Genomic DNA, 266,716 nt, shown 5'->3' with positions numbered 1-266,716 from the left:
TACTGATTTCCCAACCTTAACCTTCCTCATGTTCCCCTAAAACCGATAAGTTTTTATTATCTTTCCAATAAATGATATCCTAGTTTGCACTGATCTTAGCCCACCAGCAGGATTAATCCCATTGGGCTGGGGAAGGGAAAAATTTGACAGGGTTCTCATTTCCCTGTTGCGCCTCATAACTGAAGCTCTTGTGGGTGGCAGTGCTGGGAGCAGAGAGCGAACAGAGGAGCTGGGTCAGCTCAACAGCTTCTCCTTGGAGGAGCGAGTTACTGTGGGAAAAGGAGGCCTGAACGGGAGGACCATCATACCATCAAAGCACTTCCTCAATTAGATGTGAACCACAGACTTAATTCCATTCGAATATTGTGTGTCTTTCACGTTTTACCTTCGTTTTACTTCACCTTGTCACCATCCAAGATGGCGGCAGAATAATGCGCTCCAACCAGCAATCCTTTGCTCTGCCCGTTCTTTTTCATTTTTATCCCTCTGTTTTTTTTTCAAATATTGAACTTTAACTTACCGGAGGCAAATGGAGGAGACCAGAGGTCTTGGTGAGTCCCAGAGGTGGTCCTGGGTCAGGCCGGCATGTGGGGTGCCGAATACAGGAGACTGGAGGGACTGGAAACAAGGCCATGAGGTTTGAAGCCCAGTGTTTTGGCCCGGTGGTCTGAAGGTTGGCACGGAATTGGTGAAAAGACTAAAATTCGAGTGCTTTTTAAAAAAGAAAACTTCTTTATTCTTTATTCATATGCTGAACTTTCACTTATGATCCTCGCACATCTGTAACACATACTTAAGTATTCTGTACCTAGTTACCCCGTGCCTCAGATGGTGTCAGAATGATTACATTACAAACTTTTCATGTGACTATGAAGGCTAATTCAATTCAATGAGTTGGTTCCAGTGGCATAGAGGATCCTTGCTTCGTGACCTTTGGGAGGATAAATTCTCCAAGAAGTCGATTTTATTTTTCATATTAGAAAGGAGAGATGTTGCTGGAATGATAAGTTTCTTCACACAAATGACTGTCCTACCATCTTTCTCCTGTTTTCTCTCTCCTCAGTCTTCCAGCTATCAAAGCCCTAGAACCATAGAATGTTTCAGTACAGAAGGAGGCCATTTGACCCATTTTGTCTGTACCAGCTATACCTTATCATCTCCATAAGTCAGTGGTTATTACTCCCCTCGCAGTCCTTCTGTTTGGAGAAGATGAGGACTGCAGGTGCTGGAGAATCAGAGTTTAAAATGGTGGCTCTGGAAAAGCACAGCTGGTCAGGCAGCATCCGAAGAGCAGGAGAGTCAATGTTTCAGGATGAAGGACTTATGCCCGAAATGTCAACTCTCTTGCTCCACAATGCTGCCTGACCTGCTGTGCTTTTCCAGTGCCACTCTTTCTGACTCAGAGCTCCTGTATGTCTTAGTACAGAAGCTAGGTGTATACGTTTACATTCATTTTTAATGGCCTATTTTTACACGTCGTTATCTTTTTTTACCAGTCAGTCCTTGGAGCCTGAGCATGATTTTCTTCCACAGTGGATTTCTGAGCTCGGAGGTGACTGAACAGTCCAATGCTGGATCCACATACCTTGCTGTGAGGTGAGGAAGATGACGTCTGAGGTTGGGATTCTTTTAGATTCGATTCAGATTAGATTCCCTACAGTGTGGAAACAGGCCCTTCGGCCCAACAAGTCCACACCAACACTTCGAAGAGCAACCCACCCAGACCTTTGGGGTTTATTTTTTGCACCACTCCTGCTGTCTGAGCTTGGCTTCCCATCTGGGCTTTCCAGAAATGCTCAAGCTGGTTAGTACCTCCATGAATGCTTCTTTACTGGTTTGGGCTATTTTATTCAAGAGATTCTGAAGAGCCGTGAGGGATGTTGTGCTTGTTTTTCAAAGAAGCTTGAAGGATGTCTTTGCCTCCCTAGTATCTGCTTTCCATGACAAACTGTTTTCAGTATGTAGAGCTTGTTTTTATTTCCAAATAAAGCCAATAGCTCCTAATCTAACAATCACAATTTTAACCTTTGTCTATTTACAGGGGATGAACTGAATCCCCAGTTAATGTTCACCTCATGGCTGTCATTAATCAATTTATAAAAAAACAATAATAGTACATCATTCAATATGCTCAAAGTAATTTGTTCCACAAACCATCTGAAACTATATATTTCGATCCCATACAAGTCCTACTTGTACCTCAAACTCCTGCTCAATGAGCTACATTGATTGCTTGTCCATCAACACAGGGATGTGGGCATCGTTGACTGGCCAGCATTTATTGCCAGTCCCTAGTTGCCCTGGAGAAAATTGGTGGTGAGCTTCCTTCTTGAACCACTGCAGAATACCTGCTGTGGGTTGACCCACAATGCCACGAGGGAGCAAATTCCAGGATTTTGATGCAGTGACATTGAAGGGATGGTGATCTATTTCCAAGTCAGGATGGCGAGTGTCTTGGAGAGTATCTTGCACGAGATGGTGTATCTGCTGCCTTTATCCTTCTAGATGGAAGTGGTCTTGGATTTGGAAGGTGCTGTTTAAGGAACTTTGATGAATTTCTGCAGTGCATCTTGTAGATAGTACACACTGCTGCTACTGAGCATTGATGGTAGAGGGAGTGGATGTCTGTGGATGTAGTGCCAATCAAGCAGGCTGCTTTGTCCTGGATGGCATCAAGCTTCTTGAGGGTTGTTGGAGCTGCCATCCAGGCACATGATGACTATTCTATCATACTCCTGACTTGTGCCTTGTTGATGGTGAATGGGATTTGGGGTGTTAGGAGGTGAGTTACTTGATGCAGTATTCCTAACCTTCAAGTTTGATAGTTTCACCATTGTATTCAGTTGCCCTCTCTCCCTGTGGCAGACATATAGATCCACCTTAACTTTATTTTGCTCTGATTCCACTGTCTGTTACATCCTCTGCTCCTCAGCTTTAGGTTGTTGATCACACTCTCTGGGATTCCCAGTTAAATCCACTTGTCTCTCCACTTCCTTTAATGACCTCTCTTAAAGGATAAACAATGACACAGAATTTGGTTGCCCCTCTGAATGTCTCTTTTCCTGGCATGTCTTCTCCTTTTACCCTCCTTTGCGTTTTTTTTCCCTGTGTTAATCACTCTCACTTGATTGAGTTATGGCTGTTAATTGAGCTCGGTGAAGATCAAAGTAACCACTGTTCTTTAGTGGTTCGCTTCCGAAAAATGCAAAACAGGATAAATGCAAATTAATTAAAGTCAGGCACAATGGCTGGAAATTTCCTTAGGGGCCTGGCTGCTGTAAAGTGCCTGGGATTGTCAGCGGAATTTATGTGGGATTCCCATTGGAATTTCAGCTACCAAGAGGACGATAACGATAATTGCAGGACCATTACGAATGAAAGAAAATGCGGGGAATCTGACCTGTAGCTTTGAGAGGCAGTTAGATCAGGCATGATGTTCATTAGAATGGTTTACAGCAGGCGTATCAGATTGATGCTAAATGCAAGATTTGTTTATGAAGAAAGGCTGGGCAAGTGGCCACATGGTGGCTCAGTGGTTAACACTGCTGCCTCACAACGCCAGGGACCCTGGTTCGATTCCAGCCTCAGGTGACCGTCCTTGCGGAATTTGCTCATTTTCCTGTGTCTGTGCATGTTTCCAAAGGCATGCAGGTTAGGTGAATTGGCCAAGCTAAATTGCCCATAGTGTAGGTGCGTTAGTCAGGGGGAATGGGTCTGGGTGGGCTACTCTTTGGAGAGTTGGTGTGGAATTGTCAAGCCAAATGGCCAGTTTCCACACTGTAGGGAGTCTAAATTCTAAAGCTGCAATTTCTTCCACTGTGTTCAGAAGAATAAATGTTAACTTGATTGAAATGAGTAAGATTCCAAATGGCCTTGACAAGGTGGATATGGAAATACTTGTGGATCAGTCCAGAACTTGAGGGCATGTTGCTTAAATTAGAGGTTGCATGATGATGAGGATAATGATTCTCAGCAGGTTGAATGACTTCAGACCTCTATGCCTCAGAAGATAGCTAAATTCTGAGGAAGGTGCACTGGACCTGAAAATTTAATTTTGATTTCTCTCCACTGATGCTGTCAGACTTGCTGAACATTTTCAGCAATTTCTGTTTTTAATTTCCACTGTTCTTTCAATTTTTGTGCTTAAATAGATTCTAGTCATGCAAAGGAGTCAAACATTTATCAGGGGAAGCTGGGAATGTGGAAATTGGAACATAAGCAGATCAGTCATATCTAGATTAGATTCCCTACAGTGTGGAAATAGGCCATTTGGCCCAATAAGTCAGCACTGACCCTTCAAAGAGTAACCCACCCAGACCCATTTCCCTCTGACTAATGCTCCTAACACGACGGGCAATTTAGCCAGGCCAATTCACCTGACTTACACATCTTTGGATTGTGGGAGGAAACCAGAACACCCAGAGACACAGGGAGAATGTGTAAATTCCACACAGACAGTGCCCAAGATGGGATTGAACCCAGGACCCTGTGAGGCAGCAGTGCTAACCACTGAGTCACCATGCCACCCATTTGTCCTGATCTGGGAAAGTACTTCCAGTGGGTTGGGAAGGATTCAGAGACCACGGTGCAGATCAGCAAAAATGGCGTAAATAGAACAGAGGAAGAGGTTCTGCTGAGGGACTGTGAGAAGCTACATGCTGATTTAAAGCACAGATCATCAAAGTAAATACTCTCTTGCTTTCCAATTAAGCCACATGCAAATTGGGATGGAATAAATAAGATTCGACAAGTGAATCTGAATTAAAGAATGGTGTGTGGGAAGTGGGTTCCATTCCATGGGGCACTGGCACTATTACTAGGAAAAGTGGGATCTGTACCATTTGGATGGGCTATACCTGATCCTTGCCTGGACTGGTATTGTCAGAAGCTGAACAATTATGGACATAGAGAGAGTTGTAAACTAAACAAGAATGGTAAGGGATTGAACTTTGCTAAATGTAGAAAGCTCCAGCCAGAGCTCCTTTGCTTGCCAGTTCCTTTTCCTTTGCTTTCCCTCTTTTTTTGCAGTTTTTCTACCACCCCCACCCCCACCTCCCCACACACCTTTTAACTTATTAAACCACCCTACCCAGAGGGAACTCTGAGTGGAGGTGAATCCCAGTCCAGCCCGACGTGAGAGGTGAGTTGGTTACCGTGCCAGTGCGGGAGGTGAGTCCTGGAAGTGAGTCATGGCTGGATCCCAGAGCAGGAGCAGACCTAGCCCAAGCCAACCTGGGAGACAAGTCCTGGAGACAGGTAGAGGCCGGAGACCAATACGTGGAGTTAGCGAAGCCTTCACGTTCTAGAGCATGGAATCAGTAAAAAGAACTGTAATTCAAGTACTTTTAAAGATATTTTTATTCTTATTCTGGACTCTGAGTAAGTTGAGCACTTTTTAAAGCTTTGTCCTCCTGTGCTGGACAATTGTTGTTACTCTTTCAACTCTGTAGCAAACATTTAAAGTAACTGTACCTAGGTACCCTGTACCTAAGTTGGCAGGAAAGAGGCGACATTACAAACTTTTCACTGCACTCATTTGAGTGCACTTGACAATAAAATAGAGTAAAGGCAGGTCAACAAAGTACAAATATGGAAAATTAAGGCCAGATAATAGTAAGAAAGAACAGAGAGAAACGCCTAAGCATATACCTGTAGTCAAGACTAGACGTGACAAAGGTAAAACAAAACAAACTAGAAGCTCTGTATTTGAATGTATGTAGCATTTGTAACAAAGTAAATGAACTGATGGCACACACAGGCCTTCATGGAGATGTGGCTGCAGGATGACAAGGATTTGATCACAAATATTGAGGAGTATGTAACCATCAAGAAAAATAGGAAGCTAGGGAAAAGCAGAAATGGATCTCTCGTAATCAAAGGTTGTACCAGTGCAATAGTTAGAGATTTCCCCTGGTTCAGCAAATCAACTTAGGCATAGATGAGAAATAGTAGGGGCAAGAGGTCACCTGGTTGAGTAATCTACAGGCTCCCAAACAGTAAACATGGAGTGGAAAAAAGCATATGAGAAAAAAAAACTTTGATGCTTGTGATAAAGGGATGACAATAACAGTGGGTAATTTTAATTGCACACACTGGAATACTCAGATCTTCAGCAGTCACCATGATGGGGAGTTCATATAATGTCTTTATGGATGCATCTTAGAGCAGCATGTTCTGGAAGGCTATACCAGACTTGCTAACGCATAATGTGACAGCATCAGTGAATGACCTCAGATTAATGGCACCTCTAGGTAACAGCTATCATAACACGATTGAATCTTATATCCAGTTTAAGAAGTGGAGCAGATCTAAGACTCAGATTTCAGACTTATAAAAGACATGTTGGAAAAATTGAGCTAGCTGAAGTGAGTTAGAACATTGGGCTAGAAGATAGTTGTGCAAGCATGTGAAGGGAACTTTTAGAATACTCAGAATAAGAGCATTCTGACTATAAAAAAAATTCCAAAGGCAGGGCCCACCATCAAATAAAAAGGAAGGAAGTGAGTGAGGGATTGAAGGCATGGTGGCTAAGTTGGAGATGTCACAAAGGAAATTAGGTTATTAAAAGAACCGAACAAGGATGCAGATATTGATAGGTTACCTGAATGAACAATGGTTCATTTTGGCAAGAAAAATAAAGAAAAACATATTATTTCAACAGCAAATGACTGCAAATTTCCAAGATGCAGTGGAGTCTAGGTGTTCTAATATGAGTCACAGTAGTTGAGAATGTAGATACAGTAAATGAAGTTTAATGGAGTGCCATCCTTTATTCTAAGAGGAAATTATCATAAAAGGAAGGATGTTATGTTATAATCATTAAGGATATGGAGAGACTAGGCTTGTTTTCACTAGAAGTTAGAAGACCAATAGGTGTTTTGATTGAAGTTTATAAGGTCCTGAATAGTTTTGACAAGAATACAGAAAGGATTTTTCCTCCCGGGGATAGATGCTGTCTTAAAGTTAGGTGTTTCCCTTTTAAGACAGAGATGAGGGGAGTTCTTCTCTCTCAGAATGTTGTCTGGGTTTAGAATTCTTTACTTCAGAAGACAGGGAAGATGGAGTCACTAAATATTGTAAAGGCAGAAGTAGATTGGTTCTGATTAGAATCAGAATCAAAGAATATTGGGGACAGATGGAAAGGTGGAACTCAGACCAAATAGATCAACCATGATCTTATTGAATGGTTACATAACTTTGAGGGAGCAAAATAGCCTACATGAGTTTCTAATCCAAATGTTGGTGTGTTCGTGTATGCACTACATGGACTGGACAAGAAGGCAACTCAGTACAACCTTCTCTGGGGCAAATAGGGATGGACAATAACTGTTGACCTTACATATGAAGTCATTTTTTAAAAAAATATACTTTCCAGCTCGGCACTTTACAGGATTGAAATGAGAAAGAAAATTTACAAAGAGCCAACAAAGGAGGCATTTGAAGCTGGTGAACAAAGATTAAACAGCTTGATTTTGAGGTGGATCTTAAATAATGAAAATGAGGTTGATGAAGTTGAGGAGATTTCTCAAGACAGTGGGTATAGCTTACTGAAAACATAACTGCCCTTAATGAGGCGAACAGCAAGATGTCCAGAGACTCAGCAGTGAATGTTTAAATGAAAAAAAAATGTAGAGATAGGATGGGCAACTTCATGGAGGAATTTAAATACAAGATTGAGAAATGTGAATTTCAGAGTTTGGAACATCAGTAACCAATAGATTAAGTGAGAGTAGGGTGAAGAATAAGTAGGTCAAAGATTGTGGTAGTTGAAAAGCACAGCTGGCCAGGCAGCATCCGAGGAGCAGGAGAGTCGACGTTCCAGGCATAAGCCTTTCATTATTCCTGATGAACAGCTTATGCGCGAAACATTGACTCTCCTGCTTCTCAGGTGCTGCCTGACCGGCTGTGCTTTCCCAGCACCACACTTACTGACTCTGATCTCTGCAGTCCTCACCTTCTCCTGCTGAGTGAATGGGACCTACGGGAAGGGTTATAAACAGTTTTTCACTCTTCCTAATTCTTTGGTTCATAGGAAGTTTCAGTGGAAGTTATAACTTATCTAAGACTGGAACTTAAATACCTCACCTGACATCAATTGAATGATTGAACCATTGCCAATAATGTCTCTTTGTCGCAGCACACACTAAACTAATTCATCTCCTTGACAAAAATGCATGTCTAGTGCAATGGCTTTTGAGATTGAGTACATTTTCAGTTTGATAAATATTGGTTTCCAACATAAGGCATCTGGGTGAACTTGTGTGTTATTTACTGTGGATGATATCATGACCTGGAGTTTAAAGTATTAAGTATTAACTTATTTCTCTGACATTATTGCGTATGCTGATGTATGTCCCAAGTTTGTCCATCCTTTCTTGAAGATGAATATATATGTGTAGATTAATCAGGGTCAGATCATACTTCATTCAAGCCTGTTGTTTTTTTTTATTTCAAGTATATACTTTATTTATAAAATAACTTTGTGTATATATATTGTCACAAATGTAGTTTGTTTCTGTACAGTAGCATATAAAGTAAACCAATAAACGTTTGAGTTTGACCCTATTCCAACAAACCAAGGGTATCTTTTGCACGTACAAGACCATAGTTACATGCATTGAGGCACTAGGAGGGTTTAATAATTGAACGGAGCCCAAGTAATTTCAGCAGAAAGACCTCAAACAATGGCGTTTTTACACTGCGCCTTGGGGGGCTGTTGTTCAAAGCTTTAGAGCCTTTCTCCACACATAGCCCTGGACTTTGGAATGTGCCAGTCTACAACACTTTATCAATTACTTGTTCTGGAAGACCAACAAGTTTCAGGCAGACTAAAGAGTTGTTGGTGCTCCCGGCACAGTCGATGTTTGTTTTAGTGTGCACCCTGGGGAATAGGGTCGAAAGCACAGAGTCTTACGTCATGGAGTTGCTCGGGATGAACCTCAACATAAAATATTGCATCTCTCCCCAGACTTCCTTTGCAAAGGCATACGATGTGTGACAGTCTCAACTCCTCACACAGCTGTTTCAAAGGTAGCATGCCCTGGCACAGACCGACTGGGTGTACATGAAGAATCTCACAGGTTCTTGCCACCAGCCAAGTGGGCTCTTGATACTTATTGGAAAGTTCTGGTGATGAGGCATTATGTCAAATAATTTTGACAGTCTGCTCAGGGAACCACGCGACAGGATCCATGTTCCTTCAGGTCTTAAGGAATTTATGTGCTGACAATTTCCTGACAGACTTGTTGTCAAAGGTGTTTTCTTTGTAAATTTCTCCATGAAGGGCACGGGATATGGAATGGTCCAACTATTTGGAGCAGTCCACATAAGAAGTCCAGTCCCATCCAACACAACCCCAGGGACAGATAGAACTTCAGTACATAGTAACACTTGGTCTTTGCACAGTTTGGTGCAGCCACACACAAAGGTGACCATCAAGACATCGGATATGATCTTCACTCCCTTATCCAGAATTTTGTATATGAAGTCCCCTGCGGATATGGTCCAGCTTAGACCTCCAGAAGAAGTGGAAGATGCTTGAGCCTGCTGTTCCATGAAATTATATCATGGTTGACCTTTGATCTGAACTTCATTTTCCTATCAAATTTGTGCAAGGTTTCAGCATTTTATTCTGTGTGATGTATCTATCGAAAGTTTCCAAATTACTCATTATTTCTCCTGTTTATACTTCTCCACATTAAATTCACCACCAAAGTTTTCACTTCTGCAGTTCAATTTGTCTGTACATGTACCGGTTCACCAATCATTTGGGCATTCCAATTGGCATTTCTTAACCTGACTTTGACTTGACTGACGTCACCTGATTGCAGAAGAGCACAATAAATAGGAGCAGAAGTATTCCATACAGTCTAACAGGTCTGCTCTGTCATTCTGTTTAACCATGATTGATCCTGGGCTTCAACTCTACTTTCTTACCTACTCCCCATATCCCTCAATTCCCCAAGAGACCAAAAACAAGTAAATCCGACTCTTAAATGCATTCAACAATGGAGCATCCACAACCCTCTGGGACAGAGCATGCAGTAGATTCGCTACTTTTTGAGTGAAACAAATTCTTCCCAGTCCAAAGAAAATCAATCCATTATCCTAAGATTATGCCACAAACCCCATGATTTTGTTTCCACTGCTTAGGGAATCTATCTCTTAGCATTGGCCCTATTAACCTTTTTCAGCATTTTCTGTGCTTCAATGACATAGTTTCGTATCTTTTCATCAATTTTAATGCAACCCTTGAAGTAGCTTGAATCCCAAGCTCTTGGTTGAGTTGTAGTGTGGATGAATTTTGTCAATGCAAAGCTATTGGAAGAAGTAATCCGGTTTGCTGTTAACTCTGGCTAAGTCTATAACGTAACAGGTTAGCTGAGTTGATGATCAGGCTCGTTGTTGGCCGCAACAGCCCTAATCTAGGAAAAGGAATATTAAGCACAGTTAGGGTTTCACACTCCTGAACTGGGAGCCCATGCTAGAAGTGCATGTTCACAGAGGTGTGTGGAAGTGTTGAACTGCAATTTCCAGAATACTCCTTGGTTGAACGACAATGGACTTTGGCCAGTCTCATGCAGAAAGGCTCAGGCCTAGAACAGTAGAATGAGTTTCCATTATGAATGAATGAGATTGGTGCAGCATGTCGAAATAATGGCAACTACCTGGAAATCTGGAGCATACATCCATGATAAAACTTTGGCGGGAAATTGGAATTGAAGTCCAAGGTCAGCCAATGTGTACATTGAATAGTGGAGCAGGTACAATAGGCTGTTTGGAATAATTTATTTCTTGAATACCCACAGTTGTTACAAGCCATCTGACCATTGAGGGAGTGCAATTCCTTCTAGTTGATGACATTGCATGATAATTTGCCTTGATTTGCACTTAAGTTCAGTCTATGATTTCCTGGATTTATGAAAACCCAGCCACTCTAGCAAAGGCAAGAGCCCTCTGTCATTAGTGTCAAAGTTTACAAATTGGAGAGCCTTGGCATGCATAAGCCTCTCTGAGTTGGGCTGCACATTAGACGTCGGTACCAATACGTACCAGTTCTCAAGATCCTTATGTACATCTCCAATTCACTTACACTGTGTTTCTGTACTTCGATGCTGCACCTTGAAGTTAAACAGCAACTCTTACTGTAATGCTGCCACAAGGACACTGTGTGCTCAGGGACACACACTCAGCTCATGGTCGGACCAGGCTGCATCTCAAGCCTGTTCACTTCCTGTCAAAGTGCTCACTCAATCTGAGCCTGTCTGGATGCCCTCAGCATCCCTGCTTTCTCTTGGCTGTTTGCAGAGCTACCAGGCACACAGTAATGATGTTGTCATTGTGCTGTTTTAAGGTAATTGTATTTGTTCCACCAACTCCTCAGGCAGTGCATTCCAGGCACTTACCACCCTCTGTGTAAAAGATTTACCTTTGACATCTCTGTTAAATTTACTTCCTTTTACCTTAAATCTATGTCTCCTGGTAATTGACATTTCTCCCCTAGGAGAAAGACTCTGATCATCCATGCCTCTCAGAATTTTGTAAACTTCTGTCAGGCCAATCTCTCATCTTTCGATGCTCAAGTAAAAACAAACCAAATTAGTCCAATCTCTCCTCATAGCTAACACCTTCCAAATAGCCAACATCCTACTAAATTGTTTTTTGTACCATTTCCGAAACCTCCACATCCTTATGATATTATGGTGACCAGAATTATACACAATATTCCAAATGCAGCTGAAATAAAGTGCTATACAGCGGCAACATGACTTGCCAATTTTTATACTCTATACCATACATCTTATTGACCACCTTATCCACTTGTGTTACTGCTTTTAGGGAACTGTGGGCCTGTATGCCAAGATCCCTCTATGTTTATGCTACTAAGGGTTCTGTCATTTACTGTTATTCCGTGTTAACTTTGTATTGTTCAAGGGCTTTGTGTGTCTTCAGATTCCTAAACTTTATGTATGCCTATTTTTGCTTTTGATTAAGCTCTAAATTTCTCTTGTTAACCAACGTTCCCAAATCTGATCATCCTTATCCTTCACTTTCACAGGAACATGCTGGTCCTGAACTCTAATCAACTGGCCTTTCAAAGATTCCCACATGATAGAGGTGAATTTACCCTCCAATAGCTGTTCTCATTCTACATGCCCCAGTTCCTGCCTAATATTGCTGTGGTTAGCCTTCCCCTAATGTGGAAAATTCACCCAAGTGCTACTCCTTCCTTATCCATAAGTGATTTAAAACTTACAGAATTATGGTCACTGCTCACCCACTGAAACTTCAATCATCTGGCTGGGCTCATTCCCCAATACCAGGCCTAGTCTGGCCCCTTCACTAATTGGACTAGTTTCTAAAAAAATCCTATACACCTAACAAACTCTCCCCTATCTAATCCCCTGGCACTACACGAGTCCCAATCAATAGGGGAGAAATTTAAATCAATCACCGCAACAATCCTGTTGGTTTCACTTCACCCTGTGTCTGGTCTTTGCAAACCCAAGCTTTAAAAACCCCAAACATTCACAGTTAAGTCAGACAAAAGACAGATGGTTTGACACAAATATAATAGGGGGAGAAAAATTATGAACAGATTGTGAAAATCAACAGTCCTGATTTCAGAAGTGTGTTAGATTGTCTCACAGACTTCCTCTGGATAGTTAGTAGTGATGTCATGCTGCCGTCCCCATAGCAATGGATCCAGTGCATCTTTGTTTCTTGTTAGAATTCTTTCTTTTATATTTTATTGCTTTCTTCTGTCTTTCTCCTCACACGGAGGGAGAGGTGAACGCTTTCCATTTGCAGGCTCTGGATCTTTCTGCATCCTTCACATTTACAGTTCTGTAACAAACTGCAACTCAATCAATCATCAGGGAGAACGTCTTCCACTCAAACATTCTCAGTGTCACTGAGTCTCAAAATCTCTCTCTCACTGCTTGGAGAAGCAATATTGGCAGAGCTAAGTTACAAAGCTCTCCTAGTATTTGTGATGATGGTGTGGCTTTAAGAGGTGTGTTTTGTCCTGGTTTCTTTTCAGGAAGGATTGGAGGACAGGTGTAAAGCAGTCTATGAGAAGATAAAGCACTTGTGAGATGTTGGGTTTTTCTTTTGAAGTTAAAACAATAGAAGCAACCTGGATGGGCATGGCCAGCTCTCACAGACCAGGAATTCTAGGGTTTTTTTGTTAGAGTTTTAGGTTTAGCTTTAAGCAGTTACTGCTGTGGGCTTGAAGAAGTGGAAGCTATGTTTCCATCTCTCAATTACAGTCAAAAGCTTGGTGGAGGTGTACCCTTCCTAGGTTGCAAAGATTTATTGATGGGAGATTACTATATTGAAACAGTTAATTAGCAGTAGTTACTGTTTCTAATAGTCTGATAAGTTTTCCAACAGAGTGAAGTCATTTTATGTTCTTTCTTGTGTGGCATTTTAACAATAGTGTTTGAATAACTTGTGTTTTGCTTGAGTAGTTTGACCAGTCAAATTGCATCTGGGACACAGCACTTCACATTTGCCTTTAAAATAGGAAAACGTTAGGGTCTAAGCTACCTTCTTAAAATATTTTGAGTGGGTCTGGTCTGGTCCGTAACATATTTCTGCTATACAGCTATCCAAATCCCATTTCAGTTTATCGCCTGTTAAAAGAAAAAGTACGTGGTGTCTTCTGAAAGGACAAGTCAGGAGGATGATGGAGCATTCTTCGCTTGCCTGGATAATTATAGCTTCAGCAACATTAGAAACTTGAGACCATCATAATGATGACACAGAGCTGGTTGGGACGGTGAACTGTGAGGAGGATGCAAAGATGCTTCTGTCTAATTTGGACAACTTGAGTGAGTGGGCAAATGTACTACAGATGAAGCTTAATGGGGGTAAATTTGAGGTTATCCACTTTGATAGCAAAAACCTGAATGCCGAGTATTATCTGAGTGGCAATGTATTGGGCAATGATACATAGGTGTCCTTGTGCACCAGTTGCACGTAGTGACCATGTAGGTATTACAAGAGCAACTGATTTCCAAGATGGCAGGGTAACATATTAAGAGAGGTTGGATCAGTTAGGATAGGAATTTAGAAGAATAGGGGGAATTTCATAGAAACCTGTAAAACTCTAAGAGGACTAGACAGAGTAAATGCAGGACAAATGTTCCCGGTGACCAGAGTCCAGGAACAGGGGTCACACTCTCCGGGTACAGGGTGAGTCATTTAGTACTGAGATAAGGAGAAATTTCTCAAGCTGAGAATAGTCTGCCACAGAAAGCAATTAAGAGAAGATTTGGGAATGGAAGAGATGTGTCTCTTTGGAAGTGATGTAGAGCAGGAAGGAAGGTGTCTGATGGGGAAGTTTGGGAAACAGGTTACCTTGAGAGACTGAAAAGAAACACACCTCTCTCTCTTGACCCGCGAGAATGCCTGGAAAATTGCTTACCTGCTGGATCTGGCCAATCTCACCTTGCTTAACTGCCAAGATTCCCAAGATCTGGGCTCTCGACTTAAACCATAGCTAACATCAGAAGCCCATAGCTTCACTGAAATAGTGAAAATAGTGATGTCCTCTGGAGAACAAGCAAGTCATCTGATAGAGGTTGATCCTAAAGTTGCTGTTTTAGGAGCTGTCCTTTCATTTTTGTGTTTGTAATCTTTTCCAGGCTGTCCAAGAAATTAAAACCCTCTCAATATCTCAACCCATGTAGTCTATATTATCCATTATTTCTGTCCTCATTAGTAAAAACAAATATGATCAACATCCACATATTTACAAATTCACTAGCGCTAACACATAATGATAAATATTGAGATTTGACTAATTTAACCAAGAAAATTTATTTTCCTGTTAACTCAAAGCAACTAATTGCTTATGTATTAAAGGCAATGCTGAATGCAATACATGCCACGTGGTCTCAATAAATATGAAGGGCATCCACATTGGTGTTTTTGATGGTTCTTTATTGATGCAATTTAAACGTACAAGACTGTGACTGAATCATAACACAACAGTGGCCAAACAGAGGAGATGTCATTGTAATGTCTGGGTTAGATTTGAATGCATGGCTTGACATAAAGTGTGTATCAACTGTATCTCCTCGCATTTTGCATCTTCCCACATTTGCTAAACTTCACAACTACAATTTAAATGGATTAAAATTCTTGACGGAGGTCACGTTTTTGTAATAATGGAGGTTTAGTAAGTTCAGTGTATACAAATAATTCAGCAGGAGATAGAGGGGCTATCACTGAACTGGGGCTGGTGTCAGCCCGGAGAGAGGGAAGAATGAAGAGATAGCAAGGTCAATGGAGAAATCGTACTCGACTCAACGTGGGGCCTGGCAATGGCCAAGACGATAGATTTTGGGGGAATTCTGTAATAAAGGAAAATGTCAATGAGAGAGTAACAATCAGATCTCCTGAACGTCTCAGCTTTTGGTCCATCAGTCTACAACTTCCACCTGTTCATTAGTATGGAGGGAAATTTTCAGAGGCTGACAAACGCTGAGGAAAACTCAGCTTCTATTTAATTTGCTTGTTCCTTGACATCCAACTGCATGTGACCAGTTCTGAACAGCAAGATGGAGACTGAGTCAAACACTCAATAAGAACATACAAAGCCCACCCAGGCTGCTCTGTCATTGAATATGATCCTGGTTGATCATATAATCTTCAACTCCACTTTCCTGCCCTTTCCTGATAACCCTTGATTCTGTTACTGATTCAAAATCTGTCTATCTAAGCCTTGAATATATCTACCAAACCAGGCTGTACAGCCCTCTGTGGATAAAATTCCACAGATTCACCAGCCTCTGAAGTAAAAATTTGTGCTCATAAATACACAATCCCTTACTCTAAGAATATGCCATCTGGGTACAAGGGGAAACAACTTTTCTGAATTTGCCCTGTCAAGCCGACTATATGTTTTAAAAAGGTTGTCTTATTTTCTTCTAAATCCCAATGACTACAGGCCCAAACTGCACAACCTCTCCTTATAAGAAAATCCTCTATACTCAGGGTCAACCTACTGAAACTTGTCTAGACTGCCTCCAATGCTTGACGAAAGCGAGGACTGCAGATGCTGGAGATTAGAGTCAAGATTAGAACGGTGCTGGAAATGCACAGCAGGTCAGGCAGCATCCGAGGAGCAGGAAAATCGACGTTTCAAGCAGGAGCCCTTCATCAGGAATCTGAAGAAGGGCTCTTGCCCGAAAAGCCGATTTTCCTGCCTCCAATGCTAATATAGCTTTCCTTAGATAAGGGGCCTAAAACTGCTCTCAATATTCCATGTGTAGTCTGACCAGTGACTTGTATAGTTTAAATAAGACTTCCCAAGTTTTTTCCTTCATTCTCATCCAAAGAAAAGCCAGCATTCCAACTACCTCCCCTAGTACACACTCAACTGAGTTGCTAGCTTTTTGTAAATTGTGCATGAGGAGTCCAAAATAACTTTGGATTACAGCTTTCTGCAGTCTTTCTTTATTAAATATACATCAGTTCATTTATTCTTCCTGACAAAGTGCATAAGGTCACACTTACTCGCATTAAATTGTATTCTGTCTACCCCATTTTTGCCCACTCACTTCATCTGTCTATATCCCTCTGTAAACTCTTTGTTTCACCCTTACCACTTGCGCTGCTATTTTTAATATGTTGGTACTCTGGGACATATTGCTATTAAGAAGGAGGAGGTGTTGGGTATCTTGAAAAACATTAAGGTAGATAAGTGCCCAGTACCTGAGGGGGTCTATCCCAGAATACTGAAGAAGACAAGGGAAGAGTTTGCTACGGCCTTGACAGAAGTCTTTGTATTGTGTTTAGCCGCAGGCAAAGTCCAAGTACACTGGACAATAACCAATGCTGTACCTCTGTTTAAGAAGGGCTTATGCCCGAAACATCGATTCTCCTGCTTCTTTGATGCTGCCTGACCTGCTGTGCTTTTCCAGCAACACATTTTTCAGCTCCCTTCCTCATGGGTCTGCTTGCAATCCCATCATCCTCTACTAAGCTCCTGGCACTGTTGAGACTTCTGGGGATGCCAGCCAATCAGATTGAGTGTAGCTTCCCAGGTGAAGGACTGAAGTCCAACTTTGTCCTTGTAACGCTGCATGTTGTTTACTACAGATGCATTTTCTCTTGACATTTTAGTCAGGCAGGGTCAAAGTGAGAATTCCCAACCTCCCCTTCCTTTGCAAAATGTACCCCAGTTCCTCTAAGCCACAGCATCTCTCTTTGCTGGCCTAAATTGTTTTCGGGTCTCTCAAGATCTCCAACTTAAACCTCTCACCCTTATCTTTTTATTCCTTCATGGCCTTCCAGTCTCAGTCTCTGTAATCCTCGTGCCCTATAACTCAGTAAGAACAGTGTGTTTCTCCTTCGTCGGTGGAGCAGCCATTTGTACCTCATCATTTGCAGCCATGTTTTTGTTTGCTTCAATTCCATGGTGTGGAATTTCTCCCTTCTGCCTTTTCCGTATTCCCTCTCTCTGTAAAACCTTCCTGAAATCTTACCTCTGTAATCAAGCTTTTGGTCACCGCATTCAATCTCCTTTTATTTATGAGCTTTTTTTTGGTCATTATACCCCAGTGAAATAACGTGGGCCATTTTCCTACATAACTGGTGCTGAATAAATGCAACCTTGCTCTTCCTCCTTCAACACCATTTCTCTCATGTACTTTCTTCCAAGGCTGAAGATCATCAGTTTGTGAAATGGGAAAGATACAGCCTTTTTTATCCTTGTATTCAAGGATTCTAGGTTCCTAGGTCATGAAAGCTTACCTTTTGCAGCCCATTACAGTGAACTGAAGTAGGGTGCTCCAGTCATATTTACCAGGAGGGTTGCAAGTGTAGAGCGCTTCCATCGCTGTGACGTACTCTTCGCCCAGTTGTTGGATGAAACTTGTGGTGGGCACTTCAATCAGACACTGAGTCGCATCTGAAAACAAGAGCCGCCTGCCGTGATATTTGGTTGAATCAAACATTGCAAACTGGTGCTCCTCAGACCCACCATGACCATGTTTGAGCTGCATTGAGAAATCACCGATTACTGATGGAATAAATTTACTCCCATGTTCTGCCCATAAATTATATCCTACGGTCGGATGAGGGGAGACACTGACAGACACTAATTTCTTACATAATTAATTAACCTGGTGGGTAATTAACACGGTGCCTCAGTGGTTAGCACTGCTGCCTCATAGCACCAGGGGCCCAGTTTCAATTCCAGCCTCTGGTGACTGTCTGTGTGGAGTTTGCTCATTCTCCCCATGCCTGGATGCTTTGATTTCCTCCCACAGTCCAATGATGTGCAGGTCAGATGAATTGGCCGTGCTAAATTTCCCATAGTGTTAGGTGCATTAGTCAGAGGGAAATGGGACTGGGTGGGTTGCTCTTCGGAGGGTCAGTGTGGACTTTTTGGGCTGAAGGGCTTGTTTCCACACTGTAAGGAATCTAATCTACTACTCTTCATAAAAACCCAGAGCAAGAGTGGGCAAATATTTCAGCACAATGGCACACTAGACACAAAGATTACCAGAGGAGCATAAACCTTGTGTCATATCTCAAAGAAAATGCTAATTTCTTACCACTTCCACAGTACCAATTTTCTCAAGGTGCAAGACATACGCCACTCTCAATCCCTACAATATTCATCAGTCTTATTCCAGAGGTCTAACCCTTAGCTGCACCTCTGACAGGATCAGCAGATGGTTTTTCAACTCTACTTTTACTAACGGCATGAACAATTAATCATTGAGATATTCGAGTCCAAATTGAGAATTGCCAAAGCTCTCGGTCTGACATGGCCGCAGCGTGATCTTCTGGTCTTGAGGTGATACCAGGACAGTCTCCAAGCCTCATGATCCTCAAGGTGAAGCTTAGTGCAGTCTACAAGGAGAAAGTGAGGACTGCAGATGCTGGAGATCAGAGCTGAAAATGTGTTGCTGGAAAAGCGCAGCAGGTCAGGCAGCATCCAAGGAGCAGGAGAATCGACATTTTGGGCATGAGCCCTTCTTCAGGAATGAGGGAAGTGTGTCCAGCAGGCTAAGATAAAAGGTAGGGAGGAGGGACTTGTGGGAGGGACATTGGAAATGCGATAGGTGGAAGGAGGTCAAGGTGAGGGTGATAGGCCGGAGAGGGGGTGGGGGCGGAGAGGTCAGGAAGAAGATTGCAAGTTAGGAAAGTGTGCTGAGTTCAAGGGATTTGACTGAGACAAGGTGGGGGGAGGGGAAATGAGGAAACTGGAGAAATCTGAGTTCATCCTTTGTGGTTGGAGAGTTCCTAGGTGGAAGATGAGGTGCTCTTCCTCCAGCCGTCGTGTTGCTATGGTCTGGCGATGGAGGAGTCCAAGGACCTGCATGTCCTTGGTGGAGTGGGAGGGGGAGTTGAAGTGTTGAGCCACGGGGTTGGGTTTTTGGTCCGGGTGTCCCAGAGGTATTCCCTGAAACTTTCCGCAAGTATGTGGCCTGTCTCCCCAATATAGAGGAGGCCACATCGGGTGCAGCGGATGCAGTAAATGATGTGTGTGGAGGTGCAGGCGAATTTGTGGCAGATATGGAAGGATCCCTTGTGGCCTTGGAGGGAAGTAAGGAGGGAGGTGTGGGCACAAGTTTTGCATTTCTTGCGGTTGCAGGGGAAGGTGCCGGGAGTGGAGGTTGGGTTGGTGGGGGGAGTGGTCGGTTAGTTTATAGTAAATGTCCGTAAAGCTGATACGGAATGGTCCAACTGCGGCAGCGAGGCCAGGCCCATCCTTCGCAACACCGGGGACAGGTAGAACCTCAGTACATAGCGACACTTGGTGTTTGTGTACCGGGGATCCACACACAGTTTGATGCAGTCACACACAAAGGTGGCCATCAGGGTGAGGGTAGGGTTGGGTGTGTTTTCTCCCCCTTCATCTAGATCTTTATACATTGTGTCTCTTCAGATACGGTTCATCTTCAATCTCCACATGAAGTGGAAGATGGCCCAGGTGACAATGGCAGCGCAGGTACAGGGAATAGGCCAGACCTGCGCCACATACAACAACACTGAGAGTACTTCATACCGGATGACCAGATTTTCATCCAGGATGGAAAGTGACCGGTGCTCCCATCTGCCCAGTTTCTGCCTTATTTTAGTGACATGTTCCTCCCAACACTTGGTACATGCCCCAGCCCCTCCGACCACCTTCAGCTGGTCTGTCCTGATGGTGAAGGGGATAGAGGATTGGTCGGCCCAGTTTCCAAAGAGCATGGCCTCACTCTTGCCTTGGTTGACCCTGGCCCCCGGAAAATAAAATAAAGTGTCTGAGAACTGACAGTGGATCCAAGCAGAAGATGGCGACATCATCCAATGTACAGGGAGGCCTTAACTGTAGACCACCACTGCCAGGAATAGTCACCCCTTTCAGGCTCACATCCTTCCTGATGGTCTTGGTAAATGGCTCTATACATCACACAAACAAAGCAGGGGAGAGAGGGCAGCCCTGCCTGACTCTGGATCTGATCGAGAAGCTGTCTGATTCCCACCCATTGATTGAGACTGCACTGACAATGTCGGTGTAGAGCAGTTGGATCTAACTGCAGATTCCATCCCCAAAGTCCATTTTGGAGAGAACATCTCCCAGGTACGCGATATCCTGTCAAAGGCATTCTCCTGGTCCAGGCTGATGGGGCAGGTGTCCACCCCCCTATCCTGCACGTAGGCGATCGTATCCCTGAGGAGTGCAAGACTCTCAGTGATCTTCCTGCCCGGTACAGCACAGGTTTACCCACTGGGGCGCATGCATTAATCAGTCTCAGGGGTGCATTCTTGTGTATGACGTCAATGACGAGGAGGCGCCCGCCCACCACCTCCTTAACCTCAGAGATGGTGAAGTTGCCTCCTCGCACACACTTGCATCTTTTCAGAGACTTAGACCACTCTACACTCACGCACTCACATATACACTCTCTCTCACAGACACTCATAACCCCTCACCCCAGGCACACAACACACACACAACACACATACACACACACATACAGATATACATATATGCTTGTGGGTGAATTTGTACTTGTAGAGTTACATTGTACTTTGCTCGAAAACTACCTGAATTTATGTAAGACTCTGTTATCTCACTTTTTAGATTAGAATCAGTCTAAACATTATGGCACACACAGAGAACACAGGGGGCTAACACCTTCAACATTTTAGCGAGGTAAAAACAATGACTGCAGATGCTGGAAACCAGATTCTGGATTAATGGTGCTGGAAGAGCACAGCAGTTCAGGCAGCATCCAAAGTGCAGCAAAATCGACGTTTCAGGCAAAAGCCCTTCATCAGGAATAAAGGCAGTGAGCCTGAAGCGTGGAGAGATAAGCTAGAGCAGGCTGGGGGTGGGGAGAAAATAGCATAGAGTACAATAGGTGAGTGGGGGAGGGGATGAAGGTGATAGGTCAGGGAGGAGAGGGTGGAGTGGATAGGTGGAAAAGATGATAGGCAGGTAGGACAAGTCTGGACAAGTCATGGGGATAGCTGGAAGTTTGGAACTAGGGTGAGGTGGGGGAAGGGGAAATGAGAAAACTGTTGAAGTCCACATTGATGCCCTGAGGTTGAAGTGTTCCAAGGTGGAAGATGAGGCGTTCTTCTTCCAGGTGTCTGGTGGTGAGGGAGCGGCAGTGAAGAAGGCCCAGGACCTCCATGTCCTCGGCAGAGTGGGAGGGGGAGTTGAAATGTTGGGCCACGGGTCGGTGTGGTTGATTGGTGCGGGTGTCCAGGAGATGTTCCCTAAAGCGCTCTACTAGGAGGCGCCCAGTCTCCCCAATGTAGAGGAGACTGCATCAGGAGCAACGGATACAATAAATGATATTAGTGGATGTGCAGGTAAAACTTTGATGGATGTGGAACGCTCCTTTAGGGCCTTGGATAGAGGTGAGGGAGGAGGTGTGGGCGCAGGTTTTACAGTTCCTGCGGTGGCAGAGGAAAGTGCCAGGATGGGAGAGTGGGTTGTAGGGGGGTGTAGACCTGATCAGGTAGTCATGGAAGGAACGGTCTTTGCGGAAGGCGGAAAGGGGTGGGGAGGGAAATATATCTCTGGTGGTGGGGTCTTTTTGGAGGTGGCGGAAATGTTGGTGGATGATTTGGTTTATGCGAAGGTTTGTAAGGTGGAAGGTGAGCACCAGGGGCGTTCTGTCCTTGTTAGGGTTGGAGGAGCGGGGTCTGAGGGCGGAGGTGCGGGATGTGGACGAGATGCTTTGGAAAGCATCTTTAACCACGTGGGAAAGGAAATTGCGGTCTCTAAAGAAGGAGGCCATCTGGTGTGTTCTATGGTGGAACTGGTCCTCCTGGGAGCAGATACGGTGGAGGCGGAGGAATTGGGAATATGGGATGGCATTTTTGCAAGAGATAGGGTGGGAAGAGGTGTAATCCAGGTAGCTGTGGGAGTCGGTGGGTTTGTAAAAAATGTCAGTGTCAAGTTGGTCGTCATTAATGGAGATGGGGAGGTCCAGGAAGGGGAGGGTGGTGTCAGAGATGGTCCAGGTAAATTTAAGGTCAGGGTGGAATGTGTTGGTGAAGTTAATGAATTGCTCAATCTCCTCGCGGGAGCACGAGGTGGCGCCAATGCAGTCATCAATGTAGCGGAGGAAGAGGTGGGGAGTGGTGCCGGTGTAATTACGGAAGATAAACTGTTCTACATAGCCAACAAAGAGACAGGCATAGCTGGGGCCAATACGTGTGCCTATGGCTACCCCTTTGGTCAGGAAGAAGTGGGGGGATTCAAAGAAGAAATTGTTAAGGGTGAGGACCAGTTCGGCCAAATGAATGAGAGTGTCAGTGGAAGGGTACTGTTGGGGACGTCTGGAGATGAAAAAACGGAGGGCTTGGAGGCCCTGATCATGGCGGATGGAGGTGGAGAGGGATTGGATATCCATGGTGAAGATGAGGCACTGGGGGCAGGGGAAACGGTAGTCTTGGAGGAAGTGGAGGGTGTGGGTGGTGTCTTGAACGTATGTGGGGAGTTCCTGGACTAGGGGGGATAGGACAGTGTCGAGGTAGGTAGAAATGAGTTCTGTGGGGCAGGAGCATGCTGAGACAATGGGTCGGCCAGGGTGGTCAGGCTTGTGGATCTTGGGAAGGAGGTAGAACCGGGCAGTGTGGGGTTCCCAGACTATGAGGTTGGAAGCTGCGGGTGGGAGATCTCCTGAGGTGATGAGGTTCTGTATGGTCTGGGAGATGATGGTTTGGTGATGGGGGGGGTGGAGTCATGGTTGAGGGGGTAGTAGGAAGAGGTGTCCTCGAGTTGGTGTTTGGCTTCAGCGGTGTAGAGGTCAGTGCGCCAAATTACCACTGCACCCCCTTTATCCGCTGGCTTGATGGTGAGGTTGGGATTGGAGCAGAGGGATTGGAGGACTGCGCGTTGTGAGGGTGAGAGGTTAGAGTGGGGGAGGGGGGTAGACAGGTTGAGGCAGTTAATGTCCCGGCAGCAGTTGGAAATGAAGAGGTCGAGGGCAGGTAATAGGCCAGCGCGGGGTGTCCAGGTGGATGCAGTGTGTTGGAGGAGGGCGTAGGGGTCCTTGGAAGGGAGGCGGGAATCCTGATTGTGAAAGTAAGCTTGGAGGCGGAGGCGATGGAAGAATTGTTCGACGTCACGGCGTGTATTAAATTCATTGATGCTTGGATAGAGGGGGATGAAGGTGAGTCCTTTGCTGAGGACTGATCATTCGTCCTCAGTGAGGGGGAGGTCAGGAGGGATGGTGAAAACTCGGCAGGGCTGGAAGCTGGGATCTGGTGTGGGTGTGGAGCTGGGAGTGGGGTCGTCTAGCTAACACCAATTGTTACAATTAACCTGAGAATGCAACTTTTAAAAAAAAGTTTTATGATTTACACATGAATGAAGTGAAACTATCATGACATTTGAACAGATGAAAGACTCCACAAACAATCAAGGTATTATTCAATGTATAATTTCAGTTACATCACACTGTAAACTTTTGCTATAAATTCTGTGTCTTACAATTGTTTATTCCACAACCACCTGATGAAGGAGCGGTGCTTCAAAAGCTAGTGCTTCCAGTTAAACCTATTGGATTATAACCTGGTGTTGTGTGATTTTTAACTTAGATTAGAGTGGTACTGGAAAAGCACAGCAAGTCAGGCAGCACAAGTTGACACCCCTTCTGATAAGAATAGATCTGAGCCAAAAGGCTAAGATTTTGCATCTGAAGAAGCTGTATCTAGTTACCTTTGTATCTACGATGGTGCGGTAAGTGGTGACGTATAAACATTTCACTGTAATCAATAGAACATAGAACAGTACAGCACAGAACAGGCCCTTCAGCCCAAGATGTTGTGCCAACCACTTATCCTCGTGGATGCACCCTCAAATTTCTGTGACCATATGCATGTCCAGCAGTCTCTTAAATGTCCCCAATGACCTTGCTTCCACAACCGCTGCTGGCAATGCATTCCATGCTCTCACAACTCTGTATAAAGGTCCCGCCTCTGACATCCCCTCGATACTTTCCTCCAACCATCTTGGAAGCAATATGAGTATATGCGAGAATAAAGTGCATTCTAATTCAATTCAATTTAACAATTCAATTCAACAATAGTCCAGTCAGCTTCGTATCTGTGGTGGGTAAGTTACTTGAGAAGATTGTGAGAGATAAGATACACATTCATTTGGAAAGATAAGGTTTGATTAGGAGTAGTCAGCATGGCTTTGTGCATGGGAGATCATGCCTCACAAATTTGTTAAAATTCTCTAATGGAGTAAACAGGAAAGCTGACGAGGGCAGGGACATAGATGTAGACTATATGATTTGGAGATGCTGGTGTACAAAGTTAAAAATCGCACAACACCAAGTTATTGTCCAACAGGTTTATTTGGAAGTACTAGCTTTCAGAGTGCTGCTCCTTCGTCAGGTGGTTGTCTATATGGACTTCAATAAGGCCTGTGTTAAGTGAATGACAGGCTTCTCTGGAAGGTTAGATTATATGGAATCCGGGAGCATTGGATACAAAATTGGCTTCATGGTAGGAAGCAGAGGGTAATATTGGAAGGAAGGATGCTTGTTGGATTGGAGGCCTGTGACTAGTGGAGTGACTCAGGGGTCAATGCTGGGTCCATTGTTGTTTGTTATCTATATCAATGATGAGAATGTACAAGGCATGATTAGTAAATTTGCTGATGACGCTTAAATAAGTGGTATCATGGACAGTGAGGAAGGTTATCAGAAATTGCAGCAGGACTTTGATCAGCTGGGCAAGTGGGCCAGGAAATGGCAAATGGAGTTTAATATAGATAAGTGTGAGGTCTTGCATTTTGGAAAGTCAAGTCAAGGTAGGAGTTTCATGGTAAATGACCGGGCTTTAAGGATTGTAGTGGAACAGAGGGATCTTGGAATTTGGGTTCACAGTTCTCTGAAAGTGGAGTCACAGCTAGACAGGGCTTTTGGCTCACTGGTCTTCATCAGTCAGGGATTGAGTATTGAAGCTAGAAAGTTGTGTTGCTGTTATAGAGGACATTGATGGGGCCATACTTGGAGTATTGTGTTCAGTTTTGGTCACCTTGTTATAGGAAGGATGTTATCAAACTGGAAAGAGTTCAGGAGAAATTTAGAAGGATATTGCCTGATCTCAATGATTTGAATTGTAGTTAGAGGTTGAACACGCTAGGACTTTTTCCTTTGTGTAGGAAGTGTAGAAAACTGAGGGGGCATATTATGGAGTTATATAAGATCATGAGAGGCATGGATAGGGTGAATGCACTCAGTCTTTTTCCCGGTGTTGGGGAATTGAGGACCAGAGGGCATCAGATTAAGATTAAAGGAGAAAGAATAAAAGGGAACCTGAGGGGCAACTTTTTTTACACAGAGGATGGTATGCATGTAGAATGAGCTGTGGAAGTGGTTGAGGCGGGTACATTATCAATATTTAAAAGCCATTTGGACAAATGCATGGATAGGAAAGGTTTAGAAGGATATAGGCTAATGCAGGGAAATGGGGTTAGTATAGATGGACAGTTTGGTCAGCATGGACCAATTTGGGACAAAGGAACAGACTCCGTGCTGCATGATTCCATGACTCTCTAACAACTAGAACAGTATTTAATCTCTTGACCTAATCAAATGGTTGTATTTAGAGGTAGTGAAAATCAATCCTGTTAATGCTGATCAGAATTTCTAATCATTTAGTCTTTGGGAAAGCCACAGAATCCCTACAGCTTGGAAACAGGCCACTCAGCCCAACAATTCTGCACCAACTCTCCGAAAAGCAACCCACCCAGACTCACAACCCCTACCTTATTCCTCCTTTCCTTTGGCGTGTCCACCTAACCAACACATCCTTGGGCACAATGGGCAATCTAGCATGGCCAATTCACCTGACCTGCACAGCCCTGGACTGTGGAAGGAAACCGGAGCACCCGGAGGAAACCCATGCAGACACGGGGAGAATGTACAAACTCCATACAGACAGTCATGTGAGGCTGGAATTGAGTTCCTCACACTGTGAGGCAGCAGTGCTAACCACTAAGCCACCATGCCACTAGCAAGCATTTCACAAAGCTACAGTATTTATAAACAGATTCCAAAAATGTCACTTTAAGTGTAGTTTTTCAGGTTAGTTAGAATTTAACATACCCATGATATTTGTAGAATTCTAATAAAATAGTTGCACATAAAATTGAAGTTTTACAAAAAAAGTCACATTTCCTGCCCAGTAGACTAATTTTTCCATTCCCCTCAAATAAGTTTTGATCACTCGGGTTTAAGATTTGGGTGCTGGTAAATAAAACTTTGCCCTCCCCAAGTAAATTCTGATATGGTTAGATTATTAAAACATGGCTGAAAAGAGACATAAAGTCAAAGCCTTCCACTCATCAAAATTCGAACACAAAGAACCCAACTTAGGAGAGGGAACACCAACTTCTATAGCATGAGAACAAAGTGAGGGGAATGGAAAAATTAGTCTACTGGGCAGGAAATGTGACTTTTTTTGTAAAACTTCAATTTTATGTGCTTAAGCCATGACTGACGTGGTGATACTGTCGGAGCTGTTAACTTTCAATGTTTTCGTTAGCTCAAAAAGATCGGGCCAGGGAGGTAGATTCTGATTGCTCAGTGTGTTACCATGGAGAGACAACAGGTTTGGCAGCTTCCAAAGACAAAGGTGCAATATATGGCCAAATTCTGCTTGTCTGTTGTGGTTCTGTTCGCCGAGCTGGACGTTTTTGCTGCAGGCTAGCCAGGGAACGAAAAGTTTGCAGCAAAAACTTCCAGCTCGGCGAACAGAACCACAACAACGGACACCCGAGCTACAAATCTTCTGCTTGTCTGCACAGAAAAGGGTCCTGTGCATGAATACATACCGCTCCCATAACATGCAAATAAATCACACGGTCACATCTTGTTAAGCTCGTTTCTAGTGGGGATTATTTAGTTAATGCTATCCAATAGTAGAATCAAATTTAATATGTTGGACATGATGGTCTGGGTTTAGCAAGCAGGGTCTGTTAGAACACAGTTGGCATACTGCCAACACAAACAAGCAGAGAGATATTTGATACAATCCACCAGTTATTGGGATGTAGTGCCTACAAACCTGGTATCACACCTGTGTGGTAAGCAAAACATCTTTGTTTAGACTGATGGTTATGTCCTGTTAAGGAAACTACTCAACTGTTTACTGCCAAAGAACAGTGTGAGGTGTCTAGCTTCACCGGCTTGTCAAACATTTTGTGATAGTTTTCCTTTCCAGGGTACTCTGATTTAAACCAGTCATCTTTCACGCTTGGATCACAACACAAATGCTACAGGATGAGATGATAAACCTTTTACTGAGTTTCAGGACATAGAAGGAGATGTTTCCTGTCTCTGAACTGTGAGGATTTATGGATTATGTTGAGTGATGGCTCAATTTCAAGAAGGGATTCTTACATTTCCCAGGAAATATCCACACCGGGTTGTTTGCCAAACAAACCTGAAAAGTTCTACTGGAGCCGTTTAAACCTGGGTACAGTCAGATACCATGTCAAAATTCATATGGTCCACTCCTTTCCAATGAGATACACCACTCCCACATTGATGATTACATTCCCTACAGTGTGGAAACAGGCCCTTCGGCCCAACAAGTCCACGCAGACCATCCGAAGAGAAACCTACCCAGACCCATTTCCCTCTGACTAATGCAACTAACACTACGGGCAATTTAGCATGGCCCATTCACCTAACCTGCACATCTGTGGATGGAAACCAGAGCAAACCCATGCAGACATGGGGAGAATGTGCTAACTCCACACAGACAGTTGCCCAAGGCGGGAATTGAACCCAGGTCTCTGGTGCTGTGAGGCAGCAGTGCTAACCACTGAACCATCATGCCTGAGATTTGATCATTGCTCAGTAATACATTGTCCCTCCAATTTTCAGACATGTCTTTTTCTGAAGCTAAAGAACGCCCATTACAGACTAGTGTGCCACATTTAAATAAACTACGCTGAAACTTTCAAGGGAAGTTATTATTTTCTCTGCCAGGTGAGGAATAGACCAGGTCTGGTACAGCACAGATTAAAATACAGTGAATACTCCCATACACTGCCTCAAATATTCCCAGTAAGGTACAGCATTGATTAAATGCTTTTCCATTGTCCAGTTCTCCTATGGCAGATGCATCATAAGTCAAGTACTGAGTAAAATCCCTTCACGATTGTACACCATTCTGAAATGTTTGCAATGAGGTCAATGATGAGGTCAATGATTTTTGGTGGTCTTGCCAATTGGATACATAATTGGCTTAATGGCAGGAGACAGAGAGTAATGGTGAAGGGTTGCTTTTCAGACTGGAGGCCTGTGGCCAGTGGTGTTCTACAGGGATCGGTTCTGGGTCCTCTTTCATTTGTCATTTATATAAGTTATTTTGATGAGAATATAGAATGCATAGCTAATAAGTTTGCAGATGACACCAAAAAGGGTGGCAGTAAAGAAGGTTTTCTAAAATCACAAAAGGATCTTGATCAAATGGGTCAATGGGTTGAAAAATCTGGATAAATGTGGGAAGGGCTTATACAATTAATGGTTAGGCCTCGGCAGTGTTGTAGAACAGAGGGACTTAGGGGTGCAGGTACATAATTCTTTAAAGTTTGTGATAGCTTAAAGTTGGACTGAAGGATCTTTTTCCATGCTGTATGGCTCCATAACTCAAACCTGAAGATTGATTCTGATTATAATTAAACAGTAAACACTAAACATAGTGTGCACAGGCAAACCCCAAACATTTGGTCAAGCCCAAATACTCACTTGTTGGTCTTTTAAAAACTGCACCACTTGACCCCTTGTCTCTACATGAGATGCAAATGTCTGAGCTAGTACTTGTGCCAAGTGACGCGTCTTATAATCTGTTACTGGAGCCTGAGTGCCATTGAGGCACAGCAGCTTAAAGTCACTGGAGTTGAGACCTGTAGCCCACTCCTCTTGTGAATTACCTTGAAAGTGAAACATCAATTGGTTTAGAATACACAGAGCAGTGGTACACAGATTCAAAACCTTACCTACAGAGCAACTGACCTCAAAATAATCCAGTCCTTCCATCACATCACAGTTTGATTCCCTTCTTACCTCACGTGAATTAGAACCACTGAGGAAAGTGATCCCAGGCTTCTTTGCTAATACTCCAATAAGAAAGCCTCAGAATGGTTAATAATAAAATAATTAACGTTTCTAAGATGACTTTGAAAGTAAATTAATATGAGACTGAATATGAGGCTGTATAAGCTCCTGTACTAGATCAGAAAGTAGTTTTGGATTTGACTTAGTGGGTGGCACGGTGGCATAGTGGTTAGCACTGCTGCCTCACAGCGCCAGAGACCCGGGTTCATTTCCCACCTCAGGCGACTGACTGTGTGGAGTTTGCACATTCTCCCCGTGTCTGCGTGGGGGTTTCCTCCGGGTGCTCCGGTTTCCTCCCACAGTCCAAAGATGTGTGGGTCAGGTGAATTGGCCATGCTAAATTGCCCATAGTGTTAGGTAAGGGGTAAATGTAGGGGTATGGTGAGTTTCGCTTCGGCGGGTCGGTGTGGACTTGTTGGGCCGAAGAGCCTGTTTCCACACTGTAAGTAATCTAACCTAATCTTGACTTCATGTAGGTGAAATTTGTCTTGGGTAGTAAAATGGAATGGTTGATAGTGAATTACTCCCTTTGTTTTACATGGTGCTGACTCTCAGTTCCCAGTAACTTGGCAAAGGTGAAGCATTTCCTCCATGTCTGTTGAATACCTCATTAATTTTATCAGAACCATTCCTCTGATCTCAGTTTTTTTCCTAATCTTGACTCTATTCCACAATACTGTACTCAAGCATTCAACAAAAGTTTGTGCTCAAATGTTTGCAGTCAGATCTAAAACCACATATGCTGACTGAGACAGGGTGCTATTGTTGAGGCAATGTTACTGTTTATTGAGTTGTTAGGGTTTCTTTAGTTTACTTATTCACACATATTTTTCCTATAGATTTGCTTAAACGTGTCACTGATATGTCTCAAAAAACTCTGTATCATTAGGGTTTGTCCGACAGGGTACAATTCTCTAAAGGGCCTGAATAGAGAGTGTTGGGACTACATATGCCTGAATCAATGAAGATGACAGGGCAGGTTGAGAAAGGCACAAGGCTTTGAACTTTGTTAGTAAAGGCACAGAGTACAAAAACAAGAACATTATAACGATGTTTTGGTTCAGTCTTAACTGAGAATTCCAGAGCATTACATTTTAGGAAGGATATTAAGGCTTTAGCGAGGTTGCAGAAAATATTTACAAAAACGTTTTTGACATGATGTGATTTATTATTGTCACATGTGCTTAGCTCCAGTGAAATGTTTTGTTTTGCATGCAGTACGGGCAGATCATATCACACAAAGTGCAGAAAGTTAATAGAACAGAGTGAGGAAAACAATGTTACGGCTGCAGAGAACGTGCACAAAGAGTGAGATCAACATTAAATTTAAAATTTGAGAGATCCATTCCATTTAGTAGTCCAACAACAGTGGGAAAGAAGCTGTTCTTGAATCTGTTGGTGCGTGTGTTTAAGCTTTTGATGATCTTTGGAGTGAGGGACTTTGGTCATGAAGATAAACTCGAGAAGCTGAGTTCTTCTCTTTGGAGAAGAGAAAGGTTGCAAAACAATAAGGAGTTTAGATAAAGTCACTGAGTGCCTGAGAAAGAGGCACCTTCCCTATCATGAGGCCATTGGAATATCTGACAGGGATCATTGGACAGCCTTCAGGAATTATAGGCCAGCTACAGGAAACCTGGAACCACCTGTAAATCCAGGTGGCCTCAGGGATAATTGGCTTTAAATCGTATTCATGAGTCATTGGTATCTCACTGCCAGCAAGATTCCCGAGCCAAATCTTTCTCAGGCAGATGCACCCACCCAACTCTTCTGATCAGAAGCTCCCATCATGCCTGCTCTGGTGGGCCATCCAATTTAGCCATGGAATTTTGTTGGGTATGATTATTAAAGTGTATGGGGAATATGGAGGATTATCAGATCAGCCATGAGCTCACTGAAAGCCAAAGCAGACTCAGTGGGCTGAATGGCCTTCAACCCCTTCCCAAGGGCAATTGGGGACGGGCAATAAATGCTGGCAAGCCAGCGATGCCTACATCCCACAAATGAATGGAAAAAAAACATCTAATGGTCTAAAATGTAGGTCTCACGGAGTTCCAGGGCCTATTAACCATACAATGATGGAACACATGTTACCCCGATACCTACTCTCTCAATTTCATCAAATAATTAACATGGATCAAACTGGACAACTGAATAGAAGGTTCATGCATTGAATGGTCAGATGGTGTTATCTTGTATATCTAGCATTAAAAGACCAGGAACTCACACATACCATCGGTGTTGTCTAAAACAGTTGCATGCTTAATGAAAGTAACATCCCCCTTCTCTGCCAGGCACCTGAAAGAAATTTTAATCAGTAATATGTTTTTAGAAATTATAGATTTGATTTGATTTTCACTCTCAGCAGTCATGTTGTCATTACACCAAAGATTTCAGAAATCAACGAAAAAAAGTCAATCAAGGATCTGTCAGAAACATAGCTCGCTGATTGATGGGAAACGTACAGGGATAGTGTGGGGTTTGGCTGGGGTGGGATCCACTTTGGAGGGTTGGTGCAGACTCGATGGGCCGAACAAACTGCTTCCACCCCGTAGGGATTCTATGATCTCACACCCCTCCCAATCACCCACACTGCTCAAAGCACCTCACTCCCATTGTCCACAATAGTATTCTCTGAAGCAGGACCTCATTGGAATACTCATAAACTGCTGCCAATGTCTCACCGTATCTATATCCAACTAGTGACTTAACTATGGTTTAGGAGCATCTGTCAACCACAGGAGTACCGAATAACTGACACTCCACCCTCTCCCTTGACACAGGATATTGACACACTTTGGGTATGGGGATAGATTGATTAGATTAAATTAAATTAGATTCCCTACAGTGTGGAAAAAGGCCCTTCGACCCAGTAAATCAACACCGACCCTCCAAAGGTTAACCCACCCAGACCCATTTCCCACTGATTAATGCACCGAACACTGGACAATTTAGCGTGGCCAATTCACCTAACCTGCACATCTTTGGACTGTGGGAGGTAACTGGAGCACCCGGAGGAAACCCACACAGACACGGGGAGAATGTGCAAACTCCACATGGACAGTTACCTGAGGCCGGAATAGAACCTGGGTCCAGGTTTGATTCCAGCCTTGGGCCAGAAAGTATCCCCAGCTTCTTCAATCCTGTCTGATGTGAAAAAATACTTTTTAACTGAGCAAGTCAGTTAGCTCTGATGACTGGATAACAGGTTTATCATGTCAAGTGATGCTAATAGTGTGGGCTCAGTTCCTTTTTGCTCTGTCCCCCTTGTTGCTCTTTCTCCCTTGCCTGAGGTGTGATGACCTGCATGTTCAGCCTGTAGTTTTCACTTTCTCTAATGGGAAAGAAGCGCTTTGTTCTGGTAAATGACTATCCTTTAGATAGGGTATGGAATGCTCTAGCTGGTAATGTGGTGAGGCATTCAAGCAGGCATTGGATAATATTTGGCTAGGAACAGTGCACAGGGATATGGGAAAAAAGGCAGAAGATTTGCCTGAGGTAATAGAACCAGTATAGGCACTTCGGGCTGAATGACCTCCATCTACACTGTAACAATTGTATGATTCAAAAGAGGACAGAAACATTGAACTGGTGAGGTATAGAATCATTCGTAGAATCCCTACAGTGCAGAAGCAGGCCATTTGGTCCATCGAATCCACACTACTCTCCTGAACAGCATCCTACATCCCTATCCCCATAACCCTGCTGTTTCCAAGGCTAACCCACCTAGCCTGCACATCCCTGGACACTATGGGCAATTTGCATGGCCAATCTGGATAATCTGCACATCTTCAGACTGTGGGAGGAAACCAGAGCATCCAGAGGACACGGGGAGAGTGTGCAAACTCCACACCGACAGTTGCCTGGGTTCCTGGTGCTGTGAGGCAGCAGTACTAATGGCTGAGCCACCATGCGACCCTATGCCTTTATGTCCACAACCTGTCAAATTAGACAGGGCTCCACATTTACAGCAGAGGCTGCTTGACATCTGAGTACTGAACTCCCAGTGTGACCACCTCTCGGCTGTGGGAGGTTGTGAAAAGGCCTCCAGAAAACTGACATGTGGCTCTCCCAGTCTCTGAGTTCCAAATGGATATAAAAGGTCAGGCAAATATAAAGTGGCCTGATGATTTCCAATCACCTTTTGGGAATTGTTACGCAAAGAGCTCGGAAACAAACTGTGTATCTGAAAGCACACTGAGAGCACAGCTTGGAGTCAGGACCCGCCCCTGCAGCGCAGCTTTCACTGAAAAACATTGCTTTGTTGCAAAAGTAACAGTTGTTAGCTGCAGCAATAGGAATTCAACACAGTCACCAATGGAGACAGAATCAAGACAAAAGGGCCAGCTATTTGGAACAGGAAAGGTTCTGCATCACTACCACAGTACAGCAGGAGTACACTTAGCCCATCCAGGCCTGGGCCAGCTCCTTCAGAATGGGAAGACAGGTCTCACTGTGTATAACAGAATGGAGAGAGAGCAAATTGTGGAAGCAGGGATACGGGTGGTGGGGGTTTGATTGAGGACGTGAAAGAGGGAGTTAACATAACATTGGAAAACCTAGAAGGAAGATGTCTAATGGAAAGGTACGGCTGCTATGAGGGAGATTTGACAAGCTGGTGACAGGAGAGAGGGTTGCGCGATGGTTATGGGAAAAAGTGAGATCTTGAGGACTGGATTGAAAGGACACTGTCAGAAGAAGAAGGCCGCAACTCTCTTTACTTAAATGGGCATAGGATCAGTCTCTCTATTTTTAACATCAATCCAGTATTCCAAATCACCTATCGACTCCAAGTTTGTTTTCCTACGGCGTATTGGGAAGTAGCAGAGTCCAAAGAGATTGAGCTCACACGGAGCTAAGTCTATCAGTGATCAGAGCTGCAGTAACAACTCAGATAAACTTGGCTAAGACTGTGCGTTCCTGACAGAGATCCCACCACAGCAATCAACAGTGAAAGGAAGTGTAAAGGAATCTCATCTCATAGAATCCCTACAGTGTGGAAGCAGGTCATTCAGACCATTGAATTCACACTGACCAGTCAAAGAGCAGCTTAACCAGACCCATGCCCCTCCCCTATTACTGGAGGCCTGCATATCCCATGGCTAATCTACTTAACCAGCATATTCCTGGCCACAATGGGCAATTTAGCTTGTCCAATCCACGTAATCCTTGAACTGTGGGAGGAAATCGCAGAGCGCCCAGGGGAAACCCACACAGACACGGGGAAAATATGTAAACTCCACACAGACAGTCGCCTGAGGCTAGAATTGAACCTGGATCCCTGCTGCTGTGAGGCAGCAGTGCTAACCACTGAGCCACCATGTCCCCCCATGGCTAGAGGATAGGAAATCATGGCTGAGAAAACAGAAATACTTCACCATTAGGCAGCCACTAGCCACAGTGTTCACAAAACAGATAAAGGGATAGGAACGAAATTCTGACTGAACAAAGCTAATGTTAGCCAATAATGTATACTTCCAGTCAAACAAAACAGTATCTATTTACAGTTATAAAGGCTGCAGTTCTGGATTTTGTCCTGGGCAATCAGCAGCACTATTGGAATATTCCAACCAGTTTGTTTAAGAGCTGTAATGTATACCTTCTTGCCTTTCAGAGTGTCCCAGGTCAAAGTCTGATCCTTCACAACAGCCACTATATACACAACTGAAGTCAAACACAACAGCAGTCAGCAATGTATGCACGATCTTCAAGGTACATTGTAAAATCAAGACTGAATGGGTTAAGTCATTGCCAAACCACATAATCAAGACCTGTAGTTCCTTTAGAGTTGAAGATGAAAGAATAATCTAATTGAAGTGTTTAAGATAAGATAAATAGAACTAATCACAGATGGTGTGGGAATCCCAAACAAGGTGCACAACCTTAAATTTATATCTGGGCCATTTGTTATAACATCCGGATCTTCAAATCTTCACACAAGGCACCATGGAATTCTATAATTCTCTCCCCTGGAAAACTATTGCACAGAAGTCCAAATCTAGAGGGCACAGATTTAGGGTGAGAGGGGAAAGATTTAAAAGGGACTTAAGGAACAACTTACTCACACAGAGAATGGTGCGTGTATGGAAGGAGCTGTCAGAGGAAGTGGTGGAGGCTAGTACAATTGCAACATTTAAAAGACATTGGTATAGGAAGACCAAATGCTGGCAAATGGTACTTGAATAATGTAAAATATCTGGTGGGCATGAACAAGTTGGACTGAAGGGTCTGTTTCCATACTGTACATCTCAATGACTCTACCGATTTCAGAGGTCTAAGCAAAGAGTCACACAAATGTCTTTGAAGAGATTTTTGGTAGGCAAAAACCTTCAGTGTTATAGAAGGAAATAGCTTTCTCCATCCAAGAACAATTTGTCTCTAGTTTGTACTCCCATGTCAGCGAGGACCATTTTGTTGTATAATTGCATTTCATGCATGAACTGCAGAAAACAAAAGTCGTACTCATCATCTGTCCCTGGTTGACCTGTGATTGGTTTTTAAGACTGAACACAAAAGCGATTCAAAGATTCAACTTAGTGGTACAGTGTGGGACTTAAGTTTCATATTGAAGGACTGTGCAATCTAAAATGGAAAATAACTCCACAACACAGAAGCCAAAATTCACATCTTTTGACATGCAATAGAGGCAAAAACGTGGTTCAGATTAGATCATTAGTATTGCATTAGGGATGATAGCAAGCAGGTGGACTCAGATAAATCCAATTTTAAACACTGATGTTATAGCATTTGACACATAAAGATCTCTTGGTAAAAACCTTAAAATTGAATGCTTCATACTCCTTTATATGACAGCATCAAAGAGTGAAGGAATGGTTATAGTGCAGAAGGAGATCATTTGGGTTTTTGTATATGTGTCGAATCATTTGCTTCAAAACTCCAATCTCTTCTTCAAATTTGTCTCACAATATTTATCTTCTCAGATCATTGAAAGCCGTAATCAAATCTCCTCCCACAACATTCCCATTCCAGATTCTAACCATTTGTAATGCAGGAAGGTTACTCCCCATGTTGTCTTTGGTTTTTTTGCCAATCATCTTTAGTAAGTGTCCAATGGTTCCTCGTTCTTCCACCAACAGGAACAAGTTCTTTATGTCATTATTCATCCTCTATCCTCGTGTATAACTAGCTGCCCTTTCTCTTTGGGGCAAGGTGGGAGTGTGCCAGTAATTTTACTGAATGAATAATCCAGAGGCCTAGCTCTCTGCTTCGATCCTTCTAATTCACAGGGATTATAGTTTTCCCCTTTAAGGGCAACCATTTGTGTCTTTTTTTATCTCTATTCGTTCTCTGAATTTGGACACCTCAGACTGGGCCAGTGTTCATTATTCTTCCATAATTTATGTTGAGCAATGCAGCCTTCTTGAACACAAGAATTGGATGGCTTGCCAGGGCTTTTTAGAACAATAGTTCAGACAGTCACAGAATTGGTACAACGTAGAGAGAAGTGATTGATTAAGAATCAACCACATTTCAACAGGCCTGCTGCACCTGGCCAGTGGTGAATAGATAAGGTTTTGTGAAGATCTCGTTATTTCATGGGTACAGTTAATAAATTAAATGCTGGATTTAATCATCACCAGCTGATGTTGTGGGATTAAAACTCATATTTCTGGATTGTTAGGCTGGCGTCTGGGTTATTAACCCAGTAACATAACCACAAGACCACTGGAAATCGGAACTGACCTGTTTCCTTTTAATAGCAGCCGCAACGTGAGCCATTGACACCCATCAGAACCTGAGCATTCTCAGGGGAAGCAATACAAAAGGGTTCAGAGGGACATTTCTTTCACAAAGAGAGTGGTCAGTGTCAGGGCTGCTAGACACAGTGGTGGCAGCAAGTACAATTTTGTCATTTAAAAAACTGATATTTGGATAGAGTAATTATGGAAGGATATGGACCAAGCGCAGGCAAACGGGACGCGATTAACTGTGAAAGGTGGGAGGCATGGACAGGTTGGGCTGAAGGGCCTGTTTCCATGCTGTAAACCACTATAACTCCAAGTATTTGTACTTCTCTAAGTCACTGTGGTGGACAGTGAACAATCAGCCCTGTGATCTGTGTGAGGCAGGAACATCGCAACAATACTTTTAAACCATAGAATCTCACCATCTATAATAACTCCTGACTAAAGAGACAACTTCAAGCAGACAACACTGTAAAGACTATCCTTCAAAAGTGGCCCAGTGCCAGTGAGGAGATATAGCTCCAGACCCAGTGAGGAGATACAGCCCCAGTCCCAGAGAGGAGATACAGCCCAGTGCCAGTGAGGAGATTCAGCCCCAGTCCCAGTGAGGAAATACAGCCCACTGCCAGTGAGAAGATACAGCCCCAGTCCAAGTGAGAGGATAAATCCCCACGCCCAGTGACGAGATAAAGCCCCAATCCCAGTGAGGAGATATAGCACCAGTCCCCGTGAGGAGATACAGCCCCAGTCACAGTGACGAGGATACAGCCCCAATCCCAGTGAGGAGATACAGCCCCAGTCCCAGTGAGGAGATACAGCCCCAGTCCCAGAGAGGAGATACAGCCCAGTGCCAGTGAGGAGATTCAGCCCCAGTCCCAGTGAGGAAATACAGCCCACTGCCAGTGAGAAGATACAGCCCCAGTTCAAGTGAGAGGATAAATCCCCACGCCCAGTGACGAGATACAGCCCCAATCCCAGTGAGGAGATACAGCACCAGTCCCCGTGAGGAGATACAGCCCCAGTCACAGTGACGAGGATACAGCCCCAATCCCAGTGAGGAGATACAGCCCCAGTCCCAGTGAGGAGATACAGCCCCAGTACAAGTGAGGAGATACAGCCCCAATCCCAGTGAGGAGATACAGCCCCAGTCCCAATGAGGAGATACAGCGAAATCCTAGTGAGGAGATACAGCCACAATCCAAGTGAGGAGATACACCCCACACCCAGTGAGGGGATACAACCCCAGTCCCAGTGAGGAGATACAGCCCCAGTCCCAGTGAGGAGATACAGCCCAGTCCCAGTGAGGAGATACAGTCCCAGTCCCAGTGAGGAGACATAGCCCCAGTCCCAGTGAGGAGATACAGCCCCAGTCCCAGTGAGGAGATACGGCCCAGTCCCAGTGAGGAGATACAGCTCCCGTCCCAGTGAGGAGATACAGCCCCAGTCCCAGTGAGGAGATACAGCCCTAGTGCCAGTGAGGAGATACAACCCCAGTCCCAGTGAGGAGATACAGCCCAGTCCCAGTGAGGAGATACAGCCCTAGTGCCAGTGAGGAGATACAACCCCAGTCCCAGTGAGGAGATACAGTCCCAGTCCCAGTGAGAAGATACAGCCCCAGTCCCAGTGAGGAGATACAGCTCCCGTTCCAGTGAGGCGATACAGCCTCTGTCTCAGTGAGGAGACACAGCCCCAATCCCAGTGGGGAGATACAGTCCCTGTCCCAGTGAGGAGATACAGCCCAGTTCCAGTGAGGAGATACAGCCCCAGCCCCAGTGAGGAGATACAGCCCAGTCCCGGTGAGGAGATACAGCCCCAGTGCCAGTGAGGAGATACAACCCCAGTCCCAGTGAGGAGATTCAGTCCCAGTCCCAGTGAGGAGATAAAGCCCCAGTCCTAATGAGGAGATACAGCTCCAATCCCAGTGAGGATATACAGCCCCCGTCCCCGTGAGGAGATACAGCTCCTGTCCCAGTGAGGAGATACAGCCCCAGTCCCAGTGAGGAGATACAGCTTCAGTCTCAGTGAGGAGATTCAGCCCCAGTCCCAGTGAGGAGATACAACCCACACCCAGGGAGAAGATACAGCCCCAGTCCCAGTGAGGAGACATAGCCCCAGTCCCAGTAAGGAGTTACAGCCCCAGTCCCAGTGAGGAGATACAGTCCCAGTCCCAGTGACGAGATACAGCCCCAGTCCCAGTGAGGAGATACAACCCACACCCAGAGAGAAGATGCAGCCCCAGTCCCAGTGAGGAGACATAGCCCCAGTCCCAGTGAGGAGATACAGCCCCTGTCCCAGTGAGGAGATACAGCCCAGTTCCAGTGAGGAGATACAGCCCCAGTCCCAGTGAGGAGATACAGCCCAGTCCCAGTGAGGAGATACAGCCCCAGTGCCAGTGAGGAGATACAACCCCAGTCCCAGTGAGGAGATTCAGTCCCAGTCCCAGTGAGGAGATAAAGCCCCAGTCCTAATGAGGAGATACAGCTCCAATCCCAGTGAGGATATACAGCCCCCGTCCCCGTGAGGAGATACAGCTCCTGTCCCAGTGAGGAGATACAGCCCCAGTCCCAGTGAGGAGATACAGCTTCAGTCCCAGTGAGGAGACATAGCCCCAGTCCCAGTGAGGAGTTACAGCCCCAGTCCCAGTGAGGAGATACAGTCCCAGTCCCAGTGACGAGATACAGCCCCAGTCCCAGTGACGAGATACAGCCCCAGTCCCAGTGACGAGATACAGCCCAGTTCCAGTGAGGAGATACAGCCCCAGTCCCAGTGAGGAGATACAGCCCCAGTCCCAGTGAGGAGTTACAGCCCCAGTCCCAGTGAGGAGATACAGTCCCAGTCCCAGTGACGAGATACAGCCCCAGTCCCAGTGAGGAGATACAACCCACACCCAGAGAGAAGATACAGCCCCAGTCCCAGTGAGGAGACATAGCCCCAGTCCCAGTGAGGAGATACAGCCCCAGGTCCCAGTGAGGAGATACAGCTCCCATCCCAGAGAGGAGATACAACCCCAGTCCCAGTGAGGAGATACAGCCCGAGTCCCAGTGAGGAGATACAGCTCCAGTCGCAGGAGACACAGCCGCAGTCCCAGTGAGGAGATACAGCCCCTGTCCCAGTGAGGAGACATAGCCCCAGTCCCAGTGAGGAGATACAGCCCCAGTCCCAGTGAGGAGATACAGCCCCAGTCCCAGTGAGGAGACACAGCCCCAGTCCCAGTGAGGAGATACAGCTCCAGTCGCAGGAGACACAGCCGCAGTCCCAGTGAGGAGATACAGCCCCTGTCCCAGTGAGGAGACATAGCTCCAGTCCCAGTGAGGAGATACAGCCCCAGTCCCAGTGAGGAGATACAGCCCCAGTCCCAGTGAGGAGATACAGCCCCAGTCCCAGTGAGGAGATACAGCTCCAGTCCCAGTGAGGAGATAAAGCCCCAGTCCCAGTGAGGAGATACAGCCCCAGTCCCAGTGAGGAGATACAGCCCCCTTCCCCGTGAGGAGATACAGCCCCTGTCCCAGTGAGGAGATACAGCCCCAGTCCCAGTGAGGAGATACAGCCCCCTTCCCCGTGAGGAGATACAGCCCCTGTCCCAGTGAGGAGACATAGCCCCAGTCCCAGTGAGGAGATACAGCTTCAGTCTCAGTGAGGGGATATAGCCCAAATCCCAGTGAGGAGATACATCCCAGCCCCAGTTCCAGTGAGGAGATACTGCCCAGTCCTACTGAGGAGATACAGTCCCGGTCCCAGTGAGGAGACACAGCCTCAGTCCCAGTGAAGAGATACAGCCCCTGTCTCAGTGAGGAGACACAGCCCCAGTCCCAGTGAGGAGATACAGCCCCAGTTCCAGTGAGGAGATCCAGCCCCAGTCCCAGTGAGGAAATACAGCCCACTCCCAGTGAGGAGTTACAGCCCCCGTCCCAGTGAGGAGATACAGCCCCCGTCCCAATGATAAGTTACAGCCCCTGTCCCAGTGGGGAGATACAGCCCCAGTCCCAGTGAGGAGATACAACCCACACCCAGGGAGAAGATACAGCCCCAGTCCCAGTGAGGAGACATAGCCCCAGTCCCAGTGAGGAGTTACAGCCCCAGTCCCAGTGAGGAGATACAGTCCCAGTCCCAGTGACGAGATACAGCCCCAGTCCCAGTGAGGAGATACAACCCACACACAGAGAGAAGATACAGCCCCAGTCCCAGTGGGGAGACATAGCCCCAGTCCCAGTGAGGAGACATAGCCCCAGTCCCAGTGAGGAGTTACAACTCCAGTCCCAGTGAGGAGATACAGTCCCAGTCCCAGTGACGAGATACAGCCCCAGTCCCAGTGAGGAGATACAACCCACACCCAGAGAGAAGATACAGCCCCAGTCCCAGTGGGGAGACATAGCCCCAGTCCCAGTGAGGAGATACAGTCCCTGTCCCAGTGAGGAGATACAGCCCAGTTCCAGTGAGGAGATACAGCCCCAGCCCCAGTGAGGAGATACAGCCCAGTCCCGGTGAGGAGATACAGCCCCAGTGCCAGTGAGGAGATACAACCCCAGTCCCAGTGAGGAGATTCAGTCCCAGTCCCAGTGAGGAGATAAAGACCCAGTCCTAATGAGGAGATACAGCTCCAATCCCAGTGAGGATATACAGCCCCCGTCCCCGTGAGGAGATACAGCTCCTGTCCCAGTGAGGAGATACAGTCCCAGTCCCAGTGAGGAGATACAGCTTCAGTCTCAGTGAGGAGATTCAGCCCCAGTCCCAGTGAGGAGATACAACCCACACCCAGGGAGAAGATACAGCCCCAGTCCCAGTGAGGAGACATAGCCCCAGTCCCAGTGAGGAGTTACAGCCCCAGTCCCAGTGAGGAGATACAGTCCCAGTCCCAGTGACGAGATACAGCCCCAGTCCCAGTGAGGAGATACAACCCACACCCAGAGAGAAGATGCAGCCCCAGTCCCAGTGAGGAGACATAGCCCCAGTCCCAGTGAGGAGATACAGCCCCTGTCCCAGTGAGGAGATACAGCCCAGTTCCAGTGAGGAGATACAGCCCCAGTCCCAGTGAGGAGATACAGCCCAGTCCCAGTGAGGAGATACAGCCCCAGTGCCAGTGAGGAGATACAACCCCAGTCCCAGTGAGGAGATTCAGTCCCAGTCCCAGTGAGGAGATAAAGCCCCAGTCCTAATGAGGAGATACAGCTCCAATCCCAGTGAGGATATACAGCCCCCGTCCCCGTGAGGAGATATAGCTCCTGTCCCAGTGAGGAGATACAGCCCCAGTCCCAGTGAGGAGATACAGCTTCAGTCCCAGTGAGGAGACATAGCCCCAGTCCCAGTGAGGAGTTACAGCCCCAGTCCCAGTGAGGAGATACAGCCCCAGGTCCCAGTGAGGAGATACAGCTCCCATCCCAGAGAGGAGATACAACCCCAGTCCCAGTGAGGAGATACAGCCCGAGTCCCAGTGAGGAGATACAGCTCCAGTCCCAGTGAGGAGATAAAGCCCCAGTCCCAGTGAGGAGATACAGCCCCAGTCCCAGTGAGGAGATACAGCCCCCTTCCCCGTGAGGAGATACAGCCCCTGTCCCAGTGAGGAGATACAGCCCCAGTCCCAGTGAGGAGATACAGCCCCCTTCCCCGTGAGGAGATACAGCCCCTGTCCCAGTGAGGAGACATAGCCCCAGTCCCAGTGAGGAGATACAGCTTCAGTCTCAGTGAGGGGATATAGCCCAAATCCCAGTGAGGAGATACATCCCAGCCCCAGTTCCAGTGAGGAGATACTGCCCAGTCCTACTGAGGAGATACAGTCCCGGTCTCAGTGAGGAGACACAGCCCCAGTCCCAGTGAGGAGATACAGCCCCAGTTCCAGTGAGGAGATCCAGCCCCAGTCCCAGTGAGGAAATACAGCCCACTCCCAGTGAGGAGTTACAGCCCCCGTCCCAGTGAGGAGATACAGCCCCCGTCCCAATGATAAGTTACAGCCCCTGTCCCAGTGGGGAGATACAGCCCCAGTCCCAGTGAGGAGATACAACCCACACCCAGGGAGAAGATACAGCCCCAGTCCCAGTGAGGAGACATAGCCCCAGTCCCAGTGAGGAGTTACAGCCCCAGTCCCAGTGAGGAGATACAGTCCCAGTCCCAGTGACGAGATACAGCCCCAGTCCCAGTGAGGAGATACAACCCACACCCAGAGAGAAGATACAGCCCCAGTCCCAGTGAGGAGACATAGCCCCAGTCCCAGTGAGGAGTTACAACCCCAGTCCCAGTGAGGAGATACAGTCCCAGTCCCAGTGACGAGATACAGCCCCAGTCCCAGTGAGGAGATACAACCCACACCCAGAGAGAAGATACAGCCCCAGTCCCAGTGGGGAGACATAGCCCCAGTCCCAGTGAGGAGATACAGCCCCTGTCCCAGTGAGGAGATACAGCCCAGTTCCAGTGAGGAGATACAGCCCCAGTCCCAGTGAGGAGATACAGCCCAGTCCCAGTGAGGAGATACAGCCCCAGTGCCAGTGAGGAGATACAACCCCAGTCCCAGTGAGGAGATTCAGTCCCAGTCCCAGTGAGGAGATAAAGCCCCAGTCCTAATGAGGAGATACAGCTACAATCCCAGTGAGAATATACAGCCCCCGTCCACGTGAGGAGATACAGCTCCTGTCCCAGTGAGGAGATACAGCCCCAGTCCCAGTGAGGAGATACAGCTTCAGTCTCAGTGAGGAGATACAGCCCCAGTCCCAGTGAGGAGATACAACCCACACCCAGAGAGAAGATACAGCCCCAGTCCCAGTGGGGAGACATAGCCCCAGTCCCAGTGAGGAGATACAGTCCCTGTCCCAGTGAGGAGATACAGCCCAGTTCCAGTGAGGAGATACAGCCCCAGCCCCAGTGAGGAGATACAGCCCAGTCCCAGTGAGGAGATACAGCCCCAGTGCCAGTGAGGAGATACAACCCCAGTCCCAGTGAGGAGATTCAGTCCCAGTCCCAGTGAGGAGATAAAGCCCCAGTCCTAATGAGGAGATACAGCTCCAATCCCAGTGAGGATATACAGCCCCCGTCCCCGTGAGGAGATACAGCTCCTGTCCCAGTGAGGAGATACAGCCCCAGTCCCAGTGAGGAGATACAGCTTCAGTCTCAGTGAGGAGATTCAGCCCCAGTCCCAGTGAGGAGATACAACCCACACCCAGGGAGAAGATACAGCCCCAGTCCCAGTGAGGAGACATAGCCCCAGTCCCAGTAAGGAGTTACAGCCCCAGTCCCAGTGAGGAGATACAGTCCCAGTCCCAGTGACGAGATACAGCCCCAGTCCCAGTGAGGAGATACAACCCACACCCAGAGAGAAGATGCAGCCCCAGTCCCAGTGAGGAGACATAGCCCCAGTCCCAGTGAGGAGATACAGCCCCTGTCCCAGTGAGGAGATACAGCCCAGTTCCAGTGAGGAGATACAGCCCCAGTCCCAGTGAGGAGATACAACCCACACCCAGAGAGAAGATGCAGCCCCAGTCCCAGTGAGGAGACATAGCCCCAGTCCCAGTGAGGAGATACAGCCCCTGTCCCAGTGAGGAGATACAGCCCAGTGCCAGTGAGGAGATACAACCCCAGTCCCAGTGAGGAGATAAAGCCCCAGTCCTAATGAGGAGATACAGCTCCAATCCCAGTGAGGATAAACAGCCCCCGTCCCCGTGAGGAGATACAGCTCCTGTCCCAGTGAGGAGATACAGCCCCAGTCCCAGTGAGGAGATACAGCTTCAGTCCCAGTGAGGAGACATAGCCCCAGTCCCAGTGAGGAGTTACAGCCCCAGTCCCAGTGAGGAGATACAGTCCCAGTCCCAGTGACGAGATACAGCCCCAGTCCCAGTGACGAGATACAGTCCCAGTCCCAGTGACGAGATACAGCCCAGTTCCAGTGAGGAGATACAGCCCCAGTCCCAGTGAGGAGATACAGCCCCAGTCCCAGTGAGGAGTTACAGCCCCAGTCCCAGTGACGAGATACAGTCCCAGTCCCAGTGACGAGATACAGCCCCAGTCCCAGTGAGGAGATACAACCCACACCCAGAGAGAAGATACAGCCCCAGTCCCAGTGAGGAGACATAGCCCCAGTCCCAGTGAGGAGATTCAGCCCCAGGTCCCAGTGAGGAGATACAGCTCCCATCCCAGAGAGGAGATACAACCCCAGTCCCAGTGAGGAGATACAGCCCGAGTCCCAGTGAGGAGATACAGCTCCAGTCGCAGGAGACACAGCCGCAGTCCCAGTGAGGAGATACAGCCCCTGTCCCAGTGAGGAGACATAGCCCCAGTCCCAGTGAGGAGATACAGCCCCAGTCCCAGTGAGGAGATACAGCCCCAGTCCCAGTGAGGAGACTCAGCCCCAGTCCCAGTGAGGAGATACAGCTCCAGTCGCAGGAGACACAGCCGCAGTCCCAGTGAGGAGATACAGCCCCTGTCCCAGTGAGGAGACATAGCTCCAGTCCCAGTGAGGAGATACAGCCCCAGTCCCAGTGAGGAGATACAGCCCCAGTCCCAGTGAGGAGATACCGCCCCAGTCCCAGTGAGGAGATACAACCCCAGTCCCAGTGAGGAGATACAGCTCCCGTCCCAGTGAGGAGATACAGCCCCAGGTCCCAGTGAGGAGATACAGCCCCAGTCCCAGTGAGGAGATACAGCCCCAGTCCCAGTGAGGAGATACAGCTCCAGTCCCAGTGAGGAGATAAAGCCCCAGTCCCAGTGAGGAGATACAGCTCCAGTCCCAGTGAGGAGATACAGCCCCCTTCCCCGTGAGGAGATACAGCCCCTGTCCCAGTGAGGAGATACAGCCCCAGTCCCAGTGAGGAGATACAGCCCCCTTCCCCGTGAGAAGATACAGCCCCTGTCCCAGTGAGGAGATACAGCCCCTGTCCCAGTGAGGAGATACAGCCCCTGTCCCAGTGAGGAGACATAGCCCCAGTCCCAGTGAGGAGATACAGCTTCAGTCTCAGTGAGGGGATATAGCCCAAATCCCAGTGAGGAGATACATCCCAGCCCCAGTTCCAGTGAGGAGATACTGCCCAGTCCTACTGAGGAGATACAGTCCCGGTCTCAGTGAGGAGACACAGCCCCAGTCCCAGTGAGGAGATACAGCCCCAGTTCCAGTGAGGAGATCCAGCCCCAGTCCCAGTGAGGAAATACAGCCCACTCCCAGTGAGGAGTTACAGCCCCCGTCCCAGTGAGGAGATACAGCCCCCGTCCCAATGATAAGTTACAGCCCCGGTCCCAGTGGGGAGATACAGCCCCAGTCCCAGTGAGGAGATACAACCCACACCCAGGGAGAAGATACAGCCCCAGTCCCAGTGAGGAGACATAGCCCCAGTCCCAGTGAGGAGTTACAGCCCCAGTCCCAGTGAGGAGATACAGTCCCAGTCCCAGTGACGAGATACAGCCCCAGTCCCAGTGAGGAGATACAACCCACACCCAGAGAGAAGATACAGCCCCCGTCCCAGTGAGGAGACATAGCCCCAGTCCCAGTGAGGAGTTACAACCCCAGTCCCAGTGAGGAGATACAGTCCCAGTCCCAGTGACGAGATACAGCCCCAGTCCCAGTGAGGAGATACAACCCACACCCAGAGAGAAGATACAGCCCCAGTCCCAGTGGGGAGACATAGCCCCAGTCCCAGTGAGGAGATACAGCCCCTGTCCCAGTGAGGAGATACAGCCCAGTTCCAGTGAGGAGATACAGCCCCAGTCCCAGTGAGGAGATACAGCCCAGTCCCAGTGAGGAGATACAGCCCCAGTGCCAGTGAGGAGATACAACCCCAGTCCTAATGAGGAGATACAGCTACAATCCCAGTGAGGATATACAGCCCCCGTCCCCGTGAGGAGATACAGCTCCTGTCCCAGTGAGGAGATACAGCCCCAGTCCCAGTGAGGAGATACAGCTTCAGTCTCAGTGAGGAGATACAGCCCCAGTCCCAGTGAGGAGATACAACCCACACCCAGGGAGAAGATACAGCCCCAGTCCCAGTGAGGAGACATAGCCCCAGTCCCAGTGAGGTGTTACAGCCCCAGTCCCAGTGAGGAGATACAGTCCCAGTCCCAGTGACGAGATACAGCCCCAGTCCCAGTGACGAGATACAGCCCCAGTCCGTGACGAGATACAACCCACACCCAGAGAGAAGATACAGCCCCTGTCCCAGTGAGGAGACATAGCCCCAGTCCCAGTGAGGAGTTACAGCCCCAGTCCCAGTGAGGAGATACAGTCCCAGTCCCAGTGACGAGATACAGCCACAGTCCCAGTGAGGAGATACAACCCACACCCAGAGAGAAGATACAGCCCCAGTCCCAGTGAGGAGACATAGCCCCAGTCCCAGTGAGGAGATACAGCCCCAGGTCCCAGTGAGGAGATACAGCCCCAGTCCCAGTGAGGAGATACAGCCCCAGTCCCAGTGAGGAGATACCGCCCCAGTCCCAGTGAGGAGATACAGCCCCGTCCCAGTGAGGAGATACAGCCCCCGTCCCAGTGAGGAGATACCACCACCGTCCCAATGATAAGTTACAGCCCCTGTCCCAGTGGGGAGATACAGCTTCAGTCTCAGTGAGGGGATACAGCCCCAGTCCCGGTGAGAAGATACAGCCCCTGTCCCAGTGAGGAGACATAGCCCCAGTCCCAGTGAGGAGATACAGCCCCAGTCCCAGTGAGGAGACACAGCCCCAGTCCCAGTGAGGAGATACAGCTCCAGTCGCAGGAGACACAGCCGCCGTCCCAGTGAGGAGATACAGCCCCTGTCCCAGTGAGGAGACATAGCTCCAGTCCCAGTGAGGAGATACAGCCCCAGTCCCAGTGAGGAGATACAGCCCCAGTCCCAGTGAGGCTTTACCGCCCCAGTCCCAGTGAGGAGATACAGCCCCCGTCCCAGTGAGGAGATACCACCACCATCCCAATGATAAGTTACAGCCTCTGTCCCAGTGGGGAGATACAGCCCCAGTCCCAGTGAGGAGATACAACCCACACCCAGGGAGAAGATACAGCCCCAGTCCCAGTGAGGAGACATAGCCCCAGTCCCAGTGAGGTGTTACAGCCCCAGTCCCAGTGAGGAGATACAGTCCCAGTCCCAGTGACGAGATACAGCCCCAGTCCCAGTGACGAGATACAGCCCCAGTCCCAGTGACGAGATACAACCCACACCCAGAGAGAAGATACAGCCCCAGTCCCAGTGAGGAGACATAGCCCCAGTCCCAGTGAGGAGTTACAGCCCCAGTCCCAGTGAGGAGATACAGTCCCAGTCCCAGTTACGAGATACAGTCCCAGTCCCAGTGAGGAGATACAACCCACACCCAGAGAGAAGATACAGCCCCAGTCCCAGTGAGGAGACATAGCCCCAGTCCCAGTGAGGAGATACAGCCCCAGGTCCCAGTGAGGAGATACAGCTCCCATCCCAGAGAGGAGATACAACCCCAGTCCCAGTGAGGAGATACAGCCCGGGTCCCAGTGAGGAGATACAGCTCCAGTCGCAGGAGACACAGCCGCAGTCCCAGTGAGGAGATACAGCCCCTGTCCCAGTGAGGAGACATAGCCCCAGTCCCAGTGAGGAGATACAGCCCCAGTCCCAGTGAGGAGACACAGCCCCAGTCCCAGTGAGGAGATACAGCTCCAGTCGCAGGAGACACAGCCGCAGTCCCAGTGAGGAGATACAGCCCCTGTCCCAGTGAGGAGACATAGCTCCAGTCCCAGTGAGGAGATACAGCCCCAGTCCCAGTGAGGAGATACAGCCCCAGTCCCAGTGAGGAGATACCGCCCCAGTCCCAGTGAGGAGATACAACCCCAGTCCCAGTGAGGAGATACAGCTCCCGTCCCAGTGAGGTGATACAGCCCCAGTCCCAGTGAGTAGATACAGCCCCAGTCCCAGTGAGGAGATACAGCCCCAGTCCCAGTGAGGAGATACAGCTCCAGTCCCAGTGAGGAGATAAAGCCCCAGTCCCAGTGAGGAGATACAGCCCCAGTCCCAGTGAGGAGATACAGCCCCCTTCCCCGTGAGGAGATACAGCCCCTGTCCCAGTGAGGAGATACAGCCCCAGTCCCAGTGAGGAGATACAGCCCCCTTCCCCGTGAGGAGATACAGCCCCTGTCCCAGTGAGGAGACATAGCCCCAGTCCCAGTGAGGAGATACAGCTTCAGTCTCAGTGAGGGGATATAGCCCAAATCCCAGTGAGGAGATACATCCCAGCCCTAGTTCCAGTGAGGAGATACTGCCCAGTCCTACTGAGGAGATACAGTCCCGGTCTCAGTGAGGAGACACAGCCCCAGTCCCAGTGAGGAGATACAGCCCCAGTTCCAGTGAGGAGATCCAGCCCCAGTCCCAGTGAGGAAATACAGCCCACTCCCAGTGAGGAGTTACAGCCCCCGTCCCAGTGAGGAGATACAGCCCCCGTCCCAATGATAAGTTACAGCCCCTGTCCCAGTGGGGAGATACAGCCCCAGTCCCAGTGAGGAGATACAACCCACACCCAGGGAAAAGATACAGCCCCAGTCCCAGTGAGGAGACATAGCCCCAGTCCCAGTGAGGAGTTACAGCCCCAGTCCCAGTGAGGAGATACAGTCCCAGTCCCAGTGACGAGATACAGCCCCAGTCCCAGTGAGGAGATACAACCCACACCCAGAGAGAAGATACAGCCCCCGTCCCAGTGAGGAGACATAGCCCCAGTCCCAGTGAGGAGTTACAACCCCAGTCCCAGTGAGGAGATACAGTCCCAGTCCCAGTGACGAGATACAGCCCCAGTCCCAGTGAGGAGATACAACCCACACCCAGAGAGAAGATACAGCCCCAGTCCCAGTGGGGAGACATAGCCCCAGTCCCAGTGAGGAGATACAGCCCCTGTCCCAGTGAGGAGATACAGCCCAGTTCCAGTGAGGAGATACAGCCCCAGTCCCAGTGAGGAGATACAGCCCAGTCCCAGTGAGGAGATACAGCCCCAGTGCCAGTGAGGAGATACAACCCCAGTCCCAGTGAGGAGATTCAGTCCCAGTCCCAGTGAGGAGATACAGCCCCAGTCCCAGTGAGGAGATACAGCTTCAGTCTCAGTGAGGAGATACAGCCCCAGTCCCAGTGAGGAGATACAACCCACACCCAGGGAGAAGATACAGCCCCAGTCCCAGTGAGGAGACATAGCCCCAGTCCCAGTGAGGTGTTACAGCCCCAGTCCCAGTGAGGAGATACAGTCCCAGTCCCAGTGACGAGATACAGCCCCAGTCCCAGTGACGAGATACAGCCCCAGTCCCAGTGACGAGATACAACCCACACCCAGAGAGAAGATACAGCCCCTGTCCCAGTGAGGAGACATAGCCCCAGTCCCAGTGAGGAGTTACAGCCCCAGTCCCAGTGAGGAGATACAGTCCCAGTCCCAGTGACGAGATACAGCCCCAGTCCCAGTGAGGAGATACAACCCACACCCAGAGAGAAGATACAGCCCCAGTCCCAGTGAGGAGACATAGCCCCAGTCCCAGTGAGGAGATACAGCTCCCATCCCAGAGAGGAGATACAACCCCAGTCCCAGTGAGGAGATACAGCCCGAGTCCCAGTGAGGAGATACAGCTCCAGTCGCAGGAGACACAGCCGCAGTCCCAGTGAGGAGATACAGCCCCTGTCCCAGTGAGGAGACATAGCCCCAGTCCCAGTGAGGAGATACAGCCCCAGTCCCAGTGAGGAGATACAGCCCCAGTCCCCGTGAGGAGACACAGCCCCAGTCCCAGTGAGGAGATACAGCTCCAGTCGCAGGAGACACAGCCGCAGTCCCAGTGAGGAGATACAGCCCCTGTCCCAGTGAGGAGACATAGCTCCAGTCCCAGTGAGGAGATACAGCCCCAGTCCCAGTGAGGAGATACCGCCCCAGTCCCAGTGAGGAGATACCGCCCCCGTCCCAGTGAGGAGATACAGCCCTCGTCCCAGTGAGGAGATACCACCACCGTCCCAATGATAAGTTACAGCCCCTGTCCCAGTGGGGAGATACAGCTTCAGTCTCAGTGAGGGGATACAGCCCCAGTTCCGGTGAGAAGATACAGCCCCTGTCCCAGTGAGGAGACATAGCCCCAGTCCCAGTGAGGAGATACAGCCCCAGTCCCAGTGAGGAGATACAGCCCCAGTCCCAGTGAGGAGACACAGCCCCAGTCCCAGTGAGGAGATACAGCTCCAGTCGCAGGAGACACAGCCGCAGTCCCAGTGAGGAGATACAGCCCCTGTCCCAGTGAGGAGACATAGCTCCAGTCCCAGTGAGGAGATACAGCCCCAGTCCCAGTGAGGAGATACAGCCCCAGTCCCAGTGAGGAGATACAGCCCCCGTCCCAGTGAGGAGATACCACCACCATCCCAATGATAAGTTACAGCCCCTGTCCCAGTGGGGAGATACAGCCCCAGTCCCAGTGAGGAGATACAACCCACACCCAGGGAGAAGATACAGCCCCAGTCCCAGTGAGGAGACATAGCCCCAGTCCCAGTGAGGTGTTACAGCCCCAGTCCCAGTGAGGAGATACAGTCCCAGTCCCAGTGACGAGATACAGCCCCAGTCCCAGTGACGAGATACAGCCCCAGTCCCAGTGACAAGATACAACCCACACCCAGAGAGAAGATACAGCCCCAGTCCCAGTGAGGAGACATAGCCCCAGTCCCAGTGAGGAGTTACAGCCCCAGTCCCAGTGAGGAGATACAGTCCCAGTCCCAGTGACGAGATACAGCCCCAGTCCCAGTGAGGAGATACAACCCACACCCAGAGAGAAGATACAGCCCCAGTCCCAGTGAGGAGACATAGCCCCAGTCCCAGTGAGGAGATACAGCCCCAGGTCCCAGTGAGGAGATACAGCTCCCATCCCAGAGAGGAGATACAACCCCAGTCCCAGTGAGGAGATACAGCCCGAGTCCCAGTGAGGAGATACAGCTCCAGTCGCAGGAGACACAGCCGCAGTCCCAGTGAGGAGATACAGCCCCTGTCCCAGTGAGGAGACATAGCCCCAGTCCCAGTGAGGAGATACAGCCCCAGTCCCAGTGAGGAGATACAGCCCCAGTCCCAGTGAGGAGACACAGCCCCAGTCCCAGTGAGGAGATACAGCTCCAGTCGCAGGAGACACAGCCGCAGTCCCAGTGAGGAGATACAGCCCCTGTCCCAGTGAGGAGACATAGCTCCAGTCCCAGTGAGGAGATACAGCCCCAGTCCCAGTGAGGAGATACAGCCCCAGTCCCAGTGAGGAGATACCGCCCCAGTCCCAGTGAGGAGATACAGCCCCCGTCCCAGTGAGGAGATACAGCCCCCGTCCCAGTGAGGAGATACCACCACCATCCCAATGATAAGTTACAGCCCCTGTCCCAGTGGGGAGATACAGCCCCAGTCCCAGTGAGGAGATACAACCCACACCCAGGGAGAAGATACAGCCCCAGTCCCAGTGAGGAGACATAGCCCCAGTCCCAGTGAGGTGTTACAGCCCCAGTCCCAGTGAGGAGATACAGTCCCAGTCCCAGTGACGAGATACAGCCCCAGTCCCAGTGACGAGATACAGCCCCAGTCCCAGTGACAAGATACAACCCACACCCAGAGAGAAGATACAGCCCCAGTCCCAGTGAGGAGACATAGCCCCAGTCCCAGTGAGGAGTTACAGCCCCAGTCCCAGTGAGGAGATACAGTCCCAGTCCCAGTGACGACATACAGCCCCAGTCCCAGTGAGGAGATACAACCCACACCCAGAGAGAAGATACAGCCCCAGTCCCAGTGAGGAGACATAGCCCCAGTCCCAGTGAGGAGATACAGCCCCAGGTCCCAGTGAGGAGATACAGCTCCCATCCCAGAGAGGAGATACAACCCCAGTCCCAGTGAGGAGATACAGCCCGAGTCCCAGTGAGGAGATACAGCTCCAGTCGCAGGAGACACAGCCGCAGTCCCAGTGAGGAGATACAGCCCCTGTCCCAGTGAGGAGACATAGCCCCAGTCCCAGTGAGGAGATACAGCCCCAGTCCCAGTGAGGAGATACAGCCCCAGTCCCAGTGAGGAGACACAGCCCCAGTCCCAGTGAGGAGATACAGCTCCAGTCGCAGGAGACACAGCCGCAGTCCCAGTGAGGAGATACAGCCCCTGTCCCAGTGAGGAGACATAGCTCCAGTCCCAGTGAGGAGATACAGCCCCAGTCCCAGTGAGGAGATACAGCCCCAGTCCCAGTGAGGAGATACCGCCCCAGTCCCAGTGAGGAGATACAGCCCCCGTCCCAGTGAGGAGATACAGCCCCCGTCCCAGTGAGGAGATACCACCACCGTCCCAATGATAAGTTACAGCCCCTGTCCCAGTGGGGAGATACAGCTTCAGTCTCAGTGAGGGGATACAGCCCCAGTCCCGGTGAGAAGATACAGCCCCAGTCCCAGTGAGGAAATAATGCCCCAGACCCAGTGAGGAAATACAGCCCAGCCCCAGTCCTAGGAGACAGAGCTGTCTGCATGTTTAGGAATGCCATTACAAATTTTTTGGGCTGAGTGCATCACCAACTAGGTCAGCATTTACTATCACCCCAATTTGCCCAGGGTACAGTTAATAGTCAACCCCATTGCCTTGTGGTCTGGAGTCTCATGTATGCCAGACCAAGTAAGGACGGCAGTTCCGTTCCCTATAGGGGATTAGAGAACCAGATATGTTATTCCTACAATCAGTAGTGGATCATGGGTCATTATTAGCCTCATAATTCTGCATTTTCATTGATCTCAGATTCAACCATCTGCCACAGCAGGAGTTGAACCTAGATCTCTCAATCGTTACTTGTCCCTCTGGACTAACAGTCCAACGCTAATGACACTGGGCCATCACCTCCCCCATAGAAACATTGATCACAGAAGTATAATTTCTGAAACTCACAAGGCTCTGTGTGTGCAGCCGGGTCCCTGCAGGGTTCAAGATTATCTGTAGATATAGAAACAGAATTACAAGAAAGCTTAACTGTTGCTCAGTTTTTTGCTTTATTTGAGTGCAGCTGTTCAGTAGAGGTTACAGACTCTGCAGCCTGAAAGGTGCCCATGGGGTAAAACCCATAGACAAAAGTGACCCCGCCAGCTCCTTTTGTGAATGGAGTTTCAGTCACAGCCAGTGCTGCTAAATGTAGGAATCCTTCTGGGTGGCACATGCCCCTGGTGTATCTGAGCATCTGTCTGGGGCTGCTGCTCTTATTCCAAGTGACAAAGTAACTGTGCCCTCCCCAGAATGCCAGTGCACGGGCTTTTGAGAAAATCATGCACAAGCAGACAAATAGAATAAAAAAAGATTTGAACCCCTCCCTCTGAACTTATACCTGCATCTGAAGTAACACCAAGACAACACTGGATACAATTTGATATGGCTGGTGGAGAGTCAGCCTGGGTGAGGTTGAGGATCACTACATGTGGGAGAAATGGTACCAGAACATCGGCTGATTGTGGACGGGACTGGGGAATGGAGAGGAACAGTTGTCTGATCAGTTACTGACACATTGTCAGGTCGGTCGATGGTGGGAAATGAAGATTGTTACTGTCCACGAACACAGGGAGAGGAAGGTAAGTCTGAGAGTCAGTACGGAGACACACCTACCTTTGTTGTAATATTCAGTCATAACTGGGACTAGACCGCACTTTTCTGCAATAATCATTAATGAGCTGTGAAGAACAGCAGCATCAGTTTCAGCCAGCTGCAAAACAAGAGACTCTGTGAGTGAACTGACTTCCTCAGAGTAGATGCCTGCTTCTCTCAGTGTGTTTGTTATACGTTGCTGAATTTGCTATTGCCCACCCCTTAGTCGGAAATATGGTCTCACCTCACTTCTCTGTCCCTCTGAAGTTCTTCTTCCCCTCATTCCTACTGAGGGCATGTTCCCTTTAGTGCCTCCTTTCCTCTCAATTCCTTCCACTGTGATCCCCTATCTAACCCCTCAGCTCTACCTGTGCAGCTGTATCTCAGATTCTTGTCTCAGTCCACTCATTCTCTTCCTCACTTGTCTGTGTGCGCATGTGAATCTGTGTGCGTCTTTCCTTTTTCTTTGAGTTTTATCCTTTCATAAACTTATACTCTTTGTGCCCAGCTATGGATGCAAACCTCATTTCAGGCCAGTCAAAATAAATGACTCAGATATTTTTTCTGAATGGAAGCAAGGTACAAAGCTAACATTTGTGTCAACCAAAGTAGTTTGTATACCTGAGAAGCTTAGTGTATTTTTTAATTTCAAAATAGCTTTATATACATACATAGTCACTTAAGCAGTACAGTTCTGTACAGTGGCATATGAAGAAACAAGGCACACATTGGAGTTTGATTCTATCCAACAAACAAACCAAAGGCATTTCTTACTTGTACAAGATGATATTTAAATATATTTGAGGTACCGGGAAGGTTTGATAACTGAACGGACTCTCATTTAACTTCAGCAGAATGACCACAATCAGTGATCTTTTCCCACTGCGCCTTGGAGGCAGCTGCCCCACGCTTTTGCGCATACTTCAGCACATCATCCTGAACCCTGGAATGTGCCAGTCTGCAACACTCAGTTGGGGTTAACTCCTTGCTCTGGAAGGCCAACATGTTTCAGGCAGACCAATGTGTGTCTTTCACCAAGTTGCTGGTCCTTCAGACACAGTCAATGTTTTTCTCAGTGTGCATCCCACGTCACAGAGCTGCTCGGGATGAACCTTGACAAAATCTTCTCTTAGTATAGAAGGAGTATGGATTAGAATCTGTGGGCAAGGATAGGGTGCACCCGTTCTCTTGACTGTAGTCAAGGTTATAGAGAGGGCCAGGAAGGTAGAGGATTGATAAAATTCTTCAAGAGATTTTAAGTTTGTCAATATTTTCTGACATCAATTTGTACATACAAACTTGAGTTAGAAATAGACGCTAAATAAAACTTATCATAAAAACTAGTTGTCTTCAAGGTATTAATGACAGAAGATACAGAATTCACGGGGAGGTGGCGGAGTATTAGTAACATTGCTGGGCCAATAATTCAAATCTCTGAGTTAATGTTCTGAGGGCTTCAAATCCCAACATGGTAAATTTGAATTAAATAAAATTCTGAAGCAAAATCAAGCTGAAAACTGACTGCTATCAATTGTTATAAAAACCTACCTGGTTCGCAAATGTCATTTAGGAAGGAAATCTGCCATCCTTAGCTGGTCCGGTGTACATGCGATCTGGACCCATATCAATGTGATTACCTCTGGGCAATTAAGGTTGACTTGGCCAGCAATAATCACTTCCTATGAATGATTTTTTTTAAAAAAGCTTCCAACCTCAGTTTGGTTACTGGACAAGTGGTGTTTTTGGGTACTATGCAGAGCTATTGTTTTTAAATTTATGCAGCATTGTTTTGGGATTAATGGAATTCTGCTTTTTACTGTGCATTTAAAAATCTTTGAATTTATGTCATGAGTAGACAGCCTGGTTTACTCTATTTACTTTCATTTCTTTTGTCAGTATATCCTGTTTTATTATCAAGCTGCATTGTGTGCAGTTGTTTTGGGGAAAGACCACTTTTTAAAAACCAAACCAAATCAAAATATGACCTATAAAGCCAGGTTTCAGTCAGGGATCTGACTTGTCCTATAATAATATCAGTGAAGTTCATAACACTTCAGAAATGATCTGTAATGTTGCAATGAAGAGAACACAGATTCACTGGGGTTGAAGCCTAGTATGAAGGATTCAGAATGCAAAGGAAAACTTAAGTATTATTGGAATTATTATTCACAAGATGCAGGAAGGGACAGGATAGCTGGAAACTAGATATTCCCAGTATTTGATGGCCAGTAGCCCCAGAACAAAAGGCTATAGATACAAGGTATCAGAGATTTAGGACAAGGAGGGAAATATCAGAGATTCAGGAGACAGAGGAGGAACAAAATCCTCACATAGGGAGTTGGGACGCTGTAGAATATTGTTCCAATGTTTGTGGAGGCAGCAACCACATGAACTGGGAAATATCAAGGCAGTTGATTGGAAAGTAAACACCAGTAAAGCAATCGAGGAACAGAAGAGATACACAGGATTTAGACCTTTTCTGAATGAAAGGCAAACTCCGCTAGACATTGATTGTAAAAAGTGGCCTGGATCGCTGCTACAACTTTAATATAGCTTAATGGTGGCTTCAACATACTACCGCTATTGGTGTAAGAGTGTAATTACAGCAGTGCCAGTTTGAGGATGTCGGAACAGAACTTTCCAAATGAGAACAGGATATTTGATTTTTAAAAAGAATTAAATTTTATCCATAAACTCTGACATCTTACCCCCATCTCTCCCTCAGACCCACCTAAGGACTACACTTGGCCTTGTTCGTCAAATGAAAATGGGAACAGGTCCAAGAAAAAGTTAATTTGTTTTGTGAATTAAAGTATGGAAGGAATAACCAATCCAAGGTGAAATTCTACTATCTTTGCATTACTGTTTATTTGTTGGGCTGTCTTGAAGGGACATTTCCTTTTCTTTTAGTACAGAAACCACTAACCTGAGAGTTCACGTCAGGATCAAATGAAGCTTGCTACCAGTTCTCCCTATAGTTACATTTGCCCAATTAACTCCAGCCCTTGCATTTCAAATATAATCCAGCACTTTCCACAAACACACCAAACATTCCAAACATACACCCAAATTCTGATTATACACTTCTAATCCAAAAATACCACTCACATCAAAATACACATTCCTTTCTACCTAGCTTACTTAATTAATGTTGACAATGCAACTAAGTTCTCCAAGTATTGGTCCCTTGTTGAAACAACAGGAATAGGCTGGACAATCCAATACGCTTCACACTTTATACAATGACCTTGGTAAATATGTTGTTGGCAATTACCCCAACTTTTTGAATGCAGTCTTCCATGGAGTCAGCCTGGACACAGCTGACTGACATCCAGTTGCTGCACTTCTTGCTCACTGGTGGTGCACCAACGTAATTTATCATCGACAGATGAGATGACCCCCACCTGTGGGAGAGGAGCACAATGAATCAGATTTTCTATTCTCCTAATGAATGGGAGTTGGCTATGAAAAAAGGTTCCATAGCACTGATGCTAGATCCAAGCCTTTAGCCACCTACCTCTGTTGATATTTTATCTGCATAGGGAAATGTAATGACGAGTAACATCATGACGGACGAGTAACATCAAAAAGGATGGTAAGAGCTTCTTTCAGTAGATAAAAATAAGAAGAGAAGGTAAAGTGAATACAGGTAGAGAGAAATGATAATGGGCAACCAAGTAATAGCAGACGATTTGGATCAATATGATCTATAAAACCAGGTTTCAATGCATCCTAGGTATTAAAGAAAGTAGCTACAGAGTTAGTGGATGCATTAGTAGAAATCTTCCAGGAATCCTTGGATTCTGGGAAGTTCTAGCACATTGGAAAACTGCCAAAGTAGTGCCATTAATTAAAAAGTGAAGGAAACAAGAAGCAGGCAAGTTAGCTTAACATCTGTTACAGGAAAAGTACTGGTTTGTATTTTAAAGAATGGACTAGCAGAGCATATAAAAATATATAATATGATCAAGCTGAATCAGCATGGCTTAATGAAGGGGAAATATTCTTGAGAAATTACCAGAATTCTTTGAGGAACTAACAAGCAGGATAACTAAGGGCAAAGCCGTCGATACAATGTATTTCAATTGTCAGAAGGCATTTGATAAGATACCATACATTAGGCAACTTTTTTTCATTTACTCATTGGCTGTGGGAATCAGTGGCTGGGCCAGCATTTATTGTCCATCACTAGTTGCCCTTGAGAAGGTGGTGGTGAGCTGCCCTCTTGAATCGCTGCAGTCCATCTGCTATCTACGATGTCCTTTGGGAGGGAATTCCTGTATTGGGATGTTAACCCTGCAACACTGAAGAAACGGCAATATATTTCCAAGTCAGGGTGGTGAGTGGCTTGAAGCTGAACTGGCATGTTATTCTCATGTATCGACTGCCCTTGTCCTTCCATATGGAATTGGTTATGGATTTGGAAGGTGCTGTCTAAAGAGCTTTGATAAAATTCTGCAGTGCAACCTGTAGATAGTACATATTGCTGCTACTGAGAGGCAGTGGTGGAAGGATTTGGTGTCAATCAAGCAGGCTGCTTTGTCCTGGATGGTGTCAAGCTTCTGAAATTTTATTGGAGCTGCACCCATCCAAGCGAGTGCAGAATATTCCATCACCTTCTTGAGTTGTGCATTGTAGATCTTATGTTGAAGAGAAGGTCATTGTTGAAGCAGCTAAAGATGCATGGTCCCAGGACACTACCCTGAGGAACTCTTGCAGAGATGACCTGGAACTGAGATGACTGATTTCCAACAATAACCATTCTGTGATGTGCCATGTAAGACTTCCACCAGCACAGAGTTTACTCTTGATTCCTGTTGACTCCAGTTTTGATGGGTTCATTGATGTCACATTTGATCACACTTGGCTTTGATGTCAAGGACAATCATGCTCGTCTCACTTCTAGTTTTCATACATTGTATCTATGCTTGAACTCAGGCTGCAATGGGATCAGGAGCTGAGTGGCCCTAGTGGAACCCAAACTGGGTTAATAAGATAACAGCCTATGGTGTTGGAGGTAGTATGGAAACATGGATAGAAGATGCACTAACTGGTAGAAGACAGAGAGTCAGGATAAGGGGGGAGTTTTTCCGGATGGAAACCTATAACTAAAGGTGTGCCAAAGGGATCAATGCTGGGACAGCAGTTATTAACAATATATATTGATGACTTGGATGAGAAAAGTGAATGTACAGTAGACAGGTTTGCAGATGAAACAAAAATAGCAAGGGGGTGGGTGAGAAGGCAAGTGGTAACAATGACCCAAAGAGTCTGCAGAGAGATATGAATAGGTTAAGTGAGTGGGAATAATTTGGCAGGTTGAATATAATGTCAGACCACAGCTGTAAAGAGTTATGTACCCCTTATGTAAGGAGTGACATACTGGTGATAGAGGCAGTTCAGAGGAGGTTCAATCAGCTGAAACCACTGTGGAGTGGTTGAGTAGTTTGTGTCTATGCTCACAGGTGTTTGGAAGATTGAGAAGTGAACTTATTGAAACACTAGATTCCTGGGGGATTTGACAGGATAGATGCAGAAATGCTGTTTCTCCTTGTGGGAAACTTTGGGGCCAGATGGCATAATCTCAGAGTAATGGCATGCACATTTGAGACAGAGTTGAAGGGGAATTTATTCAACCACAGGGGAGTGAATTTGATGAATTCAGGAGCAGGGTATCTAAATATATTCAAGGCTGAGGTGGCACAGGAAGCGCATCAGGGATACCCTCGAGGCCTCACTGGTGAAGTGCAGCATTCCCACAGATACCTGGGAATCACTGGCCCAAGATCATCAAAAGTGGAGGAGGAACATCCGGGAAGGGGTCAAGGATCTCAACATGTGCCGTCAGGAAGAAGCAGAAGCCAGGCGAAAGAACAGCGAAAGGAACACATCGTCACAGCAACCCCTTCCCATGATCACCTTCTGCCCCAATTTTTTAATCATCATGGGAATCAAGAGTTTTGGGAAGAGGCAGGAAAGGGGAGTGAAGGATTATCAAATCAGTGACAATCTTGTTGAATGGCAGAGCATGCTCCCTAGGCTGAATGGCCTACACCTACTCCTGTGGTCTGCTATTCTAATAACTAGATAGCAAGCTGCCCAGGGAAAGTAGGTGGCCCTTTTCTTGCAGGCTGAGAGGAGGGTCCCTTTAGTTTGGTTTCCCTTTGCCTGACAGAGTTAATTCCCCATTTGTTCACACCCCTCTCCCAAGGAAAATGTACTCACTGTTCTGAATCCGGGTCACACACCTCGCTCACCAGGGTCTTCCAGTAAAGGCTCAGCAAAAGATCCCACTTTACCTCCTAACATGCCTTCCCCAGTGACTGCAGTGATCTGCCTGCAGTCCCAGTGTTGCCAATAGGACAAGAGAGATCTTCCTCTCACACAAAAAAGCAGAAACCTAACTCTGAGCCAGATAAAATCATTGTGGGATGTTGCAGCCAAACAAACTTTACAGACAGGATGGCACCACAGACCTCAAACAAAAGGACAGTCATTGTTTAACTGGAGAAATAATTGATGCTATCTGTTAATAATGAACATTCTATTTAGGAGGCTGGTGATGTTGGTTTTTTAAGTCATGATTTGGAGATGCTGGTGTTGGACTGGGGTGTACAAAGTTAAAAATCACACAATACCAGGTTATAGTCCAACAGGTTTAATTGGAAGCACACTAGCTTTCAGAACGTCACTCCTTCATCAGGTGATTGTGGAGGGCTCAATCCTAACACAGAATTGATGTAACTGAAATTATACATTTAAAAATTGATTGTCTGTTAAGCCTTTCATCTGTTAGAATACAGTGATAGTTTCACTTCTTTCATGTGTAAATCACAAAACCTTTTTTTAAAAAGTTGCATTCTCGGGTTAGCTGTTAACAATGGTGATAGCTAGACAATATGTTGAAGGTGTTGGCCCCCTGTGTTCTCTGTCTATGCCATGATGTTTAGATTGATTCTAAAAAGTGAGATAACAGAGTTTTACATAAATTCATGCAGTTTTTGAGCTCAGGGTTCTACATGAATGCATGCAGTTTTTGAGCAAAGTACAATGTAACTCTGCAAGTACAAATTCACCCCACAAGATATATGTGTGCATGTGGGTCTTTGTGTGTGTGTGTGTTTGTCTGGGTTGGGGGTTGTGAGTGTGGGAAAGTGTATGTGTGTGTGTGTAGTGTGTAGTGGTTTTTTAAGTGCATTTGATAGATACAATGCAAAATGAAACCCCGGCCCCACCACCGACCCCACCCCCCTCCCCCTACCCACCCACCCCACCCACCCCCCCACCCAAATGAATCTCCCTCTTAGGCAAAAAATATGTATACAATACAGAAGCTAACAGCTTCCCCCAATACAGTGCTCAGATACCAAAATGTGAGCATTCAAACTAAGCAAATTTTACTCTAAAAGAATTAGAAAGTGACTGACCAATAATTCCCAAGATAAAAGCCAGCAGCCTGATCGTGCCCCACATGTTGAAAGACTGGTGAAAGTGAGAGACAATCTATTTTCAGCAGCTCTCGGGAGATCTCTATGCTCTTTGGTTCCTTTTTATGATCCAAATTAACAGGACAACAGATGGCAATGGAGACTTCTGTTTACCGAGTGTTTCACAAAAACTTATCAGAACAAACCAACTTTTGTAATTCAAATAAACCCTTCATTTTGGGAAATGAGCAGGCAATTTTTTTTAAAAAAGTAAAGCATTTCAAGCTTTACTGTTTAAAGATGCATCATCAATTTAATATTAGTATTGGGGACTGATTTCCAAATTTCTGCCTTTCCCAACCTCTACTCCTGGCTTGTCATGATCTCATCACGACTGTTTGTAAGGGCACCAGATATTTTGCACATAGATCTCTGCTGTACCCATTGATCCATATTGGCTGCTTGTCCATCAACATCTCAAGCTCAAAGTTCTCAATGTTATGTTTAATGCTCTGTATAGTTCCATCCTCCCTCTCTCTGTAACATCCTAATTCAACGCCCCAATCCCGAAACTCTCTGTCTCATCCTGTTCTCTCGTGCACCTGCTCCCTCAGCCCTCATATCATCCTGGAGATCTCGATGTCTGGAAGTCAAACATAAACCACTTTCTCATTACCTTCCTCAAAGGCTGTGTTTAAATGGACCATATTGATGAAGATTTTGGTCAACCTTCTTAGTTAAGATCTGGAATGTCATGTTGTGAATCTGTGGAACTCACTGCCCCACAGTGCAGAGACAAAGTCAATCGACAGGTTCAAGAAAGAAATGGATGGAAAATGGGATAAAGGCCTATGGAGAGCAGGAGGTAAAGTAGATTTGAGACCAGGATAAGATCAAGCCATGATCATATCAAATGGCAGAGCAGGCTCAAAGGCTGAATTGCCTACTCCACCTCTTATGTTCTAATTCCGATGTCTAAAAACTGAATTTTCTTCTGTTTGGATCAACTGGTGACATTCTCACATCTGAATGAGACTATTTAAATATCGCACATGCTGAGACATGACATGTGTGGCGCTAACCTGTGTTCATTAGCAGCAATCTTGCCTCTCATTCGGAAAATTATAGGCTGAAGTCCCTTCCAGTCACTTGAGAACAGGAGCGAGACTGGCCCTTCACTAGAGAGCTGAAGGAGTCCAGGCTGCTGGAGGTGCCAGGGAGTATCAGGCGAAATGTCAAACAAAGCTCCTGTCTGCTTTCTCAGGTCAATGGAGAATAGTAGGCACCTAGTGCAGGAGTCTTTTGTGGATGAACCCATTTCAAGCAGGTATGCTGTTTTGGAAAATGTGAGGGGTGATGGATTCTCAGGGGAACGTAGCACGAACAGCCAAGTTTCTGGTATTGAGACTGGCTCTAATGCAATGAAGGGTACGTCAGCTTCCAAGAGATCAATTGTGTTCGGGGATTCTGCAGTCAGAGGTACAGACAGACGTTTCTGTGGCCAGCAGAGAAAAAGCAGAATAGTGTGTTGTTTCCCTGGTGCCAGAATCAAGGATGTCTCAGAGAGGGTGCAGAATGTTCTCAAGGGGGAGAGGGGCCAGCAAGAGGTCATTGTCCACATTGGAACCAACGACAAAGGAAGAGGAAAGGTTGAGATTCTGAAGGGAGATTACACAGAGTTAGGCAGAAATTTAAAAAGGAGGCCCTCAAGAGTAGTAACATCTGGATTACTCCCAGTGCTAGGAGCTAGTGAGGGCAGGAATAGGAGGATAGAGCAGATGAATGCATGGCTGGGGAGCTGGTGTATGGGAGAAGGATTCACACTTTTGGATCATTGGAATCTCTTTTGGGGTAGAAGTGACCTGTACAAGAAGGACGGATTGCACCAAAATTGGAAGGGGATTAATATACTGGCAGGGAAATTTGCTAGAGATGCTCGGGAAGATTTAAACTAGTAAGGTTGGGGGGGGCGGGGAGCTGGGGTGGGATCCAGGGAGATAGTGAGGAAAGAGATCAATCTGAGACGAGTACAGCTGAGAACAGAAGTGAGTCAAACAATCAGAGCAGGCAGGGACAAGGTAGGGTGAATAAATTAACCAGCATTTACTTCAATGCAAGGGGCCTAACAGGGAAGGCAGATGAACTCAGAGCATGGTTAGGAACATGGGACTGGGATATCATAGCAATTACAGAAACATGGCTCAGGGACGGGCAGGACTGGCAGCTTAATGTTCCAGGGTACAAATGCCACAGGAAGGATAGAAAGGGAGACAAGAGAGGAGGGAGAGTGGCATTTTTGATAAGCAACAGCATTACAGCTGTGCTGAGGGAGGATATTCCTGGAAATACATTCAGGGAAGTTATTTGGGTGGAACTGAGAAATAAGAAAGGGATGTCACCTTATTGGGATTTTATTATAGATCCCCTAATAGTCAGAGGAAAATTGAGAAACAATCTTGTAAGGAGGTCTCAGCTATCTGTAAGAATAATAGGGTGGTTATGGTTCCAAACATAGACTGGGGCCGTCATTGTGTTAAAGGTTTAGATCGAGAGGAACTTGTTAAGTGCATACAAGACAATTTTCTGAATCAGTATGTGGATGTACCTACTAAAGAAGGTGCAAAACTTGACCTACTCTTGGGAAATAAGGCAGGGCAGGTGACCGAGGTGTCAGTGGGGGAGCACTTTGGGGCCAGTGACCATAATTCTATTAGATTGAAAATAGTGATGAAAAGGATCGACCAGATCTAAAAGTTGAAGTTCTGAATTGGAGAAAGGGCAATTTTGACGGTATTAGGCAAGAACTTTCGAAAGCTGATTGGGGACAGATGTTCACAGGTAAAGGGACGGCTGGAAAATGGGAAGCCTTCAGAAAAGAGATAATGAGAATCCAGAAAAAGTATATTCATGGCAGGGTGAAAGGAAAGGCTGGTAGGCATAGGGAATGCTGCATGACTAAAGAAATTGAGGGTTGGTTAAGAAAAAGAAGAAAGCATATGTAAGGTATAGACAGGATGGATCGAGGGAATCCTTAGAAGAGTATAAAGGATGTAGAAGTATACTTAAGCTGGAAATCATGAGGGCAAAAAGGGGACATGAGATAGCTTTGGCAAATGGAATTGAGGAGAATCCAAAGGGTTTTTACAAATATATTAAGGATAAAAGGGTAACTAGGGAGAGAATAGGGCTCCTCAAAGATCAGCAAGATGGCCTTTGTGTGGAGCCACAAAAAATGGGGAAGATACTAAACAAGTATTTTGCATCAGTATTTACTATAGAAAAGGATATGGAAGACATAGACTGTAAGGAAATACATGGTGACATCTTGGAAAATGTCCAGATTACAGAGGAGGAAGTGCTGGATGTCTTGAAATGGGCAAAGGAGGATAAATCCCCAGGATCTGATCAGGTGTACCCGAGAGCTCTGTGGGAAGCTAGAGAAGTGATTGCTGGGCCTCTTACTGAGATATTTGCATCAGCGATAGTCACAGGTGAGGTACTGAAAGACTGGAGGTTGGCAAATGTGGTGCCACTGTTTAAGAAGGGTGGTAAAGACAAGCCAGGGAACCTGACCTCAGTTGTGGACAAGTTGTTGGAGGGAATCCTGAGGGACAGGTCTTACATGTATTTGGAAAGGCAAGGACTGATTAGAAATAGTCAACATGGCTTTGTGCATGGGAAATCATGTCTCACAAACTTGGTTGAGTTTTTTGAAGAAGGAGCAAAGGGGATTGATGAGGGCAGAGTGGTAGATGTGATCTGTATGGACTTCAGTAAGGCGTTCGACAAGGTTCCCCAAGGGAGACTGATTAGCAAGGTTAGATCTCAGAGAATACAGGGAGAACTAGTAATTTGGATACAGAAATGGCTCAAAGGTAGAAGACAGAGTATCATGGTGGAGGGTTGTTTTCCTAGACAGTGACCAGTGGAGTGCCACAAGGATCGGTGCTGGGATCTCTACTTTTCGTCATTTACATAAATGATTTGGATGCGAGCATAAGAGATACAGCTAGTAAGTTTGCAGATGACACCAAAATTGGAGGTGTAGTGGACAGTGAAGGGGGTTACCTCAGATTACAACAGGGTTTTGACCAGATGGGCCAATGGGCTGAGAAATGGCAGATGGAGTTTAATTCAGATAAATGCGAGGTGCTGCATTTTGGGAAAGCAAATCTTCGCATGACTTTTACACTTAATGATAAGGTCCAAAGGAGTGTTGCTGAACAAAGAGACCTTGGAGTGCAGGTTCATAGCTCCTTGAAAGTGGAGTTGCAGGTAGATAGGATAGTGAGGAAGGCATTTGGTATGCTTTCCTTTACTGGTCAGAGTATTGAGTACAGGAGTTGGGAGGTCATGTTGCAGCTGTACAGGACATTGGTTAGGCCACTGTTGGAATATTGCGTGCAATTTTGGCCTCCCTCTTATCGGAAAGATGTTGTGAGACTTGAAAGGGTTCAGAGGAGATTTACAAGGCTGTTGCCAGGGTTGGCAGATCTGAGCTACAGGGAGAGGCTGAACAGGCTGGGGCTGTTTTTCCCTGGAGCATCAGAGGTAAAGGGGTGACCTTATAGAGGTTTACAAAATTATGAAGGGTATGGCTAGGGTAAATAGACAAAGTCTTTTCCCTGAGGTTGGGAAGTCCAGAACTAGAGGGCATAGGTTTAGGGTGAGAGGGGAAAGATATAAAAGAGACCTAAGGGGCAACGTTTTCATGCAGAGTGTAGTATGTGTATGGAATGAGCTACCAGAGGAAGTGGTGAAAGCTGGTACAATTGCAACATTTAAGAGGCGTTTGGATGGGTATATGAATAGGAAGGGTTTGGAGGGATATGGGCCGGGTGCTGGCAGGTGGGACTAGATTGGGTTGGGATATCTGGTCGGCATGGACGGGTTGGACCGAAGGGTCTGTTTCCATGCTGTACATCTCTGTGACTTTATGACCTCACAGCATATATCAAGTTCTGTCCATGTCCTGGCCAATATTTAATTTTTAATCCTTAATATCTTCCAAACATCATGTGGTCACGATCACCTTGCTGTTTGTGGGAATAGATAGCCTCTGTTTATTTTTCAACCCAGCGCTGGCTATATTTGAATAACCTCATTGACTGTGAAGCACTTCCAAACTTTCTAAGGGAATGATACCATCCAAGCACCTCGAACGTTTTTCCCAAGTTGATCAACACAAATTGCTTTTGTGAATGAACATTTGTCCACTCATTCATTTGTGCCCTAAAACCATTCTGTAACAAAGACTGTATCAGTTTCAGGACCTCAGTAAGTCTAAACATATTGCAAAACAGCAACTTGCATTTATTGAGTGGACAATGGTAACCCCATAAACTGGGGATTAAAGAAGGTTCCTTTGCTATCGTATAACAGGGCACCCACTCACTAGGTGGGTTCCGCTGAAGCCACAGCTAAATAATAAGAGACTGGATGGTTAATAAAGGGAACTGTAAATAGGATAACTGTAAATTTGATTAATTCAATCTATTCTTTGTAATGTTAAGACATGCAATGCATATATCTATGAATGACATGACAAATTGTACAGGTACCAAAGATTTATTTCTATGAATAAAGTATATTTTGAAATTTAAAAAAAAGAGTGTTTGTAATTAGCTGCTTGGCTCCTCAGGGATACGATCGCCTACGTGCAGGACAGAGGGTTGGACGCCTGTCTGATCAGCCTGGACCAGGAGAAAGCCTTTGACAGGATATCACACAGGTATATGAGAGATGATCTCTCCAATATGGGCTTTGGGGAGGGAATCTGCAATTGGATCAGACTGCTCTACACCTATATTGTCAGTGCAGTCTCAATCAATGGGTGGGAATCAGATAACTTCCCAGTCAGATCTGGAGTCAGGCAGGGCTGCCCTCTCTCTCCTGCCTTGTTTGTGTGCTGCATAGAGCCATTTGCTGAGTCCATCAGGAAGGATGTGAGCCTGACAGGGGTGACTATTCCTAGCAGCGAGGGCCTGCAGGTTAAGGCCTCCCTGTACATGGAGATGTTGCCGTTTTCTGCTCGGATCCGCTATCCGTGCGCAGACTCATGTGCATATGTGACCAGTTTGAACGGGCCTCGGGGGCCAAGGTAAACCGAGGCAAGAGCGAGGCCATGCTCTTCGGGAACTGGGCCGACCAATCCTCGATCCCCTTCACCTTCAGTACCGACCACCTGAAGATGCTGTGTATTTGGTTCGGGGGGTGCTGGGGCGTCCGCCAAGTCTTGGGAGGAGCGTATCAGCAAAGTGAGGCGGAAACTGGGCAGATGGAAGCTACAGTCGCTCTCCATCGCAGGAAAAAACCTGGTCATCAGGTGTGAAGCACTGTCATTGCTATTATACGTGGCACAGGTCTGGCCTATTCCCAGAACCTGTGCCGCTGCAGTCACCCGGGCCATCTTTCAGTTTATATGGAGGTCAAAGATGGACTGGGTCCGAAGGGACTCTGTACAAAGATCTGGGCAACAGGGGAAAAAGTACACCCAATGCCACCCTCACCCTGATGGCCACCTTTGTGTGTGGCTGCATCAAGCTGTGCGTGGATCCTCGGTACGCAAACACCAAGTGTCATTACGTACTGAGGTTCTACCTGTCCCTGGTGTTGCGAAGGATGGGCCTGGCCACGCTGCCGCGGAACGCTCCAAGTAGTTGGACCGTTCCGTATCACCTGTCCTTCGTGGAGAAGTTTATGAAGAAAAATACCTTTGAACACCAGTCCATCAGGAAGTGGTCAGCACGTAGTGTCCTTGAGACCCTTCGGGAAAAGGAGAGGGCGGATCCTATCGAGTGGTTCCCTGAGCAGACTGTCAAAGCCATTTGGCAGAACGCCTCATCGCCAGAACTTTCCAACAAGCACCAAGACATGGCTTGGCTGGTGGTGAGAAGGGCTCTGCCTGTGAGATCCTTTATGCACGCCCGGACTCTCAGCCACACCTCGCGCTGCCCTCGAAGCAGCTGTGGGGGGGACAAGACTGTCACACACCTCCTTTTGGAATGTGCCCACGCAGAAGAAATCTGGAGAGGAATGCAGTGGTGTTTGTCGAGATTTGCCCCGAGCAGCGCCGTGACGCGGGACTCCGTGCTCTACGGCCTGTTCCCCAGGATGCACATCGAGATGAACATCAACTGTGCCTGGAGGATCACATATTCGGTGAAGGACCCTCTCTGGGTGGTCCGAAACCTGTTGATCTTCCAGCTGAAGGAGTTGACCCTGACTGAGTGTTGCAGACTGGCACATTCCAAGGTCCAGGACTACGTGCTGAGGGACGCTCTGAAGCTTGGGGCAGCTGCCGCCAAGGCACGGTGGGGAAAGACCACCGTGTAACATCTGCCTGCCTAAAGAAGAACAGGGGGCCCCTGCAGTCATTTGGGCTCTGCTGACACCTCAGCTATATATGGGCATATGATTGAAAAATGTACAGACCTGTATATACAAATGATAAATTCTGATCTCTGTATGTAAATGTTTACGTATGTATGGCATGACCACTGTACAGACCATCAAATTATTTTATGAATAAAGTATATTTTTGAAATAAAAACAAAGTTTGTAATTAGCTAAAGAGAAAAAGATATGCATGCCTGGACTCCCTGCCACACCACACGCTGCCCTCGAAGCGGCTGTGGAGGGACGAGACTGTCACACACCTCCTTCTGGACTGTGCCTATGCAAAGGAAGTCTGGAGACGAATGCAATGGTGTTTGTCAAGGTTCGATCCGAGCAGCTCCGTGACATGGGACTCCGTGCTCTACGATCTGTTGCACACCGAGACGAACATCAACTGTGCCTAGAGGATCATCTACTCAGTGAAGGACGCTCTCTGGGCGGTCCGAAACCTGTTGATCTTCCAGCTGAAGGAGTTGACCCCGACTGAGTGTTGCAGACTGGCACATTCCAAGGTCCAGGACTACGTGTTGAGGGATGTGCTGAAGCTTGGAGCAACTGCCGCCAAGGCGCGGTGGGGAAAGACCACCGTGTAACGTCTGCCTGGCTAAGAACAGGGGGCCCATGCAGTCAGTAGGTTCTGTTGATGCCTCAGCTAAACATATGGATGGTAAATGTACAGATCTATATATATGTGAATGATTACTTGATCTCTGTTGGCAAAGATGTTGACGTATGTATGGCATGCCCAATTGTACAGATCATCAAAATATTTTTTATCAATAAAGTATAATTTTGAAAAAAAAAGAGAAAAGCATCCCAGGCATTTGACTAGACCATAATGAGAAAATGAGCAAAGAGTCAACAAAGGAGAGAATTGGAGGGGTGGCCAAAAGTTTGAAGTTTGTTTAAAAGTTTGATCTTAAAGTTTAATCTGAATGAAGTGGATGAAATAATTCAGGCTCCTGAGTGTTGTAGCTGAAAGCATGGCTGTGAGTCATGGGGGTAAATGGTGAAGTGGTCAGAGACATAGGAGTGGAGGATTTAAGCAGAGATGTAATGCAAGTGAGCTGTGGCAAATTTATAGGAGAGATGTAAACATAGGATAATGTTTTTAAATATATGATGCTTCACAACCAACACGGTTAATAAGGGTCAAATTTTTGAATTGTCAGAGAATCCCTGCAGTGTGGAAGCAGGCCATTTGGTCCATCGAATCCACACTGACCCTCTGAAGGGCATCTCATCCAGACCCAACCCCTTACACGATCCTTGTAACTCTGCATTCCCCATGGTTAATCCACCCAACCTACATATCCCTAGACACTATGGGCAATTTAACATGGTCAATCCACCTAACCTGCATATCTTTAGACCTTGGGAGGAAACTGGAGGAAACCCACACAGACATGGGCAGAATGTACAAATACCACACAGCCAAATGAGGCTGGAATCGAGCCCAGGTCCCTGGCATCGTGAGGCAGCAGTACTGACCAATGAGCCTTCTCACCGCCCTTGGATGGGTGATGGGTGAATGATACTTAATGCAGCATTGGACGTAGCCTGCAGAGGTTTGGGCAATATTTAGTTCAGTGGAGGTGCAGAGTGATGGGCCTGTCAAGAAAACCTTGAGTAATTAAACACTGTTCTCAGCAGCAAAAATGGAACAAGCACAGATAAAGGCGCTGTTAGAGGTGGAAGTTACTGCTCTTTGTGTTAAAAAGGAAATTGTTTTGGTAGTTCATTTGAGATATTGAGCAAGTTAGTTTAGCCTGAGACAATGAACAGAGATGGAAATTGTGGTGTGATTATGGAGTTTGTAGCAAGAGGCTGAAAATAATTGCTTCACTCTTCTTAATATGTTAGTGAAAATGATAACTTAGCCAAGTCTATGAAGTGAGTACCTGAGCTGACATCAATGAATGATTCAATCATTGCCAAGAGTTGTTCCTTTGTCACAGTACACAATGAACTCTTTCATCAACCTGACAAAAGTATGTGTCTCGGACAACAGATTCCAAGAATGAATACTTCTCCGGTTTGAGAAATATGGGTCTGTAACACAGAGCGTCCAGGTGCACTTTATGTATTACTTATTGTGGCTTATATTGTGTACAGAATTTGAAGAGTCAGTCTGTATGGTTTTAATGTTTTTCCCTGACAAAGCCCCTTTCTCTTGATGAAGCAGTTTTATTTTCACAAAATTCTCCCTTCCCTTTTTGAAGTTGTAATGATATAGCATCTTTCATACTCTCAAAACCTCCCAGAATACTTGACAGCTAGCATGTCCTTTCCAAATATGAGCACTGTTGTAATGTAGGAAACATGGCAGCTTAGCTATGCATAGCAACAATCCATGAATAACAATGTGATAATGACTAGAAAAGACTATAAGGTGCAGAAATAGGTGAGTCTGAAATGCCATTTAATGCAATCATGGCTTTCAACTCCACCCTCGTATCTTTTCTCTATACCCCCTGATTCCCTTCCTGGTTAGAAACTGTCCCACAGCCTCAAATATACAACATGACAAAGCTTCCATAGTGCTCTGCAGTAAAGAATTCTATAGTTTCACTACCATCGAACAGAAGAAATTCCACCTCATTTCTGCCTTAAATGTGCAACCCCTTTATTCTAAGGTTCTGGACCTAGACCCTCCCACAAAGGAAAACTTGCTGTATCTACCCTGTCAGGTTTTCTTAGTCATGATTTGGAGATGTCGGTGTTGGACTGGGGTGTACAAAGTTAAAAATCACACAACACCAGGTTATAGTCCACCAGGTTTACTTGGAAGCACTAGCTTTCGGAGCACCGCTCCTTCAACCACTTGATAAAGGAGCAGTGCTCCGAAAGCTAGTGCTTCCAAATAAACCTGGTGGACTATAACATGGTGTTGTGTGTTTTTTAAGGTTTCTTAGAAGCTTGCGTGTTTCAATAAAGCTGTCTCTCATTCTTCTAAACTTCAATAATTACAGGGCTAATCCATCCTACCCCCCATCACAAGACAATCCTCTATTCCTGGTATCACCTGAGCAAACCTTCTGTGAACTACCTCCATAGGTGGTATATCCTTCCTGAGATAAGGGACAACTTTTTCACACAGCAGGTGGTGAGTGTATGGAATGAGTTGCCAGAGGAAGTGGTGGAGACTGTTACAATCACAGTATTAAAACGGCACCTGAATGGGTATTTGAATAGGAAGGGGTTAGAGGGATATAGGCCAAATGCTGGCAAATGGGACTAGACAAATTTAAGATACATGATCGACCCGAATGAGTTGGATCTGTTCTATGCTGTACATTCCCGTGACTCTATAATTCCACAGAGCTGCAAAACTGATCACTGAATTCCAGCAGTGGTCCGACTGGTTCCTTGTATAGTTTAACAAAACCTCTCTATTTTTTACAATTTGCTTCTTTTATGGTTAAAGGACTTTTCTGCACCACTTTTCTGCAACAGGTCTTGTTTTTCTTTGGAGTGTGATTTTAAATGTTTTTGGATTAGGACTAATATACTAAGTTAAAAATCACACAATGCCAGGTTATAGTCCAACAGGTTTAATGGGAAGCACGAGCTTTCGGAGCGCCGTTCCTTCATCAGGTGGTTTATACTGGCAGCTAGATTTGCGAGAGCTGCTCGGGAGGATTTAAACTAGTCAGGTGTGTGTGTGACTCAGGGAGATAGTGAGGAAAGAAATCAATCTGAGACTGGTACAGTTGAGAACACAGGTGAGTCAAACAGTCAGGGCAGGCAGGGACACAGCAGAGAACAAGGTCAGGCTGATAAATTAAACTGCATTTATTTCAATGCAAGAGGCCTAACAGGGAAGGCAGATGAACTCAGAGCATGGTTAGGAACATGGGACTGGGATATCATAGTAATTACAGAAACATGGCTCAGGGATGGGCAGGACTGGCAGCTTAATGTTCCAGGATACAAATGCTACAGAAAGGATAGAAAGGGAGGCAAGAGAGAGGAGGGGGAGTGGTGTTTTTAATAAGGGATAACATTACAGCTGTACTGAGGGAGCATATTCGCGGAAATACATCCAGGGAAGTTATTTAGGTGGAACTGAGAAATGAGAAAGGGATGATCACCTTATTGGGATTGTATTATAGATCCCCTAATAGTCAAAGGGAAATGAGAAATAAACTTATAAGGACATGTCAGCTATGTCTAAGAATAATAAGGGTGGTTATGGTAAGGAATTTTAACTTTCCAAACATAGACTGAGACTGCCTGGTGTTAAAGGTTTTGATGGTGAGGAATTTGTTACGTGTGTACAAGAAAATTTTCTGATTCAGTGTGTGGATGTACCTACTAGAAAAGGTGCAAAACTTGACCTACTCTTGGGAAGTAAGGCAGGGCAGGTGACTGAGGTGTCAGTGGGGGAGCACTTTGGGGCCAGTGACCATAATTCTATTAGATTCAAAATAGTGATGGAAAAAGATAGACCAAATCTAAAAGTTGAAGTTCTAAATTGGAGAAAAGCCAATTTTGACGGTATTAGGCAAGAACTTTCGAAAGCTGATTGGGGGAAGATGTTCGCAGGTGAAGGGACGTCTGGAAAATGGGAAGCCTTCAGAAATGAGATAACGAGAATTCAGAGAAAAAGTATTCCTGTTAGGGTGAAAGGGAAGGCTTGTAGGTAGAGGGAATGCTGGATGACTAAAGAAATTGAGGGTTTGGTTAAGATAAATAAGGAAGCATATGTCAGGTACAGACATGATAGATCGAGTGAATCATTAGAAGAGTATAAAGGCAGTAAGAGTACACATAAGAGGGAAATCAGGAGGGCAAAAAGGGGACATGAGACAGCTTTGGCAAATAGAATTAAGGAGAATCCAAAGACTTTTTACAAATACATTAATGACAAGTATTTTGCATCAGTATTTACCATGGAAAAGTGTATGGAAGATATGGAATGTAGGGAAATAGATAGTGACAACTTGAAAAATGTCCAGATTACAGAGGAGGAAGTGCTGAATGTCTTGAAATGCATAAAGGTGGATAAATCCCCAGGACCTGATCAGGTGTACCCTAGAACTCTATGGAAAGCTAGAGAAGTGATTGCTGGGCCCCTTGCTGAGATATTTGTATCATCGATAGTCGCAGGTGAGGTGTCAGAAGACTGGAAGTTGGCTGACGTGGTGCCATTGTTTAAGAAGGGTGGTAAGGACAAGCTTACAAAGTTGATTGAGTTTTTTGAAGAAGTAACAAAAAGGATTGATGAAGGCAGAGTGGTGGATGTGATCTATATGGACTTCAGTAAGGCGTTTGACAAGGTTCCCCATCGGAGACTGGTTAGCAAGGTTAGATCTCATGGAATTCAGGGAGAACTAGCCATTTGGATACAGAACTGGCTCAAAGGTAGAAGATAAAGGGTGGTAGTGGAGAGTTTTTTTTCAGACTGAAGGCCTGTGACCAGTGGAGTGTCACAAGGATTAGTCCTAGGTCCTCTACTTTTTGTCATTTACATAAATGATTTGGATGCGAGCACAAGACGTATAGTTAGTATGTTTGCAGATGACACCAGAATTGGAGGTGTAGTGGACAGTGAAGAGGGTTACCTAAGATTACAACAGGATCTTGACCAGATGGGCCATTGGGCTGAGAAGTGGCAGATGGAGTTTAATTCAGATAAATGTGAAGAGCTGCATTTTGGGAAAGCAAATCTTAGCAGGACTTGTACACTTCATGGTAAGGTCCTAGGGAGTGTTGCTGAACAAAGAGACCTTGGAGTGTAGGTTCATAGCTCCTTGAAAGTGGAGTCGCAGGTAGATAGGATAGTGAAGAAGCGTTTGGTATGCTTTCCTTTATTGGCCAGAGTATTGCGTACAGGAGTTGGGAGGTCATGTTGCGACTGTACAGGACATTGGTTAGGCCACTATTAGAATATTGCATGCAATTCTGGTCTCCTTCCTATCAGAAAGATGTTGTGAAACTTGAAAGGGTTCAGAAAAGATTTACAAGGATGTTGCCAGGGTTGGAGGATTTGAGTTATAGGGAGAGGCAGAACAAGCGGCACGGTGGCACAGTGGTTAGCACTACTGTCTCACAGCGCCTGAGACCTGGGTTCAATTCCCGACTCAGGCAACTGACTGTGTGGAGTTTGCACGTTCTCCCCGTGTCTGCATGGGTTTCCTCTGGGTGCTCCTGTTTCCTACCACAGTCCAACGATGTGCGGGTCAGGTGAATTGGCCATGCTAAATTGCCCGTAGTGTTTGGTAAGGGGTAAATGTAGGGACATGGGTGGGTTGCGCTTCGGCAGGTCAGTGTGGACTTGTTGGGCCGAAGGGCCTGTTTCCATACTGTAAGTAATCTAATCAAAAAAAAAGCTGGGACTGTTTTCTCTGGAGCGTCGGAGGCTGAGGGGTGACCTTAAAGAGGTTTACAAAATCATCAGGGGCATGGATAGGGTAAATAGGCAAAGTCTTTTCCTTGGGGTCAGGGAGTCTAGAACTAGAGGGCATAGGTTTAGGGTGAGAGGTGAAAGATATAAAAGAGACCTAAGGGGCAGCTTTTTCACACAATGGGTGGTACGTCTATGGAATGAGCTGCTAGAGGAAGTGGTGGAGGCTGGTACAATTGAAACATTTAAGGGGCATTTGGATGGGTATATGAATAGGAAGGGTTTGGAGGGATCTGGGCCAGGTGTTGACAGGTGGGACTAGATTGGGTTGGGATATCTGGTCGGCATGAACGGGTTGGACTGAAGGGTCTGTTTCCATACTGTATATCTCTATGACTCTATCGCTGGAGCTTTTCAAATTTTCTGAAGCAATGCCCTCACCACCTTAAAAGACAAGGGTAGTAAGTGCATGGGATGCACCAACAAGTTCCTGTCCAGATCAAATGGTCAGTTTCTATCATTGCTGAGTACCAGCATGAAAGAAATATCTTCACCACCTAGGCATCCAGCTTCAAGGTGATAGACCATGACCACTTTCTGAAGATCAACTTACGAGGAAAGGCTGAGGGGCTTGAGGCTGTTTTCATTTGAGAGAAGTTTGAGAGCTGACTTAATAGATACATATGAGATGATCAGAGGATTAGATAGGGTGGACAGTGAAAGCCTTTTTCCTCAGATGGTGATAGCTCGCATGAGGGGACACAGCTTTAAATTGAGGGGTGATAGATATAGAACAGATGTAGGAGGTAGGCTCTTTACCCAGAGAGTAATAGGGTTGTGAACGTCCTGCCTGTAACAGTAGCAGATTCATCCATTTTAAGGGCATTTAAATGGCCATTTGGATTAAGATATGGATGATAATGGAATAGCCATAGGTTAGATGGGCTTCAGATTGGTTTCACAGATTGGTACAACATCAAGGGTCGAAGGGTCTGTACTGAGCTGTAATGTTCCATGTTCTAATTAATACCAGTTACTGTTGATACCCGCAGTGATTCACTGAAACAAATTTCAATAGGAGCACTTATGAATGAAAAAGCACCCAAGAGACAAATTATGATCTCTAAATCGATGAAATTTCAGCCTGTTAGTCACTCTCAACCCTCTCACTGTAACTGTTTAAATAGCAGGATGTTTCTCAACAATACACTGAATTCCAGTTCCACAAACAGGATATAAATTTAGTTATAGCGCAAGACCATGAGGTCAATGTGAAAAGTGTAAACAAACGTGGCACACAAGTGGCTATGAGTCATTTTGGATTCTATAACTGCAAACTGGAGCTTTAAATTGGCAGGGTGAGAGTCGAGTGTCTAAAACATAAATTCTACTTCTTTCCACACATCTCCCTGGCTTATATTTGTTGTTTTTACTTCAGATTTCCAGCATCCACAATATCTTGCACTTATGCATTAACGTTCCATTGCCTAAGGTATATTCCTAAAATGCTGTTCCAGAACTGATGAAAACCTGTTTCGTCGGCCTGGCAACAGAAGGATCTCTCTGTCAGAGTAGAAGTTGGCAGATTCCACTCCACTTCATGGCACATTGCTGTTTTAGAGACTGAATCCATGCTGTTGGCATCAGTCTGCATCGTACTCACACAGCCCAGATAGCCAACTCCCACTCTGAACTATCAACATCTTTTCATTTCATTTCATGGCATGCGTATTTTTACATTGGTGTTTTTGTTTCTGATTTCCAGCAGCTGCAGCATTTTGGAGTTAGTCTTTACATCCTGTACATTTTTATTCTATCTTCATTCCTCCTCTATTACTCTGACACATGCATCGTCTCCTGGTTCTTTTATACATGGCGCAATGTCATTGTTTTGTGCCTAGTTTGTTGAAATTACTGCATGGCAGATGGTAGAATTTGAATTCAATTTTTAAAAATCTGGGATAAGGAGTCTAATGTTGATCATGAGTCTATTGTGACAAAAATCCATCCTGTTCACTAATCCCCTTTATGAATGGAAACTACCGTTCTTATCTGGTCTGGTCTACATGTGAATCCAAATGCACAGTAATGTGGTTGATTCTTAACTGCCATCTGCGCTATTAGGAATAGGCAATAAATGCTGCCTAGCCAGTGATGCCCTCATAAGAGCATAAGACATAGGAGTGGAAGTAAGGCCATTTGGCCCATTGAGTCCACTCCACCATTCAATCATGGCTGATGGGCACTTTAATGCCACTTACCCGCACTCTCCCCGTATCCCTTAATTCCTTGCGAGACCAAGAATTTATCAAACTCTGCCTTGAAGACATTTAACGTTCCAGCCTCCACTGCGCTCCATAGCAATGAATTCCGCAGGCCCACCCCTCTCTGGCTGAAGGAATGTCTCCTCATTTCCATTTTAAATTGATCCACTCTACTGCTAAGGCTGTGCCCACAGGTCCTAGTCTCCCCACCTAATAGAAACAAATTCCCAGTGTCCACCTTTTCTAAGCCATGCATTATCTTGTAAGTTTCTATTAGACCTCCCCTCAGCCTTCTAAACTCTAATGAATACAATCCCAGGATCCTCAGCCGTTCATCATATATTAGACCTACCATTCCAGGGATCATCCGTGAGAATCTCCACTGAACATGCTCCAGTGCCTGTATGTCCTTCCTGTGGTGTGGGGCCCAAAACTGGACACAGTATTCTAAACTGGGCCTAACTACAGCTTTATAAAGTCTCAGTAATACATCGTTGTGTTTACATTCCGATCCTCTTGAGATAAATGACAACATTACATTTGCTTTAAGAACTTGTTCCTTTGTAGTGCTACCCTGTTATTGGACAGCCTCTCGGCTTTTGTGTATTGGATTTTGCTGAGCTGTTGCCCAGGCAGACTGGCTGCCTGCTGGAGCAAATATTGAGCCATCAGGCAGCTCAGAGCCTCTGCTTTAAAACGTAACACAAGGAGAAAGCATCTGGAATACACATATGTTCCAACTTGGTGATCCCTCACTTCCTCAGCATCGAAAACATTCATGAAAACCTTAGTCAAAAGAAACAACTCCTTATCATGGGCGACCATTGTCTGATCACACCAAACACAGGAAAACACATTGAGAGGAGCTCAGCTCTTTGTTTGGAGTTTGCACTGGTTGCTAAACAATGAGAGCAAGGATGCCTTGTATTCAGCAGGGGTGACAGGTAGCATACTTGAACATTTGTCTCTGTAGCTCCTATTTCCACTCCTTGCACATTTAATTTTGGGGTTACAACTGGATTTGAAGTGCAGCATAGAAATAAAGCTGAAGGCCAGTACACTGATTGTATTCCTGTCACTGGCTCCTTCTGAACACCGAGTCAGATTATTTTACCATCCAGACCATGAAAAGTACTTTCTGCATCTTGTGCTATGTCAAACTCAGGGGGGATTCATTCATGCCCAAGTCATCCTTGCCAGTCCTTAGTAGTCGGATGCCAACTCCAGTTCACCCCACTGATCCTCCTCAGGACTCTTCACTCATTGTCCCTTCTGCCTGATGCCTCTGCTCAAGCTGCAGCTCACTCCTGCTACCCTGACTTCCACCCATGCAAGCCTACCAAGGCCCACACTCTCCCACCTGAAGGAACACTTCCCTTCTTGCCCCGGCCGTAATAACTTCTCCTCCACAGTGCTCTCCTCACCATTACCATTTGCCAATGAGGCCCCAGGAACATTCACATAGCACGAGTTGGACAGACATACAGCATAACCACCCCACAACATCCCCACCTGTGTGCTGCTGTTCCAGTAGCTATGCATCTCAAACAACCACTGATTACTAAGAAATTGCATACTTAACAGATTTGAATGCGCTATCAAAACTAAAATATTCAAGTCAACATTAACCTTTGTGATAATGGTCTGTGGTATGTGGTTATTATTTAGGAAGTTTGATTCAAAAGTGGAGGAAAAATAGATTTTAGCCTTCGGTACTTGAAGGTTACTTTGTTTTAAATGAAGGTCAGAAAGTCATTTTGTGCAAAGTGAATCTGAGACAGTCTTTCCAAGGAAGCATATGACTTAAATTAAATGACTCGATCAGCTAGCTGAGGAGACAATTACTGACTGTTTACAAAGTTGAGCTTTACCATGGAGAAACAAATGAACAGGAACCATTAGTAGATTGAATGCATAAGGAGAGAAGTCATTCTGATAGAAAGGTGGTTTTTGAAAATCTGGGACTTCAGAGTGTTGTTTATCGAAGTTCTCAGATGGCAAGAGCTAGTGGAAATCTCCAAGGGCTATTGGAATTGGAAAGTTACTTCGACAACCCAAGAGGAAACAGCTGGAAAGAATCAATTGTGTCAAAAATTAAAGAGTTAACACTGGAGAGATTGCTGGGGTTGAGTGACTGTGAAGAACATTGCTGAGGAAAGGGTTGAATTCTTCCTCTTGCTGCAAATGTGTTGCTGGTCAAAGCACAGCAGGCCAGGCAGCATCTCAGGAATAGAGAATTCGACGTTTCGAGCATAAGCCCTTCATCAGGGCTTATGCTCGAAACGTCGAATTCTCTATTCCTGAGATGCTGCCTGGCCTACTGTGCTTTGACCAGCAACACATTTGCAGCTGTGATCTCCAGCATCTGCAGACCTCATTTTTTATTCTTCCTCTTGCTGCTTATTTTAAGATTTTTCTAAATTGTGTTTTATATATATAGCTTTTCTTTTTATGTAATAAACTTGTGATTTTAGATAAAATGATATTGATAGCCTCGTGAATGTGTTCAGTAGCTGACCACCATGTTAACCAAACTGCAAATGTCAAATATATGATCTATCAAGCCAGGTTTTATTCTGAGACCTGACTTCTCCAGTATTATACTTAGTGACAGCATTTCCTTCATTAATCACAGACATCAGCAAACAATAAGGATTAGTACAATAACAAATGCTCACTTGAAATGAAATTCTCTTCTCACCATTTTTGTGGAGACTTTGAATGGACATCATTAACAGCACCTGGGACACTAAAATCACCTTCTTGTTTTTTCAGTAGGACCTGAGTAGGTAGACAGCTAGCAATGTTGGATTTCTGTCATTCATATCTTTGGAAACATCATGAGCAAGAAGACCTATGACTATAAGGCCTCTCTGAATCTTCATCAGACTTCTTCACACTTATCGTACCCTATGAATTTATGATCACAGGTCATCCCAGGAGTCAATGGCACAATCCAAACTCTTTGGAACTTGAGTCGATGCTAGCTGGAATTTCTAGTACTTGTAATTCCTTTGGAATTAGCATCAAGGTAGAGGCCCTCACTGAGCTAAGGGTGAGCAAACTTAATGGAACATTTGCATTCCTGAAAGTCAATGAAATTGTGAATAGTTTGATAAAGTCCTCAACTCCACTTTCTACTTTTTCTCTTTCTGATTAAACATTTGCCTATTGCACCCTTAGGAACATAGGAACAGGAATTGGCCATTCAGCCCATTGAGCCTGCTATACATTCAGAAGGATCATGGCCGACTGAACACTTCAATGGCTTTTACCCACCCCATCCTCATAACCCTATACACCACTGGGAATTAGAAATCTATCAATCAATCTCAACCCTAAACATGCTCAAAGGCTAAACTTCCATAGCCCTTTGTGGTCGAGTTATCAAAAGTTCCCGACCCTCTGAGTAAAAGAAAATTCTCATCATCTTGTTGGCAGATCTTTTTATATTTAAATTGTGCCCCTTGGTTCTAGACCCCCCTCCAGAATAAACATCTTATCTACATCTATCCTTTCAATGTCTCTAAGTACTTTTTTAACTTTTAACAAGATCGCCTCTCATTCTTTGAACTCTAGAGAACACAGTCCCAGTTTTCCCAGTCTTTCTTCATAGGGCAGTCCCGCCATCCCGAGAACAAGTTGAGTGAGCCTTCCTGTACTTCCTCTATGGCAATAATGCCTTTCCTGAGGTAAAGAGACCAAAACTGCACCCAATACTCCAAGTGCAATCTAACCAATTTCTGATACAACTGAACCAAGGTTTCACTATTGCTGTATTTTTGCTACACAGTATCATAGCTCCTGGATCTCTACTTAGGAATGGCAAGATTCTTCTTTCCCTCTCACATCCTCTGGCATTATTGCATCAAATGACTGACTCAATGATGACTCTTTATCTAAACTAACTTGCTAACTTTGTGTGTCTCTTCCAGTGTTGAGTGCTAGGAGTGCATGGGGCAATCTGGGAAATATCTAGTGCGTTCAGAGGCTCCCATTCGCTATTATCACTGGGCCTTCTTGTAATGCTTGAATGGCCACTCCTTCTTCACAGGTAAAAATAATCATCTACACATTATTGTCTCCATTCCCTCACCCCTCTCAAAGATATATGGCTTGAAGTTGTCTCATTACACCTGGGCGGCACGGTGGCACAGTGGTTAGCACTGCTGCCTCACAGCGCCTGAAGACCCGGGTTCAATTCCCGACTCAGGCGACTGACTGTGTGGAGTTTGCACGTTCTCCCTGTGTCTGCGTGGGTTTCCTCCGGGTGCTCCGGTTTCCTCCCACAGTCCAAAGATGTGCGGGTCAGGTGAATTGGCCATGCTAAATTTGCCCATAGTGTTAGGTAAGGGGTATGGGTGGGTTCCGCTTCGGCGGGTCGGTGTGGACTTGTTGGGCCGAAGGGCCTGTTTCCACACTGTAAGTCTAATCTAATATCAACAAAGAGAATCTGGGTCTCTTCTTGGAGAAGGTTAAAAGGAGATTTGCTAGTGATATTAAATTATGAGGGATCTAGACAGAGTAGAAAGAGAGAAGCTATCAGGGCAATGTGACCTTTGAGCCTCAGCCAAGTCAGTCATGATCTTATTGAATGGGGGAAACAGACCCGAGGGTTGAATGACCTAGTTCTGTTCCTAATCATATTTCCGTATGCAACAAAGATGACAGAAGTAATCACCTTTTGAACAAAAAGTGACTTTAGGATCTTGAATTCACTGTCTGAGAGTGTGGAGGAGGCAGACTCAATCATGCCTTTCAAAAGGGTGCTACATAAAGGTCTGAAGATAAAAATGATGCAAGGCTCTGTGAAAAAGTTGGGTAAATAAGACAATTTGAGGGGCACTTACAGAGGGCTGCCATGGACACTGCAGACTGAATGGCCTTCTTTTGCTGTCCAACCAATGTAAGATTTTATGGTCAATTCAGAAGGGATCTACCTCAGTGCCAGGCGCTCCAACGTTACCACCCCTTACTTCCTGAGCTGAATTAATGTGCAATATTTCCAAGGCTTCAGCTTCTTGCATTGACACGTGTAAATGTTTGGTCGCCCTTTGTCTAAAACCCTCAATTTTTTGCATTGTGGACAATCATCTCTCATATAAGTCTTTCTATTTACTGAATTTAGTGGAGTCACATTGTGGCTCAATGGTTAGCACTGCTGCCTCACAGCACCAGGGGCCTGAGTTCAATTCCAGCCTTTGTCTGTGTGGAGTTTGCATATTGCCCCAACCTTGTGTCTGTGTGGGCTTCCTCCCACATTCCAAAGATGTGCAGGTTTTGTGAACTGGCCATGCTAAACTGCTCATTATGTTTAGGGATGTGTAAGTTAGGTGTATCAGTCAGGGGTAAATATAGGGTAGGGGGAAATGGGTCTGGGTGGGTTAGTCTTCAGAGAGTCATGTGGACTTGTTGGGCTGAAGGGCTTGTTTGCACACGGTGCAGATTCTAAAACAAAAAAAGACTCACCTTTAGAAATGCAAGAATAGCAATTGTATTGGTGCCGTTAATGCGAGGGCATTAAAGAAAGCATAGGATCCACCAAAGTGGATGAGGAAATAAAGTTTTCTTCAGCAGTTGGAACTGTTCTTCCTGGGAAACAGAAAGACTAAAGACTTGTTGGTGAAATGTAAAATTGAGAGGGGTCTGGACAGAGCGGATAGGAGAAATTTCCCATTGGTGAAAGGTTTAAGAACTAGAGGGCATAGATTTAGGGTAATTGTCAAATGAAGCAACGGTGAAATGAGAATTTTGTTCAGGTTATGAGTGGCTAGGTTCTGGGTTGCAACGCCTACAATCTCAATTAAGGTATTTTCTTACTCCCCATGTCCAACTCTTCCTTTCCTTGACCCCTCTGTCTGGATTTCTGAGAAGGTTATTAACAAATACACACTACAGGCCAAAGTAAAATCAAAATACATGAATACTGAAGAAACAGAAAGTGCTGGAGAAACTCAGAAGGTCTGGCAGCAACTGTGCAGAGGAAACAGAGTCAGCTCTAAAAGTCAATAGATTCAACCATGAACTGTGTTTCCCTCCACAGATTCTACTTACCGGCTGGTTTTCTCAATCAGCCCACCAATCCCCACAGCTATGTTGGCTAATCTCTACGCCTGCACCCCCAATAAGGATTCTATTCCATTCTCCTAGTTTCTCCATCTCTGTCCTTGCATTATATGACCTTCCATTCTATCAATTCTAATCTGTCTTTCATTTTCCTTAGCCAGTTGAGTTATTTTTCAAAGAAAGGTGGAAGAGTTAGCATTCACCATCTGGTAGGTCAGTAAGCTACACGAGGCAAGAGCAGGGAGGGTCTTGTCTTCGTGGAATGATTAGAGCTCAGAAGATCATTTGCCTTGTTGACTCTGCACGCACTCTGCAACAGCAGGTTCACTCACCCACCTTTTCCCTGTAGCCTTTTTTTTGTTTTTTTTCAAGCACTTATCTACTCCTGTCTGAAAACCCTTACTGAATCTGCCTTCATTCAACTCACAACTCATCCTTTCTAGATTGTAACAATGCACTGCATGAAATAATAATGTCACTATTAGACCTTAAATTAATGCTCTCTATTTCCAGACCCTTCCATCAAATGGAAGTGCTGCTATTTTACCTATTTATCTCTGTGTGGACACCTTTTCATTTGAATATCTTGATTAAATCTCCCCTCAATCTTCCCTCCTCTAAGGAGAGCAAGTTTCTGCCATTCTCCCGATGACTTGGAAAAGAGTAATCAGGACTTAGAACATAGAGCTTGGTGATGGATTACTCAAAATAAGAAGCAAATTAAAATAAGAAATGCAATTGCCCTAACCTCTTGGAGTAATGAGTTGGCAGGAGTAAGAAATCTAACTGGAAGGAATTATGTAGAAGTGAAATAAATGTATCATTGCTGAATTACTGATCAAGTCAAAGTAAAGTTGCTGTATAAAAATAGCCGAGAAAGTCTGAATTATTACCATGGATATTTTATTTTGTGTTATAGGGTTAGAATCAACTATGTTTTCAATAGCAGCGTAGTTTATCATTATCTATAGTAAATCTGTTACATACAGAAGACTATTCAAGCAAGCATTACATGAACATCATTGCAGTTGGACAGGCATCAATGGAAAGAATGGAGAAATTGCTGATCATCGTTGGAAAGTCCTCCCAAAGTCATCACTATGGGCTTCAGCAGGTTTTAAAGGAACAAGCTTCCAGAAGCTCTGAAATAGGGAAGAACAGATGCTTAGAATGGTGCTGTAAGGGTTCTCACTGTAAATGTCCCCTGTAGCAATGTAGCGCTTATGTTTATGTAACTTCTTTTGTGAGTGTTTGTGTTCTTATAGGTGAAGGAGATTACAAATGAGAAACATAGCAATTACATTTCAAACACCCAGTGTCACCTTTCTAGCATAAGTTAGTCACAAAATATATCTTTGATACCATCCCAACCCAGTAAGTACATCCACCAAGGCTCTCTGGGTTAAGTATTACCTGGTTTAAAATCACAATTTTGCATTGTTCCAACACTACTCAGCCCCAGAATTCGAGCAACAGTTCAAAAATCAGCAGTGTTCACATTTTATCATTTCCCAACCAACTGAATCACAACCTCTCTGATGCTATTTTGTAAATAGAACATGCTTTTACTGAGATCTAAGCCATTACGAATGAGGTTGAGTCTGTGACCCTGTAATTCAGCACGGGCACGGTGGCACAGTGGTTAGCACTGCTGCCTCACAGCGCCGGAGACCTGGGTTCAATTCCCGACTCAGGCGACTGACTGTGTGGAGTTTGCACGTTCTCCCTGTGTCTGCGTGGGTTTCCTCCGGGTGCTCCGGTTTCCTCCCACAGTCCAAAGATGTGCGGGTCAGGTGAATTGGCCATGCTAAATTGCCTGTAGTGTTAGGTAAGGGGTAAATGTAGGGGTATGGGTGGGTTGCGCTTCGGCGGGTCGGTGTGGACTTGTTGGGCTGAAGGGCCTGTTTCCACACTGTAAGTAATCTAATCAAAAAAAAATTCACCCCATTAGTACAGGGCAGATTTGGACACTTCTGGCATTAAGGTTTAAAGTAACGCATAATCCAATTTCCTCCTTATTTTCCCCCATGGATGATTAATGAACTGATAAATTACAGATATAGAGGTCGATAGCATGAAAACAGGCCCTTCAGCCCAACTTTTTCATGCTGCCCAGTTTTCACAATTTAAACTAGTCCCATTTTTCATGTGTTTGATCCAATAAAGTTATAGAGGTTATGTTATTAAAAATTGTTTTCAATCAAGGAAGATCTGTGTTGCAATCATAACTTCCTTTCTTTAGGAATTTGTTGAGCATCACTACAGCTAACATGTTGTCCACATCTGCAAAGCTGAAAAGTTGAAGCAGCCAAGAAAGCACAATCAAGTAAAAACCAAAAGAGAAAGTGCTGGAAAATCTCAGCAGGCCTGGCAGCATCTGTAAGGAGAGAAAAGAGCTGATGTTTCAAGTCTAACTGATCCTTTGTCAAAGCCCTTTGACAAAGGGTCAGTTAGATTCGAAATATCAGCTCTTTTCTCTCCTTACAGATGCTGCCAGACAGGCTGAGATTTTCCAGCACTTTCTCTTTTGGAAGCACAATCAAGACTGGGCTTTGAACACAAGAGATGTTGGTCAACGTCAACTCAATGAGGCAAGAGCCAGATTCTGGTTCAGGAGACTAGAGGATAATGTGACAACTGCACAAAAAGGACAAGTTTGGAAACTTCACAACCGGAGCAGTAATTTGAGTTCTGACAGAAAAATCTCTAGTAACCTCATCAAAATCAACATAGAATTTGTACACCTTTCTGCTGAAGACTGCAATGCCTGGCTGAACTCCAATATCCAACGAGGTCAGATGACTGAACTATCCTACATTTCCAGATCTCAGCAATTCAGATCTATCATACTATGAAAGGCATGAGCAGAGGCACGGATGTTGGACTGGCTGGACAAAGTAAAAACCACACAATGCCAGGTTATAGATCAACAGGTTTATTTGGAAGCACTAGCTTTCGGAGTGCTGCTCCTTTATCTAGGAAGGATAAAGGAGCAGTGCTCCGAAAGCTAGTGCTTCCAAATAAACCTGTTGATCTACAACCTGGTGTTGTGTGGTTTTTTTTAAATATGAAAGGCTGCATTAAATGAAGCTCCAAAGATCCGAGGATCTAAGTAAGTGGGCCCCTTACCCTCAATATCCATGAATATAGATTGGGCCACTGACAATTGAATGAATCACATCACAAACAGAAATGTTCAACTGTGATCTTACTCTTGTTGCTATTCCAGTTCAGCTCAAAGATTGATGGAAAGCAGCCTACATCAAACAGTGCAGGCAAGCTTCCTTACTAATTCTCCCATCGTATAGTGTAGCCTGAAAAAAATTATTCTGAACCCATTCATCCGTGCTTTACATTCCCAGTAAAAATCCAACATTCTGAAGTAAAGAAGCCATGTTTACTGAAGTCTATAACTCAGTAATAATTACCAAGGGGTTCACAGGACTGGAGTCCTTCCATTATTTTGATGTAACTGTCACCCAGGTACGTTTTATAATCACCATCTGGGACTTCAATGAGGCATTGAGTGGAGTCTTTAAATAGGAGATCCTTCCCAGAAAACATTGTTGATTCAAACATGGAGAAGTTGTTTTCCTCAGATCCACCACGACCATGTTTCAACTAGAATTTGAAGCAAACCTGTTAATGATGGTGACCGCAAACATATTGCAATTGTCTGGAATGTGAATTATTTGAGGGACCTGCCACTAGGAAAACATTGTTTAGCTCTTCACACTTGCTGCACCTTAAAACCATATCATAGCAGATCTGTACCTCAACCTGTCCGTACACCAAATCATTTCACTGCCATGAATTAAAAATTTATCAATCTCCGTTTTAAAAAGCTCCAATTTTTCCAAGAACAATGCTGACATTGACTTATGACTAATACACACTGATACAGAGAGCATCTCAGCCTGATTTTCTTTTGATCTGTCAGCAACACCTCTCTGTCTTTAAAAAGGCTCTCTTGTGAAATGGGAAAACCAACAAGGCTGGTGGTTTCTTCTTAATCTTTCATGGTGTGTGGCTATTTCTGACAACATTTATCATCCACCTTGAAATGAAATGTTTGTTCAGAAGTGACCACACTTCTATGCGACAGGAGTCACATTCAATGAATCATTTGATGCCTTTTAACCACTCCATTCCCCATAAAACTGTACTTCATTGCTTAGCAGAAATTTATCAACCTCCACCTTAAACATACGCAAAGACTAAGCCCTCTTTGTTAGAGAATTCCATCGGTTTACAATCCTCTGAGTGATAATATTTCTCCTCATATGGGACGTAATTAATGCCTCCCTGATGTTTAAATTATGCTGCTTTGTTCTTGTAGTGATTGGAGCCAACTGGATCCTGTTGACTACAATGTCATTGATTGGGGTTGTTAACCTGGGATAATCAGGAAAGCCCTGGCTGACTGATATAACCAGGAGGTAGGGGACTGCCTCTGAGCTGGCTGGTTACAGCCAGTTTAGTGTGCGCAACTAAATAAATGGGTGCCCTAGTGATGAAATAATGGTCTAAAGGGAAAAGAAAATACAACCAGGAGGTTAGAGTTTCCTGCCACAGCCAGTGTATGTTGTTTTCTGTGTTTTTTGGGGGAAACCTGATTCCTGAACTGGATGATCTACATAGCCAGTTTGTTAACTGGTATTTTGTTTTATTGAGGACTAATTTCTAAACTGGTTGACTTACACAGTCAATGTGTTGCAGGTGTAAGTTTGTTCTCATTGGGGAGCTGTTGTTTCACTGACTGGTGACAGCCTGTGTGTTAGTCTTTTCTCTTTCACTTTGAGAAAAGGACAAAGCTAATTTTTTTTTGGCAGGGTTTAGCCCTTGCACTCTGGTTTTCTTTCTTTGGAACGTGTTTTTACTTTCTTGGTGTTTGGACTGAGCCCCTGTGAGAAAATGCACCTTTCCAGTTTAGCTGTTTCTATGGGTAGGCCTGGCTCTTTGGTGGGTTAGGCATTTGTAAAGACTGTATGCGTTGGGAGGTGAACATTTGCTGCATCCTGGAGTTTGGGAGTGGACTAAACCCCTGTGAGTTAACTGTACCTTTACAATGCATTGTGTTCCTGTGAGTGGGCCTAGTTCTCTATGGGTGGTCTGGGACTCTATGGAGACTGAACACCTGTGTATATTTGCTGCCTTCAGGAGTGGACCCTGCCCTTAGTTGTGGACTCTGTTTTTGACAGTGGACTCTGCAGTTTTTGAAATGGACTCCATTTCTTACCATGCACTTTGTATACTAGAGTGGACTCCACTCCTGGGAATAGACTCTATCGTTGGAAAAGAATTGGTTATGGTAATGAACTCTGTACCAGAAGGGACTCTGGTTTGGGATTTGGCTTTGCTGCTCCTCTTCCTTGTAAACTTATGTTTCTCTGTATATGGCTGTTAATGTTAATTGTTTGTAAACTATATTGTTAAATCAAAAAAAATGAAAGGTAGCAGGCTGTAGAGGAAGTCATTATGGCTGACTACCTGCCCCTTTTCTGTGGTTACATCTGGGCCTCCCTGGAGAAAGTGGACACCGCATGCTCTAACGCCCTAGAGGTATTCAGGGACAGGTTGGTACTGTGGGTGCCTAATTTTCCCCCTTCAATTTAACTTTGATTTTAATGCCTATCCTCCCCCTTCATGTATGTTTTCACATAGGCAGTGCTCCTGTGATGAGAAGGGTGTTGCTTGCCACTGCCCACTCGGGTGTTTTTTTTCTACCTGGTGGTGAAATAAAGAAGCTTTCAGCATATGATGTTTCTTCACTGTGTCCTACACCTATGTGCACACAATATGGCTGCTGGGGAGAAATAAGCACTCTCTCAGGATATTTTGAATCTCCTCAGTTTTGGTGAGGTGGTGGCTCTGAATGGGCCAAGGTAAGTGCACAAGTAAATAAAGGGTGATTTTGTGCAGTTATTAGAGTTCTAGATGCTTTAACCAGGGGAAATATCTTACCTGCACATACCCTGACTGTTCCTTTCAGTACTTCTTACGTTTCAATAAGATCTGTCATTCATCAATACTCTAGTGAACTGGGGCCTAGTTTGCCCATTCTCTTCATAGGCCAGTCCTGCCATCTTGGGAATAAGTCTGATAAACCTTTTATTGCTCTCCCACTATGTAAAGAGCCTTTTTCTGAGAAAAGGAGGCCAAAACTCCATACAGTACCGTAGGTGCAGTTTAACCAACCTCTGCAATGATTGAAGCAAAACTTCTCAACTCCTGTATTCAAACCCTCTTACAATAAAGACTACAATTCCATTGGTCTTCCTGATCGCTTGCCGTACCTGCATGTTAGCCTTTAGTGACTTATTGATAAGAATGCTTGCATTCTTTTGTAGATCTACACTTTCCAATCTCTTGCCATCTAATAAATATTCTGCATATCAGTTTCACTGACCAAAATGGATGACTTCAGATGTTTCCCCGTTATATTCCATCTGCCATGACCTTAACCATTCATTAAGTCGGTCCAAATCCTCCTGAAGTTGCTTAATATCTTCATCACATCACTTTGTAGCATCAGCAAATTGGGAAATGTTACGTTAAGTTCCCAACTGCAAATCACATTTGTGTTATGGATACTTACGCCATCTCACAAATCAACAAGTTGTTGATTTGAGAATGACCCATTTGTTCCTGTCCTGTTTTCTGTCTGTTCACCAGTCATTAACTGATGCCAACACATTAAAGGAGATAATGTGTGCTTTAATTTTTCTATTGTGATGAAGCTTAGATTAGACCACCAGCAATCACCTCTCTCTCCAATGAGGAAAGGTGTCCTATGTTCCTCTGGGATTATGACAACTTCAAATTTATCTTTAACTTTTCTATCCAGACTTCTGTGGGGAACTTTATCAAAAGCCTTCTGAAAGTCGAAGTATGCCACAACCACCATCTCTTCTTTATCAATTTTGTTAGCAACATGTTCAAACAAACTTGTCAAACACAATTTCTCATTCACAAATCCACACCTCCTATCCCCAGTTAGTTCATGATCTTCCAAGTGGGTATTTATCTGTAGTTCTCTACTTTCATTCTTGTTCCATTCTTAAATAGCTTGGGGTGCAGAACATCTGTTCCATTCCAATTCACTGAAATCATTCTGAACCTATAGACTTTAGGAAGGTAATCACCAATCCATTGACTAACACTACAGCTACCTCTTTCAACACTCTGGGATGAAGACCATCAGATCCAGGGATTGTATCTACATTCAGCCCCATTCATTTCACCACTTCTTACAAACACTAATTTCCACCAATACCCCATTCACCCTAGCCACTTGGATTTCTAATTCTGGAGATTTCTTGTGTCATCCTTGGTGAAAACAGACATAAAGCAACCATTTAACTTCTCTGCCATTCCTCAGTTTCCCATTATAAATTCTCCTGACTCTAGTTGTAATGGAGCCATGTTAATTTTAATCAAACATTTCCTTTTTATCCAACCATCGAAGCTTTCCAGTCTGTTTTAATGTCTGTTGTTTTTCTCAAAATCCCATCAGCATTTCCTAAAACTGACCAATAAAATACTCACCTGCTCATTCTTCAACAGTTGGAGAACTTTTGCTCTCTTATCTGATCGTGTCATAACAGCATGTGATGGGGCATCAGCCAAATGACAGTTCATAAACTGATCAATTGGGGCTGTAGTACCATCTTTGCACAAGAGGTGATAATCAGAAGATTTCAGATTCTGATTCCAGTTAAGGTTTCCATTACCTACAAGTGAAAAGAATTCCAATAGTTACCCACGAACACCATCTCCTGAATTTTCCTATCAAGCCCTTTATGAGATATTTCAAAGATCTTGGGGAAATGCAAATGTCTTACATATACCGCATTCCAATTTCCTATCCAATTGGCCCATTCTTTCAGGAAATATTATTAAATCTGATAAAAACAACTGAATAAAATATTGATGTTGTTAGTTGGGCATGCAGTTCTAAATCCTCACTGAATTACAGGAGGGAGCTATACCCTTCATTATCTGCGTGGTGTTCCTGGGCACTGAATCCAGGGGTGAAGGTACAAGTCATCGCATCTCTAACTTCCTTCTACCATCAAGGGTACATGCTAGCCAGTTACTTATCTAACTTATTTTTGTTCATTATTTCAGAGCCAATAATTTTATACAGTGAACTATCAATGATTGTTTGATATCCTCCTGCATTCTTGCCACTACTAAAATTGTAGAAATGTTTTGTGTCTCCTTTATGTCTTTGTTCTTCATAACTAATCTCCGTCATTTATTCAGGAAGGATGATATAATGATTCTTTTACTTTTTGAATACTTCTAAACGCCCCGATTATCTCCTTTCATATTAATTGTTAGCCTTGGCACGTATTCACTTTCAGCCCTTCAATTTCTCTGTGTCTCAGTCTCCAAATCACAATTGTTTGATTAAACTCTGTCAGGCATTCATGCTGCAGATGAAATCTGTTATGACACCTTAAGCCACGAGCGGGTGTGAGATCCATTTAATTCATTCACTCACTCACTCACTCACTAACAATGAAAAGTTTCCAAGTATGTTACGTACCGTCAGTGTTCTCCGACACCGTGGTATGTTTAACAAATGCAACATCACCTACTTCCACAAGGCACCTGGAGGAGATTGGGATGAACTTATTCAGATATCAGAATTTCAAGGAGACTGCATTCAATGCTTCCCTTCCCCAATTTTCACTCTTCCTCTTTAATGCAGGCTGACTCCAATTCATACAATGCAGCCCTCTGTGTGGCCCTTCATAAAATATAATTAGACAGTGAGTGGGCAAGTTTACCCTAGCTCACAAGGTAAGAAACACATACACTCATCCAATGTTCCATGTTGGCTTCAATGGAGAACAACACTGTTTGGTTTAGCAAACTTACATTGCACCCAATCCCATCAGTTTCCTCAGCAGAAAGCTTGGTTAAAATTCCTCTCTGTAATGGCAGCAGGCAGTTTGATCCTGCTAAATATTATGTCCAAGTTGAGTCCTATCAATAACCTTAATCACATACATGTTTTCCAGCAGCAGGCACTTATCTGTCAGATTGCTTTCCCTCTACATTGTACTAAGTTTTTTCACCAAGCCAGCATTCAGCTGTGTGCTAACGTTCTACTGCCTATGCATTCTCTATGATCTGCTTTTGTCTTTGTTCCACCATAAGTATTTGGCAGCTCATTCCAAATTAATAACTAACAAGTCATCCTTTTGCACCCGTATCGCTGAGTTGAAGGTTGTGAGTTCAAAACCTATTCTGGAAGTCTGGGCACAAAATCCAGGTTGTTGCTTCAGTCCCAAAGGAGTTCAGCACTATCAGAGGTGTTGTTGTTCAAAGATGACATTCAATCAAGGACTCTTCTTGTTCCCAGTAATGGCAGGCGTAAATGAGTCAAAAAGTGTGGTGCCGGAGAAGCACAGCTGGTCAGGCAGCATCCAAGGAGCAGGAGAGTCGACATCACGAGCATAAGCTCTTCATCTGGAATGGGATGAAGAGCTTATGCTCAAAACATCGAGTCTCCTGCTCCTCGGATGCTGCCTGACCAGCTGTGCGTTTCCAGCACCATACTTTTTGACTCCGATGTCCAGCATCTGACTCCTCACTTACTCTGCAAGCGTAAATAATCAATGCAAAGAGGTGTTGTGATTTTGTACTCTCTTCCACAAATGATATTTAATGCGATATCACTTAAGGTGATTTGGAAAAAATGTTTGAGATCCTAATGGAATTGGGGATCAAGCATATTAATTAAGGGCTAATTGATTGCAGCTAATGTGGGGAGTTAATAATCCATGGGGTTCATAGCAGTTGACTGCCCCTCTTCAGCAGCTACGTTCGTGCTGGGTGAAGTTGGAGAGGGAGCATATAGTGTCCATTGATACACTCGATGCCTTTAGGGAGAGGTGGGCAGCTCAGGGGTCAACTCCCCTTCCAACTCCATTTTGATTTAGCCCTACTCCCTACCTCTCCCTCACCCTCAATGGTCTGCATTGTCCTTAATAGGCTTTGCAAGTTAACAAACCAACTGAAGAACTGGTAGTGGTGAGTAGTTGAAAAAATACCGTGGGTGATTTCGTGATGGGGTGTATAGCAGCACTTCTGAATATGTGAAAATACTTGGTGTGATGGGGTGGATGGCGGCCTCCAGTAGCACAGTGGGAATAACCCTATCTCTGAGCCAGGAGGCCTGAGTTCAAAACGGTGCATAATAATACCTCTGAACCGTTTGATGTAGATAAAATGGGTGTGATTTCATGGAATGCCATTAACCGAAATAAAGCTCTCGCTAAAAGTGTGGAGTTGGACTCTGTTCAAAACATTTGCAGTATATACTCGAGTAATAGTCCATCTCACATAAAAGTCAACTCTAGTTCTTCACAGCTAACAGATCAACATTTTAGTCAGTATGCCGCTATCACGTCCCGCTCCAGCCTTTCAGTCTGCCAGTCATTCCACTCCACTCCCGGTCTTCCAGTCCACTGCCTGTTGAGTTCCGCTCTGGGTTTTCAGTATTACCATCAATCATTCTTTTCTCCCTTCATTCATTTAGTGATCAGTTCGACTTCTGCTAATGATATGGTAGGAATTTTGACAGGCATAAATTTCAGCCACTCAAAAGTAGTATTCATGTAATCGTCGACTCTGTAAATTCAACCTTAAGAAGTTGCCAAAAAAATTGACTATTACTCGAGTATGTACGGTATCTCTGGTGTACAAGTTAATGTTGGATCAAATGATCATTTTAAAACCAGGATTGAGGGACTTCCATAACTGAGGTTTAAAGAAAACTGCAGTTGTTGTGAAATCTCAATTTCGAACAGTATGAGCAGGTCAGGCAACATCTGTGGAGACAGAAACATTTAACTTTTCAAGTTGATGCCTTTTCAACAGAAAAAGGAAACAGGGCAACAATGGCAGAGTTTTGGAATTTACTCATCGATGAGACAAAATCTCAGTGTATGGCAGAATGGTGTCACAGGGCTAAGTGGCCTTCTCCTGCTCTTATAGTCCCATTCTTGAAGAAAAGCAGAGTTTGCTCCAGCATCTCAGCCAAGATTTATTCCACAGTCAATCTCAGAAACAGCTAATTCTGTCCATATCTCATTGCTATTGGTGGGACAGTACTGAGTGCAGATTGGCTGCAATAACACAGTGACCACACTTCAAATAACACAGCTGGAAAGCCCTTTGGAAGGTTACAAAAGGTCCTGTATACATGTGATTCGTTTCCTTACCTGAAGGCACCGCTGTAGCTGTAGTACCTCTCATTGCTGTTGGCCACGCATTTGTTTGTTGGTGCCGTTGAACTTTGACTTTCACTTCCAATACACAGAGAGCACAAATTTGGGTGCAGGGCAGCATTCGCTCCAGGGGCACAGCTCTGACTGAAATATGTTGCTTAATTCAAAAAGATTTAATTAGGAGTTAACTTCATCTCTAAATTCTTTTTTGGCCTGTGACACTAAATGTGTCAATGTTTATAACATTGCTTATTGATCTGTAATATCACGCAATTGCACTGCAGCACAAAACAATAGTCCACGCCAATCACTGCCACTATGAACCAATCAGATCGTCATGTTAAGTCCTAATGAACACTCTCATTGATCTCCTACTCAGAGAATTGTACTTAAGCAGAATCTGCAAACCTCATGGTCCAGCATATTCCGCATCCAACCATTACCAACAAGCAAGGGATCAACCTTGATTCAATGGAGTATGCAGGAGGGCATGCCAGGAGCAGCAACGGGCATAGCTGAAAAAGAATAGCTGTCAATGCGGTGAAGCTACCAAGCAGGACCAACCAGCATAAGCGATAAGTAATAGATTGAGCTAAGTGATCTCACAACCAATGGAATAGATTTAAATTCTGTAGTTGTGCCACATCCAGTCATGAATGAAGGTAGACAATTCGACACTCCCTTGATTCGATTCACTCACGTGATGTTAAGAAATGGTTGGAAGCATTGGATACTGCAAAGGATATGGGCCGTGACAACATCCCGGCAAAAACTGAAGAGTTGTGCTGCCGAACATTCTGCTCCTCTAGCCAAACTCTCCCAGCAGAGCAACAATACTGGCAACTATCTGGCAATGTGGCAAATTGCCCAGGTGTGTCCTGTATATAAAAAGCAGGACAAATCCAATTCCTGCCCCATTTGTCTTCTCTCGATCATCAGTAAAGTGATGGCAGGGGTATCCAGTGCTATCAAGCAGCACTTGCTCAGCAATAACCTGCTCAGTGACTCCCAGTTTGGGTTCCACCAGGGCCACTCAGCTGCTGACTTCATTACAGCCTTGGTTCAACAATGGACAAAAGAGCTGAATTCCAGAGTGTGACTGGCAGCCCTGGACATTGAGGCCACATTAGACTGAGTGTGCTATCAAGGAGCACTAGTAAAACTGGAATCATGGGTATAGGAGAAAACTCTCTGCTAATTGTAGTCATACTTGGCACCAAGAAGGATGGTTGTGGTTGTTAAAGGTTAGTCATCTCAGCTCCAGAACATCTCTACAGGAGTTCCTCAGGGTAGTGTCCTATGCCCAGCCATCTTCAGCTGCTCCATCACTGACCTTCCCTCCACCATTAGGTTAGAAGTGGGGAAGATCGTCAATGGTTGTACAAATGCTCAGCACCATTTGTGACTCCTCAGATGCTGATGCAACCTGTGTCTAAATGTAACAAGATCTGGACAACATCCAGGCTTGGGCTGACAAGTGGCAAGTAACTTGCCACACAAGTCTGCAGCAATTCATGTCACACAAATTCCAGGCTATGACCATCCAATCAGAGACAATCTAGACATCGTCCCATGTAATCTAAATTGTATTACCATAACTGAGTCTCCCACTATCAAAATCTTGGGTTTGACCAGAAACTCAGCTAGACTCACCAAATAAAAACAGTGGCTACAAGACCAGGCCAAAGGTGAAAGTACTGCAACGAGTAACTCTCCTCCTGGCCCCCCAAAGCTCGCCTCCATTTATTGCCACCTGGCCTGGTCAAAACCTTGGAGCTCTTCCCTAATACATGAGGCAGAGCCATCCATTTGCATGGAGAGAGAACTGTTTACTTTTAACTTTACTCTTTAACATGAAAATTTATTAGCTTTTAAACATGGGGAATCACACTTACAATTAAAAATATCGCAAGCGTTGATTTTCCTCTCTGAAATCAGGTATCCCATGGGAATGTTCCAGCCTGCAGTCCGGCCAACAGCTGTGTGACAGGACCTCTTCCCTCTCAGTGTCGCCCAGTTCAGGCTAGTATCCTTTACAACCGCCACAGCAAAGTAAGAGGCTGTGAAAGAATACAAACAATGTAATAATCTCAGTGGAAAAGAGGATACATATTGAGAGCAGAGCAGTATTCAGGACAGTAAGACAGCTAGGGATAGGCTTGGTTTTAGATTGTTCAAGCACAGATGCTATGTTCGAATGGGTTCTTAAACTAAAAGTTAACAACGGGCAGCTTAAACTCCACTCAAATATTTCATCATGATCATAACTCTATTGCTGCAGATGTAAATATAGTGGCTATTTGGCAAATCCCTATGTGAATCACACTTCGTCTTGAGAGGAATCTTGGAATGTTGTACCTGAAGGTGCCAAAGGAACTTCAAACAGCTATCCTTCAAAGGGAAGAGGTGCAATTTAAAACAAACTGTACTGTGAATTCCTGTGGTCACTGTAGTAATGAACAGCTCACCATCCCTGACAGCAGAAAGATACCTCCTGTGGACTGTGTCCCAGAGTGCAGAAATCTTTGTACTTTCCTTTCCAGGAGTATACAAACAAAAGGCTTGAAAATAAAATAATTACATCTACTAGTCTGTGTGTGTTAGTGGGTTGATGTGCCACAGAGACCCACAGTAAGATCACAGCTTGAGACACTTTGGTGTCATGGGTAATGAAGGACTCTTTCTCACTCTGAATAATGGAGGCCAGGCAAGTAAGTGAAGCTGCTCTCAAGAAGGCAAGAGAACAGAAGCTTGTCAGCTAATCAACTGCTCCGTGGCTAGTGTCAGCATTACCATCATCGTCCAGCTCAGTGGTCACAACAGTCCACTATCTATTGTTCACAGAACCTAGAGACTGATTTTATTTTATTTTATTGTGTTTAATAGCTACTAATCTCACCTTTTCTTTAACTCAAGAAAGACTGATTAGTTTGGCTCCCTGGCAAACGTAAACAAATTTGGATTGTGAAAGAGGATTCTTTACAAGTTAACCTGCTGTAACAAACTGAGAGAGGAGTTGAATTAAGAAGGGGAACTACTTCACTCCTTTTCCCTTGGGAACAGAACCGTTTGGGGATGGTCCATTCAGAATCGTAACAAATTGGGGATACTTGCCTGGGGACTGTTATAACAATTGGAACATACCTTCGGCCTGATTTTAACTCTAAACAGCAGGTGAGTTTTAAAATAAGTTGAAATTGCCTGTAATGTTTGTGCATTTTCTCACTGCAGTACTCAAGGAGTTAGATGCTTCTTTCTGCACAATCAGGTTGTGGTACTGCTACTTAGTGTAGGGACACCCTCCATCACTTCCTACTCCTTTCTGTCTCCTGAACTGACTGTATAAATAATAGATCTAGTCATGTTATACATCCCGAATGTTTTCTTTGTATGTAGAGATAATGTGTCAATATACATCCTTGGAAAAGCGCTCCCATTCCTTAAAGTAAAAGAGGAGATGTTACATTATTGCATATCCTGTTGACCAGACAGGTAGTTTATCTTTAAGACCACCACAAGGTGATATTCCAGCATATGTTACTGGTTCTCAGCTGCTGTTTCTGTAGTTGCAGCAACAATAATAAGCACAGAACCTAGACAATATGTAAGGCTGAGATTGTGTAACATTGTCAGTAGTTAATGTTATTAATAAACATCCAGACGTCTGTTTATGAGATGGACAAAGTATTGACATAGAGCAGACGTTACCTCACATGTGGCAATCTAGAGTGAGAGATCACAGTTTTAGAATAAGGGATAGGAGATTTTAAACAGATGAGGGGAAATTACTTCTCAGGTTGTAAGTCTGTGGAATTCGCTACCCCACAGTGTGGAGGATGCTGGGACATTGAGAATCTTTATGGAGGAGAGATACAGATTTTTAATTAGTAATGAGTTGAAGGGTTATGGAGAGTGGGCAGGAAAGTGGAGGTGAGGCCAAGATGAGATCAGCCATGATTGTATTAAATGACAGAGCAGGCTCTAAGGGCTCAATTTCCTACTCTTACTCCTGGTTCTTATGTTTCAATCCCAATGTTTGTGCAACACTATACAAGGGCTAATACGTAGGGAACATTTGGTCCATATCTGGGAGATGGTGTTTTACACACAAAAGCAGGAAATTAGGGTTGAGAAACAAATCAGCCATGATCAAATGGCAAGCAAACTCAGTGAGCTAAATGGACAAATTCTGCTCCAATATGTTATAGTCTTATGGTTATACCTTATGGACTGGACCAGGAATTTGCCAGGTAACAGAATGAAGAAATGTATGGAACTCACTGGCAATTAAGCAGATGCTATTGTATTTATTTGGACAGTGAGGAGCCCATCAATAGTGATCACACCAAGTCAGTAGGATTTGACAGAATAGTGTAGATTTGAAAACTTACGTATCTTGATTTGGTCATTCATGGCTGTGGAATTGCATGGCTCAAGGTTAGCTGCGAAAAGAAAGGAAAGAAAATTGTAAACACCAATCACATCTTTGCATCTGTTGTCCATGAAGTGGCAGGCAAAGAACCTCAAAGCACATGGCTGCCTCTAGGAAATCCAACTGGATCCAGGAAAATCTCTCCAGGGAATTGTCCCTGAGCATTACACTTCTAGAATTATATTGATTTTGATAAACGTTTGGACTTTCATGTAAGTTTTATGTCTTTATGGTATTCAGAAGCTCCATTAAAATGAGGTGTTGAGCTATTTCCCAGAAGGCTATAGGACACTTCATGTTTCCTCTGGCATTTCAGGTAGAATTCCTCAATGATCTGCAAAGTACATAATTGTTCAAACCTTTCAGCCCTAATACAATAATAAGTACAAGGAATACTGTAGGAGGTGGAATTCCCCGATTAAGTTCAGATACAATAGTCTATGATATCAGGAGAGACTGGAGCTGTCTCATTGGGCATTGCTCTGTCATTTCAAGAAGCAAGACTGAAGTTGCCCATGCATCATAGAATGACAGAATCAGAGAATTTCTGCAGGTGCAGAAAGAGGCCACTCAGCCCATCAGGGCTGCAATAGCTGTTCAACTAAGCATCACTACCTTCTGCCAATTTCTGGTTTCTTTCCTTCATATCCTTGCACATTATTTCTATCCAAATAATTATATAATGCCATCTCAAATACCTTATTGAACCTGCCCTTATCACACTTACAAGCAGTTTTTTTTTCTCACATCACATTTGCTCCTTTTGCAAATCGCTTTCAATGTGTGTCATCTGGTTCCTGACACCTTTATGAGCAGGATCACTTTCTCCCACTCTATCCATCCCTGTCATGTTTTTGGAAACCTCTTTTGGGTCTCCTCTTAGCCTCCTTCTCTTCAAGAAGATGAGACCCAACTTCTTCAATTTATCGTCATCATTGAAGTTCTACATCCCTGTGATCATTCTTGCAGATCACTTCTGAACTCTCCAGTGTATTTGCATTTTTCATACATATTCTCCCAGGACTGTACACAATCCTCCAGCTGAGGTTTCACAAGTGTCTTCAGCATTGCTTCAGATCTGCTGAGTTGCTCCAGCAATTTCAATTTTTGTCTCAACATCACCTTCATACCGTTGCACAGTATACCACTATTAATAAAGCCAAAGATGTTTTGTTGCTTTACTTACTGTTCTCTCCACCTGTCCTGCTACTTTCAACCAACTGTGTGTGTATACACCCAGGTCCCTCTGCTCCAGCAAGCTCCCGTTCACCCTGTTCCTTAAAATTGTATGCCCTATTTTCTATTGACTTTCAATGTTCTTTGTATCAGAATGCAAAAGTTCACACTTTTCTGCATTGAATCCCATCTGCTGTCTTTTTTCCCCACTGTTAATGTCCTTTTGGAGTTCTACACTGTACTCGTCACAGGTTACAAGTCTTTAGAGTTTTGTGTCATCTGCAAACTTTGAAATTGTCCCTTGCTAAATCTAGATCATTAATATATGTATAAATCCTTTTTTATTTCATGACCTATAATTTTCCTCATAGACCTGTTGTGTGGCACTGTACCCAACACCTTCTGGGAATCCATGTACACCTCATCAATAGTTTTTCCCTCATTCAATCTTGCTGATAACTCTTCCAAAAAAAAACTCCAGCAGGTTACCTAAACACTATTTCCCCTTTAGAAATTCATGTGGACTTTTCCTTATCAATATATCTTTTCCCATGTGACTACTAATTCTCAAATTGTTGTTTCTATAAGTTTCCCGCCACTGAAGTCACACTCACTGGTCTATAATTCGTGGATCTTATCCTTACATCCTTTCCTGAACAAGGGCATGATGTTTGGAATTTTCAACCTTCTAGCAGCTCCGCCTACGCTGATCACTCTCAGGTTTGACCAATGTCTCTGCAATCTCCACTCTTCTGTCAATATCCTCAGATGCTTCTCCACCAGTCCCAGTGCCTTGTCAACTTTAATTACCAACAGTCTATCTATTCCTTCTTCCTTTTCAATTTGGAACCCTCCTTGTGATAGAGATTTCTCTTCTATCATCATGCCCCAGGTAATATCTCCTTCTTTGGTGATGGAATGTTCATTTGACAATTCAGCCATGCCCATTATCTCCATTTGTAAATCCTCTTTATGGTCTTTAATTGACCCTACACCTCTTTTTAACCACTCTTCTATGATTTATCTTCCTTTGGAAGATTTTGAGATTCCCCTTCTGGTAGGCTACTTTCTCATTATTTTTCTTTGTTTCTCTTATTTATTTTGTCACCTCCCTTCTGTATTCCACTTAGTACTCCATTGTATTTTCGACCTGCCGCCTGTCAGAGGCACTCTCTTTCACTTTTTCTTACTTTCTGTCTCCTTTGCCATCCACGGAGCTCTGGATTTACTTGTCCCATTACAGGCAATACTCCTTGACTTTATCTGAACTATCTGCTCTTTGAGGGTAACCCACTGTTCAGATCTTTTGCCCACCCACGACTCAGTCCAGTCAATCCTGCCTCGCTCCACCCTTACCTGTTGATGTCAGGTGTCCACCAATTCATGTTTTTTTTTACTTTTCTTTGACATTTCCCACCTTATTCCTAAACCTTATGATACAATGATCACTGTTTCCTAAATAATCTCCCATTCACATTTGATCAATTTGACCAACCTCATTTCCAAGAGCCAGGTTCAACAGTGCATGTAATACAGACAGATTTTCCCCTCACTGCCCCTTAACATATATGAGATTATTTACTCCTTGTCAAATACAATGAATTTTCCGTAGTGGGTTAGCTTGAGATGGACCAATTGAGCTCAGGTCCCAGTGATGTTGACACAAGGATCCTTTCCAAATGCTGTTTAAACCCCCAAATCGCATATTAACTATAATAGTTTGAAACCGTATGAAAGACACTTACTTTTATTATAATACTCTGCCATGACTGGGACAAGACCGCACTTTCCTGCAGTATAGACCTCTCCGCCATCAAGACTTGCTGCATCAGCTTCTCCAAACTGCAATCATAAATTTTAATTAGAATCTCTCTCTCTGTGCCTTTCTCCTCTTCATAGAACAGATCTAAAGGCTTCTTTCCAAACTTGAAGTTAATCATTCAGTGTGGGAAGATTCCAATCTTCCACACTCCACTATGAGTCTAGCTTAGGATCATGACGTGGTCAATGGGCCAAGCTGTTTATAGATTTCCTTAAGCTGTTTGTTGCTATTGAGGCTATTTTGAAATAATGATGAACTGGAGGCTTCAAGGACAGTCAGCATCCATAAGATCTTTGTGTAACAAATAAAGATAATTGATCAAGTTCCGATTCAAGAATCTTTGGGAACTGGAGGCATTACATGATGGGGCTCACTTGTGCGTAAGAAAGGCAAGAATGAGAAGTTGCTAATTTTTGGAAGGTGGATGTTGGAGAGGGGAGGAGGCAGTTAGTGAATTTGGACTTGGAATCATTCTTAGAATAACAAAGCTAAAAGGAAAAGTGTATCTTGAAATGGACAATGTAATGATGATAAAGTCAACCTATCCATGTTACTTTATTCCTGGAATGGAGCGATGCTGCCAAGACTGCATTTTTGTGTCCATTCCTAGTGGCGCCTGACAAAATGGCTTTCTCCTTGAAACACTTAACATCCTTATGGTGATGGTGTTTGGTGAAGAATTCTAAGATATTGGCCCAACGACAATGAAAGAAAAGCAGTAGCCTTCCAAAATACAATGCTGTGTGACTGGGAGACAATGGCATCACCAGCTTTTCTGCTCAGCTGTACAAATTGTGGGTGGGACAATTACTGTCAAAGTGACCTCAGTAGGTCACCGTCCTTCTGTGGTATCTCTGTACTGTACTTACTGCTGCCCCTCCGGCAGAGCTGGGTGACTTTTGACTCCAGTGATATGAGGCTCAGTCAGGTAAGCTGTCTATTTTGAATGGCATTGAATTCCTTTGAGCCATATTGTGACAAGACCCATTCAGTGTTCCATCACCTTTTTGTCTGAGCTATAAATGGTGGCAAGACTATGAGGACCCGAGAGTTTAGTCTGTTGTTGTCACAGGGTAGCCAGTTACTGCCCTGTTCCATTAGCCATGCTGGTAATATACCTGGTTCAGTTAAGCTTCTAGCAATCAAAATGAAATTTTACTCACTTGAGTTTGACTGAAACTCAGGGTCAAAATGATGGAAGAATGTTAATTTTACAAACAGAACATTCAATCAGTTCCCTAAAACAAATTGGGCATAGCATTGCTGTCATTTACCATAATCTTTTTGATGCAGTCTTCAGCACTGAGGCCCATTACACATTTTACTGCCCCCCAGGCGTTACACTTCTGTTGTTCAAGGTCTCCAATGGTACACCAGCGTATCTCTGAAGGATTCGAGTGACTCTCACTTGCTGCAATACAAATGTTTGAATTGGTTGTATTATCCTTTAACAAATTACAATTGAAAGACCGCAACAATCTATGAGTCCTTGTCAAAATCAATTGTTAATAATGCGTACAAACTGACAAATTGGGATCTCCAACGTTCGATAATACAATGAAGGAATTGGGAATATCATTGTCTGGCAGTCACTGCATTGGATAAAGTCACTGTGGAACTAGCAATACGGGGCAAAAGGGTCTATATTTCACATTGCAGCTTTATGAACATTGGCCTCTTTTTAGTTCACAATTCCAAAGTCCGATGAACTCCTCCAGTATCGTGGGATTCAGCAGAAACCCAAAGGATAGGAAAGAATCAAAGGGGAGAATTAATTGAATCAGGGAAACTTCATTAGATCAGAATCAAAAATTCCTGTGGCAACAATAGTGATAAAAAGGGAACTATAGAGAGCAGCTGGGTGTAACATTTAACATAGTAAAAGCCCTTAAGTGCACAGCAGGAGGTAACCAGAGAGTGCTTACATTTGGTTTGAACCACTTAACCAAACAGATAATTCTCAAGTACCTATCAAATGGGTCAGTTTCAAGTACTTTTCAATGAACTGCTAACTGCAACCCGTAAATGTTAGCTTCATAACTGCATCCTATAAAGGTTAAATCTTTTAATGTATTGATTGCTGTGTCCTGAAAATGTTGATCATGTTGCTGAGCTAGACAAGCAGGCGGCTGGAAGAACACAGCAAGCCAGGCAGCATCAGGAGGTGGAGAGGTCGAGGGTGTAACCCTTCTTCAGGACTGGGGGTGGGTTTGGGGGGAGCTGCAGATAAAGGGGGTGGCCGGGGCAGAGTGGTGAGGTGGGGACAGGTGAAGACAGTTAGAGGGTACGTCCTGATTGGTCAATGGGAAGAATGAGTCCAGCTGGTGACAAGGAGTGGAAGGGAGGGGGAGGAGCTGGGAAGGGAGTCAGGGAGATGAGATGGAAGGCTATTTGAAATTGGAGAACTCAATGTTGAGTCCACTGGACTGGAGGCTGCCCAGGCAGAAGATGAGGCATTGTTCCTCCAATATGCAGTGTGGTTCGGTGTGGCAATGGAGGAGGCCAAGGATGGACATGTTGGAAAGGGAGTGGGACGGGGAATTAAAATGGGTGGTGACTGGGAGGTGTGGTCGGCCCCTGTGGACCTGGCTGAGATGTTTGGTGAACCGGTTCCTGAGCTGTCTGTTATGGTATGGCATAAGCAAGCCATTTCCACTCAATGCTGTTGCTTCAGGACAAATGAAGGCCATTTACCATCTCTGTCTCTCACTCTGGTTCACGGTCTAAAAAAGGGACCTCAACAAGTACCAATCTGGCAATAAGAAGATAGAATAACAACAATATTTGTTGACTAATCATGGGTATTAGTCTTCACTGATGAAGTTATAGCAGACACAGGCCTAAGTCACAACAAATCCCAATGAGGTACAGCTTTAAGAACCATAGCCCTAACATCACCACCCCTTCTCCACTTATCACGTCAAGCCTTAAGTTATTTATTCACTGTTGCTCAAAACATTATTATTGTGGATAGCAGATATCGGTGTGAAGAGCACCCCAGGACCAGGCAGACGAAAAATCAACTGAGATCTTCTTAATAGATTCCTCACCAAGGATCCTTGTTGGGATTGAGCAGAGCGTTCCTTTCCCAATTTTGTCTTCATCAAAAACAATAAGACATAGACGGGCTCAGGAAAAATCAGGTGACGTGGGACATAATAAGTATCTATATATGGTTTTTTTTAGAAAAGCAATTCAAAACGTTTTGTAGTGTTCGCACCACTCACCTTAATTGGGCTGAGCTCCAGAATTATTGATGATCACTTTCCTGCTATTGACATAATGGTGCATGACATTCTTCCTCTGAACCAGAAGCTCTGGGTTTAAGTATCATCCCTGAACTTGAAGTCTACAGAAAGCATCCTGTCTGTACTGTAGCTAAACAGACTGAATATAAACCACAAATCCCTCCAAGACATGTCAATAGCAGGCAGTAAGGGAGGGAAAGATCCCTGGTTGTTTGTGCGATTGAAAGATCATTGGATCTACCATACCACCATAGCTCTATACTGCAACATGCAGGCACGTTGTCACAGAAATTTAGGCATCTTTTGCACCACCACTACCTACGACACTGATAAGATTAAAAATCACACAACCACATTGATGGTGATATAACAATGGATATAGGAGGTAATGCACAGGGCTACAGTTGTGATATTGCTTTCAGAAGACAATGCTTTCTCTATGATCCGAGGCATCAGCTGTGGAACTATACTTGGAACTCTCTTCACCATAATTAAACCAAGCTTGATCGCAGTTCAAAAAATACAGTTTGATAGCAATTGCTAATGAAGGACCCAGATAAAGAAAATCTAAACCTAAACCTAATTTGCTTTTTGCTGTCTGAAAGACAAAACAAATTCATGCCCACCATCTGATTGTACATGCACATGGTGTATATGCTGATAGACAGCTACATTCATGGCCCTGAGGGGGTCCCTGTGCAACAGCCTTGCCCAAAATCTCAACAATGGACATCCCCATCACACTATGGGACCTTGCCCCAATCCTTTGACTTGCAGAAGAAGTCAGCAGCCACATCCTGGCATGTGTACTAGGAAATCACTGTTTAATATTAATCTGCATCAATCACTTACCATTTTGAAGAGTCCGTATCGCATTTGCATATTCACTGCCGAGATATAGCAAAGAGTCCATCCCATCTGGGAGCTGAATGAGGTTCTGTGTTGAATCTTTGAACATCAAGTTCTTTTGTCCATATTTTGTTGAGTCAAAGAGTTTGAAAGCGTTATTACTTGATGACCCAAATAATTCCTTGAAAACACATGGAAAAAATCAGCAGTCCATATATAAAGTCTCTTAAAAGGCAAGCATGATTTATCTTTTTTAAATTCATGCAGATACAATTCATCTTTGCCACATTTTCAATGCAATAATATTGCAAGAACATTTGAAAGCAGGTAATGATGTTTTGACTCACTTTTGGTGATCAAATCTAACATTCAGAGCCAAGAGTTCTCTGATCTGTGCACAAAGATCCTCTACTCAAAAGCAAAAGATTAAAACTTAAAAGCTGACCATCTGAACAACAGAAGCAGAAAATGCTGGGAATGACCAAAAGTAAGCCAGCAAGTGCAGAGAGAACTGTTGGATACAGATCCCAGGTATGGACTCTTCATGAATAAAACTCATATCTGCTTTGTGAAGAGTGTAATCTCAAATTTGAAATTGGTCCTCTGTCAATGTCACATTTAACTTGGACCCCATCCAACCTTGGAGTAAAAAGTGAGCTCTGCTGATGCTGGAGATCAGAGCTGAAAATGTGTTGCTGGTTAAAGCGCAGCAGGTCAGACAGCATCCAAGGAACAGGAAATTCGATGTTTCGGGCATAAGCCCTTCATCAGGAATGAAGGGCTTATGCCCGAAACATCGAATTTCCTGTTCCTTGGATGCTGTCTGACCTGCTGTGCTTTAACCAGCAACACATTTTCAGCCCCATCCAACCTTGGACCCATCAAGGTCCTAAAGGTAGCCCAACAGCTGATGGAAGGCAAGAGGGTTGACAACTGGGTACCATTCTGTCCACTGGAGAATGCCCTCACCACTCAAAATCATACTCCCATTAACCTTGCCCTCACTGGTCTCTCAATCCCAGAACCCCTCCTCCTCTCACTAGTTCTTGCCAGCTGGCCCCAGTCAATAGTGTAAACAAATTGTGTCAGAGTCTAGATTAGAGTGGTGCTGGAAAAGCACAGCAGGTTCAGGCAGCATCCGAGGAGCAGGAAAATCGACGTTTCAGGCAAAAGCCCTTCATCGGGGGTTAGGGTCACATAGCTATGGCAAGCCACTGTGACAAAGCTGGTCCTTTCTCAAAGTTACCATGGCTCTTGAGTTTTTTTTCTGGAGAGGGAGTAGTTGACCTGGCTCTAACTAGACTGGGTTTGGATGGTTTATTGGGGTTCATTTTGTTTACATCTAACAGACAATGCCTCTGGTAGAAGGCTTTCAAGTCTTTAAAACAGTATAATCAATGAGAAGTGGCCAGCTAGCTTCATAGCTAACCTTCATTTAGATTAGTCAGTTGAGTTCAGCTGCTGTCTGTGTGAGAAGGTACCATTTGTCATGGTGCATATGGGCACCAAGGATATAAGTGGAAAACGAGATGAGGTTTTGAAAGCAGAATTCAGGGAGCGAGGAGAAACATTAAAGAGGAGGACCTCAAAGGTAGTGATCTTGTGATTGCTACCAGTGTCTCGTGCTAGCCAGGGTAAAAATGAAAGAATAGGCAGGGTGAACATGTGGCTTGAGGGATAATGTAGGAGGGAGGGGCTCAGATTTGTCGGAAATGGGGACCAGTTCTGGGGAAGGTGAGACTATTACAAATTGGATGGTCTACACCTGAACCAGACTGGAACTAATGTCCTTGGGGGAGTTTTTGCTACTGCTGTTGGGAAGGTTTTAAACTAATGTGGCAGGGGGCTGGGAACCAGAAGGGAAGACTACTCAACAGTGAGGTGGAAACTGGAGACTGTAAGGATCATGAAGTTAGCATTACCAAGGGGAAGAGTAGGCAGAGAGCAGATGAACTGGTGGCCTGAAGTGCATCTACTTTAATGCAAAGAGTATATTGGGTAAGGCAGATGAACTAAGGGCTTGGACTGGTGCCTGGGAGTATGATGTTATTGTGGTCACAAAGACTTGGTTGAAAGAAGGGCAAGATTGGCAACTAAATGTTCCAGGACATAGATGCTTCAGACAGGACAGGGAGAAGTTGCATTGCTGGTCAGAGATGATATCACAGCTGTGCTAAAGAAGGAAAGTATGGAGGATTCGGGCAGTGAGGCATTATGGGTGGAGCTGAGAAATAAGAAGGGTGCAGTTACATTGGTTGGGTTGTATTACAGGCCTCCCAACAGTGAGCATGAGGTTGAACAACAAATAGGTAAACAGATTATGGAAAGATATAGAGGCAACAGGGTGGTGGTGATGGGAGATTTTAATTTTCCCAACATTGACTGGGATACACTGAGTGTCAGAGGTCTGGATGGGGCAGAATTTGTAAGGAGCGTCCAAGAAAATTTTCTAGAGCAGTACATCAATAGTCTGACAAGGGAAGGAGCCTTATTGGACCTGGTGTTGGGGAATGAGCCAGGCCAGGTGGTTGAAGTTGCAATGGGGGATTTCTTTGGGAAGAGTGACCACAATTCTGTATGTTTTAGAATACTCATAGAAAAAGATGAGGGAAGTCCTAAGGGACGAGTACTAAATTGGCCAAGGCTAATTATATCAAAATTAAGCAGGAGCTGGGAAATGTGGATTGGACACAGCTATTTGAAGGAAAGCCCACATTTGATATGTGGAAGGCTTTCAAAGATAGGTTGAAGGTAGGGCAGGATAGGCATGTCCCTTTGAAAAGGAGGGACAGGAAAGGCAGGATTCGTGAACTGTGGATGACAGGAGATTAGATACAGAACTGACTCAAAGGCAGAAGACAGGTGGTGGAGTGTTGTTTTTCAGACTGGAGGCCTGTGACCAGTGGAGTGCCACAAAGATTGGTGCTTTTTGTCATTCACATAAATGATTTGGATGTGAGCATAAGAGGTACAGTTCTTAAGTTTGCAGATGACACCAAAATTGGAGGTGTAGCAGACAGCAAACAGGGTTACCTCAGATTACAACAGGATCTTGACCAGATGGGCCAATGGGCTGAGAAGTGGCAGATGGAGTTTAATTCAGATAAATGCGAATTGCTGCATTTTGGTAAAGCAAATCTTAGCAGGACTTATACACTTCATGGTAAGGTCCTAGGGAGTGTTGCTTGGAGTGTAGGTTCATAGTTCCTTGAACGTGGAGTCGCAGGTAGATAGGATAGTGAGGAAGGCGTTTGGTATGCTTTCTATTATTGGTCAGTGTATTGAGTATAAGACTTGGGAGGTGATGATGCGGCTGTACAGGACATTGGTGAGGCCACTGTTGGAATATTGCGTGCAATTCTGGTCTCCCTCCTTTCAGAAAGATGTTGTGAAACATGAAAGGATTCAGAAAGGATTTACAAGGATGTTGCCAAGGTTGGAGGATTTGAGCTACAGGGAGATGCTGATCAGGCTGGGGTTGTTTTCCCTGGAGCATCGGAGGCTGAGGGGTGACCTTATAGAAGTTTATAAAATCATGAGCGGCATGGATAGGATGAATAGACAAAACCTTTTCCCTGGGGTTGGGGAGTCCAGAACTAGATGGCATAGGTTTAGGGTGAGAGGGGAAAATATAAAAGAGACCTAAGGTGCAACTTTTTCACACAGAGGATGGTACGTGTATGGAATGAGCTGCCAGAGGATGTGGTGGAGGCTGGTACAATTACAACATTTAAGAGGCATCTGAATGGGTGTATGAATAGGAAGAGTTTGGAGGGATATGGGCCAGGTGCTGGCAGGTGGGACTAGATTGGGTTGGGATATCTGGTCAGCATGGACAGGTTGAACCGAAGGGTCTGTTTCCATGTTGTACATCTCTATGACTCCATGACTCTAGCCAAAAGAAAAAGGGAAGCATACATAAGGACCAGCTGAGAACAGAATGGGCCTTGGAGGAATATCAGGAGAGCAAGACCAATTTTAAATGAGGAATCAAGCAAGCTAAAAGGGATCATGAAATAACTATAATGAACAGAATTAAGGAGAATCCCAAGGCCTTTTATTCTTATATAAGAAGCAAGAGGATAACTAGAGAAAGGGTTGGTCCACTAAAGGATGAGGATGGAAGTTTTTGTGTCAACCCTGAGAAAATGGGTGAGATTCTCAATGATTACTTTGCATCAGTGTTCACCGAGGAACAAGAGGCGATGAATGCTGAGATTAGAGATAGAAGTTTGTTTACTCTGGATCACGGTGACATAAAGAGAGATGTGTTGGGTCGGTTAAAGGATATTAAGGTGGACAAATCCCCAGGACTAGATGGGATCTATCCCAAGTTGCTGAGGGAGGCGAGAGGGGAAATAGTTGGGGCCCTGAACGATATCTTTATATCATGTGTAAACATAGGTGAGGTGTTGGAGGACTGGAGGATTGCTCATGTTGTCCCCCTGTATAGGAAGGGTAGTAGGGAAATTCCAGGTAACTACAGACCAGTGAGCCTGATGTTAATGGTGGGAAAGTTGCAGGAGTAGGTACTGAGAGATAAAATCAATTTATATTTGGAAAAGAATGAGCTTATCAGTGATAGGCAACTTGGCTTTGTGTGGGGTAGATTGTGTCTTCCCAAATTAATAGAGTTCTTTGAGGAAGTGACCACATTGATAAATAAAGGAAGGGCAGTAGATGTCATAGACGTGGACTTTAGAAAGGTGTTTGAAAGGGTTCCCCATGGTAAACTAATGGAGAAAGTGATGTCACATGGTATACAGGGTGTTCTTGCTCAGTGGATAAAGAACTGGTTGAGCAACAGGAGACAGAGAGTAGTAGTTAAAGGGAGTTTCTTGAAATGAGAAAGGTGACCAGTGGTGTTCCACAGGGGTCGGGCCTGGTCCATAACACCACCCAGGACCCTACATACAATTCCAGTTCTCCAAACATGGAGGCACCCTGAACTATTACCCTGCCAAGCAGGGCTGGTGTCCTTAACCAGTCCAGTCTGTGTGATCAACATGATTCGTTAGTATCTGTCAGCAAGTCATTCAATTATATCAGGGCAGCACAGTGGCTCAGTGTTTAGCACTACTGCGTCACAGCGCCAGGGACCCAGGTTCGATTCCAGCCTCGGGTGACTGTCTGTGTGGAGCTGCACATTCTCCCCGTGTGTGTGTGTGGAGGCACTTATGTTTCCTCTCACAATCCAAAGATGTGCAAGTCAGGTGAATTGGCCATGGGAGATTGCTCATACTGTTCGGTACATTAGTAAGAGGGAAATGGGTCTGGGCGGTTACTCTTCCGAGGCCGGTGTGAACTTGTTGGGCTGAAGGGCCTGACTCTACACTGTGAGGAATCTAATCTGAATTGCTGTGGGGCAGCTGATATCAATGGGCTCTCTTCAACTGGTGGGTGGGGAGTGGGGAAGCCCTGACATTTGAAATAATCTGCTGGTGAAACATTGAGGTCTCTGAAGGAAACCCACTATGTATGTTCTTCTGGAAGAAAGAACAGAAAAGAAGAGGGGTAAGCATCAGTATGTCCTCTGTGCAGTTATGCGTGGCATGGAAACAATTAGCGGAAGTTGCCACAATTCCATGATCTTCACCAAAGGCTTTATTGATGGACCGGCGACCCAATCACAGGACTATGTGGCACTCTCTCTTTTCAGAGTCTGGATTTGACCAAAAAGTGGAGCTGACATCGAAGGATAGGTTGAAGAGGACAACTTAAGAACACTATTCACTACTCAGTCATACCTGAGCTCTTGTTAGGAATCTCCGAATCTCCCTGGTCTTCTCATCATCAGCACTCCCACTTCTTACCACCACAGCATGACCAGGCACTTTAGCCCAGTGACATTCCTTGTAATCTTCCACTGGCTTTCGGGAACCATCCAGGCACAGGAGCTCATAGTTTTGCCTCTCAGCAGCTAGTCACAGGATTGGGAAAGATGAATGATCAGATAGGTTTGTGCACCACTGCCCAATCCAGCAACCCGCCTCACTAATATCAGTTGCATGTTGGTAAATATTGATTGATAGTAAATGTGAGCATTTACAAACAAAAGTACAAACAATTCAGCACACAGTCACAGAGACAACACACTGTTACAGTCACAGAGACAACACACTATTACAGTCACAGAGACAACACACTGTTACAGTCACAGAGACAACACACTGACACAGTCACAGAGTCAACACACTGACACAGTCATAGAGACAACACACTGTTACTGTCACAGTGACAACACACTGTTACTGTCACAGAGACATCACACTGACACTGCCACAGAGACATCACACTGACACAGTCACAGAGACAACACACTGTTACAGTCACAGTGACAACACACTGACACAGTCACAGAGACATCACACTGACACAGTCACAGAGACAACACACTGTTACAGTCACAGAGACAACACACTGTTACTGGCACAGTGACAACACACTGACACAGTCACAGAGTCAACACACTGACACAGTCATAGAGATAACACACTGTTACTGTCACAGTGACAACACACTGTTACTGTCACAGAGACATCACACTGACACTGCCACAGAGACATCACACTGACACAGTCACAGAGACAACACACTGTTACAGTCACAGTGACAACACACTGACACAGTCACAGAGACATCACACTGACACAGTCACAGAGACAACACACTGTTACTGGCACAGTGACAACACACTGACACAGTCACAGAGACAACACACTGTTACAGTCACAGAGACAACACACTGACACAGTCACAGAGTCAACACACTGACACAGTCATAGAGACAACACACTGTTACTGTCACAGTGACAACACACTGTTACTGTCACAGAGACATCACACTGACACTGCCACAGAGACATCACACTGACACAGTCACAGAGACAACACACTGTTACAGTCACAGTGACAACACACTGACACAGTCACAGAGACATCACACTGACACAGTCACAGAGACAACACACTGTTACAGTCACAGAGACAACACACTGTTACTGGCACAGTGACAACACACTGACACAGTCACAGAGACAACACACTGTTACAGTCACAGAGACAACACACTGACACAGTCACAGAGTCAACACACTGACACAGTCATAGAGACAACACACTGTTACTGTCACAGTGACAACACACTGTTACTGTCACAGAGACATCACACTGACACTGCCACAGAGACATCACACTGACACAGTCACAGAGACAACACACTGTTACAGTCACAGTGACAACACACTGACACAGTCACAGAGACATCACACTGACACAGTCACAGAGACAACACACTGTTACAGTCACAGAGACAACACACTGTTACTGGCACAGTGACAACACACTGACACAGTCACAGAGACAACACACTGTTACAGTCACAGAGACATCACACTGTTACTGTCACAGAGATAACACACTGTTACTGTCACAGAGACAACACACTGTTACTGTCACAGTGACAACACACTGTTACAGTCACAGTGACAACACACTGTTACAGTCACAGAGACAACACACTGTTACTGTCACAGAGACAACACACTGTTACAGTCACACAGACAACACACTGTTACAGTCACAGAGACATCACACTGTTACTGTCACAGAGACAACACACTGTTACAGTCACAGAGACATCACACTGACACAGTCACAGAGACAACACACTGTTGCAGTCACAGAGACAACACACTGTTACTGTCACAGTGACAACACACTGACACAGTCACAGTGACAACACACTGTTACAGTCACAGAGACATCACACTGACACAGTCACAGAGACAACACACTGTTACTGTCACAGAGACAACACACTGTTACTGTCACAGAGATAACACACTGTTACTGTCACAGTAACAACACACTGACACAGTCACAGAGACAACACACTGTTACAGTCACAGTGACAACACACTGTTACAGTCACAGAGACAACACACTGTTACTGTCACAGAGACAACACACTGTTACAGTCACACAGACAGCACACTGTTACAGTCACAGAGACATCACACTGTTACTGTCACAGAGACAACACACTGTTACAGTCACAGAGACATCACACTGACAGTCACAGAGACAACACACTGTTACAGTCACAGAGACAACACACTGTTACTGTCACAGTGACAACACACTGACACAGTCACAGAGACAACACACTGTTACAGTCACAGAGACATCACACTGACACAGTCACAGAGACAACACACTGTTACTGTCACAGAGACAACACACTGTTACTGTCACAGTGACAACACACTGACACAGTCACAGAGACAACACACTGTTACAGTCACAGTGACAACACACTGTTACAGTCACAGAGACAACACACTGTTACTGTCACAGAGATAACACACTGTTACTGTCACAGTAACAACACACTGACACAGTCACAGAGACAACACACTGTTACAGTCACAGTGACAACACACTGTTACAGTCACAGAGACAACACACTGTTACTGTCACAGAGACAACACACTGTTACAGTCACACAGACAGCACACTGTTACAGTCACAGAGACATCACACTGTTACTGTCACAGAGACAACACACTGTTACAGTCACAGAGACATCACACTGACACAGTCACAGAGACAACACACTGTTACAGTCACAGAGACAACACACTGTTACAGTCACACAGACAGCACACTGTTACAGTCACAGAGACAACACACTGTTACAGTCACAGAGACAACACACTGTTACTGGCACAGTGACAACACACTGACACAGTCACAGTGACAACACACTGTTACAGTCACAGAGACATCACACTGACACAGTCACAGAGACAACACACTGTTACTGTCACAGAGATAACACACTGTTACTGTCACAGAGACAACACACTGTTACTGTCACAGTGACAACACACTGACACAGTCACAGAGACAACACACTGTTACAGTCACAGTGACAACACACTGTTACTGTCACAGAGACAACACACTGTTACTGTCACAGAGACAACACACTGACACAGTCACAGAGACAACACACTGTTACTGTCACAGTGACAACACACTGTTACAGTCACAGAGACAACACACTGTTACAGTCACAGAGACATCACACTGACACAGTCACAGAGACAACACACTGTTACTGTCACAGAGACAACACACTGTTACTGTCACAGAGATAACACACTGTTACTGTCACAGTAACAACACACTGACACAGTCACAGAGACAACACACTGTTACAGTCACAGTGACAACACACTGTTACTGTCACAGAGACAACACACTGTTACAGTCACACAGACAGCACACTGTTACAGTCACAGAGACAACACACTGTTACAGTCACAGAGACAACACACTGTTACTGGCACAGTGACAACACACTGACACAGTCACAGAGACAACACACTGTTACAGTCACAGAGACATCACACTGACACAGTCACAGAGACAACACACTGTTACTGTCACAGAGATAACACACTGTTACTGTCACAGAGACAACACACTGTTACTGTCACAGTGACAACACACTGACACAGTCACAGAGACAACACACTGTTACTGTCACAGAGACAACACACTGTTACAGTCACACAGACAGCACACTGTTACAGTCACAGAGACATCACACTGTTACTGTCACAGAGACAACACACTGTTACAGTCACAGAGACATCACACTGACACAGTCACAGAGACAACACACTGTTACTGTCACAGAGACAACACACTGTTACAGTCACACAGACAGCACACTGTTACAGTCACAGAGACATCACACTGTTACTGTCACAGAGACAACACACTGTTACAGTCACAGAGACATCACACTGTTGCAGTCACAGAGACAACACACTGTTACAGTCACAGAGACAACACACTGTTACTGTCACAGTGACAACACACTGACACAGTCACAGAGACAACACACTGTTACAGTCACAGAGACATCACACTGACACAGTCACAGAGACAACACACTGTTACTGTCACAGAGATAACACACTGTTACTGTCACAGAGACAACACACTGTTACTGTCACAGAGACAACACACTGTTACAGTCACACAGACAGCACACTGTTACAGTCACAGAGACAACACACTGTTACAGTCACAGAGACAACACACTGTTACTGGCACAGTGACAACACACTGACACAGTCACAGAGACAACACACTGTTACAGTCACAGAGACATCACACTGACACAGTCACAGAGACAACACACTGTTACTGTCACAGAGACAACACACTGTTACTGTCACAGAGATAACACACTGTTACTGTCACAGAGACAACACACTGTTACTGTCACAGTGACAACACACTGACACAGTCACAGAGACAACACACTGTTACTGTCACAGAGACAACACACTGTTACTGTCACAGTGACAACACACTGACACAGTCACAGAGACAACACACTGTTACAGTCACAGAGACATCACACTGACACAGTCACAGAGACAACACACTGTTACTGTCACAGAGACAACACACTGTTACTGTCACAGTGACAACACACTGACACAGTCACAGAGACAACACACTGTTACAGTCACAGTGACAACACACTGTTACTGTCACAGAGACAACACACTGTTACTGTCACAGAGACAACACACTGTTACAGTCACACAGACAGCACACTGTTACAGTCACAGAGACAACACACTGTTACAGTCACAGAGACAACACACTGTTACTGGCACAGTGACAACACACTGACACAGTCACAGAGACAACACACTGTTACAGTCACAGAGACATCACACTGACACAGTCACAGAGACAACACACTGTTACTGTCACAGAGACAACACACTGTTACTGTCACAGAGATAACACACTGTTACTGTCACAGAGACAACACACTGTTACTGTCACAGTGACAACACACTGACACAGTCACAGAGACAACACACTGTTACTGTCACAGAGACAACACACTGTTACAGTCACACAGACAGCACACTGTTACAGTCACAGAGACATCACACTGTTACTGTCACAGAGACAACACACTGTTACAGTCACAGAGACATCACACTGACACAGTCACAGAGACAACACACTGTTACTGTCACAGTGACAACACACTGTTACAGTCACAGAGACATCACACTGACACAGTCACAGAGACAACGCACTGTTACAGTCACAGAGACAACACACTGTTACTGTCACAGTGACAACACACTGACACAGTCACAGAGACAACACACTGTTACAGTCACAGAGACATCACACTGTTACAGTCACAGTGACAACACACTGACACAGTCACAGAGACAACACACTGTTACAGTCACACAGACATCACACTGACACAGTCACAGAGACAACACACTGTTACAGTCACAGTGACAACACACTGTTACAGTCACAGTGACAACACACTGACACAGTCACAGAGACAACACACTGTTACAGTCACAGTGACAACACACTGACACAGTCACAGAGACAACACACTGTTACAGTCACAGAGACAACATACTGTTACAGTCACAGAGTCGACACACTTACAGTCACAGAAATGACACACTGTTACAGTTACAGAGACAACACACTGTTACAGTCACAGAGACAACATACTGTTATAGTCACAGAGACAACATACTGTTACAGTCACAGAGTCGACACACTGTTACAGTTACAGAGACAACACACTGACACAGTCACAGAGACATCACACTGACACAGTCACAGAGACAACACACTGTTACAGTCACAGTGACAACACACTGTTACAGTCATAGTGACAACACACTGACACAGTCACAGAGACAACACACTGTTACAGTCACAGAGACAACACACTGTTACAGTCACAGTGACAACACACTGACACAGTCACAGAGACAACACACTGTTACAGTCACAGAGACAACATACTGTTACAGTCACAGAGTCGACACACTTACAGTCACAGAGACGACACACTGTTACAGTTACAGAGACAACACACTGTTACAGTCACAGAGACAACATACTGTTATAGTCACAGAGACAACATACTGTTACAGTCACAGAGTCGACACACTGTTACAGTTACAGAGACAACACACTGACACAGTCACAGAGACAACACACTGTTATAGTCACAGAGACAACACACTGTTACAGTCACAGAGACAACACATTGTTACTGTCACAGAGACAACACAGTTACTGTCACAGTGACAATACACTGTTATTGTCACAGAGACAACACACTGTTACTGTCACAGTGACAACACACAATTACAGTCACAGAGACAACACACTGATACAATTACAGAGTCAACACACTGTTACAGTCACAGAGAGAACAAATTGTTACAGTCACAGAGTCAACACACTGATACAGTCACTGAGTCGACACACTGATACAGTCACAGAGCCGACACATTGGTACAGTCACAGAAACGACACACTGTTATAGTTACAGAGATGACATACTAATACAATCACAGAGATGACACACTGTTACAGTCACAGACACAACACACTGATACAGTCACAGAGACAACATACTGTTACAGTCAGAGTCGACACACTGTTACAGTCACACAGACAACAAAGTTACAGTCACACAGACAACATACTGTTTCAGTCACAGAGTCGACACACTATTACAGTCACAGAGACAACACACTATTACAGTCACAGACACAAGACACCGATACAGTCACAGAGACAACAAACCATTACTGTCACAGAGACAACAAACTGATACAGTCACAGAGACAACACACTGATACAGTCACAGAGTCAACAAACTGACACAGTCACAGAGACGACACACTGTTACAGTCGCAGAGATGACACACTGTTACAGTCACAGAGACGACACATTGATACAGCCATAGAGACAACACACTGTTACAGTCACAGATACAACACACTAATACAGTCACAGAGTCAACACACTGTTACAATCACAGATTCAAGAAACTGTTACAGTCACAGAGACAACACACTGATACTGTCACAGAGACAACACACTGATACAATCACAGAGACAACTAACTGATACAGTCACATAGACAACACACTGAAACAGTCACCAAGACAGCATTCTGTTACAGTCACAGAGACAACACACTGATATAGTCACAAAGACAACACACTGATACAATCACAGAGACAACACACTGTTACAGTCACAGATACAGCACACTGACACAGTCACAACACAATTTCATTGTCACAAGTCACTGAGACCAATCACAGATGCAAACCTGTGTACAGTCACACCTAACATCAGGGGCAGGTCGTAATATGCACCAGCTGGTATGCTACCCAACATTCAGGACTGCATTAAGTTGGAGTGATGAATTAAATTAGAAGAACATATTATGGTGGGTCTTCTCAGTCCTTCTGCCACTAATTTTGATACAAAACAATCCTAAAGATCACTCCTGTCCCCATCATTCATTGGTCCCCACTATTTGATAGTTTCCTGTTCAACACCAAAGAAGTTAAAGAGCAATGAAACGGGCAAGATAGGAAAGTGATTCCAAAGAATAGCCTTGATGAAATTTAATCAAACAGTCTTTTATCACATTTTTTATCACTCACTCACTTGTGCAATTGCAAAAATTTTAACTTCTCCCATTCCATTGTATAACTCCCATGGTATCAGCAGACGTGGAGGCAGACTGCTCATATCTCTTGCTAGTTAGGACCCCATTGAAAACTGTTCCACCAGCAACTGTAGATGCAGCCCTCAGGAGACAAGGTGGCACATGGGGTTCTGGCAAATGCAGTGGGTGAGAACTGAAGCAGCTTTGAATGGGGTTCCCTACATTCATGATCCCTTTTGCTATCATCACTGTGATGACTGACCTAGAGAACACTTTGATGCAGATCAGTGTATCCTTGTGAGATAAAGGCAAAGTCAACGTACTTAAGATGGCATCCCTTTTGACCTCCAGACTCCACATGACTGTGGTCAAGGCTTCCTGCATACCTCCCCCATTTGCCTCCCCTTCCAACCCCATGCTGAGGTTTCTCTTTGCTCACCAGCTGTAAAACAATCTTTGTCTAAGAGAAGGGCTCAAGTGGTTTGTTCAGATCCACCTACCTGGCACTGTGCTATGTTTTACAAAGGCCACATCACCAGCATCGTCTTTCAAACATCTAGAAGGATGCAACCATACAGACCAGTAAGTCATTAAGAGCAAATTACAAACTTATTTACCAAGTGGACAAAGGCAGCTCACCAGCTTCTCGGGGCAATTATGGATGGGCGTTAAATGCTGGCCCACATCTCCTGAATGAATACTTTTTTCTTAAAATCAAATGACAAAGTCCCATTTCGGCTCCCCTCACACCAGCAGCCAGATGAGGTACAATACAGAAAGGAAGGCTCCTTCAAACTTTCAAGAAGTAATCCGTGGTTGGGTATGACAACTTGCATTTAAGTAGTAACTTGTTGAAAAATGCCATCAGGTTGTGCTAAATTGCCCATAGCGTTAGTGCATTAGTCAGGGGTAAATAAGGGGAATGGATCTGGGTGGGTTACTCTTCAGAGGGTCAGTGTGGACTAGTTGGACCTAAGGGTCTTTTTCCACACTGTAGAGAATCTAATCTAATCTAATCTAATCTAAAAAGAGAGAGAAAGAAGTGGGGTCACGGGTCAGTGGTGGAGTTTTGTTGGTTACAGGGTGGCCAAAATCTTCCGTAAAGAAATATCTTTTAACTTAAAGCAGTAAAACAGTAAATGGTCTTTGGTAGGGAGTTCCAGAATAATATCTATACAACAGAATTGCAACTAAAGGAAGGGGGGTTACAGGAATACACCAGGAGGCAAAGATTGGAAAAAATGGAAAATCACAGTTCGGGTTTTGGGATATAAAGAGCTGTTTATAAAGCTTAGTAGCAGCACTAATGATTAGGCTGTCAGGTCATATCTGTCAGACTGGGCCTGAAGCAGATCGTGCAGAAACCAATGAAAAAGAAAAAGAAACTTGACCTGGTCAAGCTACAAGCAATTATAGATAAAGAGAAATCTGTTGTTGTGGTGGACTTAGATTTCCAAAAGGTCTTGACAAGATGCCACATTGAACATGACTAAACAAAATAAGAGCTCTGGTGTACAGCATAACATATTAGGTTGTAACAGATCTGTTACATTGAGTTTATAGGATACAGAATCTTGGCATAAATGGATCATTTATGACTGGCAAGATATAACAAGTAGAATGTCACAGGGATCAATCCCAAGGCATCAACTATTTACAATTTACATCAGTGACTGGAAAGAGATACTGAATGGATGGCGGATAGATATGTTGATGACCCAAAAGTAGGTAATGAAGTAAGTTGTGAAGAAAACTGAAGGAGGTTACAAAGGGATGTAGATTAGTAAAGTGAATGAACAAACATTTAGCAAATGGTGCATAACGTGGGGAAAAAAAATGAACTTGGCATGAAGAATAAGAAAGCAGCCACAATTAGAATGGTTTAAAGACATTTGGATAAGTACAAGAATAGGAAAGGTTTGGAGGGATATGGGCCAGGAGCAGGCAGGTGGGACTGGTTTAGCTTGGGATTATTTTCACCATAGACTGGTTGGACTGAAGAGTCTGATTCTGTGCTGTATAACTGGATTATTTAAATGGAAAGAGATTACAGAACTGAGGTACAGAGGGATCTGAGTGTCCTGGAGCATGAATCACGAAAAGTTAACATGTTGGCAAGCAAGTGATTAAGAATATAAATGGAATGTTGTCACTTGTTGCAGGGATAAAAGAATTTAATTGGAAGGAATGTCTTGCTGTCATTGTGTACAGTGTTGTGAGACCACATCTGGAGTACTGTGTACCTTTTAAAGAAAGTTTGCCCTTTTAAAGAAAGAACATAATTGCTCTGATGCAGTGCAGAGAAGGTTCACATTATCAATTCCCGGGATGAGGGGGTTGACTTGTGGAGAATGTCTGGAGAGATGAGTCGAAAGGAGTTCAGAAGAGTGAAAGGCGATTTTACTGAAACATATGTGATCTGAGTGGTCTTGACAGGGTGGGTGCTAAAATTATGGTTCCTTTACCTTGAGAGAATGGGAGACAGTTTAAAAAGGGATCTCCCATTTGAGACTGAAGACTCTTCATAAAGGAATGTTGGAGGCAGGCTCATTGAATGTTTCTCAGGCAGATATAGACAGATTCTTGATGAATGATGGAGTTAAAGAATGTTGGGTGTAGGCAATTAAGTGGACTTCAGTTCACAACCAGAGCACCCATTACTATAATGAATGAAGAGAAGGCTATTCCTGACTTTAGATTGCATGTTCATACACTTCCTGCTCCACAGATGCTGCCTGACCTGAGGAATATTTGCGTATTCTTTGTTTTTATTTCAGTCCTCTCGTGATCATGATATTGTGATTCCATGATATTCATTGCTCTACAATACCAAGTAATTAATAACCAGAGAAACCAAATTTGCTACTCTAGAGACAGTTCCGGTAAACCCTGCCTTCCGATATGAGGAATACCTACTGAAATGCTCCAGAGTAATCGTAGTAGGGTTCAACATGTGATCTCTTGCAATGGTTCTCCCCTGTTCCGTTGCACAGTGCACACAGCTCAGGGAAATCTGGACTGGCACCGGGGACACAGCTGGAGGCGAAGAACTTTTGTACAACTGGAAGCAAAATGTAAACAAATGTGTAAGTGAAAAGATTGCCATGCATGGCTGAGCAAACACTTAAACAGGAACTGAAAGACAAATACTTCATTATAGTAAACCAAGGTCTTAATTAGAATAGGCTTCTGGTGTACAAAGAGTTTAGATTAGAGTGGTGCTGGAAAAGCACAGCAGGTCAGGCAGCATCCAAGGACAGGAAAATCGGCGTTTCGGGCAAAAGCCCTTCGTCAAGATTCCTGACAAAGGGCTTTTGCCCAAAACGTCGATTTTCCTGCTCCTCTGATGCTGCCTGACCTGCTGTGCTTTTCCAGCACCACTCTAATCTAAACTCTGGTTTCCAGCATCTGCAGTTCTCACTTTTGCTTTCTGGTGTGTAAACCCCAGTTTATTGTTCCAAATGTCCATTGCTCCAGTGACAGCCATGGTATAATCCCTCCCACTGTTAGCCTGAAGATCCAGTTTACTTCCTATCCCATGTTCAACAACCTCATCTGGTCCCATCACAGCTTGTTCACCCACCCTTTTGCTCCCATTCAACCATCTCCTCAAAGAAAAAAAATCAGCTCAAAAGCAAAGAAGCTAATCTCAGAGTACAGCATGACCTTGATCAGATGGGCCAACGGGCCAAGGAGTGGCAGATGAAATTTCATTTAGATAAATGTGAGGTGCTGCATTTTGGTAAGGTAAATCAAGGCAGGACTTATACACTTAATGGTAAGGTCTTGGGGAGTGTTGGCTTACAAAGAGACCTTGGAGTACAGGTTCATAATTTCCTGCAAGTAGAGTCACAGGTAGACAGGGAAATGAAGGAGGTGTTTGGTATGCTCTCCTTTATTAGTCAGTGCATTGAGTATAGGAGTTGGATGGCTGTACAGAACATTGGTTAGGCCACTTTAGGATAAGTGTGTTCAATTCTGGTCTCCCTGCTACAGGAAAGACATTGTAAAACTTGAAGAAGTACAGAAAATATTTGCAATGATGTTGCTAGGGTTAGAGGGTTTGAGCTATAGGGAGAAGCTGAATAGACTGGGGCTATTTTTCCTGGGCCATCAGAGACTAAGAGGTGACCTTATAGAGGTTTATAAAATCATGAGGAGCATGGATAAGGTAAATAGCCAAAGTCTTTTTCTCAGGGTAGGGGAGTCCAAAGCTAGATGGCATAGGTTTAAGGTGAGAGAGAAAACATTTAAAAGGGATCTAAGGAGCACCTTTTTTCATGCAGAGAGTGGTGGATGTATGGAATGAGCTGCCAGAGGAGGTGGTGGGGGCTAGTACAGTTACAGCATTTAAAGGGCGTCTGGATGGGGACATAAATAGGGAAGGTTTAAAGGGATATGGGCCACATGCTGGCAAATGGAAATAATTTAATTTGGGATATCTGGTCAGCATGAATGAGTTGGCACAAAGGGTCTGTTTCCCTGCTATACATATCTTTGACTCTATAACTCTAGTAGAAATAGAGAAGCAGGAAAGAAAAGGAGGGAATAAAATGGAACAAAAGACAGGAAAAAATAGAGGCAAGATGAAAGAAAGCAAAACAAAGATCTGGAGAGAGACAAAAGCAAATAATGATTGAATTACAAAAAAAAAGTTACTTTGTAATAACCAGCTAAAGCTGAGATTAGAGAGAAGTAGGAAGAGAAAAAGAAACACAGAAAAAGATTTTTAAAAATAGCATTGACAGAGAGAGACAAACATCTCTATAAGGTATATGGCTGCACTTCACCAAGGCTTTTTCAACAGCGCCTCACAAACCACAAATTGTGCCATCTAAATGACATAGAGGATCAGTGGTTAGCACTGTTTCCTGCCAGAGGCCTGGGTTCAATTCTGCCCTTGAGTAGCTGTCTGTATGGAATTTGCACATTCACCCCGTGTCTGTGTGGGTTTCAGCCAGGTACCCTGGTTTCCTCCCACAGTCTTAAGACGTGCGGGTTAGGTGGGTTGGCCACGCTAAATTGCCCATAGTCTCCAGGGATGTGCAGGATTAGGCAGGGAAATGCAAGGTTACAGGGATTGGGTAGGATGGCGTGGGTTTGGGTGGGATAATCCTTGGAAGGTTGATATAGCCTGCTTCTGTACTGTCGGGATTCTATGAAATGGGGAAGGGAAATAGACACATTGGAGCATCATCCTCTCCAAGTTACTGGGTCAAAATGGCACATGCATACCACATGAACTACATCAGTTTAAGAAGACAGCTCAGCATCACCTTCTCAAGGGCAATAAATGTTGGACTTGCTAATGATTCCCATGAAATACAGAGGAAAGAAAGAGAGCAGGAAAGAAGGGGAAAGAAAGGATGATTAAAGAAAGAACAAAAGCTGATGGACAGAAGGAGAGTGAGATTAAAAGTAGAACAAAGAAAGGATATAGAAGACAAAAAGAAAAGAATAAGGTTGTAGCGAGAAGCAGAAAGAATGAGGTGGCACAGTGGCTCAGTGGTTAGCACTGCTGCCTCACAGTGCCAGGGACCCAGGTTCGATTCTGGCTTTGAGTGACTGACTGTGTGGAGTTTGAACATTCTCCTTGTGACTGCGTGGGTTTCCTCCCATGATCCAAAGATGTGCAGGTCAGGTGAATTGGCCACACTAAATTGTCCATAGTATTCATTGCATTAGTCAAAGGGAAATGGGTCTGGGTGGGTTAATCTTCAGAGGGTCGGTGTGGACTTATTGGACTGAATGGCCTGTTTCTACACTGTAGATAATCTAATCTAGAGACAGAAATGGAAGATGGGTATAGAAAAGTATGAGACCAAAGGGATGGAAGGTAAGGGAGGCAAAACAGAAGGAATAAGAAAAGTAAAGAAATAAGAAAAGAAAGTAAATAAATGAGAAACAAAGGAAAGAAAGCAAAATCAAAGGGATAGAGAGAATAAAAGAGGTCTAGAAATAACAAGAGAAAGATATTTTTCTGGATTGAAATATTTATGTTAGACTGGCCAGTACCAATAATCTTCACTGAAGGAGAATCGAATGACAGACCCATTATAGAAAGAAGTTTTGAAAATGTTGAACTATTTCCATATCATACAACCAGATTAACTTTATAATCATTCCTCCATGTGAACTACATATTGACAGATGTACCATTACTCCCAGTTATTTTTTTCTATCTCATTTTGAGATTCTATTTCATTCACCATACTCAGCATGCCTTTTACCAGGAGGTAACACATTAACGTGCATCAAAGTTATGTGAAATCTGTCTCCCAACAACTAAGCTCAATTCTCCACAAATGAAATCGGACAAAATAACTCAAACGTTATTAAATTTGCAAAGCTTTTAACAAAGAAAGACAACATTTTACCTTCCTCAATTGGAGACATTCTATTCCAAGACGTCAAGTTGTATCTCAGAATGGTTCCTATTGGGATGATCCAGCCAGCAGATTTACCAATGCCAGTGTGACAGGATCTTTTGCCCAGTAGATCGTGGAAGCCAAAGTCACTCCTTTGCTTTACTACTGCTACAGCATAATAACAGGAGCCCTCTGTAATATACAATGCAATCTCAATCATATTGGAATCACTGCCCATGCCTGTACTGCATTGATTTTTATTGTAAATGTATAGTAGAGCTGAGAGAATAAGGCACTCAAAAACTTTGAAAATAGCTCTGGAAACAAATTTGAAGTGATAATAACACTTGGTGCCTTAAAAAATGAAATACAGAGAATTGAGAAAAAATGAAGTTAAAAATCATACCATACCAAGTTACAGTCCAACAGGCTTACGTGGAGGTACAAACTTTCGGAGCGGTGCTCCTTCATCAGGTAGTTGTGGAGCAGGATCATAAGATACAGGACTTATAGCAAAAGATCACGGTGTCATGCAACTGAAACGATATATTGAACAAACCTAGATTGCTGTACAAAAGCTTGTACTTTCAAATAGACCTGTTGGACTATAACCTGGTGTTGTGTGACTTTTAACTATGTCCACCTCAGTACAACACCAGCACCTCCACATCGAACAAAATGATTGATTGCAATCTGTCAAAGGCTATTACAACTGCTGTTTAGTTGGAATTACAGACAGAAATTGCCCAGATTTTGTTTTCCTTCATTAGCTGTGGGATCTTTCTTCCTCCCAAGGGATTACATAGTGGCTGAAAGATGGGAATTTTTGCATTATAATAGTCCAACCACCATGAGTGTGGGTGAAGTATGATGGAAAAACTGGCCTTGGCTTGTCATTTTTCTATGTTCACATGCATCATATATCCAGGTTGTGGTCAAGTTAGAAAATATTTATGTATCTGCAACTCTTTTATTACCAGGCTAGCTGCCTTTATTATAAAGATTGGCACAGACATCTTCATTTTAGATAAGAAATGGGATTCAGCTACCCATTACCTACTCCTCAATGGTTATAACACAGTCTCAAAGTCTAATTGAAATACTGTTCTTTACAATGCATTATTGAAACCCTAAAAATGACCACATGCAGAAATCCCTCAGCTGGCTTCAAATTGAGAAGGTCTATGTTGGAGCAGTGCACCAATTGCCATTCTCAGGACAAGGAAATGATACACAGCAACAGTTAGGGTTTTACAGAGATCCGTCTAAGATAAAAGATGCAGCAATAATTCTCAATAAAAAGGGAAGCAGGCGGTCAGAGCAGGAGTTCACAATTGGAGATTGCTGAAATCAGCATTCCCATTTGGTGATTTCACATATCTGTGAGTTGCAACTGTCACGCCTGATTGATGGTCACGTCAGATGCCGCCAAGTCAAACCTTTCTTAATTACAGACAAAACATTGGTCTCACAATTCACAGTGCCTCATGTGATCAGACAGTGATGGTGTGTTGGGTTCTACTTTGGCAATAGAAGTCAGATCTGGGTAGTATAAGAACTGTGGGTGCCATTGGAAGACATGAATATAGAAATTATAGGCAAGAGTAGGCCATTTGGCCCTTCAAGTCTACTTCATTATGATCATGGCTGATCATTCAACTCAGTACTCGTGTCCCCTCTTTTTCCCCCATACCTTTTGATCCCTTTAGCCCTAAAGACTGTACCCAATTCTTTCTTGAAAACATTCAATGTTTTGGCCTCAACCACTTGGCAGAGAATTCTATAGGCTGAACAATCTCTCAATGAAGATATTTCTCCTCATCTTAGTCCTCAACAGATGCATCTCAGCAGATTCAGGGGGTTAGTCATTTTATAATTAGTATTATTCATAAAATGCAGGCATCACAATCATTTGCTGTCAGCATTTCATAAGCGATTACCTGTGGTATTCTCGGCTGCAATTGGTTTCAGGCGTGGTTCAGGCTCTAGGCCTCCCTTGTAGATATCTCCACCATCCACAGTTATAGCATCTGCTTCTCTATTCTGAGAATGAGAAATGTGCACAGTGTTAACATAAAACAAGTGCCTTCCTTCCACTCAATGCAGTGATTGAGTACATCACTTCCTTTGTTCCTATTAATTGTATTCCCGCCTCTCCAGAAATCCTGCATGAGCTAGAAATGTAGAAAAGTATCAGTAGCAGAATTAGTCATCCAGGGCCACTGACGTTCAGTGTTCTCAAACGGGCATGTGTTGATCACTTGTGCAAGGGGGCAAAGGGAGGGAAGGCTGGTCCAATGGACTACTAAGCAGCGTTACTCCACCCACTTTAGTTTGACTCTCATCAGAAGTAATGGCAAGATAGAAGCTCCTTTGTTGAGACACGAAGGAGGCAATGTCTGATTCCAAGCAATGGAGGTTCAGTCTCATGCTGCAATCTGGGTTCATCAGATTCCCCTTCCTTGATAACAGCCCCATTGAGTATTGAAAATCCATAGTTGCTTGTTATAACAGATACCTTGCTCAGAAAACTGCCTTCATGTTACTCACACTTACAAAGACTTGATTCGGAGACACCGGTGTTGGACTGGGGTGTACAAACTTAAAAATCACACATCACCAGGTTATAGTCCAACAGGTTTATTTGGAAGCACTAGCTTTCAGAGCACTGCTCCTTCATCAGGTGGTTGGGACTTGTCTCACTGACATGGCAGCCAGTCTAGTTGTGTGATATTAGGAATTTACGGTTCGCTTGATGATGGCATTGTACATCAGGAGCTTGCATTTAGAAGACCCTTGTGAATTATCGTTGGTTTGCAGACCACCCGTCAAGAACCATTGTGTTAGATCATGACTGATCAGTCTCTCAGCTTCAGGAAGCAACTATTGGCTTTTTCCCTGGTGGCTCAGTGGTTAGCACTGCTGCCTCAATAGGCCAAGGACTTGGGATCAATTCCAGCCTCAGGTGACTGTCTATGTGGAGTTTGCACATTCTCCCTATGTCTGTGCAGGTTTCCTCCGGGTACTCTGTTTTCCTCCCACAGCCAAAGAGGTGCAAGTTAGGTGAATTGGCAGTGCTAAGTTGCATATAGTGCTCAGGATGTGAAGGTTAGGTGCATTAGTCAGGGGAAATGTAGAGTAATCAGATAGGAGAATGGGTCTAGGTGAGATACTCTTTGGAGGGTCAGTGTGGACTTGTTGGGACAAATCCCTACACTGTAGGGATTCTACGATTCTATGAATATCATTACCAAAACAAAAATCTATGCCTGTCTTAAATGTTGCAATTGACTGAGCATCTGTGGATTTGAGAGAAGAGAATTTCTATCACAAACAAAAACAAAAATTGCTGGAAAAGCTCAGCAGGTCTGGCTGTATCTATGGAGAGAAATCAGTGTTAACATTTCAGATTGACTGACCCTTCCATGAAAATTTCTATTGTGCCCTGAGTGCAAAGTTGTTTTTCTGATCTCCATTCTGAATTATCTGAGTCTAGAACAACTGGACACAGCTTCAGATCAGCAATCGATTTTTTAGGATAGAGATAAGGAGAAATTAATTTTCTCAAAAGGTGATTCTCTACTCAGGAAGTTATGAATGTGCTATCATTTAGTCATAGAGTTGTAAAGATGAACAGCAATGAAACAGACCTTTCGGTCCAGCCCATCCATGCCAACCAGATATCCCAACCCAATCTAGTCCCACCTGCCAGCTCCCAGCACCTATTCCTCCAAACCCTTCCTATACATATACCCATCCAAATGACTTTTAAATGTTACCAGCCTCCACCACTTCCTCTGGCAGCTTGAGGCTAAAATAGACAGACTGTTAATCTCTTGGGAAACCAAGCAATATGGGGAGCAAGGTTATTCAAGGTCATATTGAATAGCAGAACAGATATGAAAAAAGAAGCAGAAGAAAGGTGGACAATGACAGACAGCAACTATCTACTCCCATTACTCAGTTAGAAGAAATGCAGTCAATAAATAAAAGCTCATCCCTACATTGCTAACAAAGTGAGTGAACTGCAATCACAATCACCACATCAATGACTGAGGCCAAATTTGGATTCAGTGATTCAACAATGTAAGCTTTGAGATGGGCAGAATAAATTGTGAAAAGGTGCCATAAAATGAATGAATGTGAATGTAGAGGCAGCAAACAGTTGCTGTGGGAAAGAGGCATCAACAGAACCAAGCACACCATGTTTAGCAGGCTGATGGTGAGAGGAAAGCACCACCCAAGATCAGCATTACAGACACTGTTATATCAATTCCATAACCTATGTGGTATCTAATTACGAACACCTCAGAATATGAGTCAGAGGTGATTACCCACCACTCGGCTTTCAAGGTTATCAATCCACGTTTCTGATTTCACCTCCGCACCTCCACAATCCTCCCATCCCCACCAGCACTTCGAACACATTACAGCATTTTAAGAGCTGCTGTCTCATTCAGATTTGCATTTCCTGGTCATGTGTGCACAGCAAGTAAGAGATAAAATATGAAATACGCCGACAGCTCAAAACAGGTTGAGATAATACTGAGGTATTGGCTGCAATGACAAAAGTCAGCGAGCCATGATCTCGAAGGATGTCAGAAATGAAGCCTGATGAAGAATAGGAGACAGTGAGGACTGCAAATGCTGGAGATCAGAGTCAAAAAGAGTGGCGCTGGAAAAACAAGCAGGTCAGGCAGCATCCGAGGAGCAGGAGAGTCGACGTTTCAGGCATAAGCCCCTCATCAGGAATGTGGGGTGGGGGAGCCAAGGGGGCTGGGAGGTAAATAGGGGAGTGGAGGTGGAGCTGGGGGGCAGGTAGCTGGGAATGCAATTGGTAGGTGATGTTGGGAGTGTTGAAAATAGGGGAGCGGAGGGTGGAGCGGATAGGTGGGAAGGAAGATGGACAGTTCAAAGGGGATAGCCATGGGCACCCACATGGGCCCCCACAATGCCTGTCTCTTCGTCAGGTATGTGGAACAGTCCATCTTCTGCAGGTATACCATTACCATTCCCCACCTTTTCCTCCGCTACATCAATGACTGTAACGGCACCACTTCATGCTCCCACGAGGAGGTTGAACAGTTCATCAACTTCACAAACACCTTCCAACCTTGACCTCAACTTCATCTGGACCATCTAGGACACGTCCCTCCCCTCCCTGCACCTCTCCATTTCCACTTCTGGAGACCGACTCAACATGGGCATCTACTTCAAACCCACCAACTCCCACAGCTACCTGGATTACACCTCCTCCCACCCTGCTTTCTGTAAAAATGCTATCCCTTATTCCCAATCCCTCCGCTTCTGTCACATCTGTGCCCCGGAGGAGCAATTCCACTCCAGGAAATCCCAGGTGGCCTCCTACATCAGGAACAGCAATTTCCCCTCCCAGTTGGTCAACAATGCTCTCCAATGCATCTTCTCCTCTTCCCCAACCTCTCCCCTTGAATCCCACCCCTCCAATCGCAACAACGACAGATCACTCCTGGTCCTCACCTTCCACCCCAGCAATTTCCAGATACAACGCATCATCCTCCACCATTTCTACAGTCAGACCCCACTACCAGAGATATATTTCACTCCCTACCCCTTTCAGCAATCCGCAGAGAACATTCCCTCCGCGACTCCCTCATTCGGTCCATGCCCCCCATCAACACACTCTCCACTTCCAGCAACTTCCCTTGGCCCTGCAAGAGGTGTACAGCCTGTGCCCACACCTCCCCCCTCACATGTGTCCAAGTCCCCAAACGATCCTTCCACATCCAACAGAGATTTTCCTGTACCTCCACACACATCATCTACTGTGTCCGCTGCTCTTGATTTGGTCTCCTGTACACTTGGGAGACAGGACACCAACTTGCGGAACATTTCAAAGAACATCTCCAGGACACATGCACCAAACCACCCCACTGCCCTGTGGCTGAGCACTTCAAATCCCCCTCTCACTCCGCTAAGGACACGCAAGTCCTGGGCCTCCTCCACCACCAAAGCCAAGCCAACCAACACCTGGAAGAAGTACACCTCATCTTCCACCTTGGGGCTCTCCAACCACATGGAATCAATGTCAAGTTCACCAGTTTCCTCATTTCCCTTCCCCCACCTTATCTCAGATCCAACCCTCCAACTTGGCACCGCCCTCTTGAACTGTCCTAACTGTCCATCTTCCTTCCCACCTATCTGCTCCACCCTCCGCTCTGACCTATCACCATCAGCCCCACCTTCATCCACCTATCGCCTTCTTAGCTACCTTCCCCCCACTTATCTATTAAACCCTGCATTAACCCTCCCCCCATTAGCTACCCACTCCCATTTACCTCTCAGCCCCCTTGGCCACGCCCCTCTACATTCCTGATGAAGGGCTTATGCCCGAAACATTGACTCTCCTGCTCCTTGAATGCTGCCTGACCTGCAGCGCTTTTCCAACACCACACCTGATGAAGAATGTCAAGTACACACTCGGCCATTCTCACTGAGCAAGTTTCTCCAGTACCAGAACCTCATTCAGTTAAACAGAGAATCTGCAAGCATGTGTACAGTTATCCTGTGGGTATTGGTGAATTATAATATTGGAGCTACTGCCACGGATTTGCATACATCTGCTTCTGTAGGCTTGGTAACTCTATAACAAAATTATTAGACTACATCTAAATAGAGTAAAGCCTGACCTTGATAGCAGTCAGACAGGCTTCATCATCGTCTTTCTTTATACATTGGAAGATAAAGGGTTCTTGTGTCATTTCCTTTCCCAAATCGTTGCATTTTGATAATTCTGCTTCAGAGATTGTACACCATGTGATATTTGACATACCGGCAAATGAAAGGGCTGGAAAAGAAAATTTAATAACAATTACAACATTGATGTAGAAATAAAAGTAAAGAGAGAAAGATCAAGAGTCTAGCCATTGTATATGGCTCAGAACATAATGGGGATGGGGGACAAAGAGCACCATGCTTATTATTACAGGACATTGATTATAAATGTGAATATTGAAAGTAGCATTTAACAGGTGAGAAAGAAAAAGGCTTAAAACAAAGTAATTATATTTGAAAGTGACAGAACATTTATATAAGTGATTGAAAGGTATTGATTATACAATAGAGAGATATTATACACAGCTATTATGCAGGTGGAAAAGAGAAAAAAGAGAAAATTAAAATAAAGGAAGTTTTACAGTTACTTGCCATTTCAAAAGCTCAGAACAACCCAGCATGCGTTACAATGTAACATGTAGGAAATACGGTAACCAATCCAATCACAGCAAAGACTTGCAGTCTGCAATTTGGCAATGATTTGGTTTTGGGGAGCGCGTTGAGCAATCATGCCAATGGACATGAATGAGAATAGAGGGAGAACAGTCATAATACAGGAAGAATAAGAGGGAGTGAGAGTAGAGAAAGGTGGAGGTCACAGATATAGAGTGATAGAAGGTGGGTTCAAAACTGAGACAGGGTTGTGAATCTTATGAACTCACTGCCCCAGAGTGCAGAATCAATCCACAGATCAAAGAAAGAAATAGATATGTTTCTGAGGAATAGTGGGATAAAGGGCTATGGGGAGGAGGCAAGAGAGTGGAGGTGAGACTAGGATAACATCAGCAATATCATGTTAAATGGTGGAGCAGGGTTGAAGGGCTGCATTGAATATTCCTGCTCCTAATTCCTATGTTCACATGTTCCTAAAACAGAGAAAATAGGAGTATACAGTGGAAAGTGAGTGTATCAAGCTTAAGCAGAGAGTAACAAGAATGAATTGACCTTGGAGAGAGAGAACAGCAGTTATATAGGGAAGACGTAGAAAACATCATGGTTATACAGGAAATAGAGAAAGATAGTGAGATAGTGGGTAATAGGAATAACGCTAAAGGAAGTGAAAGACCAGTAATTATGTAAGAGAAAGCAATGGTTGCAATATATAAGAGAGAAAAAGAAAGGAAGGAAGAAAGGAAGCAAGGAAGGAAGAAATGAAGACGAGACAGCAATGCACAAGAGAGCTGCAATAAATATAGAAAATAAAATAATTGTAATAACACACATCAGCAAAGACTTGGTAGAGAGAATCAGCAATGAAAGAACATGGGTTGTCTGTTAAAACATAGCCAAGAAATGTACATTGCTAAACTTCTTTACATAACTTCAAAAAAATTCCAAAGCATTATCAAACACTGAATTATCTTGAATTGTATCACTTTGTAATTCAGAGGAAGTTTAATTGGTGTGCTGGGCTTTGAGAATTGAAGAGTTTAAGATAAATAATTGCATGTAGCAGTGAATAACATATTTGAGCACTAGGTTCAGATGAATGCCAGTAAAATAAATAGTATTAATACTCACAAATAATTCCCAAGAGTATAACAGCGTAGCACAAAATCATCGTGCCAATCTGTGGATTGAAGGAATCGAGAACAACTTCTGTCACCAACCAGCTATGCAGTAGGTTGTGATGAGACTTTGGTGCACTCTCTCTCCTTTATAAAGTCTAGAGATTAGAAAGCTGGCAGAATGAGCCACAAAAGTGACCCTTAACCTGCCTGGGTCATATTTCACAAGTGCACTTAGCGAAACTCGGTCTACCTGAGATATGTTCAAATAAATCTTTGTTTCGACCACAAAGAATATAAAGAAGGAACAGTTGTAGTCCCGAGGGGCCAAATGGGGATTTCCCATCATTTCCTGAAGTGGTCAGGTTAGTTGATAAATAAAGGTGGATTATTTAAACATTTAGTGAAATTCCATTTTTACTTCACCCTCCCTTCACTATTTGTTTTGTGCTTGTGTTTTTTTCCACTATTTCCACATTGCAATTTTTTTTTTGCAACTTTCTTGTCTCCTTTCCAAGTCTATATTTTTGGTCCTTGTTTCCTTCTTTGATTTGTACCTGTCTTGGAATTATGGGAGAGTGCTATTGGCATGGTAGCACGCATTTACTCACGATGGAATGAAAAGAAACAGTTTTGACGAAAAATCATATCTGGAAATGAATGTACTGGAACAAAACAAGTCGGACTGGAGTGTGCCATTTGCAAGTTTTAAAGCTTTTTCTTTCTGGAGGTAAAAGATGACAGCAACAATTGTATTGAAAACTGCAAAGCCAGGCAATAAAATTCCTATTTTCAACTGATCTGCCCAGTATTTCAGGGTGAAGCTGATTATCTGCAACATTGATTTTCCAAAGTAAGGTTCCAGATTTGACCCTTTCTTCTTCCACCTGTGTTATATCTAGCTACCGTTGTCTTTAACTTGGCCAAAATCCTCAACAATACCTTTGTCACCTACTCAGTAGCTCACTAGACAACCTCAAAGGACAATGTTAATCACCTTACTGTGGGTCTAGAGTCACATGTAGGCCAGATCAGGTAAGGACAACAGATTTCTTTCCTTAAAGGGCAAACAGCGAACCAAATTGATTTTCCTGAAAATTACTGGTAGCAACTATGACTGAATTTGACTTTCAACTCCAAATTGTATTAATTAGACCACCAGCTGTGCTGTTAGGTTTGAACAAGCCAACACAAAGGGCAAACCAAACAGCAGAGTTAGTATCAACACTATGGAACAACAAACAATGCTCAGCTATGACAAAAGAATGCTGCATCTATGAAATTATATGTCATTTTATAAATGTCATTGGATGAGAACATATTTTAAGAGCAACAAAAAGCCAAATACTTACTCATACAAATATGTTGTTGTGAAAGTACATCCACCATCCTTCCTATAAATACACCCATCCAAATGACTCTTAAATGTTGCAATTGTACTAGCCTCCACGAGTTCCTCTGGCAGCTTACTCCATTCACGCATCACCCTTGACATGAAAAAGTTGCCCCTTAGGTCTCTTTTATATCTTTCCCCTCTCACCCTAAACCTATGCCCTCTAGTTCTGGACTCCCCCCACTCCAGGGAAAGCCTATTTGTCTATTTATCCTATCCAGGCCCCTCATGATTTTGTAAATCTCTATAAGGTCACCCCTCAGCCTTGACGCTTCATGGAAAACAGCCCCAGCCTGTTCAGCCTCTCCCTATAGCTCAAATCCTCCAACCGGGAAATGGGCCGGGTGCTGGCAGGTGGGTCTAGATTGGGTTGGAATATCTGGTTGGCATGGATGGGTTGGACCGAAGGGTCTGTTTCCATGCTGTACGTCTCTATGGCTCTATGACCACATGATTCTATGACCACTGGAAAAGATACCAAAGGCAGGCCTGGGGAAATTAGTGATCAAAAAGACTTGAGTTAACAGAACTTGTTTTTATGAATGGACATCGCACTTACTTTAAGCTTGGTCCAGGAATGCACATTGTTGCTGCCTTGGCTGCAGAAACATACAAAACATCCTTCAGATCCAAAGCTGCATGGTGACAAAGGTACAAATCTTCACATTAAAGGTATGCTACAAGTTATACTGCAACATAAACATGGAAACATATGAGATGGGAGCTGGAGAGAGTCACTTGGTCCATCGAATCTATTCCGCTTTTCAATATGGTCATGGTGAATTCTCTATCTCAATGCTATACGTCCACAGTCTCCCAATACCCCTTGGCCCGCAGATTGTCTATTAAATGGCAGAGCAGGCTCAAGGGGCTGAATGGCCTTCTCCTGTTTCTACGTCTTATGATCTTAAATGCTAGACACCTTTCTCTTCTAGAAATCTATTTCTTCCTTAAGTACATTCAGTGATTTGACGTTCACAGCCTTTTATGGTAGATAATTCACCACCCTCTGAGCAAAGGAGTACATCCATACCTCAGTCTAAGGCATGAACTCCTTACTCTGGATCCTCAGTTTGGAGAATAGTTCCCCCTGCATCCAGTCATACAGTTGAGATGACTGAAATACAGGTAGTCCTCAAATAGGCAAAGCTTCAAACAACAGAGTTTTGATTAATATGGTTTCACTATAAAATGGTTTTTACTTTACCATCTGTAATTCCAACAATGCACACCCGATTTGTGAGAACTTACCTTACTTGCAGCATCACCAAGGGCTAAATGTGTTGAAGGTCAGGGTTCCTGGACACACTCCTGTTTGTTTGTTTTGGCTATTACCGGCTTCAATTAAGGCTTGATAGAATTTTTCAAACGGGCCTTCCACCTCCTGAGGTAGTAATGACTGAGGGGAAAGGAGACAAAGCGGAGTGGAGGAGAAGAGGCAAAGAGGAAAAAAACAATTATACCATTTACATAAATGATTTAGACAGGAATATAGAAGGCATGGTTAGTAAGTTTGCAGATATCACCAAAATTGGTTGTATAGTGGAAAGATTACAAAGAGACCTTGATCAATTGGGTCAATGGACTAAAGAGTGGCAAATGGAGTTTAATTTGGATAAATGTGAGGTTCTGCATTTTGGTAAAATTAACAAGGGCAGGACTTAAACAATTAAAAAAATAGGGCCCTGGTTATTGTTGTAGTACAGAGACATCTGTGGGTTCAGATACATAATTCTTTGAAGTTTGTGTGACAGGTAGACAGAGTGGTTCAGAAGGCATTTAGCATGCTCACCTTCATTGCTCAGCTTTGAGTATAGGAGTTGATATGTTCTGTTGAGGTTGTACAGGATGTTAGTGAGGCCTCTTCTAGAATACTGTGTATAGATAGTTCAGACAAGATTTACCAAGATGTTGCCAGAAATGGAGGGTTTAGGTGCATTTGTTAGGGGTAAATGTAGAGTAATAGGGGAGAGGTATGGATCTGGGTGGATTACTCTTTGGAGGGTCAGTGTAGACTTGTTGGACCAAATGGCCTATTTCCACAATGTTGGGATTCTATGTTAATTCTATGCTAAAGTCATAAGGAGAGGCTGAGTAGGCTGGGACTTTTTTTTTAAATTAAGCGTAAGAGTTGAGGGATGACCTTATAGAGATATATGAAATAATTAGGAGTACAAATAAGATAAATGGTAGGTGTCTTTTCCCTAGGGTGAAGAATTTCAAGACAAGGAGTCATAGTTTTAAATTGAGAGGAGAAGGTTTATAAAAAAACATGAGGACAATTTTTTAGACAGAGAGTAGTTTGTGTGTAGAATGGACTTCCAGAGGAAATGGTGGATGTGTTACAGTTCCAATATTTAAAAGACATTCAGACAAATACCTGAATAAGAAATGTTTGGAGGAATATGGATCAAGCACGGGTAGGTGGAGCTAGTTTAGTTTGGGATTATAGTTGACATGGATTGGTTGAACCAAAGGGTCTTGTTTTTATGCTGTATGACACTATGACTATATGAGCGAGGGGAGAAAAGGCGGAGAGGAGTGGGAGGAAACAAAGCAAAGAGGAGTGGGAATAGATGAAACAGTGAGAAGTGGGAGAGGAAAGGCAATGAGGAGTGAGGGGAGAGGAGGCAGAGAGGAGTAGGGAGGAAGAGGTAGACAGAAGATGGGGAATGGAGAGGCAGAGCAGGGAACAGAATGAGGGGAGAACAGATGGGGAGAAGAGGAGAGGCAGGAGAGGAGGGTGGCTGTGAGCTTAGACTTAGCAGGGGCACCTCACATGCTGGGGAGGGTTGTGGCTGCCAATGCTGGCTCTGACTGGTATCTTGAGGCTGGCTCTAACCTGTTGGTGTGGGACCTACAGGCAGCAGGTCTGCTGCTGTTGCCATGCCCTGTGGCCAATGGCAGAGAGCAGCTCTGTCATGTGGCCTGGGGCCGAGTGGTGGCTGCTGTCTGTTGGAAACCTTAGTCAGCACAACAGCACGGGGAGAGGTAGGGAAGGCAGGGAATGCCTTCACATCTGAGGAAGGAGGAATTCACTTCAAAATTGCACCGGTCTTGCCAGGGAAGGTACAGTAGTCAATGTTAATGGATATGACTGTTGCTGGTCAGAGCAGCATTTGTTGCTCATCCTTATTGGCCTTGGCCTTAGAGAATTCCAAGCCATTTCAGAGGGCATTTGAAAGCCAACTGCATTGCTGTGGGTCTGGAGTTACGTGAAGGTCCGATCGGGCAGAGATGGCAGATTTCTTTCTCTGAAAGATATTAAGGAACCAGCTGGGTTTTTATAACAATCAATGATGGTTTAATGGCACCACTACAGAGCCCAGCTTTACACTACATTAATCGGAATCTCCCAGCACTCATCAAGGGTTCTGGTCATTATAGCATGATTAGATTCAAAGTCCACGCAGCTGGCATGGATTCATTTGAAAGCCACACGTGGAGCTACACAGACATAGCCATTTTCTCTCCATGGCAAACATTCTCCCAATTCTTTTTCCTGTTCCACTTATGATCAAGTTGGGCTTCTTCACCATCTCTATTATGTGTGACATGCCTGTCAATATCTGGTTGAGTTGTTGATGTGTATTTAACACAAGCTATTCATCTCCTCTGCTATTTCTCCTGATGAGAACTGCAGAAGTTTTCCTCCTATCGCTGGGAGATAAGTCTCTCCTGGTCCTCATGGTACCCAGTAATAAATGTCTGATGAATCATGAAATCGGAATGCTGCACTTTCACAATAAGTAGCATCCATCATATGTAGTTTTCTGGCTTCTCCAATTTCCTTCTGTAGATATTTTGTAATCAATCTGTTGAGGAATGTTATTGCACACCTCTGGAGCAGGTGGAGCTTGAACCCAGGTTTCATGGCTCAGAGACAGGGATATTAATAATGCACTACAAGAGCCCCAAACTCCTTTTGCATATTATCCTCTTAAATAGAGTCCCATTGTGGCAGTACCATCTACCATGACCCTTCCTGCTCTCCCCTCCCCATTATGGTTTGGAAATGTGAAACCTCAAAGCTGAAATGTATTGCTTCAATATGGCTGTGATTGCAGATTCTGTTCTGCTCACTTTACTCCCTTTTCGGTTTCGTTGTGCAATTCCACCTGCCTTTCTTTACATTAATGTCAGGAACACTTGCAACTGTGGTTGTGTCAAATAAATTGCACAAGTTGTAATGCAGCAAACACTCTGGTTTGAACCTTCCTTTCTCCTTTATCTAGCAACTCTTTAAAAAAGTTCACGTAACTCCCAGTTAATTAAAGAAGCATGCTTCAAATGACAAAGTCCCTTATTGTATTTCTTGCAGAAATGCTCCAGGGTAAGTTCAGAATGAGGTGAATAGATTCAAACTTCAAGTTTCTCACCAGCTCACAATCTGCTCTTGCATACTTAGCAAGAATATATTGTAGGGAAATGCTCCTAACAATTTGCTCTGCACAGACAAAAAAATCTCCTTTAATTCACGGTCCCAACACCGTTTTGTTAATTTTTTTAAATAGATCTTCTCTTTGGCTGCTTCCTTCATCATTCTAATTAATGTTATCAGCACTGGTTGGATATATTCCAGGATAATTTGTCACATAGTCTCCCACCTCCACTTGCACAATCCATCAAACAACCTTTTAAAGCCCCTGTGAGACCTTTTATAAACAAATAGACTAAACAGCTCACTTTCCTTTATGATTCGTTCAAGATTTTTCTCGTAAGTTTCTGCATAATTTATGGAGAGAGTCAGATCATCTTGGAGAGTTGACAGACCCAATTCAAATAAGACCTCAAGTACCCCTTCACCCAGGTTTCACCTCTTTCCAGGAGAAAGTGAGCACTGCAGTTGCTGGAGACCAGAGTTGAAAAATGTGGTGCTGGTAAAAACACAGCAGGCCAGGCAGCATCTGAGGAGCAGGAGAATCGACGTTTCGGGCATCAGCCCTTCTTCAGGAATCAAAGAAGGGCTTATGCCCAAAACGTCGATTCTCCTGCTCCTCGGATGCTGCCTGGCCTGCTGTGTTTTTCCAGCACCACGTTTTTCAACTTCACCTCTTTCTGCTCAATATCTGTTAAATGAAGGCAGTCCCACAGGTACAAAACAGGGAATTCTTCCTTCAGAAACTGGATCCCGAATTAAGAAACGTGCTCAGAGTTACTGAAAGGTATTCTATCAAGTCTTTAAGCCAAAACTGGTTTATTTACATAATTCGCATTGGCATACAATGCACAGTTTTTACAAGGACAGTCATTAATAAGCAAAGCTCATGGACCATAATTCATAAGAACAGAAGTAGGCCATTCAGTCTATTGATTCTGTTCGGCCCTTCAGTTAGATCATGGTTGACTTGATCATCTTTCACTCTGTTTTCCAATCTTTTCCCCATAATCTTTGATGCCCTTTGTAATTAAACATTTTTATCTTAACCTCAAATATACTTAAAGAAAAAGCTCAACAGCCCACTGCAGTAAAGAATTCAACAGATTCATTACACATCGAGACAAGAATTCCCTCTTCATAGTTGCCTTAAATGTGCAATCACTTGATTAAAAATCTGTCTATCTCAGCCTTGAATATTCAACATTACAGCCTCTGTGATAAAGAATGCCACAGATTCACTTCACTGAGAGAGGAGGAAAAAATCCTTCTCAATTCTGTTCCCCTTATTCTGAGATTATGTCTTCTCAGTCCTAAAGTGTACCATATGGGGGAAAAGACCTGCCTGTCTCTACCCTGTCAAGTCCTCTGAGAAACATGTATTTTTCGCTAGGATGTTCTCTTATTCTTCCAACCTACTCAACCTCTCCTCATAAGACAATCTCTCTACACCCAGATCAACATAGTGACCTTCCGTGGACAGTCTCTAATGCCAGAAGATAAGGAGAACAGTTTACAGTATTCCACTTGTAGTCTAACTGGTGTCCTTGTATAGATTTAAGACTTCCCTGTTCTTTTTTTTGACTTCCCTATTGTCAAGCTCCTTTTGCTTTGGTATAAAGGTCAATGTAGGGCAGCACAGTGGCACAGTGGTTAGCACTGCTGCCTCACAGCGCCAGAGTCCCGGGTTCAACTCCCACCTCGGGCAACTGTCTGTGTGGTGTTTGCACATTCTCCCTGTGTCTGCTTGGGTTTCCTCCGGGTGCTCCGGTTTCCTCCCACAGTCCAAAAGATGTGCAGGTTAGGTGAATTGGCCACACTAAATTGCCTGTAGTGTTAGGTGAATTGCCCATAGCGTTAGGTGCATTAGTCAAGGGGAATGGGTCTGGGTGGGATGCTCTTGCAGAGGATCGGTGTGGACTTGTTGGGCCGAAGGGCCTGTTTCCACATTGTAAGTAATCTAATCATTCCAATTGCCTGCCCTATTACCTCTTGAACTTGTACGTTTCCTTTTGTGATTTATGCATGAGGACTCACAAATCCTTCTGTGCTGCAGCTTTCTGTAGTTTCCATTTTCTATTTAAATAATATTTAGGTCTTCTTTTTCCTCCTGCCAAACAGCATCACCTCACATCTGCCAAAGTTTTGCTTAACCTCTCAATATCACTGTGCAAATTCTTTGTTGTGGAGGTTCTGGTTTTGGACTGGGGTGGATACAGTTAAAAATCACACACCTTCAGGTTATAGTCCAATAGGTTTATTTGCAAGTACTAACTTTCAGTGCGCTACTCAGTGCGTGGGTTTCCTCCGGGTGCTCCAGTTTCCTCCCACAGTCCAAAGATGTGCGGGTCAGGTGAATTGGCCATGCTAAATTGCCCGTAGTGTTAGGTAAGGGGTAAGTATAGGGGGTGTATTGGTGGGTTGCGCTTCGGCGGGTCAGTGTGGACTTGTTGGGCCGAAGGGCCTGTTTCCACACTGTAAGTAATCTAATCTAATCTAATCTAATCTAATCTACTCCTTCATCTTAACAGCTACCTGATGAATGTGCAGCACTCCGAAAGCTAGTACTTCCAAATAAATCTGTTGGACTATAACTTGGTGTTGTGTGATTTTTAACACATTTCTTTGTGTTATCCTGACCACTTGACTTCCCATCTATTTTTATATGATCCACAAACTTGCTGATTGTGCATTCACTTTCCTCATCCAAGACAGTAATACGGATTGTCAATAATTGTGGGCCCAACACTGATCCCTATAACAATCCACTAGTCACAGGGTACCTTGATTATATAAAAAAATTAATTGAGCCAGTTTTGCCATCTCTTTGCATTCTTAATACAAAGTGACAGAAGGGACTTCCAGTGCTTTTGGTGACATTTGCGGTTTTCCAGACACCACAAACAAGTTCAAATTTCAACAAAGCTGCTTGTAAAGCTTGTAAAGGAGGTTTGAGAGATACGTTATTATTAATATAAGGAGGGCTTTTTTTTAGACTAGATTCCTTACAGTGTGGAAACAGGCCCTTCGGCCCAACCAGTCCACACTGACCCTGCGAAGGGTAACCCACCCAGACCCATTTCCCTCTGACTAATGTACCTAACACTATGGACAATTTAGCATGACCAATTCACCTGACCTGCACACCTTTGGACTGCGGGAGGGAAACCCACGCAAACACAGGGAGAATGTGCAAACTCCACACAGACAGTCACCCGAGGCTGGAATTGAACCTGGGACCCTGGTGCTGTGAGGCAGCGGTGCTAATCACTGAGGCACCATTCCTGGGACCAGAAAATGACCAACCAGAAAAGTGTAGAAAGCCAGAAGTTGACAAATATTTTGAGAGAAAAAAATTGAAAGTGTATTTGAATGTAGCAGTGCAGGTTTCTTTCAGAGAGGAACAAGTATAGCAAGGTGAGGGGATTCCATTTTTGTCATTGCTTGGTCTCATTGTTTATGCATACAGATCCAATGCTATTGAATGTTCCATATTTTGAGCCAGTCTTCAGTATGATCGGCAGTATTAGACACCTTTGCAACTTTGTCAGCTCATGGCATACATATTTTTCTGTGAGCGCAAGTGAGTTGAGAGAACAAGTCAAACTGTGAGCCATCCTTTCTTGACAACACATACCTCAAGGCTTATGTCTTTTTCATGTTGAAGGTGTGTCCGGTTTCTTATTACAGCTTTGGGTGAACAATCATCACTTTGTTGTTAGTACACTGCATGGACCAGTGAGTGAGAACATTATCCATATCCTGGACATTGATCCATCTGCGCCCACACTCCCTAATTCTTTATGGCCCCGTTGCAAAGTACACGACTTGCAATGCTTTAGTTTTGTCGATTAGCTCTTATTTTTATTCTTGTGATTCTCAGGTATTGAAATGGTCACACGAAAGCAATGAGTTGTGAATTAAATCCTGGCATAAATACACTGAGAATGTGCTTGCAAGAGTCCCAAAGTATTGGTACAACAGACCATACCACAGCATCAACTGACTCATGATTTGGAGATGCCGGTGTTGGACTGGGGTGTACAAAGTTAAAAATCACACAACACCAGGTTATAGTCCAACAGGTTTAATTGGAAGCACACTAGCTTTCGGAGCGACGCTCCTTCATCAGATGGTAGTGGAGGGCTCAATCCTAACACACAGAATTTATAGTAAAAATTTCCAGTGTGATATAACTGAAATTATACATTGAAAAATTGATTGTCTGTTAAGCCTTTCATCTGTTAGAATACAGTGATAGTTTCACTTCTTTCATATGTAAATCACAAAACCTTTTTTAAAAAACATTGCATTCTCGTGTAAGCTGTTAACAATGGTGATAGCTAGACAATATGTTGAAGGTAAAAACAATGACTGCAGATGCTGGAAACCAGATTCTGGATCAGTGGTGCTGGAAGAGCACAGCAGTTCAGGCAGCATCCAAAGTGCAGCGAAATCGATGTTACGGACAAAAGCCCTTCTGCCCGAAACATCGATTTCGCAGCACTTTGGATGCTGTCTGAACTGCTGTGCTCTTCCAGCACCACTGATCCAGAATATATTGAAGGTGTTGGCCCCCTGTGTTCTCTGTCTATGCCATGATGTTTAGATTGATTCTAATCTAAAATGTGAGATAACAGAGTTTTACATAAATTCATGCAGTTTTTGTGCTCAGAGTTCTACATGAATGCATGCAGTTTTTGAGCAAAGTAACTCTGCAAGTACAAATTCACCCCACAAAATATATGTGTGCATGTGGGTCTTTGTCTGTCTGTATGTGTCTGTCTGTCTGAGTTGGGGGTTGTGAGTGTGAGAAAGTGTATGTGTGTGTGTAGTGAGTGCAGAGTATCTAAGCCTGTGAGGGGGTGCATGTGTGAGTGTGGGAGTGCGTGTGTGTCTGTAAGGGTGTGTATGTGTGTCAGTGTGTACGTATGTATAGGAGTGCCTGTGTGTGTGTGTGAGTGTGTGTGTGTGTAGGAGTATCTGTGTTTGTGTATAGTGCAATGGTGGTCACCTGTAATGTGACATGAACCCAAGGTCCCGGTTGAGGCCCTCCCTATGGGTACCAAACTTAGCTATCAGCCTCTGCCCGGCCACTTTTCTCTGCTTCTGGATTAGTAATGCTGGAAGAGCACAGCAGTTCTGGCAGCATCCAAGGAGCAGCAAAATCGATGTTACGGGCAAAAGCCCTTCATCAGGAATAAGGGCAGTGAGCCTGAAGAGTGGAGAGATAAGCTAGAGGAGGGTGGGGGTGGGGAGAAAGTAGCATAGAGTACAATAGGTGAGTGGGGGAGGGGATGAAGGTGATAGGTCAGGGAGGAGAGGGTGGAGTGGATAGGTGGAAAAGATGATAGGCAGGTAGGACAAGTCCGGACAAGTCATGGGGATAGCTGGAAGTTTGGAACAAGGGTGAGGTGGGGGAAGGGGAAATGAGGAAACTGTTGAAGTCCACATTGATGCCCTGAGGTTGAAATGTTCCGAGACAGAAGATGAGGCGTTCTTCTTCCAGGCATCTGGTGGTGAGGGAGCACCGGTGAAGGAGGTCCAGGACCTCCATGTCCTCAGCAGAGTGGGAGAGGGAGTTGAAATGTTGGGCCACGGGGTGGTGTGGTTGATTGGTGTGGGTGCCCTGGAGATGTTCCCTAAAGCACTCTGCTAGGAGGCGCCCAGTCTCCCCAATATAGAGGAGAATGCATCGGGAGCAACAGATACAGTAAATGATATTAGTGGATGTGCAGGTAAAACTTTGATGGATGTGGAAGGCTCCTTTAGGGCCTTGGATAGAGGTGAGGGAGGAGGTGTGGGCGCAGGTTTTACAGTTCCTGCGGTGGCAGGGGAAAGTGCCAGGATGGGAGGGTGGGTTGTAGGGGGGCGTGGACCTGACGAGTGCCTGACCCGAAGTCCACCTTGGAGAATGGTCACCCGAAGGTCTGAGGCTGAATGTCCTGGACCACTGAAGTGTTCCCCAATTGGGAGGGAACTCTCCTGTCTGTTGATTGTTGCGTAGTGCCCATTCATCCATTGTCGTAGCCTTTGCTCGGTTTCCCTAATGTATCATGCCTCCGGGCATCCTTGCCTGCAACGTATAAGATAGACAACGTTGGCTGAATCACATGAGTACCTGCTATGTACAAGGTGGGAGGTGTCCCTACATGTAATGACGATATCTATGTCCACACTCTGACACGTCTTGCAGCGCCTACCGTGACAGGGTTGTATGGAGTTGTCCTGAGAACCAGGCAGCTTGTTACAAACAACGATCTGTTTGAGGTTCGCCAGTTGTTTAAAGGCAAGTAGTGGAGGTGTGGGGAAGGTCTTGGTGAGGTGCTCATCATCATTGATAATATGTTTCAGGTCACGAAGAACATGGCGTAATTTTTGAGCTCCTGGGAAATACTGAACAACAGAGGATACCCTGTCGGTTGCAGCATGTGTCTGTCTCCTGAGGAGGTCATTATGGTTCCTTGCTGTGGCATGTCAGAACTGGTGGTCGATGAGTTGGGCATCGTACCCAATTCTTGTGAGGGCATCTCCAAGTACTTCCAGGTTCTAACTGACTCAGGTTAACTTTGTTACTCAGAGAGGTCAATGTAAATGGAAAATGTGAAAGTTGAAATAGGATCGCACACTAGGTGATTGCTTTCCAGAACACCTACGCTCTGTCTATAAAAATTATAGATCCTTACTGGCATAAAATTTAGAAAGAGGAGGAAAATAATAACAAACTGCCATTCCTAAATGTCACTGTAGAGCGAATAGCCAATGCGGAACTTCAAACCAGCATCTACAGGAAAACAGCACATACGGACCAAGTACTGAACTACGGAAGTAATCATCCCAACACCCACAAACATTAGAACATTATTTCAAAGAGCCTTCACACACTGCAGCACAGAGGAACTACGCAGAGCAGAGGAAAATCACCTATACAGGCCTCATTTTGCCCAAAATGTCAATTTTCCTGCTCCTCGGATGCTGCCTGACCTGCTGTGCTTTTCCAGCACCACTCTAATCCTGCCAGACTACTCAGATCTCTTGGCATCATGGTAGCCCACAAACGCATCAACACACTAAAACAGCAGCTGATAAATTTAAAAGACCCTATACAGACAAGAAGCAAAACAAACATCATATACAAAATTATTTATAGGAACTGTAACAAATACTAATTGGACAAACAGGCAGAAAACTGGCCACCAGGATACATGAACATCAATTAGCCACAAAACGACATGACCCACTATTTCTAGTATCCTTACAAATGGATGAGGAAGGACAGCACTATGACTGGGACAAGACATCCATCCAAGGACAAGCCAAATGGAGATTATGCACGAGAATTCCCAGGAGCATGGCATTTCAACTGGAACTCTATCAGCAAACACATTGACTTGGACCCCATTTAATACCATCTGAGAAAATGGACAGGAAATGATATCACCATAGGAAATGACATCACCACAGGGAATTACATCATCAACCCAAGGAAATCTGAACACATAAATAGAAAGCGGGTCATAACACCAGTGCTTTACTGGAGGCTCTCTAATGATGTTAACTAGGATGGTGACAAAACGTCTGAAAATGAACCTTACAGCTCAGCAAGTGAACTCACATCCATAAAAATTATCCTGAGCTTCCACTGTATTGCCACTTCCACACACCACTGTGTTACCACGCCAACACTTCTGTCTCAGGTTTTCTGCAGTGCTCCAATAAAGCTCAACACAAACTGGAGGTAAAACACACCACCTTCCAAACAGGACCGTACAGCACTCAGGACTCAACGTTGAGCTTTACACTTTTGGAGTACCTTCTTCAACATCTTTTACCTAACCCCATACCATAGCCCCTGTTTAAATATGTTGCTTTCAACCCAAGCAATCCATTTTCAGCAGTTCATAGGCCTCAATCCAGCTATCTAGCGTCTTTTTTTAACCCAGTTTACCAGCAACAATCCCTTTGTCTATGTAACCCTTTTTTCTCCATCTCTCTGGGCTCCATCGCTACTTATCCGCTCACTCCTCCACCATCCCCACCCCCACCCCACTTTCACTTCCTGCTATTAGCATATACCACTTTTTCTTAGCAGGCTGCCAGATCTGGTGAAGGGTCACTGGACTCTGTTTTCTCTCCAAAGATGTTGCCAGGCCTGCTATGCTCTGCCAGTAATGTCTATGTGTAATTTGTTATTGTTCATTTTGCTTGGCCACACACAGCGTGCACCCATCAAAGTAGCAAACCTAGTCAAAAATAATATCATAGGAAAGGCATTAAGTTGGAGTGAACACACTCCATACTGACTTGGATCACCATACTTCTACCACTAGAACTCTCTACCCAACGCTATTGTGGATTATTTCATGATGTGGAGAGTGATACATCAGGGTGAAGTTTCATCAACCACTGTTCAAGAGAACTAGGGATATACAAAGGAAGTTTATCTTGCCAGCAGCAGCCATTTGTGAGGAATTAATTTAAAAAAGGTTATGTGAAGCCCAGAATCAATCTGCAATCAAGCACAGTGTTAAATCCTACCTGAATGACAGATATTTACAAATCAAAAGGCCATTTGGCCCCTCTTTTCCCAACATTGCAAAATTAATTCCATTACTATCCTTTCTCATTATAGCTCTGTAGCCTCATGTTTCAAAAGGTGCTATAGCATCTCTTTATGAGGTGTGATGACATCTTCCTCAGTTATTTTGAGGGAGCAGCCCAGTAGCTCACCGGTCAGCACTGTTACATCACACCTCCAGATTTCCAGGTTCGATTACACCTTTGGGTGACTGTTGGTGTGGAGTTTGTCCATTCTCCCAATGTCTGCGTAGCTTTCCTTTGGGTGCTTTGGTTTCGTCCCAAAGATGTGCAGGTTAGGTGGATTGGCAATGCCAAATTGCCCATAGTGTCCAGGGATGTGCAAGCTAGGTGGATTAGCCGTCAGAAATGCAAAGTTAGAAGAGTGGATGGAATGCTCTTTGGAGGGTCGTTGAGGACTCAATGGGCTGAATGGCCTTCTTCCTTACTGTAAGGATGCTATGATTTCCTATGCTATAGTACTCCAGATTATAACAAATCCCTATCTGGCTTTTTCCCCCCAACTGTCTTGTTTCATTCTTTTAATGAGCACATTAAATTGATAGGGTAAAAAATGAGGTCTGCAGATGCTGGAGATCACAGTTGAAAATGTGTTGCTGGTTAAAGCACAGCAGGTTAGGCAGCATCCAAGGAATAGGAAATTCGACGTTTCGGGCATAAGCCCTTCATCAGGAATGAGGAGAGGGTGGCAGCAGGCTAAGATAAAAGGTAGGGAGGAGGGACTTGGGGGAGGGGCGATGGAGATGTGATAGGTGGAAGGACGTCAAGGTGAGGGTGATAGGCCGGAGTGGGGTGGGGGCGGAGAGGTTAGGAAGAAGATTGCAGGTTAGGAGGGCAGTGCTGAGTTGAGGGAACCGACTGAGACAAGATGGGGGGAGGGGAAATGAACAGTTCATCAACTTTACTAACTGCCTCGTGCTCCCACAAGGAGGTTGAACAGTTCATCAACTTTACTAACACCTTCCATCCCGACCTCAAATTCACCTGGACTGTCTCAGACTCCTCCCTCCCCTTCCTAGACCTTTCCATTTCTATCTCAGGCGACCGACTCAACACAGACATCTACTATAAACCGACTGACTCCCACAGCTACCTGGACTACACCTCCTCCCACCCTGCCCCCTGTAAAAACTCCATCCCATATTCCCAATTCCTTCGTCTCCGCCGCATCTGCTCCCAGGAGGTCCAGTTCCAACACCGCACAGCCCAGATGGCCTCCTTCTTCAAGGACCGCAGATTCCCCCCAAACGTGGTCGACAATGCCCTCCACCGCATCTCCTCCACTTCCCGCTCCTCCGCCCTTGAGCCCCGCCCCTCCAACCACCACCAAGACAGAACCCCACTGGTTCTCACCTACCACCCCACCAACCTCCGTATACAGCGTATCATCCGCCGTCATTTCCGTCACCTCCAAACGGACCCCACCACCAGGGATATATTTCCCTCCCCTCCCCTATCAGCGTTCCGCAAAGACCACTCCCTTCGTGACTCCCTCGTCAGGTCCACACGCCCCACCAACCCAACCTCCACTCCCGGCACCTTCCCCTGCAACCGCAGGAAATGTAAAACTTGCGCCCACACCTCCTCCCTCACATCCCTCCAAGGCCCCAAGGGATCCTTCCATATCCGCCACAAGTTCACCTGCACCTCCACACACATCATCTATTGCATCCGCTGCACCCGATGTGGCCTCCTCTACATTGGGGAGACGGGCCGCTTACTTGCGGAACGCTTCAGAGAACACCTCAGGGACCCCCGGACCAACCAACCCAACCACCCTGTGGCTCAACACTTTAACTCTCCCTCCCACTCCACCGAGGACATGCAGGTCCTTGGACTCCTCCATCGGCAAAACATAACAACACGACGGTTGGAGAAAGAACGCCTCATCTTCCGCCTGGGAACCCTCCAACCATTTGGGATGAACCGGATTTCTCCAGTTTCCTCATTTCCCCTCCCCCCACCTTGTCTCAGTCGGTTCCCTCAACTCAGCACCGCCCTCCTAACCTGCAATCTTCTTCCTGACCTCTCCGCCCCCACCCCACTCCGGCCTATCACCCTCACCTTGACCTCCTTCCACCTATCACATCTCCATCGCCCCTCCCCCAAGTCCCTCCTCCCTACCTTTTATCTTAACCTGCCTGCTACCCTCTCCTCATTCCTGATGAAGGGCTTATGCCCGAAACGTCGAATTTCCTGTTCCTTGGATGCTGCCTGACCTGCTGTGCTTTAACCAGCAACACATTTTCAACATTAAATTGATAACCCATCACCCCAAATGAGATTCAGGGCAAATTATTTTTCCCTATTCAATGAAGCAAAACTTTTATTAAACCTTGATTAAATCAGTCATTATTGCTGAATTACTAATCAGTGAAGTAATGCCTTTATCAACAATAAAACTTCAGAGACCTAAAATCAGTGATGAAAGATTTATTGTGTTATAGAAATACAATCAAGTCCCAACTCCTCTGTTCCCAATGCAGCGATGTATCTATTGTAAACCGATCAATGCAAAAGAAGAATTCAGGCAGGCAACGTGCAGATATTATTGCAGCCAGATTTGTATCAGATGGAGAGAATGGAAGATCACCTCGTCAATAAATCTTCATCCAGCCACTACAGTAGGGTTCAGCAAGTAGCAAAGGAACAAGCTTCCAATAACTCTGAAATAGAGAGGGACAGATGTTCAGAATATGAACGTTGTAATTCTCACTGCAAAGACAGCAGTGGGTTTTCAAATTTACCTGCCACACTAGCAGTCAAGACTAAAAATAGTCAAATAGGAGCAAGAGCTTGGGGAATACATGGCAAGAAAGGCCATGTGGCTGTGAACACTAGAAGAGGTCAAAGGGACAGTCTAGGAACATAGAGGCTGTTTGCAGCCAATGTTAAAGCATGATTAGGGGAGTGAAGGAAAGAAAGAAGGAGCAAAATTAGAGAAAAGGAGCAGATTATAGACTTGTGAAGAGGAATGCAGAATAAAGAGATGAACAAATCAGAGTTAGAGTCCTGGGGTAGGAGAAACTTAGAACAGAGTCAGACACAGAAGGAGAATAGGCTTAAAACAGAAGTGAGGGGAAGTTAAAAAGTAAAAAAAATGTCAGCAAGAAAACTTGAGAGCCTACAAGAGGGAAATAAAGGACAGGGAAATTGTCAGATGAGGAGCTTGAATATTACTGGAGGACACTTACGTAACAATATTCAATAACACTGAGGGTTAGGAGCAGTTTGGAAATAAAGCAGCAAGGACAAGGGGAGATGGAAGCAAACTTGGATAGCCAGAAGGAAAGGGAAGGGAATGGGGAGAAAGACAGGAAGGAAGAACTAAATCAACAGTGTGAAGCAGCTAGTGAATCGACAAGAGGCACATTATACTTAAATTGCCATAAGAGCAACCAAAGCATATTTAATTTTAATTTCCAAAAGTGAAAAGTTGTTGATTAAAGAGAAATGATTGATAGACGACAGAGAAATGGCAGTACAATGGGATTATTTAGATAACTCTATTTAGATCTAGTACAGCCATGTTGACCTGAATGGCATCCTGTGTTACGTTATTCTAACTGACCAATACGTAAAGGCTGGGAACAATGAAGGATGGTTAAGAGGGGTTGGTGGTACTTTATGCAAACAAGATTAGTGCTCGAGGCCCAGGTAGTGAGAGAAAATAATACAAAAATAGCTACAGCAATAATCAATAAATAATTAACAAATTAATATAATGTTTTATATTTACATCAGGTGTAGGTTAAACATAGTGGAGTGCACGTCCCACTCATCAAGTATAACATAAAATCTCAGTGATATCACCGAGCAACTGGTGCTAACAATCATATTTAAGATCAAAGCAGTTTTTTCTGTAATAGTTGATCCACAGAGAACTGTAAAGATGTGATATTGGGGATTAAAAATAAAACTACTTTAGCTAAATGTAGGAACTGAAAAGGTGGGATGCCCCTGAAGTACTCTTATGGACAGTACAGGCAGGGTTCCAATTCAGCAAGTTCATCACTGTTGGTTTAACAGAAACGTAGTGGACAGGTATATAGATTTATCAGGAGAAAGTGAGGACAGCAGATTCTGGAGATCAGAGTCGAGAATGTGGTGCTGGGAAAGCAGAGCAGGTCAGGCAGCATCCGAGGAGCAGGAAGATCAATGTTTCAGGCATAAGCCCTTCATCAGGAATGAGGCTTGTGAGCCGAGGGGGTAGAGAGATAAAAGGGAGGGGGGATTTGGCTGGTGGGAAGGTAGCTGAGAATGTGATAGGGAGATGGAGGTGGAGAGATAGGTCGGAGAAAGGTGGAGCTGATAGGTGGGAAGGAAGGTGGACAGGTAGGACATGTTGAGTTGGAAGATTGGAACCGGGATAAGGTGGGGGGTGTGGGAAAATGAGGAAACTAGTGAAGTCCACATTGATGCCATGTGTTTGGAGGGTCCCAAGGTGGAAAATGAGGCATTCTTCCTCCTGGCATTGGGTGGTTAGAATGTGGCAATGGAGGAGGCCCAGGACCTGCATGTCCTTGGCGGAGTGGGAGGGGGGTTGAAGTGTTAGACCACGGGGTGGTGGGGCTCATTGGTGCGGGTGTATATATTTACAAGGAGTTTGAGAACAGGTATGATTGGGAACAGGCGTATAGCACTGCCCTTGAACAGATTTAGGGTTCAAGATATTTACAGACATCCCCAAACACTGAAAAGATTCACCCTATCACAAAGTGGATCAAAATGGAAAGCTGGAGAATACTGTAGGTAGTCCTACTAGTTTATATTTACCCCAACAAGTGCACCTAACCTACACATCCCTGAACGCTATGGGCAATTTAGCATGACCAATTCACCTAACCTGCACATCTTTGGATTGTGGGAGGAAACCAGAGCACCCAGAGGAAACCTATGCAGACATAGGGAGAATGTGCAAACTCCACACAGATGAACCCGTGTCCCTGCACTGTGAGGCAACAGTGCTAACTGCTGAGCCAACCGTGCTGCCCCCAATACACCAAAGGTTTATTACATTGTTGCAATCATGCGACACAGCTCCAACCTCAGAGGCACAGAATAGACTCAAAAATTCCTACATTTGGCACAGGACCAATTATCTCATCAGCTTGACCGGTCCTTCCAAGTCCCCTCTCACCTGATGATGCCTGTTATTTTCTTCTACTCCTCAAGTTCTCTATCCAAAGGCAGGTCCTTCGAAAATATTCATGAAACTATAGCAGAAGTGCTTTGATTTTATTTGTTAGTAGTAGGGCCATGGACAAGCCACATAGCACAATTTGAATGTGTGTCCTCAGAATTTTCACCTGGACCTCAGGACTACTTGCTCAGTGACATTATCATTTCATCCCTGCTTGTCCTAAGTTCCAAATATACCATTACTGAATGGAAGAGCTTGATCTGAACCTTGGCAATCTCCATTTGAATGCAACCAATAAAAAAATTTCTGAAACTGTTTAAAGAGCAACACATTAATGACGTCCACTGTTCACTAATGATATTTACCAGGAGTTTTGCAGGCATGAAGCCCTTTCAATGAGGCAATATAATCAGCACCCAGGAAGTTCTTGTAGTCTTTTCGGGGGACTTCAATGAGGCACTGAGTAGAGTCCTTGAAAAGAAGGTCCTTGCCCAAAAATGTCTCCGAGCTGAACATTTTGAAAGCTGCGTTTAAGGTTCCATTACGGCCATATTTTGTCTGTAATAGGAAAGAAATCTCTTAATGTGATGAAACTTAACACACTCCAAAGGTCTGCACATTAATTATATTTAGAACAGAACTATCTTCTGAAGGAAATTAAGGCTTTGACAATAAGTTTGTCTTTCCAGCATTACCACCAACCAAGACCATGTGAAGAGAGAGTTCTAGGCAACACACTATTATTAGAGTGCAGGATGTATTGTTAAGGTGCATTGTCCACTAACAATATCTGCATACACTGCAATATATCCAAAACAACGTTGTGACTGTTTAAAACAATATGCAAAATGTTTCATATCAGGTCCAGCAGCAGTTGTGGAGAGAGAAAAACAGAGTTAACTTTTCAAGTCCGATATGACTTCTTCAGGACTCTTCTGAAGAAGAGTCACACTGACTTTGAAAAATTAACCCTGTTTCTCTTTCCAGGAGTGTTGTCATCTTTGCTGAGTATTTCCAGCACACTCTGTATTTGTTTCTGATTTCCAGTGTCCACAGTATTTTGCATTTATTTCAGGTATTTTGTAATACAAAGCTTCAAGGTTTGCTACTTACAGTCAGGTCAGGAAAAATATGTAAAGAGAAATACAGACCTAAATCTTTTAATTTTTTTTTTCTTCACAGCTGCTGCTTGACCTGCTGAGTAGTCCCAGCATTTTCTGTTTTTATTTCAAATTTCCAACTCTGCATTATTTTTTGTGGTCACCATGGTAACTCATTTCAGAAGGAGTCAAATGATTAAGTTGGAAATGGCTGTAAATCTGAAATCAAAGTGGTCTTTGAAAACAAAATGTTAACTCTGTTTTTCTTTTGCAGATGCTGCCAGACCCACTGAGTTTCTCCAGCAGTTTCTGATTTATTATAGACTTCATGATTGGTTCAGTTTAAATTAAACTGTATTGACTGACATCTGCAATTACATCCATTGGCACTGACCTCCACACTGGGAATGACAATGGCAAACACAGCCCTGTCAACTCTAATTTTGTCCCAAAATTAGGAGAGCTGTCTCGATGCCGTGGCAAGCAATAGCCTGATACAATCATACACACTGAATCTTAACTTATAAAGTCAGAGAAACAGCCATGATTATCGTTGGATATGTTCAGTCCCACCAGCAGGACAGACCCAGCAGTGGTGGTAGCACAGTGGTATACAATAGAGAGGGGCTTGCACCAGGAGTCCTCAGCATTGACTCCAGACCCAATTTAGTCATAGCATCAGATCAAACTGAAGCAAGGAATCTCCATGCTGATTACTACCTAATGCCCTCCCTCAGCTGATGCATCAGTACTCCTACTTGGTGATCGTCATTAAGAAGAAGCACTGAGGATGAAGAATGTACTCTAGGTGGGGAATCAACCAGACTGGTTTGGTGGCACTGCTACTGACCAAGCTAGCTAAGTCTGAAAGGACAAAACTGCTGGACTGAGTCTGCGAAAATTGGTGATGGAACCAACTGAAAAGAAAACCATATTTGACCTCGTCGCCCATCAATCTATTTGTTGCAGATGAATCTATCCGTGACAGAATCATTTTAGAGTCACCATTGCACAATCTTTGTGGAGACAAAGTCCCATTGTTGCTTTGAGGATACAACTTCATGCTCCTTGGCGTTGTCGCTGTGTTAAATGAAACATGTTTCAAACAAATTTAGCAACTTGAGATTGGGCATCCATGAAGTATTGTGGGACATCAGCAGGAGCAGCATTATATTTAATCACATTCTATAGCGTCATTGCCTGGCATCTTCCCCTATCATTACCATCAAACCAAGGTGTAGTGAAGACTGCAGGAGGGCATGCCAGGAGCAACATTAGGCATACCTAAAAATAAGGTGTCAACCTGGTTAAGCTACAACAAAGAACTACATGCATTTTAAACAGCATTAGCAGCAAGTGATAGACAGAGCTAGGCAATCCTACAACCAAGGTATCAGAGCTAAACTCTGCAACCCACGACATCCAGCTGTGAAAGGTGGACAACTAATAGGAGGAGAAGGCTCCAAAAATATCTCCATTTTCAATTATAAGGAAGGCTAGCACAACAGTGCAAAAGTTAAGACTGAATTATTTGCAGCAATCTTTAGCCAGAAGTAGTGAATGGACAATTCAGTTTGGCCTTCTGCTAAGATCACCAGAAACAGAGGGACATGTCTTCAGCCAATTTGATTCAGCCCACATGATATCCAGAAGGCACTGGTTACTGCGAAGGCTAATGGCCCTGAGAATACTCTGGCAAAAAGTACTGAGGACTTGTGCTCCAGATCCTGCCACATGTACAGCCAAGCTGTTTTAATGCAGCGTCAACACTGGAATCAAACTGGGCAATGCAGAATATTGCTGTATGTATAAAGCAGGACAAATCCAAGCTATCCATTTATTCCCCATCAGTCTATTCTCAGTCTTCAGTAAAATGATGAAAGGTGTCATCAACAGTGCTGTGAAATAGCACTTCCTTACAACCAGCTGCTTACTGCTGCTCAGTCGGAATTCTGCCGGGGCCTCTCAGCTCCCGGTCTCATTACAGCGTTGGTTCAAAAATGGACAAAGAGCTGAATGCAGGGGATGAGATGAGGTTGACCAAAATTAAAGGCAAAGTCACCTTAGTCTTACCAGATCATCAGGCTGCTTTCTCATTAGAGAAAGAGATGTGAATCATTACACCTGAGGCGAAGGGAGAATCTGGGAAGGGGAATCCTTAACAGTGACTTGAGCTGGTGCAGGAATTGAACCCATGCCGTTGAACTCATTCTGCATTCCAAACCAGTTGTCCAGGCAACTGAGAATTGTAAAACATATTGCAGAACGATAAAGTGTTTCTTCAACATGGCAGCAGTAAACAATGAGTTTACAGAAGGAACAGGAACAGAAGTGATGGAAATATTTAGTAAACGAGGCGTTATACTTTTAAAAAAATTGCCAAGTCACTATTTGATATGCATCTAAATGAGCAAACGGGATCTCTATTTAACATCTCATGTGAAAGAAGACCCTGGGAGAAAATATGACAAAACCTTCTAAAAGATTGGTTTATAAGTTGCCATAGTTGCAGAGACCATACAGCTGCGTTCTCATCCGAGAGACGATTAACCTGAAGGTCACCATGCCTTGGATGAGGAGAGAAATTGAGAAGGAGGCACCTTCATGTGAACCTCAGCAGACAGTATGGGAAAGTATTTAAATTAGAGGGGAATTACTATGCTATTAGGCAGGAACTGGAGCACCTAAATTGGGAACAAATGTTGTCAGAGAAATGCACAACGGAAATGTGGAGGTTATTTAGGAAGCACTTGCTGATAGAGCTGGTCAGGTCTGTCCCACTGATGCAAGGAAGGGATGGTAGGCTGAAGGAACCTTGGGTGACAAGGGATGTAGAACATCTAGTCAAGAGGAAGAAGGAAGCTTATTTAAGGTTGAGGAGGCAAGGATCAGACAGGGCTCTGGAGGGTTACAAGGTAGCCAGCATGGAACTGAAGACTGGGTTTAGAACGGAGCATGAAAAAAGCTTTAACGGATAGGATTAAGGAAAATCCCTAATGCATTCTCCACTTATGTCAGGAATAAGAAAATGGCCAGAGTGAGGGCGGGCCGATCAGGGATAGTGGAGGGAACTTGCACCTGGAGTCGGAGTAGGTAGGGGAAGTCCTTAATGAATACTTTGCTTCAGTATTCACTATTGAGAGGGACCTTGACGTTTCAGAGGACAGTGTGAAACAGACTAATATGCTCGAATGGGCTGATATTAAGAAGGAGAAGGTGCTAATAACTTTGAAAGACATAAGGATAGTTAAGTCCCCTGGACCAGAAGGGATATACTTTTGGTTACTACAAGAAGCAAGGGAAGAGATTGCTGCGCCTTTGGCAAAGATCTTTGCGTCCTCACTGTCCACTGGAGTAGTGCTAGATGATTGCAGGATAAAAAATATTATTCCCTTGTTCAAGAAAAAGAATAGGGATAATCCTGGGAATTACAGGCCAGCCAGCCTTATGTCTATGATGGGCAAAGTATTGGAGAGGATTCTGAGAGGAGGGATTTATGATTATTTGGAAAACCATAGTTTGATTAGAGATAGTCAGCATGGCTTTGCAAGGCGTGGTTCATGTTTAAAGAGATGAGACTAATTGCACACATTGTGAACCAACTGGAGATACAAAATCCTAAAGAAGGGGCCACAGGGTAGCTCTTGCTCTTCCTCTCTTTCCATAGAAGTCAGTCACCAATACCCTGAGCACAAAATTGAATGATCAGCAAACAGTGGGTTGAATTAACAGTTGGTGCGTGTTCAGTGGAAAAGAATGTTGACAGAGTTGTGCAGGGCCGACCTGGAATTTTGTCATTTGTCACTATTCACCGGAGAAGAATTGTATTTTGCAGGGCCAAGCAATAATATGAATAAAAAATTAACACACTGACCTGTTCAGCTTTCAGCAGATTGACAATTTTCTTTTCCATACCATGTCGTGTCATAACGGCATGTGCTGGCACTTCAGCCAGGTTACAGGTCAAGTAGTCAGAGATTGGTGCTGTATTACCATTCTTGCACAGGAGGCGATAGTCCGCAGAATTCAGATTCTGATTCCAACTGAGATGTCCGTTCCCTGCGAGTGAAAATTATTCCAATCGTTATTGTCATCAACTTGTCTCCCACAATTCAACTGGGCCTGTACTGCTGTGCTCTTCCAGCACCATTGATCCAGATTCTGGTTTTTAAGACTTAGTAGGCATTGTTACCCCAATCTGGACAATACATGGCAATTTATTGGAAAACACACATTCGCAAATATGGTACAATGTTGACAAAACTAACTGATAAGAGGATGGTATCTTTTTTTGTTGATTTAAGCACTTACAATTGATGAGTTAAGGACATATGACAATACAAGCAATTGTCAACATCCAATGGATGTGCTTTACTTTAATGTTCCTTTAGAAAAGGGAATTTAAGTATTTTATATTGACATGTGAAACCATTAGACTTGATTTTTAAATTCAAATTCATCACGTGATGGATCTTCTGTTTAGATCACTAGTCGAGCTGAAGGTGAAATGTGCTTGCTTTGGACTCTAGGTAAAAATATCTCTGTCATTCCAACTTTCACAAAGACATTCGCGTTTTTCAAAGCACCTTGGCTCCAGAGACTTGTTGCTGTCCCATGGGCTAAAGATTCTCCCTCTCCTTCTCTAAATCCCATGCTCTAAATCAGAGCAAGCCCACTTCAAGTCTTATTGTGTTCACAGAGCACTACTGCTCACGTCATTGGCAGATACATCACTAAGCCATTGCAGAAGTTGAAAACATCAGATTTTCACAGTCCAGGCCAACACAATTCAAATTTATGAAGAAAGTTACACGCACCATCAGTGTTCTCTGGCACGGTGGTATGTTTGACGAAAGCAACATCACCTGCTTCTACCATGCACCTGAAAGAGATTTTAGTTAAATTCAGAAAGCATGATTACAAAAATAACTACATTCAACTTCCTCCAGTTTTCTCTGTTCCGCAGCAAAAGCATTGACTATTGATCTACAATTACTGGCACGCTGCTCAAGTATTTAAACTAAGATGTTGAGTATCAGAAGACTATTCGACCATGTGATTTGTCACCACTGAATTTAAACTTATGTTTAGCCCTGTTAACACAGAAAAGGGTGCTGTCCAGGAGTAGCAAATCTGACTGAAATTTGGCCTTCCTCACCATCAACTCTCCTGCTGTGAGTGGGGCACTGAACTTCCAATGGGAACAGTCACTTGACTTAAATGGCAGCGCAGGCAGTGGAATGTTCCTCCTGCAGGATGTTTGAGGTAGGGGTGACCACCAATACTCCTGCCGACTTCATCTGCAGGAAATGCAGTCAGATCCTGCTCCTCACCGAATGAGTTAGGGAATTGGAACTGGAGTTGGATGAACTGAGGATTATTCGAGAGGCTGAGAGGGTGATTGATAGAAGCTACAGGGACATAGTTACGCCGGAGAACAGAGGTAGCTGGGTAACAGTTAGAAGTGGGAAGGGGAAGAAGCAGGCAGTGCAGGGTTCCCCTGTGGTCGTTCCCCTAAACAATAAGTATACAGCTTTGGAAACTGTTGAGGGGGACAGCCTTGCAGGTGTAAGCTGCAGTGACGGGGTCTGTGGCGTGAGGTCTGGCTCTGAGACTCAGAAGGGAAAGGGGGAGAGGAGGAGAGCGCTAGTTATAGGAGACTCTCTAGTTAGAGGGACGGACAGGCGGTTCTGTGGACATGGGCGAGACTCTCGGATGGTTTGTTGCCTCCTGGGTGCCAGGGTCCGAGACGTCTCGGACAGTGTCTTCAGAATCCTTAAGGGGGGGGGTGTGCAGCCAGAAGTCGTGGTACACATTGGCACCAACGACATAGGTAGGAAGAGGGGTGGGGAGGGCATTCAAGAGCTCAGGGAGTTAGGCTGGAAGCTAAAAGCTAGGACAGACAGAGTCGTCATCTCTGGGTTGTTGCCGGTGCCATGTGACAGTGAGGCAAGGAATAGGGAGAGAGTGCAGTTGAACACGTGGCTGCAAGGATGGTGTAGGAGGGAGGGCTTCAGGTATTTGGACAACTGGACTGCATTCTGGGGAAGGTGGGACCTGTACAAACAGGACGGGTTGCACCTGAACCAGAAGGGCACCAATATCCTGGGGGGTAGGTTTGCTAGCACTCTTCCGCGGGGGTTTAAACTAATTTGGCAGGGGGATGGGATCCGGACTTGTAGTCCAGCAAGTAACTTAGCTGTTTGTCAGGATGTCCAAGAATGTAGGGAGGCTGTGGAGAAGGTAGCACTGTCAGGGAATACTTGCAGACACAGAGATGGGCTCAAGTGCGTATACTTCAACGCAAGGAGTATCAGAAATAAGGTGAGTGAACTTAAGGCGTGGATCGGTACCTGGCACTACGATGTTGTGGCCATCACGGAAATGTGGATAGATGAGGGACAGGAATGGTTGTTGGAGGTTCCTGGTTACAGATGTTTCAGTAAGATTAGGGAGGGTGGTAAAAAAGGAGGGGGGGTGGCATTGCTAATTAGAAATGGTATAACGGCTGCAGAAAGGAAGTTTGAGGGGGATCTGCCTTTGGAGGTAGTATGAGCTGAAGTCAGAAATAGGAAAGGTGCAGTCACCTTGTTGGGTGTTTACTATAGGCCCCCCAATAGCAGCAGAGATGTGGAGAAACAGATTGGGAAACAGATTTTGGAAAGGTGCAGAAGCCACAGAGTCGTAGTCATGGGCGACTTCAACTTCCCAAATATTGATTGGAAGCTCTTTAGATCAAGTAGATTGGATGGGGCGGTGTTTGTGCAGTGTGTCCAGGAAGCTTTTCTAACTCAGTATGTAGATTGTCCAACCAGAGGGGAGGCCATATTGGATTTGGTACTCGGTAATGAACCGGGACAAGTGATGGGCTTGTTAGTGGGTGAACATTTTGGTGATGGTGACCACAATTCTGTGACTTTCACCTTGGTTATGGAGAGAGATAGGTGCGCACAACAGGGTAGATTTTACAATTGGGGGAAGGGAAATTACGATGCTGTAAGACAGGATTTGAGGAGCATAAGTTGGGAACATAGGCTGTCAGGGAAGGATGTGGTGGAAATGTGGAACTTTTTCAAGGAGCAGATACGACGTATCCTTGATATGTATGTACCTATCAGGCAGGAAAGAAATGGTCGTGTGAGGGAGCCTTGGTTGACAAGGGAGGTTGAATGTCTAGTAAAGAGGAAGAAGGAGGCTTACATAAGGTTGAGGAAACAGGGTTCAGACAGAGCAGTGGAGGGATACAGGATAGCCAGAAGGGACCTGAAGAAAGGGATTAGGAGAGCTAAGAGAGGGCATGAAAAATCCTTGGCGGATAGGATCAAGGATAACCCCAAGGCATTTTATGCGTATGTGAGAAACATGAGAATGACGAGAACGAGGGTAGATCCGATCAAGGACAGTAGTGGGAGATTGTGTATTGAGTCAGAAGAGATAGGAGAGGTCTTGAATGAGTACTTTTCTTCAGTATTTACGAACGAGAGGGACCGTATTGTTGAAGAGGAGAGTGTGAAACGGACTGGTAAGCTAGAAGAGATACTTGTTAGGAAGGAAGATGTGTTGGACATTTTGAACAACTTGAGGATAGACAAGTCCCCCGGGCCTGACGGGATATATCCTAGGATTATGTGGGAAGCAAGAGAGGAAATTGCAGTACCGTTGGCAATGATCTTTTCGTCTTCATTGTCAACGGGGGTGGTACCAGGGGACTGGAGAGTAGCGAATGTTGTGCCCCTGTTCAAAAAAGGGAATAGGGATAACCCCGGGAATTACAGGCCAGTTAGTCTTACTTCTGTGGTAGGCAAAGTAATGGAAAGGGTACTGAGGGATAGGATTTATGAGTATCTGGAAAGATACTACTTGATTAGGGACAGCCAGCACGGATTTGTGAAGGGTAGGTCTTGCCTTACAAGTCTTATTGAATTCTTTGAGGAGGTGACCAAGCATGTGGATGAGGGTAGAGCAGTGGATGTAGTGTACATGGATTTTAGTAAGGCATTTGATAAGGTTCCCCATGGTAGGCTTATGCGGAAAGTCAGGAGGCATGGGATAGAGGGAAATTTGGCCAATTGGATAGAAAACTGGCTAACCGGCCAAAGTCAGAGAGTGGTGGTAGGTGGTAAATATTCAGCCTGGAGCCCAGTTACAAGTGGAGTTCCGCAGGGATCAATTCTGGGTCCTCTGCTGTTTGTAATTTTTATTAACGACTTGGATGAGGGAGTCGAAGGGTGGGTCAGTAAATTTGCAGATGATACGAAGATTGGTGGAGTTGTGGACAGTGAGAAGGGCTGTTGTCGGCTGCAAAGGGACTTAGATATGATGCAGAGCTAGGCTGAGGAGCTGCAGATGGAGTTCAACCCTGCCAAGTGTGAGGTTGTCCATTTTGGAAAAACAAATAAGAATGTGAAATACAGGGTTAACGGTAGGGTTCTTAGTCAGGTGGAGGAACAGAGGGATCTTGGGGTCTATGTACATAGATCTTTGAAAGTTGCCACTCAGGTGGATAGAGCTTGTAAGAAGGCCTATGGTGTATTAGCGTTCATTAGCAGAGGGACTGAATTCAAGAGTCGTGAAGTGATGTTGCAGCTGTACAGGACTTTGGTTAGGCCACATTGGGAGTACTGTGTGCAGTTCTGGTCGCCTCACTTTAGGAAAGATGTGGAAGCTTTGGAGAGGGTGCAGAGAAGATTTACCAGGATGTTGCCTGGAATGGAGATTGGTCGTACGAGGATAGGTTGAGAGTTCTTGGCCTTTTCTCGTTGGAACGGTGAAGGATGAGGGGTGACTTGATAGAGGTTTATAAGATGATCAGAGGAATAGATAGAGTGGACAGTCAGAAACTTTTTCCCCGGGTACAACAGAGTGTTACAAGGGGACATAAATTTAAGGTGAAGGGTGGAAGGTATAGGGGAGATGTCAGGGGTGGGTTCTTTACCCAGAGAGTGGTGGGGGCATGGAATGAGCTGCCCGTGGGAGTGGTAGAGTCAGAATCATTGGCGACCTTTAAGCTGCAATTGGATAGGTACATGGATGGGTGCTTAATCTAGGATAGATGTTCAGCACAACATCGTGGGCCGAAGGGCCTGTTCTGTGCTGTATTATTCTATGTTCTATGTTCTATCAGATGTCTGCCCAATTTGTTGGCTTAGGAGGGAGAATGTGAATTTCATGCTGGTTCTAAGGAATGATATCTGACAGCTAAGTGGTTTGGAAGGACATATGATACATAGGACTTAAGGCTAAGATACAATACTTTAGAGAACAGAAGTCCGGACTTGTACTGCCAAGTCCTGCTCCCCCCAACCCAAAAAACAAAGTTCTTTTTATACTGGTCACAGATAGCCTTGGTGGCTTCCTAATAATTTTACTGGTCAGGTCAATCAGCTTGCACTTAAAAGAAACCTACAGCCAAACTTCATACAAGTGCAAGGAGCATGTATAATGGAGGAAGCTACGAGACGATTCTGCAAAATGTCAAGACAAAGCTGATCAAGAAAACAGAATAACTCAAAATGTATCCCTTTGAACATGAATGTTCAACACTCTTGCATGTACGAGCAATGATGTGGAGGCGCCTGAGTTGAACTGGGGTGGGCAAAGTCAGAAGTCATATGACACCAATTTATTGTCTAACATGTTTTGGCGGCATGGTGGCTCAGTGGTTAGCACTGCTGCCTTACTGCACCAAGGTCCCAGGTTCGATCCCAGCCTCGGGTGACTGTCTGTGTGGAGTTTGCACATTCTCCCTATGTCTGTGTGCGTTTCCATCGGATATTCCGGTTTCCTCCCACAATCCAAAGATGCGCAGGTCAGGTAGATTGGCCATGCTAAATTGCCCATAGTGTTAGGTGCATTTGTCAGAGGGAAATGGGTCTGGGTGGTTTACTCTTCGGAGGGTCGGTATGGACTTGTTGGGCTGAAGGGCCTGTTTCCACACTGTAGGTAATCTAATCTAATATGTATGTGAAATTACAAGTTTTCAGAGCGCTACTCCTTCATCAGGTGATTGTGATTTCAAATAAACCTGTTGGACTATAACCTGGTGTTGTGTGACTCTGTAAGAGTAAGGTAGGGCATGAAAAGGTGAGGTATGAAGGAATTGAAACTGGCTGAAGAAGGAGAGTTCAGGCAGACAGTTTGGGGTGGCAAGAAACAATGGCACACCTCGAAGAGTAAATAGATCGAAACAAAAAATAATTGTTTTGGTTGGTGGATTATAGCAATCGAATGACTTAAGCAATAAAGTGAAAAGTTTCAAGTAAACAAGGTAACATGTTGTCATTGACATTGCACAGTAGAGTTCAAACCAGATAGGGATTCCATATTGTACCTGAAGGCTCCACTGTAGCTGAAGTATCGTTCATTGTTGTTAGCTACACATTTGCTTTCTGTATCCAATGGCTTTCCATTACCAATGCAAAGGGAGCACAGTTTGGGGTAAACATTCTTATCCGCTCCAGGAGCACAGCTCGAACCAAAATAGGTTGCTTTGTTTAAAAAAAAGAAGACATATAAATTATGCATTTTCCAAGAAAATTAATATCCGCTTTTCAGTTGCAGTCTGAATCCAGACTGTGGTGTAAAATTAGCCAACTGTACTCAGCTGAGAAGGAAAGGAGGGCCCAAAGTTCTAGTGAGGTAGGAGATTACAGAGCAAAGGAGCCTTCAGGGCGAGAGCAGAGGAGGAGTGAAGGAATCCAGATTAATCAGTCTTCACCTCCAGTTAGGTCACAATTCAATTCTGTCTTATTGCAGGGATGTGGTTAATGGTGTGGTTGGATTACACTAGGTAATTCACGCAGATTGCCACCAACACCTTCGAAACTGAGACTCTGTTACTGACATTTTTTTAAAAAGAGTCTTAGCTATATCCTAGCAAAGCAAGGGACCATTCTGAGTTTTACTGTTTCATTAAAGTGGTTACTTTGTTGCGCTTAATGAGGACCAGACTCGTCAGTCTAATTAATAAAACCAAATAAAAGATATTGCTATCAAAATCCCATTCTAGCGACATCTGCCTTTTCTTGGGATACTTGGAACAGTCCTCCTTAGTCAGATGTATGAAAAATTTCATGATACATTTTGTGATCTTGAAGTTCCCATACCCATTTATAGCAGAGAGAGTGTGTGCTATGCAAAGTGAATAAAATAAGAGAATAAAATATGCATGTGACCTAATCGTGCAATTCTAATTCTAAATGTCTTCAACTGACACCATTCTGTCCCAAGAGCTGTAGACTCAGATCCGCCAACTTTCTTCCTCCTAGTCTTTCTTTGCAGTATCTTGATGATTATACTGGTGTAATTCACTAATGTGGCCATAAACATGAATTTTTAAAATCAATTTTGCTTTCAAAAGCCACTCTATCCTCATTTTCTTGGTCCATCTTCAACTCTTACTTTGCATTTCTCAGCTTCTCTGTCGCCATTTCTATGGATAGATTATCAAATAATGTTTGCTGCATGTCCATTGGCTCTATCTATGACCTTGATTGCACTTCCTCCACCCCACAAATCTTCTATTCCATAATTCAAATTGCTAGTCATTCATTCTAACAGTTCTGACAGGTTGAATCAGTTTCAAATTGTCCAAAGTTTTTCTCCTACTGTGTCAAATACAGCAACAGGGAAGAGGAAAGATTAACAGATTTGCTGGTCTCAATATTATGTGAATCTGTGGACCCTCACAACCCTCACATTCTAAATGTTCAGCAGCACAGTGTATCTCTGGTTTGAAAATTGGGAATAGATATTTCCTGTGTAGATGCAAAGATCAGCATTATAAAAACTCCTTCTAAAATGTTCTCCGCCCTTCTTTCACTTTTGTCTTGTGTTTTATATCACTCATGTGCTGCCTTTCCCTTTGATCATATGTTTTTCTGCTCTAGGACCCAGTTGACAGGTTGTCTCTCAACTGCTGTAATTTCGACGGTATTCTCCAGAACTACAGTACAGTTCAGATTGTGTCTCCCAGGTCATTTGACATCTCTCGTGGTACTTGTAGAATCTCCAAGGCAACTTTCTCTTTCCCACTTCTGGCCTGCCTCTGAAAAGGTGACCAATACTTTCTAGTTTTCACCTTATTCTAGGTATTCAAATTGTAAAAGATATTAATCCAATAAAAGAGCATGCATGAAATGCAGCTAGTATGAAGCATACAGGCGAAAAAGATAACAAGTTTCCATAAGCAGCACAAGAAAGAATCAGTAAAAAGATGCAACAAATACTAGGTAGGAAAGTATGCAAGATGTTAGAGAGCAAAGGATGGAAAACAGATAAATTAAAGAGTTTTAAGAAGTGGAAAGCCGAAGAGAAAGAGATTGACATTGACATGGATAGAAGACAAATTTAACAGAAGTATTACCTTGCGCAATTAAATATTTCACAAGGGCAGAGAAAGGTGAAAGCATACTTACAATTATAAACATCACAAGCTTTGATTTTATTTTTGTTGATCAGGTATCCCATGGGAACGTTCCAGCCTGCAGTCCGGCCAATAGCTGTGTGACAGGACTTCTTCCCTCTCAGTCTCTCCCAGTTCAGGCTAGTATCCTTTATAACCGCCACAGCATAGTAAGAGGCTGTGAAAGAATATAATCAATGTAACATTTTCAGTGGAAGAATGAATAAATAAATAGCAGAACAGGATTCAGGATAGTGGAAAGTCATCAGGGTAATATGTAGGTTTTAGATTACTTCAGTATTGAGATGTCAGAGATGTGATGGGCTGCATGACTTTTTTCTTTGCCTTATCATTCTATCAGTGCCAAGTCCCTACAAGATCAGTTCCCTCTGAGCCAAAAGGTTTTGGATCAAACTCCAATTCCAATCTTGGCCAAGTAATCTAGTTTGACCAGGAGATAGTAGAGACTGCAGATGTGGGAAGTCAGAGTCAACAGATGCACAGCAGGGAACCACAGTAGGTCAGACAGCATCCGAGGAGCAGGCAAGTCAATGTTTAGGGCCAAATCCCATCATCAGTACTGGCAGGAGGAGGGGAAGGGAGCCCAGAAGTTTCTCGAGGCAGGGGTGGGGTGATAGGTGGATGCAGAAAGGGGGTAATTGTGATTGGTCAGTGGGAAGGATGGAGTAGATAGGTGAGTATAAAGGTGGATAGGTGAGGTCTGGTCCGGGAGGGAGGGCTGGACATGGAATGAGGCTGGAGGGGTTTTATATCTGGTGAAATTCAATATTGAGGCCATTGAGCTGTAAGCTCCCCAGGTGAAATATGAGGTGTTGTTCCTTCACACAGTACTCAGAGACTAGCTGTACTGTTATTACACAATTGGAGGTCATTATTTTCATTGAATTCTTCTTACTGTAAAGATACCCTTTGAATTTGGTGTATCTCTAACTCACACAGCATAGGGTTCAGAAAGAGAGAACAGGAGGTCACAGAGTGGGGAGCTAACCAGTCCATCTGTGGGGGTGGGGAATGTTAGGATTGCATTTACAGCCTTTATGCTTCTGGTAAAACGCCTTCAAAACAAACATTTCTTCAAAATTGCTGCAAGTGATTGCATAGTGTTTTTGGTCCTTTAGAATTGAGTTGTTGCAATATGTGGTATTCATTGCAAGAATTGGCAATATGTGGTATTCATTGCAAGGCAACAATGTGGCAGTGTTGATTGCTCAACCTTAATTACATAGATTGAAAAAGATTTGATTAGATTAGATTACTTACAGTGTGGAAACAGGCCCTTCGGCCCAACAAGTCCACACCGACCCGCCGAAGCACAACCCACCCATACCCCTTACCTAACACTACGGGCAATTTAGCATGGCCAATTCACCTGACCTGCACATCTTTGGATTGTGGGAGGAAACCAGAGCACCCGGACGAAACCCACGCAGACACGGGGAGAATGTGCAAACTCCACACAGTCAGTCGCCTGAGTCGGGAATTGAACCCGGGTCTCAGGCGCTGTGAGACAGCAGTGCTAACCACTGTGCCACCGTGCTGCCCATATTTGCTTGGCTAATATGTATTTTAACACTTACGTATTTTTGTGTTCGTTGGTGAGCTGCATGGGTTAAGATTTTCTACAGAAAGAAGGGAAAAAGTATAATTTTAGTGCAATGCAATCACAAGGTAATAATTTGCAGCATATATAATCTAATGTGCCTGAAATGAATCCTCCCCAGCTCAGTCATATCACATACACACAAAAGTAAAATACCAACTTCAAGCACCCACAAACATATCAAGACAAGTATCCTTCATCAGGATAATACTGTATGTACCTCATCAAAGTCATTGAGCTTCACTTGCAATCGCACTGTATACGCAAGTGATGAACAATAGACTGAAGCCATATGTTTTGAGAAAATCCTTTGGCAGATTCTCCAATTCCTTAACATTTCAACAGTCTCCTAATTTTTGGGTAAATCCTATAATATGGGTTGTAATTTTATGTTTTCTTTTTAATATGGTGTTCCTGAAACTCCGAATTATAAATGGGATGTGGAATACAATAATTCACTGACATTACAGAGCTTCAACAGTTCCATTAACAACTTTAAACCCACATTATAGCCCAAGGATGGTGTGAAAAAATAATTAAAGAGATGGATAAATTGTTCAGGATAAGTAGAACCCAATCAGATGTTCTGAGATTAAGCCCAGACTCACTCTGACAATGACATTAGACAAGATCTTTCTAACTCAGTAATCACACGTGGCCTAAGTTGTTAATCTTCACGACCAAGTTCCCAAATGGAATGAGATTGGCTGGATTGTTTGGGATGCAGAACCAAGTTACCCATATCATGTCCTCACAATGATTCATGCCATATGTTAATTAAGCCATGCAAGGAAGATCGCAATTTAAAGCTTTTGCAGAATACTTACTTTTGTTATAATGCTCTGCCATAACTGGGACAAGGCCACACTTTCCTCCAACATAGACTTGCCCACCATCAAGACTTACTGCATCAGCAACACCAGACTGCAAGCAGAGAATTTATACAGTGTGTCTGTTACTCTGAATCTCTTTTTTTCAGTCCATCTATCCATTTTGTTTTAATCTCAGGGCATAACCTTAGCTTTCGCTTTATACTTGTCTTGGTACATGATACAATCTTCTGTGAACTCTCATCAAAAGTTACACCTCACTCTCCTGTTTTAGTATTATAGATGTAGCCAAATAATGATTTGTCCGGGCCTGCCAAAATATCGCTTCCTTTCGCTTAGTTATCAGAAATTGAAAGCATTTGAAGCCTGCACAGAAGCTGCACTAACATCTACAGGCTGCTTGTATCAAAATTACTGGGGCCATTTAACAGAGAGTCTATCCAGGAAACAGTGAGAATGCCATAATTGAATTTGGTCTCAGCCTCCTTGGGCATGAGGAAATGTGATCGGGGAAATGTTGATTTTGAAGGAGCGAAGAACCAATTAACAATTCTGAAGAAGACTCTGTTAAACTCAAAACATTAATTTTGTTCTCTCTCTACAGTTTTGATTTAAAAAAAAAGGAAAATTGTGCTTTGAAACAGTTTTCAGCAAGGCTTTGGATACAATGTCAACTGAGAGATTAATCAATAAAGTTATAATGCACAAATGATGGGCCAAATCATCCAGGCCTGCAAGAGCTGAGGATGGGGGTGGGAGACCATAGATGTGAGGTAGGTTGTCATCTGATTTAACACTCATTTCACCAGTTCTGATTCCCTTGAATCTGAAATTGCTTTAGGGTTCCCATTTTCCTGCCAATCTAAAGTAAATCTTCCCAGAGGACCACAGAATCTTCCTATATGAGTTCAACTTGACCAAGAGAGAGTCCCAATGCCTCCAAATCTGACGTCTTCCCTTTCTGCATCAATTCTCCAGCCATGTGTGTAGTTGTCCTATTTTAATCCGCACGAGCAGATGGAAATGAAAGTAATCCTGAAATGACTACTTTTGAAGTCCCGCTTTTCAATCTCTTTCAGAGACCTCTCCTCCTTCCTATGATATTAACGTGAATCACAACTTCTGGCCTATTAGCATCCCCTAGAATATTGTGCTGGAGCTACTCCATAACATCCTTGACCCAGACACCAGGGAGCTAACAATACAATCTGGACGCACATTCACAGCCCATAGAAATGCCTATCTGTTCCCCAAATTAACAAATCCCCCAACAATATTGATCTTTCCCTCTTCTTACTCCCTTTTGTACATCTGAGCCAGCCATGATGTCATAAACAGAGTTCTGACTGCACTCCTCTGAGGAACCAGAATCCTCGTCATTACCTAAAGCTGAAAGCCTGTTATTGAGCAGGACCTCAGGGAACTACTGCAAAATCTATCTGGTTGTCTTGGACTGCCTGGTGGTCCCTTCTCTACTTCCATGCTACAAGCCTGTGACATGACCACCTCTTTGAATCGCTTGTGACACTTCCTGTATATGTGGTGACCTAGATTAGCAGTAGTGCCCATAACCCCCCACATACTTGATTGGCACTACATCCACAAGCATCCATTTCTTCCACCACTGATGCTCAGTAGCAGCAGTGTGTACTATCTACAAGATGAACTGCAGAAATTCACCAAAGAGCCTGAGACAGCACCTTCCATCTAGAAGGGCAAGGGCAGCAGATAAATGGGAACACCACCACCCTCAAGTTCCCCTCCAAGCCACTCACTATCCTCGCTTGGAAACATATCACCATTCCTTCACTGTGGCTGGGTCAAAATCCTAGAATTCCCTCCCTACCGGCATTGTGGATCAGCCCACATCAGATGGACTGCAGCGGTTCAGGAAGGCAGCTCACCACCACCTTCTCAAGGGCAACTAGGGACAGGCAATATATGCTGGTTAGTCAGCAATACCCACATCCCACAAATGAATAAATAAAAATACATCAGGACGCATATTCCATTTGACTAAGCTGCCTGTCATGCCTTAATTTTACCTTGTATCAACTTTATTTTAAATAGGATTATCTATATTAACTTAATATTGCTTGGCCTTAACTTACAAGTATTCATAAAACTTATAGGAGACAGTGAGGACTGAGATGCAGGAAGCCAGAGTCAATAGATGTGAAGCTGGAAAAACGCAGCAGGTCAGACAGCATCAGAAGAGCAGGAAAATCAACGTCACAAACAAAACCCTTGGTCAGGTGTGGGGAAGAGGAGGGAAGCCAAAAATACATTGAGGGTGGGATGAAAGGGGTGGGGGGTGGGGGGAGGGTAGGCGGGATGGTGATAGTGGATGCAGATAGATTGGTCAGTGAAAAGGTTGGAGCGGATAGATGAGTAGGAAGATGGATGGGGTGCGGCTAGACGTGGGATAAGGGTGGGGGAGGGGGGTGTTTGAAGCTGGTGGGATAAGGGTGGGGGAGGAGAGCTTTGAAGGTGGCAGGATAAGGGTGAGGAAGGGGGTTTTAAGCTGATGGGATAAGGGTGGAGGGGTTGAAGGTGGTGTGATATGAGTGGGGGAGGGGGGTTTTGAAGGTGGTGGGAATAAGGGTGGGGTTGGGGGGTTTTGAAGTTGGTGGGATAAGGGTGGGGGAAGAGGGTTTTGAAGCTGGTGAGACAAGGGCGGGGGAAGAGGGTTTTGAAGGTGGTGAAGTTGATATTGAGGCCATTGGGCTCTGAGCTTCCCAAGCAAAATACAAGATCTTATTCCTCCAGTTTCTGTTTGGCCTCACTCTGACAGAGGAGGAGGCCAAGAATGGACATGTCGCTGACGGAGTGGGAGGGGTATTAAGATGGATGGCAACCAGAATGTCAGGTTGGTTCATGCATGCAGAGAGCAGATGCTCTGCATTTTATCCACGAGTGTGTGTTCAGTGTCCCCGATATAGAGGAAACCGCACTGGGAGCAATAGATGAGGTTGGATGAAGTGCAGATAAATTTCTGTTGGGTCTAGAAGGATTGGTTGGGGCTTTGGACGGAGGTGTGGGGCAGGTTTTGCATCTCTTGTGGTTGCAGGAAAAGGTGCTGGATATGGTGAAGAAGTTGGGGGGAGTATAAAGTTGATGAGGCAGTATTATAAAACTTAGACTATTGCTTGGCACGAGGTAATTGAACTGTGCATGCATAATGGGTTATATGGGTTCCTTGCACACCATATTAATTCTGTGATTCTGTGAAATGCAACTAAAATTTAGCATACTTTTATTAGTTATTGCTTAAAGCATGTCTTTCCCTTTGACATCAAATTCTCACGTGAAACTCATTCTTTGTTGAATCTGTCTACATCTCATTTCTTGACAATACCAAGTCATTCCTGTTTAAGAAGGCAATCTAACTTACTTGAAGGTTCTGAGTTCTACACCAAAGGCTGACTCTTAATCAATATTTAAGCCTAAAAAGTACTTAATAAAACTTACCACGTGAACCTAATTTATTATTCACCCCTGACCAGGTGTCCTTAGCGACTGTGAAAAACTTAGCATTTGCATGGAGCCTCTTATGAGTCAGTGTCTAGTTTATCTGTGGTAATACCACCAAATTAACCAACTACTCCAGTAAATTGACAGAAAATTGCCACCACTAGACATTTGTAAACCAGTGTAATCTAATTTTCTTGAATGTTGTTAAAAATCACAAAACTGAAAATGTGTTGCTGGAAAAGCGCAGCAGGTCAGGCAGCATCCAAGGAACAGGAGATTCGACGTTTCGGGCATATGCCCTTCTTCAGGAATGAAGAAGGGCTTATGCCCGAAACGTCAAATCTCCTGTTCCTTGGATGCTGCCTGACCTGCTGTGCTTTTCCAGCAACACATTTTCAGCTCTGATCTCCAGCATCTGCAGTCCCCACTTTCTCCTCAAAAATCACAAAACACCAGGAGATAGTCCAACAGGTTTATTTGGAAGCACTAGCTTTTGGACTGCTGCTAGCAGTTCCAAATAAACCTGTTACACTATAACCTGGTGTTGTGTGATTTTTAACTTTGGGTTGGTGATGTCATTTCCTGTTCTTTTCCTCAGAGGGTGGTAAATGGGTAACAAACTCAAACAAACAGACAAAATGCATCCAGAAACCCTAGCCACTCTCCCCTACATCAAATACATCTCTGAAATGACTGCCAGACTACTCACACCTCTTGGCATCATGGTAGCCCACAAACCCACCAACACATTAAAACAGCAGCTAATAAACTTAAAAGACCCTCTGCAGAAAACAAGGAAAACGAACATCATTTACAAAATACCTTGCAAGAACTGTAACAAATACTACATTGGACAAACAGGCAGAAAACTAGCTACCAGGATACATGAACATCAACCATCCACAAAGACATGATCCACTATCACTAGTATCCTTACATAGAGATGAGGAAGGACACCACTTCGACTAGGACAACACATCCATCCTAGGACAAGCCTGAGACACACACAAGAATTCCTAGAAGCATGGCATTCCAACCAGAACTCTATCAACAAACACATCGGCTTGGACCCCATTTACCACCCTCTGAGAAAAAGAACAGGAAGTGACAGCATGATGGGAAATGACATCACCAACCCATGGAAACCTAAGCACATAAATAGAAAGTGGGTCACAACATCAATGCCTCACTGGAGGCTCACTGATGATATTACCTGGATGGTGATGAAATGTCAGAAAAATGAACTTTCCAGCTCAGCGAGCAAACTTACATCTATAATAAATGGTATATTGGTCTTTATTACAAGAGGATGGGAGTACGGACGCTTTACTACAGTGAGATCACATCTGAAGTTTTACCCTATGAAAAGATATCCTTGGCATACAGGATGTGCAACATAGGTTTACCAAAATAATTCCTGATATGGAGGATTTGTCCCATGAGAAAGGATTAAATAGGCCAGGCTTTTAATCTATGTAATTTAGAAAAGTGAGAGATGATCTCACTCAAACATGTAAAATTTTTAAAGGGCTTAACAGAGCAGAGTTAGGAAAGATTTGTCCCTTGGCATGGGACTCTAGAACCAGATCTCAGAACCAATCTCAGAATAAAGGGTAGGTCATTTGGAGCCAAGCTGAGTGGTAGCAAGCCAAGTTGAGGGGAGACAGTGAGTAGGGCAGTCTCAGTCACCTTGGCAAAACACAGAAGGTTACACAAATGGTTAAGGCTGCTCACCACCTCAATGACCTGTCATTTTGTGTTGGTGGTAAAGGCTTGTGACCAGCATCTGACATCCCTCCAGATGAACACTTTCCCAACCTGGATATTCAAATCATGACCTGAGAACCTTTACACTAGTATGTCCCTAGTGTCTGGACTGCTGCCTGTATCAGCCATCCATTGAATGTTCTCCACATTTATTTAGCTACTTGAATCAACATGGAAATTTTAAATTTGATTTTCTACCAGCTGAAACATCTCTAGTGAATTGTGCATTTTAATAAATCAAAGATCAAGTGCTGGAAACATTGACCAGTGAATAGAGTTACATAATCATCACAATTAAACATAAAAAGAGTCCAATGCTAAGGTCATTGTTCGTTATTAAATTACATGCAACCCAATCAAAGGCTATGGCTCCTGCATCCTACTTCTGATCAGAAATATTTGAGGGCCTTGGTTGTTTGGATATGTGAGCACTTAGTGGAGACAGTAAGCAGCTGATAGCACTCTTAATTCTAAGCCACTAAGTTCCTGGGTTCAAAATCATACTTGATGTTTCGTATACAAAAATCAATGTTAGCACCCCACTGGGGGAGTGCTGCATAGTTAGATTGATAGAGTGACGAAATCAAAGCCTTGCTGGCTTGCTCAAGTGATTGTAAAAGATTTCATGGTGTCCTGGTCAATATTTATTACCCAACCAACAGCAATAAACCAGATTACCAGGTCATTATGACATTTCTGCCTGTTGAAGTGTGTTGCATACATTTTGGCTAAAGTATCTCTAACATTCCAATAGTAATCACATGTGAACAAAAATGTCATTAGCTGTAAAGAGATTTGTAATGTCTGGTAGTCATGAAAAGTGCTTTATTAGTATTAGCCTTTTAAGTGAAGGAGGCTTAATTCATTATCTAACTTGTGCTATACTATTCTAGAGATGATGGATGGAACATTCAAATAATCCATGTTTTACCTGCGCAGGAAGTGATTACTGTGAAGAGTCAAGAGGTTTAATCTCCATCTTATTGATTTAGTATTGACCTGCAATTGTTTTATTAGATAGTATACTAATAAAAGTATTAGATAATATTTGCAGGACAGAACCATACTAGGCTTAATGGTGTTATGCCCCATATAAGCCTCCTCCCATTCTGCTACATGTAGCCCAGTGCTTCCCAAACTTCATTCCATTGTAACCCATTTTGGGGCCTGAAGATTGACACAACTCTTCATTGAGAACTGAGATCATGGAAGCAGGGTAGCTTCCAATTAAACCTGCTGGACTATAACCTGGTGTTGTGTGATTTTTAATTTTGTAAACTCCAGTCCAACACCAGCATCTCCAAATCATGCCTTTATAAAGAGAGCGTTTCAAACAATGTAATTTTTCCCACTATGTATAATCAATGAGTTCTGGCAAAATTCTAGTATTTTTTTATTCCTGCGCCACTTCCTCAGCGTTGAAGGAACATACTCTGTATCTAAACTGTTTCAGGCGTGGGAGTAATGGAATAGTGTCAAGGAAGCTTTATTATTGCAGCAGTTCCATGTTGTATTTGAACAAGGGCAAAGAAAACAGTAACAAGGCCCATTGCTAACCTTAACTTGATGAATGTGTAAAAAGGTTTTGTGAAACGTTGTCATTTACCATAATCTGTTTGATGCAGTCCTCAGCACTGTCACCTGAGACACAGTTTACTGATGTCCACATGTCGCACTTATTCTTTTCAGCTTCACCAATTGTACACCAACGTATCTTATTACTCAAGCTACCGGGCTCTACAACACAAACCATTTGAATTGTTTGTTAGACTCATGTCACTGTAATTTTTGGACTGGGCAGCTTTTCAATCTGTAAGTTCTTATGGAAACATACAACACAAACTGAAAAACTCAAGTTGCTGTCACTACACAGTGAAGAAGTAGGAACTTTCATTGTCTCGCAATCTTTCAGCAGCAGTGGAAAGAGAAGAACAGAGCCAATATTTCAAGTCAAATATTACTCCTCCAGTTCTGAGGTAATTCAGATACCTGAAGGGTTACATAGGCCACCACCGCTTAAAGTAGATAAGACATGAGCACTGAAGAAGAGGCATCCAAGGTTACTGCGGCAAGGGAAAGTGGAAGTTGCAGAGACATGGTCATAATTGTTCATCTTCCTTAGACTCAGAGTGGTACCAGAATTTGGAGAATCACAAATATTACTTTCTTGTCGAAAAAGCCAGTCAGGTTAATAAATTCTTGAAACAATAATTAGGGTCAAGATTAATCGGCATATGGACAAAGATCTGAAAAATGTGTTGCTGGAAAAGCGCAGCAGGACAGGCAGCACCAAAGGAGCAGGAGAATCGACGTTTCAGGCATAAGCCCTTCTTCAGGACAAAGATGGGCTAAATCCAGCATGAATTTCTTCAAATGCAGCATGGGTTTTTAAAAGTAAAGCCATATTTAATTAGCTTGCTAGAATGGTTTTAAGAGGTGACCATGTGAGTTGATATGGGTGTTTGATATATGCCCATACAAGAGGCTTATGGACAATGTTATAGCTCAAGGAATACAAGAGACATTCAAACCTTGGCTGCAGAATTGGCTGACTACAGGAAATAAAGAGAAGTGGTTAATGGATGCTTTTCAGTTATAGAAAGATGTGCGATGGTGCTCTCTGGTTTTTGGGATGTTGAGGCACTGATCTTCCTGATATATCAACAATTCTAGACTATGGCTTATGGGGTACAGTTTCAAAGTTTGCCAAGGATACAAATTGTGGAAGCAATGAGAAGTGTAAGAATAGTGTGGAACCTCATTCAGGATATACACAAATTGTGGAATAGATGCTGAGATGGCAGGTAAAATTTGATGCGGAGAAATGTGAAATGATTCATTTTGGTAGGAAGAACATGGAAGGATAATATAAAATGAAGGGCTGAATGTTACAAGGGATGCAGGAGTTGAGGGACATTGGTGTACATGTGCAAACGTCCTTGGAGGTAGCAATTCAATTTGAGAGCAATTAATAAAACATATTAGATGCTATTAATGGGGGAATAGAGTTAGAAGGTTATATTGAACATTGGGGTTTGGCCTCAACCAGAATACTGAAACTAATTCTGGGTGGCATGCTTTTGAAAGGTCATCAGGAATGGATAGGGCAATGAAGGAAGCATATCGGATATGACAGCTTTAGAGAATGCATTAGCATGGGGGTTTTGAGGGGATTTAGAGGATGCATGCGAGCATGGAATTAAGGATGGTGAGGAAGGTTGAGAGTTGTGTGTCAGATGACCTTAAAACCTGATAGAGAACTTGGCTACGTCACAGTAGACAGAGGCAGGTCATCTACCTTGCCTGCCTCAACATCCACCTGCCTCCTTGGGCCTGTTCAGGAGGTGGTGAACATGCCCAGTTTGATTGAACTCTGGAAGATGAAATATCTGCTTAAAAAGGCTGCCTTTAGTCAGGCTGCGATGTTGGGAAATGCCCTTATTTGCGATGCCTGCATTGAAGATGAAAATCTAAACCTTGATTGTCAAGTGGTTGACAATTTGTGTTCAGAATTAACTAGAGATGGTACAATGGTGTTACAAACAATCTACAGTGTGACACAGTTTATATGCAAAAAGTATATACTTATGTGCAATATTTACATTCTAATATGCAACTTTGTGTTTGTTTTATATACAGGGGAAAAGTTGCGCCATGTTTAAGCAGGAGAACAACTAGAATGGGACAGAATCTATTTCTAAGCAATCTATTTCAGACAGGATAATACTATACATCTTTCTTTTCAGCTTCTTATATTCAGCCATGATATTGCCATATCTCTTTGCAGCGCTGAAGCTCAAGATTGGAATTTGACTGAAGAAGTGGTATTGTCTCAGTCATCTCACTCAGGGAGTGGAGCTCATTTTAAAGAGCATAATATGACTATAAACTGAAGAAAAATCTCTGTTAAGTGCATATAAGGATCACTAAAGGCAGTTTTAAAAATCCAGCTCTTTTCCTCCCATCTAAGAAATACTTCTAGCTTTTATTTTCAAAATAAAGAAATGGGAGAAAACAACTTCAGCAGGAAATAACTGAACTTCAAGAATTTCAAAAATTAGAATAAAGTTTTTTTTGTCATTTATATAGATGTTTGGAATGAGAATATAGGAGGCATAGTTAGTAAGTTTGTGAATAACATCAAAATTGGTGGTATAATGGACAGGGAAGAAGGTTATCTAAGATTACAAAGAGGTCTTGATCAATTGGATCAATGGGCTGAGGAGTGGCGGATGGCATTTACTTTGAATAAATGTGGGACATTGCATTTTGTTCAAACAAACAAAGGCAAGACTTATACAATGAACGGTAGGGCCCTGGGTAATGTAGTGATACATTGGAAATTTGCATCGCAGGTAGACAGGTGGTTAAGAAAATGTTTAGCATGCTTGCCTTCATTACTCAAGATCTCTGAGTATAGGAGTTGGGATGTTATATTCAGGGTACAGAGGACAATGGTGAGACCTGTTCAAGAATACTGTGTGCTGTTTTACTTACTGTGTTATAGCAAGAATATTATTAAACTGGAGAGGGTTCAGAAAAGATTTATCAGGATGTTGCCCGGAATGGAGAGTTTGAGTTATAAAAGCAGACTGGAATTTTTTTCACTGGAGCACAGGAAATTGAGGGGTGACTTTACAGAGGTATCAAAAATCATGAGGGGCGTAAATAAGGTGAATAGCAAAGGTCTTTTCCCAAAGATAGGGGAGTCTAAAACTAGGGTGTATATTTTTAAGGCGAGAGGAGAAAGATTTAAAAGGACATGAAGGGCAACTTTGTTAGACAAACAGTCATTTGTGTATGGAATGAGCTGCCAGAGGAAGTGGTAGATGCAGATACAGTTACAATGTTTAAAATACATTTGGATGAATACATGAATGGTAAAGGTTTGGAAGGATATGGGCCAAAAGCAGGCAGGTGAGTCTAGTTTAGTTTGGGGAAATGGTCACCATGGGCGAGTTGGACTGAAGAGCCTGCTTCCATGCTGTTGATTTGATAAGTCCGTGTAAAAGGCAAAAGTTATTTGGGGAAAAGTCATTGAAGCTCAGAAGCAAGTGAGAGAGACTGTAAAAGGGTCTAATCATGGTGAATGAAAATGCACAATTAATTTTGCCATTCAGAAATACTACTTTAAATTATCTCATAAAATCAGTCATCTATTTAATTTCTTGGTTAAAAAAACTGAAAGCAAGATGGAAGAACCAATATTTATGATAGCTTTTTGCCACTTATTTGCCACTGGAACAAAGGAAGACTCATAACTCTCAGAGATTATTACTACTCCTTGCTGATCAGCATTGTGGATGAAACCCCCATAACAATTTTGTGCTAGATAAATTAATGAGAAAGCTTTTTATTGTGACCGCAGAATTTAATTATAGCCAAGGATCACTTGTGGATGATGTTTGATCTTGGCCCCTCTGAATAGGTATCAAAAACTCTCTAATAGAGTTCAAAGTCTAAGCAGGGTTGCTCAGCATAAAGGCTCAAAAATATCACATGGCAAATCCTGACAGGAAATTGACCAAAAAGGGGAAGACCAAAGGGTGGTTCAATTCAAACTAGTTAATGGTTACATTCAGTTCTCACCAAAATATTCTCTTACCTTTGGTAATGGTTTTCAGAGCATTTACATAATTCGTGCCAAGGTACAGAAGGTAATCAGTTGCTTTGGGAAGGTGAATCAGTTCTTCCGTCGCATCTTTAAACATCAAATCCTTCCGTCCATATTGTGATGAACTGAAAAGTTTAAATGTTCCCTGACTCTGTGGCCCAAATCTTTTCTGTAAAATATGACATTAGGAAACCCCAGTGGTGTTAATGAACTCTCATCAATCTTGAGGATTAAACAATGCGTTTCAAACTAAAAACTAGCAATAATTTTCCAAGGTAATAACTTGCCTGGAATGTTAATACTAAATTTTATCCATCACCAGTGGTAGGGACCATGCACTGCACCCTGACTTATTTTCAATTTATAATTGACACCAGCACTTAGATGTTCCTGGTTCCCTATGAAGACTCCATTACAAACTCAACACTGTTACAAGGGTTGACCAAAAGAACACAAATCTGACCTGTGCTTCGTTGTGGAGAGAATTTTTTCATGTCTAAAATCTTTGTAGCAGCAACAATTTTTCACAAACATTTTAAAACTATTTGAAGCTCAAACTGAAGGTCAGCTGACCTGCACCACAATCCTTATGATTAGAAAAGTTATTTTACGTGATTACATCTTTTGGTATTAGCAAACCGCATACAAAAATCTGACAACAATTGCCCTGTGGTGTTCTCCCTGTATATTTTGTTACAGTTTCACTTGAGTAGAAACCACCTTGTTTAGGGGGCATTTGGATTTTCTGGAGAGTGAGAGAGTTGTACTTTCAGCTCTGGGTTCTGATCAGGTTCACACTGACATGATAAAAATCTCCTCTCTCCGAAACCGAAATGAGGGCCATACGAAATGAGCACAGATATTTTCAGCCCAACCCTTAGTGGGTGGGTAGGTGTATGTTCATAACATAAATTATCCATAAGTTTCAAAAATCGACATCCACAAGTCACATTCAGCGAGATGTATCCATTTCCCCTGTTCTTACATGGATACCTAGCAAGTCCCAGAGCAGAGGTCTAGTCCCGGAGAAAACTTACCTGGGAGCAGCTGAGAGCTGGTGAGAAGCGGTCTGAAGGCTTGTAGTGTAGTGGGTACGGTTGTTGGACTGATTTATGGTGCAGGCGATCAGACCACATGTGGAAGCTGAGCTACTGTAATGTGTTATCTATCTTTAATTTATTTATTTGACTGTAATGTCTATCCTTTTAACTATGTTATGTTTCTAACTTATGCTATGCGTTACTGTAAAGTAATGCAATTACTTAATTCCTCTTTTTGTATCTAAGATTTGTACCTAAGATGGCACCATAGAGGCGACATTGTAAAACTTTCCATTGTACTCCTGTACACTTGTACATGTAACAATAAAGGATATTCTATTCTTGAAAAATACCTTAAACAGCAAAGAGTGTTTTATGAACAACCAACTAATACATAATTTATGAATGGTACTTCAATTGTGAATTTGGAGTTGTATGTTTATCTCAGCATGTATGATGCAAACCCAGCAGATAAATCAAAGCTAGTGTGCCCATCAAGGCTGCCCCCACACTGTCATAGTGCAGCAGAACATTATGACCTTCTGCTGTCTCCTGTGCAGACTGGGAGAGGGACAAACAAAAATGAAGAGGGAGAAAATTCACTTCTCATTTTTAAAGATAATCAAAAGAAGTTTCCGGAAACCAGTGATCAGGAGACACACCACCTAAAGTAGTTTTCATAAAAATATTGTCATTGTTCAGAATTAAAAAGTTATCCAAATCACTGGTCAATATTCATCCTTTAATTGACACCAGATTACCTGGTTATGGATCCATCTGCTGTTTGTGGGACATGAACAAATTGGCAACTGTGTTTGCTTATATAAGAGCAAGCATTGCACTCAATTCCATGGAAAATGAATGAGCATGTTTGAGAGACTTTATGTGGCAGTGAGAGTTCCAAATCTATTGTGCTGGTGGCCCATGCATCATTTCCAAGCTATTTGGTATTAGGCATTGACACTTAATAAAAGATCCCATTCTGCACGTTCCTGAATACCTGGGCTGTTGAGAGGAATCTCCAGATCTCATTATTTTTCGCATCTTCAACAGTTCCGCTCCTTACGACCACTGCATGAGCTGGCACTTTTGCCCAGTTACACTCTTTGTATTTATCGACTGCCTTTCTGGAATCATCTAAGCACAGGAGCTCATAGTTTGCCCTCTCAGCAGCTGAAGAATAATGCAAAAAAATACATTATCAAGAAGGCTGTGCATTGCTCACAGTCACAGTTCCTGGCCCCAGTTCAGGCAATATAAATTAAATTGGTAAATATAACATTGAGTAGGATTTTCTGCCTACTCCATGGAGATCAAGCTGGTTTATTGGAAGAGATTCTGTGTCTTGCAGGTAATTTGGCATCTCACCATTTGGGGAAGCTATCAGTTTAATACATGGGGTCTACCTCCAGCAGGGCGGGGCAGGGGAGACGTATTAGCTGCAGGGCCATTAGAGATCTGCTCCCAGATGTGCAAGAAATGTTGAAATCAAAGTTGATACTGACCCAGCTCAACCACAATGGGGTGCTGGTTTAAAAATTGCTCAAGTCTTCTCTGCTGCTCAGGTCAGCAGCAGTATCTCCTTAAACAAGGTACCATCACAGTTCTTGAATCACATCAGCATGCTAGCTTCCCCTGGTGGTCTAGCCTAGAATTCAAAATCACTTTTCTTCTGAATGGTCGTGCTACATTGAAAACTTGCTCAGGGTCCTTAACTAGGCAGTAAACACGGAGGCAGACTAATGTCTCCTGAATGGTTACAAATGTGGGCTCAGGTCACTTATTTGGTGAAAACATCAGGTTCCAAAAACTGGTGAGAAATGGTGGTTTGTGTGTGGAATGAACCTGCAGGGAAAGTGGTGGATGCAGTTACAATTGCAACATTTAAAAACAAATTTAGATAAGTACAGGAGTAAGAAATGTTTGCAGGGATATGTGCCAAACACAGGCAGGTGGGACCAGCTTAGTTTGGGATTATGGTCAGCATGGACTGGTTGAACTGGAGGGTCTATTTTCATGCTGAGTCTATAGGACAAAATGAGGACTGCAGATGTTGGACAATCAGAGTTGATAAAGCGTGGTGCTGGAAAAAGCACAGCAGGTCAGGTAGAATCCGAGGAGCAAGAGAGTCAAAATTTCAGGCATTACCCTTCTTCAGTCCTGTCAACTGTCTTGCTGCTCAGATGCTGCCTGATTTGCTGTGCTTGTTCCAGTGCCAGCTTTATCAACTCTATGTGTCTAAATTCAGTTGACGTGGTGTCCATAAATAAAGTTCTAAAGTTTCCATGTGTTCCCATGTTCTCACGCTCATACAGACAATTTCTGTTAATAATTGACCCATTCTACATCTAAGTTGTACCTGTCACTTTTTAAAATCATTGAAGGAATGCCAATGAGAAAATAATCTACTAGAAATGGATCCACCTGTCCTTTTGTCTTAATTCTACTCTGGTATGAATTAGAAACATTGCACATATTTAGACTGGACAACTCAAATTCAGTTTATAATGTCACAGCTCTGAAAACTTTACCAAGTTCAATTTCAAGAAATACCTAGAGTCTTCAAATAAAGGTTTGAATGAATATAGTAAAGGAAAATGGTGTAAATATTAACAATCATGCTGTTAAGAAGTAAATAATCTCTTTTGGAATTTTACATAAACAATGATTTCGACCCTTCTATTCACAATATAAATTCCATTTACAGAAAAAAGATGGCAATTCACTTTTATCGGTTGGAAAAAGTTTCAGAGAGATTTTTAGGAAATTAATTGGCAAGTTCTGCAATTGCAGGATGATTGCAATTGTGGACAAATTTGAATCAAAAGTGAGACAAAACATTGCAAAAGAAACAATTTTAGTCAGGACATGTTTTGATAAGATCTTTAAATAAGTTTTGATGAGGCGCAGATTAATCAAAACCGACCCTACCTGGCACTGTGGTATGTTTCACAAAGGCTACATTTCCTTTTCCATCCTTCAAGCATCTAGAAAGAAATAATCACTCTAGTTAATTAACCATACTGAAATAGTGACAACCCCCAATGTTTTCTGTATAACTTTACAGTACTTTACAAGAGCCTTCATCAAGGCTAGGCATAGAACAACTTGCAATCGGGATTGTGATGCACATTTTTAAAGATTTTTTCCAAAGAAAGATAAAAATGAAAAGAAAAAGTTGTAAGCTTAATACTCCAGCAGATTCAAAGCTCGTTATCCTCCGGAAGACTAAACCAAACCCACCAAATAAATGCTCTCTCTGTGTTATCAACAAACCATTTTAAACCGTAGACTCCAGTTTAGTGGCACAGTTCATGCAATCCACTATAACCAATGGCTCCTCCCCATGTCTTTTCCAACGCATCATGAACAAATCCATATGCTTATTATACTGTAGGCAAATTCCGTGTAAGTGTTTGCAGTTCATACACACCTTGGGATTAGAAACAGAGCAAATTGACTCCACACTCCCACTAACTGCGCTTGTTGTCACTTTCAGTGACTGACACTATCTCTGAACATTTGCAGGATCTTGGGTCACAGCGCAAGTAATCTCAGCCGCAAAAGAACATTTGCTCCACTCAGTTCTGACAATGCATTTCAGTCTCAACATAAACCACACTCAGAAGCTTGTTGGTTCGTATTCCACTTTGGAGATTTCAGTATATAACCTCAGATGGATTAGTTAATGTTAGCTAGGACATCAAACCAGGGTTCTGCCTGTCCTTTCAAATATCCTAGGACACTTTTAAGGAGCAGTGGAGTTTTTATATTGTCTGGAGAGAACTTATCCTACACCCAACATTGCTAAAACAAATGATCAAGTCATTCATGGGACTATGTGCTATATTCACTTTGATTACATTATAACTGGGACTGCATTTCAAACATATGTCCTTTGTGAAGCAAGTTTGGTCATTCTGAGGAGGCACATAATTTCAGTGATTTCTTTTCAGTGTGGTTCAAAAGCATTCTAAAGTATATGCTGAACTGTCTCTAATTTATTTAAAAAGAACACTGAAATAGTTTCTCATTTATTTCAGAAACACGAGTGACATCTGGTTAATGGGAAACATATTTTAAATCAGTTTATACATTTTGTTCTACAAATAAGTATTAATAAATAGGGTGGAGATAGTACAATTACTTTACGACTAAACTGAACTGAACAAACAGAGGGGTAGAACTTGCTGGACAGCAGAAAGCTGATTGGGACTGATGCTGTTGTTCTACATGACAGTTTGATGATTTCTGACTTGAAACGTATAGAATACTTACTGAAATGCTCCTGAATAATCATAATAGGGTTCGTTATGTGATCGCTGGCAGAAATTTGTTCCTGTTCCATTGCAGAGTTTACAAAGTTTAGGGAAACTTTTAGCGGCACCTGGAACACAGCTGCTGGAAAAGAATTCTTCCACAACTGGAGAGGGAAAAGAAAAGAGAAATTAATGCTCAATAATCGAAATATATGAGTCAAGAGAGGAGACTTTCCAGAGTTGACAACCAATATGGCAGGAATTATTTGGGTGTAGTGAATTTTGAAAAATTAGGCACTTTGGGAAGCTTGATCTGATTTTTCTCTTCTGCAGAAATGAAGGGAAGGAGAAACTGGATGATTCCTTTATGCAGAGTTTCTGATCGACCCAATTCTCCAGTATTTGCTTCACACAAACAATCTAATCTGCCTGGGCAAAGATTCAGCAAAATCTACCCTTCTCAGTTTAAAGGCCAGTCTCACAGGCCGGTGGATAACAGTTATGGATCACAGAGGAGCTCGTAACTTCTGCAAAATAAGCACTGTGGTTACACTGGGGATTACTTGTGGAAAAGCACAAAACCTATTCTTACACATTAAACAATGGATGTGGTGATGCATGTATTAGAGTAACAGAGAAAGTAATATAGAATGAGAATTAAATGTAAGCAAAGACAAAGAATGAAACTGTCGAAAATCTGAGATAGAACCTGAAAATGTTGAAAATATACAGGTGAACATTTCAGGTAAGGAAAATCAAAATTTCTGTGTCCATCAGTTCTGAAACACCAATCATGTAAATACATCATATTAAGAATGGGTAGCTCCAGTCTGCCCCTGAAAACCTGGGAATCCTAGCAACAAATGTTCTACATTAATGATAGCAACACTCCCTAATACTTAATATAAGTAAATGAGACGTAATTTTCATCTCCTTTCTCAAATGTGGAACTTCAGTTTCTGCAATCTTTCCTTGCATGTTCTCGCTTTACACAATGAATGTTTTCATCAGTCTTTTCTGCACCTTCTTTACTGCATCAACTCCTTTTTTGTGACATAATAATCAAAGTCAAAGACTACAATGCAGGTTGACTATGCTATTTAAAGTTTTAAAAATGTCAGCGTCTTATCACAAATACACACAGTTTAAATATTTGAAAAAAAGCAATCTTTAAATGCATTAGTGATGTCAGGGACTGTGTAGGGTCTATCCTATTTGTTGTTAGATAAATAGACTGGCATGATATATGAGCAGAGAAAAGAGAAAGTAAAGGGCAAGAGAGGAGTAGAAGAATAAAGGAAAGTATGAAAAACTGAAATGGAAAGAAGAGGCAGAGAGGAGAAAGTGAAAAAAGAAGGATGCAAAAGGATTTACAAGGATGCTGGCGGGGTTGGAGAGTCTGAGCTATAGGGAGGTGCTGAATAGGCTGGGGCTATTTTCCCTGGAACATCAGAGGCCAAGAGATGACCCTATAAAGGTTTTAAAATCATAAGGAGCATGGATAGGGTGAATAGCCAAGGTCTTTTTCTCAGCTTAGGGGAATACCAAAACTCCCCTATGTTTCAGGTAAGAGGTGAAAGATATAAAAGGGAGCTAAGGTGTAAATTTTTCTCACAGAGGATGTTGCGTGTATGAAATGAGCTGCCAGAGGAAATGGTGATACTGGTACAATTACAACATTTAAAAGGTACCCATTTGGGTACATGAATTGGAATGGTGAAAAATAAGACTAGATTAATTTAGGATATCTAGTCAGCATGAAAGAGTTGGACCGAAGGATCTGTTTCCATGCTGTACATCTCTATAGTTTTAACAGTATGAGAGAGCAAAAGGGAGGCAAAGCTAAGGGAAAAGGGAAGGACAGGAAGTAAAGAAAACAGTTGGGCAGGAGGGATTTTCGAATGATTGAGTGACACAGGACTGGAATCATGCTAACTGGACTCCTGAAACCCCAGCACAAATACGGGAGGTGAACTTGTCTTTACTCGACTAAAATCTTCCTGAAGAATCTAAAGAACTGTAATATAGAGAATTTATTGATTTGAAACTCTTACCCTCAGTACTGATTTCCATAATCCCAAAGGTTGAGGTAGTTAGCGTGTGGTTTCCTAGGTCAGATTTGGTGCCCATGTAGAAACGATAAGGGATGGACTGAATGACTGCTGTCGCTTTCTAACTTGTAAAGTTGGCAAATGGAGACCTTTAATGCCCAGATGCTGACCTGAATTAACTTGAGGTAGGCTTGACTTAGCCTTTCCAGATCAAAACAGGCTGTTTGAATGCACAACTGGGAAGTGAGGTCCCATGCCTGTTGTAGGGCTCCAACTGCCACTTTGAAAGAGAAACAAAGAGCACTCACACACCAGGTGGGAGTCCATCTCTTGACATATCCAGAAGATCAACTTATGAATCCAAAAGGACTCATTGGAGGTATTACCAAAAAGATTATTACTTTGGGGTTTGTAATGACGTTTGTGAAACCAAATATGGCTAATTCATTAAGTGCTGACAGCATATTCAATCTGACTAGCATTAACAATCTATTTCCAGTCAACACTGTTGTTTTAATTGATCTAGCTTGAATACAAACATTGAAAAGTTCCTAGCAAAAGAAAGCAAAACCAGACATTACATTACATTTTTCAACGGGATCCTCGTTATTGAAACTATCTCCAAAACGTTTCAGAAGGGTGCCAACTGGGATATTCCATCCAGCAGATTTACCCAAGCCAGTGTGGCATGACTTCTTGCCCTTCAGCTGACTGATATCAAAGCCACTGCCTTTCTTTACCACTGCTACAGCATAGTAGCAGGATTCGCCTGTAACACACAAAATGCACTGTCAATAATTAGATCACAGCAAAATCTTATTTCCACTTCATATCCAAGTATCTGCATCAACCACATTAATTCTTTATGGCATTTTTGCAATGAAATAATGTCAATCCCTGTTAAAATTCTGCAGAGGGATCACAGGTACCAAACTTGGCTAGCAGCTAATGGACTCTGTACAACAATCACCAGACAGGGTCATCCTCCCCCAGTCCAGGAACACTTCAGCGGTCAGGGACATTCGGCCTCGGATCTTTGGGTGACCATCCTCCAAGGTGGACTGTGGGATACTCAACAACGCAGAGTGGCTGAGCAGAGGGTGATAGCCAAGTTCAATTCCTATGAGGATGGCTTCAAACGGGACCTGGGGTTCATGTCACACTACAGGTGACCCCACTACACTATATACTCTCTCACACACACATGCACAAGCACACATACACACACACTCTTACACTCTCACACACTCACACAGACCCTCTCACATACACATGCTCCCTCTCAGACACATACACATACACCCTCCACACTCACACCCACACACAAACGCTTCTCACAGGTTTACACTCCATCACACTCATGCACACATGCAAACACAACACTCTCTCACGCAGGGTCACACTCACATGCACACATTCATTCTCTCTTTATCCTTCACATATATCTCCCACACATGCGCACACACACACACACACACACACACACACATTAATAAGTCTATGGAATGAATTTGCATTTGCAGAATTGTATTTGCAGATACATTCTATTTTTGCTCAAAAAACACAGAACCTGCAGGCAGTCAATCCAAATAAATTTAATAAATTCCTACTTTGGAAATAGAACCATTCTGACTCAAGATTGGGATACAGACAGACTCTAACCGTACACCTTTGATACATTGACTGAGCTGAGATGTCACCCCTTTTTTTTTACAAAACCTTAAGTTATCTCGAGAATGTGATTTAAAGGAATTCTGGGATTTACATATTAATAATCCAAAACCTGGAACCCATTGTAAAAGATGGAAGATGAAAGTTGCATGCATGCAGTGTGATCTATTACTATAAAATTTGTGCCTTATGATCCTGCTCCACACCCACCTGATGAAGGAACAGCACTCTGAAAGCATGTGCTTCCAAATAAACCTGTTGGACTATAACCGGGTGTCGTGTGATTTTTAACATTTTTCTTTTGAAGAGCAAGCAATTACCTGTGACATTCTCAGCTGCAATAGGTTTCAGGCGTGGTTCAGGCAAGAGACCTCCCTTGTAGATATCTCCAGCATCCACAGTTATAGCATCTGCTTCTCGATTCTGAGGATGAGAAAATGTACAGTAGTAATTGAAATTCCCTGCAACTAATGGAGACTTTGCCTGCTTTTCCATCTAATTGTGCCAAATCTTTTGTGAATCCTTCAATGTAATTGGTTAATCTAGGTCTGAAGGAGACAATAAGTATACATCCTCCAATTTTACACACGCCCTCAGAATTCATGGAGATAGCAAAAATACTCTACCTTTAAAAATACATAATCACTGTGTAGAAGAAGGTCATTTTCAACATTGTAGTTGATGCACATGTAGTTGAGAAACAGTATGAATTGCAACACTGACCATGGGACACTGAGAGACTTTTGCCTATGCTGACATGATTCTTCTATGGTCACTAGTCCTGATGAATTGCTGATGAAGGGCTTATGCTCAAAACATCGACTCTCCTGCCACTAGGATGCTGCCTGACCGACTGTGCTTTTCCAGTGCTACACTCGACTCTGATCACCAACATCTGCAGTCCTCACTTTCTCCCAGTTTCAATGATCAATATCCAGCAGGGGAACCTCAACTTCCATTCCCTGAATGTTCTCTGGATCATTTCCAATTGACAAGTCAAAACATATCCTGCTTCTCGTGATGTACCCGCTCATGAAAGAGCTATGCACTATATTTCCCTGCAAGACTCAAAACAACTTAATTTCTCCCAATTTAGAATTGCTTGATTGAAATCCCAAATCAAATAAACATTCAGCATTTGTGCAGCTTTTTGATTTGTTCACAGAACAAATCTATCATTATGAAGTGCTTTGAATGCTAGTAATGGCACACATCAACACCAGCCTCCCAGATTGCCTTGGTCTGTGGCAATTCGCCACAGTAGGTCCACAGCTAATGGAAGTCCCTGGCCCTACATTCATCCCTGGAACACCTACGCCAAGTTCCTGTTTATTGACTGTAACTCTGCCTTCAACACTATAATTCCAACAAAACTTATCTCCAAACTCCGAGTCCCAGGAGTTGAAGAAGGGTCTGAAGAAGGGTCACTGGACCCGAAATGCTAACTCTGATTTCTCTCCACAGATGCTGGTCAACCGGCTGAGATTTGCCAGGAACTTCTGTTCTTGTTTCTGAAACCTAGGACTCTGCTCCCTTCTCTACAATGTCCTGACCTGCGAATCACAATCAGTAAAGATAGGCGACAAAACTTCCTCCATGATAATCCTTAACACTGGTGGTCCCAAGGCTGTGTGGTCAGTTTATACTACACTCCTTATAGACTCAAAATTGTGGCCAAATTCAACTCTAATTCCTTTTACAAATTTGTTAATGACACCACCATTGTGGGCTGAATCTCAAACAACAATGAGACAGAGTACAGGAAGGATATCGACAGTTTAGTGGCTTTGTGGTGAAAACACAACAATCTCTCGTCAGCAAAATGAAGGAGCTGGCTATGGGCTTCAGGAGGCAGAGTGGAGGACAAGCCCCTGTCTGTATCAATGGTGCTGAAGTGGAGGTGGCCGAAAGCTTCAAGTTCCAAGCAGTAAGTATCACCAGTGATCAATCCTGATCCATCCTCATTGATGCTACAGTCAAGAAAACACACCAATGCCTCTAAGTCCTCAGAAAGCTAAGGAAATTCAGCATGTCCAGAATGACTCTAACCGAATTTTACAGATGCATTCAGAAAGCATCTTATGCAGATACATCACAGCTTGGTATGGCATTTGCTCCTGCCAAAACCGCAAGAAATTACAGAGTTGTGAACTCAGCCTAGGCTGTCATGAAAACCAATCTTTCTTCCATTGACTCCATCTACACTTCCCACTGACTCGGGAAAGCAGCCAACAAAACAAAAGACCTCTCTCAACCCGAGTATGCTCACTTCTACTTTTTTCCATTGGGCAGAAGATACAAAAGTTTGAAAACATATACCAACAGATTCAAAAACAGCTCTTTCTCTGCTGTTAACAGACTTTTGAATGAACCTCTCATATATATTAGAGTTAATCTTTCTCTGCAAATTCTCTGTAGCTGTAATTCTATTCTACTACATTGACGTTTTATGCAAGGTATGATTTGTCTGTTAGCAAATCAAAACTTTTCAATATATCTCTGCGTATGGAATAATAATTATTCAAATCAAAATGATGTGCTTCCTTACTCTGACCCCAGCACCTCTGCAGCATACCCTTTGCGTTAGCTTCATTTTTTGCAGATTTAAAATTTCCGAGGCAGCTTTGTGAAGTAACCAACATGCTGCAACAAAGGTTGGGATTTCCTACATTTTAGTTAAAGTATGGGAGCAGGCATCTGTGAGGATGAGGGACCCCCCACCCCACCAGTGAGATAACCTAATGGATCAAGTGAGAAACAAGCAATTATGTATTGATTATCAATCAATCAACCACCTCGCCAACCTGGCAAGCAAATATCCCCATTTTCCCCACAAAGAAGGTGGTCATTTCTGTTGACTGCTGGGAAGGCAGGAAATTGAGCTGGTGACAGATTGAAATATAAGGGACCAGTTAGAATTGAGTTGATGAGAAATTACTTTACTGAAACAGTTCTAAATCTTTGAAATTCTCTACACGGGGCTTGTGAGACAGACAGATTCTTGATCTTTCAAGGAAATGGGCAGTGGATGTGAAAGTGGACTTAAAGCCCAAAATCAGCATAATTGTACTGAATGGCAGAGCAAGCTCGAAAGGTCGTGCCCTCTACTTCTGATCTTTTTCTTATATTCGTGTGTGAATAATACATCCAATTTTATGTTACCATTTCAAACCCATTTCATAGCTGCTCTGCAGCAGTTGGATTGCTTGTGCTAATAAAATGCAGTAAAGTCATGGTCAGTGAGAAAAATGCATACCGGTAACCCAGTCAAATGGGTAGAGTCCCACAGTAAAATTCAGGACAGCATATTTGATTAATATAACTCTGCAATTTGTTTCAGGGTTTATAAAGTTTTTGTTTACTTAGATTGACTAAATCAATTCTTCATATTAGCCTGAGAATCCTGTAATAAAGTAATTGGACTACAATCTTATGTACAAGATCGAATAAAATTAAATCTTACCTTGATGGCACTCAAACAGGTTTCAGGACTATCCTTCTGCACACATATAAAGTTGGAGAAGCCTTCATTTGCCATTTGGCTTTTTAAATCCTTGCATTTCCTTGTCTCGTGTGGAGACACTGTACACCACTTGATGCTTGACTCAACAGCAAATGAAAGAGCTTGATAAACAAAAAGAAAGTCAGATAATTGCATAGTGTGGAGAAAAAGCACAGCAGTTATGCAAAAGAGGCACATTAAGTATCGAGAGGAGCAAGATATACAGTAGATACTGAATAGAGATTTAATGGAGCAAAAGACAGCAAGATATGACTGCTTATAGAGTAAAGGAAGATAACACAGCTATAACAAAGCAAGGAGGAAGAATGGGAATTATATGGTGAAGAGAGAATGTGAGGTGGGGTGAAAGAGATAATAAAGGTGGTGTACAAGAGATAAAAAAGTGAGTTTAAAGTTCCAATAGCACAGTGATTATAAATGAGAGAACAACTAGTAATTGCAAAGGAGATGCAGCTCATTGATTGTAAATAGACTGCACAGTGCTTAAAGAAACATAGAAGATATGAGCAGGAGGAAGCTGTTCAGCCCTTCAAGCCTGCTCCACCATTCATCACAAACATGGCTGATTGTCCAACACATGAGTTGAAACCTGCTTTCTCCCAATAACTTTTGTTCCCATTTGTCCCAAGTGCTATATCTAGCTGCCTCTTGAATACATTCAATGTTTTGGCATCAACTACATCCTGTGGAAAAGGCTTCCACAGGCTCACCACTCCTTGAGTGAAGAATTGTTTCCTCATCTCTGTCCTGACTGGTCCACCCCGAATCCTCAGAATGTGACCACTAGTTCTGGATGCACCCACCATCGGGAACATCAACCGTGTCGAGTCCTGTTAGAATTTTATAAGTGTCTATGAGATCCAAAGGGTAAAGCACAGGGATTGTAAGGATCAAGCACAGTCATTGCAAAGGAGAGAGTATGTGGTGATAAAGGGAAGGGAGGTCAGTGATAGTAAGTAAATTAATAACATGTAGTAAAAAAAAATGAATGAAATAAATAAATATTTTGCTTGTCTTCACTAGAGAGGACACAAAACACATTCCGGTAATCACTGCAAATTATGAGTTGGAAGAGAGAGAGGAACATGGTGAACATGTAATCACTAGGGAAGTAGTACTGTACAAACTGATGGAGCTGCGGGCTGACAGGACCCTGGTCTTAAACATGGTGGCAAATGAACAAGTAGATGTATTGGCATTATTGTTCCAACATTCATTAGGTTCTGGAAATGTTTTATCAGTCTGGAAATAGCTCCTCAATTGAAAAGGCGAGGGAGACAGAAAGCTATAGACCTGTTAGCTTGATATCTATCATTAGAAAAGTGTGGATTTAATCATTAAATGGTTATAACTGGACACATGGGAAATCTCAACAGAATCAGGAAGATTTTGTGAGAGGACAATGATGTTTAGCTATTGAATTGCATTTCTTTGAAAGAGTAATATGTGCAGTGTAGAAAGGGGAGCTTATAGATTTATTTTACTTTGACTTCCAGAAGATATTTAACAAAGAGTCACACAAAAGGTTTTTGTATGTTGTAGGAGCTCATCATATATGGAAATAACACAGCATTTTGATCCAAAGGGAAAAAGTGAGGAATTGTCACCCGCTCTTTAGTGCGTGATGATTGCTCCTTTAACAAGGGGTCATGTTATGCTAGGCTTTTTTCAAAAGTGATTGTAAAGGCAGAGGTTCCAATATGTCTGGAAACACCTACTTGAGAAGGCTTTTCAGTATTTCTTTAAAACACATGCACAATGAAAGAAAAGTGGCCAGTTATCCAGCGTTCAGCTGGTTTGGTTTCAGCAAGCAGTCTGTTTGAAGTTGCAGGTCAAGATTTTAGCTGAGAACTCAGAGAAGCTGCTGGACCCAAAGAAACAGGTCATGCTGATCCTCTCACTCTCCGCAAAATCTCTCCTGAAACAATTTGTGTTTGAATTTATATTTTTGTCAAGGGAGTGTTATGGGATGTTGCAGGCCTTTGAAACAGCATCATTACGTTATGATAGAGTCAGTTGGATTTTCAGATAAGTTAAGTTATTCTAAATTCTGTTCTGTTTTGTTCATGTTTCATTCAGTTGTCTGTAAATAACTTCTGTTTTGTTTAAAACTGAGTGGTTGGGCCAAATGCATCACTCCTGGAGTATCCACTTCACATTAACTAGAAAATTAAGGGTCTGGGCTACCTTCTTGAAATGTTTTGAGGGGGTCTGACCTGGTCCAAAACAAGTGAACAAGCTCTTTCACCTTGGATGGTCACAAACAGGTTAACTTAAGACAAAAAATCTCTTTCCTTGTGGATATCCTTCCCTGTTCCAATGTAATCATGTTTTAATAGAAGTCAATTTAACAAGTTTTCTTGGGTAAGAGAAAGAGTGGATTTATTAGTTAGTAAAACACGAAGAAGAATAATAAAATGTAACAGACGTAAACAGAATTGAAATGAGAAGTGAAGAAACACATAACAGCATGAAAAAAGATCTTTAAGCTTGCATGTGAGGAGACACAGACTAATTCATATATCCTTCACTAACTTTTTTGTGTTTCTTCACTTCTTATTTCTATTCTGCGTATGGGTGTTACTTCCTATTCTTTCTCGCATTTTACTAATAAATTCACTCTTTCTTCACAAAAGCCTGGCTATGTTGACTCCCTTTAAAATATAATTACATTGGAACTGAGAAAGGTATCCACAAGGGAAGGGTTCCATTGTGTTAAGCCTGTGACTCTCCGAGGTGAAGGGGGCAATGACAGAAGAGGGGGAGACAAGTCCTCTCTTTCTCATTTGGAAGCAAAATAATTTGGGAGTGCCCCATTTGAAATCACGCAAACCAAGGACCTTTGTCCAGGGATAGATATAAAATTATTTTTCCTCATACCTCCCCACTAGCCTACCAACAGCACTAATATAAATTTAGAAAACGCTTTAACATTACAAAAACATAAATTGTTATCGCTAAAGCTCATAAAACCCTGATATTTGAAGAGCTATCAAATTTCAGAAAGCTAAGCTTGACAAGAAGACTGCAGACAAAATATCCTGATAAAGAAATTGGAAAGTTCAGTAAGTGACAATAATTGCATAGCCTTTGACCTTTAATCAAATGATTTTAATGCAGTTTATTTTTTGAACATGCATGGGCTCAGAAAATATAAAACAGAGAGTAGAAACAGAGAGTAGTTATCTAGATTGAAGAAAGGTTTAAAAAAATGTTCTACAGGAATCAATTCTGGGATGGCTGCTCATTCACTACATGATTTAAGTCTAAAATTTTGCAGATGTCACACACATCTGCAGCATATTGTAAATTCTGAGAATAGATGCAATATAAGATCTATAAGATATAAGACAATAAGATATAGGAGCAGAATTAAACCATTCATCCCATCAAGTCTGCTCCACCATTTGATCGTGGCTGATATGTTTCTCAACCTCATTCTCCTGCCTTCTCCCTGTAGCCCTTGATCCCCTTACTCATCAAGAACCCATCTACCTCGTCTTAAATAGATGAACGGCTTGGCCTCCACAGCCTTCTGCAGCAATGGGATCCACAGATTAACCACACTCTGGCTGAAGAAATTCCTCCTCAGTTCATTTCTAAAGGGTTGTCACTTCACTTTGAAGCACGAGTCCTAGTTTGCCTTACTCATGGAGACATCTTCTCCACATCCACTCTATCCAGACTTCTCGGTATTCTGTAAGTTTCAATCAGATGCCTCTATCCCTTTAAACTCCATCAAGTACAGAGCTAGAGTCCTCACTGCACCTCATATGACAAACCTATCATCCCCAGGATCATTCTGCTAAACCTCCTCAAGACCCCCTTTAATGCCAGCATATCCTTCCTTAGGTATGAAATCCAAAACTGCTCATAATATTTCAAATACAGTCTGACCAGAGCCTTAATCAGCAGTACATCTCTGCTTTTGTATCCTAGCCCTCTTGAAATGAATGCTAACATTGCATTAGCTTTCCTAATTAACCTATATGTTAACCTTAAGAGAATCCTGAACTTTGATTCCTAAGCCCCTTTGTGCTTCAAACTTCAAAACACTTTCCACTTTAGAAAATAGTCTATGCCTCCATTCTTCATACCAAAATGTGTAACGTCACACTTTCCCATATTGTATTCCATCCGTCACCTCCTTACCCAGTCTTCTAGCCTAAGTCTGCCTGCAGCTTTCCCCTTTCTCAATACAACCTGCAAAAAATACGGAGGTATGGCATTGAGAGTGCGTTGGAGGTTTGGATTAGGAATTGGCTGGCTGGAAGACAGAGGGTAGTAGTTGATGGCAAAGGTTCATCTTGGAGTGCAGTTACTAGCGGTGTTCCGCAAGGATCTGTTTTGGGACCATTGCTGTTTGTCATTTTTATAAATGACCTGGAGGAGGGGCTAGAAGATTGGATGAGCAAGTTTGCAGATTATACGAAAGTCAGTGGAGTTGTTGACAGTGAGGAAGGATGTGGCAGGTTACAGCGGGATATAGATAAGCTGCACAGCTGGGCAGAAAGGTGGCAAATGGAGATCAATGTAGGTAAGTGTGAAGTGATTCACACTTGAAGATGAGGTACTGGGCTAATGGTAGGATATTTGGTAGTGTGGATGAACAGAGGGATCTTGGTGTCCATGTACACAGATCTCTGAAGGTTGCCACCCAGGTGAATAGTGCTGTGAAGAAGGCATATGGCATACTGGCTTTTATTGGTAGAGGAATTGAGTTCTGGAGTCCTGAGGCCATGTTGCAGTTGTATAAGACTCTGGTGCGGCCGCATCTGGAGTATTGTGTGCAGTTTTGGTCGCCATACTATAGGAAGGATGTGGAGGCACTGGAACGGGTGCAGAGGAGGATTACCAGGATGTTGCCTGGTATGGTAGGAAGATCGTATGAGGAAAGGCTGAAGCACTTGGGGCTGTTTTCATTGGAGAAAAGAAGGTTTAGGGGTGACTTGATAAAGGTGTACAAGATGATTAGGGATTTAGATGGGGTTGACCATGGTTTTTCCACGTATGGAGTCAGCTATTTCGAGGGGGCATAGCTTTAAATTAAGGGGTGGTAGGTATAGGACAGGTGTTAGGGGTAGATTCTTTACTCAGCGAGTCGTGAGTTCATGGAATGCCCTGCCAGTAGCAGTGGTGGACTCTCCCTCTTTCTGGGCATTTAAACGGGCATTGGATAGGTATATGGAGGATAGTGGGCTAGTGTAGGTTAGGTGGGCTTGGATCGGCGCAACATCGAGGGCCAAAGGGCCTGTACTGCGCTGTATTTTTCTATGTTCTATGTTAACCTGTCCCTGTACCCATCCCTGGGTCATCTGCAAACTTGGCAACAATGCTCTCAGTTCCTTCATCCAAATCATTAATGCAAAACATGAATAGTTGTGGTCCCAACACTGACCCCTGCAGAACTCCATTTGTCACCAGCTGCCATCTGGAAAAAGATCCCTTTATCCCTATTCTCTGTCTTCTGTCAATCAGCAAATCTTCTATTCATGCCAGTACTTTTCCCCTTATTTAGCAGCCTCCTGTGCAGCACCTTGTCAAAGGCCTTTTGGAAATTCAAATAGATCACGTCCACTCTCCTTTGCCTAACTTGCTCATTAACTCATCTAAGAATTTTAACAGATTTGTCAGGCATGACCTCCCCTTGATGAAACCATGCAGACTCAGCCCTATTTTACCATGCATTTTCAAGTACTCCACAATCTCATCCTTAGTAATGGAGTCTAAAATTTTACCATAGATCAAAATCAAGCTAACTGGCCATAGTTTCCTGTCTTCCAACTTCCTCCATTTTTAAACAGGGGTGTTACATTAGCTATTTTCCAGTCCTTTGTGACTTCCCTGACAACCCCCAGTGACCCCTGAAAGATCACCAAAATGCCTCTACAATCTCCTCAGCTACCTCCTTTAGAGTGCTGATCAGTAGTCTGGTCCAGGTGATTTATCTATGTTCTGAACTTTCAGCTTCCACGGCACCTTGTCCTTAGTGATGGCCACCACACTCTCCTTTGTTCCTGACTCTCTTGAAGTTCTGGTATACTGTTGGCGTCTTCCACCATGAAAACTGATGCAAAGTACCTATTCAATTCCTCAGCCATTTCTTTGTTCCCAATTACTACTTCTGCAGTCTCATTTTCTAATATCCACTCTTGCCTCCCTCTTAATTTTAGATTTCGACAAAAAACCTTGCAGCCTTCTTTTATATTACTAGGTAGCTTATTCTCATGTTTCACCTTCTGTCTGCTTATTGATTTTTTACTTATCCTCTGCTGGTTTTAAAGGAGTCCCATTAATCTTCACCACATTGTAAGTGCCTTCTTTTGCTTCCCTTATCAGTCATGTTTTCCTCATCCTCCCTTAGTATTTTTCTTCTTCCTTGAGATGAATTTCTGCTATGCCTCTAGATCTCCCCCAGAAACGCCTGCCATCACTGCTCCACTGTCATCCCTGCTAGGCTCCTCTTCAAATGAACTCTGGCCAGCTCCTCCCTCATGTCTTTGTAGTTACCTTTACTCAGTTATAATACCATTACATCTGATTTGAGTTTCTCCTTCTCAAATCGCAGAGTGAATCCATCACATTGTGGTGACTGCCCCCAAGGGATTCTTTCACCTTAAGCTCCCTAATCAAGTCTGCATCATTACACCTCACCAAATCCAGATTGCCTGTTCCCTTGTGGACTCTACCACAAGCTGCTCAAAAAAAAACACTTAGACTTTCCACCAATTATTTTTCTTCAGATCCAATAACAGCCTATTTTTCCTAGTCCACCTGCATATTTAAGTCCTCCATTATTATAGTAATAGTGTCTTTCTTACATGCCTTTTCTACCTTCTGATTTGCTTTCCTCCCCACATCCTGTACGTAACTCTCACTAGGATCTTTTTCTCTTTGCATTCCTCAACTCTACTCTATGTCACTTGCTATTGATTTAATTTCATTTCTTACTACAAGGCAACGCTGCCCCACTACCTGTCCTTTCCTTGGATATTTAGTTCCCAGCCCTGAACATCCTGCAGCTATGTCTCTGTAATTCCCACAACATTGTGCATGCCAATTTCAAACTGCACTACAAGCACATTTACTTTGTTTTATATGCTGCATACATTTAAGTACAACATCCTCAGTCCTGCATTGACTGCCCTCCCTTCTCATCGTTTTCCCCTTATCAATTGTGCATGAGGTTACATTCCTGACCCTTGCTTTATTCTCTGTCCTATTACTTGTTCTGGAAACTTTAATAACCGTTGCTGAGTCCACCCCTCCCTTGAACCTTATCTAGAATTTTTCATGTATTATGAACATTATACAAGAAGATATTAGAAAACTTGCAGAATAGGCAGTTACATGTGGCTTCTAACTTTGATAAATGTGAGGTGACACAATATGGGATAAGAAACAGAAAGATAACCGACATCTTAGAAAGAAAGTAATATTGCAAAGGGATTTGGGGAAATGGATAAATAAAAGATTAAAAATCAAAAACACAGGTTGAGAAACAAAATTACTTCCAGAACACTGGAACTTTTCTAGGGATATAGAATTTAAATGTAAGTTTGCTCACTGAGCTGGAAGGTTCGTTTTCAGACGTTTCTTCACCATACTATGTTACATCATCAGTGAGCCTCCGGTGAAACACTGGTGTTATGGCCCTCTTTCTATTTATATGTTTAGAGAAAATCTTCTCCAAACTCATTAAATGTAGTGAAATTATTTCAAACATGAATTGCACCTTAGCTGAGCTATATGCCATTTATAAATAGGACATGGCAGCATCAAGAAAAAACGCAACAAGGAATTATTATTATAGCCCTGGAACTGAGATTAAAGATCTTTAGGATTTTGTTCTGCAGGAGGGAGCTGATATGGTGTTGACCTCATAGAGGCCATGAAAAGTTACGAATATGTTGGTCAGAGTAGATATTTCCATTTTAGGAAGAATCCACAATCAGGCCAATAAATACAAGATAGTTACAAATAAATTCAATCGGGAAATAAGGAGACATTTTCCTCACAAGAAAATAGTTAGACTCTGGTACTTGCAACCATAGGAAATGATTAATATAAGTAATTTAGAGCCATTTAAAAGAAAATTGGATGAGTACATTAGAAATAAAGGAATAGAAAAATATGCAGAAAGGTTGAACTGAGGCTGATAGAATAGAGACAGACTTGTAGGCAATTCAGAACAATCAGGATGAATGTTCTATTCCCATCCTGTATATTTTTTGTGATTCTATTTAATTTGTTACTGCAAAATGTAACTGCTGAAAAATGGAAATCCAATGTTGTTGAGAAACAATTGGTTGTTGAGAAAATAAATGCTATGTCCGGTGTGAGTAGTGAATTGCCATTGTGGCTGGTATATCTAGGGGTGTCATTAAACAAGTTATGCTGTATAATCAGTCAGTCATTGGCATCAAATGTACAAAACCGGTTATCAACCACTTAACCTGTGACACCAGCAATGCCCAGTAAAAGTATGTTTCCTAGTTGTCTGAAGTGGCAGAAGATAAAGAAGTATATGTCTCGTTCATTTGGCTCTATCTCCATTCTCAGTTTCTATAATTCTATGCATTTTGGTGTCTGAATCTTGTTTTGATTAGAAATTACTTTTGCCTTTATCACTAGTTGGTAATTAGTCCATGTGTATGATTTTGCTTCATTACTCATTTGCCTTTTGTTCAGCAAACATGAATGATACGTGTGCATTGAATGTCAGTCTATATTTGTCACCAAAAATAAATTATTTTTTTCGATATATGTGTGTACATTTATTTTATTCATTTCGGGAATATGTATCACTGGTTGGGCCAATTTGCTGCCCATCCCTATTTGCCCTAGAGATATCTAGTAGTAATTTGCTTCCTTGAATGCATCTCTTCATCCAATCTTTTGCAGGCCTAGAAATCCATTCATGCATTGGCACAGGGTTAATCCCTCTACTTGAATTGAACACTGAAAGCCTAAGCTGACACTCCAATGCATTACAAAGGATGTACTGTCAGAGGTGCTATTTTTCAGATAAACCAAGGTGATCCTTCTGAAGTTGGTACAAAAGATCCCATGAGAAAAGCAGGGGAATTAAAGTCTGAGTCAATATTTACCCCTCAATCAACAACCCTAAAGGGTTTCTCATCTCATCAACATATTGCTACTTGTGAGAACTTGCTGTGTTGAGATTAGCTGTTGCAACAGTGACTACACTACGAAGTGCATAATTAGGTGTAAAACACATTTGGAAACTTTTGAGTGGTGAAACCTGCAATATGAGTGCATATCTCTGTGCTATAAACTGCTGGCTAAAAACTGGTGGGCCTGAGTCAAACCTGGCCTTGAGCCTAACTTAAGTGGTGAGCTGTAGGAACTTGCTGGTCAAAGGCAATTCACTGGTAAAGGGAATTCCAATTTCAAACAGTGTATCCTGACAGTTTCTGACGGGAAATCGAAAGTAACATAAAATAGGGAGTCACCAGAAAAAGAGGGAGGGTAGTGGGTAGGATAATCAAGAAGAGGAGGTCATCAAGATGGAAAGGCAAATGAGGGGTGATTTAAGGGATATAACTAGAGTGTGGACAATTAGGGAAGGGTTGGTAGGAGCAGCTCGTAAAGGAGGGGCAAGGGAAAAGTTGCTGAAGTTGCTGAAGGGAAGTTACAAAAACACTCCTGTAACTTCTGTCTCTAAGGATGTTCCTCTTTTTTTTAAAAAAAACTTACCTTTCTGGTGTGGCCCTTTTGAACACATCAACCTTATTTTCCTAAATACAGGCTGCTCTTCAATAGCTGCATTCAGGCCAAATCAAGGTTCCAGGCATGAACTTTGAATGCCTTATTTTTGATTCTACTAACATATCACATTTCCTGTCCACTACATTCAAGATTTGTCCATCAATTTAGCAGTTGAAAAAAAAATGAATGCGACACTGTCAATCCTTAAACAATTATTTCTCCTTTAGTTTTCTCCATCTCATTTTTTAAATCTATAGGTTGCTTTTACAACTTGAGTCCCAGGCATAAAACTGACCATGAGCATTGAGTTTTGCTGCTAGAAATTCCCCAATTGTGTTTTGAATTTCAGAGAAATGAGAGATGAGTGATTTCTATAATGTGTAGTCAATCTTGAAACATTGACATTACTACCGAAAACCCCACCCTATAAGCCTTAGGCCTGTGTGTCTGTACTTTGGAGCCTATTACAATGTGGCCATTTAATTGGAGAGGGGTATGAGCTGTTGAGTGCAGAAGTGGCAAATGTATGGCCTTTGTTTTTAAATCTGAGATGCATGACTTTCACGCACCAGAGATTTACCCATGACCCCAGCTGGCTTTCGGGCTTCGGTATCATTTAAATGTTCTCTGCCAAAATGAGGACCATACTCAGCATGGAAATCCTAACAATACTGCCTGCCATAAACTAGCTCCATTACAAATTATGGAATGCTTCTTTTGGATACTTTTCCTCAATATTGTTACATGCTTCAAGTAAAAATTGGACTTCACTACAATCAGAAAGTAGTGGACATCTTGCAAGTCAATCCTTAGACCCAGGATTAGGAGGTTAAAAAGTGCAATATGTCAGAGTGTACATTTGTGGCATTGACATATACCACACTTTCATAACCGGGTCATAAACAAGGAATACAGATTAAAGAGAAGCAAGGAGGTAGAACTTGGGAAGGCATATCTCTAGTAAATTTAGCATGACTACGTCTATGTTAACAATGCTATAAAGAAAAATCTAAATTCTTTCTATAATTATGTTACACAGAACAAGGCAGAATTATCTTGTTCAGTTGCATTTTAATAAGTGTGAGAATATATTGACACTAAAAAAACAACAATAACTGATTTTGAAAACTTTCATTCTATATTATAGTTCTTTACAGTCTAATTATACTTTAAATAATTTCAGTCAGAATCTACAAAGTCTATTTCCCAAATACATTTACTGGGATTCATTGTCAAATTATAAGTAAAGAATTAGGACTTTTTATATCTTTTCTGCTATTCACTTTAACAGCAATATTTTGACATTCATTTTTAAGCCTATCCTCTCAGTTGCAAGTAATATTTTTATAATTGATGATACTTTTAAAATCCCTAGTGAATTTACCATGGATCTTTTTCCATAATAAAAACCTGCCCTAAGTTGAATCTGAATTAGAGCAAATTTTATTTCAAAATAAAAGTTAAAAATAAATGTATTTAAAAATAAGTGATACATTTGGGAAAGCTGACTTCACATAAATTCTCTTAGAACAGTTAAGTTTAATACTCACAAATAATTCCCAAGAGCAAAGCAGCATGCAGAGAAGTCATCTTGCCAAACTGTGGATTGAAGAACAGAGGAGTGGGACTTCTGTCACAAACCAGCGAAGGCTTGTGATAGGATTTCTGTGCTCTCTGTCTCCTTTATAATGTCTAGAAATGACTACGTGAGCAGAATGATAGATAAGACTGTCATTGGTTTGTTTGGGTTCTATTTCACAAGAGGATTTACCAAAACTCAGCCCACTTCTGATATACTCAAATAAAACTTTGTTAACCTAACATTATTGCAGAAAAAGAAGTGGGGTCGCAAGCATTTGTTTGCCTATTGCTCAAATCAGAAAAATCAGACAGTCCTTAAAAGTAATGTTGTTTGGGCATTCAAATAAATTGTTTTCCATCACTCACATTTTCTATATTTCAATCTGAGCTGATTTCACCTTTATCTGAACTTGTTACTTGGTCTTAAAAGCTTTTTGTTTTGTTTAGTTTATTCAGCTACTCATTTTATTCACATTTACTAATTTTTCTCTGTCTTTAGTGAAGTTCAAAGTTCACTTAATCATCAGCTTAGAAATTATTTATTTAGTTTGCAAATAGATTTCTCTCTCATTTTCCACAAATCGTTACTTCCTTCATTTTGCCTTGTTTCCACCTCTCTGTTTTTCTTCTCGGGGCTCTCATTTCCAGTACTGACGAAAAGTAACTCTGCATGTATGGTGTGTCCTTGGGACATGGGTTCCAACCAAACTCATAGCATTGAGAAGAAACATTCTTCCCTCTATTCTCTCTGTCTCAGTCCAATCGAAGTTGGAAGCAATCTCTATCCAGAGTTGACAGATATTGACCCACAGCACAAAACTATGAACAAATTAACAATGTTAAAAATAACACAACACCAGGTTATAGCCCAACAAATTCATATTAAAGGACCAGCATTCTGAAGGCTTGCACTTTCAAATAAACCTGTTGGACTATAACCTGGTGTTGTGTGATTTTTAACTTTGTCCACGCCAATCCAACACTGGCACATCCACATCAAATTAATAATGTCACTCATAGTGTTAGTGGATCAGCTGATGTTGGAAATGTTGGAAATGAAGATACCACATTGGTGCATTCCAGCCAGGATTAGGGAATTGGGTGAAATGGGTTTTATCAAATTTGTACAATGAAGCAACCTGATATCACAACATATAAAGAGCTTTTAAAAAAGACGTGCATTTATATAGTGTTTTGCATGATGACCGGACACCTCAAAGTGTTTTACGACTGGTGAGATACTTTTAAGCATAAAGGAAAAGTTGCCACAGTCCCACAAGTCTCCTGTCTCATTAGAGAGTTGACTGTTGGTGGGTTTAACCTGAAGATCACCATACCTCAGGTGAAGAACAAGACTGAGAAGTAACAGCATTCATAGTGTCCTCTGTCCAAACATTAATTGATCTTACATTAAATACAAATGGAAAGAACTGCAGTTGCTGTAAATCTGAAACAAAAACAGGCATTGCTGGAAACTCTCAGCAGGTCTGATAGCATCTGTGAAGAGAAACCAGAATTAATGTTTTGAGTCTAGTGATCTTTCCTGAGAAGTCAGTTTGCATCATGAGCCAACATCTCCAGCCAAATCAGCTAACAAACTCCAATTTTTGAATTGTAGTCTCTGCTGTAATTAACCAAACCTGGGTCTGAACACAATTAGTTTAGAGTGTGGTGCTGGAAAAGCACATCAGGTCAGGCAGCATCCAAGGGGGAGGAGAATCGACATTTCGGGCATAAGCCCTTGATGAAGGGCTTATGCCCGAAATGTCGATTCTCCTCCCCCTTGGATGCTGCCTAACCTGCTGTGCTTTTCCAGCACCACACTCTTGACTCTGATCTCCAGCATCTGCAGATCTCACTTTCTCCTCCAGAACACATTTAGTTCCCATAAATAATACTGTGGCAGTGACAAGGTAATTGTTTCTATCATATTGTTTGGGATAAACTATTAACCAGGCTGTCTGCTTGGGCTTCCTCTGGGCATTCTGCTTTCCTCCCTTAGTCCAAAGATGTGTAGGTTAGGTGGACTGGCCATGCTAAATTTCCCATAGTGTCTAGGGATGTGTAGGTTAGATAGATTAGTCATGGGAAAAGCAGGACAACAGTGATTGGGTAGAGGGGGTGAGTCCACTCTTCGGAGGGTAAGGTGGACTCGATGGGCTGAATGGCCCATTTCCACATTACTCCTGTATGTAGTGCACTGACCAGTGGGAATGAAATTGCCAGGCACTTCCTTCGCTACCCCGCGTGCGTGTGACTCTACTTTCAAGGGACTGTGGACCTGCATCCCAGGTGCTCTTTGTTCAGTAACAATCCCCAGGACCCTACGATTACAACTTGCCTTGCCAGGGTGTAGCACCTCAGATTTGCCTAGGTTGGACTCCATCTGTCACTCCTTCGCCCATCTGATCAAAATCCCGTTGTACTCTGGAACAACTCTCTTCACTGTCTCCTACACCACTAATTTCTCCTACACTCACCGTTTCTCCTATATTCACACCCAACTAATTTACATAAATGACAAAAAGCTATTGACCCAGCACCGACCCTTAAGTCTAACCGCTGGTCACAGGCCTCCAGTCTGAAAAGCTACCCACCACCACCATTCTCTGTCTCTCACCTTCAAGCCAGTTTTGTATCTGAGTGGCTAGCTCTCCCTGGGTTCCACGTGATCTAACCTTGCTAACCAATCTACTATGTGTAACCTTGTTGAATGCCTTGCTAAAGTCTATATAGAAATGCTCACCACTCTGCCTTCATCAATCTTCTTTGTCACTTCTTCAAAGAACTCAAATCAAGTTAATGAGACATGATTTCCCATGCACACTATTCCTAATCAGTCTTTGCCCTTTCAAATATATGCAAATCCTGTCACTCAAAATCCCCTTCAATAACTTACCCTCCTCACCGCTCTATAGTTCTATGTCTTTTTTGACTCTATGACCTTTCTTAAATAATGGAACCACATTAGCCACACTTCAGTCTTCCAGTACTTCATCCATTGCTATCAATGATATAAATATTTCAGCAAGAGGCCCATCAATCACTTCCCTAGCTTCCCATAACGTCCTGAGCTACACCTGATCAGGTCCCAAGGACTTATCTACCTTTATGCATTTGAAGACATCTAGCACTTTCTCCTGTGTAATATTGACACTTCCAACATATCACTATTTATTTCTCTAAGTTCTCTAGCTTCCATATCCTCCTCCACTGTAAATACTTGAATAGAAAAGATTGAAAGGGATATGTGCTAAACACAGGCAAATGGAACTAGTTTAGTTTGGGAAACTTGGTCAGCATGGACAAGTTGCACTGAAGAGTCTGTATCCACGCTGTATGATTCTATAACTCTACATAGAGATTCTATGACAGTTCCCCTGTTACACTTCAGAATAGTGACATGAATCTTTTACATTCACCTGAAGGTACATAATGTCTCAGGTTCACATTTAATTCAAAAGACAGCTGCTCCAACAATGCACTCTCTTTCAGTGTTATGTGTTGGAGTGTCAGCCATGTTGTACGTGCTCAGTTCCTATATGGAACTTTAACCCAGAGTTTCCTGACACAGAGATCAGAGTACTACCACGTTGAGCTACTGTTGATACATAACTTATATCGGACATTGCCACAATTAATTTGGGAGTGATTGGTGAAGCAACATTTTGGAGTGTTTGAAAGGAAAACTTTGGTCTATAACTAACTGGTGATATGCCTGACAAACAAATACGTAAAGGGGCATTGTGGATGGATGGAACATGGTCAGGATCCAACATTACCTAATCTGTGAGCGCTTGATGTTGACTCAGTTTCAAAGTTTCAAATTTCTTGTTAGTCACATGAAAAGAAAGGAAACAGTTAAAAAAATATTTGCAATCATGAAGAATCAAATAGTTAAAAGTGGTTGGAGCAAGGCTTGCAAAGAGATTACAAAAGCCAGAAAGAGAAATCCAGAAACCTAATACAGGTTTTCGCAACTTCCCAGCTGCTGTTGCAAGGTAAACATATTCTCACTGAAATATTGCAATATTAGAAAAGCATAGAACTTCAATGTAACAGTAAGCACTTACAAATCAACATTAACTTCATGATTCCCACTCATTGAGTTGGACTTTGTCTGGCCAGGGTTTCAAAATCAGTATTTTGTCTTTTTAATTCATGTTGTCTTTGGAATGTAAATCAAAGACCCATATTTTCTCTTCCTTTAAAGTTTCTCAGTAATAAGGGGACTGAGGAGGTTGCATGTGTTAGAAGCCATTAATTATTTGGTTAATAAGCATTAGTTATTTTACAGGCAAGGACTAACATTAATCTGCTCTACATTTTGCTGTTAAAATAAGTGGTGAAACCAAAGCAGACAGGATCAATTCCTGCTCTATCTGAATTAATCATTGAATAAGATATGCAGCTACTTGGAAAAGTCCACAACCTATGACTGAGTAGAACTTTACAGGAGGGCTGAGCAAATGCAATTGATCTAAAGTTTCTCTATCTCACCATGGTATATAGTTCCAATGTTGCACAAAACACTACTAATCAATATGGCACTAGTTAGGTAAAGAACAAAGTCTCCTTTACACTGTTTCATCAAGTATTTTCAGGTCATGAAGAGCATGGTATTGATAGAGAGCTAACAAATTGTGATCATCAAGGTCCCGTATGCACATATGATCTGACTCTGCAGAACTTAATTAGCGCCTAGACACACAGGAGCATATGCAGTGGCAGTGATATCCCATTAACATATTGATGCAAAGGGTAATAACTAGCATGTACCTAAAAATTAAAAATAAGTATATTGGATAAGAAAAAGTGGTTTACAAAGTATGATTTCTGTTTCGATTTGTAAAAGCTGGCAACAGCAGCGACTGCAAGAACATAGCTCCTCCTGGCACTCGGTGCTGTCTGCGGTGGTAAAGCTTCTCCAGTAATCGGAAGCAACGGGGGCAGCCTCAGCATTTCCCATCAGTGATCAGTATGTGGCTGACCGAGACTCCAGCCTGTAGTTAGGCCTGAGTGCCTGCTCCAAATACCATTATGGAGATAAGGCTTAGACTTTGAGATCAGGTCATTTCTTTTTTTTTTACCTTTTGGCTCTCTTCTATTTCTGTTTTTTGATTAATTCTGGTTTTGTAATCAACATTGTGCCAGAGAATGGCAATTTTGTGTACACTTTTCACTGTACTCATGCATTCCTACACTTAGTTAAGAATCACACAACACCAGGTTATAGTCCAAACAGGTTTATTTGGAAGCATTAGTTTTCGGAGCGCCACTACTTCATCAGGTGAAGGAGCAGCACTCTGAAAGCTAGTACTTCCAAATAAACCTGTTGGACCATAACCTGATGTTGTGTGATTTTTAAACTTTGTCACCCCAGTCCAATACTGGCACCTCCAAGTCATTCCTACACTTAAGCACATGTGATAATAAAATGTAACTCTAAGTCTGGGTGTTAGTATATACCCTGGAAGAATTTGTTTTCTTTATTCATTCATAGGGATGAGGATATCACTGACCAGGCAGCATTTAATGCCAATCCCAAATTATCGAGAGGGCAATTAGGAGTCAACCACATTGCTGTGGGTCTGGAGTCACATGTAGGCCAGACCAAGTAAGGATGACAGTTTCCTTCACTAAATGACATTCGTGAACCAGATGGGTTTTTCCAACATTCAACAATAGATTCATAGCCATCACTAGACCCCAAATTCCAGATATTTTTATTGAATTCAAATTCTACCATTTGCTATGATGGGATTCAAACCCAGATTGCCAAACATTATCTGGGTCAACAATCCAGTGATAATACCACTGGGCCATCACTGCCCTTGCAGCAGTGAAATCTGCTTCTTTTGAGTTGCCCATGGGTGCTGACCTTTGCAGCCACCACTGTCCAGGCTGCTATTGTCAGTCAGTTTGGCTTTGTGTTACTATCCATAGGGAAAAGTACTTAAGAAGGGTTACACCCAAAACATTGACTTCTCCACCTCCTGATGCTGCCTGGCTTGCTGTGTTCTTCCAGCCTCCTGTCTGTCTACTCTAGAGTGTATGGAATAAGCTGCCAAAGGAGATGGTGGAGGCCGGTACAATTACAACATTTAAAACAATTGGATGGGTATATGAATAGGAAGGGTTTAGAGGGATATGGGCCAAATGCTGGCAAATGGAACGAGATTAGGTTAGGCTGGCATGTATGAGTTGGACCGAAGGGTTTGTTTCCATGCTGTACATCTCTATGATTCCATGACTCTATGAGTAGGCCATTCAATATGATCATGGCTGATCATCTAACCCCATACCCTGTTTCCATTTTTATCCCATACTCTTTGATCTCTTTATCCCCAAGAGCTATATCTATCTTCTTCTTGAAGATATTCAATGTTTTGACTTTAACAACTTTCTACGGCAGAGAATTCCACAAACTCACCACTCTCTGATTGAAGGAATTTCTCTCCATCTCAGTCTTAAACCCAGTACCCCAAGATTCTGAACCCTTAGTTATCGGGAATATCCTTCCTGCATTTACCCTGTTTAATCCTGTTACAATGAAAGAGTGTTCTACAAATTGATCCCAAGATTATCTGCCCCAGGTTTACGCTGTAAAAATGACCTTTTAACTTCAACTTTGTACCCATTCCCCAAAGTGTTTGCCAATAACTATGAGGAGATGCAGTTTGTTTAATCTATAGGAATGAGAATAACTGGGTCTGAAGAGCTATATGAAGGTACTGAAGCAACGGAAAATATTAAAACATGCTCTTTGTGACTCGTGTGATAGGTATAACCTGTCACTTTTCATGCTACATGTGTTTTTGGCTAATAACTGTAAAATGTACACCTTGGGTATGTCTGCAGTCTGCCTAGCACCTCATTACCATAACTAGATAGTAGTGTACTGAACAATCATATGTCAAATGCTTTAGTAAGTCTGTGATTATCGCCCAAATCCTTTTTAATGCTAATCTTTTATCAAACAGTTCTGACATATAGCCACAGCTGTGTTGTTTTTTGTCAAGAAAGATCCTTGAACTTTCAGTTTTGAAATGTTTGCATGTTTTGAAATGACAGCAGAGGAGAGAAAGATCTGTCATATTAGAAGATTATCTCCAGGCCCAAACCAATTTTTAAAAGCATATGAAACAGTTTATTTAGTGTACTGTATTGATATAATTTCAAAGTCATCACTGTGTGAAGCTAACTACAATTCCTCAATAAGTAGCATCCTTGAGCTTTTCATTCCACTTGATACATCGGTTCAAAGCTATTGGTGAGTAGGCTGCATAGTCTGAAACAGTGGATAGGCCTAAGTTCCCAATACTGATGTTCATGATGCTTAACTATGGGCCAGTGCATCAACAAAGCATATGTTTCATATAAAGCAATTGGTTTAATTGAAGGCAAGGTTTTTTTTTTCAATATTTATTCAATCTCTCTTAGCAATTTAAAGCAGAGGGGATTGAGGCTAGGGCAGTTGCATGCTCCTCTTTTTTTTTAAGATTACTTACAGTGTGAAAACAGACCCTTCGGCCCAACAAGTCCACATCGACCAGCCGAAACGCAACCCACCCAGAACCATTCCCCTACATTTACTCCTTCACTTAACACTACAGGCAATTTAGCATGGCCGATTCACCTAACTAGCACATCTTTGGACTACGGGGGGAAACCGGAGCGCCCGGAGGAAACCCACACAGACACAGGGAGAATGTGCAAACTCCACTCAGTCAGTCGCCTGAGGCGGGAACTGAACCTGGGTCTCTGGTGCTGTGAGGCAGCAGTGCTAACTACTGTGCCACCGTGCTGCCTACCTTGTAGGATGTGGGAGGTAAGGGTCACCACTGGTGTCACTGCTGATTTCGCCTGGGAGAGGTGCACTCAAATTCAGCTCCTCACAGGCTGCATTAGGAAACTGGAGCTGGATGAACTTGGATCATTCGGGAAGCTAAGGGGGTGATAGAGAGGGGTGAAGGGAAGATAATCATACCTAAGTTACAGGATAAAGGTAGCTGGGTGATCGTCAGGACAGGGAAAGGGAATAAGCAGACAGTGCAAGGACCTCCTGTGGCTGTCTCCCTGTTTGCGGGTGAGGGATGTGTGTTGGGGGCAGGGGGGGAAACGACCTACCAGGGGATAGCCTCAGCAGCCAGGTATCCAGCACTGAGCCTGGCTCTGTGGCTCAGAAGGGAAGTGGGGAGAATAGGAGAACGATGGTGAGAGGAGATTCAATGATGAGAGGAAAGACAGGAGATTCTGTAGTTGCAAATAAGTCTCCATGATGGTTTGTTGCCTCCCGAGTGCCAACGTCAGGGATTCTTTGGATCGAATCTATAGAATTCTTAAGGGGGAGGGGGAGCAGCCAGAAGTTGTGGTATGCATTGGTATCAATGACATAGTTGGAAAAGGGATGAGGACCTGAAAAGAGAATATAGGGAGTTAGGTTGAAGCTAAAAGGCAGGACAAGCAGAGTAGTAATCTCATGATTGCTACCAGGCTAGTGAGGCTAGGAAGAATGAGCAAGTGTAGCTGAACACATGGCTTCAGGGCTGGTCTAGGAATGAGGTCTTCAGATATGTGGATCACTGGGATACCTTCTGGAGAATGTGGGACCTGTACAAGAAGGAGGGGCGCCTGAACTGCACCTGAACTGCAGGGACGCCAATATCCTGGGCGGGAGATTTACTAGAGCTCTTTGGGGGGCGGGTTAAACTAATCTGGCAGGAGGGTGGGAACCAGATCTATGGACCTGAGGATGGAGAAGGTAATGAACAGCCAGATACAGAAGAGTCTATGATGAGGAATAGACAGTTGATAGGGCAGAGTTGCAGTCAGTGTGATGGGCTGAAGTGTGTCTATTTTAATGCAACAAGCGTCAGGAATAAGGGTGATGAATGCAGAGCATGGATCAGTACTTAGAACTATAATTTTTTAAGCCATTATGGAGACTTGGATATCACAGGGGCAGGAATATTTGTTGGATATTCCAAGGTTTAGGTATTTCCAAAGGAATGGAGGGGAGGTAAAAGTGGTGGAGGAGTGGCATTGCTAATCAGGGATAGTATCACAGCTGCAGAAAGGGAGATCATTGAAGACGGTTCATCTACAGAGTCAGTATAGCAAGAAGTCAGAAACAGGAAAGGAGCAGTCACTTTATTTGGAGTTTTCTATATTACCCCCAACACCAACAGAGACACAGAGGAGCAGATTGGGAGGTAGGTTTTGGAAAGGTGCAGAAGTAACGGATTGTTGTCATGAGTGACTTTAACTCCCTTAATATTGATTGGAATCTCCTTAGTTCAAATAGTTTGGATGAAGCAGCTTTTGTCAGGTGCGTCCAGGAAGGATTCCTGACTCAATATGTAGATAGGCCGACAAGAGGGGAGGCCATATTGTATTTGGTGATTGGCAATGAACCAGACCAGGTGTCAGATCTCTCAGTGGGAAAACATTTGGTGATAGTGATTATAACTCCTTGACCTATAGTCATGGAGAGGGATAGGAGCAGACAGTATGGGAAAGTATTTAGTTGGGAGAGGAGAATTACAATGCTAATAGACAGGAACTGAGGAACCTAAACTGGGAATAGATGTTCTCACGATATGCACAACAGAAATGTGGTGAGCAATTATTCGAGAAGATACTGAGAGACAGGATTTATGATTACTTGGAAAACCATAGTTTGACTACAGATAATTAGCATGGTTTTGTGAGAGAAAGGTTATGCCTCACAAGCCTTATTGAATTCTTTGAGGATGTGAGGATGAAGGTAGAACAGTAGACATGGTGTAAGTGGATTTTTGCAAGGCATTTGATAAGCTTCCCCATGATAGGCTCATTCAGAAAGTAAGGAGGCATGGGATACAGGAAAGTTTGGCTTCTGGATACTGAATACAGAGGGTGGTATTAGATGGAAAGTATTCATCCTTGGAGCTTGATGACCGGTGGTGTTCTGCAGGGATATGTTAAGGGACCTCTGCTCTTTTTAATTTTTATAAATGACTTGGATGTGGAAGTGGAAAGGTGGGTTAGTAAGTTTGCCAACGACATAAATGTTGGTGGAGTGGTGAACGGTGTGGAAGGCTGTTGTAAGTTGCAACGGGACATTGACAGGATGCAGAGCTGGGCTAACAATTAGCAGATGGAGTTCAACCTGGAAAAATGTGAAGTGATCCATTTTGGAAGATTGAATTTGAATGCAGAATACAGGATTAAAGTCAGGATTCTCGGCAGTGTGAAGAAAAAGAGGGATATTGGGGTCCATGTCCATAGATCCCTCAAAGTTGCCACACAAGTTGATGGGCTAGTTAAGAAGGCTTAAGGTGTTTTAGCTTTCATTAGAAGGGGGATTGAGTTTAGGAGCCGCAAGGTTATGCTGAAGCTCTATAGAACCCTGATTAGACCACTCTCGAAATATTGTGGTCAGTTCTGGTTGCCTCATTATAGGAAGGATGTGGAAGCTTTAGAGAGGGTGCAGGCGGAGATTTACCAGGATGCTGCCTGGACTGGAGGGCATGTCTTTTGAAGAAAGGTGGGGAAGCTAGGGCTTTTCTCATTGGAGCAGAAAAGGGATGAGAGGTGACTTGATAGAGGTATACAAGATGATGAGAAGCATAGATAGAGTGAATAGTCAGAGACGTTTTCCCAGGGCAGAAATGGCTATCAAAAGGGGGCATAATTTTAAGGTGATTTGAGGAAGATTTAGGGGCGATGTCAGAGGTCAATTCTTTAGATAGAGATTAGTGGATGTGTGGAATTCACTGCCAGCGGTGGTTGTAGTCAGATACAATAGGGACGTTTAAATGACTCTTGGATAGGCACATGGATGATAGTAAAGTGAAGGGTACGCAGCTTAGTTTGATCTTAGGATAAAAGGTTGGCAGAACATCGAGGGTGAAGGGCCTGTACTGTGCTGTACTGTATTACGTTCTATGAAGGAGAAGCATCTGGGAAGGTGGTGAGCATCTCGAGACTTCCCACTGGGGAAAAAATAAACCCAGCATAAACAGCGAAAGGGCCATGCTGTCACACCAATGCCCCACCTACCCCTTCCCATGACCATCACCTGCCCCAAGTGTAACAAAGTCTGCAACAGCCGTATCGATCTGTTCAGCCACCTACAGACCCACCCTGAGAGTAGAAGTGCGTTATCCTCATCTTCAAGGGACCGCCGATGATCAAGCCTGCTCCATCATTCAATAAGGTCTGATTGTAACCTTAAATCCACATTGTCGCCTACTGCCCTTAACCTTTCAGCCCCTAGCTTAAGAAGAGTCTATCTACATCTTCCTTAAAAACATTCAAGGACTCTTGATTCGAGTCCTTGACTTGTCATTGTAGACCAATAAAGGTGAAATGAAGGACTGCATAGAATGAAGGAAATGCAATTATTGCCAAAATTATCAGCAATCAATGCCTGAGGTTGTACTCCTGTTGTGTATTGAGAGTGCAGAAGCACTTTCAAATTATGAAAATGGCCAATTTGCACAAAAAATAATGTGTGTGCAGTCAACAGCACTCTACATCATTGAGATGTCTGCAATCTGTACAAGATCTCATGCTTATTCTTCCTGAATGTCTCTAGTAAGATGAAATGAGATAAAGCTATTTCTCTGTGCACAAAAAGCCTCAATAATTTCTGTACTACAAACATCAAACAACTGCTTATATCTCAAGCAATAGATTGGAAACAGCCAGAAATATAAAGATTAAGAACTGCTATCATCTTGACAATCATGGATATTGGTATTCTTATCCTATCCTTCTTGAAAAACTAATCCCAGCTTCCTTATCAAATTCTAGCCAGGGTTTGCAATGGTTTCTCTTCTCACTCCTGCAAATTGTGAAAACTCCAACCATTTCAATTCCCATGCCAAAATCTGTTCCCATGGTATAGATTCCATCTTTCTCCTGAGCAGAAGTTTGAGACTAAACCAGTCTGTTTAAACTTTGGTGTCACATTTGATTCCAAGTTGAGCTTCCAACCACATATTTTTACCCTCACTAAGAGTGGCAATTTCCACCCTCACTATATTGCTAATATTGCAAAACTTTGTCCATCACAGTTCATCTGCTGCTCAAAACCTCTTACATGCTTCTATTATCTCTAGACTTTCAATGTACGGCTGACTGGACTCTCAAATTCTATCCTCCAGAAACTTGAGATCACCCAAAATCAGATAGCTGAGATATAAAGTTCCAGTCACACATAACCCCTGTGCTCTCTCACTTCATTAGCTTCATTTTAAAATTCTCACTCATGCTCCCAGGTCACCTCATGGCTATGTCTCTTGCCATACCACAACCCTCAGAAGTATCAACACTCATCTAATTCTAGCCTCCGGAGCATCACTGAGTTTAAGCCTTCAAATGCCTGGAACTTAAACTTTATGATTTTTCCTTACACATCTCTACTTTGCTTTGCCCCTTAGACTTTCCTTCATAACTACAACTTTGGCCTAGATTTTGGTCATCTTACGTAATACCCCCCTATGTAGCTCCACATCGTACTTTGTTTTTTGTAATGCTTCTATGAGGTAACTTGAGATATCTGAATATGCTAAAGAGCTACATAAGTTTTTGAGGTTCCTCTTGCAGCAGTTAGCGAATTTCAGTTATGACCCTTTTCTGAAGTGAAATGACTCAAGCATTAGTCCTCACTAATGCGAGGAGAATTGTTCCATAAGATGCTTGGCAGAGCCGTCATCCTCCCTTTTCTATCATCTAGCCCTCTTCTATATAGACACATTTCATTAGCCAGGTCATGCCCAATTCCCAGAGAGTGTGCTAAAGGCAATCTATCCTTGGAAGCAACTTATTTCAGCACAATCTTCTAAATTACATGTAAGGTATTTCAGCAGTGAGATGACTGTGTGTGTTGAAGTTTATTTAAACTTGATGGAAGTATTGGAAACCTTCAAAAAACAATTACACCAACAGCCAAAAGAAATAACACAACAACTAAGCTACAAAGCAGATCCTGATCCCTTCAGTCATTGGTTCTTCATACAGAGTAACACTGGAGTCTGGAGTTTGAAAATGGTGATCGATGTGTCAAATGATCATTGCACACTGATTGACATTAACTGATTAACTGTCAGCTCTCCATACTGATGACACCTATTGTGTGATAAAACACAAATTTCTTTATCACAGCAACAGCAAGTGCGCTTCCTTCAGAGTGTATGTACATGTACCTAAGACTCAATGTTCAAATATTAAGAGGCCATCTAGTACCCATAAGAAGAGGAACTGTGGGGCCCAATTTCTCTCCCTGTATCTATTTTACTGGCCTGGGCAGGGAATTGTGTAATTTATGACTCGTTAATTCCCTACATTTTCTTTTGAAGAGTCTGCATAATTTTTGATGATGATGAAATCTTCACCAGTCATACTGAATTTGAAAGTCAGCACCAGCTGGTATCATCTGTTTTTGCCAAACCACAGCACATTTTTAACCTTAGACTCCCAATTCCTACCTTTTGGTCCTTATCCTTTAGGCTCTTGTTTATCAGGGTAAAATCAGCTCTCCCCTGCTCTCGTCAGCAAACTAAACACAGAGGCTGAAGAATGACCTTATAGAGGTTTACAAAATTATGAGGAGCATGGATAAGGTAAATAGGCAAAGTCTTTTCCCTGAGGTTGGGGAGTCCAGAACTAGAGGGCATAGGTTTAGGGTGAGAGGGAAAAGATATAAAAGAGACATACAGCACAACTTTTTCACACAGAGGGTGGTACATGCATGAAATGAGCTGCCAGAGGAAGTGATGGTGGCTGGTACAATTGCAACATTGAAGAGGCATTTGGATGGGTATATGTATAGAAAGGGTTTGGAGGGATATGGGCTGGGTGCTGGCAGGTGGGACTAGATTGGGTTGGGATATCTGATCAGAATGCACGGGTTGGACTAAAGGGTCTGTTTCCATGCTGCACGTGTCTATGATTCTATGACTCTAAGAGCCTGGCTCAAAGTTAGTTAGAGACAAAAAGACTGCGGATGCTGGAATCCAAGGTAGACGAGCAGGAGGCTGAAAGAACACAGCAAGCCAAGCAGCTTCAGAAGTTGGAGAAGTCAACATTTCGGCTGTAATTTTTCTTCAGGTTACACCTGAAATGTTAACTTCTCCACCTCCTGATGCTTCCTGGCTCAAAGTTAGACCTATAAGATGGTATCAGCAAATATGTAAATCATGCCCTCTCTAATGTGATTCCATGAAGGAAGCATGAAATTTGGTGATTTTCCAAATTGTCTTTGCCACAGCTAAACATGACCTCATAATGAAACACGGAAAGCAAAAATTTAAATAAAATTTCCAACTAACCTACCAGAGAAATGGCACTGAAAATGCAATTAGTTTCAGGCAATCAAAATGATCTTTTCTTACTTCAGTGGCAATGACCCTCTGTCCAATCACAGAATGTTTGCTGTTTGATAATAGAGGCATTGACAAACTGGCTGGACTATTTGATAAATAAATAAAAAGAAGATGGCAAAGTCCGCAATAATGTAAATACTGTTTAGAACGATCCTTGACAGAGATTTCAAGAGGGCTAGGCACAAGTATTCCAGAACACTGCAGCATTTATAAGTGGTGAAATGCACTTTGTGGTCTGATTTTTGATCAGGTCATGCCAAACTCAAGTGCACAGGTACAGATTAGATTCTCTACAGTATGGGAACAGGCCCTTCGGCCCAACAAGTCTCTGAAGAGAAACCTACCCAAACCCATTCCCCTACCCTATATTTACCCCTGACTAACGCAGCTAACACTGTGGGCAATTTAGCATGGCTAATTCATCTTTGGATTGTGGGAGGAAACCGGAGCACCCGGAAGAAACCCACGCAGACACAGGGAGAATGTGCAAACTCCACACGGACAAGCGGGAATCAAACCCAGGCCCCTGGTGCTGAGAGGCAGCAGTGCTAACCACCAAGCCACGGTGCTGCCCAATATTGTGAAGTAAACCAGAAACTATATGCATATGCTGAAGTATATCCTGAAGGCAGAAAGTAAGCAGTAGTTATTGTTGAACATATACTAATGGTCAGTTTGGGAAGTCCGAAGATGTGCAAGTTAGGTGGATTGACCACGTTAAATTGCCATAGTCTTCAAGGATGTGTAGCCATGGAAAATGCAGGGTTTAAGAGATAGGGGAGGGGGATAGGCCGATGTGGGCTTGTTGGGCTGAATGGACTGTTCCCATGCTGTGGGGATTCTATGATTCTATGCAACAAGTGAATCAGCAGAGTTGAGAGTGAGGTTTCTACCCCTCCTTCAAGTTAAGGCTGTTGGAAAGCAAAGGGGGAATCAACTGTGAAAGAATGTAACTGTTGCTACCTTTGGTCATTTTTCTTACAGTAAACTCAATCAACTTTATTAAGTCAATGCAAGTGTATGTCTATGCAGACCCATACTTAGCTAAACATTTCAATAACACATTTCAGACAACTTCAGCAAAATGCCATCACCAAACACATCTGCCCCTCACCCTCCCATCTGTTTTTCGCAGGGAGCGTTCCCACCAGGACACCAGAGTCCATTCCTCCATGGCCACCAACACCACTCCCACTTCCTCAGCACCTTCCCATGTAACCAGAGAGGGTGCAACACCTATCCTTTCACGTCTTCCTTGCTCACCATCCAAGGGCCTAAACAGTCTTTCCAGGTGAAGCAGCATTTCACCCATGCCTCCTCCAATCTGGTCTATATCTCTGCACCCAGTGTGGCTTACTCTACACTGAACAATCCAAATGCAGACTGGCTGACCACTTTGCAGAACACCTCCAGTTCATGATCCCAACTCTCCCGAAGCCAGTCATTTTAACACAGCATTTTGCTCATGTCCACTTGTCCATCCTTGGCATGTTGCAATGCTTCAGCGAATCACAGTGCAAACTGGAGAAACAACATAATGGTGGCTCATTGGTTAGCACTGCTGCCTTAAATTCTCCCTATGTCAGTGTGGGTTTTCTCCCACATTCCAAATAATGTGCAGGCCAGGTAAATTGGTCATGCTAAAATGCCCATAGTGTTAGGTGCATTAGTCAGGGTAGGAAAATGAGTCTGGTTGGGTTACTCTTCGGAGGGTCGGTGTGGACTTGTTGGGTGAAAGGTCCTGTTTCCACTCTGTAGGAATCTAAACATCTTATCTTTAGACTAGGAGCCTGACAACCTTTGGGACTTAATATTGAGTGTAACCCCTTCAGATTGTGTACTCACTCCCATTTCTTCCCTTTCTTTTGGCTTTACTTGTTGCATTCTTTGTCACAATGCCCTATTTCCACTCCCTCCACTCCAGTGGGACTGTCTGTTCTTTCCAGTTTAGCAGTTGCACATACCATTGTTCTGCCATTCTCATGTTCCAATTTCTTAATCTGCACTATCAGCACCCTTTCTCCCCCAGCACTTCATCCCCACACTATTGCATAAATGCTGCACTTATGGTGAAGAGTCATCGAGACTCAAAACAGCAGTTTGCTCTCTTTCTTTCCATGGATGCTTCCTGAGCTGTTGCCATTTCCAGCATTTTTTTTGTCTTCATTACAGTTTCCAGTATCTGCAGTAATTTGCTCCTACATTTCAATAACACATGTTACATATCTAAATTATTGCTCACCCCACGTCAATCATTTCAGCAAAGCATACAGCATCTTTAGCAGGCAGGTCAAGACACACATTATACAATAGGTAAAATCCACAAAAATGTACTAATTGAATAACAGGAAATGAGCTCTCTCGTAACAACAGCGCCACCGGAAACCTTAACTGGTACACTGTAAAGAAGGGCAAAAAGTTGAGGTAAGAAAAATAATTTACTTTTATATAACACCTTGCACAGTCCTCATTGGATTCCAACAACAGTACGGTCAATTTGTACACAACCGGCTTCCATAAACAATAATTGCCTAGTGGTTAGAATTTAGAACTCACTGCCCCAGGTTGGATAAACAGCATCAAAGTATTTAAGGTGAACATAGATAAACATATGGGAACCAGTTTAGCTCAGTTAGCTGGATTGTTGGTTTGTAGAGCAGTGTGATACCAATAGCATGCGTTCAATCCCCATCACTGGTTGGAGGTTACCATGAGAGACTCCCCTTTTCAACTTCCTCCCTCACCTGAGGTCTGATTAAATCACCACCAGTTACTTCTCACTAATAAGAGAGCAGCCCCTATGGCAACATAACAACAATTAAATTTCTCATATTCAAATAATGCCATAGGATCATTTCGACCTATTTGAATTGGAGGACTACGCTAGCGTTAAGCCTAACTTCTGAAGGAAGGCAGAAAGCAGCAGCTTCTCAGCACCAAGATGTCACTCATAACCAGGGCTTGGGATCAAGCTTATTCAGCAGCAATAATAGTACCAAGTCAAGCTGATTTCTGTGTTTTTTTTTAAACTCCAGAAACTTGAAAATAAAAGAGAGTAAGTGCGTCAGATTCAACATGCTACTAACATTTAGGCACTGACAAGTTGTTGCCTAAAACAAAACCAAATTACATCAAGAATTACACAAGTTAACCTCATTTTCTGCATAAAAAAACATATGTAAGTAGATGATGAGTTCCATCCATTAAAGGACAGCAGGCATCTTTCTCTATTAGAAAGAGAGAAACAATTATACTTTTTTTCCTTTATTCATTCATGGGCTAGGGCATTGCTGTCAAAGAGTGTGGTGCTGGAAAAGCACTGCCAATTAGGCAGCATCTGAGGAGCAGAAGGGTATAAACCCTTCCCAGCTGTGGTTTTCCAGCACCACACTATTCGGCTTTGATCTCCAGCATTTGCAGTCCTCACTTTCTCCTAACAGCATTTACTCTTCGGATGCTGCCTGACCTGCTGTGCTTTTCCAGCACCACTCTCATCTAAACTCTGGTTTCCAGCACCTGCAGTCCTCACTTTTGCCTAGGCAGCATTTACTGCCCATCCTTAAATGCCCCAAGGGCAGTTAAGATTCAACCATATTGGGGTAGGACTGGAGTCACTTGTAGACCATAACAAACAATGTAAGGGGAGGGGGCACTGGGATGGGAAAGAGGAGGATGGGGGGGGGGGAGAAGGGAGTAGGAGGAAGGGAGGCAGGATTGGGGGAGGGTGGCAGGAGGGATGGGAGGGGGTGAAGCAGGTGGGAGAGCTGGAATGGAGTGGGAGAAGAGTGTGGAGGGAGAAGTGGGGCAGGAGGAGGGGGAGAGAGCGGGCTGGGGGGAGGGGTTGGAGGAGGAGTGGAGTGGGGGAAAAGAGGAGGTGGGGAGCGTGAAAGAGTATGGGGGAGGTGGGAGAAGGGAAAGGGCAGGAGACGGGAAGGGATGGGTGAGGGAAATGGCCAGGAGACGGGAGGCGGTGCGGGGAGGAGCAGAAGGGGCGGCAGTAGGCGGGTCGGGTGGGGGGAGGGTGAAGGTTGCGGAGAGCCGCGGCGGCTTGTGGGGGGCGGGGCTGCGTGGCGCGCGCATGCCAGGGGGCCGCGTGCGGGGTCCGTTGGTGAGCGACGTGAGTTAGGGCAGGGCGCGCGCATGCCAGTGTTCCGTTGGGGCCGCGTGCGGGGGCCGCTGGTGAGCGACGTGAGTCAGGGCGCGCGCATGCCCGGGTTCCGCTGGGGCCGCGTGCGGGGGCCGTTGGTGAGCGACGTGAGTCAGGGCAGGGCGCGCGCGGCTTCCAGCGGGGAGTGACTAACAGAGAGAGAGAGAGAGAGGTTCGGGGGCTGGGCTCGGAGGTAGGGCCCACCCGGTTTTGTGGTGACAAGTTCGGGTTGGTGAATGAAGGTGGTGGGACAGAGGGTAGGCCTATGTTTAAAAATAATAATGAGGGGGAGGAGGAGAGTGGTCAGGGTTGGTTTTGAGAGAGGCGGGGGCCGGGGGGTGGTTACCGAGAGAGGAAGTGAAGGGGATCGGTTTAAAACCCAGCAAAGAATGACCCAGAAAGTGAAGTTACTTTAGGCAATTGAAAAGGAAAACATTGGTGTGAAAAAAAAATGTGGGTCCATTGCAAATGTAGGCGGAAACATTTAACATGGAGAACGGGAAAATGGCAGAGGCTAAAATAACCGCTTGTGCTTATCTTCACATAGAAAATCTCCCAGAAATGTCAGGCATCCAGATTTGCAGCTTGAGGGGGACATCATTTTAAACAAACTTGTTGTAGATCTTTGAAGACTTACTTGTTCGCACAGATAAAGAATTTGAATTTGCTTTATTGGCACATGCACTCAAATGAGTACAGTATGAAGTGTGCAAGTCCCCATTTACAGAGCCATCAAAGTCCCTAGGTATGGCTGCTTCACTGACAGTATGAGGGTCTTCCAACCCTGTCCACACTGGCACCAACCCCCCTGTCCACACCAGGTCTTGGCTCAAGGGTGCACCAAGCTTGATTGCAGGGTTCATGACGCCAAGATATTGCTTCAAGAATCCCCTTGAGACCGCATGGCCGTATAAGGCCACTGGGAGGTCACCACATCAGGCCAGGAGGCCTCCATGCCAGGCTGTTGTGGCAGGTGGAGGAGACACCTTGTTTGGTCTACGTACAGGTCAGGAGTTCAGAGGCAAGGAGGGATTGGACGTGTATGTGGGGTGTTTCAGAAGGCTTTTGATAGTGTCTTATATAGGAAGCTAGTAAACACAATTAGAGATTGGGGGTATATACTAATATGAATATTCAATTGAGAATTGGTTAGAAGTTGTAATATTTCCATATTTGCTGGTGGCAAAACTATGTGAGAATGTAAATTGTGAGGAAGATGCAAGGAGACTTAATGGACATGGACAAGTTTAGTGAATGTATAATAAGAATGTGGCGGATGGAATACAATGTGAATAAGTATTGTTATCCATTTAGGTAGGGGAAAAAAACAGAAAAACAAAGTCTTCGTTAGTGATGAGAGATTAGGAAATATTAAGGACCTGGGCTGCCTTTCTGATATTTCACTAAAAGGTAGCATGCAAGTGCAACAATCAATCAGGAAGGCAAATGATATGCTGTTCTTAATCATGAGGCTATTTGAGTAAAGTTTCGTGTAAAGTGTAAAGTCTTAGTGAGACTGCTACTGGATTATTGTGTACAGCTGATCCAAGAGGGGATAAACTTACCATAGGTGGAGTGCAATGGAGTTTCTCTCGTTTAATCTCTGTTATGATGAGATTCTTTTGCGAGGAGAGATTGAATAAACTCGGCCTGTATTCTCTAGACTTCTGAAGAATAAGAACTTAGACATTGAAGTTTATAAATTCTTTCAGGCTGTGATAAGGTAGATGAAGCATTTCTTCTGACTGTTGGGTCTAGAACCAGAGGGCACCATCTCAGATAAGGAGTAGGTCATTTAAGACTGCGATAAGGAGGCATTTCCTAACTCAGAAATCAGTGAATCTTTTTAATTCTGTACCTCCGAGTGCTGAAGACAGTCAATCTTTGACAATTTCTGGAAACTAATTAAGATATGTAGAGAGAGCAAAAGAAAGTGATATTGAGGTAGATGATCAACCGTGATCTAACTGGTTCAAGGCCTAATGGCCTTTTCATTTGGAGGGAGAGTGAGGAGCAAGTACAGAGAACAGGAATGGAAGTTAAATGAATGGGAAAAGTTAGAAGTGGGCATAGGTAAAGGAGGATAATTTGTGGAAATGAGTAGGTGATAGAGGCAGTACTTGATCTGGGAATTTAAGTCGGCCACATTGAGGAGAGAAGATAACTAGTTTGCCGGATCTGATGAGATGGGATACATATGCATTCTTACTAATTAAGAGCAACAAATTGACTCTTGTCTGGTGTTGCCCAGTGTCCTTGTACTGAAAAAAAGAAAAGAAAAATATTCAACTATCTGAATATTTAATTTATAAACATTAAAGGGAGGGGAAATGTTGGCCTTTTTTTATGTTATTTACACTTTTTCTTGTAGGAATTATGGCGACAAAGTGGACTGCAGGGGATTTAAATCCAGTGCTGTGCCTGGATGTTAACAGTGAAGGCCTTGTGGCATCAGGGGCAGAGAAAGGAGTGCTTACAATCTGGAACAGCCAAGGTGGTGCAATCAATCATCTGAATTTAGGAGACGGTGATGCTGTCACATGTGTGTCATTCTCGCACAATCATTCCAACATCCTGTATGCATCTCACAGTGAAACAGTCAGTGTATTAGACATTCGGGCTTTTGAGGAACCCTCTGATTGCTTCCATGTGAACGAGGATGAGATAAACTGCTTGTCTGTCAATGAAACAGGCAGCCATCTCGCTGCTGCAGATGATTCTGGATCAATAAAAGTCATAGAGTTGGCAAGCAAGAAGGTCAGCCGCTCTTTACGGAGACATTCAAATATTTGTTCCTGTGTGACCTTCCGACCTCAAAGGCCACAGAGTTTACTCTCCTGTGGATTAGATATGCAGGTACATATCTAATTGCTTGTGTGGCCACATAACTGGAGTTTGAAAGGGAAATGGTTGGATGTTTAGTATATAATTTTCAAGCATGTTTTCAGAATACAAGATCAGAAATTGTGTTAAGCAATTTTCTTTGGCATGACAGAGTTTGAAAATAATAGATTCTGTATCCAGAGAAATAATTCTTTATGATTTCATCTGGTGAGTTGATAGATGCTTCAGTTTGCAAACACCCAGTATTAACTGTTCAACAGCAGAAAATACAATAGCTTGGTCTAAAGGCTCACACAGAATTATAGAGGTCTACAGCACAGAAAAAAGTCCTTTGGCCCATTGTGTCTGCACAATCAAAAACCGCCACCTATTCTAATTCCACTTCCCAGCATCGACCTTTGTATGTCTTGATATTGCAAGTACACACCTGAATGCTTGTTATGAGGGTTTTGTGCATCTACCACCCTTACATTCCTTGCATCTCGTCTAAACTTTCTGCCCTTTTCCCATTGCCCCCTGCATTAAGGAGAGCAATTTCTTTCTCTCTACTCTCTATGTCCCTTATAATTTTACACATCTTAACCATGTCCCAACTCAATCTTCACTGCTCTTTGTTCTATTGTTGAATTCAATTGAATTAGCTTTATTGTCAAATGAATACAGTGAAAAGTTTACAAGTTGCTACTTTCAGCGCCATCTTAGGTATAAGGTGTCTAGGTACAAATTCTTCAGTACAAGTTCTTAGGAAAAAAGAAAATATGTTGGATGCCTCTGTATTCAGAAGATTTTTGCACCATCAATATTGTGTTGATATCTTTGATTAGATTATAGAGAAAAGAAATGTGAAGCCGAAGTCTTTTGTGAGACCAAACATTCAGTTGTGATAATGTAATTGGTCCTCTTTGGCTTCATAACCAAGTAATTGGCCAAAAATATACGGGAGAGACAAAGAGTTTTCGGTTATCTTAGCTCCTTTATCAGATTGTTGGCTTGAGTGCCCTGCATTGGGTCAGGCCTGCAATCCTGTTCTGACACAGATCCAGAAATTGTGAGAAGAGGCCAATGCTTGTTTCTTTATCCCAACATGTGTATGCCATGTAGATTCCCAAGTAAAATCTGTTTTTGGCGCTACTTGCAATGTAACCAAAATTCTAAATAGTTAAAGAACTAATATGCTTTTGAATTGCATTCACCTAGAAATGAATTCCAATGCTTTATTAAAACCATGTTGCTACTTTAATGTTTTATATGTTTAGCCCGAGATCCCTTTGGTCCTCTATCTGGTTTTTGCAAAAATAACTGGTCTAAGGGATTGCTCTACCAATATTTTTGACTAACCCAATATAAACACTCTTCAAAATCCTGTACTGGATATCTACTTTGTCCTGCTGGTAGCACTGTCACCTCTTGTCTGAAGACTATGAGCATATCATTTAGAGAGCCACTGCACGATGCATTGCTAAGGGTGCTACACTCTGAGGTCCTATCTTTCGGATTAGGTATTAAACAAAGTCATGTCCTCTCGGGTGGTTGTAAACAGTGCCAAGGCACTATTTGGGAAAGAGCAGGAATATCTGCTGCACTGTTCAAACCAGCATCATGAAAGAACTGACTGAACGGTCATTATCTCGTTGATGCTTGTGGGACCTTGCTGTCTGTAAATGGGCTGCTGTGTTTTCTTTAAAGTACAACAGTGATTGTTCTTTAAAAGTACTTCATTGATCCAATTTCTTTCTTCCTGTGGCAAGAAGTCCTCATTTAAAGTTGTGGTTGCATTTCTGAAATTTGTGATTTGAAAATCATTATTTCCAATAATGATTTTAAAGTCAAGATTATGTCCCTGAGGACATTTCTTGCCCAGAAATGATCTTAAAAAATGAATTGGAGATGCTGGTGTTGGACTGGGGTGTACAAAGTTAAAAATCACACAACACCAGGTTATAGTCCAACAGGTTGACAATCACCTGATGAAGGAACGTCGCTCCGAAAGCTAGTGTGCTTCCAATTAAACCTGTTGGACTATAACCTGGTGTTGTGTGATTTTTAACTTAAAAAATGAAATACTGTGTCGTAACATGCGCAGCATTTTGCATGCAAAGCAGAAATAACTTATACAGTATTTGTTATATTCAGAGATTTGTTTTATAAGCTCAAATTAAGCACCATTCACCAGTCTTTCTCAAGCAGACTCTCTTGTTCGATGTTGACTTGCTTCTGTTACATGGGTTCTGAAATGACTGTGCATTAGATTTATAAATCTCAAGTCTGTGAATATGTAGGTGTTGTTTGGAAGGACCAAGTCTTTTCACATTGGTACGTTCCCAAATGACTCTTCGAGTCATAGAGGCATACTCCCATTTTCATTGCAAGCAGTTCCTGCAGATTTTTGATATGGTTGGAAATCTCTTTGAGGGCATCTCTAGTTCACTTCATAATTGATCCCTCTGTTTATTCTGGCACAGTGCTGTATCGTTCTGTGAAGATTTCTATCCCATCTCTTTCATAAGTTGGAAAACTCTTGGAAATTTTCCTTTTTGCTACTGACGTACTTGGCTCACAATCCCCACCACACGCTCATCAAACACGATGGCATGTCTTGACTGCAAGAATCAACAGTATTTTCGATGCCTTAGAGGATGGTGAACCACATCGTAATTCCTTGACTAACTCATTCTCTCCATCTGTTACCTTCATGAGTTGGTGAAGGTAAAGTGGAGGGGGGTCAGCTTTGAATGCTACTATCATTCACTAAAACATGAGCTGTATCAAGTAAATCATTAAAAACACCTTTACACTTTGAGATACTTCAATTTGACAGGATTATCCAATAGAAGCAATATATTGAAGGAAAAATTTTCTCTGCCATCATAAGCCTTCTAGAATGAGATGGCATAGAGAAAAAAAAATCGAAGTGCTCTCGTTATTCAAACTTTATTTGATACCAGGTGTGGAAGAACTGCCTTTTGAGACAAGATGGAGTATGTTCCACCTATACTCATCAGAACGTAGAAGATTAGGAGGTAACTTTATTGAAACATACAAGATTAGGAGGTTTGATAGGAAAAGATGCAGAAAGCTGTTTCCCGTTTGTGAGAGAATCTAGAGCTCTGGCTGTAATCTCAGAATAAGACCTTGTGCTAAAAAGACAGCTGAAGAATTTCTTCTGAGAGTTGTGAGTCTGAGAAATTCTTTACAACAGAGGGCTGTTGAGGCAGGGTTATTAAGAATATTCAAGGCTGAGATAGTCAGATTTTTAATCATTAAGGGAATCAAGGGTTGGGGAAAAGACAGGAAAGTGGAGTTGAAGAGTGTCTGATTATTTGATCTCATTGAGGGACTGAATGGATTACTTCAGCTCCCATGTCTTATTTGTACACCAAATGATTTGTAAATGCTCCTTGGATTAATCCCTCAATAGCTGTACTGTATCAGTTTGGCAGACCACCAGGGACTTAACCCTAAAACACCGGGTAGCAGAAGAATTGGTAACTGTAAATCTCGGTGTAGTCTCCTCTACTTGTGAAGTGTATATTGTTTTTTAAAAAGTACCATCTCATTAACATTGAAAACTTGTTTTACTGTCATTTTTTTAACTGTGGAGGGAACTCATCAGCTTCTTCTGTAGTAGCACCAGCTGCTTTGCTAGATATTGTAATATTGTCAACCAAAAACACTTATTGAAACAATTGCATCATCCACCACTAACATTCACACTTTGTGAATGAGAACCCTCACCCTGCTCATCTGGCATTGTCTTAAACAGCTTTTCCTTGGATCCTCATCAAGCTTAAATTTCCATAGCACTGGTTTTGATCTTTGATTTCAGAAGCCAAGTGTACTTCCATATTCTCCAACTCATCCTGCCGCTAACATTTAAAGGTGTAACATTTTGTGCACTTTAGTGCACTCTGATTTTGTCATCATTATCTTGGGTTGTTCTCAAGTATTGTAGGGGGTAGCTTACATACTCTAGCAATACTGTATTGGCTGCTCATTATTCTGCTTCAAGACATGTTAAACAATTGCATTTAACTGCTAGGCAAATAGTTTGTCGATGCTTTGCATACATGTGCAACTGGGAAAGACATATTCGGGACATGACCTAAAAAAATTAAATAAAAATGATGTTTAATGAGCAACTTGAACAGGGATCTTCTATATCCACCTTTAAGAGCTCTTTGCATTTTTTTTTATTTTTATTGTGAATTGGAAACTGAAAAAGTGGGTTTCTTTCTCTTAGCCCTTCAATAGAGACTGGGAAGAGTTTTTAAAAAAAGGTACATGATGGAGAAGAAAAGAATTCCAGATGTTGGAAATCTGAAACAAAAAAGTCTTCAAATTAGGGAAGATCACTAGACCAGAATTGTTAATTCCTTCTGACTGCATTCACTGCCAGACCTGCTTAGTTTCTCCAGTAATTTCTGTTTTTGTTTCATAAAGGAGAGTGTCTTTGGTCATGGTGTCATTCTCCTGTGTTGCTGACCATCAGCATAATATATCTTAAAACGTAACCTTTTTTTGTTGTCTTCAGCTGTGAATTTTTTTTTGGAAACCATGTGTGAAGTTTAGTCCTTGTTTTGTTAACCTGTATAGATGTCAAAGTGATAAATGTATTCATCAGGAAGGTCGTAGTACTAAATCTCGTCTTTTGGAAATCTTCACAAATTGAATAAATCGCAATTAGCTCAAGTGGGACTGCCAGTGTTTGAGGACCATGAGTTGAACATCACATTAATACTCCTTTAAGGCAGAGTTCATAAGTCATTCCATCTTGCATTGAATTTAATTTCCATTATTGTTGAAATGGTTTCTTAAATTTTTAGGACAACTTTTATTTAAAACAACAAAAATAGACCTGTCCTGCCATTTTTCATTCTTTGTATGATGGTATGTTCAAGTGGATTAACTTAGTTTTAGGTGAGTATCTTCTGCATTTTCTGTTTATTTCAGATTCCTACTAAATGCAGTGTTTTGCCTTCATGCAAAAGGTGTTCAGATTGGTCAACTTGTTTATGCAATCAATATAAAGATCCACACACTGAACATTGACCCAGCAGTAAAATTCTACAATTAATCATAGCATTATGCAACAAAATGGAGGCTATTTGGTTCTTTGTGAATGTGCTTTTTTTTTGAAAGAGATACCTTTCAAATGCTTCCACTTATGAGTGTTTACCTATCTCCCAATTCAAATTTATTGTTGAACTTATTTGTGCTGCCTTTTTTAGGTAGTACTTTACATGTCATCATAATTCTGCTAAAAAAATCAAGAATTCTTCCGCCTGTGGTTCTTTAGCTAATCATTTGAAATGTGTTTTCTACCACTGGAAATAGTTTCTCCTTATTAACAATGGTAAATGTTGACACAAAATCATGAGTAATTGTAACTACTGACCATTGTTTTCTTTTTATGAGCCTGGAGTGCATATCCTATATAAGATTTTTAAAAATACCTTTTTACTTAGCAATGTACTATAATTAAGAACAAACTTTCAAAGCTTGCTTAGAGTTTTAAATTTCATGAAACCATACTCTGGTGGAGTGAAATCTCTGCAAATGTTATTATTATGCTTAGTTGAATTATCAAAAACCTTCAATTGTACAACTCTACATCTTCCAAACTTGTGGACCTAATAACAATCTTAGCATCAAAACTTCTGACACAAACTCAAATCGGGAAGCTAATGGCAGTTCAGGAACGCAACTTGTAACTTCCGATCTATGTGACTTAATATCTATAGAGTAGATATTCAGTCAAGAATATTTTCTACATCTATAGTAGATTGTGATATTATTGTGCATAATTAACTAGAGAGTAAAGAAATACCAATTCAGTTTGTATTCCTTTGTAAGGAAATAATGATAACTTAATGTCATCCCAAAGATCCTAGGTAACCAGTCTTTTTCTTTAACATCCAGCAGTTTGTTCACTCTTGACTGATAAGTTGTAATGATGCTTAATCCAATTGTTTTGCTTGCTGTCTTCGGAAGGTGATGCTGTGGAACTTGCAGAAAACCCGCCCTCTTTGGACTGTGAATCTTCAGGACCTGGCGCGAGAAGAGATGGAAGAAATGCAGCAGGGAGCAGGGTGTCAGCTTTTCAATCCACCACTGGCCCACTTCACAACAGTTGCCAGTTGTGGCAACATATTTGCCTGTGGGGCTGAAGATGGCAGGATACGGTTATTCAGAGTGACTGGAACAAGATTTGAGTTGGAATATGGGTTCCGTGGTCATAGTTTAGGTGTTTCCCAAGTTCATTTTCTGAACTCTCTTTCTCATCCATATTGGCTGATTTCAGGAGGGAATGATGCAAAGGTCATGCTATGGGACGTCAGTGAGCAAATCAAAACTGATGTCAAAGGCCCTTTAAAATCATTTGGGAAAAAATCAGCTAGCTCCACTTTTAAGAAGGGCCTTGGGGTTGGAAGAAGTGACTGTGGTGCAAAAATCTGTAAAGAAAATAAAACAAATTCCATTTTGCCAAAACTCAGTATTGACCATGGAGAAAAAGTGAACTGGATTTCTGCTGTAGACATAAAAGGCTCAAAGTATATACTAGTTGCTGACCAAACTTGTCAGATATCAGTATATCCTCTTTCAGGCTTATAGATTGCAGTGTCTGATCATTTTCAAGTGATAGTGTCTGTTTTAGGTAAGGAAAGAATATAAGCCAAAATCATTGAGGGTTCTTGTGATACAGTGGTTTGTCCCCGTTTCTGGGCCACAAGGTTGGGTTCAAGTCCCACCTGATCAGAAGTGTGTCATGACATGTCTGAACAGGTTGATTAACAATATCTAAAATTAAACCAGTAGAGTTCCAGCAAAATTTGGGGATGTTTTAGTTGAAACCCAGATATTTTTGTGAAATTTGAGGGCCACCAATGTGTATTTTCTTATCAGTGGGTTTGATATATTAATACTTTCACAATGGCTTATATGATTTAAAAGCCTGTTAGAATAATCCAACAAACAATAGTCTCTCAAATTGGCAAAATTGCGTTCTTTCAATTCATGGAATCAATTCATAAAAGATAATTATGCAGGTTTTTATTTAATTTTATATCTTGGGAGTACGTAAATGTATTTGGCGTTTAACAATCTTTTAGAAGGTCCCTTTGAGAGCACTAGGAGGGGGCCTCTTCAAACTGAGAATGCTGAAAAGGGGACTAACAGGTCATTGGGAATATTTCCCTGGAATCGGAAGCAATAGTTATAGCTCTGTGATCAGAACACTGAAAATGTGAACTAGAAGCTTTGGAATACTGAGGAAGGCTTCAAATAATATTAAGGAGGGATGATTCTGGAATCCAGCTGGACTGGACAGGATATTTTGGTGTATTGAGGATTACTAATTTATGACATTATTCAGTAATCAAGGTTTTTTCCTGAAATATTTTAAGATCAAAAATTATTAATGACCGACTTCTCTAACTGAAACTACAACATCAATTAAAATGGTTAGAATATCCTTTGTTGAGAACTAGCCCTCAATTAAAAATGCAATTATGGGTGCTGATTAATGTTTTTAGAGAACAGTTTATCATTGACCATGAAGCAGTATACTGCAGTTGCTGAAAAATTGAAATAAACTGCTGGAAAAATCTCCAGGTAACATTTGCATAGCAAGGAAATAGGTGTAATCTTAAATCAGATTTGGGAAATGGTTGATATGTAATAGGTTTTCAGCTAGAGGTGAGTGGAACAAAGACCAAAAGAGGCTCTGTGATAGGGTGAAAGACAGGAGAAATCAACTAATGCGTAAGTTAGTACTCCAGAGCCAAAGGGTAAGGCCTTTGAGGTACAGGTACAGTGATCAATGTATTTCTGGGGGGGGGTGCGGTGTGGGGAACAAATTGAGAGAGGAGACTGTGTAGGACTAAAATAAATCAATACATCATCCAAATGGGAAAGGCATATCTAGGACCCTTTCTTCTTTTCAAGGATTTAAAGGCATTGATGGAGATTAGGATTGAGAACAAGTTCAGCCAAGCAGATGGTGGTGGTAGCAGATGGGAATTGATTCGTCCACTGTCAAGAAGAGGTGAAGTCCCCTCTCGCTATCATGGTAGGAGTGATGCAGAGGGATCGGATATCCATGATGAAGAAAGGACAGAGTGAGGAAATTGGAACTACAGAGCCATAGAGAGCATCAGAAGAGTAATAGGTGTAGATAGTGAGTCTGAATAATGGGAGAAAAATAGTCGAGATAAAAAGTAATTAGTTCATTGGGGTAGGAACAGCCTGAAACAATAAATCTTTAAGGGCAGTCCAATTAATAGACCTGCAAAAGAAAGTAGAAGTGATCTGTACGGTGTTAGGGAACTGTCGGGTGGGAAGGTGTGGTTGGAAGATCCACTCCATCAACATAGAATCTGACATGCAAATATAAGCAATGTAATACTTGTCTTTTTACTTTGTCTTTCCTCCTCATTTAAGGTTCTACACGTTCGTAGGTAAAATATGATTTATGTGAACACCTTTTCACTCCAGTTTACTGTATTCCCTGCTCACAATGTAATCTTCTTCATACTTGGGAGATCAAATGAAGTTTGTGAGACTGCTTTGCTGAACACCTCTGTTCTGTCTGCAAATGTGATCATAAATTTCCATTGTTCTGTCATTTTAATTCATGCCTTTGCTTTTATGCTGACATTTCTGCCCTTGGTCTACTCTACTGTTCCAGTGAGGCCCAACTTCAGTTTCAGAACTGCCACCCCCACTTTTGCTTAGACACTTTAGCCTTCTGGACTCAAATTTCAGTTCAAATATTTCAGACCATATACTCTGTTCCGGTTTTGTTTCTTTGTTTTTGTTTTTATTTCAGTTAACAGTTTATTCAAAGCTGATGGTTTGTTTGTTTCTTGCTCCATCACTATTCCCTTTGACCTGCAAGGACAACTCTTATGTCAGTCAATCTTTCTTTGTCTTTGCACCTTATCAAAGATTTCACTGTGTCCCATCTAGCCCTTGGTTAAGACCTATTATATCTCGTAAGTTTGCAGAGGACTGATGAAAGATCACAACTTTGGTTCTATACACTGATCTGCTTAATCTTGAGATATTTATCCTGAATGTTTTTTTTTGTAATTTATAATCATTGCATTTATTAACCTATAAACCTATAAAATTGAGAACTCATTCTTGTAATTCTTTCAAATCTGTTTTTGGGAATAAGACGACCTGGAATAGTCCCAGCACAAGAGGACACATTGTTTTCCTTCACCTCATGTTGATCCATAGTCTTTGCAATGGGAAATTTAATAAACTGCATATGCTAAGTGTACATAGTTGGACTTTTCCAAAAGCTATTATCAAGGACAATTATCTGGTTGAAACCAACGGTTTTGAAACCTGCTAGGATTTTGAAGTAAACGCTTGGTGCAAATAAAGCTTGAGATTAGAAACTACATAATGGAATTTGTGTGTGTGTGTGTACAATTTTTAGAATTTCCTAACTTCCACTACAGCATTTAATTAACAAATATAAATGAACATTATCCAACACCCTGGCTGACAATTGTTAGAATATTGGATTGAATCTTGGCAGACAAATATCTCCCTTTGACTCTCCTGAAGCATGAGATGCAGGCCTTGTGATTTATCTCAGCCATGCAGCTTAAAATCTGGGTAAAAGATTCTAGGGCCTTAAGTATGAAGCATGTTGACAAACCTGGAAAAGTATTGAGTGAATTTATTGCTGAATTGTGAGTCATAGAGGTGGACAACATGCAAAAAGGTCCTTCAGCTGATTACATTTGCACTAATCAAAAACAACCACCTAACTATTCTTATTTTTCAACATTTTACCCATAGCCTTGTATGACTTGTTTGTTGTTCTGTTACCTTGATAATGTTGACACAATTCCCATTTGTGATTATCAAAACCTACGCATCCATCACACATTTACAAATATTACCACAGCCATAGCTGAGCTAGTTGCTGACTTCTCAGAATCCAATATAGAATATTCCAGAGCTGTTACAGTAAGTGAGGTGTTCCCACAGTTCTGTATCACTCCTATCATGGTGGGTTTTTTTCTTAATCTAATTAAATTCTCTTCCAGACACGGTAGAATTATCTTTCTAGCTTGTGTTTCCATTTTAGGACTCTATCAGATATTTCTGTTAGAGACTTGCATCATGTTATATATGAACATGTGGATTAGGACCAGATGTAGACATTCAGCTCCTGAAGCCTACTCCATTCAGTTAGGTCATGGTTAATAGGTTTATATGTCAATTCTAGATTCCCGACTACCCTGGATAATCTTTGATTCCTTTGCCTGACAAGAATCTATCTAGTTCTGCCTTGAAAATACTCAATGATCCTGCTTCCAATGCTTCATTAAGTAGAAGTTCCAAAGTCTCTCATCTTCCAGAGAAAAATAATTCTCCTTTTCTCTGTCTTAATTTTAGAACATTGCAGCTGACTCTGAACTCTGGGGTCGAGGAGTCCAGAACTAGAGGGCATAGGTTTAGGGTGAGAGGGGAAAGATATAAAAGAGACCTAAGGGGCAACTCTTTCACGCAGAGGGTGGTATGGAATGAGCTGCCAGAAGATGTGGTGGAGACTGGTACAATTGCAACGTTTAAGAGGCATTTGGATGGGTATATGAGCAGGAAGGTTTTGGAGGGATATGGGCCGGCTGTTGGCAGGTGGGACTAGATTGGGTTGCGATATCTGGTCGGCATGGACAGGTTGGACCGAAGGGTCTGTTCCAATGCTGTACATCTCTATGACTCTATGTGATTACAGAGCTAATTTTCATGAGTTAATCCACTTAAAGACTCCTTAATGCTTTTAAATGGATTAATAATTTCAACATTATTTGTTGCTTGTGAAGCATTTGGTAAAATTAAAATGAATATACTTATGATTTGAAGATACGATCCACAGGGTAACTGCAGAGCTAAGAGCATTTGCAGCCTTGCTTTTAGTATGATTTTAATAAACAAACATTTTTGTGACGGAATGTTTCTGTAAAAATGTATTTGAAATGGCAGCATGGATTTGAGCTGCAGTCAATAGGTCATTTTGCTAATCAGCTTATTCATGATGTTCCATTAAATTCAACTAAGAGGACCTTTCTGCAAGTTCACACTCACTAAGAACCCAGGTTGAATGATCTTTCTGGGTAAACCTTAAAAAATGATTTCTGAGTAAAAACCAAATGGCTGTTTTGAACAATGATCAATGAAAGGTGAACTGGAATGCTTTGGCCTGCCAGTTGTACTATAATTGTTCCACCTGAATCTCATCCTTCCTGATGGATCTCAAGATTTAACTGATTCATAAAAATTCATGTTAAAAGATATTGAGTTTAGATTGTGAACAAGTGAGTGTGCAAAGTGTACCAAAGGCGTTCACTCTAACTGTGGGGTGATTTATCTAATGGATGAGAAGCAGGGACTATTTGGGAGCAAAGCGATTTGGAAGTCTAATGAGGCTGGAATATAATGGGGAAGTTATGCTTTGGTTATTCTGTGGAGTTTGGATCAGACCCTGTTCAGTGTACTCCATTCCATTTTGACCTTTGTACCTCAGGAACAAGAGGCGTCAGATAGAATGCATATTTGCCAGAATTATACCTGGGTTAAGAAGATTAAATTATGAGGGGATACATATAGATTGACCTTACACAGTAATTTGAACTGACTGAGTGTAAGAAACCTTAAAAGCGAGTGATATGATACTTCAGAGAAACTATTTCCTTGGCAAATCAAGAATGAAATAGATAACAAAAAAATTTGACCCAGATAGCAAGTAAGGAGTAGGAGCAGCACAGTGGTTCAGTGGTTAGCACTGCTGCCTCACAGCGCCAGGGACCCAGGTTTGATTCCAGCCTCAGGTGATTCTCTGTGTCGAGTTTGCACATTCCCCGTGTATCTGCGTGGGTTTCCTCCGGTTTCCTCCCTCAATCCAAAGATGTGCAGGTTAGGTGAAGTGGCCGTGCTAAATTGACCATAGTGTTCAGGGATGTGTAGGTTAGGTACATTAGGCAGGGGAAGTGTAGCGTAATAGGGGAGGAGAATGGCTCTGGGTGGGTTACTCTTCGGAGAGTCGTTGTGGACTTGTTGGGCCGAAGGGTCTGTTTCCACATGAAAGGAATTCTATTTTTTCATACAAAGAGTTGTGGAAATTTAGAATGCTATCCTCAATTATGCCAGAACAATTGTATATTTCAAGACCGAGATCAACAGAGTTACATTAGGAAAGCGTATCAGGTGAAATAATGCAAAGGTGGAAAAATTATGTTGAAGTGTATGCTTTTGGGGACGAATTGCTTACTCCTTTCCCCATATACTTTGGACCTTTGTAAGAATGAATATATGGTATTGTGTAAATAACACCTCTGAAGAGGTAGGAGACCAAGAGGCAGGGGAGTCGATGTTTTGGACATAAACCCTTCATCAGGAAACATCTACTCTCCTGCTCCTAAGATGCTGCCTGACCTGCAGTGCTCTTTCCAGCACACCTTTCAACTCTGACTCTCCAGCATCTGCAATCCTCACTTTCTCCTAAGAGACAGGGGAGCTAAATCATGGCTTCACCAATGTAAAGCCTAGTCGTGGAGAACTGTAAAGATAAAGTCATCATGGTCCTAGAGGATCAAAGACTTGATCTCTCATTAGACAGAGTGTAGATGTTTAATCAGAGGGTGACCATGACTCAGGTGAGAGGAAAGGTTGGGGTGGAGTATCCTTCATGGTAACCTCATGATTCACTAAAAAGCAGGATGGTGTCAGTGTAACAACTCAGCTTGTGGGCTCCTCAGCCCATAGCTCATCTATTCTGTCCACTTTGTACTTTATTTTCAGTCTGTGCTTTTTTTTTTTATGTTTCCATTTGTTATCTTTTTTAGCTTCTTTGATGGTCTTCTCCCCGCCCGGACCCAGCGAAGAGGAGGCGTCTAGCTCAGTGTGGCAGCATTCTCCTGTTGTAGCAGTCTCATCCCAGAGGAGTGGTCTTGGCTTTGCGTGGTGGTCTCCAGGTTGGGCAGTCTTGGCCTGGCATGAAGGTTTGCTCAGTGTAGAGGTCTTCTTCAGCAGCACTTCCAGGTATTTCAGCATTGGTCATCTTAATTTACTTTCCCAAACTGAAATTGATCTGAGTTGAACTCTGTCTTAATTTTGGCTTTTTTCTTCTTATCTATCACTTCTGTCATTAATACAGGTGCTGTGGTATGATAACCTATAAAATCTTTACACTTTTTTTGTAAAAATACATGTGACAGTAAATTTCCATTTTATTTTATTTCAGAAACTACTTGTTGTTTGAACATATCCACAAACCAGTAATCTCTCCAAAATAGTCTAACATACACATAGTACCAGTGCTGAACACCCAAGACACTAAAAATTCAACTCTAAAATTATTTGGAAATCAGACCTGTAAACGTGCCACCAAAACTCACAATCCAGTAAGAGACGGTTGAAGAATTCCAAAGCTGCTCCACAATAGACGTGGAGGCAGTTCGAGTGGGAAAATCAACTTTCAACATCCTTCAAGACTTCAACTGCATGATAGTCTGTGATGAAAATTCTGATCCACCAATCACAGGCATTGAGTTGGAGAACCAAACAAAGAAAGTGGATCTGCTTAGCAACCCTTATAAAAGGTAAAAATCGATTTTAATGGCACACTGAGAAGGCAGCACTGGGAAAGCCACATCTTTAGCAGAGGCAGCTTAAACAAGAACCTTGAAGTCCATGTCTGAAGTCAACACCATTACACATAGTGACCATAAGCTAGCACAGAAAAAAAGTGATTGTGGAGACTTAAAGGCTGAAATACGAGGCCGCATTGCAATTGCCGATAAATCTGAGGCAGATCTCAACTTCAAGAAGCAACATAGCAGGTGAGACAAACAGTCCATTAACAGAACAAGGCAATAGTGAGAAGGGAAGTCAAACCCTGGCTCAAGAACACTCAAGTGACCATACAGTTCCTCAAGCTCAGAAAGGTCAAAGAAACATTAGAAAATGAGGCACAATAGGGAAGGGAAATGCAAGATGCCATAAAGCCCTGCCAGCGTTGTGACGTTATAAAGGCCCACTGACACAGAGTCCGGCAACTGTTACAAAATGCTTTCTCAATAAAAGAATATGTCATTTCAGGATAATATTTCTGAGGTCAAACCTCTTTTCTTGTAGGTTCCAATTAAAAGGTCTTCATACAAGAGGTTGTAATGAAGTTGAATAATTTCCACCAGAAGACACACAAAATGTTTCCTTGATTGGGATCAACAACTGCAATCTTATCATTCACATCAACGGACGTACCACTAATTATCGACGCCACCTCGTGCTCTCACACAGAAGTTGAACAGTTCATTAACTTTACCAACACCTTCAACCCCAACCTCAAATTCACCTGGACCATCTCAGAGATCACTCCATCAGCATCTCTGGCAACCAAGTAACTGCAGGCATATACTACAAGTCCACCGACTTCCACAGTTACCTAGACAACAACTCTTCCCACCCTCCCTCCTGTAAAAATAGCATCCCTTATTCCCAACTCCTCCGCCTCTGCCACATCTGTTCCCAGGATGACCAATTCCCTCCCAGATGGCCTCCTCCTTCCACGATCGCAACTTCCTTCCCACGTGGTTGACGATGCCCTCCAGTGCATCTCCTCCACTTCACACACCATCGCCCTTGAACCTGACCCCTCCCAAAGCAACAAGGACAGAACCCCCCTAGTCCTCACCTTCCACCCCAACAACCTCCACATACAACACGTCATCCTCTAACGCTTCCCCTACCTCCAAATGGACCCCACCACCAGAGATATATTTCCCTCCCCACCCCTATCAGCGTTCCAAAAAGACCATTCCCTCCTTGACTCCCTCATCAGATCCATACCCCTGCACCAGCCCACACTTCACTTCTGGCACCTTTTCCTGTCACCACAGGAAGCACAAAATCTGCACCCAAGCCACTCCCCTCACCACCGTCCAAGGCCCCAAGGGATCCTTCCACAACCGTCAGAAATTTACTTGTACCTCTACCAATGTCATCTACTGCATCTGTTGCACCCGGTGTGGTCTCCTCTACATTGGGGAAACAGGACGCCTTCTTGTGGATCATTTCAGAAAACATCTCTGGGACACCTGCACCCACCAATCCTACCACCCCCGTGGCTGAACACTTCAACTCCCCCTCCCACTCTATCAAGGACATGCAGGTCTTGGGCTTCCTCCACCACCAAACCGTTACCACCCAACACCTGAAGGAGGAATGCCCCTTATTTCCCCTTGGGACTCTGCAACCAAACAAGATAAATGTGGATTTCAACAGTTTCCTCATTTCCTCTCCCCCAACATTATGCCAGTCCCAAGCCTCCAACTCGGCACTGCCCTCCGGACCCGTCCATCACACCCCCCTTGACCTACCACCTTCTCCCTCACCTTCATCCACCTGTCACTTTCTCAACTATCTTCCCCCCAACCCTACCCCCCCTCCCATTTATCTCTCAGCCCTGAACCACAAGCCTCACTCCTGATGAAGGGCTTATGCCAAAAAGGTCAATTCACCTGTTCCTTGGATGCTGCCTAACCTACTGTGCTTCTCCAGCACTACATTCTCGACCCCTATACCATCAATGTAAGCCCAGTCACACAATCCAGACTAAAAGTCAAGGAAAAGTCATTCACAATATTACTGTAGAGGGGAAACTAAATGCTGGAATTCTGTCTGTTAAGGAGAAGAACTTATATTGACCTGAGATAAACTTTGTCTTAATTTTTAGTTTTTTCTTCTTATCTATAACTTCTGTCATTAATAGGCACCTATCAGGAAAGTAGAAGGAGTTTATCAACAAGGTCAGACCTTAGAAATGACCCTCTGAAATGATTTGCTGTACTTGGAAAACTTAAGACCAATAATAGAATTGCATTGCAGTGCAATGCTAAACCTGTGTGATTTATCACATCTGTGAAAGCACCACTCTCATAATGAAATAGGTCCAAATGAGAGATGACCAGAATGAGATTCATCTCTCCTGCCACCAAAATTGGATTGATCATGCACTAAGATGTCATCCAGTCTAAGATATTATGATCTTGAGGCCCTATAGATATTAGATATGATTCTATGCAAATTTTCCAATTGATTAAAATGACTCTCCCAAATAAAGTAATGAAAATGGTTAGAAATGTTCAAATCTCATTCAAATATACCTGCAAAAAACAATAGTTGACATCCAATTTTATGGACATGGTACTTTTGGACAACTTTGCTAAGCATTTGTCCACTGACAATTTCAGGTGAATGGTCCTTGCCATGGCTCCAGAACAGTTTCAGTTTCTAAACACTTCACATTTTTGTTGACTTCACTCAATAAGGCCATGGTAATGACCATTCACCAGGCTTCGTAATATCTTATACTGGATGACATCTTAGTTCATGGTGAATCCACTGACCGTGGGGTTAAAGCAGTATTAAACCGTTTACAAAGAGATGGCCTGCCACTTGATGGAAAAGTATGAATTCTCAGAAATCATAGAATTATAAACTCATAGAAAAGTAGAGGATAGAAAGGCTACTCAGCCCATCGTTCTGTGCCAGTTGATTCTAGCATCTGGTCTATGGTTTTTCAGGTTACAACAGTTCAGGGGCAGATCCAAGTTCCCTTTGAATGAGATGAGGGATTTCACCTCAGCCACCAGACAGGGCAGTGAATGTCAGACACCAATCACCCTATCCCACATGTTCCTGTAATCCTTCTTCAAATCTGTGTCCTCTGCTAATTGACCTCTCCACGAGAAGAAAGAGATTTTCTTGACAATGCTAATCAAGCCCCTCATTATTTTTTACATCTCAGTCGTTACCTGTCAACTTCCTCCATTCCATGCAAACAATGCTAGTCTATGCAATCTTTCCTCACACCTGCAATTTTCTAGCCCTATCTTTTAAATCGCTTCTGAACTCTGACCTGAATCATATTTATTTCCTGGAGAAATTTTTTTTAGCAATGGCATAATGATCATTCCACAAGTAAAGAGGCATTTGTGAATTTCCAATCCTTACTTTCATTCCAGATTTCCAATGATTCCTTGAAGCCAAAAGAGATGTCCAAACTGTCAGAGGATTGTTGAAGAAGAAAGACAGTTTTCCAACTGCATTGTTAACTTACAGGTCCAGTCTAAATTGACACTGTCAGAACTGTTTTTTTTAATTCAATCGCAGGACGAGGGCATCACTGGCTAGCCCAGCAATTATTGCTCATCCCTAAATGCCCAGAGGGAACTTAAGAGTCAACCACATTGCTATGGGTCTGGAGTCAACCACCAGGTAAGGATGGCAGTTTCCTTCCCTAAAGCACATTAGTGAACTAGATGGGTTTTTCTGACAATGTTTGATGGATAGAATGCCTTAATCAACTTCCCATTCTGCCCAAAAGACTGCTTCCTGTGCTAGAAGTCAGGATTGTCAAAGAGTTCAAGAATGCGTGTTGTTGAACTGAAAACAACAGACTTACAGCTCTAATCTGAGGTCACATACCAGCAACATAGCCAGCTTGAGAGAAGGAGGAAAAATGTGGGCAAGGGATTAAAGTGGGCAAAGAATAATAGTACTGAGAGATAATAATCAGTAGACCTCTTAGAAAGTTCCAGACTTAGAAACTGAAGGAATTTTTTTTAACCAGGGGAGGACAATCAGTCTTATATTTGGATGAGCCAAACATTAGTTCAGAAGTTAGATACTACAAATCTTAATGAAGGCCATCCATTTACAGAGACTGGAATTCTGGGAGACTTGACCCATCATCCAAGTTTAACAGAACATGATCAGGGAGCATTGTAGAGCCTCCCGAGATATTAATTCTGTGATGGCGGGACTGGGTGGAGTTGGGGGAGTATATAAATATGGTGGAGGACATATAGTTTTAGGATTTGTAAGAGTTAATGTGTAGGATTGTGTAAAAAACACCTCCCAAAATTATGAGGTATGAGTACCCATGATTGAGAGATGAAGGAGGATGACCATACACTAAAAGGTGTGAAACGTTATCATGTAAGGCTGTTTATAGTTCAGTATAAAAAAAAAGTTATTGTTTGAACATACCTTTGACTCAGTACTCATCTCAATGCTCGACTAACCAAAATACATAATTCATTGTGGCAATAATATTGGGAGGAATAGGTCTACCTGTGCTTAAAATTACTTGTAACATCTAATGTTACATCATTTCATTTACACGGACCTTGGACAACAATCACTGAGATTAATAAATTGAATCAAAGTGTGTTGACTGCTTTTAAAGTACAAAACCATCAAGGACTATTGTGATCTGACCCGTATGTCAATACTGCCAGTTGGTATTGTTTAGTTACCTGAAGTCATTACAGCAATTGGCCTCACAGGGAGAAAAAAGAACATCATCAACCATTCATTTCTCCTGATTGCTGACTCTCCAGTAAGAGTCATTTACTTCAGGAACAGTGGAAATAAAGAAAAGGATATTCTGGGAAAAATAAGTTTTGTTTGGCAAGTTTCTTTTCTCTGTTATTTGTGGTATAGCCAACAATTAATCCAAATATCTGTAGGAGGTGATGCATTCATTGCAACAAGCATTCTATCTTCTCAATGTTTTGAGCTAGTATCTCAGTACTAGCTAACACAATCAGCACAGACCTAGACTTCCTTTTTTTTGATTCCTAACTGGAGAATAGGTCTGCAATTGCTTCACCCATGTGTCTATATTTGAGCTCAGAGCTTGAGAATCAACAGCCCATGTGAGCATAAAAGAGCTATAAAGCAGTTTTTGAGTTTGGCTTCATCACAAACACACATTTGCCATGAAAGGGTTTTTGACAAAAATCAGGACAAGCGAATGTTAGCTGATTTGGTTTCTCCCTGTGGGGCAGTTGTAGCAATGACTTCAGATAGCTCAGTATTAATAGGCATTGGCTGACAATGTTGATGTACAGGACTTCCCACAATGGTCCTTTCTGCTAATGGATGGAATTCAGAGCTCAATACACTCTAAGCAGGAATTCCACCAAGAACGCAAACATCTGCCCACAGACTGTGGTAGTTAAGAAGATTATCATAGCAGCAGAGCTGAAAGAAACTTGAACAGTGCATGGGATAGTAAAGGAGGTTAGAGTGAGAGGAGTAAAAGATTATCATGAGATGTCAGAGAATAGGTGATCATGGAAGGAGAAAAGAAAGGTGGGTAGAGACTGCACTGAAGTAAATGGGAAAAGAAAATGATGGCAGGGATATAAATTGCATCGCAGGAAGTAGGTGGCAAAGAATATAATTAAGATGGGAGATTGGATGACAATGAAGTAGAGTGGGAAGTATAATTGGAAGCACTGAAGGGAGAATGGAAAGCAATAAAGAAGAAAGCAAAAGAGACAAAAGCTGGGAGCAATGCATTGAGGGGAAGAGAGGAGATGCTAAAAAGTAAAGCTTGGGGTTGCAGGAGGAAGGAGGAAATGGCCAGTATTAGCTAAAAGTAGGTAGAGAGAAAAAGTACCAGAATTATTTGAGATTCACCGGGATGCAACAATTGAATTGAATTTATTGAGTTGTCCACTTTTAATAGGGAGGAAATTGAATACTGCTACTTGATCTGGGAAGATTGGATGAGTAGACAATGTTTTGGAAAGGATCTGGAGCAGGATGGCACTGACTGTTTCTGTAAACTGGGTCTGGAATAGGTAAAGTGCTTCTGTGAACTGAGGTGGGAATGGACCTGGGCTAGTAAGTGTTTATGTTAGAAAAAGTTGTGTTCTGTTGAAAAACAGAAGTGATAATTTCATCCAAACCTTTCCAGCTTTAGATTACCCTCCAAATATAGTTTTCCTTCAGCTTTTGTGAAGGTTAAAAACCTAATGTTTAATCAGCATGTGCAGTTTTTAAACTAAAAAAAATTCCAACGTAACATTTATTTCATTTGTCATAGAATTACATTATCAGTTTCACTCCTTCAACGTTTGGGTTACATCGCCTTGATTTCAGGAGAGTTTCTTTTTGCCCAAAACAAATTGACAAATGTTGTGCATAAGTACAGATTAAGTTACAAAGCATATATTTTTTGCTCATGTCATAGGCAAATAAAGAGGTCCGTTCTTGAGCTGTCAGCATTTTGAATTCTGTGCCAGTCTTTTAGAGCTGTTGCTAATTTTTAAATTTGACTTTTATAATAATTGGCTACCTCTCATTGTCGCATCCAGCCATTACCTATTACAGAACTCTTTAGTTACCTCATTTAACATCTTGTGATTGTTTAATTTCTCAATTGCAGTGTCATATAAAATCAGAGGCTGGTTTGCAGTAATTCAGTATTTGTTTCAGTTCAGGACATTAACCTGACATCAAATCTAAAGACAGGAATGTCGCACCCTGGTATACATTACTCATTTCAACGAATACCTTTAGTCAGATTGAGTATTGATTCTAAATGAAAATGACTTGCAATTTAACTTAAAAAAAGGAAATAAAACCTCAGTTTACTTTGCTATCTCAGATTAAATCAGCATTGCATGTAAATCAAGATTATGTTTCTTGGGGACAGTATAGCCTCATTAGTTCCATCACTCATTCTTGTCATCTGTGGGAACATGCAGCATACTCATTAAGTTTATCATTGTACTCCGGCATGACACCGCACACTCATTCTATCTGTCATCACTCTTTACCAGCTGCGATGCAATTTATGTGTTTTAATATGTGTCATCTTACCTTACCGTCAGCAGGAACACACTACACAATCACTATAGTTATCATTGCAACTTACATTGGAGATTTTAATATCAACCTGAGGGAAGAACATCACAATGTTGTAACAATTGTCTTACTTTACCACCTGGTTAAATATGGTGCAGACTGATGCTCAATATCTCAAAGTACCATCAGGAAGACAGTAGGAAAAGAAGTAGGCCATTGACTCACTGAATCTGCTCACTGTCATTCTACATGGTCATGCCAGATTTTGAATTTCAATTCAACTTCCTGATATGATCCTGGATATCTCTTTATTCTCTTTGCATCCAGAAATCTGTGGATCTTAACCTTATATTTACTCAAAACTGAGTATCCATATTTCTCTGGGATGGAGAATTTCTAAATTACCAAACTGCCCCAGAGGGAAAAAAATTGTCTTAATCCCAGGGCGGAGCCTTATAGGAGTCTTAGCAATGTGAGCTTTGGTGAGGTTTGTGGCAGAACGCAGTGTTATGTGCGGCAAGGACCTTCTCAACATCAGGAGTAACTCATGGCATTTTTCACAAATACTGAAGCAAGATTCTTGTGAGGCAGTGCTGAGTTGTCAATGAATGCTCAGTATTGACAGTGAAAAATCTTGTTAATGAGACAATTTGCTTCATTAATACTTAGCTTTCCATTTTCCCAAATGAGCTCAGTGTTGGAAAGATTTGACAATGAAACCAGAGCAAGCATGTGGAGGTTTCAGCTCACCGCTTGCTCCAAAATTATTCTATGTTAGTCATCGGGCACTGATATTTCAGGGCACACTCCATGGGCACTGGATACATGCACCCACATTCATCAACGTTGGTATCATTGCCCCTCAGAATCCTCATGGAACATTTCTAATTCATTTACAGGATTCTTCTACACTTCAGTGCTGTACCAGTAACTCTTATGTAGAGCTGCTGCAAGGACACTGTGCACTCAGGAACACACCCAACTCATGGACTAGACCAGGCTGCATCTCAGGCTGCTCGATTGCTCTCCTATTACTCACTCAATTTGGAGTCTATTTTGATGTTCATAGTGACAATGCCTTCCATTGCCTTGCCATTTTGCAGTTTTCATTCTCAGCCAAGAGACACCAGGCTTTTATTACAGTGTATTGTCATGCTGCTTAGTTATAGAGTCACACAGCATGGAAACCCTTCAGTCCAACTCAATTGCACAGATCAGAATCCCAATCTGACCAAGCCCCATTTGCCAGAATTTGGCCCAAAATCTTCTAAATCCTTCCTATTCATATACCCATTCAGATGACTTTTAAATGTTGTAATTGGACCAGCCTCCACCACTTCCTGTGGCAGCTCATTCCATATGTGAACCATCCTCCTCATGAAAAGGTTACCTCTCATGTCCTTTTTAAATCTTTCCCCACTCACCTTAAACGTATGTCCTCTAGTTTTGGACTTCCTACCCTAGAATAAAGACCTTGGTTATTCACCCTGTCCGCGCCTCTCATGATTTTATAAACCTTTATAAGCTTACCCCTCAGCCTCCAAAGCTCCAGGGAAAAAAGCCCCAGCCTATTCAGTCTCTCAACTTGCCTGCCATTTTCTGGTTCCATTTTATTTCCATAGCCTCATTTTCCAAGGGGCAATGTTCACTTTGGCCTCTTCATTTGATTATGTTTGAAGAAGCTCTTGCTGTTCACCTTGATATTACTTATAAGTTTACGATCAAAGTTTATCTTGTTTTTGGTCATGTTTTGTTGGTTTTTAAAACTTTCCCAGTCCTCTGTCTTACTCCAAATCTTTGACAAATTGTATGTTTTTGTGTTTCAATTTGATACTATCCTGAATCTTGCTGGCCAATAAGTTTCTGTCCAAAGGGACTGCATTTTTGTAATGATTTCTGACATAATTTCAGGGCAGTACAGTGCCTCAGTGCCAAGGACCCGGGTTCAATCCCATTCTTGGGTGACTGTCTGTGTGGTGTTTGCACACTTTCCCTGTGTCTGTGTGGGTTTCCAATTTCCTCCCACAGTAAAAGAAGAGCAGGTTAGGTGGATTGGCCACACTAAATTGCTCTTAGTGTCCAGGAATGTACAGGCTAGGTGGATTAGCTTTGGGAAATGCAGAATTACAGGGACAGGGAAGGGCTGGGTGGGATGTTGTCTGGAAGGTCAGTCTGGACCCGATGGGCCAAATGATCTGCTTCCACGTGTGGGGATTCTAAGATTCTCTGATTTAAGTAACTCCTACTTCATCATCTCATTGACACATTTTAACCGTAATAGTAAGCACAGATCAGATCATAAAGTTATTTCACTCTTATATGTTTTGTTCCACTGATACCTTCACCAAAATAAGTACTAGATGCAATGGACTGCTTTTCTGAATGTTTTTATTTATGTATTTTTCTAATTTATTCCTATGATCCTGTACCCAGGTACCTTTGTACCTAAGATGGCACTGTGAGTGGCAACTTTGTAAACTTTTCACTGCACTCTTGTGTGTACATGTGAACCTAATTCTAAACCTATTTCTAAACCATGAACCAAAAATGTCATCATACCTGGAAACAAAGCAATGTTTAATGGATTAACATTAACAGTGATGCAATTCACTAAGTCCTTGGTATTGTTAGTCAAAAACCAATGGAACAAATTTGTAACAGGTTGATATCAGCAACAATGAGAAAACTGATTGTTGGCTTCATTCACAATGACATATTGTGCCATTCGCTGTTTGCATTAATTACCCAATGGCAGTGCACACAAACACCTCATTCATCAAAAATATCTTTTCTACTATATATTCCTAAACATTTTCAAAACTTGTATACTTAAGTAAAACATTTATTAAAGTAAATATTTGACATTGGTGTCTATGACAACTCAGGTAGGAACATCATTTATTGTTGAAGTACAGAAGACAGCCATTACTCATGGCATACATAGGCCAGAGTGGTGCTGGAAAGGCACAGCAGGTCAGGCAGCATCCGAGGAGCAGGAAAATCGATGTTTCGGGCAAAAGCCCTTCATCAGGAATATTCCTGATGAAGGGCTTTTGCCCAAAACGTCAGTTTTCCTGCTCCTCAGATGCTGCCTGACCTACTGTGCTTTTCTAGCACCACTCTGATCTAAACTTTGGTTTCCAGCGTCTGCAGTCCTCATATATAGGCCAGTCCCAGCCCAGGGCAAACAGTTCTGCAGACCCATCTCTGGGTTTACTTATAAAAGGGCTCAGGTGATGAGTTCCAGTTGAGCAACCCATTGGCTGTTATCAAGGGAACTCATACTCAATGAGCTCTGCAGGAAGATTAACTAATGATTCCCCAAGAACCCTGTAAGGGTTATCACAGAGTCAAACCTGTTTAAATTAATGGTAAAAGCTCACATATTTGTACTCAGGTCTATATTTTTGGTAAAAATGAGGAACATATGAGGAAAAATTAGGGCTGCACGTAGCTCAATGGGCAGCACGGTGGCTCAGTGGTTAGCACTGCTGCCCCACAGCACCAGGGACCCAGGTTCAATTCCAGCCTCGGGCAACTGTCTGTACGGAGCTTGCACATTTTCCCCATGTCTGCGTAGGTTTCCTCTGGGTGCTCTGGTTTCCTCCCACAACCCAATGATGTGCAGGTCAGGTGAATTGGCCATGCTAAATTGCCCATAGTGTTAGGTTTGTTAGTCAGGGGGAATGGATCTGGGTACATTACTCTTCGCAGGGTCAGTGTGGACTTGTTGCACCGAAGGGCCTATTTCCATACTGTAGGGAATCTAATCGTATCCTAGCTTTGTATTAAGGTTCAATGTTCTGAAGTGTCAGTCTTAAGATGAGAGGTCCAGCTGGTAAGTACCTTAGTAATTGAAATAGTAGGTTATTTAATTCTTCAGCTTGCTCCCCCATTCCATAAGATCACAGTTTATCTGATCATAGCCTCGACTCTATAACCCTATACACTCTTGTATTTTAAAAAAAACTGTCTTACTCAGCCTTGGCTATATTCAATTACCTGGTTTTCACTGCTCTCTTGGTTAGTGAGTTCCAATGATTAACAATCCTCAGAAGAAATTCCTTTTCATTCTGTCTTAAATGACAGCCCCCTTAATTCTAAACCCAAGTCCAAGATTCAACAAGTAGAAACATCTTCTCAAAGCCTCTGTGAAGCCCTGTCAGAACTGTTTTATGCTTCAGCAAGGTCACTTTCATTCTTCAAATAAATCCATGCCTCACTTGCCCTCATAAGACAACCCTTCTATTGCAGGATACAGCTTACTGAACCTTCAGTAGACTACCTGGATTATATCTCATCCAGTAAGGAGAACAAAACTGTACTCAGTACTCTACGTGAAGTCTCACCACCACTCTGTATAGTTGTACCAGAACTTTTACTACTCTGCCCAAGAATGGGAATCAGGGGAAAACATTGGTTGGAGTCATAACTAGTACACAGGAAAATGGTTTTGGTTGTTGGATGTCAATCATCTCAGCTCCAGGGAATCACTGAATGGATAATGTCAAACACACTCAAGGTAGTGTCTGAAGCCCAAGCATCTTCAGATCCTTTATCAAAGGACTTACCTCCACCATTGGGTCAGAAGTGGGAATGTTTGCTACTGATTGCACAATGTTCCACACCATTCACAACTCCTCAGAAGCAAGCAGCCATTTCCATGTACAACAAGATCGGGTCACTATCCAGTCCTGGGCTGATAAATGACAAGTAGCACCACATCATATGTCCCAGAAAATGGTCCTCTCCAACAAGAGAGAGTCCAACCATTCCCCCTTGACATTCAATGAATCTCCACTGTCAATATCCTGGGTATACCATCAATAAAAAAACTGAACTAGTTCAGCCATTTAAACGTTGTGGTTGTACAAACAGGGTTGGAGTATTCAGGGAATGTATACAACAATGATTGAAGCAATTCAAGAAAGCAGCTCACTAACACCGTCACCAGGGCAATTCAAGATTGGCAATAAATGCTGGCCGAGCCAACAACAACCAAATTCCATGAATAAAAATAACTTATCCCTCAACCATCTGGTCATTATTATTCTGCTGTTTATGGGAAATTGTTGAACTATGTATTAGAAATTGACTACACCTCAATAATATTTCATTCATTCATTGCAAAATGTGTCATAATATCTCAAGGTACAATATAAATCCAGGATCTGTCAAGTAAATTGTACCACTAATGTTATAATGCATACTTTTGTTCACATTAAAAACTTATTATTAGCAAAGTTTACAAATGGCTAATATTAAGTTTGATTCTACTTGCATAGAATCTAATAAGGTATATAGCACAGAAAGAGTTAAAGATCACACAACACCAGATTATAGTCCCACGGGTTTATTTGGAAGCATTAGCCTTTGGAGTGCTGCTCCTTCATTAGGTGGTTGTCGAGCAGAATCATATGTTCGATTGGAACCACTGACCGAACCACATTTCAAAAAAGTTTAATGTAATTTCTCTACTTTCCAATTATATTCCTCTAAAAATAAACAAATGCTTGCTTTGCTCTACTTTGTATTTAATGGCCTGCATGATAACGATTAGTAATTCATGTATGCGTTCTGCCAGATATCTCTGCACTGTCCAAAGCAGCCATGTCCTCACTATTTTCCTCAGCAACACTGTAATTCTGTACACATATTGAAGCTCAATTACCAATTCTGAAAGTTTCCCATGTATTTTTTTTAAATAGATCAATCGCCTATGAGATGGTGGTAGTGAGCTACTTTCTTGAACTCCATATGATGCCGACACAACCATAGTACTGTTTAAGATTGAAGGAAGTACCGGGATTTTGAGGCAATGACAATAAAGGATCAATAGAACTGTTCAAAGTCAGGTTGTCCTGAATCTTGGAGGAGATGTTGTTGCACATGATGCCTTTGTTCTTTCGAGTTGTAGAGTCGTGGCTTTGGAAGCTGATGCAGAAGGAATTAAGCTGAGCTACTGCAGTGCATCTTGTAGTTGGTTCACGCTGATGCATTTGCACATCGGTTGAATGTAGACACAAGCCACAAAGCTTGTCATAATTGTCAGCAGGCCTCAGTCAATGGGCATAATCTTTGCTCAGGGATTGCTGGCATATTAAGTCAAGGGCAGTATCCAGTAGCAGTTCAGGCCCTACTCAGGGCTGTCAGAGTTAGGATTCTCTGCTCATAAAGGATGAGGAGCCAAATGATGGTACTGTAGTGGAGAAAGAGTGGGTGTGAGGGTATTCGAGAGAAAATGGTGGACTCTACCCCGGAGAATGACACTGACCTTCTTCTTACAGTGCAACTCCTTGTAGACAGCAGGGGGCCACTGAAGCTAGAGATTCTATACCTTGACGAAAGAGCCACTAAGCTAGAGCCAAAACCAATTCTCTGAGGGGCCTCCCGCCTCTACACCAATAGCAGTACCAGCTGAGGGCCTTTCCATTCACAAATGTACAGAATGTGCCCAAAGCCATACCCATCACTTTCCTGTCTCAACAACATTGAGATAATGCCAGGCATCCTGTGCTGCAGGTCATCTCATCGGCATGACTGCCTCATGAATCAGGAGAAAGTGAGGACTGAAGATGCTGGAGATCAGAGCTGAAAAATGTGTTGCTGGAAAAGTGCAGCAGGTCAGGCAGTATCAAAGGAGCAGGAGAATCGACATTTCGGGCATAAGCCCTTCTTCAGGATTCCCGAAGAAAGGCTTATGCCCGAAACATCAATTCTCCTGCTCCTTTGATGCTGCCTGACCTGCTGCACTTTTCCAGCAACACATTTTTCAGCTGCCTCAGGAATCAGCCCACTATCCTAATAGAATAGTTAATGCAGAAAGTGTCAGCTGAGACGTTCCCCTGTCTGGAAGTGGCACTCTGAAGACATATACACACTCAGGACAACTGAATTATCCTGATAGAACTTCTAAATAAGTTCTGAAAAAGGTTCACTGGGCATGAAATGTTTTCTCTTCATAGGGGCTACCAGATCTGCTGAGTTTTTTTTTCCTGCAGTTTCTGTTTTTATATTGTCCTTATGTTGGGATCTTGTTGTCTATCTAGAGACATTAGCACTATTTCTCCTATTTGAAATTTACTTCCCCATCTACATTTGTACTATCAGCAAATGTAGACACATACACTCCATCCCTTCATCGAGGTATTTGATATGGAGGAACATATCTCATCTTCTACAACTCAATTTTAAACTGGAGGAACATCAAATACCCTGATATATATCATCTCAAATTACTGTCAGTAAAGTAATAGTGTCTTAATTTAATAAATGTTTCCAATGTATGATCTGAATGGCCAAATCTTAATAATTGACCAATGTGGCACTCTTCAACTAAATAGAGAAAGAAACTTAAATGAACTGGCAAAGAAAATCAACTTTGTTTATTATGGTCAACATTTAAAAGATCCCCTTCCTGGTACTGGTTTCTACAGTATATAAGCAAGATATTTGATAATGAAGATCCCAAATTTTGACCAGTTTCTCTGGTGCTGAAGATCATATTGTCTCGAACTTAGCTGCATTAGTACATATCTCATCTTGTCTCAGTCAGGACTGGTCCAGCAATCTCATGAAGATACCTAATAAATAGCTCCTCGGGTGCTGCCTGACCTGCTGTGCTTTTCCAACGCCACATTTTTCAACATAATAAATTGTGTTCCACTGGCAGCATGGCCTAAATGTCTGCTAATGGAAAAGAAGAAACCGTTTCCTGTGAAATAAATACACAGACCCCATACCCCTCCCCCCCCAACCTATTACTGCAAATGTGAATAAATTGTCTCAGCCTGTCATTATTTTTTGACATCAATCAAATCAGTCTTTGTGTAACACTTTTCTAAAGTGTACTGATTCATCTGAAGACTTTTACAAACCTGTATTGTTCTTTTAATGACATGACGTAAACCAGCAAGAGGAGTCAGGATCCAGACAATGGGTCATTTCATATGCTTAATTACAAAGTGTACTTTGAAGTTAAGATGAGTTAAATTTCCACCTATTAGACAATGTTTAACATTAAAGCAGTGGCCTTTTCTTTATTCTGCACCAGTTGTCTCACTGACCAAACTCTTTCCCCAATTTAATTTGGTTGAAAGACCAGAAAGATGGAAAATTTTCTGGAGTCTGCTGTCCTGAACCCTTCACAAATGTTTACACGTGCAGAGCCAGCAGCTAATTCTGGTATTCGTTTCATGAGACAGAAAAGTTAATGGACAATTTTTGGTGGAAGTTTAACTGTAGTGTACATTCTGGATGTTGTCAGATTTTGGAAGGAAAGTCTAGTTCTCGTAATGTTTGTTAGGCTGCTGTTCGCTATGCATAGACATTAGAAGAGTATGAGATATAGGAGCAGAAATATGCCATTTGGCCTGTTGTGTCTCCTCTGCTATTCAATGAGATCAGGACTGATCTGATCAGATGGGCCAATGGGCTGAGACATGGAAATAGAGCTTAATTTAGATAAATGCACGATACTGCATTTTTGGAAAGCAAATCTTAGCAGGACTTATACACTTAATGGTAAGATCCAAAGGAGTGTTGCTGAACAAAGAGACCTTGAAGTGCAGTTTCATAGCTCCTTGAAAGTGGAGTCGCAGGTAAATAGGATTGTGTGGAAGGCGTTTGATATGCTTTCTTTTATTGGTCAGTGTATTGAGTACAGGAGTTGGGAGGTCATGATGCGGCCGTACAGGACATTGGTTAGGCCACTGTTGGAATATTGCGTGCAATTCTGGTCTCCCTCCTATCGGAAAGATGTTGTGAAACATGAAAGGGTTCAGAAAAGATTCACAAGGATGTTGCCAAGGTTGGAGGATTTGAGCTACAGGGAGACGCTGATCAGGCTGGGGTTGTTTTCCCTGGTGCGACAAAGGTTAAGGGGTAACCTTATAGAAGCTTATAAAATCATGAGCAGCATGGATAGGATTAATAGACAAAGTCTATTCCTGGGGAGGGGAGTCCAGAACTAGAGGGCATAGGTTTAGGGTGAGAGGGGAAAAATATAAAGGAGACTTAAGGGGCAACTTTTACACGCAGAGGGAATGGAATGTGAATGGAATGAGCTGGCAGAGGAAGTAGTGGAGGCTAGTACAATTGCAACATTCAAAAGGCATCTGAATGGGTATATGAATAGGAATGGTTTGGAGGGATATGGGCCGGGTGCTGGCAGGTGGGACTAGATTGGGTTGGGAAATCTGGTTGGCATGGATAAGTTGGACTGAAGGGTCTGTTTTCATGCTGTACGTCTCTATGATTCTATGACTGTATGATAATCCTCAACTCAAGTCTCCTGCCTCGTCCTAATAACCCTAGATTCCCTTCCTGATTAAAAATTTGTCTATATCAATCTTGAATAAACTTAATGACCCAACTTTACAGCAGTCTGTTGTAAAGAATTCCATAGATTCATCACCCCTGACAAAAGGAAAGATCCTACTCATCTCTGTCATAAATGGGCAACCCTTAATCTGAGATGAGAAGTTCTCTGGTCCTAGATTCTCCCATAATAGGAAACAACCTTCCCATATCCATCTATGTCCCTCAGATTCTTGTATGTTTCAATAAGGTCACCTTGCATTCTTCTAAATTCCAACCTACTCAATATTCCTGATAAGGAAATCCCTCCACACATGGTATCAGCCTACTGAACCTTCTCTGGAACTATCTCAAATTCCACCTGATGAAGGAGCAGCTCTCCAAACGCTAGTAGGTACTTCCAAATAAACCTTGTTGGGGTAGTTGTACTAGTGGGGTGGGCACACTAGATCTAGGGAGGGTAAAAACTATAACTGTAAAAGTGCTTCTAATACCGGGCCTGAAATGGTTAAACTATCATGATCACTGAACTGGAAACTTCTAACCTCCTAATCTGATCAGAAGCTAGCTGATAGACAGCCTGTTAATTGTACCTCTGGAATTTGTAACTGGTAGACATTGTTAATTGGATTATTTGAGGTGTCAATTGAACCATCGAAACTACTCACTTAAATGGTAATGAACTATTGTTTCTGGTAAACCACTAATTAAATAAGCGGGACCAGTGGCCCCACAATGTCTACGGAACTGCCCGCTCCGAGGCAAACGGACAGACAGCTCAAACCATCCAACCAGAGAGCGGAACGCCTTGCCCGGGAACGAGTAGCCAACAGGAAGGCCAGACATGGACACCTGTCCGGGAACACTGGCCAGCGAGGGGTATAACTGGGGCGAATTTGAACAGAAGGGTTAGAACGCCTTCTCCAACGAATTGCATGCTGTAGAATTCGTTGTACAGTTTGCCAGTTTTGATTCTGTAAAATAAACGGTGCTCTGCTCCAAACTAAAGAAGCTGGTGCGGTCTCTCCTTCCAAAGAACTCGCAAAGACTGGAACCCCGAGGTTCCGGCCTAACAACCTGCTGGACCATAACCTGGTGTTGTGTGATTTTTTAGCTAGGTATAGTTTTTGCAAGACCTCCTTATTTTTATACTCCATTCACTTTGAAATAAGGGCCAACAGTTAATTTGCCTTTATTATCTGCTGAAATGGATGGTAGCTTTCTGTGAGTCATGCACAAGGAACCCTAAATGCCCATGTGCTGCAGCTTTCTGCTGTCTTCCCTCATTTAAATAACATTCAGCTCTTCCATTGTTCCCACTTTTCTGTCAATTTTTTCAAGTTTTCTTTCAATTTGATACAATCCTTAATTTTGTTCATGGGTCATGGTTGGCTTATCTCCATTCTAGAGTACTTATTCCTCACTGGGATACAGTTTTTGCACTAAGTCATAATTATTTTGTAAATGTCTGTCATTATTCCACAACTGTTTTTTCTGCTAAACACCTTTCCCAGTCCACCCCAGCCATCTCAGTCTTTATCCCTATAATTAATACTCTTATTTAGGTTTAAGACTGTTGTTTGCTAAGTCTCCGATGTCATGGTCACTTCTCGTTCAGAGATCTCTTACTCTGAGGTCATTTACTTAACATTCTTTATTATACATTATCATATCCAAAATATTCTAACCCCTGGGTGGATCCACCAAATATAGTATTCTAGAAAACTATCCTGAACACACTGTGTGTACATGGCTGCCTTTGCCAATTTGATTGTCACAGTATTCTTCAAGATTAAAGTCACCCATGATGAGTGTACTCCCTTTTTAACATACAGTATTTATCTCAGGGTTTATTCTCTGATTGGCAGCTAACTGTTAGGGGGGCCTACTCCAAACAGTGGCTTCTTTCCTTCGTTACTTCTCACTTGCAACCATATGCATTCTATACATCTGATCTAACATCATCTCTAGCAAGCATATCTATTCCAGCCAAATCAACAATGCTGTACCACTCCCCTTCCCTACCTGCCTGCCCTTCTATAAAGTCACACTCTCTTGTGTTAGTTCCCAGCTTTTATTTCCTTGTAACTGTGTCTATGGCTATAAGATCATTAACCTCTATTTGTGCTGTTAATTCATTTAATTTGGTCTGAATACTATGGAAAGCTTTTGATAGATTGGATACAGTGAGAATATTTCCTCTTGTGGAGAATAGCAAAGCTGGAAATCTTCAATATAAGGTAGTCACCAATAAATCCAACAGAGAATTTGAAAGAAACAAAAATGGAAAATGCTGAAGAAACTCAGCAGGTCTGGCAGCATCTGTGCTGACAGAAGCAGAATAAACATTTCAAATCTGATATGATGGCCATCCAATTCTGAAAGGTCATACCTGAAAAGTGCAGATGCTGCTGTTCCTGTTGAGTTTCTCCAGCACTTGCTATTTTTATTCCAGATCTCTACCATTTGGAGTATTTTACTTGAATTTAAAAGAAACTTTGGTACCCAGAGCATGGCAAGTATGCAGAACTCAGTACTACGGGAATGGTTGAAGGGAATAGTGGAGGGTCGTGTCTCATTATTCATGAATTAGCACAATATTCTAGATATTATTTCACCCAGTATGGGTCTACTGTTCACTTATCAGATTGGAGAAAAAGTCAAAAAGTGAAAAATCATCTAAATGAATATTTTAAAAAACACAGAAACTGTCCATGATGTACAGTGCATGTATTTCCTGACTTGGAAGTGAACAATGTGGGGAGTATTATTTGCAATGTATCAATATTGAAATATTTGCATGTAGGTTCTCATTATTGTTATGGTCCTCCCATTTGGATGAACAGCCTTATAATGGGGAGTTAGTGTGACAAACTTTATTAATTTTCTGTTTTCAATTTTTTTCTCAGGAGGATATTTTTATATGTACTAAAAATCAGATTTATTAACTTCTATCTTTTACTGCAAACTATTTGCATGATATTTTTGGAACTCTTGAAACCTAGCCAATTGACTTTGTCATGGGAGTCACTGGTGCTGCTCAGGCTTTCCAAGGACATCACCCCCATTCACTGTGGATGTGCTTAAGGGGAAAATAAATAAACGTGAGGGACAATAGAAGATTTAGATGGAGGAGACTTGAATAGAGTATTAAACAGCAACATGGACTGATTGGGCTGAATGGCCTGTTTCTGTGCCATGTAGAATGTATATAATCCTAGATATTTTCATTTTATGGCAGTTGCTGGCATCTCATTGGTGCTGATTGTTAGCTGGCCTAAGTTGGGGGAAGCAATGGTTACCAGTATTATCACCAGACTATTAATTTAGAGACCCAGGTAATGTTCTGGGGGACCTGTGTTTGAATCCCAGCAAGTTGAAATTTGAATTCTATTTTAAATTTGGAATTAAGAGTCTAACGATGACCACAAAACCCATCAAGTTCACAAGTACTCTTTTGAGAAGAAAATGGCCATTCTGACCTGGTGAGACCAACATGTGACTCCACTAATGTGTCTGACTCTTAACTACCCTCTTGGATGGGTAATAAATATTGGCCCAGCCAACTACGACCACTTTCCGCGAAAGAATAAAATAAATGAAATGTTCATCTAGCTGTGAATATTGTTGATATATTTTTAGATCCATACCCTGTGACCTACCAGTAGACCTAGTTCCAACAATGCTGCTGTTGCTGCTGCTACAACAATTACAGAATGAACAGTTTTCACTCATGGATAGAGGTGGGGATCTTCAATACATGGAGTAGGTTGGTGAGTTACAAATGGTGTTTGTTCACAACAAAAGCAAATGCAGAAATAGGAGAAGAGCAGAGTTATTTTCCGCTGCTATCAGGTGAAGATTGCATCATTAGTCAGTTCTGTGGCAATAACTCATAAAACACTGAAGCAATTCCTTACTCAAGGTCACTAATACCTTTTATGGTAAGGGATCAAGGAGGCCAAACATGGAATGAAAAAAACAAAATCTCGGGAGCCTGAAATCAGATTATGTTAACTAGATTAGATTAGTTTAACTTGAAGTTAGTAATTTATCATCAGGCAACTCTTAGAGACTAGTATAGATTCTGAAATAAATAGTGAAGCAGCATTCCAATACTACACTGTTTGATGTCAGTAGTCGGTCAGCTCCAAGATTGATATTACACTCCAAAACTAAATCAGTCACATGTCAGCACAAGCATTAGCTGGAAATGAAGAATTAATCATATAAAAGCCAGTTATGGTAGATTCCATTAGTTTCACATGATGGTAGATATTTGGGGATTACTAACTAGGAATCATTTTTGAAAATCAATCTGGGGACTGCAGGAGACAAAGAACCTGCCTCTGCGAGTAGTCCATTCCCTTTCCTGATTCCTATTGAATAGCTGTAGTGAAGTGCCACCAACAATCTACAACTTGATCTACAATCCAAACCAGTCAATGCAGTGTGCTGTGAATGGAACGAGACACAGCTAGGTCGATACGATGTAGCACGCATGTTTTCTCCAATTAATCGGTCATAATTCAACTGCTAGACTGGTAATTTGGCAAGTTCAATGTTCATTTTTAATGTCCATGGCAGTAGTGGAATCGGATGCTGTTCTGAGGTTGGAAATAGATTGAAAGTTTGTGTGTATAATTTGTATGTTTCTTCCAGAGCCAGGGTTGGTGTGTAAAAAACACCTTAGGCTGAGAGTTTTTGAGGTTATGGCTTCAATTACAAAGAAGAAACATCCCTCAGAACATCAGGGGAAGCCACCAAGAGACCTTTAACTCCCCTAGAATATTAACTTGAGTTCTTCGTCTTTAAGTAGCTCGTGCTATTTTCAAACAAGGACTGACTTTAGCCTTACAGTAGAGCATTTATTTATGATGTATTTCTTCTATAAGACCTTTAGGTTCTGCTAATGGTAAAGTCATCATTGTCCCGGAGACTCATAGGGCTACTCTCTCATTGGAGAGAGAGAGAGAAACAATGCTGGTGCTGGTTTAATCTGTGAGTCACCACACTTCAGGGGTGAGGTTGAGAACACAGGGCCTTCATACTAACCTCAGCCTATGGGAATTGAACCCATGCTATTGACGTCATTATGCATCACTAGCTGTCCAAACAACTGAACTAACAAACTCTAGACCTTGGAACAACTTCACAATGAAGTTATAGAGCTGCTACGCTCTGGACATAGATTGTATTAAAGGCAGAGTGTAAAGAGAGAAGCACATGCACTGACTGGCATTAGACAATAAATTTTACAGAATAGTCTTTTAGTAATGTAATCAGATCAGGACCTAGTAAATCTCTAAATGCCATGTATTATAGTATTTAGCCTTTAACGCTGTCTGTCTGTTATAGACTAATGGAAGCCCAGTTTCAGAATACGTCTTGACCTCAGCACCAGTCTTTGACCAGTCAGTCTTGAACTCAAACTTGTAGATGTGGATATACACAGTACAACAAATGATGGTAAAGACGATGACAGGAGAGAAACTAAAACTTGTTTTTGAACTCAGCTCTGATTTTTTAGGAATTGAACTGAAAGTAAAGCTAATGGCCACAATGCCTTTCATAAACTCTAAACTATAAACATTCTTCCATGAAAAGCAGGGTCTGCAGCCACATGCTTTCTAATCCATGTTGGACTCAGGTCAGTATCCCACAATAAAGTGCTGACTTCTTATTTGAAAAAAAAGTAATCTTCATAGAACTGACCCACATTAATCTGCAACTTTCCTTAAAACAATCCAAAATTCCAAAAATGATAAAATATATTACAAACCTATCTTCACACCTGCTTCCAAAGAAAAAGTGAAAAAGGTGTCATTAAGATGCATTTTTATTTTCTATCAAAAGTTCTTCTTAACGCCATTCCAATATTCATCAACAGTAATAATGAGCTGAATTTTAACCTGTTGTTTGAGTGTTTGTTCCCTGTGAAACCTAACTTACCAAATGTGTCTCATTAATTACCCATAACACCCCACGACATCTCTCATGTCCAATCTCTGCCCTGTTCCACATGCTTTTCTCACAATACTCAGCACTCAGCAGATGTCCCAGAAGGCTGGTTTGGGCTGGGTTCATGACTCTCTCTAGCTTCTTGCGGACTGAGGAACAGCAGTTGCCCTATCACACTATGATTCATATAGATAGATACAGCATAAAAAGCATCCTATGAAAATTGGTATGAGAACTTGCAAACATTCTAAATTTTCTTAGCTTCCTGAGGAACTAGAAATATTATTGTGTCTTCATTGACTGTTGCATCAATATGACTGGACCAGGACAGATCATTGATGAGCGTCACTCCCAGGAACTTGTTCCTCTCAATCATCTCCACCTCAACACCATTGATGCAGAAAAGCATGTGCCCTCCATTCTGCTTCCTGAAGTCAATGACCAACTCCTTTGATGGAGAGATTATCTTTATACTATGACGCTAAGCACTCAGTCTCTTCCTTGTATTCTATCCCTTTCATTGTTTGAGATCTGACCTACAACATAAGAACTACGAGCAAGAGTAGGCTGTCTGGCCATTTGAGCCTGTTCCACCACTCAATAAGATGATGGCTGATCTTTTTGTGGACTCACTTCCATTACCTGCATTTTCACCATATCCCTTAATGCCTTTATTGTTCAAAAAAGTATCTATCTTAGCTTTAAAAGCGATTACTGAAGTAGTGTCAACTACGTCAATGGGCAAGGAATTCTGAAGATTAACAGCCCTCTGGGTGAAGAAGTTCCTTCTCAGTTCAGTCCTAAATCTGCTTCCTGTAATCTTGAGGCCATGCCCTCTTGTTCTAGTCTCACCCACCAGTGGAAACATCCTATCCATTTCTATTTTATCGATTTCATTCATTATTTCATATTTTTCTATAAGATCCCCCCTCATTTTTCTGAATTCCAATGAATACAGTCCCAATCTACTCAGCCTCCCCTCATAAGCCAACCCCCTCACCTCCGGAATCAACCTAGTGAACCTCCTCTGCATCCCCTCCAGTGCCAGTACATCCTTTCTTCAGTCAGGAGACCAAATCTACTCATAGTACTCCAGATGTGACCTCACCAGTACCTTGTACAGCTGTTTCATTACCTCTCTGCTTTTAAACTCAATCCCTTTAGCAATGAAGGACAAAATTCCATTTGCCTTCCTAATTACTTGGTGTATCTGCAGACCAACCCTCTGTGATTCATGCACAAGGACACCCAGGTCTGTCTGCAAATCAGCACGCTGCAACTTTTTACCATTCAAGTAATAATCTATTTTGCTGTTACTCCTACCAAAATGGATGATTTCACATTTATTCCATCTGCCAGACCTTTGCCCACTCAACTCAATGTATCGATGTTCCTCTGCAAAGTTTCACTGTCCTCTGCACACTTTGCTCTGCTACTCATCTTAGTGTCATCGACAAATTTTGACAGTGTACACGTGGTCCTGAATTCCAAATCATCTATATAAATTGTAAATAATTGTGGTCCTAACACTGATCCCTGAGGCCACTAGCCACTGATTGCCAGCCAGAATAACACTCATTTATCCCCACTCTTTGCTTCCTGTCAGACAACCAAAAGTCTATCAATGCTAATACTCTTCCCCTAACACGATGCATCATTATCTTATGCAGCAGCCTCATGTACGGCACCTGGTCAAAGAGCTTTTGGAAATCTAGGTACACTACATTCACTGCATCCCCATTGTCCACCTTGCTTGAAATGTCTTCATGGAATTCCAAAAGATTGGTGATGCATGACCTGCCCTTCATGAACCCATGCTGTATCTGCCCCAATGGGACAATTTCTGTCTAGATGCCTTGCTAGTTCTTTGATAATAGACTTAAACGTCTTCCCCACTACAGAGGTTAAGCTCACTGGACTATAACTCCCCATCCTTTGCCTACCTCCCTTTTTAAACATTGGCATCACATTTGCTATTTTCCAATCTGTTGGGACTGCCCAGAGTCCAGCGAATTTTGGAAAATTACTGCCGGTGCACTTGCTACTTCTCCTGCCATCTCTTTTAGTACCCTGGGATGCATTCCATCAGGGCCAGAAGACTCATCTATCCTTAGCTCCATTAGCTTACCCAACATTAGCACTTCCATAATAATGATTGTTTCCAGGTCCTCACCTACCTTTGACTCTTTGTCACTTTCTGGCATGTTATTAGTATCCCCCACTGTGAAGACCAATGCAAAGTAACTGTTCAATGCCTCAGCCATTTCATCACATCCCATGACTAACTGTCCCTTCTCATCCTCTAAAGGATTTTACTTTAGCCACTCTTCATCGTTTGATATATTTATAGGAACATTTGCCGTCTGTCTTTGTATTCTGTGCTAGTTTTTTTTCTCTTATACTTTATCTTTTCTTTATAGCTCTTTTTGTGGTTTTCTGTTGACTTTTAAAGTTTTCCCAATCTTCTAGATTCCTGCTGTTTTTGGCTACTTCGAATGCCTTCTCTTTCACTTTGATAGCCTGCCTTATTTCCTTCAACACCCATGGCAGATTACCCCTCCTCTTACAGAACTTCCTTTTCATCGGAATATACTTTTGCCGAGCACTTTGAAAAATTTCTTTGAAGGTCCTCCACTGCTCGTCAACTGTCGCACCATAAAGTCTCTGTTTACAGTCTACTTTAGCCAGGTCCTCTCTCATTCAGTCATAGTCCCCGTTATTCAAGCACAGGACCCTGGGATTGGATTTTATCTTTACACTATCCAGCTGTATTTTAAATTCAACCATACTGCGATCACTCCTTCCAAGAGGATCCCTGACTATTAAGTCATTATGTATTCCTGTCTCATTACATAGGACCAGATCTAGGATAACTTACTCTCTCATTGGTTCCATTACATGCTGTTCAAGAAAACTATTACAGTTACACTTCTCCTCAAGGTTACCCTGACCAAACTGGTTTGACCAATCTACATGCAGATTAAAATCCCCCATGATAATAGCTGTACCATATTTATAGGCATTAATTATTTCCTTGTGTACTGCCTGCCCCAATGTGATGTCATTATTTGATGGCCTATAGACTACACTTATCAGTGACTATTTCTTCTTGGAATTCCTAACTTTCATCCAAATGGATTTGACCCCATGCTCCATAGAACCTATACCATCTCTCAGCACCGCCCTGATGTCATCCTTGAATATTAGAGCTACACCACCTCCCTTGCATTCCTGTCTGTTCTTCCGAATAGTCTGGTACTCCTGGATATTTAATTGCAAGTCATGACCATTCTGTAACCATGTCTCCATGATTGCTATCAATCATATTTGTTCACGATGATTTGTGCCGTTAACTCATCCACCTTGTTACTTGAACGCTCGTAGCATTCATAAAGTGCCTTTGTGCTAGCTTTCTTACCGTCATGATTCACAACATCTTTAATATTTCCTGAGTCATCTTTCATTTTTGCTTCTTTCATAGTCTGCCTTGAATTTAAACCCTCCTGCTTACCTTTTTATTTGTCACCATAATTCCTGTCGTTATCCCTTTCCCTTCCTCCCAAAACACAAGTTTAAAGTCCTAGTGACCACTCTATCCTTTTTGCAAGAACACTGGTTCCAGATCAGTTCAGGTGGAGACCGTCCCATTGCTATAGATCCCCGCGGTTCCAAAACTGATATCAATGCCCCATGAAATGGAACCCCTCTTTCCCACACCAGTCCCTTAGCCACGTGTTTACTTCCTAATTTTCTTATCCCTCAGCCAATTTGCCCGTGGGTGAGGCAGTAATCTAGAGGTTATGACCCTTGAGACCTGTTCCTTCATTTCTTTCCTAGTGCTCAATAATCCCCAAACAGGT

General features: G+C 43.0%; 2 protein-coding genes across 8 annotated transcripts; one reads left to right on the top strand and one right to left on the bottom strand.

Moving 5' to 3' along the window:
• Positions 1 to 85,363: 85,363 nt before the first annotated feature.
• On the bottom strand, positions 85,364 to 205,578 carry LOC132821366 (uncharacterized). The gene is made up of 33 exons (XM_060833948.1): positions 205,493 to 205,578; positions 194,151 to 194,311; positions 191,008 to 191,110; positions 189,603 to 189,785; positions 186,985 to 187,129; positions 185,638 to 185,693; positions 183,707 to 183,879; positions 181,658 to 181,835; positions 177,659 to 177,789; positions 170,809 to 170,905; positions 169,959 to 170,000; positions 168,374 to 168,538; positions 166,288 to 166,444; positions 160,775 to 160,839; positions 159,832 to 160,016; positions 155,223 to 155,415; positions 135,359 to 135,436; positions 133,693 to 133,850; positions 128,965 to 129,067; positions 127,034 to 127,216; positions 123,573 to 123,717; positions 121,157 to 121,212; positions 112,839 to 113,011; positions 107,095 to 107,272; positions 104,269 to 104,405; positions 102,918 to 103,014; positions 99,956 to 100,006; positions 97,460 to 97,624; positions 95,559 to 95,721; positions 92,873 to 92,937; positions 91,867 to 92,051; positions 87,747 to 87,939; positions 85,364 to 85,460 (listed from the first exon to the last, which is right to left on the bottom strand). Exons 1-33 carry the CDS (start codon positions 205,530 to 205,532, stop codon positions 85,426 to 85,428), a joined length of 4,239 nt encoding a protein of 1,412 aa, XP_060689931.1. The 5' UTR covers positions 205,533 to 205,578; the 3' UTR covers positions 85,364 to 85,425.
• An 18,358-nt stretch (positions 205,579 to 223,936) lies between these two features.
• wdr53 (WD repeat domain 53) lies at positions 223,937 to 236,304 on the top strand. 7 transcript variants are annotated; one of them, XM_060834957.1, is made up of 3 exons: positions 223,937 to 224,015; positions 226,417 to 226,901; positions 232,881 to 236,304. In XM_060834957.1, the coding sequence occupies exons 2-3, from the start codon at positions 226,422 to 226,424 to the stop codon at positions 233,499 to 233,501; spliced, it is 1,101 nt and encodes a 366-aa protein (XP_060690940.1). In that variant the 5' UTR covers positions 223,937 to 224,015; positions 226,417 to 226,421; the 3' UTR covers positions 233,502 to 236,304. The 7 variants fall into 7 exon arrangements, with proteins under 7 accessions (XP_060690940.1, XP_060690944.1, XP_060690939.1 ...); XM_060834961.1 differs by lacking the exon at positions 223,937 to 224,015 and adding an exon at positions 224,068 to 224,077; XM_060834956.1 differs by lacking the exon at positions 223,937 to 224,015 and adding an exon at positions 224,099 to 224,152.
• Positions 236,305 to 266,716: the final 30,412 nt, after the last annotated feature.

This window comes from Hemiscyllium ocellatum, chromosome 13, assembly GCF_020745735.1.
Source record: "Hemiscyllium ocellatum isolate sHemOce1 chromosome 13, sHemOce1.pat.X.cur, whole genome shotgun sequence".
Taxonomy (NCBI): Eukaryota; Metazoa; Chordata; class Chondrichthyes; order Orectolobiformes; family Hemiscylliidae; genus Hemiscyllium; species Hemiscyllium ocellatum.
Note: the sequence above shows the minus strand (reverse complement) of the source record. Positions and strands in the feature narration are given on the sequence as shown.

What these genes read in the sequence shown, in the direction of transcription:
- LOC132821366 (XM_060833948.1), bottom strand. Translation starts at nt 205,532, where the DNA reads ATGACTTCTCTGCATGCTGCTTTGCTCTTGGGAATTATTT. An exon ending in GATTATTCAGGAGCATTTCA is followed by an intron (nt 185,694 to 186,984) that starts GTAAGTATTCTA and finishes ATTTCTTTCTAG; the next exon opens with ATGCTTGAAGGATGGAAAAG. An exon ending in ATCTGCTGAAAGCTGAACAG is followed by an intron (nt 155,416 to 159,831) that starts GTCAGTGTGTTA and finishes TTCCTATTACAG; the next exon opens with ACAAAATATGGCCGTAATGG.
- wdr53 (XM_060834957.1), top strand. Translation starts at nt 226,422, where the DNA reads ATGGCGACAAAGTGGACTGCAGGGGATTTAAATCCAGTGCTGTGCCTG. An exon ending in CCTGTGGATTAGATATGCAG is followed by an intron (nt 226,902 to 232,880) that starts GTACATATCTAA and finishes TGTCTTCGGAAG; the next exon opens with GTGATGCTGTGGAACTTGCA.